Consider the following 288,358-nt stretch of genomic DNA (forward strand, 5'->3'; position numbering starts at 1 on the left):
AAATATTTGCAAAAACCGAAAAAGAAAAGCGAAACATGCTTTGTAATTTGTTCCATACGAGTGTTAGATATAAAGTAGGATGGAAATGCATATAGTGAACACAATACTTTCTATGAGGAATCGAATTTGCTACACTGCAGCATACAGTGTATACCCCCGTTATAACAAAGTCCTCCGGCCCGGCGGTATTCTGTCGTTGTATCGAAATTTCCTTATAGCCGAAATGTAAAGTATAAATAGATATAAGCTGGTATGTTTTTTTCTTACCTGAGGTTTCCTTCCGGCATTCGTACTCAATACTTGTCATGTATAAACCTGTCAATGCCAATGTCAGCCTATATTTTAGACGGAATTTTGATAGAATCTTAACGAAACTCTGCAATGTAAATACTAGTCAAGGTGATTTTTATGTTCATTCATAATACTCCGAGTACACTGAGTTTCTGAATACGTGCCACATTTGACATACTTTACTAATATAACACCTAAAACAGACATTGTTTTGTAAGCACCTCCCCCAAGACCAGAGCGTATCGCATTTTTCCCCACAATGTCTTTTGTTGTTTGCTCAGTCTGGGGGAAGGTACTTTTTACTTTCTTTTATTAATCTTATTGTTACTTTAGCAATGATTGACTGATAGATGAGGTCACCGGAAGAATCTAGATTTCGTGTGTTTTTTTTTCTTTTGTATGTGTGTGTATGCGTATCCAACCAATCTGAAGATTTTTTTTTTATATGTAGATATTCATTCAGTTACGTAATCAACGCGAGCCAACATACATTCCCAGTGCATAAAAGTTCCTTTTAGATTGTGTTCTCGGGAGTCTTGTCTGGTGTTCTTTACGTGTCCGTCTCGTACAATAAATCCCCATTTGGTTTTGCTCTTGCTTCCTCACATTATATAACAATCATCGCTTTCTCTTTCTATATATATATATATATATATATATATATATATATATATATATATATATATATCTTTCTATCGAAAATTTTACTAATTTACTTTAATCTTCCGGCACATTACACGGAACCATCGCACATTATCCGAGCACATGTGAGTCTGGGTCAAATATGGTTGATGGTAAATATCAATGCAATTTGTCCTATGTGAAGATATAGCGAAAGCAAGTCGCGTAATACATGTTTGAGTTTAGCAATAATTATGACGACGAGAACATTAAAGTTGGTTAGTTAAATAGTTATATCTGAGCAGAAAATACGACAGTCTCAGAAAAGTGGAGTTACCTGACATGTTGAACCAATATATGATAAAAACCTAAAACGGCATAGATCTATATAAAATGCTTTATCCTGGCGAGGAAAGCGCATGTTTTAGTAATCCGTCTGACCAGGAGCAGACGTATACCCTTGCGTGTATATGTCTACTTTAGAAACGGATTTTAATCTAACATCACATCGCATCTTGGTCGCTGATGAAGAATGCGATGACTAACCTGTTTGGTGACTTGTTTTAAAACATGCGCTTTCCTCGCCAGTATAAAGCGTTTTATATACATGGAGAGCTATGCCATTCTAGATTTTTATCATATATATATGTATATATATATATATATATATATATATATATATATATGTGTGTGTGTGTTTGTGTGTGTGTGTGTGTGTGTGTGTGACCGTGCACCTCAAAGCGAATATAAAGTCGCACACAATGATTTTGCGTGAGGACTGAAAAAAAGTGAAATGGGTCAACCTAGCCGAACTTGACTTTTTCATATTCTCTGAAAGAGCGGGTCTTCTTTTACATCATGCTAAAATTTGGTATCATAAAACGAGCAGGAAAGTGTGTTTTTTTAAGCAGTTTATATCGAACATTTTCGGTAGAATAGTGTGATTAGGTGTGTCTTTAGAATCCCTTTTCCGTTTCCGAAAAACCTTGTCCACACTCTTCACTTTCAATTCTAATAACTTTTGAAAGGATAGTGCTACTGCTTTGAAAGTTGGCATTAATTATGGACAGAATGTATTACTGAGGCATGCTTAATTTCAGTTTAATCTGATAATTACTTCATTGTTTTTACTTTTGTGGTTTACTTCCTGTTTTTTGTCCCATTCATCGCACAGCCAGCACGGTTTGGTAAAGATTAAGCGCTTGATTAGACACTGTACTTCAGAGCCTCTTTTCTCAGTTCACACTTTTCCTGAGTTTGTGCTTTCTTTCCACTATTTAGATAGGTAAGGAGAGTCCATTTGATTTGAGTTATACATCATTTCAAAGCTTAAAGTTTGTTCTTTTAGAATATGGTCTTAACTAAAAATTCATGTCTGGCGACTTTTGTTTGTTTTGAGGTGCAGGGTCACACACACACACATACATAAAAAGCATGAAAGAAAGAAGGAAAAGGAAAAGATAATGTGACCATGTTGTATTTTCTGGTATTCTAGTTGCCAGTACAATGGCAATTAGCTGAGTATAGGTTCATATGTCTGCTGCAACAGCTCCTCACGCACAGATCTGTAAAAAAAAAGAAAATTCTCACACTGTAAAATTTGTTGCGATGCACTGTCGATACGATGTCGCATAGCAGAAGATCGCTAGATGGCGCACAGTGTGAGGAGGTCTGCAATACATCTACCGGTGATTTAGAGAACATCCTGCAACGGGGAGCATAATTATGGAGAGCAATGGCGCGCATTATTTCAGTGTTGCACTGAAACGCATCGCAAACTATCGCTTTTAGGGTAGTCGTGGTAGTAGTGGTAGTACAAAAGTAGGGCTTTTGTTTGCACGACTTATGTGTCTTTCAGGGAATCACAGGAATAAAGATAGCTACAAGAGACATTAAGTACAATATTGTGTACACGTATTCCACAAATGCTACACATACATTTTGTTGTGTTTGTATAAAATGGTCCGTTGGTACCCTTTTGGGCTTTTAAGTAGAAGATTTTCTGCTTCTTGCTTATCCATGGAGATCCATGTAAATTTTTTGGACCCTTACTTCTACACTAAATATCAGGCAACTCTGTACTCGGGTACATACATTGACATCGGCACCTTTGTAACGCCGTGGACTTTGGAAAAAGTGTATTAAAGCAAACGTGAAAATTACGCTCAAGTCCCTGACTGAACATTTAGGCTGTAGCATATTCATATCGTTAACACGCACTGAAATGCGCCTGCCGATTCTTTAACCTTACCTGAACAATCAGCACATCCCAACAAAATGGCTGCCAGCAGCACTTGCCTCATCAAATGAATCATCATTTTGTCAGATTTGTAGGTTCTTAATCGATATTTAGATAGAGCTATGGAGCAACAGAACAATTTATTTGCTTTCAAATCTGCGATGAAGAGCGAATTATGCTTCTACCCAAATCGCCACTTCGAAATCTGTCAGCACAATTATGACGGGACCGTTAGGCGTATAGACACAAGTCATGAATTCTTGAGATCAGAGTCCAAAATGTATTTAACTCCATTATTACCAATCATATGCAAATTACTCCGTTATTATCAATCATATGCAAATATTCTTCTTGCTGCCTTTTGTTCCCTAGGCTAGTCATTTATCTCATTCCCCGCGCTTTTCACGTCATGCAGTATAATTTCCTCCTTCGGAAAGTCGCTTCTCTTACACCGCACCACTGTACTTCACCTTTCAGGACCGTTATGATGTCTAAATATCACTGGTGCGAGCGCTCCTGAAACACATTTAATCAAACTTGTTTTAAATGTTTTACTCATGTGCATGGTTGGTCATAAAATTCTTGATTTACTTAATTAGTAGTGAAATGCATAAGAATACAATTATGTATGAAATGAAATCTTACTATTTTTTACAATACAATGAAATACTACACTATTAATCTTACTATATAATGTATGATTACTATATAAGGTCCTCAATTGTTGTACAGCTTTTTCATTTCACAATGTTCTGTTTACCTTATTCTCTGTTATCAAAGGAAGTGAAACATGTGTTTTGTCGAAAAATGAAATAAACTTTGAATTGAAATTGAATTGAAATGAAATTGAAATGAATTTAAACATGGACTAGGCAAGTAGGCATACCATCAATTGGCGCCATCAGCCAGTAGACACCTGGTGTTCTACGCTGACAGTACCCATGCAACCTACTTAGACCTTGATACCAGCATTCTCGATCAATCAAATGTTTTGGGAGATGACATAGATTAAGGTTCAAACTACATTACTACATTCCTACTCGTGGCACCAGTGTTTTAAATCTTGTAAATACTGAATGAATGAATAAAACTGATTTAACGAGAAGACCCGCAGAGGTGATATCAAAGAATTACGCCAATGTCTAGATCTCTCTGGAATACATGATGTGATTTAGACGTGTTCACAATACAGTGCATTATTCGCAGGGTCTGACAACCGATATCGGCTGTGGTATCAGTTTGGCAGCAACTGAGATAGCACATCGTGCCGAAGTTCTCGCAGGTGTGGTAACTATTAGCTGGCCGATTTCATTCTTTCACATGTACAGACGACATCAAACCAACAACTAAAAACACATTGAAACACCTTATATATATATATATATATATATATATATATATATATATATATATATATATATATATAATGCACAAATTGTGTATTATGATATAAGCTCATTTTTACACCAGTTTTGTTACCTACTAGTAGTTGGCAGCAGGTGAATATGAAAAATATGCATAATCACGATTTTTCAAATGTCCTTGGCATTGATTTTTAATGTGAAAGAGTCATGGCAGCTATAGATGTGAACGCAGGTTTGAATTTGGACGTAAACACACGAACAGATAATTAGTAAAACAGTTAATCATATTCACCACACCGAACCAAAAGCTCTCTTTATTTTGTGACAATTTATGCAGCTTCTGCACAGAAACTACAAGCTGAAGGACATTCACAATATACGGTTTAGGCTTAGAATGAAAAATACTTTTCCGGTATTCTACATCTTTTCAAAAAATTCAAACACAAGCATTTCTTAGTTATCCATGCATTCATTCTCATTTGTAAAAATCGATAAAGATACTTACACGCATTTTAAGTTTTCGACGAATTAAGTCATTAAAAAAAATATACCATCTACATTTTCCTTTACTGACTTGGGTAAATGCCGACGGGATTTGTACTAATAAGAATAGACAGTAAAACATCACTTGAGATGTATAGTGTAAGAAAAAGTCTTTTCCTTGAATCTTGTCCTCGTTTGTATTATACGTGTATAAGGATACTCGTAACACTCATCATAGTCGACGTAAAAACATGAATCGTTTGTCGTGTGGTTCAAATATATAAGTAGTTTGGTTTATTTACAGCTCTAATATTTACATTCAAAATCAATCCTCCATTCTTAGAAATTCAGCCATTCTTACCGTCTTCAAAGACAACTATTAATCTGAACTGAATACTACAGCGTATGTCACATATATAGATATAAGATATAATTTATGCTTAATATGAAGGTAAGTTAGAATAATACTAAAAGTTGCGGAGAGGTAAACAAGACACGAGGAATTATGGTTCTTTTTCAAATAATACCTTGCAAGACAGACAAATACCTTTTTTCTTGCTTTAAAATAGACTTATACTTGAGTAATAGCATTTTTGCACAAGCCTTAAAGAGAATGCATTAGTATTTTAACCTGAGTTTTCACCTTGCAGGCGTAGCAAATTGCAAATATTAGCATATTATCATGCATATAAGCCACTCAAAAACTTAAAGAAAAATCACAATGTCAAACAACGCAACACGATATAAAGTATGCAATCACAGCTTTACCGCAAACAAAAACAGTAATATATATATATATATATATATATACATGTATACAGATATATACGTTCAAAATATATAAATGTATATTATACGTATAACGCTTAAAGTATTATTAGAGGAAAAAACAGCCAGGTTCTGAGGAAGGAATGATTATAAGAATACCTCGCATAAAGGTATTGCGCACACAATTAGGAAATCTTGAAAGGTATAGACTCACTTGGTTGTACACATAATATCACAGTACTTAAGAAATTGCAAAGATACGTCGAAATGTGAACATTTCATTTAGAGAATGCAAATGGCCGCTTTTAAATACTAGTTCTCATAACAGAAGCCAAGCAGCACAATTGAATACTAACTTAACTACAGATGTTACCATTTCTATATTAGTGGAAAAGTGAGCAAAGAAAAATGGGATTCCATCGGGATTCGAACCCGAGACCTCCGGATTGCTAGACCGGTGCTCTACCGACTGAGCTGTAGAAAGCCCTAGTACAGTGTTCGTCCCAGAAACCCTTGCTCGGGTGGTCAGAAGCTATAGCAGTGTGTTTGTGTGTAACATACACGCACACACTTGAACCTGGCATAAACCCGAAGGATAATTCAACTTGGGGATAAATGCGAGGGATCACCGAAGTGATGCAGCTTTTTGAGTTTGTAACAAATAAAGACAGAATAAACTGACCAGAAAGAATGTAGATTATTAGTGGAAAAGTGAGCAAAGAAAAATGGGATTCCATCGGGATTCGAACCCGAGACCTCCGGATTGCTATAGACCGGTGCTCTACCGACTGAGCTACAGAAAGCCCTAGTACAGTGTTCGTCCCAGAAACCCTTAATTCTTAATGCTCGGGTGGTCAGAAGCTATAGCAGTGTGTTTGTGTGTAACACACACGCACACACTTGAACCTGGCATAAACCCGAAGGATAATTCAACTTGGGGATAAATGCGAGGGATCGCCGAAGTGATGCAGCTTTTTGAGTTTGTAACAAGTAAAGACAGAATAAACTGACCAGAAAGAATATAAAGTATTAGTAGAAAAGTGAGCAAAGAAAAATGGGAATCCATCGGGATTCGAATTATATTCTTTCTGGTCAGTTTATTCTGTTTTCATTTCTATATTAATTACTTCAATTTCTATGTTACAAGAGCAAAAAGCAAAAAAAAAAAAAAAACAATCCTTCCGCCCACTATTAACATAAACACTCGCGCGCGCGCAGACACTCACACGCATATATTATATAATAATGTATACTGTATATAGTATAGTATATGCGACACGTGCAGTTTTGAAGAGATGTCCAATATGCCTTCATTCCAATCATCATCACTTCATGATATTGTCTTTCACCCCTTATTCGCATGCCTCTCTTGGCCTTCATTTTTTTAGGGTATGGTTAAATACAATTCCTTCTTCTTCTTTTCCTTTTTTTTACTGATATCATTAAGTCAACATTGATTTCTTAGAGGCCCTATACTTGTGATTATCTACATGCCAGTCAAAAGTAAACAAAGAAACAGAGAAACACAAAAACCTAAATCAGAGTTATTGTAAATCGATAGTCTCATAGGAAAACCTCACTTCACAACTCTCAGTAGAGGATACTCATCATACGTGACATGGATAAAGCCTACATTCTTGGCTGCCTCTCCCTCCCCCGAGAAATTGACCCCGGCAACAAAACCCACGACTTTCCTACTAACGGTCTCCTAAAGTTCTTGCCCTTCTCCCTTTCGAAAAGTATGGGGGCACTATAAACGCTCCATTGTCCCTGTAATTGGAGAATGGATGCTCCTAGATACAGGTCAAACAGGGAGTCACGCATTTCTAATTCTTAATTGTCTGGTCTGGTCTGCTATTTGTAAACTTGGGTAAATGTACATGCATTTTACTTTCTTAAAAATTTCTCCTGCATATCATGTAGAATTAAATAATATGACAATAGGAAACTAGAAATGTCGCTATGGCGACTGATGCCTCCGCCATAATGCATGATTCTCCCAATAGGTGTATGGTACAATGTCTTCACAATGTGTAAGTTATGACAGTTTCACAAAACTGACAAAATATTGAAATGACAGGTTTGTCAGAAATATTTTGAATGTTCACTTTCCTTGAACTAGGTTTGCTATAATTGTCTAAGAGTGCAGGTACCTGTATTTGGGGAATTGAGAATTTTTACATGACTTCTGACCGACCCTTTTATAAGTTTATGCATTGAGTAATTTTCAAGATATGAAAAAAGAGTGTAATTACAGTATAAAATGGATTTTTCTTTTGCATTTAAATCTGGCCTTTGGCCCTTAACCTTTGACCTTTTTAGAGAATCTACATTAGGTAATACATGTATATCAAGTGTTAAAAATGATAATGCAAGCATTGCATATATACTAGTTAATGAGGGAAATAGTGAAATTTTGAGGAGTTGACCTTGACCTTTGACCCCCTGACTAATGACCCATGACCCCTACATTCCTACAATCCCTGCCAGTCAGTACATGCGTATGTACCAAGTTCCATGGAGATACATTGAACCATTTGCAAGAAAGTGAAATTGTAACATTCTCACCTAACCTTTGGACCTTTGACCTTAGGACATGAAACTCTCTCTGAAGAATCTTTATGCAGTAGTACATGTCTACACTAAGTTTCTAAAAATACCTTCGGACATTGCATGGATATGGGGGAAATAGCAACAATTTTAGCATTCCACCTTGACCTTTTGACCTTGACCTTTTGACCTTTGACCTCTTGCTAATGTCACTAAAATTGACTCAGCTAATTGCCCCATCATACATCATCCTTGGACCAAATTTTGTGAAAGCTGCTTCATCCAGTTTTGAGTTATCACGTAAACAGTTAAATTTTAGGATTTGACCTTGATCTTTGACCTTTGATCTCTGTCCAATTTAGGTCAAAAACTAATCAAATAATTGTCCCATCATACATCATCCTCGGACAAAGTTTGGTGAAATTTCTTTGATCCAGTCTTGAGTTATCGCGTAATCGAATACAATTTCATGATTTGACCTTGACCTTTGACCTTGGCCGATTTCACCTAAAATCTAATCAACTAATTGCCCTATCATACTTTATACTTGGACCAAGTTTGGTAGAATTCCAGTCAATATTACTCAAGTTATCGCGGAAACGAATGCGGACGGACGTACGCACGGACGTACGAACGGACGGATTACCCGAAAACATAATGCCTCCGGCACCACTTCGTGGCGGAGGCATAAAAAGAAGGAAACGGCATCATGCAAGAGACATGCAGGAAATATACATGTAGGCCCTACGAAATACTCATAAATTATGCTTATTAACAACATTATCATCGTGTTTTACTCATACATTTACCAGCATTTCTAGAGAGACTACTCGAGTAAAGCACTCGGAACCATGCGGGGACACTGATACTGTTTTCCTGATATTCATATGGACGGCAGTGTCGTGATGGTGATGATGATGATCTCACAAAGAGTTTTTCCCTGCTGTCAATAAATTTTAGATATCATCACCCTGATATGGTAAATCGTTTCAAATTAGAGTTAAACTCGCCTAAGTCGACATCGCATATGTCGAATAATCGCGCAAGTCGATGATTTTAAAAAGTCCCGATTTTTCCCCATTGACTTACGTGTTATAATTCACTCACAAGTCGAATTTTGTAAGTCGAATACTCGCCTAAGTCGATGAAATTCCAAGAACACTTTCACGGAAAAACCATTAAATTCACTGTGCCTAAGTCGAATAAGATTTTATTGTCCAATAAATCACTGTCAAAATCACGAGACGCCAGTTTTTGTTTACGTAAGAACTAGCCCGACCAGACAGGTGACAAAAAAATGATCTAAAGACAGTATCAAAATTCAAAGCGATCGCATGCGATTGTTGAACTCTCTTCGTGTTTGGGGGTCCGCTGGTACAGCCCTGTCGCGCTAGCGCTACGTACGTACAGCGACTGGGCTGTGTATGTGCGTACAGCGACTGGGCTGTGTATAGTCTGTGTATGTTTGCAGTCTGCGCTGTGCAGTGGATGGATGAAGCTGCTGAGTTTTCAAAGCGCAAAGTTGGGGGAAAGTTACGAGCACGGGTAAATCAGAAGTACACTTCTACACGCATTTCAAGCCACGGTATGGTAAACTGGAATCAATCACTGCTCAAATATCGTTCATATTCACTTCCCCAAGGTTTAACAAGGGTGTAAAGTAATCGGACCTGTGCCAATGCTAATGCACTGTCCATGCAAAGTTAGCCGCGGCCCTGCCGGGCGGCGTTTTTTACGCTGCCGGGCGACCCGTGCTGCAGCACACCTCTCCAGCTCTCGGCTCCAGAGTAGACAACATACATGTACATTATACATAATGTACGTGTGGTGTGACTGTTGTTAAGTCGATTTTTTTCGACTTACGCACAAGTCGAAACTCGCCTAAGTCGATGTGTTTTGCTCAGTCCCGAGAAGATCGACTTATGCGAGTTTAACTGTAGCTCTTCCTTACTTCTTACAGAGGTTATATTTTCCCCGGTTTTGGTCACATCCTCAAGTCTATTGGTGTGCTTCTCAGGTACTGTAGAACGCTCGTTTTGAATGCCAGAATTGCTTAATCGGTAGACTTTCAGACCAATCTTTTATGAAGCATTAATGTCTCTCTTTTCAATTCGATTGATAAGGAAATTGTGTTCCTGATCTTGCATGCGTACACCTTTTGTTTTGGTCTTTTTTCTTAATTCAAGTGAAATTTCATTCCATGATCTTGAAAACATGGGCAAAGTTATATTCGTCTGACATAGAAAAAATATTATTATGTGTGCGATGTACTGAATCCAGTACAGTAACTATGGAAACCACACACTCACACACACACATACACGCACACACACACACACACACACACAGTTCAAGTCAAATTTCCATATCTCAAGTTGCTTAGAGATGGTATAGTGTTCATCATGTTTAGAATGCATTATACTTTCAACTTCACGCACAATAGTGCTGTGCGTTCTGCTTTATGAAAGGATGAAATTGATAACGTGCCATGCGTACATCTATAGCCGTAAATAAGAAATATTAAATATGGAATATCGTAATTGTATGGAGTTGGGACACCGAACAAGAAAAAAAAATGTGCGTCGACGTTATCTTTATCAGTGTGAATGATATGATGCTCGTGTTCAGTAACTGAAGATACCCAAAACAAGGTTCTGCGTTGCAGAAGTGTAAGTTTGTTTCTATTAGTAACGCATTTCAACAACAACAACAACAACAGATATTCATCTCATGCCCATTAATGACTGGCCCACTAAAAACATACTTCTGTTTTCAGCTTGAAATTGAAAACTCAAATGGACAACAAATATATCTTGAAATTGAGAAAATGCAGAAATTCATTCAATCGTAGGGCATAATGTTCCTACTTGATACCATTTGCTGACTTGTATTGTTACTCACCTTGGGCGAACCACGTGGGGTCGGCATCATTCGCCCGTTTTCTTGTGTGAATGGGAAGGGCGACCACTTCACCGGGTTAGCACCCTCTTCTTTGCAATGAATGAATGAAGTGGGATTTTTCACGTGCATGAGCCGAGGCTAACTCACGCACGGAACCTCCATTTAAGGTCCTATTCGAGGGAGTGTTTTGCCTCTTACTAGAGAGGAATCGAACCCGGTACCCTTGTATCTGGAGGCAGACGAGCTGCCCTGTCCTAATTAATGCAGATGTATTACTAGAAACATCAGTGAAATTGGAGAAAATCAAATAATCCAGTAGCATATTACCATGCGTCATCTGTGAATTTACTTTGTTGATATGTGACCATTGTAAGGTGTCAGCCTGGCTCGGCTGATCCAATGGGAATTAAGTGAGCAAACTGGTTATACCGGTGTGATTGCATTGCCGTATAATAATTAGGTTGTAAAACCAAACAACCCGTCAACCGGATAAATATGGTCCGACCTCTGTTATCCGGCCATGACGAGGACATGACGCCCGTCCGACTAAGCGGAATGACCGCGATATGGGAGAAACGATGTTTATGATAACGTATCCATGAAGCTGTCGACCTAATTGTAGCCAAATGCAGTGCAACAGTCATGACAATTGTGTAATCTATGCTTACTTACATGAAATTGTAGTCCACCTTTTTCCAAAAAATCGAAACATTCTAATGTAAAATTCATAACACGTTTCGGTTGAGAATATGATTGGTTAAAATCGAATGAGTATTATTTTGTTTTTGTTTATGTTTTTTTTTTCGATAAGTCCCAATACATGATAACCGGATATTCGAGATCAGGGGGCCCGTTTCATAAAACTTGTCATCAGTGACAAGTTGTCATAGATGTGACAAGCTAATGAAATCCTTGCATCTGGTTGGCTGAGAGCAAATTTGTCATAGAAATGTGGCAGTTGTCACTGATGACAAGCTTTATGACACGGGCCCCAGATTGTGCACAAGCTTTTGTCATTATCATTTTTTTTTTCTCACTGCTCAGTGTTAAGACGTTTGGGCCTCAAAGATTCCGTTAGCTTTCTCAACCATATTATCGTCAGCAACCCGCAGCAGCTTCCGAAGGACCTCAAGGAAGGCTTTCTTGCAGTCATCGTCATCCGTTTCTTCCAGGATGTTGTCCACAAAGATGATTCTGTCGGGCACACCTCCTAGGCCAGTTATCTGCTCTTTCATTCTGTTGTCTCCCGCATCTCCTTCATTTCTGCGCGTCACCACGAAGACAGGAGGGAAAGCTGCGGAATGCATCGATAATGATTATAATCATGATTTTCAAAGCATGAAAATGAGTACAATAATTATTTTTCACATCAAGAGTTATGAAAACGATAATTCTACATACAGAAGGGTGTCATTAATCTTTGTGATCCCTATACATACCTGAGGAAACTTATTTCATACAGGGCATCAAGGCTTTTCGGTAGTTCTCTTTTTCATTTTCATGTACTGTTTGATACAACAAATGTGAAAACTCTAAGTTTGTTTGTTTGAATTATGTCTTCGATTTCATTATGATTTATTTTTGTTTGTGTTTTTTGTAACCACTGATCTTTTATTGGAAGAATAAGCAAAACAAAATACATGATATAGGATCTTTTTTTATTTATGAGGGCTTACTAATTGTAAAGTAATGTATTTATTCACAAGGCAAGCACTAAACACCTTGGAAACACACCGAAAAAAACCCTACACTACTCCCCCTTAACGTCCTGTGACAATGTCTACACCTGCTTTCATCTGGTGATCATTGAAAGGAAAAAGCATTTCGTTTCAATTAAGACTGCTACATTATAAGAAACACTTATACGTTACAAACGTTTACCATGATTACTATACTCTGCACAAAACTTGATTTATCTGCTTATCCAAACAGATTTTGACTCGGATAGAAGTCCAACATAATTGAAAAAAAAAGTGCCGGCTTATTCCATACACACAGTTCTGAAATAGAAACAAAAAAAAAAACACCAAAATAAATGTGCACAAACAATATCCTGCGTATGTGCTTGTGAAGGAGATTGTGTGGACATGGTGTGGAGATTGGAGATCATTTTATATGTGTATTTGTGTTTAATAATGCAAAATATACGAAGAACTGAAATCAACGGTCTCTGAGTAAATTTTGTGATACTAGATGAGACAGCATTCAGTGCACCGCATGCACTTCATATCTTAAAGAGATACATCCATACCGCAGAGAAGCAGAACATTATCATAATTTTGGACTAAAAGAGCGCTCAGTTTGTGAGATACATTGTACTTACAAAGTCGTTGCTTGATGTCCTTGATAAATTGTCTAAATGTGGACTCATACTGTTGGATGTCTTGATTTCGGCTGAAACAGAACAATTTGAAATGATGTTTAGTATCGATTTGCCTGAATTTCTATTTGTCAAAGAACGGTACAACTTACATCATGTCATGAACAATCATATCAGGAAAAAAAAGATGGTTTGAACTTACCCATACAAAACATGTAATGGACAAGTTTTTCCTCACTGACATACTGAAAGCTAAATTTTAGACACGAAAACACTGTGCTTAAACTTTTAATGAATTTTGTAATCCTGTAGCCGTGACATAATTATAAACTTTTACCAGTTACATTTAAATCTTCTAGCTCCAATCACACACATGTCATTCATGCCAAAATAATAAAATTGATTCGTTCTGAACTGTCAGACATAATGATTGTGCGCATAATATGTAGTGATATATATGTATATATGTATATGTATATATATATATATATATATATATATATATATATATATATAAAGAGTCTCAAGTACGCCATGGATCCACCGATTACAATTTTTTTCTTTTTGATTTGGTAACCGTTGGATTCATGGCGTACTTGAGACTCTTTCTTCTAATAATTACAACATTCGAAGTCCAACACGTGGAAAGTTCCAAGATGAACATAATATATATATGTATATATGTATATATATATATATATATACATATTAAACATATACACATACATTATGCATGCATATGTGTATATATATATATATATATATATATATATATACATGTAAAGGATAGATTAAATCACAAGCTTACATGCCAATCATTCTTATTGTCTGGATCACAGGACATGATTGAATGGTTGGACTGGCAGCGAGAAATGAGCTGAAGACCCGTCTCGGGCACAGCGATTTAACGAAATTGTCCAATTTATACATATCATGTGTCATAGAAGTTTATCTTTGTTGAACGTCACCCCTCTGAAGTGGAGCATATAATCTAATAGACGCGTACATCTACACTGTTCTTATCCAACGAATGCATTCATCCAGGAAATGCATGTTGTTCTAGCACAAAACAAAACAGAAAGAAAACGGAAAGATGCTGACGAATTTTCTTTCGTGGCCCACATCAAGGATATTGCTTCTCTACAGCAACAGTTGTTTTTTTTATATCCCTCGGCATGTAATATTTCCAGTCGAAATATTTGTTCTGTGATCATGGAGCAAATGGTGAACTCAGAAACATATGATGGCTGGAATGACAGAGGTTCAAGAAATGAAGATACTCACCCCATAACAACAATTGGGCAGCAAATCTTATCGGCCACTGTGGGTAGGTGAGATACAATTGTCGGAAAACAATTCACCCAATTTGTTAACACCTTTGTCTAATACAACGCGGAAAATATCCATTTATCTTTCAATATCTACAACAAATCTGGGCATAAAAGGCTCTAAATCGACAGCACAAAATTCCTTATCCACTAAATTTAAGGTATAACTCGAGCCAAAAAGAGGACAGTTGCAATTTTTTAAACCTTGTATAAAACATTTTTAAAGAGCATATTAGAGAAACTCAAAGTGGATTCCATGAAAATCGGCTTTGAAATGGCTGAGATATGAAAAAATATAAGACAAAGTGATCCTAATGAAAGGTCCTAATGAAAGGTGGGTCCCACCTTTTATGAGGAGCCCTTTGTTTTTCATATCTCAGCCATTACAAAAACCAATTTTCATCAAATTAACATTGAATTCCTGTCAGAATTGTATATTTAATAAGAGCTTTCTCGTTATCTCACAAAAAAGTTGGAAACTTAAAGCTAATCTCAACCAAAAGTGTAGGTCCTACCATCCGTTCAACTATTTTATTTTGATTTGTCTTTCCGTTTTAAGATATTAATTATGATGTCGACATGGTTAACGCAATCGAACGAAAAAAAAGAGTCATTTTTAACAAAACACCGACGGATACACAGACAGATAGAGTGGTAAAATTATTTATACAAATATATTGTAGTACTCTTTGTGTTTTATAAACCTCCTAATCTATATAAACCATCATTTGAGAGTATTACTTGGCGTAAAATAATTTTGATAATGAAAGATAATATGACAATGAGCGATATTCATTTTTCGTTAACTATTTTTTTGGGGGGGGGGGAGCAGGGGAGTTGCTGATTTAATGAAATCCCATTATTTTGCTTTTACAACAGTTATGAAGGTTAACATAGACTTGATATTGATTCTTGTCTTTCATATCTGCTCAGTTCTCTAGCAGGTCTCTATTGTAGACGGATTGACTTACGCATTCTAGTGACCACTTCTGACACTTCATTGCGAGAATTCGGCAGATCAATGGTATCTTGAATGGAGATGTTGTCAGTGATTCGATAGAAGTTTGATCCCGTTGTGACTCCTTGGCCGTCAGGTTCTGGTGTCCCCGTTTCAATGGAAGGATACTCATCTGTTAAAAGTAACACATCGAAATAGACGCGATAAAAAGGGATTACCTAGTTAGCACGTGGACGTTTTCTGAACGGTCTTGAAACGTCCCAAGTTCATTATTTGAACGTTTTGTGAAAACGTTTTCAGAATGTCTTTTTTTCGAAGGTTTTCGACGTATTTAAAACGTTTCAAATAGACATTATGCAAACGCTTTTTAAAAAACCAATAAAAAACCTTTCGGAATTTCGAAGGACGTGCAGAAAACCTTTTGGAGTCAGAGACGTTAGTAAAACCTTTTACATGTTTTAATAATATTCAAAACATTCTGTGGACGTTCTGCGGACGTCAAGAAAACCTTTGAAAACCATCTAGAACGTAAAAAAAAAAAACACGCTTTAAGAACATCTCAAAAGTGTTATGATCCGTTCCAGAACGTTTAGAGAACCTTTCAAATCCTTTTAGAACGTCCATAATGTTTAGTTCTTTTATTGAGTATTGAAATATAATAGTTACCAGATTATACAGTCACAATCTGCAATTGATATACTCTAATCCTAATCCTATATAATCCTACACTAATCTGTTCCTAACTTCCTACCACCTATACTACATTATATTACCTAGTGATGATGATGAATCTGTATCACGTTCTTTTACATACCAGCAAAATGTTGTAATGTATTAAGACATGGTTACTAAAATTAGACCACATACCAAATCTAAAATTTTCTTATTTGAAAATTCATAAGTAGGCATGAATATTCACGATAAAGAAATCAATGACAAACACGTAGCGGACCAACAAAAAACGTTTTTTAAACGTTCATTAAAGACGAAGTCGACTTAGCAGAACTCATGAAAACGTTTTGTTAAAAAAAAACAAACTTTGCTTTGCGGTAAATGCTAAGTCCCAACTTTGACGTTGTATGTACGTTTTAAAACGTCCATTTTATACGAAGACCTACGGAACCTTTAAAAAAAAAAAAACGTTTAGGAAATTTTCTGAAAACGTTTATGTGTTTGCTGAGTAGCGAAATCGATTGGGTTGCCAGCTCTAACGACACATATTCATCTCATCAAGTGACCTATGATTAATTATTGTGAAGATCATGATAATCATGCCCATAGGGCATGGCGCATTCCTGTCAAATTAAAGTGTCCTCACAGAGTAACATACATATCTTACCCCTGTTTAGTATTCTGAACATGCTCAATGAACGTGAAACGAAATGAAGGCTTCTTTAAAACTCTATGAGGACGAGTCCCGAGTATACTCGGGCAGGTGTCTATGGAAAATGCGCGTCGTAGCAAAATCAGCCCGTCCTCAACGAGTCAACTGATAGGGTAGGTTTGATTATTTTAAAGTTTGTTACCCGAGCGTAGACATATACACACATACACACACTCACACACGTATACACACACAGTGATGATTTGGATAATCATAGCAAGAGACATAATGGGTCTATCCAATTGATAACTTTTGATCTCTCCTTATTCCTTTTGTTCAGCTCTGCGTTATGAACGCTGTAATTCTATAACACGTCTCTTTTAAAATACAGTAGCTGCAAAACTATAAAAGTATGAAACAGAGCGCTGAAATGAGATGTCGTAATCGATAGACTTAAATGCATACAAACACACACACACACACACACACACACACATACACAAACAGGCAAATAAACACAACAAATGACAGATCTGCTCACCAACAGTTATATCACACACAATTGTGACAATGGAAAGGGGTTAGCAAATTGGGTGACGTTTTTATCCCAAAAGTTCACTAATCCGCAAATAGTATACGATTCGTTAATCCGAAAGCAAAAAAGAAGGTGCGTACCCAGTGGCGTACCCCGGGTCAAGACCTTGAGGGGGCACCTCGGGGAAAAGTAATTTTGAGGGTGTGTATACTTGTGCGTGCGTGCGTGTGTGCGTGTGTGCGTGCGCTGTACGTCAGTCTGCAAACTAATAAGGTCTTTTAGACATTACGGAATGTGATACATTCCACAGCACAGTCATTGGGCAACATTTCCTTACATGGATTATGGAAAGACGGTGTGAAACGACAATTACTGGCAGCAGCATCAGGAGAATTGCACAACAATTAAATGCGAGTGAGCTTGAAAATTTTGACATTTTACAGTCCCAAAATTGTCGTTTGTTGCTATATTTTTCGCTTTCGAAACTAAGGTGCGCGCACCGGACGCAACTGCTGGCAATTGCTGACAGCAACATCAGGAGAATGGCAAAACGATTTAATGCGAGCGAACGACGCGAGCGAGCTTGAAAATTTTGACATTTTTACAGTCCAAAAACTATCGTTTTTAGCTATATTTTTCGCTTTGGAAATTAAGGGGGGCGCACCGGATGCAACTGCTGGCAATTACTGGAAGCAACATCAGGAGAACGCTATAACTATCAAATGCGAGCGAGCGAGCGAAGCAAGCAAGCTTGAAAATTTTGACATTTTACAGTCCCAAAACTGTCGTTTGTAGCTATCTTTTTTTCGCTTTGGATATTAAGGGGAATAGGGCGCAACTGCTGGCAATTACTGGCAGTAACATCAGGAGAATGGCATAACGATTAAATGCGAGCGAACGAAGCGAGTGAGCTTGAAAATTTTGACATTTTACAGTCCAAAAACTGCCGTTTGCAGCTATATTTTTTCGCTTTGGAAATTAAGGGGGGGGGGGTGCGCACCGGGCGCAACTACTTGCAATTTCTGGCAGTAACATCAGGAGAATGGCAAAACGATTGAATTCGAGCGAGCGAAGTGAGCAAGCTTGAAAATTTTGACATTTTACAGTCCAAAAATTGCCGTTTGTAGCTATATTTGTTCGCTTTCGAAAATAAGGGTGGTGGGGGCGCCCGGTGCACCCCCCTGAATCCGCCATTGGTATAACTAGGGTGTCGGTTTTACATGTTCATGATTGGGGGAGGTATGACTAGCGAGGGGGCGTCGAAGTGACTGAGCGGGAGAAGGATGTCCATCATCTGCACTTTAGAGCATCCCCTAATTGTTTGTGTTTGTGTGTGTGTGTGTTTGTGTGTGTTTTATATACATGGAAAAGTTAGGCAAATAATAGCCAAGGTCAAGTCTTATTATTGGCAATGCAAGGCATTTAGTATGTAAAGCAACACTGCAAAATCAATGATCTAGCTTTGATATAACGAAGCGTAAGGTACAAAGGTGTACATTCTACATCAGATTCCGCAACATTTCCGTTCGGATGTTCTGAGTAGATACACTGCGCACATCCTGCTTATATTCAGAATACCAACCAGGGGGTATTTCATCAACGTTTGTTAGCGCTGACAACTTGAATCACCATAGTAACAGTCAGTGACCAGAGCATCTCAGCCAATCAAAACCAAGGATTTTGCTGAAATTGTCAGCGCTGACAAACGTCGATGAAACACACCCCAGGAATCACACTGAATCACAATCTTTTGTTGGCTCCGGGCTTTTTGAACAAGGTTTCACTCTACATGTATATAATTCTTTAATTATCGTTAAAAGAAATCTTAGAAAAATTAAATTTTTCTTGATCAATCTTTCATGTCGATTTCAAAACCAGTTTACTAACCTTTGAACTACCATTTTGGTCAGTTTTTTTCTTTTTTCTTTCTTTTTTTTTTACCAGCGGATGGGGGGGGGGGGGGGGGCACGTGCCCTCCTTACGTACCGTACTCTATCCTAACGGCAATAATTTCATTTTCGAATTAACGGACCTTTCGAAATTGAACCCTTTTATTTACATTTTCGGAATAAGGAACCTACGGAATAACGAACAACATTTTGATATTTGGAGTAACGAATCTTGCCTGGAAATAACGAAACTCGTTTCATTTCCGGATTAACGGACTATCGGAAAAACGAGCCATCGAAATAACGATACTTATTTCTTTTATGGTTAACAAACCCTCTGCTACGTGACTGTAACCGGTAATTTCTAGGTGTGATAAGGTGACTGGGCAATTTTTTTTTTCACCTTTCACAACATGGACTCACCTGTCACGCTGTAAATGAGGCTCTTGGCGAATGAAGATCGCCCGGCACCTCCCACGCCGTACACAGCCAGAAGTGTCTTCTTCGGCAAACTTGTTAGTACCACCATTGCGTATGCGCCTGGTTTGTAGTCTTTTATGTTCTTCCGTGTCTCTGAGTATACATGATGCAAACCATGTAAGAAAGTAGCGTTACGACGACGGTCCAATGTGTTGCGCCATGAGCATCTATTCATGATGGATACCGGCGCATTACAAGTGTTCATATTATTATTATTATTATTATTATTATTATTATTATTATTATTAATCTGTTAACTAACACTATAGACCCTTCTTTGCCAATACATTATATATATATATATATATATATATATATATATATATATATATATACATATTTATATTTATATATACAAAATATAATATATATATATTTATATTTTATATACACAAAATATTATATATATATATATATATCATACTTGAGTGATGAAGGACAAGCAATTGCACTTTTCGGCCTTATGAATGTTTTCATAATTGCAGCTGCCATGACAGTTAGGATAAAGAGGTCAGTCTATACATGATCTCTTCAGTGTCGTTCCTTCAAGGTTTTTATTTCTATTTCAGAAATTGAACTTAGTCTTGTAACAGGGAATTCAAGTGTGTGGTGTATGTCTTAAGTGAGATCTATCACTAGGCGTCATTTTTATTTCACTCCCGTGGAATGTCACCAGATATGATCCCCCTTTATTGTGGTACAACAACGAATGGGATACTACGAAATATTCAACAGAGCAATGTGAAAACTATCATAAAAGTATAGTAAAGTCATTTCCAGCATTCTAAAACGTTCTACGTATATCATGACCATGAATTAAGAAATGAACGTTCTTTGATGGCAACGTAGATTCTTAGAGCTGTGTGTGTGAGTAATGCAATAGAAAGAAGTAAGCTGGAGAGTATAGACAAAGTACATGAATTAGAGCGCATGTCAAATAACGTGGATGATTTACAAACAAATACAATTGAAGAGAATCGAAATTCACAATGTGACTGAACATGAAGACTTAGGAACACACTTGGATTGACGAGGAGATGCTAACATTACGAGTTAGTTACAAACGTTCAGAAGTAGAACAAGACTATCTTATGGCACTAGTGTCTAAAAAATAAGATTGGAAATCAACCTTTGAAATGTTGTCACTCCTCCAGACTTTGTAAAGTGTAAAATGTAACACTCAAAATGTTAAATTTAGCACTCAAAATGTTAAACTACCATTTCAGAAATGGTAAATTCAATATATTGAGTGTAAAATTTTACATTTACAAAAGGGTTGGAGGAGTAAAAACATTTTAAATGTTGATTTACAATCTATGTGTACAGGTTGAATTGAAATTATTTTTTATAGCACTACTCTATCAAAGCAATTACAAAAATGTGAACACTGGACGGTAAACAATACAGGACTATGATGTGTCAAGAGAATCTTTTCATTAAATTTCCGGAGTTGGTTTAGTAACCTTGCAGACTGAAATGACATGAGTAGTTTATTCCATTTCTCACTGCAGCTGTTATATGAACGTTAAACAGTTTGACGATATGGAAAAGATTAGCGGAGTATTAAAACTCGAATTGGACTGCCAGTCTTATAAGCGATTCTATTTGCCAGCTCCGTACACTTGAATAGCAAACTCTTGACCTAGGCGATACCCTGTTGAACTTACTCCATAACTGTAATCTAACAAAGAAAACACTCGGCCGAGGGAGATTGCAATTTCCACTCTATTTTTTGAGATATGTCTTCCAAATGAAACAATCCAAGATCATCAAAATTATGATTACTCCTTTAATACGAAAATTGCGTTTATAGTAAACCTCTAAATAATAATTTTGCATTCTAGTTTGATTTGATTTGATTTGATCTATTCTCTGTATACCTTTTTTTTTCAAATCCATCTAGTTTCAAAATAACAGTAGTATGAAAATTTTGACCAATTTTGGACAATTATCATCATTTTCATCAGCTATAAATTACATCCTCAATATAAACACAAGAGTTACATCTTAATTTGCATACAGAACCATTGCTAAAAATAAGCACAAAGTTTGAATGTTTGACAACCAATAACGATTAATATGCATGACAATGAAGAAAAACAAGAGGTTCCAACATGATGCTCGTGGAATAAAGGTTAGGGAAAGAGGGAGAGAGACAGGGGGGGGGGACGTATGATAAAAGACATCCTGGTACTAGTCTTGCCAGATCAACTCGACATACTTACATACCCAGACACAGACATACATGGACATAATTATACATTATTGTAAGTTACAATGATGTATTCACCTAATATGTAGTGTTGCTGTTGTCATGTAATATTGCATTGAAGTCACATTGAAAAGAGAGAGAGAGAGAGAAGAAATAGAAAACAAAAAACAATCATCTGCGAAGAATATCATTCTATGAAGTCAATCGCCCTTTCAGAGCATAGAGGACCATGTTGTGCTCAACATAACATGAATAATGAACAAAAGAGGAAAAAATAATCCCAGTATTAAGATTAGAGGAGCATAGTACACTGCAGGTGCATCTGCACGTGCAAATATGCAGAAAGAAAAAACATCATAAGCAAACGGTTCACCTGGTATCTTGAGATCATGGCAAATGAATGACCAAAAAGAAATGCAAATTGTGCTAGTTTCTTCACACAAGTCACATAAACTGCAGTTTCAAAAACGCTAAGTAAAGTTTGCCTTCCAGTATTGAGAAATAAAACGTGACACTGGCCTGACGATTTTTGTCTTGTACAGAGTGGGATCTCTTATAATTTTACTAATTATCTAAAATGTATTATAATCAACATAGGTTTTGACAACTTAGTATTATTATGAAGTTCATGCGCATTCACACACAGCAAGATACATCATGCACGATTCCAGGCACAGTATTTTCCACTTTTCCCCCTCTTTTCACTACCACATTCTCAGGCCACAATCATTTCAAGCATAGGCTTACAGTATGCGGTCTGATGAATTTCCCCTTCACGAATACTGCTTCTATTTGACATCGTTGATAATAGATTTGCAAATTCTGTTTATATTGTAAATTGTGTTGTCAGCAATGGTGAAAAATAATTATCAATGATCTTATTTGGTATTGAAATGTTGAAAAATGCGGTAATAAAACCATTCAACAACCAAACAAGGTAAATATCAAATATCTCTATCCGCAGAAACATACATAATCCTACCTTGTAGTTGATTACCGGCCTGATTTTGGCTGACTTCGATGTAATGCTTGGAACTCGCTGATAATGAAGATATAGATATCGAATATGCCGGTTTTAGCTATGTTGTGTACGATTTCCAACAAGTTAAGAGAGGACAAGAGAGTGTAAACGACATATTTGCTTTTAACATATTTTTCACGATATAATCTTTGATATTATATAACACAAACAATAATAGATAGTCCTTTTCCTGTTAAGGTTATCATAACAGTATTCAAATACGTAAAATATTATAGTGAATATTACAGTTATTGCGAATGGGCAATATATTTATAAACAAAATGACAAATCGCCGTTATTAACAAATAATCATATTTCCACAAGCAAAAGGAAGCCAAACAATCCCCAATTCTCCTATTTACAATAATATGAATCATAATACAGATATTAACTATTTTTAGTGGCACGGATTTACTATAAGTATATTTTGTCAAGAGGTGATTCCTCAAAAGTGTGGACGAAGGTTGAATTATACTCCCTAGTTTTCGCTATACTGTTCTCGCTCCCACCCCACCTCCTATCCACACACACACTGCTCTAAGACGGATTATTGGCCTTAGGAATATTCCATAGATAGACGAAGGAGGAAGATGAAAATTGACTCCTCCCCCACCAAACAAACAAACAAACAAAACAAGAAAACCTTTGACTTTAAAGGCGGTTCCACGCGAGGTTCTACTCATCTGGACAGGAAATTTATTTGCCCTCACCCAATCAACCGAGCGCTCCCCCTCCCAATTGCATATTAAACAAAAACAAAAACAAACAAACAAACAAACAAACAAACCAGTAATTAGCATCTTTGCATTAACCATATTAGCAGAGATGCCAAGTTCAAAAAACTTTTCTGAGTGAGATTTTTATGACTCGGCGTCTCGGCGTTCGCGCGCATGCGCACACGAACGAGGAGGGTGTCCCCCTCCCATGGTAGGGAGCTTTTTTAAATTATTAGCTCTTAATGATGCGATCTGGTGCATACTTAAGTGACTATTTTTTACTAATTTTGAAAGGCAAAAGGGAAATATACCTTCAATTGCAACTATCACTTTAATCCTTTGAGCTATGCTCCTTATTTTTGGCCCAAATTGCAGACTTCACCAGATGCGTGAGAAAAATGGGTGCCATGCGTGAGATCGTGAGACAGACCCTAAATGCTTGAGTCTCACGCAGAATGCGTGAGACTTGGTAGCTCTGTATTAGTATACTTGGTTCAATAGAAAAACTGACATACAAAAGTCAACTGTAAGCTCAGGTGTTTACTAGCTGAGCTGAATGCAAAACCTCCTTTGTAGCATGTTGGATCGGTCGAGAAATCGGCCAAGCCAAATGCTCCTGACCCTAGTGTTTACGTGAAAAAAAAAAAACTCTCTTTTTACCTCTCCATTTGCGATAGAAGAAAAACGCAAGAGCAATAACGAGCACCACAGCAACGACAAGAACCACAATGCCAGCGATGTACCCCTCCACTGATGGGCCGGCAGACAGAGTAGCCATGGTACCAGCAGCAACAACAGGCTGTTGAGTTCCTGTCAAAATATTTGAGTAAAATTTTCTTGCCGATTGATATCAAGTAACAAATTAACACAGGTACAATAAATTATAGCATTCCTGCATCCCTAACGATAGACGTCTTCTTGATCCAAGTGAGCGAGCGCGCCGGAAAAGTGTGTGTGTGTGTTTTTTGTTTTTTGTTTTTTGTTTTTTGAGGGGGGGGGGGCAAAGTCTCGACGGAGGCACATTATTTGACGGTGTGAAATCCTCGGAAAGGGGACGAAGCGACCGAGCGGGGGGACCACGGTTGGGACTTTTTGTAAAAACAGAGAACAAATTCGCGTTTATATAGCATCTAAAAGCAAATTTCTGGGAAATTAAACATAGTAAAAAAATAAGTGCGAAGGAGTATGATCATAACATAGGGGGGATACATTTATGTGACGGTGTAAGATCCTCGGCGGGAGCGAAGCGACCGAGCACGGGGAGGGTGTGGGAGGGGGATACCCCCCTCCCACGGTAGGGACTTTTTGTATAAACAGAGTACAAAAGTTGTTTTTATAGAGCATTTAGAAACAAATTACTAGGAAATTACACATATTGAACATTTTTGGGAAGGACTACGATTATAACATACGGGGGTACATTAATGTGACGGTGTGAGATCCTCGGCGAGAGAGCGAAGCGACCGAGAGGGGGGAGGGTGTGAGAGGGGGGATACCCCAACCCCCTCCCACGGTAGGGACTCTTTGTAAAAACAAAGTGTAAAAGTCGCGTTTACAGAAAATTTTAATTCAAATTTCTAGGGAGTTAAACGTAGTAGAACAAACATCACTGCGAAGGAATATCATCATACTTATGAAAACTGTTCATTTTACTATATACTATAAGTACGGGCAGAGCGTGCGAGCGACTTCCACTCTGCCATTCGTCTGAAATGTATTCATTAAAAGCTTAAACGTGATTGCAGTGTTTGAGCAGTAAGATTATTCTTATATTGCTAACAAGCATAGAAAAAGGGAAAATGTAGGTTTATTAAAGGTATGTTTCAGGGGGCACACTCGAGGACGCGAGGCTATGCCGTCTATACAATAGATTTACTCAAAAGTAAATATCAGTGTATAGATATTATAATGTATATTGATAATGAATTATGATTTTACACCCCAAAAAATTGCATTTTCAGTTATGAAATTGACAACTTTTAGACAGTGTTAAACATGAAAAGTGCCTTTATTGGTTTTTTTTTTTTTATAATAATTAATTATTTGTTAAAAAATGACAGGGCCCTTCCCAATAACGGCACTGTTATTACCACTTCGACCATCCGATCCCAGTAAGTGTTCCGTGAACTACCGAAAAAAATCAAACTGTTCGTTGAAAGTAATTTACAGGATCCTAATAGTTGCAGATTAAAGAAGTCTCTAAATTATGATCGACTATCAAAAAACAATAAAACCTACCTAACATGAATCTAAAACACATTGACTGGAAAGGGATTCAAACATACATGTGTGTGGATACTTATTTTGCACACCCGTGAACCACCTGGTCCGTTTTTACACTAGTACTTCATTAGCAAGAAAGCATAGTTTGAAAATGATCAACATTATCTATACCTCCTGAAAACAGACAAGTGATTCTATTATCCGTAGAGTATAATGCTTACCAGCTTGCATACACACATTATACATACATTACATGTGAGGTTACGTAGAGTATGAATATGTTTACCTTGCTGTTGTCGCTCTACAAGTGCAATCATTTGAGTATTCCCCTTCACAGCAACACCTTCTGCCAGGCATCTAAACTCGCGTCCGACTTCGTACCTAGAAACCTGAAAATATGAAAATGTTTATATCAAACGTATGAACTTTGAAATGTATTATTTTTGTATAAGGGGGGGGGGGTAGTGTATCCTGCAAAACAATTGTTGTTTCTTTTGTCTCACTTAATATAACATTCCCTAGATATGTAGATTTTTAGTATTTCATTCTGGTTTGATTTAATATGATTCTCTTTCTACATTCCCTTTTCGTACAAACATGTAAACAAATTCGATTGAACAAAACCGATATGCAATATGTGAATCTAACAGTGAAATTGCTTGGATAGTTTGATCATCAGGTGGGGAAAATGTTTTGTGTTACATACACCATATGTGTTGAGAGGTCGTGCAGTGAGTTATGTGTATATGGTAGAGAAAGTATAATATTTCGTGGTCATATTTGCTCTTATGCAAAGTTCGCGGTCTTTTCTTAAATGATGAAAGTGTAAAAGGAATAAAAAAACAATGATCGATTCACTGTAATCGCCACCCATGAACTGATTTAATAGTATCTTTACATTGCCTCATACATATTGTATGTTTGTATGTGCACATGCTCGCGTGTGTGCTGTACATGCACAGAGCTTATTTCCTGCTAGTGTGTGATTCGTCGCAGATATCTTTACAGCTGAAAACCAACTCTATAGAAGAGCAAAAAACCACAAAACACACAAACACACACACACACACACACAAATCAATTTAGCAGGAGCAGTCTGTAATCAGAAGGAGATACGACCAGGAAATGACTACAAAAAAAAAAAAGAAGTTTCAGTGAGTAACAACTAATGACTTCATTCCACAGTAGGCATGATAGATCGAATGAAATTTGTAAAACTGAAACAATCCTTATAGAAACAGGCAGTGAACAAGTACGATTTCGTTTTTGCTTTTCACAGGGGCCGCGGAAGCGGGGGGCTTGTAGCCCCCCCCCCCCCTCCCACACTTTTTGATCGTGAAAAAAAATCAAAGAAAAAAAAAGAAAGAAAGGGGAAAAATCGGGGGTAATCACATTACCCGAATTTCTCACAAAAAGTGTACTTCAGATCGCTTTATCTTGATTTCAAAAACGCAAAAGCTCTGTCGACTGGGAGGGGGCATCCCCTTCCCACACCCTCCCCCTCTACCTCATTAGACTTTGTACATACACACAGATGATGCACGCGCGGAATAAGAGCTAAATGCCGTGATTTTGCTATTTAGTATTAACACTTTCCTGAAAAAAATCTAAATCATTTCCATAAATATGTATTTTTTTAGGGGGGCTGGGGGAGCTAGAAAAAAATCCAAGTATTGCACCAAAAGTTTGCACCAGATCGCTGAATTTCAGGTCTGAAAATGTAAAATCACCTTCGTGTATAGGAGGAGAAATATCCCTTTTGTATATACACCCTCGTGAGCCTGCCTTTTCTATTTGATTGCTTAACAGACAACATTCATGAAATCAATTGTAACAATAAATTTATACAAGAAGTTTATTCATATGCCACCACTTTATAGGCAAATTATTCAATAATAATCCACACCAAAATATCCTGTTATCCCTTAAACAAGTAGGGCCGTTTCAAGTCGATAAAAGACGGAAAACATGCATCAAATTGCACCATTTACAACATAAAAATGCAAAAAGTTCTCACCGTGGAAGGGGGACCACCCCCTCCCACCCCCCCCCCCCCCGTTCCCTAAGCTCGCACGGACTCGGTCGCTTCGCTCCCTGGCATAGTAACCACCGCCGTCCCAATATCACAAGGTCATTATCCAGGCTACGCCGGTACGTGTAAGCGGGGGTTCAAGACTTTATAGGCAAATTGTTCAATTATAATCCACATCAAAATATCCTGCTACCTTAAAAAAGTGGGGCCGTTTCAAGGCGATAAAAGACAGAAAACATGAATCAAATTGCACCATTTACAACATAATAATGCAAAAAGTTCTCACCGTGGGAGGGGGAACATCCCCCTTCCCTCCGCTCGCTCGGGCTCGGTCGCTTGGCTCCCTCGCATAGTAGGCCTAACCGCCGCCCTCCCAAGATCAGAAGATCATTATCCAGGCTACGCCGGTGCGTCTAAGCGGCATGGGGGGGGGGGGGGGGGGTTGACCTTGATACACCCCCCCCCCCGGGCTGCGCAGCCCCCCCCCCCCCCCCCGAAAAAAAAAAAAAAAAAAAACTGAAAAACGTTCCGCGGCCCCTGTTTCATACATCCTTATGGAGCAACATCAACAAGTCGTTCCTAACTTGTTTCATATCTTCTTTTCTTGCAGACAGAAAAACATATGCGATCACGTAGACACACACATAAACACACGCACACACACACACATATATATATAATAAAGCGCATGTCTTAGAAACAAGACACCTGTTTGGTGTCTTGTTTCTAAAACATGCGCTTTCCTCGCCAGGATAAAGCGTTTTAATGCCATTTAGGTTTTAAAGGGATAGTACAGTTTTGGTTGAGATAAGAATTTGGGCTTTTAAAAGTTTTGCAAGATACCAGAAAACACTTATGATATAGCACAGAGCATACCATTTTAAGAGCATTTCAAAGTTTATTTGATGAAAATCGGGTTTGGAATAACTGAAACATCCAAAAACAAACTAAAACAAAGCGATCGTTCCAAAGTGTGGGTCCCACACTTTATTAGAATCGCTCTTTTTGGATATCTCAGCCATTTCAAAACCAATTTTTATCAAATAAACGTTGAATTCCTCATAGAATTGCATGCTCTTTCATATTTCGTATGAGATTTCTTATTATCTCACCTAAAAATGTTAGAAACCTGAAATTAGGTCTCAGCCATTACTGTACAGTCCCTTTAATCTCATATATACACATAGACTAAACTTGACATTATACGCGGTGATAATAGTGGCTGGGATTTTCTGGCCATTATTAGTATAATGGTGAATCAAGATTTTATGCGTTTTGGACAGGAAATAAACCATATTATTTCTATTGCTCGTTCTTCGCAATAAAATAGAAAAACAAAGGCGATGAAGTGCAACTGATATTTCTGTAATCCATGAAATCAATCCAATACCACACTCACCAAACTAAATTGCAATTAGGACCTTTTTTCATCAATAGAAAGCGAATGGACAATCCCTTTAGGGCTGGCAGTTTAACGTACATTTCTGCCTGGTGGTAAATTAAATCAGAAATGGATGTGTTCCCTGGGCATGCATGTCAAGGTGCGGATCCAGGAATTCCGTAAAGGGGGGAGGGGGTGGCAAACAATATTTCTGGTGCTACTTTTCATTTCATTCTTTTTCTTTATGTTTCTTGTGTTTTAACAACAAATAAAGAGGGTTTTATATATATATATATATATATATATATATATATATATATATATATAACTATTTGTGTATGTGTGCATGTGTATTTGAGTAATAGTTAGTCCATGTGTTGGACATTAATAATTATGAAAAATAGAATAGACTTCAAGAAATGTAACATGCTGTCAATACCAACAGATTACTTGAAGAAAATGACATTTTCAGACTTCCTGCCCTTTGTCGGATGATTTTGGTTTTGTTTTTCAAAGTCACATTACAAAGGGCAGGGGGGGGGGCGAAAATTTTTGTGTTCTTCAAATAAACTGTTGGTATAGACAGCATAATACATTTCTTGAGTTCTGTTTTATTGTATAATATTACCTTTATGTACATATGTCTGGCATTTCTTGTTGGGTATAAATAAATACTGTTATCAAAAGCGAAAAAAACTTTTAATAAAAAGATGAAAGAAGTTCTTTATTTGTATATTTGAACTTGCAACTTGAAAAGCATTAATATCAGTCACTTTTAATATTTTCAACTCATGAAACAATGGATCTGTGTTAGCAAAATAGGATGATCCTGTCCAAATGTGGACTGCACTTTTTTTGTAATAATAAAGTAAGATTAACATTAGTCTTACCACAATTAGCCCACATGATATTACAATGGGATGTATATGGTAATGCATGGTATTGTATTTCAAAATATAGCGTTTAAAGGTTAAAAAAAATACTTCATGTCTTGTACATGTATATCGTGGATATCAAAATCTCTTCTTCGTTCAATCAATAGGAAAAATAGGCTATATTATAAATTCAAAATGGAAAAAACTGAGAAGTCAAAAGAAAAATATACTTCCTATAGAAATACTTTAACTAAGATTATACGGTTAGAAAAGAGGAAATATTATACGTTTCAATTAAAAAAATATAAACATGATATGAAGAATACATGGAAGGTTTTGAACCAGGCCATGAATATATCGAAAAAGAAATCAAATATTACAACAATAAGATATGGCAACAAAATATATGAAGATCCAAGTGACATAGCTAATATTTTTAACTCTTATTTTTCAATGATTGGGGAGAATTTGGCTAGAAGGGTACCACAGTCAAATACGCATTTTTCAACATTTTTAGGTCAACCAAACCCAAGTTCTATCTTTTTTGTTCCAACTACGAAATATGAAGTTATTGATATTGTTACTGCAATGAATGACAAGCGAAGTGCTGGTTACGATGACATAAGTAATTTTATTTTAAAGGGAATTATATTTTCAATCGCTGACCCACTTTCACATATTTTTAATAGATCTATATCATGTGGTGTTTTTCCTGATTTTATGAAAATAGCTAAGGTTTTCCCTTTATTCAAAAAAGGCGATGGTTCTGATATGAGTAATTACAGGCCCATTTCCTTGCTGTCATCTTTATCTAAAGTTTTGGAAAAATTGATATTTAAAAGAACAATTAATTTTTTAACTTTTCATAACGTTTTTACAAATTCTCAATTTGGGTTTCGTCAAAAACACATTCACGCCCTTTTGAAGTTTATCGACCACGCAGCGCATACTATTGATAATCATTCTCATCTTATTGGTATATTTCTGGACTTCTCCAAGGCCTTTGACACAATAGATCATGAAATCTTATTTTACAAGTTGTCTCATTATGGGATAAGGGGGAAGGCCTTGGAGTGGTTCAGGAGCTACCTGCAAAACCGCAAACAATACGTATCTCTGAACGAGAACGTTTCAAGTCTCGAATTCATTAAGTGTGGCGTCCCACAAGGTAGCTTATTAGGTCCTTTACTTTTTATCATTTATATCAATGATTTTTGCAGATCATCAGACGTGTTGTCATTTATACTTTTTGCTGATGATTCAAATGTTTTCTTTTCACATCAAAATCCAGATGAACTCGTGCACATTGTTAATTCCGAATTAAAAAAAGTGACCCAATGGATAAGAGCTAACAAATTATCTCTTAATCTTTTGAAAACTAAGTATATGTTATTTAGTAACTCTATAGAAATTTTACGTAAAGAGATTATTTTTGATGACATTCAAATAGAACGCGTATCTCATATAAAATTCCTGGGGATTACAGTAGACGATAAATTTTCATGGAGGCCACATATTATTAACATGAGTACAATAATATCACGTAATATTGGAATCATTAATAGACTTAAGTTTCATATTCCGTTGTCTTCTTTGCTGACGTTATATTTCTCTTTAATTTTACCTTATCTTAACTACGGTCTTTTAGCATGGGGTAACGCTCATCAAACTTTACTAGATAGATTACTGGTTTTACAAAAAAAAAGGCACTTCGTGTTATTTGTGGTGTCCCGCCACGTTCCCATACAGATCCATTATTCAGTAAATATAAGATTTTAAAAATCAAAGATTTGTATTTTTTTTCAACTTGGACAGTTTGTTTAATTTCAACACAAATGCACTTCCCTGTATATTCAATTCAATGTTTGCAAGGAATCAATTTTTCCATAATTATCCCACCAGACAATCTTCTGAGTTTCATCTACCTCTTCTGAAAACATTATTGGCTCAGAATACATTTATATACACAGGCCCTAGATTCTGGAATTCATTAAGTAGCGAAATAAACAAGAAAAAGTTGAAATTACGCGGTGCGTAATATATGTCCCCGCCGGAAGTAGCATTTAGTAGCAAAATGTACAATATAGGTAAAAAGATCAAGGTCAAAGGTCAAAGGTTAAAGAATTCAAAGGTCAAAATTCTGTGTAGAAGTTTTGAAGCCCTCACCTAGTGCCATCACATAAAGCAAACGGAATCGAAATCGGGTTAGACATGGCGAAGGAGTAGCATTTTGTAGCCAACGTACAATATAGGTCAAAAATCAAGGTCAAAGGTCAAAGAAGTCAAAGGTCAAAATTCTGTGTAGAAGTTTTGAAGCCCTCACCTAGTGCCATCACATAAAGCAAACGGAATCAAAATCGGGTTAGAAATGGCGAAGGAGTAGCATTTTGAAGCAAAGTGTACAATATAGGTCAAAGGTCAAAGTCAAAGGTCACAACTGAAATTCTGTGTAGAAGTTTCAAAGCTCCCATGTAGTGCTATCATATAAAGCAAACAGAATCAAAATCGGGTTAGAAATGGCGAAGGAGTATTCAACATTTTGATCACACACGGACGCACAGACGGACGGACGGACGGACAGACGGACGGACACACAGACACACACACGTACGGAGCCCGTTTCATAAAAACGGGAAAATGCTTGCTTATCGGGATCTCTCACCTTTAGACCAAGGGACACATTCCAGAAGCCTCCTTCTACTAATGTATCCCTCCTGGCGTACTCCTCGGAGTGCGTCTCTCCCTTCACGCTGGTCCAAGACAGGTGGACGGGTGGACGAACCATACTAACTCGGCACACGATGGGAAACAATTCGAACTCTTCCATCAACTTACCCACCGTGTAGGTACACTCTCCCTCACTTGTTGGCTTGCAGTGGTCCACTGTCGGGTGATGTGGCTCGGCAAGAACTGGTGGGAAAATGGTAATACACAGGGGGATATGTTTCACGAGGGCCGAATAATAGCATATAGGGCCAATCAAGGCAAAGAGCAATTTTCATAGTGTGTTTATGTTTTCTCCCACTTTTAGCATCACAAAGCATACCATATTGCCATTGCAAACACCTATAGTCCTTTAAAACCTGTCTTACAATGGTCCTCACGGTATTTCCACACTTAGATCAATAATTGGTATTATCAAGTATTCTCAGTTTATGAGCTCAACTGCTAACATTTCTTATTTTAATATGACTTACGATTATAGTTGTATAACAGTCCAGTGGCCATTGCCATCACCATTAGCTTAGATCCTGATAGGACTGTGATGGATATGTTTAATATTATTACCTCTCAGAGATATATTTGCATGATAATTATGTATGATATTTAAACGTACATACATACAGACATAAGGCATGTGCTATACGCCTGAAAATATAAACTTGGTATATCCCTTCCTTCAATTCGAATCTTTGAATTTGTGAGCATCATTTCAGCTTTTATTCACCAATAACTGTCAAGTTGATGTAGTAACGGGGAGTGTCTCCATTGACGAAGGCTATTTGACACGAGTACGTGGTTTCGTCCTCCACCGATAAGTTCCGTATCACAAGGGAGAATGATGGCGTCATATCAAGTCTCGGACCCGCGCTGTTGATCACCTCATTTTCAAAATTCTGTATCACGATCGAATCTCCTCCAGTTGAGTTGTGGCGATGCCAATAGACGGCTATCACTGGTTTGCCAACTTCACACGGCAGCTCAACGGTGGACCCCCTCAGACCACTCATGGCTGGGAGTATTAGCATTTCGTCTGTTCAGGAAAACGTATGCATTTACATTTCGAGTGGCAATTTTATAGTGCTGGAGAGGCATGCAAGACACCTATACAACAGTATAAAATATAGTTTTAAAAAACTAATGGATGATATAACAAGAAAGGCACTGAAGATTTAAACCCTTTCCACTTTGTCTGTGTGTGTCAACATTAAACAGGCTACTTTTTGATAGATTTTATATCATATAAAAATCCTGAACTGAGCCTCTGATAACATGTGGACAGCTTTAAACAAAACAACTTTATGCGGTAGCATAAAAGAATAAATAAATCTTATAAAACAAGTGTGACGCCAAAATGCGTTTCTGAAATGATTTGAAAATCAGCTTATTCGAAAAAAACGAAAATGCCTTTTTACTGCCTGATGAGGCTTGACTGAGGACAAGACATATTGTTGTATCATTCTCCTCAAGTGTATGATACGTTTCTTGTTCATCATCAATGGTAAGTCATTATTATTTAGGGCCTATAATTCAATTGTTACAAATTGATACAAAGAATCAATAAGAACATGACTAAAGAGGAAACTTCTATGGAGTCAACTGTGACTGAACAGTCTTCTTTCCAATAGTCTCACACTATTCAGTCTTTTTTTTGGGGGGGGATGGAGGGGGGATAATTTCCTGTAACAATCCTCTATGTGGCTGCCAATTTCCTTTTTTTTTTTTAAAATGATAGAATTTATTGAAGATTTCTCGAAGCAACATAATTATACAGAGGATGGATGAAATTCATAATTATTACTTCAACACAATATAAACCATTTCTTTGGTACAGACAATTTAAACAAATAACTGTTTTCTGTTTTTTTTTCAAATATTCAAGTACCTTCTTACTAGCAAAAAAAAAACAAAACAAAACACGATGAATGGATATATTATAATCATACTGTTTTCTGCCATCAATGAACAATGTATATACTCATTATGAATGCTATATTTTTATTCGATGGATATCATGATATTGACAATAATATTATCTTCCCCTTTCACGAGACATTCTTGAAAAAGATCTAAGTTTAAGATTCCGAAGTCTTCGCGATCTTTTGTCTTCCGTTCAGACTAGCAGTCAAACTTCTAGATCTTTGAATTGAGAAGTTTGGGTCACTAGTGAGCGTAGGCACGGAAAAGGTAAAGAGAAAGAGTACGCCTTCTGATGGCTAGTTATTGCGACGTAACAATGAACATTGCACCTATGCCTAATCACAATTGCCGCGCGCTTCGGACGGGCACCGCCCGCAAACAAGTGGTGGACTGGTCACGTGACAACGATCGCGAAGGTCAAGTTTCTAGCGATGACACTTTGTCTAGCAAAAGATCGAGAAATCAGGCGGGGGTGAGTGAAATATCCCTATCGTTGGAGTGGGTAGTACTGGCAAAATTTCGAGATCTTTAATATCGCAATCTTTTGCCAGTTTGACCGAGCCTATGCTAGATATTCACCTTTTCATTCTTTCCCTTTCTTCTTTGCATGAATGATACAAGTCAAATTCAAAGGGCTTCGGCTTTTTTTTTTCTCCTGAGCCTTTTGACTGAACGTGCTTGCTCTCTGATTGTGTAGCACTGCATAATGAAAGCAAAAGAACCCCCTCTCTTCTTCCAAGCACGCAAATGCTGGGACGCCTTTTATGTGGCAAATAACTTATTGAGCATTGTTGAAAGGTGGCAGAGGTGGAATCGTTGAAGCGTGGAGTCACCTGCATTATTGAGTGGAATCACGTGACTATCTTTTGTAATATCTAGTACAGAGGTGGCGTCTGTTGGTATGGAAACCGCATGGAAACTCTAACTGACGCGCAATAATTATAATCATGCTGTGCAACGAGGGCTGGGTTTCGTTTCATACATTCGGTAATTCCCATCAGCAGAGAAATTTCTGTTATACAGCAGCAGACAATATTTGGAAGCAGGATTCTGAAGTGGAGCTGTGGGGTTACTCTTACTCGTAGGGAGGGATGGGGGATGGGGGTAAGAGGCAGGATCATTCTGGTTTGATGGGGGACGGGAATCTGCTATAATATCAATTATAATCTCTTGCCATTCTGGATTAATTCATGAGTGGTCCTGAGGACGTATTGCATTTTTGTCTGCAGAATAGCTTCAGAATTTACTAACTTCTACTACTTCAGACTAACTTCGTACTGAAGCCAACATTATATAACATTCGTTCGTCGAAGCAATTATTATATTGTACAAACGTTTCCATTTTTCCTCTTACGAACAAATAACAAAGAGCTCTCTCTATCTTTTTCTTCCGACAGAAGCAATGACGAAAGGGTACGGATGTTTTTTTAACGATAATTGGCGATATATTCAAATGTTAATCATCATTATCATCATCATCATCATCATCATCATAACCATCATCACTTTCATCGCATCAAAACGTGTTATATAGAATATTTGATGAATTTATTAGGCTTGCCACGTGAACATGCTACCAGGGTGAGTGTGAAAATCCCCAGAATGATATAATTCCAGTATTGTGTCTTGAAATTTTTCATAATGACGTCGAATTGAAAATAGCACATGACTTAAAACATTCCTAGGCACAAATGTTTTGCGGTGCATCCATAGATGATGATTGATTAATAGCTTTGGTACGGAATTGTATTCTTATAGCATTGATGTAAACGTGTATCCTTCAACGTCTAAATATGATTATCAATTTCTATTTCTTTTTCTTTATTCTTTATCATCTTAATTATACTTCCCCTGCCTTGCTGAGCCCTGATTTTATCACTACCAATATCGCTACTATACTTCTTCCTTTCTTTCTCCTTTCATCCCTCTCTCCCAACCTCCCCCTTCTCTTTCTCCATCCATGTTATTCCTTCTCTCTCTTGTTGTTCATTAAAATATCACAGAAAGTCATAACCACTGAAATCTCCAGCCACACCACAAAACACACATCTTACACATAATCAGAGCACTTGCGAGTATTGGTCAAATAATTTATTAAATGCATGGAAAAATAGAGATAAAGCATGCCAGATGAGGTAATGTTCATGATTTACTGATAGCCACTTGTATCAGGGGAGAAATAATGAAAAAAATGACGCGATTATGGTGGTTTGGTTTGGTAATATTCGAGCAGGAAATGTGATAGTCTCTTTAAATTGTACTTTGGTGACAGGTTTAATCAAGGACGAAATATTTCTTTTACAACTGGGTTTCTTGTATTATAGTTGCCAATAGGAAAACACACACACAAGTCACAAGTCAATTTATTGAAGAGGTTTGTACCGTGCCTACCGTGACAGGTTCATAAGTTTACAAGTCTAAGTACAATTCAGTTTGTGTGAGGGGAGTTGAATTTGTGTAATTTGGGTACAGTTTGTATATCGCGACGGTTGATCTTGATCCTGTTTTGCAGATACCTTTCAAACGATTTTAGCTGATGCTATTTTCAGTGTAATCCGGCGATGTTTCCCCATCTGTGGCTTAGTCCCTTCTCCAGGGCTGCGATCCAAATTTCGTTATTTTTTTTTCCTTTGCTGGAAGGGGTCTGGGAGTAGGGTTCCTGTGGGACCTTAAAACCACGCATGCAAACTTAATAGGGTTCATGCGTCCCTCCATAGCAAGATTGTCAAGAATATCGAACCAAATAAAGATGTATATCGAACTCAAAACAAAGATCCATATAAACGTCACACACTATACAAACATGCAAATGTGACTATTTTGTGTGCCTGCACTGTTGTCCTTTGGATCCCTTGACCCTTATGCAGAATAACCAATTGAGTTGCTTGCCATTGGTTCTTCATGGGATTCTGAATTGGGGGAGCCTCACTCACAGTAAACACTCATTTAATACTCAGCAGACTGGTTCCATGACACTTGCTCCTGAGACAATTTCTCCCATGAAATATCAAAGCCAAACATAAATGCTACCCACACACACAATCCTATAACCTAATCCTCACATGAAACTAAACCTCAACAGTGGCGGATCACATGGCATGAGTTTTAAACCAAGTACGAAGCTGTTTTGATAGTGTAGTTCTGACATGACATTCATGGACACCAGCAGGCAGTAAGCCTATATTACCAAGAGTAGATGATATCGCATTGTTTGATCCTGCGACACACTAGACTTTTTTTTTTAAGTGGAAACAAAGTCAAGTTTTCGCTCAAGTGCCTGACTGAACATCAACGATCAAGGCTAGTGCACGAGTGTTCGCCATGTTATAAGTACAATATTGTACATGTAGAATGTTCATGCTGATTGTCCTGCTCTTACCTGAACAGTCCGCGCATCTCCACAAAATGGCTGCCAACAGCAGCAGTTGCAGGAGGCCCCATGTCACAATGGAAATTGACAAAAGTTGCCAAAAATTGACAAAATTGACAAAGATTGCGCAACATTATGCAAAGTTGACATGCAAGTTTAGGCAACTTTGCATTTGCTTGCGCAACTTTGCGCCATTTCCGGCAATTTTGCGCCCATTTCTGGCAATTTTCCGCAACTTCCGGCAATTTTGCGCAACCTTGCACCATTTCCGGCAATTTTGCGCAACCTTGCGCCATTTCCGGCAATTTTGCGCAACCTTGCGCCATTTCCGGCAATTTTGCGCAACCTTGCGCCATTTCCGGCAATTTTGCGCCCATTTCTGGCAATTTTCCGCAACTTCCGGCAATTTTGTGCCCATTTCTGACAATTTTCCGCAACTTCCGGCAATTTTGCGCAACTTTGCGCCATGTCCAGCAATTTTACGCAACTTCGCGCCATTTTCCGGCATTTCTGTGCAATTTTGCGCCATTTCGGGCAATTTTGCACAACTTTGCACCATTTCAGGCAATTTTGTACAACTTTGCGCCATTTTAGGCAATTTTGCCCAACTTTGCGCCATTTCCAGCAATTTTGTGCAACTTAGCACATTGTCAGGAAACTTTGGAAAAGTTTGCACAATTTAAGGGAACTTTGCACAATATCAAACATTTTTTAGCAATTTTTAGCACCTGCACACAATACAATGCCACTTTGAGCAGGTTTTCAAAATATATTGACTTTTGGTGCCTGCTCTCTTTCATTCGTCTCAAAATCTTATCTTGTATATGATTTCAAATATCAGGACTTTATAATAATACTATTGCATCTTTCCTGTGGTCATGCACTTCTGCCAAACAATCACATAGTTGAACATCATCTTTGAAACTCTGTATTCATACATGTACTTCAGTCACAGAGTATGAGGACACCAAGAATGGTGCAATGTCAGATGTGCATGTATATAAAAGATTTCTTTAAATATTTTTTATTAATTTTTTAATCCTCTAGCCCTCTGTAATATTTTGTTCATATCTGAAGGGATCATGGAGAAAATATTAACATTCATGTGGTTCCAAAATCTCCATGTATATGCAATACGGTAAAGTGGGGGATGATGCTGTGGAACGGATCACCCACCTTTTAAATTCTTTGGGAGATAATTACATGGAACTCTAGCATTAACTAATTAAATATACTATCGCAAATCTAACGATGACATGCAATGCCTGGAGTATTTTATGTGGTACTAGTGAACAAAATAAAAAGACCTGCTTGCAAAAATATTTTGTAATGGAAGAAACAATTTATTATACTTAAAAATGTGATACATGTGATATGACTGCTGGATTTTGTTTACTACCCTTCCTCTAACTGTATTGAACAGTTCGTCGGCATTGTCTCTTAATGACATAAACCAGTTTTGGCAAAATTGATCATGAAGTATAGTAGGGGGGGGGGGTCAGGAAAAAGCATTTATCATAGTGAGATATAACTTCCATAATTACACACATTAAGAAGATTTTTGTGGCACTGAAAATGGAGAATTAAATATTGCTGACTTAGAAGGAACTTTTGTCCTGTGGCCATTTTCACCATTAACACTTGTGTAATAAAACACTCGCCATGAGTCCCTTAAACTATGTGCTTCCTTTAACTTAATCATGGTTAAGAGATTCCCTTAACCCTATGTCCACTGGGGGGGGGGGGGTCAAATTGACCCCCCCCCCGTACAAAATTTTCTGCTGCCGCGCGACCGCCGCTGATCGCGTGATAATTTTTGGTCACTTTTTTTTTCTTTTGAAATAAATTTTGCGAAAATCCGACCACCGGTCGCGAGGTCACGTGACATTTCGTAAGTGCATGTCTGCCCAAAATTTGGCAAAAACCTGCTTTTCCCATACGTTTGTGTGCAAAGCAGCATATTTCATAAATTGCTCTAAAACACAGCTTTTTCAATCTTCTAGGCCATTTAAAAGATGTTATGTGACTTCACATCAACTAATTTTAGATTAGAAAACAAAAAAAATCTTAAAAACAAAGAAATACATAAGAAATAAAAACAATAGAATACATAAGAAATTCGGAAAACAATACAATACAAAGAAAATGTTTTGAAATTTGAAAATATTACCATATAATCTTGTTGACAACGCTTCTGGGATACTTTCTGCAAAGAATTAGAATCCAATTATAATTTTTGAAGGAAATATTGATATATTTGTGAATTTTATGAAATTTGATGCACCTCATTTGCATAAATTATAATAATTAAAAAATTAAGAACTTTTGCGAAAAAAAATAATGCAGCGACGTTCTTTACACGTGTCTTCACGTGCGTGCAAATTTTCGCGCCGATCGGACCTTCCGCGACCGAGATCTGAGTAAAAATCTGCTCTGAAATAGCCCAATGGAAATAGGGTTAAGGGTACAGGATGCTTTCTTGGTAGCGCAGCTACAAAAAGACAATTTTCATGGTTTAGAATAGGAGATTAATGACAAATAAACCCTGAATGCTTTTCTTGGTCATGGAATACAAGTCGTACATTTTGTACACTTTAAATAATTTCTTAATGTATTGTGGTTTTTCAGTTATGTGTCATTTTATGAAGATGGTCCATTTCAACTCTTTTTACATCAAAATTGAAGAACCACAAGACCCACAAAATTGTAACTGGATATTTGGATTCAGCATCACACCTGATTTAAAATCTTTACAAATTTCACTATAGCCGATTAGGACTCGCAAGTTACGACGAACGACCAAATCTCCTATGTCAAAAGGTCCTGTAGCCTTAAGTTTACCTCAAATTTAATTTTTTTCCATTGTCTTAAGTTATAATAAGCATATTTGGAGCTGGATTTTGCTGTAAACCCAACTAAAATTATTTGAGTTACTGTTGTAATGGTATGGCCAATTTAGTGCAGCTGAAAATAACAAAATACAAAGGGATTTGAACACTGTAACTGGCTATATCTCAAAACCAACACATCTGACAAATTACTGAATTCATTTGATCACATCACCTATTAATGCCTTTATAACCTGAATAAATAGTACAAATGAGTTATTACTGTAAACAGGTACAGGCATGTGACAAATATTGAAACACTTTTGCATTATATCCTAAATTTTCCAGTAGGGATTAACGCACAAAATCTAGTTTAGATCATTAAATCCCCACTCATGTACTTCAGGGTAGGGAAAACAAAACAAAACAAACAAAAAAACATTCCAAAGCTTGTATGTCCCACAGAATTCAAAACTGGCATTGAACTAGTTGTGAATGACCCTAAAGGTCGAATATTGATTCATATGTAGAGTACAAATGCCACTTTTAGGTGCTTTTGGACATTACTTTTTATTATTATATATATATATATATATATATATATATATATATATATATATATACAGTGCGTCCCAAAAAGAACTATACACTTTTGAAATGGCTACCAAATAAAGGTAATAAGATTCTTGGGTAAAATGTTTATATTTATATAAAGCTCATATCCTTAACTATCATTATGACACCAAAAATTCTGAAAATAACGCATGCTTCAGTGAGTAATGCCCACTTTTGTATAGGACACAAAAATTACCCTGCGCAGGAATTCACTATTCATTTTGCACGTGGTTATGAAACGCCATGAAGGAGTCAAAATTAATGATGGAATAAATCAGCAAACAGAGTCGAAAATAAACCAAGAGTTAAAAAAAACAATCAATATTATACAAAAATGTAATATTTTACTGTTTTGTTTTCATATCATTGATTTTTGCCTGTACTTCAATTTATTTTTGTCTTTGTTGGCCGATTGATTCCATCATTAATTTTGACTTATCATGGCGTTCCATAACCAGGTGCAAAATGAATAGTGAATTCCTGTGCAGGGTAATTTTTGTGTCCTATACAAAAGTGGGCATTACTCACTGAAGCATGCGTTATTTTTGGAATTTTTTGTATCATATTGATAGTTGAGGATATGAGCTTTATATACATGTATTTATAAATTTTTTCCCCAATAATCATATATATTCCTATTTGGTAGCTATTTAAAAAGTGTATAGTTCTTTTTTGGACGCACTGTATATATATATTATATACCTAATACATAAGATTATTGTTCACTGGTCATATTTACTATCAATCTCACAAACTTGTCACAGGGAAAAAGTTACTACGCTGAAATGATAGTGCCCTTTTTCTCTGCCCTAAGTTAAATGATAGAACAATTTTTCCCTGTGCATGTTACCATGGCACACGACACTTATGCTTGAAGGGACAGTTGACACTAGAGATGAGTTCATGACACATCAGTCTATCATCACCAACTTTGCATTGACACGTTGAATGGCGGACTAGAAATTCCATACAGCGAAAGATTTATAAACATTTAACAATTAAATTTGAAGTGGGTATGTGCAGGAATACATTTCAGTAAGTTAAGTTTCATTTACTCATTCCAGAAAAATACAGTGCTCAATAAATTTCCTACATAAAATAAATACTAAATCGTTGTGCGATGAAACACCTGTATATTGCAATCCTTTGATTAGCACTATAATCTGTCGCAACAAGGCTTGGCAGTGATGTCAGTGTGTGCTTTATTGCACACAGCTACAAATTACAAGCGTTCACACAATGCACTTGTGCATAATTATATGCGTGTGTTTAAGGATATCGCCTAGATTCACGCAAATATAACTGTCTTTTATTCCAGATTTGGTGGTTTGCTTCCGTTTGTACGTGATCAAATCCTTAGCAGGTTCAATCAATGTATTCAAATTGAGCACCCAAAGCACATAAGGTGAAACTTGTATGTATTGAAGGTTAAAGATTGTTTTGCTTGCCTGTGTGCTTAGAAAGAAACATTGGGTGCTTCTCCAAACAATGGTCCCACAAACTCTTAAGTTTGCTTCATCACGTGCATGTTAGCATTTGTAAACTATTCATGGAAGTTGTAGATAAAATGGCGAGACCCTTTCCTCTGTAACAGTTGTCCCACTTTTATGAATAGCCTGTTGGCAAATCTAAGATCCTTGGTCATACTCATCCACATTGTGAGTCACTTCATTGTGCTGCCACTCAATCATTAAATCTGATAAGTTATAAATGGAGTTTTTAAAGACCCATCTCTTGGCTTTCTTGCTAATTAACAGAATGATGTTTACTGTAAAATACACTAAATGTGTCCATTCTCAACATCATCAAAATTCACACTGATGTTGAATATGCTGATGCCAATTCTTCTTTCCTGAAATCAGTAAGAGTAGCACTTCAAGTTCAAAGGAAGGAAGGGAGGGATAGATTTCATGCTCTAATGCTTGCACAGTGATGTCAGTCCATTCAAATTATGTGAACATGACATCACTATGCTTGCTGCACTAAAGCATGAATAATGATAACATGGTGAGGGTAGACACTTTTTGTGTCTGAGTAGATCACATGGTGAGGGTAGACACTGATTTTGGGTGTTTAATAACTACATTTGTTTGATTTTATGTCTATGATTAATACCATTCTCTTGTTTGCTGTTTTCTTTTCAATGATCGAGGGATGAGTGTTTAATAGTTACATTTATAACATATAAAGTTCAATTTTATGAGTTACACAGCTCTCTGTTAAATGTCCAATTTCAATTGTGACTTTCATTCATTATCTTCTGCTTCACCTTCATTATGTTCTTCACTTGCTTCGCCTTCATTATGTTCTTCACTTGCTTCGCCTTTATTATGTTCTTCACTTGCTTCACCTTCATTATGTTCTTCACTTGGTTCGCCTTCATTATGTTCTTCACTTGGTTCGCTTTCATTATGTTCTTCACCTCCTTCGCCTTCATTATGTTCTCCTGGCGTGCCTTTTTCATTCTGCCCTGTTTGTACCTCTCTCTCTCCACCTTCCATATCTTCCACTCCGTCTTCATCAGTAAAATTGTAAATGTCATTCTGATCCTGCAGGTTGCCAGTTACTACTGCAGGCAACTCTGTATATACTGACCTGCATGCTGTATCTGGGCTGCGTATCTGCAATGTGGTAGAAAAATAGATGCGATATTAAAACAGAGTACATTAAAATAAAAGTTTGCCATTGTGACATTTACCTAGCTTCTCCCCATTCCAGAAAAATAACAACAAAAACATTTATACCATAAATAGGCCTACATGACACATGTCTCTCCCCCAATAATTCAATTAGCAGTTATTGGGAATAAAACTTGACATTTCAAATGTCATCAATTTCTAGGTGTTTTTGCACACTGGAACCAGCTGCAAGACTTGGAACGAGACATAATTTCATTTATGTTTGTTGTTGTTGTTGGTTTTATTTTCCAATGTTATAAAAATAATGATAAAAATATGCACAGTTTACAATGCAATCAACAAGTTTTCAAATGCCAAGGCTTGTGCCAAGTCTTTGAATTCTGTGACAAGAATGTGAAAAATATGTGTTTGGGGTGCTTTTTTCGCCCACAATTTGAGCAAAAAAAAAAAAAAATGTTTTATTCCTACTTTGTGCTAATTAAATTATGATGATATGGAAGTTGTTTGTCAACCACATTGATTAGTGTTTTATTTTTTATGGAGTGGGGGGTAGTGTTCTTTTTTTTATAGTTATACTCTGTATGGAAATAAGATTGTTTCAGTTGTGCTGGGGAGTGTTCACGCACTAAACATTATGTCAGTTCAGTCATATCAACAATTATTATAGGGAATAAAGGTATTGCTTTTAACAGCTGCCTTCAATCTACCATTATTCTTTAACACTGAACAACTCAGCTTCACCTGTTTGTTCTACTTAAAATATTTTACTCTCACAACACTGGTACATGATTAATTACATTCTTAATTTTGAAATGACCATCCCAACCAAAGGCAGATGTTAGTATTGCTCCCCCCCCCCATGATGATTTTTTAGGTGATGAAAAAGAAAAAAAAAGGAAAGGCAAGGAATGACATTCCTACATAACTACGCATGTGATTTCCATTACAAACTCAAAACTACAATTCTAAACATGATATTGTAATACACTTAACCGGCCCCGGTGGCCCAACCGGCCCTGACAAACAGCCAGCCCATTTCAAAATTTCCCGACCATCAATATGACCAGTCCGACTATGCATTTCAATCAAAAGTACATACAAATCAAACTGGTTTTATTCAGCTTTAAATCTAAGGAATACTTACATCACTTGCCAATGGCACACCCTCTTCATTCAATTCTTGATCTGTGATGAATCGGTCTTCAATCACTCGTTTCCATCGTCTTGCCAGCAATGAGGCTACCTTGTCTCTCTTTGTATGATTCTCCAAGTGGTTTACCAAGGCCGTTATCCCACTGATGTGCGAAAGTGTGACTTTGCCTTTTAAGGATAAAACAAAATAATGGAAAATGTTACAAGAATCAAAAATGGGGATGAATGTATTGCCACTCCTTTCAGGGACACTAGTATGGCCCAGATCCACTGCACATTCTAGAAAAATACTGCTTTGATCTTGCTGAATGATACATTAAGCCATTTAAGGGTGATGGAAATTCTTGAAAATACATTTCTTTTCTAACTATTTAATTTGCACTAACTAGCAATTTGAAAAGGAGATATTTCGCACTGACACTTTACACATCTTGTCACAAGACTGCCAATTGCCAGAGGTATATAACTCTTGACTCATCCTTATTACTCCAGACAATTCAACATTTTCTTTTTCAATATTAGGGTGACAAAAAAAAAGAGAAATGTTTGCTACAGCTCAAACATACTGAAATTATGTAGTATTGTTCCATCGCAAAGTCAGGTTAAAAAAATTGTAGGTCTCGTATATGAGATTTATTGGCAGTTCGTAAAATTAAAAGAATATTATGATGTAAACTTTATCACTTGCAGTGGATTAATAATTGTACACCAGTTGTTTTGAGAGTATTATGAAAAGTCTAAACATTTTTTTCTTTGGAACCAAGGTCAACATCAAAATGTTAAGATATTTCACAATGCCTCCAAAAGACTAATGCAAAGCTCTTCATGTCATTCATAACTGGCACAATTTCATTACAATTAGAGGTTAATAACTGCGCATCAGTTTTTTTTCGGGAGGCATACTGAACTGACCCCGTACAATGAGAACAGGTATCTAAGATGTGCAATGGGTAGGTTAGAGTAGGGGGTCAATCGTTTACTATGCAAATAACAAAAAAAAATGAATAATAAACAGCTTGGTTGCTATGCGGTCCTACACATGGATTACGCGTGCAACATCAGAGTCATGTTATACGCGCGATGACGGTGATGCTTGCGTCAGACGCGAATGCACGGTAACTGCGGCGACGCGTTCACTGTGCACAGTGGCCATGGCCACTGCGAAGCACGGGTACCCGCTAGTTATAATAAAATTGTACATCATGACTTGTTATGTGGAGCAACACTACGGATAATATTTCTTGTTAGGAACGCAAACTAGAGCAACTGTTCTCCAAGCAGAAGTGTCTGAGCATTGAACCAGATATCCACGAGTGTATATGTTTACCCCATTGCACACCCACACACACATAAACAAAAAGTGCATAGTGCATATGAACTACACTTGAACTTGAAATTTGGCCTTAGACTAGCACACACTAGCAAACTCCATCACTGTGGAAAGTGCATAGCACACTACCAAACAGACATTTCAAAGTCTCAACAGCGAATGGGTTAATACTCAATATGCTTATTTGTTTGCCACATGAACAAAAATTGTTTTTAGGTACAGTGCCTCTTAAATATCAGTACTATGCCAGATACTGAAGAGGCTGACCTGGTTAAAGAGAGATTACATAACTAAATTAAAGTAAATAAATAGGTAAACAATATTGTACACTTATTGTACTTCAAAATGCTCTTACCATTCTTCTGGATACTGCCTGCTTTGGGAAATAATCTGCTTTCAACCACAGTGGCCATCAACTCACCTAACAAGTAGGAAAAAAAGTAATTGAATTTGTTGGAACAATTGAGATTTCATTTTATTCCCATAATAATTACCACAGTAAAGTAACCACCACAATTTCCACATTCCAACCGAAAACAGGGTTGGGGTCCACATAATTCCACACATTTACCAGCTTAATTGTTCCAGTTCAGGGAACATGTTTGGTTTGGATCAGATCTGGGCTTCTTTATACAATTTTGCTGGGGAAATAATTTTGACAGGAAATTTGTTTTTAGAAAATGCATGCCCAGAACATTGCATTTTTTCATTCATTTGTAATAATGATTGCCATGCAATTCCAAAATATCTCTGGAAAATTCAGTTGAAAGTACATTACTAGAGCAGGGTGATTAAGGGAGAAAGGGTAATAATATTGCAAATTTTGAAATCAATATGGCATAACAATGGGGATGAGGATTGGGTAAATCACACTGAAATCAAAGAAGAAAACAAGAAAATTGGAAAGGGGAAAGGAAAAGCATACAACAGGTTTCAGTTCAAACAATATCACAATCTCAGGTCTTTTCTTTTTTTTTTCTTTTTTTTAAAAATAAATTCCAGGTCTCTTTTAATTTCTGAGGTGTACTACTTGTTGGAGTAAAGCAGATAAATCTCCCCAAAGAGATGGTCTTGTTGGTCTACAAACGTGAAATTTTCACAAATGATTTGTTTTTAACAAAGAATCACTTGATGACCATTTACTGCAAATTACAGTCCCCTTTGCATGCATTACATCCGATTTGCATGCATTACATCCAATTTAATAATATATTAAGCAATTTGAGTTGTCAAGATGGCCATTTTAAGGATTCAGATTCAAGGTTTCATTATAAGGGATACCTAAAGTGTAAGTTCCAGAAAATGTCACTCCCCAAATGTAAATGACACACATACTTGCTAAAAGAGTGAGAATGACTCCAAGAAATATTGAAAACAACTGCAAAAAGAGTGCATTTTGAGGAAAAATTTTTCTTTAAAGGGATTTAGTAGCTTTCAAAAACAAGAGCAATTATATCAAGATTAATAATATTATATTGTTCCAACAGTAAAAACAAACTACTGAAAGTTTCAGATCAAATGAAAATCATTTACTACCTTAAAACAGTTAACAAATGATGCCAAGCATATAGTCGAATACCAGTACCCTCTGCTGATAGCCCACCAGGCCGCTAGAGACGGGGGACTTTACAACAGGAAATGGGTGTGTGGAAAAGCATATGGTTTTATAAACCATCCGGTGTTGGTTAATAAATTTTGAGTGTGAAAATCATTGATATCTCGAAGGTATAAAAGCAAGCAATTAGCTTGCAATTTTGAAGAGATACCAGACCAGTGGCGGATCTACGGGGGGGGGGGGTTTAGGGGGTTTAAACCCCCCCCCCCCTTGGGCCCTTGGGCTGGCCAAAAAAAAAAAAAAAAAAAAAAAAAAAAAAGGTTGTTACGCTGATGGGCCCGGCATATGCATCATGCAACGGGGGGGGGGGGGGGGGGGGGAAGGCAAACCCCCCCCCCTTGCAAAAAAAAAGCTAGATCCGCCCCTGCAGACTGACCTAAGTGTTTGTAATTATGTTGGCAAAATAAGCTAAATCGAATAAATGTGATTTGGATATCACTCAATGTTACTGCATCCCTTTAAGTTTAAGCGTTATTCCTCATTTACCTCCTTCAGAATGTGAAATTTATTTACATTCTTTTGGAACAGTTTCACTCTTTTGGAGTAGTTTTCATGCTTGTTTTTCACTTTCACATTAAGAGAGTACTATGTACGGGAATGAAAGACAGCTTGAATCTCCAATATGTAGCTTCTGGATTTTGCACAGCTCCAACCCCTATCATGCCTACAGGTATGTTGAATATTTACACTGCACTGTGCATTGACACCTTAAGTTATAAATCTTTCTATTTATGCTCTATGAGGTAGGCACAGTGAGTGGCACTGGCACAGGACACATACATACCATCATGACTTCTGGACCTAGATGTAGACCTTGGACTGCTTCTATGGTGACTTCTATCCCTCCTTCTGGACCTAGAAGTAGACCTTGGACTGCTTCTATGGTGACTTCTAGAAAGTCTATCCCTCCTTCTGGACCTAGAAGTAGACCTTGGACTGCTTCTATGGTGACTTCTATCCCTCCTTCTGGACCTCGAAGTAGACCTTGGACGGCTTCTATGGTGACTTCTATCCCTCCTTCTGGACCTAGATGTAGACCTTGGACTGCTTCTATGGTGACTTGTATCCCTCCTTCTAGACCTAGATGTAGACCTTCGACTGCTTCTATGGCGACTTCTATCCCTACTTCTGGACCTAGATGTAGACCTTTGACTGTTTCTCTGGTGACTTCTATCCCTACTGCCTACAGAATCATACCGGTGATAACTTCTGGAGCGATTGCTACACCTACTGCCTCCAGCGTCATACCGGTGATGACTTCTAGTAGAGGGACTTATGTTATCCATCTAAGTATGGTTGAGGGGTCTAGATATCGCGCACGTAAATTTGAAATGCTCTTATAATAGAAGTTATTCTATAATCGTACCTGAATTTCTCAATGAATATCACGAAAAAGCAGAAAAATCACCTCCCAGAATCTCCTGATGATACGATGACGGAGTAGTGCGCTGTCGCCGTTTGTATGTCGGACTTTTTTTTATGCGTTCAATTTCTCGGGGTATGTAAAGATCGCGCAGCTGCCCTCTGTAGTTTCATGCGTGAAAGTGTCTGCCCCTCTGCGGCTGTAACGTGCTCCGGCTTTCGTAGAATATTTTTTCACTTGATATTAAATTTGTCCCTGTTATAAGCAACAGCAGTTTTACCTAACTTGTGTATATTATTGTTATTATTATTATTTTATGTGTTATTATTATTATCATTATTATTATTATTATTATTGTTATTATTATTATCATCATTATTACTATTATCACCACCACCATCATCGATCATCATAATCATCATAATCATTATCATTTTCATTATTATTATTATCACTTCCACCACCATCATCATTTTATCATTCTTATTATCATTATTTTTATCATTGATATTTTCATAATCGTTAATGATTTTCATTTATAAAGTTTTCTTACAATATTTCTAATCACTTTAACCAATAATATACACGTAATATAAAATGGAAAAAAGTAAAATATGAACATATACTTTGTGTGTGTGTGTGTGTGTGTTTGTGTGTGTGCTTACCCATTCGTCACCCTCTCATTTTCGTCACCCATACACTCTCATCTAATTTGTTTTCTTCAGTATCATTATGGCCCTCCCCTGTCACAAATATATCACAAGTTAGCGCAAGAAATCACAAGCAAATTCAAATTGAAATCACACTTCAACTTCTATAGACTGAAATATTTATTCCTTTGTAATATTATAATCGTTGTGTTAAAATTTGACTTAAAACACCATTTATTAACAGTATTTCAGCGTAGCTGGCAGCATACATTGTTCTTGTGTATGATGACGTCACGTGGTAAACGATCGATCGAACAAATTACGAATTCTATCGACTCCGAACGAGACAAGCGAGACGACACGTCTAGGCTACAACATCCTTAGAACAGATTTTAAGGGAAGGTAGGTTTGTACAAGGTAAAAAATTGGAAATTTAGTGGAAAATTTGTTGGAAATCAAAATTTCTTACCTGCTTCCTTCTCATGTTGAGCGGTAAGTCAGGTATGTTTATTCCATGGGCGTATCGGCAAATTTTGCGCTTAGTCCTACGCGTAATATCGCTTGCTATACGCAGTTACGCTATGCGCGATCATTAGGTCCCTGCGCGAGACCTAGTACCCTTACTATATATACACTAGTCGATCTGAAAAGAAAAAAAAAATACAGAGAAAAGACAATCAATAACCAGATCATGAATATACCTCACTGTTCATTTTTTCTGGGTTACCCAAATTTGAAAAATTGGTAGATCTACTGCAGTCTGAATCACAGTGCACCACACCCATTAATTTCAAAGGCTAACCCTAATGCCCATACGTTTCTGAAAAAAGAGTGGTTCCCCCGGGATTTGAACCCGGGACCTCTCGCACACCAAGCCCTTGCTCACCCATACCACGCCATTGACGGCAGATGATGGAATGTTTCATTTGTTTAGATTATTAATTAAGCAGATCCTTACCACTACTAGTCACTAGATCTAGTAGCCAGGCCTAGCTAGTAATCTCGCTAGTAGAATATACGATTTCATGTAGTAGACTTGACGAAAAACTCTGTTTAGAAGAGGTACATGGTACAGCAGCACATTCAAGAAAATAATGTATTTCAAGACCGAATGGATGTCTTCGCCATGATAACTGTGCGTGCCGCGCCGGTGCCCTAGTGTTAAAAATACAGGTTTCATTTACGGCTCGTACGTAGCTACCATAGAATAAGTAATCCAAGAAGGCTAAGCGCGCATTCACTCATGTGTTTAACGAGTGTCGTCTTTTTTCCCCAAAGGCTTGCGTGTTAGAGAGGTGAAGCGACCACATTTTACATGCACCCAGGGGAACACAAAACGTTATTTACAGTCTGAGTAGCATTTAATTCAAAATACCATTAGTCTTACAATAAATGTACAATTTTATATACAACAACATATTTATATATATTTTTAAAAATATATATATGTTAATATTATTTAATTGTTTAAACTTTAAGAAATGAAATAAATTAATCTTAATGAATATATTCGATTTTTAAAAATATATATATGTTAATATTATTTAATTGTTTAAACTTTAAGAAATGAAATAAATCAATCTTAATGAATATATTCGATTGTTCATATCGCGTGAGCTCAGCGCAGCTCAGCTCAGCTCAACCGGGGCGCCGGTGTGACAGCGGAGAGCGTCCCGGGCCCCCTGTCCCCCCTGCGCAGATAACAGTATTACTTGGATCTGAGTCAAGATGGCGGCCGTAATATGCGCATGAGATTCATTATGCTATAGTGCTGAGTGTTTTCCCCCGGAGCAGAGCGTCCCCCGTAGCTTTATAACAGGCACGCACGCGCGGAATCGATCGCGCACGTGCAGAATCGATCTCACACGAGGAAACGCAATCGATATACCTTTACGCTCAGCCCATTGAATTTAAAATCAGTAATTCACTCGCCACTGTACACACTGCTCGTGCCACGGCGCAGCGAACAGTCCCGGACACGCTCCTCTAGCAAAGAGCCACGAGGGGGGACGCGCTGCTCTAAGGGGGGACGCGCTGCTCTGGGGGGACCCGCTCCGCTGTTACACCGGCCTACTAGAGTACTGTTACATACAGTAATAATGCAGCGGCTATGACGCGTGAAATGCCCTTAGCAAGATAAGCTAGCAGCGAGCTAGCTCAGCTGAGCCGACCGACTCGGCGCCCAGTAGCTTGAAATACATGTGCGTTCGTGCGTGCCTCAGAGCAAATCCAATAAACACCATCTACGTCTACGTCGCTTAATAGGCGTTTCTCATCACGTTTACGCGCACATTAGCTGTCTATTATCTAGTTAGTCTATGGTAGCTACATGTAGCCATGAAACTGCTATGCACGCGCCGTTAGTTGTGGATTTTGCTTGTAGTATATTGACCCCGTAACAATTTGATCTAGGTCTAGACAAACTCGCCCTGCCCTTAATAGTAAAGTAGACGTGCATTTAACTATTTAATAGCCATGTAGATCTACTCATTGTGAATCTCTGTCACTGGCACAAAAACACAAGGTAGGCCTATATTCATTATTGAACAAGATAACATTTAAAAATCAAGGGGAATAAATGAAAACGTGAAGCTGCCCACCTACAGGGACCATCAATGATCCCATCAAAATAAGAGTTTTATTAAGGCATTATTTGTCGTATCTGCTGGGGGTCAAGGGGGGGGGGGGGGGGGCACTTTGACCCATGGCTCTGACCGGGAAGGAAAAATGGGAAATTCTGCTAAATCAGCCCTTTTCCCTTAACCCTCTGGCCGGGAAAATCTACCCGTTGACCGGGATTTGCCCCCTCATGACAAGTGACCACAGATACGCCACTGTTATTTGACATTATAGGATATGCTCATTTAGCGTGGCAGCCGCCTATTATGAGAGCTCATGAGATCCTATGGATTCACCAATAGATGTTGCTTTCAAAAGAAAGGGTAATATAAAAATGAAAGAAAAACTTTGAAATATAACAAATATAAGGCCACTTACCAGTGTGTGGTAAAATCAGACAACTTGTCTAAAATTTGTCACAAATTTTCTTTAGGTATGGAAGAAGAGAAAGGGGAAAGGAAAAGAGAAAAAAAAAAGAGGAAAGAAGAAGAAGGCCAAGGGGAAGGAAGAGCCTGGGGTGTTAAGTTGGATTGACATTTTCGGGGGAATTGGCGACTGCCAATGTTAGACAGTCATTGACCTCTAAAGTCTCTAACAACATGTTAGAGGTCATTTTTAGTGTTTGGGTTAACTGGGGGGGGGGGGGACATTTCTGATGGGGGAAATGCCTCATAACCCCCCCCCCCCCACCCTCTCTCTCTCTCTATCTCTCTCTCTCTCTTTAACTTATGTGAATTTTAACACTTCAATCTATCTTTTAGGCCCGTGAAGATTAAACTAGCAGAATTAGATTATTATCCATAATCATATAGATCTAGGCCTTACAAAGAAATACAGTGTCACTCACGTCGTTACAAGTCGCGACGACGTGGAATCGGGGAAATCTCCACCGACTCCCGTCCTCAGATTTAGAAGACGACCCGAGGGTAAGAATTTGAGACGTCACCTCGTACTAAGCTTGACGTTCGGTCTGGCGTTAGAAAGCTGCCTAATGCAATGAAAAAACCCCACCCCATTCCTAAATAATCCAAACTGCCTTTAGAGCCACGTTCTATTACAACCACAACACACACAAAAAAAATGTAAATAAAAACAAACACAAAACAATAAATAAATATATTTTTTTTAAATTGTTCCAAATTCGAATAGACTAATAGTTATATAAATCTTAGGGCTTACCTTTATATCAGATGCCATGTACATGGCTTCCTGTGTTATCTTGTTCCGGTAACATGTGGGTTATGAAATTATAATCATCATGATTTAAAAAAAAAAAAAAATAATTGATCAAATGGAATTATAAACACTTTAAAATTAAAGAAATCGCGTAAATCAGAAATAATTTGTTTTATGTGTTTATCATTAATAATGATCAAGTCACTTGGTCTAATATCTAAATGAGACTCCATGAGTTTCTTCAGCAGTGGGCTCGCTTTTGACGACATATTTTTGTATCTTGACTCGACTCGACTATACAGTATTCGACTTGAGAAAAAGAATGAAGATGGCGTATCGATATCTCTTGTGAATATCGATACAGACCTCATTTTAACTTTCAACCAATGAAACAGCCGCAAATTTGCAAAGAATCGTTTTTCAAGTAGTTCAAGTTTTGACACGTCCGGCGCACCATGAATCGAAATGACGTCATCTCTTAGTTTGTTTGGGTTTTATCCTTCGATCTCTAACCACTGGATATAGCATAGTACCAAAGACGCTTAATTGAAAAGACTGGAAACTGCGCGATTTTCATGTACAAAACAAATGGACAGCGCGCGGTCATCAAGCGTGCTAATTAATTCATACGCGGGTATACTCAGTCGCACTTGGTGGGTAGTTTCTCAGTTATAGTGGTACGCAATATCCAATTAATGTACAATACAAATGGACGCGTGCGCAATCACCCATATATTGCGCAGTGAAACTTGATCATGGCAAGGCGCGTGATCAATAAATTCGACGCAACTGATTGGTGATTGATGCGCGTATTTCTTTTGTCACTGATTGTGTTTTGGCGTATTGTGGCATTGCCTATTTTTCATGTACACGAATTAATCCTTATTTTTCTAAAATATTTTGTTACGATTCAAGCACTTTATATCACAAAAATCGTGTATAATTTTAAAATCTTTTTAAGATAATATTAACACCATTTATCTTATAAATAATCAATGCTTGCGGGCGGACTGAGTTGTATTCTTAGCTCTGTGATTATAGTTCTGCCCGATCAGTCAGGCGCAAGATCGATTTACCGATCTTATGGAAAAGAATGGTTTTTGGCTGTTTTCAATCACCCGCCGCGTGATGGCGTAGAATTTGAGATCGTGCTACATAGACTCTACGCAGTCGTTTATTCAAAACAACCAAAAACATCAAAATTATTAATCGATCTGCACGCAAGAATGATAGGAGTTGCGTATACGTGAACGGGTGACATGGTAACTTCATTCTCACACACACACACACACACACACACACAAACACACATGCACAGAATATTTCTCAGTATAGTTTCTTTTTGAAGGTATTGCAGTTTTGTTACGTTATTAGTAGTATACACACACGCACACACACACACACACATACATACATACATACACACAAACACACATATTTTTAGTGTCTCAATATGTAGCGCTTTTATTCTAAGACAATGCAGTTCCATTTCGCGATTACTATGGTCCAAAAACTACCTGGCCTGATGTGCATGCTTGGTGGGGGGGGGGGGGGGGTCAAGTAGGAGAAGCAAACCCCATAATTTGAAAACCAAACAGGGTGTTGACCCATAATTATACGCAGAGCGGGAGATGTTTTTAGTACCGTTTTAGAATGTTTTCCCCTGCTCGTTTGTCATAATTCAATTGCATATCTTGGTATATAAGAAATCAAAACAAGTACAATTACATAATCTTACCCCCCGGTTCAATAGAGGGGTTTCGTAATGTCAAATTTTATGCACACACCTTTGTTAAATTTCGATAAGCAAACATTTGTTCACCTGATAACAAACAATAACATTGTAATGGATGGAATGATCGTCACCCGCAGTGAATGTTGCTATTGTTTGACAAGCTACAATGTTTGTCCGACTTGGCAATACTAATGTATGCAGTTCGCCTTCTGACTATTGTGATGTGGTTGTATTTGACAGGTGAATACATAGTTTGTCTACATTACCAAATCATCTATTCTGCTCCACCCCCCCCCTTCTACTCTATGTCTCTGAGCTTCACGATAAGATGTTACATTGATAAACATTAGCGAGTTGCAACCCAACTGATAACAAACAATACCCTTACCAGATTGCGTTATTTGACAAAGCGCCTGTTCGAACACGTCTATAAGGAACGGTTCGTTCAAATCTTCAAAAATATCGAGCCTAATTACGTATTCCAGTGGAAATTCTCAAAAATGTCATGGCTCATTTTCTTTTATATTAACAGAGAAGTATCATTATGTATTCTTCATGATTCATGCGCTTTGTAAAAAATATTGAGCCATGACATTTTCCGTAAATATTTTTTGAAAAACGGTACTGCAAACCAAACATTTGTTGGCCATAGGTATAACACGCAACGCATCGCAAAGCATGACGGGACTAAGGTTTATGTATTATTCATCAGGCCCCAAAACAGCCATAAACCGTTCTTTTGGGGAAGAACGGTATTTCGATCTTGTGCCTGACTGCCGATTGCGGTCCAAATGTGCTTGCTCCATGCATACTGCACGCTTTCCTATCTTGTTAACTCTTTGATAGTACCAAAGATATTAGAGTTAACAAGATAGGAAAGCGCACAGAATGCACGGAGCAAGCACATTTGGACCTCATTTGGGGAAGGGAGAAGAATTAAAGTGGAATTTTGTGAGAAGTTAACCCGTTGAAGACGAGTCCCGGGTATAATCGGGCTGGGGTCATAAGAATTGCGTGTAATAGCAAAATCAGCTCGTCTTCAACGGGTTAATGGAACTTAGTACAATTTTATGTGACTTTGTGAACCTTTGCGCAATTTTGCATAACTTTGTGAAAAGTTAATGTAACTTTGTACAACTTTGCGCAATTTTTTGCAACTTTGTGAGAAGGTCATGCAACTTTGTACAACTTTGCACATTTTTGTGCAACTTCGTGAGAAGTTTATGCAATTTAGTGCAACTTTGTACAATTTTGCGCAATTTAGTGCAACTTTGTACAATTTTGCGCAATTTAGTGCAACTTTGTACAATTTTGCGCAATTTTTAGTGCAACTTTGTACAATTTTGCGCAATTTAGTGCAACTTTGTACAATTTTGCGCAATTTAGTGCAACTTTGTACAATTTTGCGCAATTTAGTGCAACTTTGAGAAAAGTTTGTGCAACTTTGTACAATTTTGCGCAATTTAGTGCAACTTTGAGAAAAGTTTGTGCAACTTAGTACAATTTTGCGCAATTTAGTGCAACTTTGAGAAAAGTTTGTGCAACTTTGTACAATTTTGCGCAATTTTGTGCAACTTTGTGAAAAGTTTATGCAACTTTGTACAACTTTGCGCAATTTTGAGCAACTTTGTGAAAAGTTTATGCAATTTTGTACAATTTTGTGCAACTTTGGTCAATTTTGTCAATTTTTGGCAACTTTTGTCAATTTCCACTGTGACATGGGGCCTTGCAGGGATAGCAGCACCTTCCTGATCATCTTCAAGACTTGTGATGCTTGTGAAGCGACCGTGGATCTACCGTTTTTCTGTGAAATCCAATCAGGGAGGTGCTTCTCCTCCACCTCCCTGATCCAATGACTCTCAATTCTGAACTGATTCCTGCGCGAGTCCGTCCATTCGAAATATTTAGACGCCTCGGTTGTTTGTACAAGGTCTCGATGCTCGGTATGAGTCATGGGGATTCCCCGTTCCCTTGTCAACTGCAACGTGCATATGGCAAGCCAAATTACTTATTAAAAAGATTTTCTGATATCACGAATTCCATTTCGTGATATCAAAAATTAGAATTTCTGATATCACAAATTCAATTTTTGATATCACAAATACCCAATGGTTTATCACGTAAAACCAATTTTTGATATCACGAAATCGAATTAGTGATATCACAAATTCAATTCGTGATATCACAAATTCAATTCGAGATATCACGAATTCACATTCTTGATAATTATTTATCAAGAAATACATTCTGTGATATCACTAATTCCAATTTGTGATATCATTAATTTACATGGAATTTCAGCACATATCTTTCGCAAAGAAATCATTTGATTTCGAGCATTAGTTTTGCGCTGAAATTCAACTGTGAATTCGAGCGTTAGTTGAGCGCAGAAATACACAGGGAATTCGAGCATTAGTTTTTGCGCTGAAATTCAGCTGTGAATTCGAGCGTTAGTTGAGCGCAGAAATACACAGGGAATTCGAGCATTAGTTTTGCGCTGAAATCTAACTGTGAATTCGAACGTTAGTTGAGCGCAGAAATACACAGGGAATTGGAGCATTAGTTTGGCGCTGAAATTTAACTGTGAATTCGAGCGTTAGTTGAGCGCAGAAATACACAGGGAATTCGAGCATTAGTTTGCGCTGAAATTCAACTGTGAATTCGAGCGTTAGTTGAGCGCAGAAATACACTGTGAATTCGAGCATTAGTTTAGCGCAGAAATTCCTATGGAATTTCAGGTGTTACCTTTACATAGTATATAACGATAGTTAAAAAAAAACAACAACCTAAATGAAGAGTTTTGGCAACTCGTCTTCATTTAAAGTGATTAGGAATTGGTTTTAAAAGAATCGATTAAAATAAATCGTTTAGCAACATATCTAAAATGCCATTATTGATATGTTGTCAATTACTTCAAAGTCACATATCATTATATATTTTTCTCCATTTCTCGCCACTGATTTGGCAGAGACTGGTTGACTTACAACTTTTGTTTGCGTTTCTCTTCACTCTGTCACGTGAAAGATACTCTCTTCCGACCTCCCCCTGTTACTCCTCCAAGTTAATATAGAGAAATTTCTCATTGCGCAGATTAACAAAATTGAAGTCCTTCGTACCACTGCTTTTTTCTTACTACGAATTCTAACTGTTTGTTTGCCATGCATACTGCTGCATAAACTCCTCAGAAGATCTGGATATCTTTATTCTTCTTGCTCTGGTCTGAAGACTTTTGGGCTCTATGCATTCCAGTTTTGTTCTCCCCGGTTTTGGTTCTTGAATAAACTTACCTATAATAGATTACACTTCAAATTATTTTACAAAATCATAAACATATTGGGGCAGGCAAACTGTACACCCAACACTATTGGTCCTAATGGATACACCCCTTTGTTCTGGAGGAGTGATTTTTGAGGAGTGAGAAAATGTCTTAAGGAGAAACACGTTGCTTTATGTGACCACCACCGACACCTGTGTCCAGTGGTGGACATTTGGCAGTTTTACGACTCCCTCTCCGCACCCTGCATGAGTCAAGTCTCCGTATCTTATTCTCCGCTGCTGACATACACAGACCAGAGGGGTGATTGCCCTCGGTCGGTCCTCCACAATACAAACACGTGGTATGCTTTTATAACACACATACACATACAACCACACATAATCATCATCGATTTGGTGGAAGAGTCTTACTGTGAGGGGGATTACCACATGAAAAATGTATAACGTAGTAATAGATGACAATTTGAGGACCAAAACGATGAATTAAATGTAGGCCCTAAGTGAACATAGTATCATTGAATTCATGATAATATATGTTGCAATACAATTGATTTGTATCAATAATTCATCGAATATATCTTGATGATCATTTAGGGAATGATGGATGTGTAAATCTCTCATATATAGTTATTTGTATTTTGAACATTGTTCAAAAAGAGTTAGCAGTAGTATACATTCCACCTGATCGAATATCCGCTCAAAACTAATGTTCCAATTCCCTGTGTATTTCTGCGCTAAAAAAAAAAACCAAAACCAAAAAAAAAAAAAAAAAAAACGCTCGAATTCACCAGTTGAATTCCAGCGCAAAACTAACGCTCGAATTCCCTTTGTATTTCTGCGCTAAACTAATGCTCGAATTCACAACGATTTTCTGCACTGAACTGACGCTCGAACTCCCTGTGTATTTCAGCGCTCAACTAACGCTCGAATTCACAGGTGAATTTCAGCGCAAAACGAACGCTCGAATTCACTTTGTATTTCTGCGCTAAACTAATGCTCGAATTCACAACGATTTTCTGCACTGAACTAACGCTCGAACTCCCTGTGTATTTCAGCGCTCAATTAACGCTCGAATTCACAGTTGAATTTCAGCGCAAAACTAACGCTCGAAATACTTTGTATTTCTGTGCTAAACTAATGCCCGAATTCACAGCAATTTTCTGCACTGAACTAACGCTCGAAATCTCTGTGTATTTCTGCGCTCAACTAACGCTCGAATTCACAGGGATTTACTGCACTGAACTAACTCTCGAATTCCCTGTGTATTTCTGCGCTCAATTAACGCTCGAATTCACAGTTCAATTTCAGCGCAAAACTAACGCTCGAATTCCCTGTGAATTACTGATATCACATATTCGAATTTGTGATATCAATAATTCAATTTGAGATATCACAAAATGGAATTTGTGATATCATAAATTCGCATTTTTGATATCACAAATAAGAATTCTTGATATCACAAATTCAAATTAGTGATATCACAAATTTATTTTGTGATATCACAAATTCGAATTTGTGATATCAAAAATTCATTTTGTGATATCACGAATTACCATTGGTTTTTTCACGTGAAACCTATTTTTTTATATCAAGAATTCGATTTTCTGATATCACAAATTCATTCAGTGATATCACAAATTGAATTTTTGATATCACAAATTCGAATTTCTGATATCACAAATTCGAATTTCTGATATCACAAATTGAATTTGTGATATCAAGAATGGATTTTGTGATATCACAAATTCGATTTCTTGATATCACAAATTCGATTTCTTGATATCACAAATTAAGTTCATGTGCTACACTTACGGGAATTTGTGATATCACAAATTTAATTCTTGATATAAAAAATTTGATTTTTTGATATCACAAAATGGAATTCGTGATATCAGAAATTAACTTTAAATGTAAAAAAGGCTTGCCATTACGTTTATAGCATGCAGGGACCTCCTGATATTCATGTTGCCCTTTGCTCCCCGCAATGAAAGGAAATGTTCCGCGGCGGCGGCCCCTGTATTCCTTTCCTGGCACAGTTTGTGCTGTTTGATATTTTGATTTTACCTGTGGAGGTTTCTAATAAACACTTTGATCATGCATACAGCCAAAATATCATGGTATTTCAGTGGCAGACGTAGATTTTTTTTTTCTGTGTGTGTGTGTGTGTGTGTGTGTGTGTGTTTCTATCCTATAAACATCAACTAAACTGAAGTTCTCACAGATGTTAAGTCAGTTTACAAAATATGAATACCTTCATTAGGATGACTTGGGGGCTGATGTTGTAATTAGAGCTCGATATTAAGGTTGGCATATAAATTGTCCGGGGCAATGAAAATTGGCACTTAGCCACAAAGTTTATCTCTTTGTGGTTCAACATGAAAACTAAGATTTCGAGTTATATAGGCCTACATGCCTTTTTCTTGCTAATAAAATTTCAGATTTAAATATTTTAGAGAAAAAATGCTGGTGGGTAGATTGGAATTATCATTATTCTTTACCGTTTATTTTGATCTTTTTTTTTAATTTTTTAATTTTTTTTTTTTACATTAAGAGGGAACCCGGGTCCTTTGGCATGGAAGGCTGCAACACCTTATAACCGCTCGGCCACAGCGACTTTACATCGGTTCGGGCAGAACAAGGCTTTTTACCCAGCGGACCAAGTCTTCAACCCTTTGTGTGCATATTTTGGCGTCTGAGAGTTATTAATGATAACCAGCGGCGTGCCTCAGCCGGATCTAAGAGATTGAAGTACAGGTGAATTGATTAGGGTAATGTTTAGTGAAAGAGGTCATCGATACATACAGCTTTTAGCTTCTCCTGAAAATAATTTTGATATGTGAGATATGATGTGATATAAGATAATATTATCATATATATATATATATATATATATATATATATACAGTATAAATAAATGTTATATATATTATATATGATATGTATATATACAGTATATATAAATATTATATATATATTACATATATAATCCCTATACAATATATGCATATACCTAATGAATATACACGTATACATATAATCACACACAGATTCATTTGACAGCATGTACATGTAATAGATACACATTTACAGCGATTTTGTTTGCCCAGTTGGCAGTTCATATTCATGCATAGAATATATCAATCATTTTCAAATGTCCATTGTATACAGACCTAATATGAAGTAGTCCTGGTAGCTGGAGTGGTGAACGCATGTGCGAAATTGAATGTCGATAGACAAACAAATACAAGTACATGTATTACGAGCTATATGGGTAACACTATCCCCAAAACTTTATTTAGCGATACTTAATGCGGCACCAAGAAATAAAAAGCTGAACGGTCTATACATCACGGGCTTGGATTTCGAGGTGATCGTTAATCTTGTAGCACTTTTTTTCTTTCAAAAATATACAAACACAAGCGATTGCAGCTATCCATTAATTCATACTGACTTTGTGTAACATTACTTATTTAGTTATCTATTTATTTTTTTTTTCGCAGGGTAGCCCTTTCAGTTAACAAACTGATTCAAAAAGGGACCCTGCATAAAAACAATGCAAAATACATACAAGGTTACATACAAAAGGACAAAAGTACAGTAGGTCCAAAAAAAAAAAAATAATGCTTACAACTCAGAATCATTAACCTCTGATTGTCACTTCAAAATATAAAACTTACTTTTTTTATAAGGTAATTAGTTCCTGTTCTTCTTTTTTTATTTCAAACTTCAAAAAGGCGACAAGAACTTCCAAATAAACCAGACGATGGTTAAAAAATATATATATATGAACACATTTACACCACAGTAACACAAGTTGGTGTGGTCTCCTACTCACGGTGAGTGGGCGGGTGTTATACTATTGAAACCACCAATGTCAAATCAGTAGTATGTAGTGTCATTGTGGAATTAACACTAGTGCAGTGTCAATATCACCAGCTACAGTGTCGAATGAACACCACGAAGTGCCAGGTGAACGCTTTCCATCAGGCGATCGGTAACGGCCCGTTAACGACCGCCCCGTCACTGTACAGGCATGCTAAACTGGAAACATTAAACTGCACATTACTTAAATATGAGACCATTCTGAAGCAAATAGTTTGCACACAACAATAGATATATAATGTACTCTTAAATGAATCCCACAAGGATTGGAACAATCATTCCCAGCACTCCCACTGATTCCCACTGATCACTTACTATAGCCATCCCCTTTAAATCAGATTGTAGCACGCGCAAAACATAAATAGTATTATACGTTAAAGATGTTATAGTAAAAAATCAATGACTCAACCTTTAAGGAAGGATAAATACGAATTCCATTAAAAAAAAAATATTGCACACACACTTGGACTTATATATATTGGACTTGCTTGGACTTATAGCGCCACATTTTTTTTTTTCTTTTAAGAAAGTGGAAAGATACGGCGGAATGTAGACATGTCAGGTATAAAAAAGCAATGGCTGCATAACAAACCTGATGATTGAAGCCGAGCAACACCATAGAATGCTATTACATAACTACAGATTACTCTATAATTACATTGTCTCCATTTTTTAGGACCACTAGCAACAAATAAGACCTATACGTTATTATAAATTACAGACAATATTTTCTTCTGTCATCTCTTAACACAAACCCGCACATGTTCTTGCTGTTTTAAGAGAATATCCTCTTGAAATTATTCAAATAAATGATAATTCACATATATTTATTCCATTTAGATAAGATAAATCGCAAAGATACATTGACATGGAATACGATAGCTGTACAGAGATCCAATGAGGACATGTCCCGAGAACCACAAATTACCTGTTAGTGTAACTTCTCGCCGAGAAGCTACACTAACAGGTAATTTGTGCTTGGATGCCTTTAGACAATATTACAGTTTGAATACAATTGATACAAAATTATGTACAAATACACACAAATACAATAAAAAAGACAAAAATATAACAAGGGGGTTCACAGACATCACAACGAAAGAAAAAAAAATACCTGTATTACAGGTATTTCTTGAATCTGCTTTTAGATACCTTCGTAGGTCAGACACTGGTAATGTGCAAGGGTAGTGAGTTCCAGTTTTGGTCCAGTAAAACATATAGTACTATGGTATTGTTCTGTGTCTTCCAAGGTGTAATCAAACCGATGATCATATGTTGTTAATATGAAAACTCTCATTGCCGGGAAAAAGGTCTCTAAAGCAAGATAGTATGGCTTTGTTAGTAGTTTTGTACACAAAAAACACCTTGAAAAAGTATATCATGGATTGTATATGAGCCTCATTTCATTATAACATTGTTCAGCAATATTTATCAGGGATGCACCAACTATTAATCGAACAATTTGGTTTGAGGACATTTTTTCCCCGAGGTGTGACAGGCGCTTGTTTGCCCAAAGCAAACTGCAGTGATATACGAGAGATAGGGGAGGATGAGTGTAGAATATAGTATTCGCCAGACATTTTTTTTTTCACAAAATCCATTACTGCTCCACAAAAAAAAAAGGTCCCGTTTCATGCTTGAAATTGGTCGCTGAAAGAGTTTACAGCAAGATTATTTTGTGGACAAGTTGATTAAAATTCTTCAGTGCCGGGATCCAGTTGTACTAAGGATGTGTTATGTGAAATTTAATATCACATCACATCAAGGACACTTCCTCCAAAATGTTTCTCTGCATAGAATAATAAGGTAATGGAGTCCCTGGCAGTTAATTAGGACGATAGACGCTAATGAAGTTCAATTTACTTTGGCTAGCTCAGATCCAGCGGGGAGTTGAATTGGCAGACTATTTTTGTGCAGGTGTGAATCTCATGGTTTCCATAATATGCTCTGTAACTTATTAGTTTCAGTTCGGTTTATTCAACATCAAAAGCCAAACATAATATCTGCGACTACATAACTTATAAATGCATACAAATTCACAAATTGCATATGAATTTTTAAAGAGTTCCTTTAACAGGGAGAAATGCTTGTGAGTGGGTTCCCATGCAATATACAATTAAAACATAACATAATTACGAAAAGATAAGATATTACATGAAAAATGAAAGTATAAACACACACACACACACACACACACACACACATCGGCATTCACACACGCATCCACACCACACCCCGTTTATGTAGGCTCGCCAATCTACATAAGATCAACGTTTAAGACTGGTTTTAATAGTTAATTTCAAATAGTCAAAAAGGTATTTTTACATTGAACCTACAGAATGCTGTACTGGTCTTAATATCACATGGCAATTGGTTCCATTCGTTAATACAAGCGATTCGGAAATAATTCAAAGAAACATTACTTCTTACAGAGGATCGACGGAGGAGCTAGTTTCTTTCACGCGTATTGTAACTATGAAACAAGTCCAATAATAGCAAGAATGTGGACAAATAGCCGACCAAACATACATACAAACTATTTCTGTTATCACCACGGCCCTCATTGCTCAGGTCGATGAGGCCTCTAAGCAATGCCTATAGATCTTGTTGGATTTACGGATAATATTGTCGTCAGCTACTTCCAGCAGTTTGACAAGAAGCGCAAGGAAGTCTTTCTTGCTGAGTTCGTCACTAGTTTCTTCGAGGATGTTGTCCACGAAGAAGATTCTGTCAGACGCACCTCCTAGGTTAGTTATCAGTTTATTCATTGGACTGCCATCCGGATTTCCTTTGTCGTCTCTGCACGTCACTACGAAGACAGGAGGGAAAGCTGTGGAGTGCATTGATAATGGTAATAATACTGAAAATGATAATGATGATGATAATAATGATTATAATGATAGTGATAATTATCATAGTAACAGTGATAACTTATTATTACAGTAAAAGAAAATGATCTTACTTTAAACACGATATGACAAAATGGTCTTGAATTTACAATAACACCATAGGGGAGGAAATACTTCAAACCAATGAAAAACTACACCAAAACAAAACATCCGCACTGTGATGTTACCTCTGTGTGAAAATAATCTTATCACTAAACCGATGAAATCTCTCGAAGTAAAAAAATAAATAAATACGAGTAATAACACTATTTGTAAGTCCCAAACTTACAAGTAAATGTGCAATATCATGTAAAACTAATTTTGATACTGAAGGGTTTGCATTCTGCACCAATTATGGAGTATTATTTGCAGACCCTTATAAGTTCAATCTGAAATTAATTGTGTTGATGTTATATACTGTTGATCTTAGAATAAAGAACACCTTGAAATACATCGAAACAAAAATTACAAACTTTTTAGACCTAATAATGCAAAATATAGAGGATATTTATTATACTTTTATTAAAAGAAAATCTATATCGGGCCTATGAATACACTGAGACTACCATTCCTTAATGCTTCTGCGATTTGCTTTGATTGACATCGGTTCTCAGCCATAGTACAGTGAGATTTTACGGCCGGATTGCCGGAGGTCCCTTAGTATAGAAGTAAATACTTCGCATGGCAGACAATTTCTGTTCCTACTTCGATCTGATGACTTGAACGAGAAACGCATTTCGTTTTCATCACCGCAGCTATGAAACGCATGATACTGCGAACATATGAAATATATCTGTCTCATATATCTATCTCAGTGTGAAAAAACAATGTGAAATGCAATGTGAACACATTGAGATCACAGTGTAAAATCATCTTCACACTGTTATATTCGAACGTTTTCACATAGCCGACCACGTGAATACACTGTGAACACGCTGTGGAACCCTGTTCTTTCCAGCAATTATACTGTATATGACCTGACAAATTACACATGCAGTGTAATATCAAATATTGCTTGACCGAGATAGAGTCCCAAAAAAGGGTCAGGAAAATAACTTAGCATGTTTGCTCATTTATTTATAAAACAGCAAGAAAAACCCCACAAAAATAACACAAGTCAGCGAAGACAATTTCCTTTGTACTGTATATCGTCGGTTGAGAATGATAAGGGCGTTAAGTTGTCACAAAACCCATAGTGTTCAAAATAACTTAACGCCCTTCTCATTCTCAACAGACGATATGTATGTATATATATGCCAGAGTCATTTTGGGCTAGTAGTGGAAATGGATACATTAAGTCATTACACTCGTGCAAATCATATCGTGCCTATACTTGTTTTAGGCTTACCACAGTTCTTTCAAAATCGAGTTAATATTGCCTGTTTAAAGAACACACACACACACACACACACATATATATATATATATATGTATATATATATATATATATATATATATATATATATATATATATAAACACTAAACAAAAGTAAGTTCCCCCTAAAACAAACCTCTGTAATTTATGAATCAGGGACCTTTAAGGAAATCTGAATACAGGACCATGTAGCTATACTTCCTGGCTACCTTTCAAGTGAAATTCAGTGGAAATAATCTGGTCACGCTTGAATGAGCATGTCTTAAAGTTAAAATGGTCACTTTTTGAAGTTCACAAGCCCAATTTTGAAACTTTGATCGGGTGATATCGAAACAGATTTCGATTTTCCAGGTTAAAAAAGGCATTCAAAGTATGATTTATGTGCTTCTCATCGTACCATGTGACTTTTGCACAAAATTTCACGGTTGAGTGACCACGAGATGAAAATTGCCAAAATGGCCGATTTGACATATTTCTCGTGGTAATTTCTATCAATTAAGATTGAATCCGTGTGTTGAACAGTTTTTACACACAATCCTCATAATTTCACGGTTGAATGAGCACATTAAAAACAAAGAAATATAACAATTCAAATTGTGCAGTAAGAATTGCGATAATTTTGCGCACTGAAATCAACTGTATGATGCTTTTTTATTATTGTGCTAATACCCACACGCATATCAGCGACCAACTGACATTTTAGTCACGCTTCAATAAGCGTGTGAGGCTGGAAAACCCTTTTCTTTTACCCTACATGATGAAATTTTGCAGTTTTGCTTTCATCCCCATGGTAAGTTCATGTAAAGAGGCAAAATTTATGTTTTTGAAAGCTAATATTGCCATATGAATGCAATGTGGTTTATTTTACGGTTGAATGACCACATTATAAAAAGAATGTTTTATCATTGTGACGTCATGAAGTCACGCATTAACTCAAGGGAAAATTAATATAATTAATCGTTGATTGAAATGGTACCAACTTTTACTTTTGTTAAACATCAATATCCTCCAGTGCTGAAAATATGCACTGTGAGTCTGGAGACAAAAGTTCGAACACCTGCCCTCTCATGAATGAGTGACCAAAGAATGCATGTCCAGAACCTGGACAATAAGATTACATACCACAGTCAACAAACATGAAATGAACATGATCAGATTTGTGAAGAATTTTTTTTTTTTTTTGTACACAACATATGAGAGTCAAGAACATAGGGAATCAAGCACCATCATGCCTAGGTTGTCTATACAGCACAGGGGAATCGCCATAGGGCTTCTTCAAGCAGGAACTCCTGTGAAGGAGGTGGCTCGGAGGGTAATGGTGTCACCCAATGCGATTAGGAAACTAAGAGCCAAGTTTGAGCAAACTGGAGAAGTTGGCGATGCGGCAAGAACAGGCAGGCCGAAAGTAACCACTCCAAGAGAAGACCGGGCCATTAGAACGAATGCATTGCAACGGAGGTCACTTACAGGTATAATCAAGATTTTTATTAATTTAAACGTTAAAGATGCTTTCCAATATTGTTGTCGACATAATTGTGACCATTTTGATGACTATTTTGTTTTGACTACTTGGAAGACTTGCTAGGCTAGCAGAAATTGAATTTAAATGCACTTCATAAGATATCGTCAAATAACAGGTTTAATCACTGTCATGTCTTTATCCCCATTTCAGCGCCACAGATCCAAAGGGAACTTCGTCCGCGTCATCAGCAGAGAGTAAGTGCCGGAGCGATACGGAATCGGCTACGTCATGCCGGCCTTCGATCCCGCCGCATAGTTAAGAGAACCGAACTCAAGGCACGTCACAGGCAGGCCAGTTTAAGATGGGCCAGGGAACATGCCCGCTGGACTCAGAGAGAATGGGGGAATGTCCTCTTCTCAGATGAAACTCGACTGTGTTTGAGACACATTGATGGCAGGGAACGTGTTTGGCGCCGGAGAGGTGAGAAGCACACAGAATGCTGCGTCCAGCCTGTTACAGCGTACGGTGGTGGCAGCATCATGGTGTGGGCTGGCATCAGTCTGGGAAACACAACACCTCTGGTTCAGGTTAATGGGAACCTGAATGGACATAGGTACGTGGAGGAGATCCTGCGTCCCCACGTCCTCCCTTATGCAGCGGCCCACGGCCATGGATTCGTCTTCATGGACGACAATGCCCGTCCACATCGTTGCCGAGAGGCGAACACTGTCTTGCGCCAAGAGGGGATCCAGAGGATGACATGGCCTGCCAATTCACCTGACCTGAACCCCATTGAACACTTATGGGACCAGCTGAAACGGGCCGTGTATAGGCGAGTGAACGAGGTTACCACAGTCGAGGACCTGACACAGATCTTGCAGGAGGAGTGGTTAGCCATCCCCCAGAAAAGAGCGGTGAAGCTCATCCGCACCATGAGGATGAGATGCAATGCTGTCATCGAGCAAAATGGTGGCTACACTCGCTATTGAAAGACCACTAGAACTCTAAATTAGTTACGCAGAACCAACATTAGACATGTCAGGATAAAATTTCACTTAGCTGTATGTGCTGCTAAACATTGCTTTCGTTTGATTATGAGGGAAGTGCTATGTTTCCCTGCACTTCAAATCTATATTTTTGATTGTACATAGGTATATGTCTGTACATGTTTTCTAGTGTCAAGACTTTTAGTGCTTTATCCATCTTTTTTATTCTCAATTAAGCTGCTTGTTTTTGTATTGTTTTCAATTATTTCCATGTGAAAAATGATTGACAGGCACAATCTGGAAGAACTATACTAAGAATAAAAGTCTGAATTTATAAGCGAACACAGTTGAGTGAAAGTTGTATTAATTTCTTTGCACATTTTATATATCTTCTTTATTTTCTCTGTTGTCTCCTGCTTCATTTATCTGACTCACTGCTCCATCTGCTCCTTGTCTTCCTTCTCTTTCTTCTTCCTTTTTGCTTTCTTTCTCTTCCTCTTCTTTTTCGTTGTCTCTACATTTTATCTTTCACAAGGTTTTGCATTCAAAGTGAATCGTGTAGTTTAACAAACAAAAGGAGAGTTATTGCCACTTGCTGTTGGTATTGATTGTGGTGAGATAGTGGCCTTTGCTGTTCATGTGGTGTTCAAAGTTGTGATGGTGATGATAGTTGCTTAAAATGTTGGTTGACTATTATGTGATTGTTATGGCAATATCACACAGCTTTTGTAGCATCTCCACTCACGTTTTAGGCTCTATCCGCCAACCCCGCTGAACACGTCTTCATAAACAAAACAAATGTAAATCTTATGAGAATTTCAGCCACGAAAGAAGGTTTTGACCTGCACACTATGCTCATCTTATGTGCTCACTGAAGCATGTCACAGTGTCATTTTTTATTGAAATGATTTTTTTTTTCACTGAAATCAGACTAACTTCCCGATATTTCAACTAAAACATAAAACACAATGAATACTTTGTTTATCAATAGGATAAAAAGGATTTTCAGCCACCCATGCTCATTGAAGCGTGACTGAAATGTCAGGGGATCACTGTATGCAATTGGGTATTAAACACAACACAAAAAGCATTAAACAATTGATTTCAGCACACAAAATTATCAAAATTCTCATTGCACAATTTAAATTGTTATTTTTCTTTGTTTTCAATGTGCCCATTCAACCATGAAATTACGTACATTTTGTGTAAAAGCTGTTCAACATGAATTCAATCTCAATTGATAGAAATTACCACGAGAAACATGTCAAATCGGCCGTTTTGGCAATTTTCATCGCGTGGTCACTCAACCGTGAAATTTCGTGCAAAAGTCACATGGTACGATAAGAAGCACATAAATTACATGTTGAATGCCTTTTTAACCTGGAAAATTGAAATTTGTTCCGATATCACCAAATCAAAGTTTCAAAATTAGGCTTGTGAACTTCAAAAAGTGACCATTTTGACTTTAAGTCATGCTCATTCAAGCGTGACCAAATGATTTCCACTGAATTTCACTTGAAAGGTAGCCAAGAAGTACAGCTACATGGTCCTGTATTCAGATTTCCTCAAAGGTCCCTGATTCATAAATTACAGAGGTTTGTTTTAGGGGGAACTTACTTTTTGTTTTGTGTTTATATATATATATATATATATATATATAATATATATATATATATATATATATGTAATTCTGGAGGAGTGCCAATTACATGTGACAAACTTACAAAGTCTCTCGGTGATGTCGGTGATAAATTTTCTATACATGGGTTTATACGGCTCGATGTCTTGATTTCGGCTGAAATGGGAAATAAAAAAGAGTTAGTGTAGCAGTAACCTTCCTACGTCGGTAATTCGCTGGTCACAAGTTTAGTGTGCAAATTTCATGAAACCCAATAGAAGAGTGATACTATCTCCGGGTTCTGGATATATCTTGACTCTCTGACACATGCAACGCATTTTGAAAGTGTGTATTTCTCAATACATTGTAATACTTACACAAGCTTAATCATAGACACGATAGCGCTGTACTTTATCTTTCTTTTCATGAATTCCTGATCACCAACTTCTTCTTTCTTTCTTTTTTTTTTTACAAGTCACAACACATTGATCACTTCGTTACATTTGAATCCTCTGACTTCAGAAAGTCATACCTTTGCCGAAACATCATGTCTGTTTTTGAACTGTCAGTCACACATAATATACCGACTATCTTGCTGGTATCTTATGTCTTTTTAAAATGTTCGTGGTTACGTCGGTTAGAGTTCGTTTTCGGAAGATTTGTTATTCCAAATGTTCTTTGGTAGCCCATGTCTTTTTAATTAAGGATCAACAAACCTTATTTCGTTGACGGATTGTCGCACTATATAGCTACAGGAAATTTCTGGGTGCACGTCACGAGACCGACACCCACGAGTCATACAAGCCCACGAGTCATACAGCTCACCAGTCATACAGCCCATGAGCTATACAGCTCACGAGTCATACAGCCCATTAGTCCGACACTAAGCTAACAAGGCCCACGTACGGGACCGACACATTAAGCTCCGTGTTTTATCTGTCGAGCTCGTGGGCTGTTTTTACCTAGTGTCGAACTCATGAGCTGTATGATTGGTGAGCTGTATGACTCATGGACCTGCTTTCAATGTCGAACTCGTGGGCTGTATGACTCATGGGTGTCGGTCTAGTGGGATGACCCCAAATTTGTGAGCTTCGTAGTAACGAACCTTAGGAATAACTGCCCTTCGGAACTATACATCACACGTGATTACAATATAGACATGGTTGGATAAAGACGTGTCTCTGTCACGACCATGTGGCGAAGACGTATACGCATACAATGACATATTTGCTGAACGTGAGATCAATAGTTAAAGTCGAATGCAGTGACGGGTCGTAATATTCAACGACATTGTTCTTACTGCTTGAATACACCGATTTACAATATGTTACCATCACTAGCAATTAAAACAGAATTGTACTAAAGAATTTTCTTGCATAATTATGTAAAATACGACACCTCTCTACTGCAACAACACAGTCGTTGTTTTTCTCTCAAACAAAGAAAGATATGACATATGGCATGATGGAGTCTTAAAGGGAAATTTTGCAAAAACATACAACGTGGATTTAGAATATGCAGAAATGTTAGTAGAATACATCAGATAAGTGTTCACTTCACATTTTCTACAATTTATCGGTGCATTTACTCTATTTGATTGCGTGCATTTATGAGAAACTTCCCCGTCAAGAAATGATTACACTCACCCTATAACAATGATTGGGCAGCAAATTTCATCGGTCACTGTGGAAAAGCAATACAATTGTTGCAAAATAATAGATTTAGTCAACCAAAATTACACGACGTGAAGGTGACAGATTTATCCTTCAACATTTAAAACAAGACAGTATATGGGCGTAAGAAATCATTGTACTCTTTAAAAGCTTTTTGTCCACAAAATTCAATTCTTAACTCGCTCCAAAAGCGCCTAATTCCAAGCGTCTACCCATTTTTTTTTTTTTGAATTTGTGTTTATTTTTAAGGGATGTTTACAGTGCTATTTTAACGCAATCAAACTAAAGCAAAATGATTCTGATAGTCGTAACAGCTAACGGACAATGACGTCCGCTTAGACAAAACGAATAGAGAAAGACTAACAGACCAGAGATATTTACAATAGAATCTGTAAAATTGTGAAATGTAATTCCACGCAAAGGTTGGCTCTAATCATGCTAATTACGAGTCAAAACAAACCATCATGCAGTTGAATTTTCATCAAATGATAAGAATTTTCACCACTCTGATATGTCAAGTGAAAAAAAAACAACAACACGTAACTCTGGTTACACAAACTTCTGAAAATAATTGAACACAGTATTAAGATAATTTACAACTCTAAAATTAAACCTTTGTTTGATTATGCAGATGTACTTCATGATTCTGCCCATAAGAAGTATGCTGATTGATTGCAGAAATTACAGAATAGAGCAGGGAGAGTGATCTTGAGATTCAGTCCGTATATGCATATTTCGAATCAGGTTATTCATCTAACACTAAATTGCGAATCCTTAAAAGCACGCCGATCAAAGCATATTTTGCTTATGGTATTTAAAGCTCTTAATAATTTCAGCGCTCCTTATCTATTGGACCGGATTAACTTTGTATCTCATCAATATTTTTTACGCTCTTATGGAAGGCTATCGCTGTCAAAACCTAGAACAGAATATTGTAGACGCATGTTCGCCTATCGCGGGTATAACAATACAGTTTCCTTGGATATAATAGCCTCACCATCACGTGATTCCTTTAAGTATGGTAAGCAATAAATAATTTGATAATTTGATAATGATTTACACTGGTTGTATGATAATTATGTGATCAGGTATCCCCTGTATTATGTTAATGTTTATGTTATTTGGGAAGGGCTGTGGTGGGGAAGGGTATATTGGCAGTCGGGATGGGAGGGGTATCATTTTTATGTTTTTTTTTATCAATGTTGTTTTAGTTGATATACTGATGTATCAATATTTTGTTTGTATGATATTATTGTCTGTAAGTAAGTGTGTGTATGATTAGTTTCACTGCATGAAGTTTTAATTAATGTGATTATTCATGTGAAGTTGGACCCCTCGATAGACCAGCACGACCATGAAGGTCGAGCAGAGAAGGGCAATCCATCCGTTTATCTTCAGTTATATATGCCAGTTGTATCATTGCTATTTTGTGATTTTACGGTGAATAAATAAACAAACAAACAAGTCAAGGCAAATATGCTGACATTGTCTTACAATTTCCAACTGACCCCCAATCAAATCTTTCCCATTTTTTTGAATTAATATCCTTTCGATAAATCTAGTGTGGGGTTGTTATAATTGGGCATAACGACTTTTGATGGGATATTGTTCTACGCTTAACAGAAACAATTATTTGGATATAATATTTGGGTATAAAGCGATGACGTAATTTTCTTGCAAAACCTTTTGACGCGAAATCAAATCTTTTTTAAATCTCACTTGTGGGAACTAACAAAAACAAACAAACAAACAAGCACACACACACATTTTATTATTTGTATTGTTATACCATAAAGTTGAAATGACTGCGCGCAATGATGATTTTTAAGTTTAATGAGGTGTCGTTCTAAACCGCAAAGAAATTTATAGATATTCTAGTATGTAATCGTCATCTAATTTATTCTAGACACGTCCGCTATTTTTTTTTTTTTTGGGGGGGGGGGGGTGGAGCAATTTTAGTGCAGTTAAATTATTGTGAAAGTCTGACAATACTCCTGCTATAAAATTTAATGAAGACATGAGATTTTTCTCTTTCACGTCACTTTCACAGAATGAACTGACTTACACATTTTGTCGACCACATTCGACACTTCGTTCGGCCCTTTCGGGAGACCAATGGTATCTTGAATCGCAATGTTGTCGTTAATACTATAGAAACTTGACTCCTTTGTAACTCCTCGGCCATCTTTTGACGGCCCCGTTTCAATGCGACGATATTCATCTGTTGATGACAAAAATAACACAATTGCGAACCATTAACAAAGTTTAACGAGATGCTGCTTTCGTTTTGGGGCGCAAGAGTGACCATCAACGGCCCATGGTTAGTCATTGTGAAATCAATGATAAATATATGTCCATAAGCTATGGTGCATGCTTTTTGCAAAATGAAAGCATCTTTAAACAATAAAAATATATTCATATCTACTACTAACTTTACAATATATGAAATACAAATATCAAATGCTAAAATACCCGTATGTTCAGCGAACTGTTTTATTTAAAAGTCTATAAGTCGAACAAATTTTGTCGAATGTCACGAATGACACGTTTATTTTTCTTCGTCGGCATTCTCTTGTCTCTATCATCAACATCATTGCAATGTAACGTTTGGTCACGTGATACTTTGTAGACCAATCACTGAACAGAATGACATTAACAATTGATTTAACACCCGATATTACGAATTGATATTTCCGTTATATCATATTGAATAATCATGTGTACCAATCAGCAATTGAATAAAATGATTGAATAGAATTGATGTCACAATATTGTATTTTAATTGGATATGTTGTATTCTTTATTTGGTATACATTTCTTTTCTGTTAGCCATTTTCTTCTTTGACATGTTTGAACATGTATATGCATGAATATATCTTTTCATTTTTGAAGCGCCATGAGCACTGAAAAGTGGACCTGTGCGCGATACAAGTAGCCATTATTATTATTATTATTATTATTATTATTATTATTATTATTATTATTATTATTATTATTATAACATGCTTGACATTAAGGTACAATAAATTGCAATAAAGACTGATCTGACTGATTGCTTTGATACCCAGATTATGGAGCACACAATAAAACCGGAAAAGTTATTTGGCTGAGAAAGAGAAATGTAATAGGCCTACGAGTTAATCTCTTTAATGTCTTTTCCTCATCTCTTAGTCTTGAACTCCAGATTTCTTAATCACGTTCCTTTTAAATTAGTTACAGCGGTGAGACGGCTAGCTGAAATGGGGTGCTAAACCCTATAGACTTCTACACACACAGACCCAGAAAGATAGACATACATACATAATATACATAATAACACACACACACATTCACTTGCCAACACATATACGCGTACAAAGATACAGTACTGGTTGAGGTGGGGATTCATGTTTTGAACATTCCTATAAAGTGAGATAATGAAAAGCCTCTCATGAAATATGAAAGAGCATGTAATTTTAAGAAGGATTCAACGTTTATTGGATGAAAATTGGTCTTCAAATAGCTGAGATATCCAAAAAAGTGCTAATAATAAAAGGCGACATGCCACAACTTTATTAGGATCTCTTTGTTTCATCTTGTTTTTGGATATCTCAGCCATTTCAAAACCGATTTTCATCGAATAAACTTTTGATACCCCTTAGGACTGCATGATCTTTGACATCTCATAGAGTGGTTTCGGAATATCTCGCAAAATGTTAAAAGCTAAATCTTCATCTCGACCAGAACTGTACACACCCTTTGAAGGAAATCAAAGTCCAAATATAAATGTGGATTGAGTGAAAGCAATAATATTATTGGCACACATGAGTAAAATTTTGAGGAAAATCGGACTACTGACTCAAAAGTTATGAATTTTTAAAGTCTAGGTGTAGTCATTGCTGAAAATGAAAATTACTGCAACTACATTATTTTAGATATCATTAATTTAAAAAAAAATAAATCAGGAGAATTCCACAATACCTAATTTTGCATGAAATGTACTTATCCCGTCAACCTGCCACTATGATTAAGGGAAGTATTATTTCCCCGTCTTTCTAAAACAGAGTTAAGTCAAATGCTCTTTCATTATGCTAGAAAATTAGTAATGTTGACTTTGCTTTATATTTCATTTTTATTACTATTGTCCGTAATGACGTCATGAAGTGCAGTGGTCTCCTTATCCAGCGATGACGACATAGAAGTGTTTAAAACTTCATCACTTTTGAAACGATAGTCCAATTTTCCTCAAACTTTCACTGACGTCTTCCTTCTGATAGTCCTGCATTCACTCAATTCATAATTATGTTCGCATTTTGGCGTTGGTTGGTTTCTTTTAAACACACGACCAACAGGGTCTGCTAAATTTACTGAAGACGTGGCAAACTTTATGCCGTCATATTATAACATAGGCTTACCGGTCACGCTGTAGATCAGGCTCTTAGAGAGTGACGATCGTCCGCCACCTTCCACGCCGTACACGGCCAGAAGTGTCTTCTTTGGCAGATTTTCTTGTACCACCCTTGCGTATGCGCCTGGTTTGTAGGTTGCTAATTTCCTCCGCATCTCTGAGAATACAGTATGTAAACTATGTAAAATATTTGGTAATAGGACTACACGAACAAGTTGGTGAGAAGTGTAATATGTTTCACAAACCTATATATCCACCCTTGCGTACGCGTCTGGTTTGTAGGTTGCTAATTTCCTCCGTATCCATCTCTGAGAATACAGTATGTAAAGTATGTAAAATATTTGGTAATAGGACTACACGAACAAGTTGGTCTGAAGTGTAATATGTTTCATAAACCTATATATCCCTCTTCGTCTTGATGAAGAACAAAATGACAATTACAGTAATCGACGCTATGTTATCTTTGCAACAAACTTGACAGTAACCGTTACGACGTTAGTCCTAGCGTTCCTTTCTGTCGCGTTGCTTTTTTTAAAGAATAATATTATAACGCAGGCCTTTTGCCAAGTGAATTTTTTTTATTTGTAGATAGTAATATCACGTTTTCATAAGATGACAAAGTAGATTCTAAGCGCTGTGAAGGAGTAGAGTGGCACAAAGAAGTGAAAGCGAAGAATAAACAGCGTATCCTACAAAAATTTTTACTGGTCTAAGTTAGAACTGAAAGCAAGTCTTTAACAATTCAATGAAGAGGTGACGAAAAAGGGCGGGAAAATTCTATATAGATGCTTACAGAAAATCAATGAAGTTGACAGCAGAAACTGATCGTGACCTATAGTTACGTAATTTTTACACTCCGACCAGTCGTAAACATCAGTTGTGAAACGTGTCTCGAGCTCCTACCCTTGAAGACAAACGAAATATCAAAATCCCAGGCTCTATGTCCAATACTTGCCGATTGATCTGGTGACAGAACCAAGACTTACAGGATTGTTTTAGAGCTGACATCGCATCACGTTCTTTTTTCATCGGAGAAAATCATTTCTTTACCTTGGAGAGGCCTGTTGAGGGTCCCTTAAATAATTCTTGTCAGCCATTGTTGTGTGAGCCTGCAACATGCAACATTCCCCACCACTCTACCAAAGAAACTGATAGCTGGAAGGGGCCTAAGAGTGAAAATAAAATCTCAGCTGATGTTGTGAGTTTCTTCTCACAAGTGCCATTACAACTATAATCATTTGATGGTAAGTTCTGATTCATCCATGTAACGTTTGATAAAGGCACATTATCAATCATTGCATTTGGACTAACGTTTTTAAATTCCGACGACGTTTTTACGTCCGATTCTGGACGCGCGGCGTCATTAGCACTGTCGACGTTAAAACGTGACAGTGAAACTGCCTCGGAATTGATAACAGTAAGTCCATCTATATATGCAATGATTTAATTTTCACCTTCATTACTACTAATCAAATATAGAGCAACTGAAAATTTTGGCACAATGATTTTTTGTCGTATCAGGCATGATAATCACGTTCATCATAAACATAAAAAGCTCAATCGAAGTATAATCACCTAACCATCTACATGTATATACCTTGCAGGTCAGTTGCCGGTGGTAGGCAGATTTCGCTGTACGAGTGGCTGGAACTCGTGGCTGAGAATAAGGGATATAAAGATTTTCTTTGTCGGTTTGGACACGATCAACAAACACATGTACGTGTACGATGCACTAATACTACAGAACTCCCATGTACATGTAGGTCCCACTAAATTATCCCTCGTGCAGTTCTATTTCAAAGAAATCGGCGCTCGAGATAGTTCTTTAATCCAGTGTAGTGCATGATAGAGTATGTTCTATTTGTATACTATACTAAACTACTAAAAATGATCTTGGCCACTACATTTCTTTTTCGGGCCCCTAGAATTTTAAATGAATAAATTTTATTTGCCCGAACGGCTCACCAGAGAAAAAAAAAATAGTATCCTTGATGATATACGCTACACTTATGAGAATTATCCTTTGCAAGTTACAAGGTCGTGTATTGAAATATTTGAAGTTTGTTAAGGTTACTTTGGATAAAAAAAAACACACACACACACACAACAAAATGCTTTATTGACGCCATAAGAAATATATAGCTAGTATCAAGTAATCAAATAGACAAGACAAACAACAAAAGCCATTACTTTTATAGTTCTATTAATATCATCTTAAGTAAAGAGTTCATAGACTCAGTGGCCATGATAAATGAACAAAAAGTGCCACCATGTTTGTATTTAACAAAAGTACAAGGTGGTTGAATGTTTTCATACGATTTAATTCAATATTAGCAATTATTGCAACATTTATAACATTTCGGAAATCGACATTCTTGTTTCTTTAAGGTAATTTCGATTTCAATACTAAGAAAAACAACAAAAAAAAAAAAAACCGCGTGAACACATTATTCAATCTTTATTAGTTTCTTGCACGTACTGCATGTAATATTCTGGTCAATTCGCAAAAACAGGAAAATTGAGTATCTCAATATAAGAACGACCCAAGTCCATGGAAGACCATTTCGAGTAAACTTAAAAAAAACCTTCATATCTTTTTTACTTGTCCAATAATATTCTATTTAACTGTGATGGGAAGGCAACATTGTATATACAATTAGAACATATTATGACAATTAACATTTACATTAATTGTGGAGACGCCATTTTGTGTGATGGACTTGGGTCGTTCTTTGAATCATATACATGATATTTTGCTATAGAGATGAGAGGACGAGAGAGGGCGCTATAATATGAATGTAAGAATGACCCAAGTCCTTCATTCTTACATTCATATAAGATTTTACTCATTTATTTCAGGCACTTCCGGGGGTAATTAGGCTTTATCACTTATACACAAGATGAGTCCATGCATAAGCTACAATTTCCCATGTCAAACTGAATTTGGCCAAAAATTGGACTTGGGTCGTTCATATATTCAGGTCTATTACATTGCAATAAATATAGCAGAAAGAATCATTGTATGCCAAGCGAGATCAGCGTTTCAATGAAAAGAAAAGCATAAATAGCAGTGTCAAGCGTATTTAGTGCTAGCCATAAGCTAAGTGCAACATATTCTTTCTTGCTTAAGAGCATGTTGGGGACTGACATTGTCAAACCTTTCTGACTTCTCACAGTAAATGAAAGCACTGAGATGTGTATTCGTCTGGAAATGTATCTTCACCTTTAGATTTGCGAAGCATCACAACAAAAAGAAATGTGAGAATCACGATGACAATCACGGCAAGAACCACAATGACGGCGATGAACCCTCCCACCACTTGGCTGTCGGACGGGGTAGCAGCAGTCACACCAGGTTCCTCTGTTCCTGTCAAAATAGGCGATTGCCCGTTTGTTTGTTATTCCTTTTTATAATTCTTAGCCGACTGAAAACAATGGTAAAACCAAACACAGGTAAAATATAACCAGAATATCCTCTGTTTTTGTTTTCTCTCTCTTTGCGTAATAATATGCGTTTAATCAAAATGGGTCTAGGGCAATTACCCCCTGGGCAATTACCCAGACCCTCCCCGTGGCCCTAATCCTAATCCTAATCCTGAACCTAATCGTAACCCTAACCCATACTCCTAACCCTAATCCTAACCCTAACCCTAATCTTTACTCTAATCTTACCATTAACCAGTACTTAGCCGGGGGTAATTGCCCTCGGGGGGTAATTGCCTGGATACGATCAAAATATTGTCTGCAAGAATGCATGTACAGTCTAACCTGTGGTTTTAATCTTGCAAGATGATCTGAAATGACACTTTGAGTTGCACGTAAGCTGTCTTGCCACATAACCCACTTGGACTGCGTTGTGGATTTTATTTGTTTGGGTTTGTATGGATAGCTCTGTGTCTACGTGTGTGTGTGTGTGTGTGTGTGTTTGTGTGTGTGTTTTGCAGGGTACAATAACTATGTGTTAAAAGAATATTATGGCAACTTATGTATCTTTATCAAAGATATAATGTGTATATAAAAATGCAAGATTAACATTTTCTACATTCATGCTGATATAAATTAACAAAAGCTTGCATACATCTTACAATTATGATATATAGGGCATAGATACGCCCCTCATAGTATATATGAAGGGTTTGTTTGCAAAAACCGATAAGTCCATATTTGTCAAATGGAGACATTTGCCATTAAAGGTCTAGAAAAATAAAGAGAATAATAAGAAAATTTGTGCTTCTTTTGACCATAACTTCAAAAATATACCTTTATGTGTAGTGACCAATATATCATTTGAAAGGTATTATTTTGTACTTTATGACAGAGACCGTACTTCAAAATCTTCAAAAATGGACTTATCGGTTTTTGCAAACAAAGTCTTCATATGTACCTGGCTCGTATCGCTGTACAAGTGCAATCATTTGAGTAGTCCCCTTCACAGCAACACCCTCTGCTAGACATCTGAACTTCCGTCCGACTTCATGCCTGGAGACCTGGAGATATAATGTCTTAAATGTATGTCTGTCCAATTAACCAATGAACGAAAGTCTTTTTCTGTGTGTTTATTCCGTATAACAAATTTCGATATTTTTTTTCATTTCACTCTTTATTTCCCCCCTAGATATTCAGATACATAAGATTTATAAAAACGATTACTAAAATCATTACACGTACATATCACATTACGAATACACTGACCGAACGACATGGCTGTTAACAGAAAGAAAATGTTCAGAAAAAACTTGTTACATTCATTGTTGTTAATGTGCACATTTGCAATTTTAAGCTGCCCAAAGCAAAGAAATTAAAGAATATTACTCACAATTTGACGAAAAATCCTTGTTATATATCAAGTGCATGTGGTATTGCTGGGAAGTATTTGTTTTTTTTTTTATGATAATCGACTTACTTAAAATGTTTAAGAATGGTACTAAACCCGTTTGCGATGAAACTTTTCACACACACACACACACATGCATATATATATATATATATATATATATATATATAATGGTATTATTATCCGCGTGTTGGAATAAGAGCATGAAGACGATGAAGACAAACAAGTTGACATAATGCATTAGAATCCAACTCCATTTATTTGTAAACCAATGTTCGACCCTTGCACGGATCTTCCTCAGGGTAACAGTCTATATATATATATATATATATATATATATATATATATATATATATATAATATATATGTATTCATTCATTCATTCGTTTATACAAAATATAACAATATGTTTCAATACTACCTGGTAGAAATTGACATTTTTGCCTATATCTGATTTTATCCTGGGTCATACGACTGATTATTCCTCGTACCTTAAGCACTGACAGCCCAATGCTTCTGTAAAGAGATATTTGTGTTTTATATTTAAACAGACTGTTACACATTTCTCGTGATGTTTCACGTAATTTGTATTCTGTAATTTTGGTATCGTTTAAATGTATTTTTTTTCTGTGACATTTTCATGAAAAATATGAGAATAAATTTGAAATGAAATTGAACGCGAAATCAATCAAATTTCGCTAGGAGTGACAGTGACGATCACATAATGAAACTCTGGTTAACTCGGGCATTACATATCAGTGAACATGATTTCTTGATCATTATTTACCTTACAAGGGTGAAGCACAACTTTTAAGTTTTCGACAGAAGAAAATGTATCACTTCGAATGTTCTAGATTAACGATGAAACAAAATATTAAACAAAATCAAATTTAAAAGGAGTTTTGTCAGTTGAGCAACCCATGCAATTAATGCCCTCTTCTACAGTTCCATCAAACTTTGAACAACGAGGGTTTTATTAGCTCTGCAATGGAGCGAACGGAGCAGAAAATTAAGAGGCATGGCAATCAAATATACCATAGCTCCCTGACAGATCTTTACTTTCTGATTTTGACAAAGACGAATGGTATTGGGTATTTCCCTTGAACATTCGTGTTGTTGTCTGAGTTTAGTCCTATATTTACAGTCTACATATTCACCAAGTATTTAAACGCGAGAATATGCTGGATTATCAAGATCTCTCACCTTTAATGCTAGCGACGCATTCCAGAAACCTCCTTCTACATAAATGTTCCTCCTGGCGTACTCCTCGGAGTGAGTGTCACCCTTCACGCTGGTCCAAGACAGGTGGACTGGTGGACGAACCATGCTTACTCGGCACACGATGGGGAACAATTCAAACTCTTCCATCAACTTACCCACCGTGTAGGTACACTCTCCATCACTTGTTGGCTTGCAGTGGTCCACTGTCGGGTGAAGTGGTTCGGCAAGAACTGATGGGAAAATGATTATATCGAGGTATAAGTTTCTACGTATATGGCGAATAAATAACAAATATAATCTACGTAAAGAAAAATCTTCACAATAACTTTTGCATTTTAATCACATTAATTTAGAATCACAAAGCATTTCTTTGTAAAACAAAACAACGGCAAACGACTGTATCAGAATTCCTTGAAACCTGTCCTACGACACACCCTACTCTGGTATTTCTTCTGCAAAATCATTCTGTGGGATCAGTTTATTATCTTACTGCAATATACATAAGGTACAGCTGACAATCTTAATCCAAAAGTATTATAACAACCATTGCAAAAATCATTCTCTGGCAAATGAATGTACTGTTTACATATGTAATTATATTTCTCTCTACTTCTGCACGGACACTTATACACAATATCAAATTTATATATATATGTATATATATATATATATATATATATATATATATGAAGAGTTTGTTTGCAAAAACCGATAAGTCCATATTTGCCAAATGGAGATATTTGCGATTAAAGGTCAAGAAAAATAAAGAAAATAATAAGAAAATTTCTGCTTCTTTTGACCATAACTTCAAAAATGTACCTTGATATGTAGTGACTAATATATCATTTAAAAGATATTATTTTGTACTTAATGACAGAGACCGTAATTCAAAATCTTCAAAAACGCTTCATATATAATATAGGTGAATGAGCGAAAATAGTGTAATCTTTTATTTACTTTGAATCTTTAATCTTATTAGGACCAAATATCTTTTATTCACCAATAACTGTCAAGTTGATGTACAAACGAGGTGAGTCTCCATTGCCCAAGGCTACGTGACAAGAGTACGTGGTCTCATCGTCCACCAATAGGTCCCGTATCACGAGAGAGTATGTTGACGTCATAATAAATCTCGGACCCGCGCTGTTGATGACCTTATTTTGAAACTTTTGTATCACCATCGTGGAGGCCGGATCTCCCGTTGAGTTGTGGCGATACCAAACCACGGCTATCACTGAGGATGGCCTTTCGACTTCACACGGTAGCTCCACAGTGGACCCCCTCAGACCACTTATGGCTGGGAGTATCAGTATTTCGTCTGTTGAGGAAAATGTATTTACGTATACAGACAAAAAAAAAAAATAGAGTGACAATGTGGTATAGGTAAACAGATCGAGGCATAGAAAGCACCTAGAAGAGTGGTAAAATGAGAAACGTACAAATGAGATTATCTCAAAGATAATTGCCACCCATCACGTCACGGATAAAACAAGCATTTTACCAAGATTTTGAACAAGCATTTAACAGGTTGTATAAACAAGATTTTAATAAGTGATTGGGTGTATGCCTGTGTGTCGATAGGATGCCTTGGTATGAAACAGAGATTTTATGTGTGTGTGTGTTTGTTTGTGTGTGTGTATGTGTGCATATGTGCGTATGTGTGTTTTCCTTCCAAGCAAGAACTACGAACTGATCATTAGAGTTGATGGATTGCATGAAATTAAAAGAGTGTAATTCTACTGAAAAGAAATTGAAGGAATACATTACCGAAGTGGTTTCAAAACTGGTGAAATTATAGTAATTTCTTTTTTCTAAAGAGGATTGATCAAGAATATGCTTTTTGAAATGTCCCGTCCTCAGTTATGATTAGAGTTGTCGCAGATAATCATAAAAGGACTATTCTTAATTCTTAATCTACTTAAATGAATACACAGAAACAATGAAACCATAACGAAAACGAATATATATGGGAGTGTGGTAAACTTAGAAAATGTAATGCGACTTGTGAAACCTTTGTCTGAACTGTCCTCTTAGTCCCACATCATTTAGTCTGTGTCGAGCAAATTAAACGTATGAGTAATATGAAATTGTCCTTGTTTAAAATTTAGGCAGTGTATCGGCACAGGAATGGCAAAACATTTTGTAGCCGATGTAATCTGCCAAAAAGTAGTATACAAGATTAGGGGTGGAGTCAGGAATTTGTTCAGCCCATCAAGGACAGAGTTTGCACGACAATTTGAATGTAAAGGTCTGTAAATCCTAAAAGTAAAAATTAAATGTGACCGTGCACCACAAAACAAACAAAAAGTCGCACCATTTGATTTTAAGTGAGGACTCAAAAAATTGAAATGGTTCAACCAAGTCAATCTTGAGTTTTGCATATTTTCTGAAAGAACTATCCTTCGTCTACATTATTCTTCACTTTGGTATCTTAACATGAATGGGAAAGTGTGTTTTTAGCAGTTTTTCTACAACCCTTCTTGGGGGAAGAGTAGAATGATCAGGTATGACTCAGAGGCCACTTTTCATGTCTTGAAATCCTTTGCAGACTCTTCATTTTCAAGTCTAATAACTTTTGAAAGGATAACACTATTGCTTTGCAAGTTAGCATTAATCATGGGCAGAATATGCTAATAGAACATGCTTAATTTCAGCTTAATTTGATAATCTCTTCATTGTTGTTGCTCCGGTTGGTTTACATCCTGTGTTTTGTCCCTTTCATGGCTCAGCTAGCACGGCTTGGTAAAAATTAAGCGCTTGAATAGACCATGTACTTCAGAGCCTCTTTTCTCAGTTCACACTTTTCCAGAGTGTAGGCTTTCTTTCCAGTATTTAAGTAGGTTAGGGGAGCCCATTTGAATTGAATTATACATCATTTTAAAGCTTAGAGTCTGCTTTTTCATAATCTGTCCTTAACTGAAAATCCATATCTGGTGACTCTGTGGTGTTTTTGTGGTGCAGGGTCACAAATGCCCCATCTAAATAAACCCAAAGCTGTGCCTACTGCTTTAGAATAGGAAATTGGGACCACAGTTTTGATTTTTGGGTGCATCTTCTCGTTATTCAACATCGAACCTGATATGTGATTGAATATTAACGATCTAAACTAAAAGTAATCTGACAGGTGCATGGAATGTGTGCATAATCAAATATTCCGTTTCTCTATTGAAGGCCGGTTTTATGTAAATCTCGCGTGCCCCAGTTGATTTGTAGTTGATGCCACTTATACACATACAAAAATAAAAAAGCAAGAACGATAGAAAGAAGAAGAGAAAAAACGACACAAAAGTAAAAGAAGCAAAAGCAAAACAAAACAATTGAAATCAGTGCAAGTCAACAAGTTTCAATAATTAAACCAGTCCGATAGACGTGTGTAAATGTAACGTTGGTTAATTGATCGAGCAAATCTTGTTTTAGCTAAAAATAGAATTGTTGTCAATATTTGAAATCTCAAGTTCAGTCGAGGTTGTATGAAATGGAAATGCAGTACTTTCAACATTTTACACTTTCCAATAATAATAATAATACATTACATTTATAATGCGCTTAATACAATGTTTCTAAGCGCAGGTATCAAAACAAATCAAAACCTATCAAAAGCAGGTTCCTTCATATTTCTTTAGCATTTTTTCACAGATTCCAAACCTCATAGATCGACCACTATATGTTTTATATATTTGCAATATTCTATGTATGTCTCCAGCTTGATATCATGTACTTCATTTAATTTTGTTATATTTGATGTATATTTTCATCGAGAAATATGAAAAATAAATTGAAATTGAAAACATACCAAAACATACCAACACATATCCCTCTCTTACGAAGGGACAGACCGTATATCATACATACGCGGTTTACTTGATCTTCTTGTAAGCGATTGAACAGCATAGATAATGCCATTGATACCTTTGACATTTAAACCATTGAACCCAAGTAGGAAATATATAGAATATTCTATATATATTGTGTTCCATATAGTGTGTGCTTGCAATATCTATAGATGCATTTACTTGTAATTACTTATTATACGTTGGTATTGTGGATTCTTTTTAACGGTATGCATTTCTATAAAATCGAAGAATCCATCACTTGCATAACCAAAATATCTTTTTTTTGAGAAAATGTACGTTTCAAATCAATGCAGACAGCACTTGTCATTCAAATAATACTTCATCTTCAAATGCATTTGTTCATAACGATGTGAGATTGTTGGGTTTATATTTTTTTTTTCGGATGAGGAGGGTGTTATATATCTATGTACACTGCTTTACATGTGCTTCAATCTACATCGTACGTAGGGTATTCTTAACTCTCATTTCCACGGACCACTCTCCCTCACACATTTTATTTCATTCAATTTAGAGAGAAAATCATTTATTTAACGACTCAAAGTTGGCATTCAATTGCGCGCCAGCTGGAGAGCTGGATTGATGTTCAAATTCCTGCCAAATACCAGTTTCAATTTCATTTATAGGAACACAACTTCGCACTTTTTACTTTTGTAAAATCATTTGTAATTCAGCCTCAGGCTGCGACCAATGATTTGTTGAATAAAGATACCATTAATAATAAGTTCGAATTCAACAACATAGCCACTTCTACGGGCCTTTTTTTTTCACTGTCATATTGGATGATACAATTTCATTTTCATTTCAAAGTCTCATTTAATCATCTTAACTGTATTGTATGGATTCTTTCCTATCGACCTTTCTTTCACTTTCAAATCATCTATAATATGGATGTAGCATTTAGGAAATAGCAATATCCCAGAATATCTTGGTCCTATACGTCCAAATCCATAAGTTGTCGCAATCGGATCAGCTGTAGATAGACCTATTTCACCAAAGGGTTATATTGCCAGTTGTGCTGGTTGTCAAGGTCATGCATCATCCACTAATTCTGTCCGTATTCGAGATGTTCACGCATACGCTGTAATGTAGCAGCGGCTAAAATCGTGTACGAATGAAGTGTAAATGTATGTGTTTGAAAGTGGGGTTACACAAGTTATTAGCTAGTATGAGTAAAAATCACATTTCAAGGTATATTAAGTTTGCATATTCAAACAGATGAGTAAGTGATACGTGGAATAAAAGCAGGCAACTAAAAACACTGCCCATACTTTGTAATTGTATACCTTATTGTGAATTTGAATACTAACGCTCTCCGCGGCCGAGTATGTTGATGCGAATTGGAATGCGTTGCACTTGCATTTTTAATTTGAATGCCCTTTTTACACCCCTGTTTGAGAAACTCATGAAATCGCATGCTGATGAAATTAAATTGAATGAACTAATTACATTTTTAAATGTTGATCTCGATGATCATTCAAAGTCACTCAAACTTGATTGACCGCATCGTAAAATCGAATGCAAATCTGATGGCATTGGGCGGGAAAAACTATATTATTATTTTTTATCAATATCTATCTATCTATCTATCTATCTATTTATTTACTGTCTTCTTAGAGTGATATATATATTCAATATTTAGCAGCTGAACTATTTCCATCAAAGAAGAAAAAGGAAACGTGATACAAATGATTAAAATTTCTCTAGAATACTGCCTTTATCATGAGACCTTCGGCTTTAAGTAGACAAGCTAATACATTGTGTAACTTTGTGCTTTCTATATACAATCCGCTTTATAATGATTCCTATAAGGATTGATTCCTTTATTGCCAGTGCCCGAGAAGCTCATTGTGACGAAGCAAAACTGTAGGGAATTTAATTGTTGAAACAGGAACAATGCGAGACTTTTTGAAGCACGGCACACCTGCAACTGCATGTTGAGTGGATCACGTGACTATCAAAGTGTTTCGTGGACTCGGGGTATGTTGTATTTGAGAGCAAGGGTGCGTTGAAAGGAGTGATTGAATATGTGACGAGTTCTCATGGTATGCGGCTAATCATGCGTAGTGGGGCGGGTAGGAGCAGGGAGGTGGAGCCTCTTCCACTCCGCTGGTAGGAGTATGTTGCTTTGTTAATGGACGAAGAGCCACATGGTACCAATGATCACCGACACACCATTGTTTGTGGAACAACTCTGGGATGGTCCTGTCTATGTACAGGAGCGTTAAAAGGGATATCTAGATTGAGCAGCATGATAACTTAGTGTATTACCGATTTTGACGTGCGTTATTATTTTGTGTGTTTACTTTGGCCCGATTAATCAACAGAAAGATGGATTGAAATTTGTGTGATTTGTATTATTGTATTGATTCTTCCAACACCTCATGAGGAGTACGCGAGTACAAAGAAAAATGGAATATATTACAGACTTGAGAATATAATTATATATATATATATATATATATATATATATATATATATATATATATAAATATATATATATATATATATATATATATATATATATATATACACACTCAGCAAAAAAAAAAAAGTAAGTTCCCCCCTAGCATTTTTGGATATATCTCAAAAAGTGTTTTACCGATTTTCATAATTCAAACGGAAATGGATAAGGAATTTTATTACTCATAATATGAGTGGCAAATCATTGCCACCAGATATCATTATTGGTGTGAAAAATGCATTTTATGTCAAAATGCATGGAAAAAAAGTTGCACTTTAGTGATTTGCAATGACTTTTACACAAATAATCAAACAATCACTCGTGATTGTGAACATTTAAGCATGGTTGATTGCATATTTCTCTATCTCTTTCTTTTCATGAGCATATAGTGAAGTATTTGATAATTGATATGTCCACCATCCGCTTCAATGACCAGCCGGCATCTCTTCCTCATACTGTTAACTAAAGTTTACTTGGCACTGTTCAATGTTGGCCCATGCTCTCTGCAAGATGCGCTTAAATTCTTGCAGTGAAATGTCATCTTTCACCTTCTTGCTCGCTTTCCGCTTAATGACATCCCAAAGATTCTCTTCTGGATTACAGCCAGGCTATCTTGCAGGCCACTCCGCGTTCGATGCCATTTCCCTGAACAAACTGATCTACAACTTGAGCGCATGATGCAAAATGGCCATAGGCACATTAATGTGATCAACCCAGATTGGAATTACAAATCACATGGCTTCTACCAACATTTTCATATTGAAAAAGACTATTGTTTAAAAAGTATACATAACATCTGTTTAATAGGGAAGCACATTGTACCCGAAGAAATTCCTCAGAATTGCACAATTTAAAAAGGTCATTTGCTAACTTACATAGGAAATGTATACAATAATTATGCTTCATATAGCCTGAAGTGCAAACTTTTTTCTCATGCTTTTTGGCATAAGATGCGTTTTTTCACACAAATACTAATATCTGGTGGCAATGATATGCCATTCATGTTATGAGTAATGAAATTCCCTATCCATTCCCGTTTGAATTATGAAAATCCGTAAAATACTTTCTGAGATACATCTAAAAATGTTAGGGGGGAACTTACTTGTTTTCTGCTGAGTGTATATATAAATATATATATATATATATATATATATATATATTTATATATATATATATATATTTTTTTTTTTTTTGTGAATTGTATATAATGACACAAGACATAGAAGACAACATCATAGTGTATGCGAGTATAAACATGATCAAAATGAACGAGAATTCAACAACCATAAGAAGAATAAATTACATAATGCAGGTAAGGATGGGATTAGGTTTAGACCATGATTAGTGTGATTTTGATCTGATGGACATGGCTCACCGGGTAGTCCGGATGCAGCAAACTGGGCTGAATCATACATGCACTTTGTACTTTGTCAGGAACTCCTTCATCCCCCTCCCCCCCCCCACCCCTGTAGCTGTACGTTTTTACAAGCACGAGTATTAAACTAAATAGTACGAACTTTAATTGCATCTCACAGTCATTTTGCATTTGTATTGTTGTCGGTGCACATTTCTTTCAAAACAGCCAATGTTATCATGACAATGGAGTCGATTCTGCGCGGGAAATTGAACATGGTATTTTGACCTGATCACCCTCCTTGACGACGTATAATACGCTAGTCTACCGACATAAACATTATATTAATTCAAGCGTGAGTGAGATTTTATATGAGCCAAACTTAGAGTCCAGAGTCCATAGTTCGGGTTCCTTCTTTAGGACGATTTATCAGGTTGACAATGAAATTAATTCTCTCTCTCTCTCTCTCTCTCTCTCTCTCTCTCACAGCTTTGGCCATCTGGAACCGTCATGAGAGGAATTATTAGGAATGCAATGAAAGACAAAAGGCAAATACAAACGTTTAAGTTTCTCACGTCCTGTGAGAAATGAGAGGAGGGTAATGTATTAGGCCTAAAAGATATGTGTCTGTGTGCGTGTGTGTGTTTTGGAGAAAAAAATGCCGCCAGTTTATTTTCAATGTATAAGGTAAAGTTATTTGTGAAGACAAAATATACCATGGGTCTGTTGCATAAAACATTTTATCTCAGCAAAAGTCATGTTTATTCTTAATAGAAATTTTCCTGCATCCTGCTGACCCGAGTTACAGCTCTTATAGCAGACCTGATAGAGTTTTCTTCCCCGCAGGTTAAACGTTGTATGGAACAGACCGCATGTTCGCTAAGTTTACTTCAAGACTGATGTGGAAAGACATTTAGATGGCATAAAATTTGTGAAGAGCATGGGGCGTTCAAGTACTCTGTTTAGAGTTAGATCAGGTCCCGTTTTATTAAAAGATATAATCGACTGTAAATTCCCTTATCTCACAGGCTGCCATAGACTAATGATAGAAATCAACTACATAATCAATAAAAACTCTTCATAAAACAGGACCCTGAAGAGTTATTTTAGACACACGTTTTATCGCAACGGGGGCCCGTTTCATAAAACTTGTCATCAGTGACAAGTTGTCATAGATGTGACAAGCTACTGAAATCCTTGCATCTGATTGGCTGAGAGCAAATTTGTCATAGAAATGTGGCAGTAGTCACTGATAACAAGTTTTATGAAACGGGCCCCCGGTTAATGCATCTGGCGCGCTAACGCTGGTGTCTCGAACAAAGAGAATCAGCTCATTGTATTATGACGTAGTGCAGTTTACGAGCTTTGTTCTCATGCATTATATTGCATGGCACAAATGTGTTTCCCAGTGTAGGCCTACAGTAAATTGAGAGATCGGTTGATCGATGAGTTAACTTTGGAATGGCACCTGACAATATTATTATTATTAGCATGTCAATTAACATTTCCATTTTAGCCGATACTAGCTAGGATACACGCTTGATGTTTTACAAAGCGGATCCAGTGATATACCACAAAGACGAAATAAAATTCACAATCCCATCACAAATACGGTAACACTGAGTCACACATTGATATCAATATCTAAAGGATTAAAATCCTATTTGGACAAATCTTACCAACGTTCGTCTTTAATTAAAGTGTTAGCAATATTTATATGGACTTTTTTGGGTTAATATACTTTCTTACATGACAATAGGTTAATCAGTTTACTGTGATTATAGAAACGTTGGTGTGATAAAGAAATGATCAATTGTGATGAAAGAGTGTAAGTAATATAATGCATGATGCAGTCGGGTTGTGGTTATTGATGGTACGTGGTTGTGGAAACGTGGCTTATCGCAGGAGAAATAATGATAACAATAATTGATACCATTTCGATAGCGACATTTTCCATTTTGATTGAATTATCTGGCGCTTAAAAAGAGAATACTTTGTTTTCTAGTTTTCTCTGGGTGCTGCATTTTACGTTAAATTGGTTTTGCACAACTGTTACATGATTATGATTAAGACGCACACAGGAACATTATGAGGAATAAAATGTTCTAGGCCTACATTAGCATGGGTATAATGATATAGGCCTTGATTTCTCAAGCCTTGATATTAACTTTTCCTTTTTTCTTCCTTTTTGGGCCCCCCATAAAAAAATAAAGGAAAGTATAAAAAGGGACTAATTTTTAACAAAAAAAAAAATAACATAATAGCGTATTTATTAAACATCAAACCAGAATAATGTGAAAATTCGAAGGTACAACAGAATGCGTCATTCATCATGCTACGTCGGTCCTACTGTTACTATTTAAAAAGTAACAAAAAATCGGATTATAAACCTTGATAAATATGTGGAAAGTATGCTGAAGCGCTTGTGCAACGTAGGCCTACAGTAACTAAGTATAACATAACAATTATCTAGTATTGAATGGACTCATAAATATGATTTTCCATGGCACCTTACATTCATGAAATGATCATTTTTTTGGGTTGGATAGATAAGATTTAGCGGAAAGTTAGAAATAAAAAAGTAAAAAGCCATGAAAGATATATTGCAACCCTATTCTCGGAAGCTAGCTGGAATGCAGGCAGTTATGAAGCACTGAGCCACGTACGAGTCATAAATTCCCTCCTTTTCTTGATGAGGAAAAACACAAAACCAATGAACACACTTACAAAACGTTCGATGACCTGCGAGTTCCCCTTTTCTGGATGAGAAAAACACATAAAAACAATGAATTCAATGTATATAATAAATAATTATATACAGTTGTATAATGTTGGTAGCCCCGGGCCACCAAACGTAAAAGTGGTGGCCCGATATCTAATTCAGGTGGTCCCGGCCAGGCCACCGCTAATGTCGATGTATGATTATAGTTATACAATAATCGGTGATCAGACACAACGAACGGAGTAGTTTAAGTGCGAGGGGATCCATTCCCATTTACGAATGTGGAGAGGTGAATGATATACGGATGGACTATAATTGTAAGAGCTTCATAAGAATCAAAGCGCTGTATTACTCACGTTTTCCATTTTCCAACGTTGTTAGATGATGATTTTTTTTTTTTTTGAGATGAGAATTTTTTTTAATGAAATATCATGAAAGAGCATATAATTCTAAGAGGAATTCAGAATTTAAGATAGGTTTGAAATATTTTTTTATTAAACTGAGATATCCCAAACAAAGCGATGCTGATAAAATGTGGGACCCTCCTTTTATTAGGATCGCTTTGTTTTACTTTGTTTTTGAATAACCTAACCAGTTCAAAACCTATTTTCATCAACTAAACCTTTAATTCCTGTTAGAATTTTATGCTCTCTACCATTCCATAGAGTGGTTTCTAAATATCTTACAAAAAGTTAGAACCTGAATACTCACCTCAACCAATACTTTACCATCCCCTTAACTGACCATGCAAACATTGGCTGAATTTCCTTCAGTCTCTCCTGTCTATTGTACAAATCGTGTCAATGCCGAAAATGGCACACTATTGGATTTTTTTTTTTTAATGAGAATCCTTATGACTTTTCAATTATTTATTCCCTCTACATCACTTATGTGGCTAAATGAATAACTAAAAACACGCCATTATATTTAACTATACGTCTTCTATTTTTCTACACATAAACTGGATATGTAAACCCTCCCCCCCCCAAAAAAAAAAAGAAAAAGAATTTCAAATCAAGATTCTGTCACTGATATCATTTGTCAACCAGTGTTAATTCAAGTAGGCCTACTGATTTGGTGACTAAAAAGACATCGAAATGCACCTTCCCCTGTGTATAGACTGAGCATAACTCGCATGCTTTCTTGTTACTATATAGTAAGATTATCAAAAGACATTTAATGCATGGAACTATGCAAGTTATGCTTAACTTAAAAGAAGGTCTGAATAGCGGATGCCACACTTGCAGAATATCGCGAAGTTTAAGATCGCGATCTTTTGCCAGGAGTGTGACCGCAAAAATCCAGTGAAACTTCTCTCGAAACTTCACGTTTAAACAACGCATCTCTCCCGCCCCCATCCCGCCAAACTTTGCGATCGTTTGCCAGTGTGACCGTCACTTCTTTGTGCACTGTGGTCCTTTGATACCCTATAAACTGTGTTTATCGTTGAACAGAACAACGCCTTTGTTTTGCCGTGGCTTCTCCCTGTTTCATGGAGATTGTGAACTGGGGAACGCATAAAGAGTACCATTCAGCTACGCCTACACTATAAAATGTCAAAAAACCCTGGGTTTAAAATACCCGCTGACACCAGTATTTCACCATGAGCATATCGCAATGTTTACGCCTGCGACACAGTATACAAGTATACTTTTCTTTTCTTTTTTCTTTTTTTGACAAGCAAGTAAGCGAAGGCTATTAAACGCTGCTTTTAAAGTCCCTGACTTTGAACATCATGAGTATTCGCTGTATTATTATCATTATTATAAAATGCAAAGATGCATGTGCATGCTGATTGTCACGACCTTACCTGAACCATCAGCGCATCCCCACAAAATGGCTGCCAACACCAGAAGCTGCAGAGATAGCATCACCATCCTCATCATCTTCAAGACTTGTGATGTGACCAGTGGTGACCATGGGGCTACCGTTGTTCTGCGAAATCTGTTGCCTGTTAAATCCTGTGGTGATTGGTGCGTGAAGAATCTATAAAGTCCGTCTTCTACCCAAAACCGCCCCTTCGTAATGTGTTCAGCGCCTCGGTTTGTACTGGTCTCTACGTGCAACATGAGTCATGGGGTTTCCCGTTCCCTTGTCAACTGCTATGTATACGTGCGTGTAATTATAATAATTGTCATGTGAATATTCTCCTTGTTGCCTTATGCCCCACACCGATAGAAACTGTTCCGCGGCTGTTGTAGTCCTTTCTTGGCACAATCTGAGCTGCTTGGTGTTTTGAATTTATCAGCGGATGGTCCTGACGAGCATTTTGATTGCGCATGGTACAAAAATGGTATTTCATTGATGGTTTTATTTTATTTTATTGATATCATCAACTGAAGTTCTCACAGGTGTAAAGTGAGTTTCGAGAATATTATGAATGCCTACATTTGGGTGATTGTAAAACTAGTTTTGTAAATGATTAATGAATATATATATATATATATATATATATATATATATATATATATATGTAGCAACGGCGTAAATCCGTACTGAGGAGTGGGGGGGATGATTGGCGATAGTCACCATCACCACGATTACAAGCCCATAACCGGACCGGCGCAGCCCTGGGGGGGGGGGGGGGGGGGGGAAAGCTTGCCCCCCCCCCCACACACACACACACACTTTACAGGGATCAAATGTCCCACTCCTTTCCATGCAAAGTGGGAGGGAAGTGGCAGCAACAATATGACGACTTTTTGGTCTTGTTTTTGTTTGTTTGTTTGTTTTTTCTTGTCAGCCGACTTTCGGCGGAGAATCAGACCTTAAAAGTACGAAGAATTTTTGTTGTTGTTTCTCTTGTCTTTTGATGTTCTTTCTTCTAGACTGACAGGCGATTTTGACCCCCCCCCCCTTTCAAAAACGTAGCGCAGCCCTGAATAATGCCCAACTAAATTCAATAAAATTATAATAAGGATATCCATTTCTTGAATAACGCAGTAGATATTTTCCTGTAGCTATTAATTGTATTCTTCAATTTTCTTGATTTAAGTCATCACAGGGGCATCGTTCCGTTTTTAATGATGGGTGATAGGGGAGGGACTTTGAGTTTGAATATCTGTGCGAGGGAGTGGAGCGGCCTGGGGAGGGTGTGGGGAGGGGGTTTCCCCCTCCCATGCAGACGAGGAAAATTTGGCATTTTCAGACCTCAAATTCAGCGATCTGGTGCACACTTTTGGTAAAATTTGGGATCTTTTTCCTATAAAGAAAAACAAGTAAGAAAAAGAAATATTCATAGATAATTGAATGACTACATCGTGGTATTTCAGCTCTTGCTCCGCCTGTGCGACATCACTGTGAAGTACAATGTAGTGGGGCCTATCACCGGCGTAGCCAGGATTTGATCTTAGGGAGAGCGGTTAGATGCGAGGGAGAGATGCGAGCGAGGGGGGAGGGTGTGTGAGAACTTTTTGCATATTGATGTTGTAAATGGTGCAATTTGATTCATTTTTTTTTTGCGTGTTCTATCGACTTGAAACAGTCCAACATGTTTAAGGCAGCAGTACATTTTATGTAGATTATTATTGAACAATTTTGCCTAAATGGTATCATTTAGAGAAACTTCTTGTCTTAATTCTTACACTGAAGATCATGAACGCGATCATGAATTTTGACATTGTACAGTCCAAAAGCGGCCGTTTGTAGCTATATATTTTTTTCGCTTTGGAAATTAAGGGGGGGGGGGCACACCAGGCACATTTGCTGGCAATTTAATATCATCAGGAGAATGACATAACGATTAAATGCGAGCGAGCGAAGCGAGCGAGCTTGAAAATTTTGACATTTTACAGTCCCCAAACTGCTTTTTGTAGCTACATTTTTTCGCTTGCAATTACTCGGCAGCAACATCAGGAGAATAGCATAGCGATTAACGCGAGCGAGCGAAGCAAGCGAGCTTGAAAATTTTGACATTGTACAGTCCCAAAACGGCAGTTTGTAGCTATATTTTTTCGCTTAAGAAATTAAGGGGAGTGGGGCGCACCGGGCGCAACTGCTGGCAATTACTGGCAGCAACATCAGGAGAATGACATAAACATTATATGCGAGCGAGCTTGAAAATTTTGACATTTCACAGTCCAAAAACTGCCGTTTGTAGCTATACCTTTTTCGCTTTGAAAAATAAGGGGGGGGGGGCGCACCGGCCGCAACTGCTGGTAATTGCTCGGCAGCAACATCAGGAGAATGGCATGACGATTAAATGCGAGCAAGCGAAGCGGGCGAGCTTGAAAATTTTGACATTTTACAGTCCCAAAACTGCTTTTTGTAGCTACATTTTTTCGCTTTGAAAATTAAGGGGGGGGGGGGGGGCACCGGGAGCAACTGTTGGCAATTACTCGGCAGCAACATCAGGAGAATAGCATAGCAATTAAATGCGAGCGAGCGAAGCAAGCGAGCTTGAAATTTTGACATTGTACAGTCCCAAAAAGGCAGTTTGTAGCTATATTTTTTCGCTTAGGAAATTAAGGGGGGTGGGGGTGCACCGGGCGCAACTGCTGACAATTACTGGCAGCAACATCAGAAGAGTGACATAAGGATTAAATGCGAGCGAGCTTGAAAATTTTGACATTTCACAGTCCCCAAACTGCCGTTTGTAGCTATATCTTTTTCGCTTTGAAAAATAAGGGGGGGGGGGGGACGCACCGGGCGCAACTGCTGGTAATTACTCGGCAGCAACATCGGGAGAATGGCATGACGATTAAATGCGAGCGAGCGAGCTTGAAAATTTTGACATTGTACAGTCCAAAAACGGCAGTTTGTAGCTATATTTTTTCGCTTAGGAAATTAAGGGGGGTGGGGGTGCACCGGGCGCAACTGCTGACAATTACTGGCAGCAACATCAGAAGAGTGACATAAGGATTAAATGCGAGCGAGCTTGAAAATTTTGACATTTCACAGTCCCAAAACTGCCGTTTGTAGCTATATCTTTTTCGCTTTGAAAAATAACGGGGGGGGGGGGGGCGCACCGGGCGCAACTGCTGGTAATTACTCGGCAGCAATATCGGGAGAAAGGCATGCCGATTAAATGCGAGCGAGCGAAGCGAGCGAGCTTGAAAATTTTTGACATTTTACAGTCCAAAAACTGCCGTTTGTAGCTGTACTTTTTCGCTTAGGAAATGAAGGGGTTGGGGGCGCACCGGGCGCAACTGCTGGCAATTACTGGCAGCAACATCAGAATAGCATAGCATGGCATGACGATTGAATGCGAGCGAACGAAGCGAGCGAGCTTGAAAATTTTGACATTTTACAGTCCCAAAACTGCTTTTTGTAGCTACATTCTTTCGCTTTGAAAATTAAGGGGGGGGGGGCACCGGGAGCAACTGCTGGCAATTACTCGGCAGCAACATCAGGAGAATAGCATAGCGATTGAATGCGAGCAAGCGAAGCAAGCGAGCTTGAAAATTTTGACACTGTACAGTCCAAAAACGGCAGTTTGTAGCTTTATTTTTTCGCTTAGGAAATTAAGGGGGGTGGGGTGCACCGGGCGCAACTGCTGACAATTACTGGCAGCAACATCAGAAGAATGACATAAGGATTACATGCGAGCGAGCTTGAAAATTTTGACATTTCACAGTCCCAAATCTGCCGTTTCGCTTTGAAAAATAAGGGGGGGGGGACGCACCGGGCGCAACTGCTGGTAATTACTCGGCAGCAACATCGGGAGAATGGCATGACGATTAAATGCGAGCGAGCGAAGCGAGCGAGCTTGAAAATTTTGACATTGTACAGTCCCAAAACGGCAGTTTGTAGCTATATTTTTTCGCTTAGGAAATGAAGGGAGTGGGGCGCACCGAACGCGACTGCTGGCAATTACTGGCAGCAACATCAGGGGAATGACATATCGATTAAATGCGAGCAGGGAGGTGTTTCTCTTCCCACCTCCCTGATTCGAGCGAGCTTGAAAATTTTGACATCTTACAGTCCCCAAACTGCCGTTTGTAGCTATATTTTTTTCGCTTTGAAAAATAAGGGGGGCACACCGGGCGCAACTGCTGGCAATTACCCGGCAGCAACATCAGGAGAATGGCATGACGATTCAATGCGAGCGAGCGAAGCGAGCGAGCGTGAAATTTTGACATTTTGCAGTCCAAAACCTGCCGTTTGTAGCTGTACTTTTTTCGCTTTGGGAATTAAGGGATGGGGGCGCACCGGGCGCAACTGCTGGTAATTACTGGCAGCAACAAATATCTCGTAAACACATTTATGATGTAATCTGGGGAAATTTCAATCCCAGAAGTGTATAACACTTTTCGTACTATTCTGGCAAACTGTTGATGATATGTCTTGCCTTTTCTGTGGGATTGTTTAATTAGGGATTAAAGAATCCATTTTTCTGTTCGTGAGATGAATGTTGTATATCAGTAAAATTGGCTGCGAATAAACTTGTCTTATTAATCTATTGATTTATGTTTGTTAACAGGTGAACTTTCTAGTGCTTTTTGCACATCTCCCATGAAAACAACAAGAAATCTGGTTAATAGGTCTGAACCATTAATCTAAAGCAATGTTCATTAGACTAAAGGAGGTACTTGCATATGGCAAAATATGGGAATCGACACGCGTTCCTTTTGTTTTTTCTGGAGGCAAACGAATTATACTAACTGAGCAAAATCACTGCCAATATGGAGAGGGTAAATGTGTTGCAATTCCTACGACTGAAACTCGTACAAGGCTGTTCACGAACTCGTTTGTTATCTAAAATTTTAGATCTTTGCATTACAGTATATAGCCTATAAGCTAGCTAGGTGGGGATGCAGCTGGTCTGATGCGACGAGACTACGAACAGTGGATGCGCGCGAATACGCCGCCTATGATCCAGTTGTTTGTCGTTGTTTTCTTTTTTTTTTAAATCGGTGGCAGTCTTCTTACACGGAAAAAAAAAAACTGCGATCGTGGCGCCTAGCGGACGCGGTAGATGCGTCCACTGTTTGTAGTCTCGCCCCATCAGGTGTATCGCTTGGCAAAGACAATTATCTCGCTGCATCATACGTTTCAGCAAATTACAAAGACAATAACTGCATTCTCCGCCTAGATTATAGGCTATGCAATAATCCATCATGCTGAAATCAACATCACCACATTTCTTTTTGTTTGTTTGTTTTTTTGTTCCTACATCTTTTTCTTGGGAGAATTTCAGGGGGGGATATTTGTACAGGCCATCCCCCCCTCCTTCAAAAGTGGGGGGGATATATCCCCCCCATCCCCCCCGGGATTTACGCCCATGATATGTAGTGTGACATGTTCACATTAGCCCTCCGCACCCATGGCTATAGAACACGAAGTTCGGAGAATTTTGGTGTTATTATTCCAAGAGTAAAAATAGAAGATGGTAAACGTGCCCTTTCAGACGACGGTGCTTTACTGTGGAATAGCCTGCCATCACTAGTGATATTTTGTCCTCAATATTTGAAATGGCGTTCTTGGGAATAACCTCTACAACTTTTTGCGGGATGGACATTTATTTTGTAGTGATGGTCAGTAGACTACACAGAGTTGCATATTGTATAATGTTTAATAATGTTTATTATTGGTTTCCATTGCTATCAATGAATATGTTAATTTTTGAAGTATTGAACAGGATGACATTTGAGTGAATTAAGTTTTTAGTTTAGATACTATAGTTTTTGATTTGGTAGAAAATTTGCAATAGCTTGTATTACTTTTTTGTTTCTGGCAAGTATTTTTTGAAATATCATAAATATTATATCCACACTTATCATTATAGGGAGTGTCTATTTCTACAAAAACTCATTCAGTTTTTTTCTTCTCCTTTTTCAATCCTGATTGCAAACTGTTACTTTAAATCTCATTCCTCATTTTCTTATTTTCATCGCGGCTGTTCTATTCTGCTTGATGTATCGAGTTACATTCATATCATTTGTCATGATCGTTATTTTATTTGTTTACAGGACCCTCTGGAAAACAGTACTCGATTACTGACGGGGCCACCCTGCAAATAAAACGAAATAAAATGAAATATTCATTATATATATATATGTACACACACACACACACACACATACACAAACATATATATATATATATGTCTGCTTAGCAGGTAATTATTTTATTTAGTTTATTTATGATATATGTTTGATCATTTTTATTGTATGATATGTTTGTATGCCACATATACTCACTATATACTTATTTACAGTTACACATTGTTGAATGTGTTGCAAAGTGCCAAAAAATATTGCCAAGTATGCCATGTAACTATCAACTCATGCTCAACTTATATTTGATATATTGTGTTTATGACTCCAGATTTGTTATTCTCAAAAACATATGATTCGTTTCACAAACAGATATTAAAGCTGGGGAAGACCACGGTCGAAAGCTTCACAACTCTGCCGGTTTCATGCGACATCTTCTGTTATCTACATTGTCTCAACTATAATTTCATTTAAGATGACAGAGGCGTACGGTAGGAATATCAGCATCATCACACTATATATATATATAATATATATATATATATATATATATATATATATGAAGAGTTTGTTTGCAAAAACCGATAAGTCCATTTTTGAAGATTTTGAATTATGGTCTCTGTCATAAAGTACAAAATAATACCTTTTAAATGATATATTGGTCACTACATATAAAGGTACATTTTTGAAGTTATGGTCAAAAGAAGCAGAAATTTTCTTATTATTTTCTTTATTTTTCTTGACCTTTAATCGAAAAAATCTCCATTTGGCAAATATGGACTTATCGGTTTTTGCAAACAAACTCTTCATATATATATATATATATATATATATATATATATATATTTATATATACTCTTTCTCTCCCTATATATATATATATATATATATATATATATATATATATATCAAATATTATATATATATATATATAATTAGATTGTGACCAGAAGGCCATCCCGATAATATTTCGTTTTTTAGAGTTATTATTCTACATGCTCAAAAACCTTTTTTTATTTTCTTTGTGTTTCGTTCTCTGTTCCTTTCCATGTACAAGATCTGCGCATTACCTTTAATGACACATTACACAAATCTTATATTAGGTTTGATCATTCTTTGGCATTTGTGCAACCCCTAAGGTAAATGCATATTCCATTTCAATCTTTTTTTTTTTCATTTAGAGAACCCCAAAAGAAAACAAACTGAAACTGAAATATGAGTGTATGTCAATTGCCCCCCCCCAAAAAAAAAAAAAAAAAAAAAAAACACACAAAAAAAAACACAACCCAAATAAAACATGAAATACGTATGAATATAAAGAAAATAAAAATAATAATGGAAAGGACACATCGGATTACTTTCTTATTAGCAACTGTACAGCAGCTGGTATTCCCATGTCTAAAAGAAACGACAGTTAAGACTCCATTTTCCATTTCGTATAAAACAAATTTAATGTTCAATGTGTGCAACCTTGTGTAGTTGCGTATTAACAAAAATACTGGATACAGAGAATGATGGAAGACTGGATTTTTATTTTTTTAGAAGCACAACAGATACGATAGAAAAACGATTTTTGACTTCTTCAAAAGTGGCCTCAGTGACACAACAGTCAGAGCTAGATATTGTAATGAAAAGGACGCCACCCCTCGGGTAAGGCACATGGTGTATCAATAAATTTGGACAGCCTCTGGTGTGTCTGAACCACATCATCATAATCATCTCACACAAATTACGAGATCAGAATATGTTATGCTAACGTACACGTTACGTTGATATGTGTGAGTCCCATTTCTCGGGAAACGTCGCTCCGAAAGTGAAGAAGGGTTAAATTATTCATACTAATCCGCAGCACATGCAGAGCTTTACACATTCACTATGTAGCATTATTACATTATCCACGGTGTCAACGCCTGTATGCCTCTATAAAGTAGCTACTTCTTTATATAGCTTTGAGTTATGCAGTAAATTCATTCCTAATCTGTTTGTTGGATAGTTTCCCTGCTATGGGAACATCGGCACGCCCCCTTCTCAGGTTCCAATCCAGAAAACTTCCATCAATCAATCAATCAATTAATTATTATTATTATTATTATTATTATTATTATTATTATTATTATTATTATTATTATTATTATTATTATTATTATCATTATTATTATTACTATTATTATTATTATTATTATTACTATTATTATTATTATTATTATTATTATTATTGTTATTATTATTATTATTATTATTAAAAGCAAGCTAGCAAGCCGGTTTCGTACGCCAGTCAAAAGACATAAAAATTCGCAGCCGTAATACTAGCTCTTTGCAAAAACCTGTTCTTCTTTTTGATATATCTATAAATACCTGAAACTGTACACAAAACACAGAATACATAACTTTTACTCGTTTAGACAAATGAATGGCAATGCAGCACACTTCTGAATTCGGTATCGGAACACTAGTCGTTAACAACTCGATGACATTTTCACTTGCCCGCACATGTTTGTGTCAAAACGCTTATTGTATGCGTAGTATACAGTATGCGTAAAATCGGCTCTCTGTTATACAATTTTGCTTGGCAGGGACTGGAACATTTTCTGTTCCTGTGCAAGTCCTACAATAATGAAATAAAATAATATAAAATCACAAAACATCCGTAATTAAAGACAAATTGCTCAAAAAGAGATTGCTGCAATTCTGACAAAATTATAATGCATACTGAATAACTTCTCCAAATTGACATTGATTCCACAATACTGCATGACTGGGATCCCTTTTTAATGTGAAATGCCACTTTGTCGAATTCTAACTTGAATTCAGTAAGCTGCCATTTGGACACATCATAAACGAAATCATCGTTTGTTTTGTTAGATTAAATCATGTATCTATTCCTCATCATTACGTTCATTAACATTGGTATCATACGAACACATCTGATTTAGGTTGATAAATACTATCAACTCAACGTTGCCGATTTGAACATAATACATTATAAAACGACAGTTTGGATGAAGATCCCTCACGCCACAATGATAAAGTGAGCGCGCAAGGAAGATACTTCCTCTAACAAGTTCCTATAACTTGCCAATCGGCATGAGAACAATAATATCTGATGCCAGAAAAATATGACGAATTAGACATTTGGCGTCTCAGTCCAGGAACCACGATGCATTTTTACGTTTTAATGCAGTCGATTGTCATTCATTCGTGTTTGATAGCCATACAAAATGCTAGTAGAATAAGAAAGTATATATGCCTGAAAGTAATTATGTGACTCAGATAAAGACCGTCTAACAATGCAAGAGAAAAAAAGTCAGCAGACAATTACCAACGAAATAAGAGATGTGGTGAGCATTATGTAATGAGAAATTGGCAGCCACTGTATTGACTCAAGAAAAATCAGCGTTTTGCCAAAATGTGTAAATGGCCTTTACTTTTGGTAAATGATCACAGTGTTACAAATGTCACAAGGATGTACCACCTGATACATTACTTGAAATTTCTTCTTCAAAGTTATAACATTACGGGAAATTATAAGGGAGTTGTTATCTTCTCAATTCAAGAGACTTGCTGGAGTTTACAAACCACCACATGATAGTTGTTTTTTTTTTAATTAGTACTGCTTATCAGACACGATGAATGAAGATAAATAAAACAGGCGAATAGTTTAGAATAGCAGTGTATAAATGCTCCCACCAATAGATAAAAACCTTACAAAAATATATCAATATAGAAAATTATCACAGAATCAAAATCTTGAAGATGGAATTCCCTGAAGAGTCATGAAGGCGGGAATGTCAGCTGATGATATTCATGTCAAAGCCTGTTGAGAAAGTGTACGAAAAGAAGAAAGTACAGAAATGGTATGGCGACTGGAAATACAGATGCATTTCTTGTCAACATTTATATCATGGATGAGCATTCATTTCCTTCATCTACTTCGTTTCATCTCCTTTTTATTTTTACCCTAATTGTTATTAATATTATTGATGTCATCATGGAAAATATTGACCACTTCTATTTGTATGACTATAGTAATCGTAATCACATTATCATCTTTTGCCTGGAACAATAATAGAAGAGATTGTAAAGAAAGAATTGTTTATCAACATCATCTTTAAGAGCCTCACTCCAGAAAGTAAGTGTCAGGACTGGAGCCAGTAAAGAACTTCATCAAACAATAAGTGTGTAATACTTTAATAACCCTCGACCACATATTTCATATTACATATTAATATCAAAACCCACACGCCTCATTAAAAAAGATGCTCTCTTAGAAATGGATGAAATCGCTTAAGTTATATGGTGGCAGCATAAGCATAAAGCGCCTTTTAATATTCAGAAAGAGAGTTAAAGTCGATGATTCGCGAAACATGCAAAATTCCTGGTAAAAAACAAACAAACAAAAGTCTGGTATGTTATGATATCGCATGCAATTCCTTTTACATATAGAGTTATCTTCTGGATACAAAGCAAAATTTAATTGAGGTTTTATGTGACTGTTCTTTTTTCCCATTCATATCAAAGCCATTTCATGTCGACAGAAAATATGTTATTTCTTTATTTTCGCGATTTTCCTTTTAATCAGTGTTTTAGCTTTGTTTTCGTCAAGGTGCGGACAAAACCAGCAGTTTTCAAGTTCTTTACCAGAGGAGCCTACATTCTACAAGCTTTGCCTTTTTAGTGGGTCCCTCCATTTGTTATACTTTATTTCGTCCACTTTAGTTTGCATTACTATAATTTCTGTACGGTTCCTCAAATATTATTGTATAGTCTCTTCATTCTACAATGTTACGTTTACCTTATTTTCTGTTACCATAATGAAGTGAAATGTATGTCTTTTCTGTTGAAAAATGAATAAATTTTGAACTGAAAAAAAGAAGAAGAAAAAAAAAACAATTGTCCAGAGTGGCTCACTTACAAAGGCATTCAACTTTAGTATCCCTCGACTTCAATCACCAAAGGAAAAAATAAAATCCAAGCAATCCAGAATATCAGTTCAAACTTACGTTCTCTCCTTATTTGCCAGCTCAGAAATAACCAGTGTTCAGATTGTCAACTCGGGTTCGTCCTAACCTCTGAAAAGATTGAACAAGAATGAAATCAATATCAATTTATAAAAATCCGAGTACGGTAATATCAAATTATACACAAGGTACATTTTAATTATATCGCGCTTTTTAATCGCCTCGTTCAATTGTCAAACGATATTACATTATAATATCACATTAATTTAATGTGAATGGACAGGGTTGTTAGAAAATCTTTTTGGTTTTTTACAAAATGTTGCAAACTGCTATTCCTATTATCGTTGGATTTGCTTCCTACGATGATTGTTCAGCAATCAGGAGGTCGTGGGTTTGAATCGAATGATGATGATTATTATTATGATTTTTTAAATCATGCCTGCTACTCAAATAATGAATAATCGGTGTTTATTTACTTCGATGAAGCGCGATTTTTGGATCAGTTGCAATAAGAACAAGTCAGTGCGAGAATAATCAATTTCAGAAAGCAAAATGATTTTTGTAAAAGAATTGAATTAATTCTTGATTTATCATAACAAAATTATAATACATTTTTGTTTGGGTCTGAAGTCCATGTTCTGGCAACGTCTGATTGTGAAATTTAATTTATCTGAGTAGTTACTTATTTATGTCTGGTTCTCCTGAACTACAACAGCGAACTTCATGAGACATGTGGGCACAATATTTTAAGAGACAACAAGGAGCGTATATCTTACATAATATTACCGCCACTGATTTTTTTTTTTTGTTAACTCTAATTTTATGGAAACGGATACAACAAAGGAAAAAATTGTGTTAAAATATCTTTATGTTTTTCTTTTTTGATTGATTTTGTTTGTTTGTTTGTGTGTATGTGTGTGCGTGTGTTTGTGTTTTTTTTTTTTATAATACGATGAAGTGATGGAAGCTGATAATCATGTATGAGTTTTTGTTAAGATCCGAATGGAGAACGGGGATTGTAGGACTTGGACGCGAGAGAGTAGGCCTACCTTGGCACTGGGCACCATGTCGGGCCGGCCTCTGTACAGCCCCTCATCATCGGCACCAAGTCCGCTCTGCAAAAAAAAAAAAAAAAAAAAAAAAAATACATTGCAAGGATTTAAAGGTACGATAAACAAAACTACAGCAAACAGACAAACAACCAACTGATCAACCTCCAGCGTACAACTCTGGTAGCTGCAGTTTCCATTTTATAGGATCTTGAACATGGGCGCTTGATACGTTTATAACGACATGCAGAACAATAATTATTATCTACATCTTCAAAATACGGGACTAAAGTAAAGTCGCTTCCAGTGATCCAGATTTCTTCTAGGCAATATTACAAGCATGATATCCAGCAAAGAAATGATAAACGACGTAATTCGATGCTAATTGTTCTTTATAGTAGACAGCTAAAGAGAGAGAGAGAGAGAGAGAGAGTAGAGAGGGAGGGAGAGAAGACATTGATAGATAGATTCAGGGACAGACAGACAAAAGGTAGAGAAGTAAGGACAGATAGATAAATAGATAGAGGGAGAGACAGACAGTCAGACAGAATAATCGGGTATTAAGGCATAGCTCTAGGATAGCAAAATTATGCCTCTCAGAATTATCATGCAAACAATCTGATGTTACGACGTATGTACATAATGTGCCACAGAGTTCACGTGAATTCAAGATACCCACGCGCAAAGACACACACGCGCGCACACACACACACACACACACAAACACGCACACACACAAACACGCAATGTGACTCTATCCAGTGGTAAAACTGACTACTCCAAAGACGCCTACCAATATTATGCAATGATCGATCTAAGTATGTTGTCACTCACCGCGCGTTCATGATATGAAGGCAGCGACGCTTCACGGGACGACTGGCCCCTCCGACCGTTCCCCTCCCGCTGATCCTGCTGCTGGGGTCTGTTCCACCTCATCTCGTACTCCATGGGACCACGCCCACTAATGGCTGCTGCACTTGGGGACCCCGACGACCTGTCCTGCAGCGGGCGTGCCCCGAGTGTCTCCGTTCTCATCTGAATGTCGTGGCCCCTGTTTGGCACGCCGAAAGAAAAGTTCGGTGACCTCCCAGCCTCCCCTTCGTCCTTTTCCATGCTGTAGATAAAGTTGACGCCCTTATCCTTATCGCGCATGCGCATTATGAAGAAGCAGAGGCCGAGAATGAGGAGGCTGATGATGACGAAGAGCGTGACGGCGACGGACAGGACAATGATGTAGATGGGCGTGCTGTTCTGGTTCACCTCACAGCGATCTCCTTCAAAGCCGGCGGCACAGCTTTGAAGGGCAAATAAAAGAAAAAGATATACACGTCGATTTGATAATCTAAAATAATCTCTGGATTATTTACACATCCGTTTTAAACAATTGAACGTAACAGATCGGATTTTGAAAGCTGAGTGTTAAAATCACTCGCATTTTTCAAACGGAGATCGATCTATAGGGCACGGGACCATCGCATTCTCTGTAATCATTCGTGTTTTCTTTTCTTACACCGTGAATTTTGTATTTTTTTGGATCAAATTTCACTGCCTTGTATGTAATCAAGACCAAGCTGCTTTTCCAATGAGGTCTCCGTCTAAAAGCCTTCAAAAGTTTACGGCTTCTTATAGATTGCATCTTTTCATGGACTGCGGCAGGGTTTGGAAGAAATCTCTCACTTGGAGATTTCTTGTCACAGAGGGAAAGTTCACGGAAGATAGCAACAACTTTTTTTTTTTTTTTTCGAGGGAGTTTGTGTTTCTTTTATTCGAGTTGAGATATGAGATGAATACTCACACGCACGTCACTTCCAGGCCGGTTGTTACAGCGCATGCGCCGTCATTCTCGCACGTATCCGAGGAGCAAATTTCTGCAATTTATGATAAGACTGTGGTGGTTAGACTTGACAGCCAGGCTGTTTCTATGTCAAAATTTAGTACAAAGTACATCAATGCCCCCACAAAAAAAAAGAAGAAGAAAGAAATGCTAAGATTCGCGGGCTCGAAAACGCACGCACACACACACACACACACACACACACACACACAAGGGAATTACAGACCAGTTCATTAAATTAAAATGAACTATAGCTGAGGGTCAAAATGCCCTGACGAGGAGTAACGGAAAGGCGATAAGTTTGCAAGTTATAAAGTTAGGAGCTAAGGAAATCGGAGAGACGGGGAATTGAGGAAGGAAGATGGCATTATATGCTTGTAGACTGAAAATTTGTGAAGGGCGGCACATTAGAACGGTTTGGGGCTTGGATTTAAATGACAGTTACTAGTATTCCATTTCTTGACCATGTGCAACTATTGTAGAGGGTACCATGCATCTATATAGTGAGGAAGACGTGTAATCGCGTATAAATTCAATACATTTCAAAAGGTAACACTGAGAAAAATACTTGTTAAAACTTAAAACAAAGCAACATGTCCTTGGTTGATAGTTATAACTTTTGACTTCACTTAATATCAGCTTCTGATAATTTCCTCAGTGAAGAATTGCAAGGGCTCCAAACACAAAACCATGGAAATACAGTAAGTCTGATCTTTCGACGCTATCAACGTGATTTTGAAACCAAAACTTCACTTTGACAGGTGAGAAAAAACAAATAAACAAATGATCCAAGACTACCCAGCGTCAGATTGACACGCTACTAAAATGAATGTTTGTCATTTGTACCTTGGATACTTGAGATAGTCGACGGAATGGTCTGGAACCTCGTCACCTGAGACACTGCCTCGTTCACCATCGACGACACGATTTCGACGTCGGGTGGAGCTCTGAAGAGGAGGATGTACTCCACCTTGATGCTGCCTGCAGAGAAGTCAACGACCCTCGATCCCGCGTAACCCTCGGTGTTGTTATTTATTGCGTCAAGCTTAAACAAAGAGAGAGAGAGAGAGAGACGACGTAACACTTTGGAATTCTTCTTTTCTCTTTATTTCTTTTAGCACCCATACTCTTACGCTAGTTGTTTCTTTTTTTTCATGTCACTGAGTAATTCGAAGTATTTTGCACAACTTGTTTGTTAGTGTTGTAGCGAGACTCGCGGACCGTCGCCTGTTTTTTTTTTTTTTTTTTTTTTTTTTTTTTTTTTTTTACTCATAGTTGTAAACAGCGAAACAGTGACGAAGGGCAAAACAAAGCATGTCTTAAACAAATACATTAAAAAAACACACACTGGCAAAAACACTGGCTTGGCAAAGAATCTGGTGAAAGAAAACTATAAAATGGGTTCAAGAATGTAGCCAATTGGAAGCGCTAAAGTGAGTCACGTGTGCGTGCGTTAATTTCTCGCTGACATACACGGCCTGACGTCACAATGTTTACACTAGCAGTGCGCACTCAATCAGTTGTTACAAGTGCGTCGCGCGCTACTATACGCGCTGTCACTGTAAACAACTTCTAGTTCGGGCTGCCGGCCGGCCTTTCTTGTGCATAACATGTGGCGGGCGTACGTATACTCTTATACGTACAGTACTTATATGTGCGGGATTTCCGAGTGCGACGTGCGTAAATGTTTGGAACGAACATCTTCGGACATCTTGACTCTTGAGCGAGAGCTACATGTAGCTGACTGGTATTGACCCACAAAGGTACGTGAAAAATGCTGTTAGTTTTCGACCCATTTTATGAAACAAATGATGCACAGGATTATTTCGTGACGTTAGTGGAGATGCAGCTCACTCTCGGGTATTTACAATGTAGTGCAACATGCACTCGGCTGCGCCTCGTGCATGTTTCACTATTGTAAATACCCTCGAGTGCGCTACGCCTCCACTAACGCACTCTCACCTGTGCATCATTTGTATACTAACGCATGCCGAGATTAGACTGGTCTGGCATGTGACGTGTGATTTTAGCTGTGCACTGTATTTCATTTTGTTGGTGGTAATGATGATGAAGGTGATCCACGGTATTTGTGTAGCTCCATATATCTGTTGTAGAAACATTCAAAGGTGCAGTCTATAGATGGATATGCTGGCCGGTGTGGTATGTCGACTACATCAACAGAGACTCTACTGCATTATGTCTCTATAATCTTACACAGGTATTTATGATGACTATCAATCCATACGCATTTCCAGCAAATGGAGGAGCCATACTACAGAGATATATTTCTGTGAGCCATACGATAAAGGCATTAAACAAACATATTCAATGACACGCATAATTAAAGGGGCATTCCTAACGATTTTCATAGTTTCACATCATGGATTAGCCTACATAAATCAATAACTCCATGCATAGATTTGTGGAATTCATTGTGGCCTTTGAGCAGAGAAATCAATACTTTGAAAAAAAAAACCCACCAAATTACCAAATTACAATACCGCGTGTTTAACAAGTTTAACCTGTGTAGAATTCCTGTATGCTTTCTTCTTTTGTTCTGCTTCCTTAAGTTGAGTTCCTACTCATGCATTCTTATAGTGAGGCTGCCATGCCATCATCCATGTTCATTATGACTTGTCAAATGTTTTATCTTGAAAACATTCTTATTCATCATTCCAATCACTGTAAAGTCTGAAACTCTGTACCCAGTATATAACCAATTATTAGTTTGTAATTATGTAAAAGTATGAAACTCATACAGAAGTCTCCTTTAACAGCTGTGAAAACCGCCAAGTACTGTATTCATCATCAGCAGTGATGTGAGAGTGAAATGGAATGCTCACCTCATCCGTGACTATTGTCGAGACTCGTCTGTACTCCGCCGATGTCTCATCGTCGAGATCGTCGGTGAAGACCGCTGGGGCCCCATCGATGGCGGATATGTCGAATGACCCACCCAGCTGGCTTGCCACTACAATCCACCACGAAACACAATGAGAAGAGAAACAAGTTATGTATCAGAGGCACTTGTCAAGTTTGGCTTTTGTTTTGTTCATCATATAATTCAAGACACTCGAGATTATAAGACTCACTACGATGGAATGGCGCATTACAGGAAAGCGTTGATCTCGTCGCATTTTTATTGCAGTATTTTTCATGATTACTATGTTTGTCGTCACAAGAATAATTGTTTTTTTTAACAATTGTAGCAGTGTCGCATAATATGTCAATGCAGATACTCTCTTACAACTTTGTCGACTGGAATCTCATCGGAAGGTTACAGATTTGTAATGAAAAACAGAGCAGTGTGGCATTCAGTATTGAACCATGGCATATATAATAACATGTACTACCATGAGTGAGCAATGAGGTGCTTTCTTTTTTAAAGGATTCAAGCTGTAGAAGAAGAAGGAGGAGAAGAAGATGAATCTGTGATATACGTCAGAGGTAGCAGAAGAAGAATTGAACCAAACAGAAGCAGAAGAAGAATTGAACCAAACAGAAGCAGAAGAAAAGAAAAGACGAGGCAAAGAAAAAAAAGGTTAGCTAGAGACTGGCCTAAAGAAGAAATGGTAAAGAGAAAAGTGTCAAAACTTTTAACCTTTATTTGATTACAATAAGTCATAATTATTTCGTACCTTGGACGCAGATGTCGTTTTGGTTGGTAAATCCTGCTGAACAATCGCACTGGAAGCCGCCTACTGTGTTCATACACACCTGGTTTGTGCTACACGGGTTGTTGTCGCATTCGTTCACATCTTGTAACAAATGAACGAAGAGAGGAGAAAAAAAAAGATGAGAATGCTTAAACTAGGAACATATTTCGCGATAGCATGAATATTAATAACATGTGTGCTTACGCACACACGAGTGCGGTTTAGCATTAGATATGGTTGCGTTTGCCTCTGTAATATACCATCAGTAACCTGTCTGTATGTAATCTTCAGGAAATTTTAGGGCTCTTCAACCGAATACACATTATGGGCTTATTTTCATATGTGACCCTGCATCACAAAACCAACAAAAAGTCGCCAGACAAGGATTTTTAGGTAAGGGCAGATTCTGAAAGGGCAGATTCTAAAAGAGCAGACTCTAAGCTTTAAAACGACATATAATTCAATTCAAAAGGACTCTCCTAACCTATCTAGAGTGTAAATATTTGAAAGATAGCACACACTCTGGAAAAGAGTGAACTGAGAAAAGAGGCTCTGAAGTACAGGATCTATTCAAGCGCTTAATCTTCACCAAGCTGTGCTGGCCGTCCGATGAATGAGAAGAAAAACAAACAAACAAACAAAACAAAACCAGGATGTCAACCACTGTAGCAACATCATTGAAGGGATTACCAGATTAAACTGAATTCAAATATGCTCTATATCAACATATCCTGTTCAGGATTACATGAAATTTTCAATGGGGTAGCTGTACCCTTTCATGAGTCATTAGAGTTGAAAGTGAAGGGTGTGCAAAGGATTTTCAAGAAATGAAAAGTGATCTCTAAAGACGTACCTTGATCACACTACTATACGAAAAAAGGGTTGTAGAAAAAAAAAAACTGCTTTCCAAAAAGCACTTTCCAAGTCGTTTTGCGACCCCAAACTTAAGAATGATGTAGACTAAGAATGACTCTTTTAGAAAATATGAAAAACTCAAGATTGACTTGGATGACGTCATTAAAATGAAGATGATGTCACCATAGGGTTCAGACATGATCTTCAGTAAAACATGAGGCATGGAATGAATTGTCATTACAGTGCCAAAACGTTCTTGATTTTAGACAAAGCAAGTCGTTAGTTGTTGTTTTTTTTTTCTCTCTTTTTTCCACACAAATGAAAAATGTCGTAGCTGAGCCGTTTTGATGACGTTTAAATCATACAGCCCGGAATTAATGTGCTTTGGCAAAACACAGTGTGGTCCGATTGGTCAATTGGTCACTTGGTCTTCTGAGGAGACTTAAAGCCACCTGTCCCTACATGCTGAGAAGAATCATACCACATTTCATTATCATATAAAAGAACCGACCTCTCTTCTCTGGTAAGGAGTATGGAGAAATCCCCATGAAAAGTAGTCATAACACACAAAAGCAGGTGATATACCTATGTATAGGATCCATGACATTTGCTCCTGCAACAATTGCGCTAATGAGTCATCTACACCCTAAGCCAAACATAAATTCTACCCACAAGCATAATCCTAACGTCCAAACTAAACCTAAAACCGTATCACAACCCTCACCCCAACTCATTCAATCATTGGAGAAAAAAATACCAAAGCAATAATATTGTCACTGGAGCAGATGTCGTGTGACCATCTGTGTAGTAGGCCTACCGGTCACAGTCACTGCGCTGACTTTTCGTTTGCCTGGTGAACTAATAGATTGCAAAAGAATCAATACCAAATATCAATGTCAAATCGAACATATACATTGTAATTAAGAGTTCTCACCGTTTTCACAAAGTGTTCCCATATATGTGGAGGGGCAGGCACATTCGAAGGAGACCCTATCAATGGCAGAACACACCCCGGAGTTCAGGCAGGGGGAGGTTGAACAGGGTCCCGTGCCTGAGGAAGAAAGCAAATGACAATGTTCAAGAGCTCTCGTTCAAAAACATAGACAAGCAAAACAAAGACAAACAAAACAAGAAATAAGGCATGAAGAACTCTCAAAAAGTAATCATATTACATCAGATACTTAAGTTAACTACATTGGAATTGCAAATTGCCATATCAGAATACATAAAGGTCTGAATGTTATACGCCTGACATCTTTAAAATAATAATGTCGGGAAACAGTGTTGTGATTACGGAAAGCTTCATTGCGATTCGGTGAGCACACTTAACTACTCCATTTTCAATTTCATCACAGCATCAGTTTCTAGATTATTTGTTATGACCTTGCGCAAGAAGATTACCCAAATTGTCTTTGCAAAATTAATAATCAAAGTGATGAATACTACATGCATTAGGATTCTTCATTATGTATGCACTGTCTTGTTAAAGGGACTGTACAGTACTGGCTGAGGTGGGTATTCATGTTTTGAACATTCTTAAGTGAGATAATGAGAAACTTCATATGAAATATGAAAGAGCATACAATTCTAAAAAGGATTCAACGTGTATTTGATGAAAATTGGTTTTCAAATGGTGGAGATATCCAAAAAAGTGATAATAATAAAAGGCGACAGGCCACGCTTTTATTAGGATCTCTTTGTTTCACCATGTTTTTGGATATCTCAGCCATTTAAAAATCAATTTTCATCAAATAAACTTTTGATACCCCTTAGAATTGCATGCTCTTTGACATCTCATAGAGTGGTTTCTGAATATCTCGCAAAATGTTAAAAGCTAAATCTTCGCCTCGACCAGAACTGTACACACCCTTTAACCTCGCAGCTTTGCCTAATCTACGCGTTTTTGACCAAGTTGGCCATCAGTCTATTTTTTTTAAATTTATTTCATTTATTTCACTCTTAAGAATTTACCCGCGTAAAAGTCATTGACTGAGGGTAACTCATTGTTGATATCGAACACGTTGTCAGTCGTGGAGGCATCGAAAGCGCCCTCCACGTCCGATTCTGTGATAGATGCTGAGGAGGTGAAGTACAGCACCATGGTAAACTCCGCATTGAGGTTGTCGGTGGGATCCGCATTGGAGGCTGTGATTTGGAGACCGGCGAAATCACCGCTGAGGGCGCTCTGCCGGAAAAGTGTTTCCAACTGGAAGAAAAAAAAATCCCAAAACTATGTACATCTTTTTTTAATCATTATTATGCTTCATTGTATCGTATTGAAACATGTAGATTCGCCTAAAACTTACCCCATACTCTTGCCTTCATCAATCTTGGAAAACATTCCCCCGTTATATCTCCGCTACAGACCCAATACCTGTTGTGCATTCAACACTGGCCTCACTATTCAATCAAAGAAAGCAACTAGGGGACTAAAAGAAGTACATGACGATTATAATACAATCACGCTCTTTTGTTCAAAAGTTGTAAGTAACAAATCATCGAAATTTGGGTCCTACGTGATAACGTAATAGAAAACAACGACGTCATAATAAACGCACTACTCACATCGATAGCCAGGTTCGTTTCACTGTTTGTGACGTCAGTCTCGCTGAAAGCGCCCACTTGATCACGGATGCGATTTAGTCGTAAGTGAGCGTCGATCTCTGTCGGATCTATGAACAAGAGACAAAATGAAGCAAATTATCACATTTGTTTACATACAGAATTATATACAAATTCCATATTACTTTTTTTTTTTCCGGTGAGAGATATTAATTTAAACAAGCAACCAGACAAACAAATCCAAATTAAATCGTAAGAGACGCAAAGGACATGACTACAGGGTTTTGCTAATTTTTCTGCGTACTTCCAGACGACATATGCAAAAAAAAACAAACTATAATAGAGTGTATTTTGTATTTTATATTAGTTAGATGGCAACTAACTTTATCTCAGTTGCTATATATCGCAAGTATAGTTTCAGTGCCAGATTCTTTTATACATGACGTGAATAAAGTTATTTATGAATTTATTTGGAGAGGGCCAGAATGAATAAGGCGCGATGTTTTAGTAAAAGATTATGAGGGAGGTTTGAAAATGTGCTCTTTAAAGTCAATGATGCAAGCTCAAAGAATAAAATGGGTGCAGAGGTTGTTTGGGTCATGTTCAAAAGGGTGGAATTCCATTTGTTTGAATTTGTTAGCATATGTAGGAGAAGAATTTTTGTTCTTCTGCAACTTTGATGTTTCAAAGTTAAAGATTAATATTTTATGGTGGTTTTTAGAGGTATTAGAAACGTGGTTCCTCCTTCAGAACAGAGAATTAAGCATACCCAATCAAATAATCTTCAGCCCAGGGCTGGGTGTATAAGTTATCGTAGAAAGGAATTTACGGAGAGTGCATAAATGAGGCAAAAAAAAAAAATGTTTGTTTGCCCTTAATTGTCAAAACCCAAGAGGGTCGGTAGGTCGTTTTTTTTTTTTTTTTAATACAGGGTACCCTTTTTTTCCATGTCAATGCACTCAAAACTCCAAGAGATTCATTCAAATTTACGTCTTGCCAGGGCCCGATACGCGAGGCAGAAACACTCACTGACAAACACTTATAACGTTCATCTTTGTTAAATTTTGCAAACAGCTCCAAAAAAGTACCTTCCAGTGAGATGCTGGCAACTGAACTCCAAACAGTTTTGGTGCCATGACAGCTGGTAACGGATGCTGCAAAAGCAGCCATCTTGTGAAGGGCTGCACAGTAACCCATTTTTTCTGCCAGTCCGACCTGTCTCTGTCGGATCGGTAAATACCCCGTTTTACAATTTTTTACAGGTCTGAACAGAAAATTTACCGGTCCACAACGACAACATAAAAAACATTAAATGACTTGCAAACTTATTTTCTTGTTTTTTATGGATGTACCCCCCATGTACATTTTACAGATTAATATTTTTTTTCAAAACTTGCATTATTTATTGCACAAGAAATTTAAAAATAAAGACAGGGAAAATTAGAATGTTTGTTTGTGAATTAGTGTAAAATGATAATGAACAAAATCAGATTGTATCAAATGCGTTTGTGACTTTTTCTAAACATCAGCGCACGAACTTGCTGCGTAACCTGCTCTTGGTGGTCAGTTGGATTGCGATGATTTAATGAATTATTTTAGCTGTGATATTTTCTGATGCACGCGATACAAGGGGTTCTTTATTTTTCTCCCGATAATCTCTTCGCATTTGTGCATACGTTCTTGAAAGGTACACGACATGCAGGGCCGAATTCGCAATCCTTTTTGCGCCCATTTCCACCTCAAATATTAGCGGGATTGTGACGATTTCATAAATCACTTCGGCTGTAATATTTTACGATGCACTCGCCAAAAGGGGTTGAAAATGCGTCCTTTATTTTTTCCCGATAAACTCTTCAAATTTCGTAAGTGCATTCTTAAAAGATGTACCACACGGCCGAATTCATGATACTTGTTTGCGCCTATTTCTACCTCAAATGTCAGCGGGATTGTGACGATTTCATAAATTACTTCGGATGTAATCTTTTGTGATGCACGCACCAGCTAGAATGGTTGAAAGTGCGTTCTTTATTTTTCTCCCCATAATCTCTTCGCATTCCGTAAATGCGTTCTTAAAAGATATACGATACAGCCAAAAATCATTATTCTTTTTGCGCCTATTGTTTCCTCAAACTTCAACGGGATTGCGATGATTTTATGAATTATTGTTCGGCTGTAATCTTTATGATGCACGGGCCAAAAGGGGTTGAAAATGAACTATTGTGTCCTGTATTTTTCTTCCTATAATCTCTTCGCATTTCGTACATGCGTATACGACACGGCCAAATTTACGATCCTTTTAGCGCCTATTTCTACATCAAATATCAGCGGGATTGCGATATTTCGTTAATTATTTCGGCTGTAATCTTTTGTGATACATGCACCAGAAGGGTTGAAAATGCGTTCTTTATTTTTCTCCCGATAGAGCTAGGTGAATAGTACCTTTGTTTTGGTTTTTTTTCTTGTTGTTTTTTTTTTTCTAAAGATTGTAGTGTGTGTTCTTGCGCCTTTGGTTTGTTTTGTCTGGTCTTTGGTAATATTTAGTGCTTCCATTGAAGGGTATTTTTTCTTTTTTTTTTCTTTTCCCTCGTTTTCTGTGTATACGATTCTAGAAAAACGTGTGTTAGAGAGTATAGTCCAAAAAAGGATCAGACGCCTGGTAGTTTTACTATCATTGAATGCTATCAAATGTTTGTTTTGTGATGTCAAAAATGTATATGTCATATGACCTGTGAAAAAGCACGATGTTTTCAATCTGATCAATAAAATCCAGAAATACAAAAATTAGTTAGATTAAATCTGAACGATAGCAGTCGTGTGGCATAGACGCTTTTTATTGCTAAAGCTAAATAACCATCAATTACTGCGCAGAGACTAGCAATTTGAGGAACTCAGCAGCACTTCGTGGCACTTCGTGACACTTCGTGACACTTCGTAACATTTCGCAGCACTTCGTGATATTTTGAAACGTATCGCAGCACTTCGAAACGTATCGTAGCATCTCATGGCGGCACTTGCTGCATCTTCGCAGGTGGACTTTGTAGTGCCTTTCGGCGCTACAAAGAACTACGGTGCACTTGTCTAGACTTGACCGGCAATTCGAGGGACTGAAGGCTTACTAGTCACGACTTGGACGATGATGACGAAGCTACACGTTGCCACGTTGCCCGACGAGTCCACGGCCGAGTAGAGAACGACGCTGCTGCCCTGGCCGAAGCTCTCCCCAGACTGCCGATTCGAGGAGGGCGTGATGCTCTCTCCCGAGTTGTCCATCACAGTGGGGACGGTCCAGGTGAGGATGGCCGTGTCGGAGGAGCTGTAAACGTAGGCCGTGACGTCAACCGGACAGTCCACCAGTACCGGATCCTCTTGGTCTATGGGATGTGGATTGAATACACATTTCAACTTCCAAGCAGAGACGGGAATGAAAAGCGGGGACGAGTACAGGAGCGGACACCCTGCTTGCCAATGATCTCTGGAGCCTAGAAGGTTTAACTTCAGCTTTATTGATATGCGAATGCTGCAAGTTGTTCATACTTTAATATGTATGCCACAGTTTTTCTTTTTTTTTCATGCAAGTTAAGGAATACTCATGAGTAAAATCATGATTGCGAGAAATATCTTTCATTGGGGTTCGGCATTCATTGGTCAAGTGAGGGTGGATTAAAGATCGTAATAGTAACCATGCAGCAATCACTCACAGCAACAGTTTGGGAAGCTATCTGTTTTCAAGATAATTTTGAAGCATTTCATCAAGAGAAATGAAGGGTGTTCAAAGTACTTGTGAAAAATGGGAAGTTGGAGACAACTCATGTACATTGTGCTGAGAAATTCATGCCGTTCCAATGACCAACATGACCAATACGAGAAATTGTTGAGACATGAAATCAACATTCTCAGGTATACTGTGCGTATAAAGATATTTTTTATTTTGCTCTCAGTTCTATTGATTGGTTGACTGATTAATTGTTTGACAGAGTGGTTGAGTTATTGACTAATAAATAATTATTGATTGAGTGGTTGAGCGATTAATTGACTGAGTGGTTGGTTGGTTGATTGGTTGATTGGTTGATTGGTTGATTGGTTGATTGGTTGATTGATTGATTGATTGACTGGTCCCTTTCTTGATTGCTTGCTTGATTGATTAACCGATTTGTTGATTGATTGATTTATTGATTGGTTAATACATCGATCGATTGATTCATAGAGTTATTCTTTTATTTATCTATTTTTTGTTTTTTGTTAGGGAGAAAGATAAAAAAAGGGAGAAAGATAAAAAAAAGACTGACGATAACTATGATTTGTTCAACGCATCCATACAATACCTTCGACTGTGACTGTGAAAGAGCACGTGGTCTGCGATCCCGCTGAGTCGGTGGCCGTGATGGTCACCACAGTTGCCCCGATGGTGAAGTTGGCACCCGACTCGTAATCGGAGGACAACGTGACATTGCCGTAGTCATCAGTGGCAGCCGCCGGTGCCCAGCTCACTGCTGTGCGGTTGACTCCGGGGTCGCTAGATGCCGTCACGTCCGAAGGGCAGCTGGTGAAAGTGGGCGGGGCGTCCACTGTGGCAGTAAATAGAGCAAAGCATTGTTGTTCGCACAGACATCTGCTTTTACTGTCGCCAATGACACGTCATTGTGAATTATGAAGATAAATCTTCATCCTAAAAGTGAGGTTAAACGCTGTCCAAAAAAAAAAAAAAAAAAAAATCAAGGTACACTATGATATACTAAAATTCTGATAACGCTTTGACATTGCTCAGGATATGGGTGTATTCTTTATATTTCATATGACTTCAAAAAAATATTCTAAGATTCAATCACATCTGGCTATTGATTTTTTTTTTTCTCTTTCTTTTTATGTGGCAGTAGACAAAGGCAAATATACATGTATATCAAAAATGAAAGAATGAAGACAACTATATCATAAAGTATTCATGATAATGGTCGTGATAAGACTATTCATTCTTCTATTACTCTTAAATGTAAATTGCATGCGTCACAATGCGAGGTAATTCCCCCCCCCCCCCGTAAAAAAATGGAAAAGAATTGAATTTATGAAACTAGAAATGTCGCTACGACGACTGATGCCTCCGCCATAATGCATGATTCTCCCAATAGGTGTATAGTACAATGTCTTCACAATGTGTGATGACAGTTTCACATAACTGGCAAAATATCGAAATAACAGGTTTATCAGAAATATCTTGAATGTTCACTTTCCACGAACTGGGTTTGCTATAATTGTCTATTAAAGAGTACAGGTACACATATTTGGGGAATTGAAAATTTTTACTTGACTTCTGACCGACCTTATTATAAGTATATGCATTGAGTTTAATTTTCAAGGTATGAAAGAAGAGTGTAATTAAAGTACAAAATATATCTTTTTTTTTTTCATTTAAACCTAACCTTTGACCCTTAACCTTTGACCTTTGACCTTCTGGCTGGAAACTTCCAAGAGAATCTCCATTCAGTAATACATGTACATATATCAAATTTTAAAACTAATAATGCAATTATTGCATATACTAGTATATGAGGGAAATAGTAACATTTTGAGGAGTTGACCTTGACCTTTGACCCCTGACTATTGACCCATGACCCCTAAATTCCCTAGATAATCCCTGCCAGTCAGTACATGCATATGTACCAAGTTCCATGAAGATACATTGAACCATTTGTGAGAAATGTGATATTGCAACATTTTCACCTAACCTTTGACCTTTTGACCTTTGACCTTATGACATGAAACTCTCTCTGGAGAATCTTTATGCAGTAGTACATGTCTACACTAAGTTTCAAGAAAATAACTGCGGGCATTGCATAGATATGGGGGAAATAGCAACATTTTTAGCATTTGACCTTGACCTTTTGACCTTTGACCTCATGTCAATGTCACTAAAATCTACTCAACTAATTTTCCCATCATACATCATCCTTGGACCAAGTTTGGTGAAAGCTGCTTCATCCAGTTTTGAGTTATCACGTAAACAGATAAATTTTAGGATTTGACCTTGATCTTTGACCTTTGACCTCTGTCCGATTTCACTGAAAAACTAATCAAGTAATTGTCCCATCATACATCATCCTCCAACAAAGTTTGGTGAAATTTGCTCCATACAGTCTTGAGTTATCGCGTAAACGGATAAATTTCATGATTTGACCTTGACCTTTGACCTTTGACCTTTTGCCGATTTCACCCAAAATCTAATCAAATCATTGCCCCATCATACTTCACACTTGGACCAAGTTTGGTAAAATTCCAGCAAATATTACTCAAGTTATCGCGTAAACGAAAGCGTACGGACGTACGTACGGACGTACAGACGTACGGACGTACGGACGTACGGACGGACGGACGGACAACCCGAAAACATAATGCCTCCGGCACCACTACGTGGCGGAGGCATAAAAAGGGGAATGAAATATCACCTGTTACAATGACATCAAATGTACAGACAGCATTATTGCCATATTGGTCACTTGCAGTGTAGCTGATCTCGTGTGTGCCCTCTGGGAATGCCGTGCCCGACTCAATATTACCATCCAGCGTCACATTATCGGTGTTGTCGGTTGCAGTCGGCGCTGTCCAGGACACGGACACTGGCAGCTGAGATGAAGGTAGGGTCAGACTGGTGTCATTTGGACAGCCAGAAATGACGGGGTCCTCCGTGTCTGTGTGTGGGGAAAGGAGAGAGAAAACCAAGTGCATTACTGATAAGTAATACTCTAACGGTCCATATTTTCGCGAGATTAATTCGCGCTGGGCGGCTTTAGAAACATTTTCGCGGTTTCTTGAATTCGCTGTGCACGATTGTCAGTCCATCTAAATTGTGCAGAGAAAATTGTGAAGATATTTTTGCGGGTTTTAGAACTCGTGCAAGCTAAAATTTGTGCGAAATGCGCCAAAATTAATGCACCACGAAAATTTGTGCGGTTACAGTAGTTTAACAAAATACAACCTCGTGGTGTAGCTACTATCCGTGTTTTGAAGAAGCCTACTACTGCATGCCATGAACAGTCATACTCTCTATTCGGAGACTGTGATCATAATCTAGTTCACAACTCTGTGGCAGAAAGGGCCTTTCATTTGAATGGTTTGATATGTCACATCATATTGTAATTATACAACAATTTCGTTTGTATTACGCTCTTACAAACTATTTAGTTGTTTCACATTGTTTTGCATCACATCGTCTCTAGTGCCACTGTTATTACATTCTGCAGCCATGCCCAAGAAATTTCTCTTCAATTATATGTACCCAAACAAATAATATTTCAAATCTAAAACCAAAAGCAACTTGTCATAATTGATATGAGTTGATATCACATTATTACATAATTGTAGTATATATACTGTTATTAAATAGTGATATCATTGCTGCTGAGATACGCACTAAAGAGTTGAAACAACTGATTCAATATCAGGAAGAAAATAACGTATGTTACTTGTTCATCTTATCAATCCACTTGCTAAAGGCACAGGATGACAATCATCTTTAAGAGGAATGAACTAACCTTGCACAGTAACCAAGAAGGAACACGTGCTGGTGAGGTTGACGCTGTCAGTGAAGGTGTAGGTGACCGCTGTCGTGCCAAGTGGATACTGAGTGATGTCTGGCATGACAGAGACGGTCACATTGCCCGTGTCATCCGTGGCTGTGGGCTCGGTCCAGCTACTGGAGGCGTAGTCCTGGCCTGGGTCCGTACTGACCGTCTGGTCACCAGGACAGTCACTGACCACTGGTGGCTGGTCCTCTGTGATTTGGATTCAGAATGACAATCATTACACTTGTATACAAATCAATGTAACTACACAGGGAGAATATGCCATACGTGCATAATACGCATTATACATAACGATATCCATGCATGTGCGCATGTACACACATTAATACAATACAAATCATTATAATCATACAATGTTTGTGCATGATATACATACATTGAACACATTCACAAACATTTTGACAGTAAATGTGGCATACTTTATTAAGGCGGCATGAAAAGAAAACCTATGTTATTCTTCACACTATAATTTTTTTGAGGGCATTGCAAAGCGCCTTGTGATCTTGCAAATCATCAAGTTGTAGGAAACCAAAAATCTTTACGTAGAAAAACAACATTCTCAAAAGTATGTTTGTATTCGGTAAGAACTGACATAAAGCTACCATCTTAGCTAGATTTCGCTGATGATGCATTGAGGAACATATAAAAATAAAAGCAGTAATAACAGTAGTAGCAGTGGTAGTAGAGGTTGTAGCAGTAGTAGTAATAGCAGTAGTAGCCTAGTAGTAGTAATAATATTCTTTCTATGATTATCATTATCATTATCCTACAGTAATTATTATTGCTAACATATTTATTATGATTACTGTTATTATTATTATTATTATTATTATTATTATTATTATTATTATTATTATTATTATTATTATTATTATTATTGTTACTATTATCATATTATTGCATTATTATTGCTAGCAATAATATAAGTAAGTAGTAGTAGTTGTAGCAGCAGTAGCAGCAGTAGCAGCAGATGTATACGACTTTTGACCTCACCAGTGATGGTAATGAGGAAAGAACAGACAACGCTATTGCCGGCTGCATCCACGGCCACGTAAATGTTGACGTGGAATCCCTGGGCCAACTGCACACCGGGGCTGTACGTGGACGTGACCGTCACCGTGCCCGAGTTGTCGCTGGCCGACGGGGCTGGCCAGGTGACGGGCATGGTGGCGACATTCGGACTAATTGTAGCCTCGATCCCCATAGGGCAGTCTGTTAGGACTGGGTCCTCGTTATCTGTGTTTTATTTGATCAAAAATAGAAGTAGAGTAGAGACAATAACGAGAAAAATGAATGACGGGAATAATGATACAGCAATAGACTCTAAGAAATAAAAGTTTTAAAAACTCAACGAAGTGAAAAAAAAAAAAACATTTTACCTTTCAAAAGCTATAATTCATTTGTTTTAATAACCTGTGTATTTGAAAGTTTCTGTATGGCATGGCGGTCTCATTTCACTGTTATGTTTTTTTTTTTTTTTCATGTTAAGGGTAAGCTAAAGCTCTTAAATGCAAAAAAAAAAGAACAAAGAAAAAAGGGAGACTTCTCCACTTGCTTTAACATACTAAAGTACATACCATTTATGGTCACATCGAACAAGCAGGTGACAGTTTGCCCCGCCGAGTCCGTGGCCGTGTACGTAACTGTGCTGGTGCCTATGCCAAAGCTCACTCCGGGATCCGAGTCTGACGTCAGCGTGATGTTCTCTCGGTCATCCGATGCGGAGGGCTCTGTCCAGGTCACGACGGCAGTAGCATTTCCAGGGTCAGTGTTCTGGTTGATATCAGCGGGGCAGCCAGAGATAGTAGGCGGGTTGTCCGCTGTAAAGTGAAAAAAGCGAATATATTATTATGGCCGTTGTGTTCTGCATTTGCTCATTCATGATTTAATTCATAGTCACTTCAAAATATCCGTCTCTGAGTTGGTGAAGATATGATATATGTATATATATATATATATATATATATATATATATATATATATATATATATTTTTTTTTTTTTTTTGTGAAGACCGTACAGGTTCAGATAAAATGATGGGGAGTTGGGGGGGGGGAGTCTAAACAACCATATTAAACCTTAAATATAATATTTAGATGTCAATGTCCCTGAGGACATGCTCGGGAGTATAGTTACCATTGACAAGTAATTAACCATACAACGGTCACACTTCTTATTGCCGTCACTTTTCTTGTTCACATTAGTTTGCAGCTGCGATCAGGGAGATCGGACTAATCAGTGAGGCGGCCTATAATGATCTTTACAAATCACATGACGTGAAAATGATGAGAACCTAGTGAATTACTTTGGAAATGATATATGAACAAAATTAAATATTGTGATGCCTTCAAATGGAACTTAAGGATTTTATATCTGTCTTTGCTACTTTGCTGAATTATATATAGCCGAAAAAGATAGCTATCCACGTGTACTGAGTACTTATTTCCAGCAGCAACCATTGGAAGGCTTTCTGTTTTTTCCTTGAATGAAATAGTATACTCTTCTTACCGATGACAGTGATTGTGAAGGTGCATCTTTTTGTGTTTGATGACGCGTCCACAGCCGTGTAGATGATGTCGTGCGAGCCGATAGCAAACTGTGCGCCTGGCTGTATGTTGGACGTGAGGCTGACCAGAACATCGTTATCCGTCGCTGAGGGCGGCGTCCAGGTCACTATTGCTCTTGTTGAGATCGTATATCTCGTTATGGATGACGGGCAGTCTGAGATTACCGGGCTTTCGTCATCTTTGTTTACCAAAATGAAAAAAAAAAACCACAACAACAACAACATAGAAATGTTTAGAAAAAACATAAAGGTAACAACAACAGGAGTCATCGTATTGCTTGATGCGTTTTATGATAATCGCGAACTACGTCATACCGGTCATCCAGAATATAATGGAGATTGTTCTCTAGGGTTAATGGTCTTGGAATACACAGCTGGCGGGAAATTATCAATTAGTTATCAATCAAGTGGTACGTCTATTCCAATAATTAACGGCATGGCTTCTTTAACATGCAGTTTTACAATGAATTTCCCTCCAAATACAGTCTAATTCATCACCCCGGTCCTGTTCAAGTATAAAATGCAATTCACTAAAGTGCACAAATTTAATGTTGTGGGTTTTTTTTTTCTCGATATCTCAAAGGAACACAGACTCTGTATGCAAGAGAGCACTGTTTGGTTGATGTGATGATGATCGCGGTCACCTTCACTATGAAGATAAAAGACACTAAGCTAGTTAAACGTTAATCACAACTAGATTACAATATACATTTTCAGCGGTTGGCTAGCAAACAAGCTTTGTCTTTGAAGAATACGTATGAAGTAGGCGGAACCCGCTAGTAACACCGACTGAATCAAGAGACGAATTGAAATTGATATGATTTCGATCATTTTCGACATGCTTCAGTTCCAAATCGGTATCATTCGGACGTTAGCAATGTGACCAATGCAAAAGATTTGGTTTATGCAACAGCGCCCTCATGAATCCCGCTTAAAGATACCTTTATACCATCTTTCTCGTCCTAGCTTTCATGCGATGTCTGTGATTTTAACTACGGTACATCCTAGCTTCAACAACATTTTGTTAACAGGAATTATGCATAATTACTACCCTAAATCGCCTGCATTTACAGAAAGAGTGGTGTACATCAGCAAATTTACAGCCAAATCAAACTTAAAGGACAAGTTCACCTTCATTAACATAAGGATTGAGAGAATGCAGCAATATTAGTGAAAGTATGACAGAGGAAAATTGGACAATCGATGCAAAAGTTATGAATTTTAAACATTTTTGTGTTGGAACCACTGGATGAGGAGACTACTAAGGCTCGTGATGTCATATGAGTACAACCGTATAAAGAAAATGTAAAGAAAATTCAACATATTTTCACTTTTTTTCGCATAATAAAATAGCGCTTGACTTGCCTCTTTCTAAAGGCAATGGGAATAATATTACCCATAACATATGTCAGTAACAAGTCAAGGGAATGTGTACTTTTTTCAAAAGATGAAATTTTGTGAAATTCTCTTTATATTTTCCTGATATTGTTGTACGCATGTGACATCATATACTGCAGTAGTCTTCTCATCCAGCGGTGACTGCACAAAAACTTCAAAAATTCATAACTTTTGAACGGATTGTCTGATTGTCCTCAAACTTTCAATGATGTGTTCTACTAATATTGCTACATTCTCTCAATCCTTATGTTAATGAAGGTGAACTTGCCCTTTAATCCTTCGAGGTTTTTTTCTACCAGTCTATCTATATTCATAACCGTGAGAGAAAGCTAGACAGGGGGAGCAAGAGAGACGAAAAGAAAGATGTAGAGCGAGAAAGGGAGACTAAAGTGATCGAATGAAGGATAATTGTTATACTGGTGTACAGTAGGTGTAAAATATGTCACATGCGTGCAAGGATTGCACAGAACGGTGTAGTTAAAGTGATACCTTCTACAGCCACTGTGAAGGAGCAGACTGCTACGTTTCCGCTGGAGTCGGTGGCTGTGTAATTGACCTCCGTTGTGCCGAGCGGGAAGGCCGTGCCGGGAGTATCGCTAGCCACTGCTACCGTGACGTTGTCGCGGTCATCTGTCGCGGTGGGTTCCGTCCAGCTCACGATGGCCGTGTCCAGACCGACATCATTGGACACGGTGATGTCCATTGGACAGTCGACAAACGTTGGCTCGACATCCTCTGCAACACAATTCAAATGTAGAACATCTTAAAGGTAGGGAATCCCATTTGCATGCCTTAAATGAAGAGTTGTATAAATACAGTGGTATGTTGAAGAGAGTATCATTTTAGAAACTCCCATAAAGTACTGAAAGTGGAAGGTAACATTTAGTACATTTTTATTGACCGTTAGATTTTGAATTGAATTTTTTTCGGGGCTCACCGTAAATTCCAGTACATTACTAGGCTACCTTTGCAGACCCGTGCACTGCATGTGTGTCCATCATGTATATTTTGTGAAGAAAGTTCATCAAAACTTACAAACATTTCTATATACATTCTTGCCACACACTCTATAAAGTTATTACATCAGCTCTTATACTTTTAGATTTGTGTTTATAGATAAAAAATACAGAAGACTGCAACAAAAAGGCTTAAGTGTGACTGACACACAGAACTACTGAGTAGTTGAGTTTTGTGCATTATTCAAATTGTAGATAACTGTTGACTTCCAAATTTCTCAGCAGTGGCCTAAACAAGTCCCCTGAGGTTCATATTTAAAGGACAAGTTCACCTTCATAAACATAAGGATTGAGAAAATGCAGCTGCAATATTAGTAGAACACATCAGTGAAAGTTTGAGGAAAATTGGACAATCGATGCAAAAGTTATGAATTTTTAACATTTTTGTGTTGGAACTGCTGGACGAGGAGACTACTACAGCTTGTGATGTCATTATGAGTACAACAGTATAAAGAAAATGTAAATAAAATTCAACATATTTTCATTTTTTTCTCATAATAAAAGAGCATTTGACTCGCCTCTTTCTAAAGGTAGGGGGAATAATATTACCCATGACATATGTCGGTAACGAGTCAAGGGAATGTGTACTTTTCTCAAAAGATGAAATTTTGTGAAATTCTCTTCTTTATCTCCTTATGTAGTTGTACGCATGTGACATCGTACACTGCAGTAGTCTTCTCATCCAGCCGTTACTGCACAAAAACTTCAAAAATTCATAACTTTTGAACGGATTGTCCGATTTTCCTCAAACTTTCAATGATGTGTTCTACTAATATTGCTATATCTCAATCCTTATGTTGATGAAGGTGAACTTGTCCTTTAATGTTTTGCTGCATTTTGGGAGGTCTGTAAAAGGTATCCCCTACCTTTAAAAGGCTACTGCGGCATGAAGAACAGTGTTTCAATACAAAATAGTTAATGTTCGACCGAAGCCAGCTAAAAGAGTGAAAACAGTAATTATAATATTCAGTTCTAGGTTTGATTCTTCAGGAACATTGATATGTAAATAAAATCTTCCGGTGGAAACTGGTAACTTTCTTTGCACATTTAGTTACTTGTTACGCATTTGCTCCACAGACATCTTCTATCAAATTGGGTGCCGAAATGGATCTTATTTTTTTTTCTTCTCTCTTTTACAAATAAATGTGTTCTCTGAACCCATTGTCCACATGAACCTGGCGATTTTTTATATAAAATTGTATGAGAGACTGCGAATCTCGATAGGCTGGAGTAAGTAAATGGAAGCAAATGGCTCTGCTGGATGATATTGATTTATTTCCAAAATAGCTGACAGGAGCTCCTCACCTAGAACATTAATATTGAACGTGCAGAGCGCCGCGTTGGAAGCATCGTCGAGGGCGCTGTAGACCACGAGGTACGATCCAAGACCGAACGACGATCCCGATGTCGAGGTTCCATCAATGCTGAACACGCCCACATTGTCCGTTGCCGTGGGTTCCGACCACGACACGGTGGTCGTCTCTCCGGCAGGTATGAAGATCGTCACGGACGACGGGCAGAAGATGAATACCGGAGACTCTCGATCTGAAACAGTGAAAATGTGGTGAAAGAAAGTCAAACTCGGTGCATTCAGTACTCTAGAATATTGGAAGCTTTTCCTTTATGAAAGCAAAGTGGCATGGATATTACACATCGATCAATGATATTAGAAATCGTGGACTTTCAATGGCGTATACTGCACGATACACTAGTGGCTGGTACAGGGCATTTACAGTCTTAGGTTCAACTAATAATCTATTAGGCATGACTAAGAAATCGAGTGCTCCCTGCTGCAGCAATGTACGACGCTGCAAAACATCACAAAACGCAAAATATTGTTTATGTACAATATTGTACGACATGGCAAAACAAAACAACAAAGAAATTGTTGTTGCAGGAGAGTAGTCAAAACACCATCGATCTAATGAAGATATGAACATTATTAACATGGATTGTGATAGTATAACTACGTCATTAGATATGATTTGCCGCAAGTCGCCGAAGATAGACAAGGTACAGATGTTACGTTTGCAACCACTACCCACATTAAGTTTTTAAATGCCACTCATGGTATGGCGCGTAATAACTTTTGACACGCGTTTATTAACAGATAAATTTAGGTTGAATATACCAAACATAATAGACATTGCCAATCTCACATTGTCCTATCTGTTCACTTGGCCTTAATCACAGTGATTTAAGCATGTTTGTTTTCAACCTTTTTTGTTGTTGTTGTTGTTTAATTTTCCATCTGGGAAGATGGCTGTATAGTCTATGTTCAGCTGCATGACATAGACATAGTTACGCTTACGCGTGACGCAATTTAAGTCAGTGGTTTACCGATTTGGACTCATGTGCAATCTCGTGATCAGGCTGAGAACACGTTGCCGTGTCGGTCACAATTTGAATGGGAGTAGAGTATGGTGACGTCAGAGTGACATTTAAGCCCGCCGCACACTACAGGACTCACTGCTATACGAATGACAGACTTTGTGTCCGAAATGAATCACGATAGCCTCAGAATGAACACGCTTGTTTATATCAGATCCAAAGTCTGTCAGTCGTGTTGTCTTGAGTCGTTAAGTGTGCGGCGGGCTCCAGCGGATCCATGAACAAACCTTCAACAGTGACATCGAAGGCACACGCAACAGTATTTCCCGTTCCGTCGGTGGCTTCGTAGACGACGGCGGTGTCGCCGAGTGGGAAGACGGATCCAGGGGAGTGGTTGTTGGTGGTGGTCACGGGCCCGTTGGCATCGCTGGCCACAGGCTCCATCCAGCTCACTGTGGCGTTCGGTAAGCCGGGGTCGGTACCGACTACGATGTCAGATGAACAATTCACAAACTCTGGAGCAAAGTCCTCTGCGATACAGAAAGACAAGCACGAGAAGGTGAAATAGAAATTATTGGAGCATAATTATGATTGGTCATATAAGGAAATTCGTGTTCAATGGACTTTCACAATTGATTCGGACGTTGCCACATCTGTCCGAAAGAAAAACTGAATTTCTGCACTCTACTTTAAGAAATTATTTCATCATGACTCATGCAAAAAGGTGAGAAAAGGGCATGAAAGTTTTTTCCAAAGATCAACGTTGAGATAGCAGGGTGTACAAGGATAATATGTATCACTTTCTTTTCGGGGTCTTTCTCTTTGAACACACAAAAAATGTCACATTGGAAAAAGGCGGGTGTGATGACAGAAACAAGAAAACATCACTACAGGAAAACGATAATCATATCCCCTCTTAATTATCGAAAGTGGAATATACAGTATAACAATAATCCAAGCAGTTGGTTTGACAGTTATTTTCTCGTGTAGACACCATTGATTTATATAAGTATAAACTGTCGAAACATTCGCTACTCTTTTGCCAGTGCAACCTCATGTCTAGAAATTCGATAGAGTATGAATGATTCCGCGCGTACAGAACAAACAAAAAGCAATGCCGGGTAACAGCAGACAGCAGCAGCAAGTACATGCAAAGGAGAACAAGATCCCTTACCCAAAACTTGCACAGCAAATTCACACGTTGCATTGTTGTTGAGAGTGTCCGTTGCTACGTACAATACGGTAGTAAAGCCCAGCGGTAAAATTGCTCCGTTCTGGTAATTTGACGTATAGGTGACCGGTAGACCCGTGTTGTCCGAGGCCGTAGGTTCGGGCCAGGTCACGACCGCGGACGTGTTACCGACTTCGGTGTAAGTGGTGAAGTTTGCCGGACACGTGTCGAAGACAGGCGGGGTCTCGTCTTGCACCACTGCCCAAGAAAAATAAATTCTTTTAATCAACATCCATGTCGTATATCTTGTCATTTCAAAGATCCTCGGTACCTTATACTAATGGTAACTTAGTTCAGGCTGTTAGAGGGATATTCAAGAAGATTTTCATAATTTCACATCATGTAGTACATATAGTGCCACTCCTAGATTTGTGGGATTTATTGGGATCCTTGAGAAAATAAACCAATACTCTGAAAAAGCCAAAACAAATTACACTGATCAATTAAGGATGATGACAGAGGAGACTGAGACATTCAAGTTATGCAGCAGTGAAGTTCCACTACATTACCACTTGTTTAACCAACTTCACCTGTGTAGATTACATGCATGCTTTCTTCTATTGTTCTGCTTTCCACGAACACTCATCCCTGCATTGCTATGGCGAAACTACTACATGATTGTTCACCGCGATTTGTTATAAATGTCGATATTATTCTCATTACTCATGTTACTTATTCCAATCATTACATATTCTACAACTCTGTACCCAGTATAAGCAATCTACAGGTGTTGAAATGCAAAAGTCTGAAAAGCATCTGGAGTTCTTTTTTTTTTAAGTGACTGAGTTGGCTTACACAGCACAATGACATTGAAGGCACAGGTTGTAGATCTGCCCGTGGTGTCGACGTAGACGTAAGTCACTTCTGTTGTGCCTATGGGGAAGGTGTCTCCAGGCGAATGAGACTGGTTCAAATTGACCATGTCAGTGTCCATAACGGTCGGCTCTGTCCACTCCACCATTGCATCAAAGCTCACCAGAGAGGAGTTCACCGTGATGTCCGACGGACAGTTGCTGACCATTGGGCTATCAGTATCTTTATAGGTAAGAAGGGAATCAAAAACATTTATCAGGTATGCAGTGATGAAATGTTTTTTACTCCTGGTTGTCGATTCAGTGCGATCAACGCTCACACAGAAAGCCTTTCTATTACCATTATCTCATCAACGCCAGATCGCCACTCATATGCGTATCATCAACAGGGACATACATGTACACTATAGTGGGTAAGACATCTTGACCTGTAATATACGCAGCGGCTGGGGATTGATTCCGGGACTTATTTGTCAAGAGTCCATGTCCTGAACCGCCACACCACAGTAGCCCAAAGCAATGTACTCGGAGACCACGGCATCTCTGTCTTATCATTATTATTATATTTTTTTTTTTGCAAATCTTCTTTGCCATCACTACTTCTATCAATAGCATAGATTAGCTTACATGTACATGTAGTTTGCATCTCAATCACATTCCTTGTTTGATTAGTTCCTAGCTCATATTATAAAAAAAAAAAGAAAATGTGTCGAATATATCCGGGGAGGATGAATATTCATTTCATATACTGTATTGACATTGTCTCTCATGATATTCATGACTCATTACTCTGTCACGCGCATTATGTATGTAATGTGGCTGAAACAACACTTCACAATGTCCATCTTACTATTGACGGTGACGCTGAAGACGCAAGACCCCACGTTTCCGTACTGGTCAGTGGCGTTGTAGCTGACCACTGTGGTTCCAGGAGGGAACACGCCGGGCTCGTGCGAGGCGGACGAAGCGGCGATGACCATGGTGTTGTCAACTGGCGTCGGGACCGTCCAGGCGGCCACGTTGGTGGTGTAGAGGTAGAGGTCAGACGGACAGCCAGGGTAAGCTGGAGCCTCGTCATCTTCACAAGATTGGTAGCGACGGGGAAGGAAAAAGAAACGTGTGCTGCGAATGAGTCTTCCAAACACTTCAGATACTAATAGATGAGCTCGTTCATAGATGATAACGTGATGATAGGAGGGATACAATCCAACTTTCACAAATCGGGGGAAATTTTTAGAATATCAGTCTTGAGGAAGACGGGCTCTTTTAACCAGTGAATGCATCATTATGTAGTCCGTTAAGCAAAATCAACAGGTTGTTGCTCTTTCCTGGAGTGTTGACTGGTATCATTTAATGCGGCATGGTGGGGAAAGATAAGGACCAGGATAGATATATAAATAAATAAACAAACAAACAAACAAACAAATATGTAAACAAACAAACAAAAAAATATATAAACAAATGAACAAACAAACAAACAAACGAATAATACAATAAATGAATGAACAAATAAAAACAATAAAGTAACAGACATAACAGAAAGCCGAGGGAAAATGAGGATGAGAGCTGTCTAATTGTACCTGTGACAGTGATGTTAAAATTGCACGACACCATGTTGCCAGATCCGTCTTGGGCAGTCACCGTAACTTGGCTGACTCCGACCCCGGCTTCATCGGCTGGTAGGTTGGATGACACAAGGGGCGTGCCCGAGTTGTCTGTCGCAGTGACCACGGCGCTGATATTGGACGCTATAGCTTGACCGGGATCGGTGGTCAAGAACTCATTAGGCGAACACTGGAGAACAGGGGGTATGTTATCTGCACATGAAGTGTGATACAAAGCAACAGAAAAAAAAAATAGTCAGGGCATACAAAACGATGGCCAATATTATATCGATGTACGTGTATTGTGCAAAGTAGAAAGCGATCTTTGACTTAATGTCACAAAGTGTGATTTATGTCATTCCCTCTGATTCACTGCACTTATTTCCATCACAATATGACCAATGTGAGCGATGAGGTGAATTATATTATGATTTCTTTTATTTCTCTTTATTTGTTGTCTGTCCCTAGTCATTGCAATTGAACTTTCGTTATATGTTGTTTCCCTGTACATAATTATTTTATTGAAGAAGTCGTAAAAATCTCATTAAATTTCAGAAATTTTTGGTATATTCAAATAGTGATTAGCGTATGAACAGCATAACACTGACCGAGGACAATCACAGAAAAGGTGCACGAATCGGTGTTCCCTGAGCCATCGGTAGCCGTGTACGTCACATTGGTAGTTCCGATGGAGAAGATACTGTATGGGGCGTGTGATGTCTGGAGTCCCACATTGCCGGTATTGTCATTGGCGCTCGGCGCCGTCCACGACACGTTCACCGTCGCGCTCGAGGCGTCCACTTCAGCCGTGATGTCGGCGGGACAGTTCGACAGGACGGGGTCCTCGTTATCTGCGTCATCGCGTCGATGAATGAGTTAAGAGTGAATTCAAGCACAAGATTATTACAATAATTATTCATGAGGACTTCATACACAAAAATTCAAGTAATATATGAATACATACACACGCGGTCATTTCATATCCTGTAAACATTATACAAATTTCTAAAACTTATGTGGAAGATTAAAGAAAAATCATAATAGAAATGTAAACTGAATGCATCGTCCTACCGATGACCACGATGACGAATAAACAGGATGAAGTCAGACCGGACGAATCCGTGGCCGTGTATCTGATCACCCTCGTCCCCACGGGCAAGACCACCGGGGAGGCCTGGGATTCGACGACAGAAGTTAGGACGCCGTTGTCGGTGGCGGTCGGCGCGGTCCAGCTCACGGTGGCCACAGCCTGTCCCTGTGCGAGTACCCGGCTAATGACAGGCGGGCAGCCGCTGAAGGTTGGCGGGATGGTGTCTACACGGTGAAGAGAAACAAGTATTTTATCAATCTCTACTGAAATATGGAACTTAATCTGCATTGCCCGTTTCGTTCTCCCGTCTCTAAGCAGGACAAAATCTCGTTTATCATTATGAAAGATAAGACGAGACAAGTTGAGGGATGTACCTCAAAACCCCTGTTTTGAAAAATTCACTGGATGCTCACGATATTTTGATTACTTTTGCGCTAATGCTTGAAAAGTTTTCTATGAATCATTCTAAAAGGTGAAATAATGTCATCAATTGTGGGACTTAGAAACAAAACTATCGAAGGCACATACTCCATATAATGACATTGCTAACAACCTAGTCATTTGAAGGCAGCAGAATATGGAATGATCAGATTAACTCACTTGAACCTTTGACTCGAGTGAGCTAAATCATACAAATAAACACGAGTTTATTTAAACGTCGATGTAGGGAAAATATTGTCAATCAGTTGCAAAGACGAGTTTAGTTTTTCACTTTGTGATATCATTATACTTATCGCTATATTTAGTCATCTCACTGCGCTGGTGTTTAAATCAAATGCAACTGAAAGACTAGTGAAAGCAACAATACAGAACATTCCCCTATGGTCTATGGTGTTACCAATGTTCTTAAAATGTGGTACATGTACGACATAGTTTTACAACATACAGAACGGAACATGCACTTATTAAAAAAAAAATTACTCCTCAACGTATGAACTGCGTGCAAAGCAAGAGTTTTAATACTGAACTACACATGTGCATTGCTCAGCTTTCTGCTCACTACCGATTACAGATTTAATGTAAAACAACAGCAAAAATATATTAAGTGAAAACAACAACGAACTGAAAGCACGCTCACCCTGAACAGCCAACGTGAATTCACAGAGGGCGCTATTCCCAGAGGGATCTACTGCCTGGTATCTTATAGTGTGGGAGCCGAGAGCAAAATTTCCCGGGTTACTGCTGGTGGCCGTGACGGAAACATTGCCGGAGTTGTCGGTGAAGACAGGCTCCGTCCAGTTGACCACGATAACTGGTTGACCATTGCTGTTAAACTCTCGGGTCTGATTCCCTGGGCACAAGTCCACTGTTGGTCTTTCGTCATCTTAAACAATGTTAAAGGAAGTTTTCAGAATGACAACGTTGATATTTAAGAATATCATTAATAACGATGATTGAATACAACTGAAATCAAATTCTTAGCAACACTAAATGCAGTCAGTATCATTGTAAATTCTATGGTTTCGTATGATGATGGAGTATCTTCAATCGAAAGTTTATGCCATTCGTCTTTAATAAAACTCTGGCTTTCTGACAAGTGTCATATAACAACTTCGTAGTCAATACTTCACAGTTCAATTTTACCAAAATCTTCATAAATTTCCGCATGTATGTGTGTGTTAGTAGCCCCTGATCGGTGATATTGTGAACTTTCATCAAAAAAATGTGACGATTAAGAATACAAAGAAAGAGATTAATTATGCGACATGTTTATTCAAGCGACCTGAATGTTTTATTACAAAACAGTTCCACTCTAACGCCAGGAATACGTAATTATGAAAACATTAAAGTCTGCATATTGCCTCCCCAAGTTCAAAGACATACTAACTGGAAGTTTGAAACGTAAAGAGTGCAACATCATACCATTGACAATTACGTCAAATGTGCAAGATGACGTCAGACCGGCAAAGTCTTTGACGGTGTACGTCACTGTAGTGGTACCGATGGGGAAGCTATCGGAGGGGCCGTGGGTAGACGTGATGGGCCGTGTACCCACGTTATCGGTGGCGTTGGGCGGGGTGAACACGGCATCCACTCCCGGGGTGTAGGTAGAGGTGAGTAGCATGATGGGAGCCGTAGGGCAACCCGCGAAGACCGGCGGAGTCACGTCTGAATGTCACGGGAGGCGTAGAAAAATGAGGGTATATAAAAAGACATTTGCACCCGCGGGGGAGCTCTTGAATATTTCCATCCAGTGCCATATATAAAGCACTGTTTCCATATCTTTTATTTATTTATTTATTCATTTATTTATTTATTTATTTTACTGATCATCGCTTGCCTAAAGTTAACCTTGATTTCAAGATCATTTCTATTTCTCAGTAGATGCTATCTTTCTTATCCAAAACCTGTTGAAACTACTTACAATGGTACTGTCTATGATGAGATATCGACCACGTACAACAAAATTGATTTGCATACTGTGATTAATGCATTTCCTTTCTCACACGAAATCCATTTGCTTAATTTATGGTAATGTTATAATGATGATGTTCTAATTTGACACCTGAAATCAACAACATGAACATGCTTAAGATTCTTGATTTAGGTGACAAGAAAAAACTTCGTAAGTTGACCTCACAACAAATTCATTACACCACCTCCGCGACGATAGTTTCATATCTAAGTACGATTTCACGAATCTCTTGCGTGTACAATGCCACTGGGTCTGACTATTAAAAAACACATACGGTATGCATACGCACAACCACATGCATACGCACAACCACACGCACACACACACACGCACACACACAAACAAACACACACACACACACACACGCACATAGGCACATACGCATACACATAATTGATACACACGCAGACATCCACACAGAAACAATCTTCATGACAGTGCCTACCCTGCACTTCGACCGTAAATTCATGAGTAGCCCAGTTCCCGTAAATGTCCTCGGCAAGGTAACGCACTGTAGTGTTGCCATAGCAGAAGCTGGCGCCGGATTCATAGGTCGATGACGTAAAATTGAGTGCGACGTTGTCCGTGATGGTGGGCTCGGTCCAGCTGACCGATATGCAGTCGTCGGTTGAGGGCAGCACAACAGTCTGTGACGTCGGCAAGTTGGAGAAGGATGGCGGTTCTTGGTCTGAGTGATTATGAACAGGAAAAACAACATTTATTATGATTCATGCCCCTTTCACACTAGTCACTTTGGAGATCGCCCGATTCATGAGGGAATCAAACGGGAAACATCCGCGAGAAATTTCTTTTATGCCAGCGAATGAGCTTGTGCTTAAATTTCTCTCTCCCGCTCTTCTGCAGTGCAAGTAAACGTTATGGCGCATGCGAGACGTCCTACATTAAGACGTTGTTGGTATGCTGATCTTCGCTTTTCATATTTCATGATTGTTGTAACATATTTATATACTAGAAATCAAATAAAACAAATAAAACAAATAAACTAAAAGAAAGAAAAAAAAGTGACGTAATACTGAAGTCAATCAAGTCAAATCAAAATAATTTCCAAATATCAAAACACACCTGTGATACGGATGACGAAGGAACAATTGGCTTCATTCCCGGCCGAATCCCTGGCGGTGTAGACCACAGTTGTTTCCCCCGGTGGGAAGGTGTCTAGAGGATTGTACTCCGAGGTAACGGTGGGGGCGCCCACGTTGTCAGTAGCCTGCGGGACGGTCCACGTCACCGTGGCAACGGCTGCCCCCGGCGAAGTGGTCTGGTTGATGCTTCCGATGTCGCAGTTGGTGAATACTGGGGCCTGGTCGTCTGTTTAAGTAGATGTCAAATGATAATTATAATTATTCTTCTTCCCACGTACTCATTTGACATGAATGTCAAGGAAAATGTTGTGACCAAAACATCTTGTCCTAAAGACATTTACATTTGGCCGGCTTTCAAACTTGGACATTCCAACAAACTTAGCCTGTCTTATGTGTGGAATGTCGCGCGAAATGATGTATTGAACACACACTTGTTTAGAATTGCAAGAAATGAAATTACGAGTGAAGTGCAGAAATATTTAGTTTGAATTCAATGCATAATTCTTTTTCCTCAAAGGGCTCTTACATTCATTTTTTCGTCCATTTATAAATGATTATAATGTCACGAAAGACTACTTTTGTTCAATTGTTCATTGCTTATTGTGGGGTCTATTGCATCTATTTCCAGTCAAGCAATGGGCAACAAATTATTTTTTTATTATTATTTGTAATACTTCATTATTTTATATGCAACTCATTATTGTATCACACGGAAAAAGTGGCAAACCGTCTTTAGATGGTGTACAGTATATGTCCATATCTTTCCACATAAGAACGTGCCATTTCTGCATTTCAGAAAACCGATGGCGAGGGGTTCAATCACTTCATGTGCTTAACATGTTTGTAAAAAGATCAAGGTCATGGCTGGTCCAAATCGAGGACAAACCGCCACTCACCGGTGACAGCGACGAAGAAAGTGCAGACTGCCGAGTTTCCGCTCCCGTCTGTCGCCGTGTAGGTGACCTCCGCGAGGCCGATGGGGAAAGAGCTGCCGCTGGGGACGTCCACCATCTGACTGACCATGCCGGAGTTGTCGGCGGCCACCGCCTCTGTCCAATTGACTACGGCTAGCGGGGAATTTAGGTCCGTACTCGTCGTGATGTTCATTGGGCAGTCACTGAAAGTTGGGTTTTCAACATCTGGAAAACGTAGATAAGGAACATTTTTTTTTAAGGTGAATTTATGGCGATATTGCACTTATCATTACAGAGCGAAGACTCTTTTTTTTACGTATTCGCAAAGTTTGACAAAATGGAGGAGAGAAGTGTTACGTAATAGCAGAAGCCAGCTGAGGTACCTGCCTGCATTATTACTGTACCGTATCAAGAGGCGGAAAGAATATATTTCTTTTAAGTCAGGGAATCAATTACATGTATTCTGAGTTGGTTGTTTATCGAAAGGTGCCATGGGAAGGGAGAGGGGCAAAGGAACTTGGCGGTTTGGTATAATATACCGATGACGGTGATGTTGATGGAACAAGTCGCCGTGTTGCCCTGGGTGTCTGTGGCATCGAAAGTGACCACTGTGGTACCAATGCCAAAGTCGGAGCCGGACTCAAACGAGGACTGGACGGTGGGCGTCCCGAAGTTATCCGTGGCAACCACGTTCCAGGTCACGACGGCGAATGCCAGCCCGGTATCGGTGTCCCTGACGATGGTCGTGTTGCAGTTGGAGAACGTCGGCGCAATCGTGTCTGCGGAATAAAATTGATCAATGTTTTTTTTTTTTTTTTTTTTTTCGCATTACATATCATCATGTTTAACACTGCTCTGACGTACTAGTTACGATCTTACGGAAGTATATACCATTTTACTCTGCTTTACTCTGTACTGATGTACTGATTTATTATAAACCTGTATGGTGTTACTTGTGTGTATTACTTTACCTTGCATGTGATTGCTTATCCTAAGTTTTTCAAAGGGCACTGTCTTACCTCAAGAAGTAATAACACAATTAAAGGCATTCAGATAGTGACCTTTAGAATATCCTGAGTGTGTTTAGTTGTGTCTATGTTTGTTATACACATAGATACTTCGTTTGCTAACATTCACATATCATGGGGCAAGGCAGACATGTGAATACCCCTGACGTTTACCACTTATGATATTTAATCTTCTAAACAGAAAACAAGAGCGAAGAGAATTCTAAATATTCTGTCAAGGTGGAAGAGTGACAAGGTGGAAACTGACCGTTTACGAAGAGAGTAAAATTGCAGGTGACCATATTGCCAGACGGATCCGTCGCTGTGTACACCACGACGTATTCACCGATGGAGAGCACGGTACCGGGGCTGATGTTGGAACTCAGTCCCACCATTCCGCTATTGTCCGTTGCCATGGGAACGGTCCAGGAAACGTTCGCCTCCGACATGGAAATGCCCACCAACTGGTAGGTGTCAGGGCACGGCAGAATTGGTGCTTCATTGTCTGAAGGGAGAGTGAGGGAGAGTAAATATTCATTACGTGGTTTTCTTACGGGGCATGGAGGTTGATAAAAAAAAAAACAACTAAAGATGTACTGCAAAAGGCAGTCATGGTTATGACGGACACGGGTTGTCATACCCTCTACAAAAAAAGAACAACAACACAAACAACTATTTGACTTCAACAACAAGTACTTGGTGCAATGTGCCTCGTCACAGAATACATTTTACTCTTACATAGATTGGCATTCATAATTTACGTTTGTTTAATATAGTTGTATAATTGATATAACGTATAATATCTCATGATTACATAATAAGTTTGTGTGTGTGTGTGTGTGTGTGTGGTGCGTGTGTGTGTGGGTGAGTCTACTCACCTATCACTGTGACCGTGAATGAACACGAGTCACTCAGCTGAACGGTATCAGTGGCCGTGTAGGTAACCACCGTCTCACCGATGCCAAAGTATGCCCCGGACGGCTCGGTGGAGGTGACCGTCGGTTCGATGGTGTTGTCCGTGGCTTGCGGCTCCGTCCACGTCACGACGGCGGTTCCATTACCAGGGTCGGTGGGCGTGGTGATATTACCAGGGCAACCACTCAGAACCGGAGGCACAGAATCTAGTCATAACCAGAAAAGGAATAAATTGAAGCATTATCAATGATATCATTCGCAACGCTATTACGGTTATACTGTTGGATAATCATCAGGTTCCTAGTGTTTGACTTGATTTTGATGCTACTATGTTTTGTAGTGTGTCATCCTGAATGACAGTTATGTTTATGGGAGTATCACTAGAATTAGCGGGTGTAGCGAAAGGTTGCAGCAAATTCATTCATGAGAGACTATCATGATCATCAAGGTCTATCTTCGAGTTCACGATCATACAAAGCTCTTTTGATACTAATCATTAAGTGAATGATGATCAGTTTAGATCCTTTGCTGAGTAACCACAATTTTGGCATTTAACCTCTTGACAGACCTTTTTACTCTTTATGAGCCTTTTGTTTTTATATAAACCTCTTTTTGTACAAAATGGTTTTCCTGCTGCAAGATAATTTTTTCAATGCTGCCATCAGAAGGTCCCTGTCATCACTATCACTCCTGCGTTGTCAGGTACCCATTTACGCATCTTGGCCGAGAGAGACGTTGTGTGTGAAAACATCCTTTACAGGCATGTGGGCACTTGATGGGATTCGAACTCGGGACCTTCGATTAAAAGTAAAGAGTCTCGTCCACTATGACATAATGCCCACTCCCATACAAACACAAAACCCATGTAGAAAGGCAACAAAATAAATACAGTGCGGAGACAGCATGGTATTGTGGATATAGAATCTGAACTCTGAACCAAGAAGTCCCGAGTTCGAGTGCTGTCATGTGCATAGATCTTTGGAAATTTAAGGTGATTCACCTGCAATATCCCTTAACCAGGTGTAAAAATCGGTCCCCTAAAATAATAGGTGTACACAAATGAGGGAATAGGGTAGTGCCAACACTGAAGAGGCCACCCTGGGTAGATAAAAACATAGCAGTATCAAAAGCCCTTTCTGTGTTGCGTTAGGAACTTTGGACTCTGTGTACAACGCTACAGGGTTTTCTGTGCCAATCGATACTCAAAGCACACCAAGGACTTATCATTATGTTTGTCGTGAAAGTACATGTAAATGTCTCTTTTCCCTCTCATCCTATAACCACAGCCAAGTCACCTGTGACCGTCACGGTGAACGAACACATGGCCATGTTTCCCGTCGCGTCCCTGGCCATGTACACCACGGTGACCGTGCCCAGGCCGAAAAGAGTGTTCGGGTACTCGTTCTGATCGACGAAGACCTCGTTGGAGTTGTCCGTAATCGTCGGCTCCGTCCATGAGATGTTGGCGGTGATGCTTCCAGGATCGGGTACCGTGTCGATGTTCTCTGGACAATCGGTAATGACCGGATCCTGGTTGTCTGCACGAATTAGAAATATCGATGTTACGAATGTCCTTCAGTTATCAATCAAGAAAACAATCATTAATTTAGTCATTTATTCTTTCTATTGTACATTTCGTTCAAATAGCTCGGATTTCTTTTCCGCACACATACGCATACAACACAAACACGACACGTCTAGGAAAAAGACATAGCGCCCTCGGGTGGCTCAGATAACAATTGAAAAAAAAAATATGTCTTTGGTTTAACCTCTTGTTAAATATCCGTCAATGATCGGATAAACACGATCAAAAACAAAACCAAAGAAAAAAATCTGAACATTATGCTTTTCGATGAGTGTTCATTCTTTTTGGATGACCTGTAACTGGATTTTTCCCCAGTGGGTGAACACGCCAGACGGGTGTAAACATATGGAAAATAAAGACAGAAACCGTGTACAATCAAATTAGGGCAAGCTTAGAGTACACACTGTGCGCGTGAGACGCAAAGACATGGCTCGCTTTTGCTGTGTGCTTGTTGGCATTCCGGATGCATGTTGGAAAATGGTTCCCATGAAAGAGCCAAGTAGAAGGCATGTCCTACACTCAAATTCTTCAACTTACCCATACATCTATGACGAAAATATACTGAACGTTTGGAAAGATTGTTTTGAAGGGGTTGTTTCAATGATAAGTCCCTCGAATATGTCTCAGAACTGAAAACCTCATCCGTTAGTCCTACTATTCCAAACCCTGTCGATGGATGATTTTGGAGGTCTGCAAGCGAAAATCACTGTATTGACTGCGTTTTGCTTGGTGTTGAGGTGGTTGGCATACCATCACCAAACAATGCATTCCATAGACCTTACTCACCGATAACATTAGCTTGGAAGGAGCAGTTGGCCGTATTGCCGAACGTGTCGGTGAACGTGTAGACGACTGTTGTGGATCCAATGAAGAAGGTGTCCAGAGGGTTCGCGGTGTTGGTACCTGTCACAGGTCCACTGGGGTCAGAGGCTGTCGGCGCGGTCCAGAACACGGTAGAGAAGTTTCTGCCGATTAACGCTGTGGCGGTTACGACCCCGGGGCAGTTTCTAATGATCGGTGCTGTTGTGTCTGAAGAGCATGGGTTGGGGAGGGACAGAAAGAACTTAGTTAGGCTCGTACAATGAGATCCAAAGAACTACCAAGTGATCAGGCTCAGAATGGTGGAGCGGGGATACCTCCCTTATCAGGTTGAAACACAAAGACGAGATCGACTGCTCCACGTATTACCCCTCCGTCCTGACAATGCTAAAGGATCAGGCGCTTATTCGAGCAGCACTACCATTGCTCTTGAAGGACTCAAACCGGGGTATTAACGATTGAATACACGTGGTGTTAACATCTGAGTAACAACGACGCCTCGTCATATTCATCATACTTTAGTAACCGTGAACTTGTTTAATTCTGAAAGTGTGCCATTGTAGATGGAATGCAAAGTTGGGTTGGGGGCGCTTTGTTCCCTGTCGATGTGTCATGAAAGGAATCTAGTCGACCCTGGTATCAGATGGCAAAACTGATCTGACATTTCTTGATATGGATAGGAGAGAAGGTGAACGAGTTCATGGTTGTACTTGATTGAACATACTTTGGTTCCTTTCGAGTAGGTCTCTGTATAATAGTAATATCCTACCTTGCACCACTACGTCGAAGCGGCACTCTTGCTCGTTGCCCGCCGCATCCCTTGCAGAGTACACGACGGGCGTGGAGCCCAGGTCGAACTGGCTACCATTCGCAGGCAGAGATGTGTCCGAGATCACTTCGACGTTGTCCACGACATCGAAGGCCCATGTCACGGTGGCATAGATCTTTCCGGCGTCCTGCGAGCTGAGGATCAACATGGGACAGTCCAGGATTCTGGGCGCCTCTTCATCTGCGTGGAACAAAACAAATGATAGTGATGAAACCGTAATGTCTAGATATACACTATATCCATCTTTCTGTCAATCTATCTATCTATCTATTCACCTATCTATTTATCTATCTAACTAGCCATCTATCTACAGTATCTATCTTCTATCCAGGTATCTATCAATCTGTCTCTCTATGTATCTTTCTATCCACCTATCTATGTGTCTATCTATCTATCAATCTATCTTTCTATCTATCGATCTATCTATCTCTCTCTCTATCTACGTATCTTACTATCTGTTTATCTACCTATATCTGTCTGTATCATAGTAAAAACGTATCACTTATTTGTTTTCATCCATGGAACGAACTAGAATATAACTTTCTGGTCTCGGGAAACTGATAAACATGTTTCTACACTTCATCATTGTTTTGTGAATCACACAGAAAAAAAAAACAAAAAAACGGCAGGGCAATACAAAGGATAATGTAATATCAACAACAATCTATTTTGTCGAGTGCTTTACTATAATAGTAATTGAGACAAGTAGTTTGGTGTCAGTCCCAGATATGCCATCAATTCCAAATCAACCTTCTCGTCGATGTTAATTTAACTTCTGTTAGATACAAAATCGCATCCCCATCATGGCCATAGATACCAAATCAAAATCACTGTCGATAGATGAAAGTAATAAGAAATGAATGATTGTGCTTCCCGACATGTTCGCCAATATCAAATAAGACAACTCCATTAGTAACGCATCTGTAACGATGAAATTTGTACATCTCTTCATGACGTCTTATGCACACAGACACATTAAAGTGTGCTATGCAGGTTCCTATCAAGGGTACACTAGTTCGTCCCTACAGAGGAACAATTAGTGTACATGCATTTGCTTCCCGGCAAGGTCAATACGTCACACCGAAAACCAAATTCCCCTATCCACAACTTCTTTCTTTACCTGTGATAGTCACTAGGAAGGAACAGGTGTTGATGTTGCCAGACTGGTCGGTGGCAATGTACTCCACCGTGGTATTACCCAGGGAGAAGTTGGCACCGGGGGAGTAGTTGGACGTGACCACAGCAGTGCCGGTGTTGTCCGAGGCGGTCGGCTCCGACCAAATCACCGTCGCCACGGCCGAGTTGGCGTTGGTCGCCTGCACGATGGTCTCCGTGCTGCAGTTGGAGAACTCTGGGCTCTCCGAGTCTGATGCAAACGTGTGAAATACATGCGTTGTGGGTACACAATTTGACATGTTGCCTAAAACGTTTTGATTTGTTTCATAAGACTTCAGATTTTTAGTTTTCAAGGGAGTCATTCGACCTTATCACCAGTCCGCCGTCTTGACTGTCCTCAGAATCATTTCCTTCCAAGGAAGATTATAATTACTATGCATAAAATATAGCATAGTAATCAACCACTAATAGCTTTGAGGGCACCAATGACACACGACTATCTCTTAATGTGCGATTTCTCTGTTTTTGTGTTCCTCGTGGGTGAGCTCTTTGGTACTCTTCGTCTCAAATTCGTCTAAACTTTTGATTTTCTTTTTAAAAATCTATTACAAAGTACCATTATAGAACAAATTCGCTAAGAATATACGCAGTGTGTACCGCTAATGTTGCGCGTATTAATAGTTGTTTATAGATGGCAGTAATATACTGATGGTGATTAATGCAATCAAGATGGCATCATTCTGTCATTAGGGAATTGAAACAATTACTCACCGATAATTGTGACGGTAAAGTAACACATAGCTTCATTGTTGGACTGATCAGTCGCCGTATAAGCCACCACGGTATCACCAGCAGCAAAAAGACTTCCAGACGACACGTTGCTTGTCATCATGATCGATATCGTGTTATCGATCACGATTGGTGTAGACCACGTGACTCTCCTTCGCGACGCCCCGACCGCTAGAGTGCGAGTGATGTCACTGGGACAATCAATGAACCTGGGAGGCTCAGTATCTGCACATCAGATTTAGAGAAAGATGTTTCAATTTTTGCAACTGTCATGTATTACTAAAGACGGAAAACAATACTGTTATAGGAGAGAAACAAAGCAAATAATATCGCCTTTGTTGGGACTTTGAGAAGGAATCATATCACAATTTTGATACTGCCGGAAACTTATTTTCTTCTGCGATATCGACACGTACTAACTCGGCTCATCTTTCATTCTTTCTATCATTATATTCATCGTGCTTTTGACTGGATGAATCAGAAGCGTAATTTTAAGGGTCATTCTTAAAATAGTATCGCCCTGCGGGCTTTCCAAAATCACAAAAGCACGGGTTTTAAAGTGCATCTAAGCACACCAGTCACCAGTGTAATCTTAAGGACATTGCACAAACTCACGTTTTGACAGAAAATGTTGCTGGGATTGAATGATTTCTATGAAAGAACAGATTATTTTTTTTTCTGGACGCTCACTAAAATATAAAATGTCTATGCCATTTAGACAATAATCATAATCTGCCACTGTAGAACCTTCATGATGCGCGGGCCTCGTTGATTAAGAAACTGCAGCGTGCATACCTATGACCGTGATGTTGAATTCGCAGGTCGCTTCGTTGCCTGACGTGTCGGTGGCGACGACGGTCACCCTGGTTTCGCCCACCATAAAGTTGGTCCCACTCTCCGCGCTTGACTCAATACTAACGATCCCTACATTGTCCGTGACGTTGACGGCATCCCAGCTGATCGTCGCGAACATTACTCCAGAGTTGGTCGGTGTGGACACGTCCGACGGACAGTTGTCTATAACAGGTGGAGTTTCATCTGTATAGAAAGCGAACGAGAAAAGGCAAATGAAGCACACGAAAAAAATACAATGAAAAAAAAGACGTGTTTATTATGTACATTCCCAAGCCCAAAACGATGGAATTTACAAAGCAATTAACAATCCAAAATCACCAAGAAATATGTTTTACATGTACTTGTGAAATGTAGCATGTGACCAGTTTTGAAAGCCTTAATAGCCTCATTATGTCCATGAATCCTCAGGGTTTTGATTAAAACATCCAGTTAAGATTGCGTTCTAACACTAAAGGCGGGCATTTTCGTGAACAAAATATATTTTTGTTTGCTCAATCTTCGCGGATGTTTGACTATAAAGGAAGCAGAATTTCCTTTGGGAATTACTGAATTGCATAGTCTATTGTTGGACTCTGCACACGTCATGAAAATGACAACATGCGATTGTGATGTTATTTTGACCGATTCAGTATGATCATTTTGCTTTGGGCAATTCGACTGGAAATTGCTGTTGTTATTGCTGTTATTGTCCTTCTTAATGTGGCCGCAGCTTACCGATAACGCGAAGAGTTACAGTGCACTGCGCCTCGTTCCCAGACGGGTCCACAGCGGTGTAAGTCACCGTCATGATACTGGGCGAAACGAGGCTGACCAGCGTGGACGTCAGGGTGGCCGACCCGCTGTTGTCCGTCGCCGTGAGGGCCCGCGAGGCGTTCACCACGCTGGCGTCCGCTGGGAGGGACACGTTCAGGACGGACGGGCAACTCGAGAAAACTGGCATCTCCTCATCTGTGACGTAAGAAGCGGTTGATGATTGTGACGTCATTAAATTTGATATGCAATGAGGTATGGAGATTCTGTCACTTGTTGAAGTCATGGACAACTATTCACCAAGTCCTCATATACTGCATGATAAAATGATCTTAACATCTACATGTATGAAATATGTAAGAAACTCATTTATAATTTCTTAAACTTTAAATCATAATCACAAGTCATCTAACGAGCAGACTGATTTGATCATAAACATTATGATTCTTTTCAATTATGAAAGCAGAAAGCATGTGGTCCTGGATACACTCCTAAGGGCTTTGATCTTTTGATTGCAGGTTAACAAAGGTAGACCGGAAGAATGGTACATGAAGACGGACCCCTAACTCTGAAATTCTACTGGCTCGGTATTTTCACTGCCAGTAAGCTTTCAGATTGAAGGAATTATGAATGGTTGTTGTATATCATTATATATATATATATATATATATATATATATATATATATATTATTTTTTTGTTGTTGTTGTTTCAGTTCGGTTGCTTCAAGATTCACAAGTGATTAAGTCGTTTACTTGCCACAAGTTTGTCATCATTGTTCTAATGATGGAATTGCATGAAAACGAATCATAAAGCATTTAAGCTCTTTTTTATACAGTTCAGTTTTTCTTGATAAATCAGGTACGGAAATGTTAAATCTAACAACATTTCCTAGTAACAAGCTAGTGCTAAAGATTGATCTTTTTTCCGAGGCGAGGTATTTTCTGGACATTAGGAGAGCAGAAAATAAAAGTATGTTAAATTCGTACCTGTGACAGTGACATTAAAGGAACACCTGTCGGTAAGACTAGCCGAATCCGTGACGGTGTATATGACCTCCGTGACCCCGACGCCGAATTCACTTCCGGAGGCCTTGCTGATGCTGATAGTGGGTGTTCCGCCGTTGTCCATTATGATGGGTTCGGTCCAGGTGACCACGGCAGTAGGCTGGCCCGCATCCGTGATCGTGGTGATGTCATTCGGACAGTTGGTGATCGTTGGCGCGATAAGATCTGGTAATGATGGAGATATTAATGGCTTAACTTCCAGCCATGGTTTTTGCTGATCGGCATCTAAAACTTTATCTTTCGGTATTCGGAAGAGTCCCCATAGGTCAAGTACAATGTGCCTTACGCTATAACACGTTAGATATTGATCCAAATTACAATGACAGCAGAAAGTCGTGGGGCAGAAAGTTTTTAGGAGCACTTACTTGCTTAGAATTTGGTCTAACATTCTCAAAAATTTTAGAGTTGTATTTGGATGAATATAATTATGGAAAATGCTAGTAATGCATATCACAGTATTATCAAGTTCTTATTTGCAATCATTTGCACCTCGTTTGTAAAGCGCTTCGAAACTTCTGTATCAAGCGCTATGTAATATTAATCCATTTCCCTATTCAATATTATTTTCACATTCACACAATTGGGTGTGGTACTAAAAACATAATTCCTTCGATTTACTCCCGGCTTTTACGTTGTTTCATTAATACTCAATAAGTATCATATCCTACTTGAGATAAAATGCTTTATTTAGTCATTCATACTATAAAAACTTTTGAAGACGACATAGCAGTCAGAAGATTTATATCTTAAACGATTTCTTAACATCTTAATCAGGTTGACATACGCCAAGGACGAATCCAGTTTATACATTTAAATTTTGAATGACTTGTATGCATTCTGGTGATATGCACAAATTTACAACATTGTTTGTCGAGAAGCAAGAGCTGGTCAATTTACCTGCTACCGTGATGGTGAAGGAACAGGAACCGAGGTTACCGGAGCCATCCCGGGCCAGATAGAAGATGAAATTTGGGCCCTGAGCGAGCTGGGCCGGTGAAGTAGTCGTGGCCAGAATCTCAAACGACCCCGAGTTGTCGTAAAAGATCGGTTCCGTCCAATTCACGAGGGCGCCACCAGAGGGCTGATTCGTCTCGAACGTGAAACTCTCCGGACAATACGTTGCCACAGGTGGAATTTTATCTGAAAAGGCCAACACAACCCAGCAGTAGCAAATTAGTACGTTAAATCTGGTGTGTGTGTGTGTGTGTTTTTTTTCAAGATTGCTAACCCTGTTCACAGACGTGGTATGCCCATTTTGCACCTAAATCAAGTGAGAGGAGCTCACGAAATAAGATACATGTCATGCAAAATAGAAATTGCCTGAGAGGAGTTTTGAAGATAATTGCAACAATCATGTGAATAGAGTTCTAATCAGGTAAAATCAATCCAGAAAGAAACGTCAAGGGTTCGATATAAACACTACTACGAAGGTGCACTACGCATGGTTGTCAGCCTTAACTTGCTAGAACTTACCTAAAAACAACATCGAATATCCTTCCCCCTCTCCCTACTACTACTACTACTGCCACCACCACCACCACCACCACTAATACTACTACTACTACTACTACCACCACCACTGCTACTATACTACTACCACCACTACTACTGCTACTACTACCACCACCACTACTACTACTATACTACTACTACTACTACTACTACTACTACTACTACTACTACTACTACTACTATTACTACTACTACTATTACTACTACTACTTCTACACTTACCTCTAATTGTGACCTCAAACGAACAGGTTGACGGATTCCCGCTGCTGTCGGTGAAAACGTACATCACCGACGTCACACCGAGCCCGAAGTACGAGCCGCTGGCATGCGACGTCGACACCGTCACATTCCCGCTGACGTCCGTGGCAGTCGGTTCTGTCCAGGATAGCTGTGTCGTGTTCGAGTCCGCAGGTAGGTTTGCTGTCATGCTGGGCGGGCAGCCCGTCACAGTCGGCGGAGTAATATCTGTGAATCAAAGGAGAACGATAGAGAAAATCTGCGTAGATAGCCAGTAAGAGACACTCATTTTTGTAATCCTCTATTGCCTCTTCATAGGATTATGTGCAAAATTTGTGCACATTATGACTTATTGGCACAGAAAGGGTTGATGTTGTGCGCACAAACATGGTTGATATTCCTAGGATTACCATATGATTACGGTGCCCAATTCAAAAAAAAAAAAAAAAAAAAAAAAGCTTGGTCTGAAAATATTACCGTTAGCAGACAAAATGGCTTAAATGTCGGTCTCTGCTGTGTTGTTTATGTTTGATTGAAATACTAAATAGTAAGCTTAGTGAAATAATACATCAATGCCAGTTCGCATGTATTTAGTAATTCAAATAAGAAACAGAAACGACTCCCCCTAAAACAACCAAAAAAAAAGACGACTGGACATAAACGAGCCAATTCTAGGAAATGATTGCTGCATCACAAATGTATCCTTGAAGAGTGATGCATGATATTACAAATACGCATAATTCACAGACAGAGGTATCATAGTATTAATGAATGAAATAATCAAATGATATAAACAACAAAAATAAGCAACAATGCCTGCCACAGACAGGCTTTCTTTTTATGCTGAGAGCAAAGATGCCACCCAGTCATTTCATCGCCTGAAATGAAACCAAACTATGACATATGATATAGAATGTAAAGAATACATAAGTTTTGATATAGATGAAAAGATGACAATACACTAAGAACCTGTACTACGGGCCCCGCGAAATTTCTTTAAACTCACCGACAATAGACACGTTGAATTGGCATCGCGCGGTGTTTCCCGCACCGTCAGTGGCCGTGTACGTCACTGGGGTCACGCCAACGTCGAAGAGGTCATAGGGATACGCGTCTTGGGGGCTGGCCGTGACACCGACATTGTCCGACGATGTGGGCTCAGTCCAAGTGACGTTGACGGGGTGAGTGTCCGATAAAATTATCACGATGTTAGGAGGGCACTGAGAAAAGATGGGATCCTCCGTGTCTGCAATGGACATTAGAAATAAAAGACTCATTAAAAAAGAAGAAGCTATTTCATCCTTTCCGAAAATTATTCCATCTTATTCCCTTCAGCATTCAGATGATATGATGTTGAAAGTTTGTTTGATTTCCATTTCATTGTCGTGTCGTTATGTGTATTATGTGTATTTAATGTTATTATTATATTTGTGGGATATGAAATAAACGGCAAACTTAGACAAAACGATTGCTATTGCTTTTAGATGGCAGTTAAATTCACTTTGGATACAGCCGAAAATGACTTACATTGCGTGAATTATACTTATCTATTCGTCTTGAATGCACGCGTCATGCCTTTATTTATTTTTAATGAAGGTTAATATGAACAAAGCTTAAAAGAATTCATTGATGAAATGCAGTCATTAAATCATGATAAATATTGACAAAGATGAATAATCTGATTACATCAAAGACTGAAGATTAATATTGGGCAGTCTGTACAGCGTTATGGATGTTCTGTGGCAGTCGGATCTTAAAACACACAAAGTGTTATCATAGATCACTTTGGAGTCTGAAATTGTGTTGGTACATCATGAAGAATTTACACTGAGATGAGAATCAACGCAGAATCCAAAAGTGTGCCTAACGGCATCGATGGTTAGAGTAATATTTCTGTGTTCAGATTTCACTACGAAAACACAAAGGTCATAACACGATAATCAGTACAGAAACGTCCACATCACATATCATAGATTAGGATCATCAGGAAGATTTACCAAACTTCAAAGAAAGCTTTTTGATCTTGATCAACACGAGCCAGGTGTAAGAACAATAATTATTATTGTTTACACCTGGTTTGTGTTGATCAAAGCTTTCTGTGAAGTTTGGTAAATATTCCTGATGATCCTATGATCTGCGATGTGGACGTGTCTTTACTGACTATCAGCTTTTGACTTGAGGAAGTGCACTGTGCTGAAAAGGCTTACCGACAACTTCTACAACAAACGAGCAATTTGATGACAACCCGGCAGCATCCGTTGCTTCGTACGTGACGGTAGCGTTTCCAACCGGAAAGTTGTTTCCGGGGTCACGGTTCGACGTGACTGTTGGGGCGCCCCCATTGTCCTGACCGAGAGGAGTGGACCATGTGACCGTGGCGTAGTTTCTACCCATGTTGGTGCTTTGGGTGATCGTGCCATTCGGGCAACCCAGTAGTGTGGGTGGCTGATCGTCTGTGTCGTGCGGAACCAACAGAGTTACATTGCAATGACAAAAGTATGCAATGTCTCATTCAAGGAAAAACGTACAAGAGATTGCGACTTGACGATTGTGGCTTTATAAAGTTCACAACACTCGAGTAGCCTACTAAAGACAACACACAGTATTGATACACCACACAGGTGTACGTATTATTGCACATTTTATTTTTAAAGTAGTAAAACCCTCTGTGCCAGGCACTCACAGAAGAAAACAAAATAACGAAACTGCTTCATTTACAATTAGTCTCCACTAATCTTAGAGTTTTAGTTCATTTCAATTCAACATTTCATATCCCGCGACTGAATGGTAACAGATGACAATATCGGAAGGCGTATCGTGCGGTGTGGAAAGTTTTGGTTGGCTTTAAAAGCACAGGAAGGAGAATACTGGTTTCAGCTTACACAGAGTCAGTAACTCACCGAAGACAAGGACGTTTATCAGGCATTCCGCAGTGTTGCCATACGCATCTCGCGCGGTGTAGGTCACAACCTCTGGGCCAAGGTTAAAGGTGCTGCCTGGGGGCTTGTCCGGGGTGAACGTCACGGCAACGGTGTTATCTGTTACCATAGGAACAGTCCAGTTCACCACTGCACTGGCCAGGCCGGGTTCGGCGGGCACGGTGATGTTGAATGGGCACAGGGTCCCTATAACCGGAGGCTCGACGTCTGTTTCGTGGCAAGAAGATCGAGAAGAGTTGCTCTATGCATTTTTTTTGCCGTTACACTCTTATGTAATGGACGAATTGAATTACAATTTGATTTGAATAGGTCATCTTCCGTAGATATGAATATAGAATACGCAACTGATAAAGAAAATGATATCAATAACAAATGTTCTTGGGCTAAGAGAGCGTGTTGGGAGAAGCAATCTAGTTATTCAGGTCCTGTCGCTTAAATGATGAGGTCCTATGAATGTAATACTCTGAAAACATTCACAATCTATTTGCAATATGTCTAGGCACCTGGAAACATTATACGAAAGCTGCAGTTCACTTCTTCTTTATACAATTTCTACTGTCTGCCTGTAACCGCGTGCATTTATCAACAGTATCACTATTTCTCTGTATAGTATTGACCACATCTTTATATTTACTTGAGAAATCAACTAAAGTGGTACTCCGAATGCAGAGTTACGGAGCCTACTCCTCACAGACGTTCGTGGTTGGCTTTCAATCAATGCAGTGCATACCTGTCCACACTGCACCAAAAATCAAGTCCCGACAGCTGATTGGTTGTTACCTTGCTGATGACATGGTACCGCAAGTTATCGCACACTTGCAATCAATGTTGACTGATTACAAAACGTAAGACCCGTTCTAATTGGTGTCTCACCTCGAACAGTTACTGTGAAGGAGCACACGGCCACGTTGCCATAGACGTCTGTAGCGGTGTACGTTACAGGTGTGTCTCCCACCGCAAAGCGCGTACCCGATCGCTTGCTAAGGCTGACGGACGGTCGGCCCATGTTGTCGGTGATGTTGGGGGTGTCGAAAAACACGACCGCTGTGGGCCTATCCAGATCCGTTGTCGTGTTTACATCGCCTGGACAACCGCGGATAACCGGAGGGGTTTGATCTGGAGAAGACAGACATGATGGAATCGAAGACGAGCTCCATGAAAAATCAAGAAAAAAAAACTTTTACTGAAAATTTGTGCCCCGCTCCCGCATTCATGCATAGCTTTCATCCAAAAATTGGTAAGTGTGCTATGGGCTCTACCCCACTCTACTGAGTTTAACTGTATTTGAATGTAAACTATTCAGTGGCTGTCAAATATTCTATAAAAGAGCCATTTATAATGAGCAGACTCTTCTGAAATTTTACGATACATTAATAATAGAAGTTGTGTGTGAAGGGAACGACTAGAAAATGGCACCCACCAACGATAGCTACGACGAACCAGCAGGTCACCGCGTTCCCTTCGAAATCCTGGGCCCGGTAGACTACGGTCGTGTTTCCAAAGTTGAAGATGGTGCCGGGGTGAGTCGAGACGACCACGATGAGGTTATCCGTGTTGTCCGTGATCGTCGGCGGCGTCCACGACACGTTGGCCGACCTGCTCATGTCGCTGATGTTGACGATGATGTCTCCGGGGCAGTTTTCGATGACCGGCGCTTCCTTGTCTGTCGGAACGAAAAGAAAAATGTGTGAAATTATTAGTTGGCCAAAGCACGTAAGCACACCTTTTTTCAGCAAATAAACTCTATTAAATTATCAGCTTGTTCTTTTTTATCACGTTCATCATGAAAACCTAATTCCGATTTTATACATTTCTTACATTTCTATGATTAGTTTCCCCTCACTTCTCACAACAAGGGGAAACAAAAGGCAAAATGCACATCCTCATGCATTTTGAAAATCAAAACAGTACAATTCAACCCCACGCATGATCACATAGAGCAGAGCAAACACTCGTACTGACAATGATTATCTAGAGATTTGGTTAGAGGAAGAGAAAGAGTGGGTAAGGGGAAGAGAGAGAATTAGAATATGCCTCTGCGCTGCACGTCTGTGCAAACACATTAAAACACACACACACACTCTATGAAAGGTAAACCAGGTTGAATTTGCCACGATAACAGAATCATACCAACACTTGACGAATGGAACTTACCAGAGATGGTAACAGTGAATGAGCAAGTGGCGGAGTTCCCTGATGGATCTACTGTTGAATAGGTGACTGTAGTCACACCCACACTGAAGTTAGATCCACTGACAATGTCTGAGGTAACGTTGAGTGGGCCAGTGTTGTCCGTGGCAACCGCATCAGACCAGGAGATTGCAGCCACTGGTAGAGCAGGGTCCGTCGTGTTGATGATGTTTGATGGACACGTGATGGTTGGTAATTCGTCATCTGGAATCAGAATCAAGACAAAACAAGGAAATCATCAGCTTACGACAATCATGAAGGAGATACCTCGACGCCATATAGAGAAACATGAATATCATGAAATAATGATAATGATGATGTCAACATCTCTTAGTCAAAATTCCTTCGGTAAACATTAATTAAAAAGCAGTCTTAACATCTAGGTGTTAATAGTACCCAAGTTTTGAAGCGGAGGAAAGTCTTAAGAGGGACATGATAATATTATGCAGTTGTGTTAGTTTTTTTTTTCTGGGCCTGAAGAGAGATGTATAAAGAATGAATGATGTGCGTTAAAAATCATCCTGATTGAATTGAACATTATCTCCATGTTTAACTACATAGCACATTGCGAATAAGTCCGAGATGCGGCGTTCGTAGACGAAAATCTTTCGACGTGGATGTCGACTCTCTGGGGTAGAGGAGCTGTTTTCTACTCGACTATTTTAATCCATTATATATTATTGACAACATAAGTCTGGTCCTTTGCATATTTGAAACAGAAATTCTTACCACACATTCTATATGTTATTACATCAGCTCTATACTTTTAGATTTGTGTTTATAGATAAAAATACAGAAGACTGCAACAAAAAGGCTTAAGTGTGGCTGACACACAGAACTACTGAGTAGTTGAGTTTTGTGCATTATTCAAATTGTAGATAACTGTTGACTTCCAAACTTCTAAGCAGTGGCCTAAACAAGTCCACTGAGTTTCATATTTAATGTTTTGCTGCATTTTAGGAGTTCTGTAAAAGGTATCCCCTACCTTTAACATAATTATAATAAACCGAAACAGAAAGGGTGTGTTGGAGAGAGGGAGAGGGGGTGGGGATGGTAGAAACTGATGTGGAATTCTTCATTCACCTGTGACTGTGATGGTAAATATGCACCGCGACAACAGTCCCGCCCCGTCGATGGCGGTGTACCTGACCACGTAGAAACCGATGTCTAGCACCACCGGGGGACTGTAATTACTGATCCAGGATACGGCCGAAGAGTTTGCATTGTCCGTGATGTTCGGCACCGTCCACGACACCGTCGTGTTTATGCTCCCAACGTCGGCTGCCTGAACGATATCAGCGGGGCAGTCCATGTACATTGGACGTTCCCGGTCTATGATCAGCGGTGAAATTACAAAATCAGAAAGATACAATAGACAAATTGACAATTTGTCATAGCCAATGTTTCATAATATTTCTTGATATGCCAATTTGATTTCCTTGTTCAAAAAGTGGCCCTCAAAAACAAATAATAAAAAAAAAACGAGCTAAGAGCAAATTCGACCAAAAAAGATGGCCCTCAAAAACATTAAGTCCGTCTAAACTCGCAAAACCTTAATACCAAAAACAACAACAACAACAACAACAACAACAACAACAACAACACAAGTGATTCATCATGTTTCACGTTACGAAACCTGTTACATTTCATGGACACGGATGTCAACAGAATCTATTCCAATTTCACGAGTTTGGAGTTATATTGTTATAAAAAACATAAACAAAATAGTATCTCATATAAGTACAATGATGGCATGTGCATAAGGGCAATAACACACATTCAAGCACACCTGCACATTTTGCTCACACACACATCATGATAATTGATACGCACATACCCATGCACACATGCCACCATAGATTCCAATACATACACATTGTACACATTCAGGGGCGGCGCAGCCGTGGGGGCCGTGGGGGTCAGGTGAAGAAACCCGGAAGTGGACGGGTAGAGATGTTAGCTGAAGAAACCCGGAAGTGGACGGGGAGAGATGAGCTGAGGACCTTTTTTTTTTTTTTTTTGCTTGTTAGCTCATGAGACCCGGAAGTGGGCCCCCACACTTTTGAAAACAGTGCGCCGGCCCTGACATTAACCCCCACACATAAACAGTAACGTACCAATAACAGTGACAGTGAATGTGCAGTTCGCCACGTTGCCCGAGTCATCGATAGCGTCGTAAACTACGAGCGTGGGCCCGAGCGAGAACGTCTGGCCAGGGTTGAAATTTGACGAGACCATCGGATGCCCGGCATTGTCTGTCGCCACCACCGGTGGCCAGGAGACAACGCTTTCGGCCACGCCCATATCAGTCATCATGACGATGTCGGAGGGACAGTTCAAGAATACAGGTGGCTCCTCGTCTGTTAAGATGAATAGATAGATCGATAGATAGATAGATGGATAGACGGATAAATTGATAGACAGATTGGTAGATAGATAGATAGATAGATAGATATAATACATACAATAAGACAAACAGATCGAAGATTAGATGGACAGACAGATATGAATATATACGTAGATGGAAAAAAAAAATGCTGGCCTACTTTGACAAAAAGGAGTAAATTTGTCCCACCATTCCAATAGACCAATGAGTTATTAAGATTTCAATATTGATGTTCTAACGCCGTTGCAAAGTTTTGAACAGAAACACTCGCCAACATATTATAATAATATACAGTCAAACGTCAAAAATGATAGCATAATACACTCTGTTGATTTAGAAGAATAAAAGAAAATATCACTGGGGAAAACAGTATATAGAGGAAAAACAGTAAGTAAAACAGATGTTGAAAACACTTTGTGACAGAGGCAGAAAACGGTTTGTTACTTGTCTAGTTCTGTTGTATTTGAAGAAAATAATGTATGCCGACTGATACTGTAAAATTGGCAAACTGCTTAAAAAAAAAAAAAAAAAGCCGGGATACATTCATCATACGGAAGCTCCTGCCAGACCACAAGGTAAAAATGATGCTATTGAAAACGACGAAAGTGGGTCACACAAAAAAGATGTTCATCAGGAAGAACAGACAAAGAACACATTCAAGTGGCATAGATACTTACCAGTGATTGTTACTGGGAATTTGCAAGAGTTCTCATTTCCAACCTCGTCCACTGCCGTGTACACAACTTCGACCGTTCCAAGGTAGAACGTATCGTTAGGATAATGGGTCTGGGTGACAAAAACTATCCCAGAATTGTCGGTGAAGACGAGCGCTGGCCATTCAACTATGGCATGAATCTCACCACTGAGGGCGGGCTCCGTAATGTTATCAGGACAATTTGAGATGGCAGGCAGTTCCTCGTCTGAAAAGGCAAGTAAGTTGAAGAAAAAAAGGGAAGAAAATGTCGCCTATCAGCTTTTGTGTGTTTGTGTGTGTGTGTGTGTGTGTGCGCGTGCGCATCAAAACAATTGACACGTCAGGGCCCCGTTTTATGAAGAGTTACGATTAATCTTTATCTCCATTTTTAAGTCAGTGAATGGAGCTTACGATCGTAAGGTAGATCGTGAGGTTGATTCATGACAATCCCTGATTTAAAGCACATTTGTTTTTCAGGAGATTGAGCTTATTTTTTTTTTTTAAATTGCATCAATCTATGACCTGTGGTCAATATCAAAATCACTTGTTATGTCAGTCAGACTGTTAAAATGTTTAGACTTAACGCCTTTAAAGAATAATTATACGCTTTAAAATCCTAATCTTTATTCATTTCTTAATATCTCTTCAAATTTGAATTCTATTTCAATTTTAATTTTTCTTCAAATTGAATCTCTCTTCAAATCTTTGAAAAAAGTGAGAGCAACCATAGCGTAATGTGCATAATTATCTTATTTCACTTCTGTTTAAAAGGGAAAGCACCTGATAATGCATACTGTACTACCAATCTCTATTACAGTAAGGTATTCGAAAAAATAGATAATGTCATATTATTTTTTTTTTTTACTTGTCATGACTTAATTAACTACATTATTGACCAATATTACATCCTTTTATGGTCATGACTTTGGAACATACATACCACTTCTTCAAGTAAGGTGATATTAATCAGGATTATCATTATTATCATGTCCCTAAATTTATTCTTAATGATTATAAAAGGTAAAGGAACTTACCAGAGATGGTGACAGTGAAAGAGCAGGATGCAGTGTTCCCTGATGGATCTACTGTTGAGTAGGTGACTGTAGTCACACCCACGCTGAAGTTTGATCCGCTGACAATATCTGAGGTGATATTGAGTGGGCCAGTGTTGTCCATGGCAACCGCATCAGACCAAGAGATTGTAGCCACTGGTAAGCCAGGGTCAGTCGTATCGATAATGTTTGATGGACAGGCGATGGTTGGTAATTCGTCATCTAAGAAAGTGTGTAAACAAATAATTGTTCCTTATTTTGCTTCATCTCGTTTTATTCAAATTGTAATGTGTGCGTTTTGCAAATTTGTTTACAGCAATTTGAAGTTCGTATCGTGCCTACAAGAGCAACTCCTTGAAGTAACATTATTTACTTTTGTGATTATGAAACCAAGTAGAGCGAAGGACACAAGATGGGGTCTAGATTTGTTAGCGGTTATGCTTGTGGGCTTTTTAAAGACCGATAACAGTTTACCCATGCAACTGGCTTAGCAGTACAGCAGTTCATTACTTGCATATAACAACAATGTGCACAATTCAACATGTGGATCATGTTGTTAGTTTTCATCTTTGGGACGGCAATAGATATTATTGAGATTGATACTTGACGAACACTTTGAAATTATGATTATTTGAGTGGCCCCCACATCTCCGAAAGCTTGGCTTATTTTCTTGCCCTCTCTTTTACCATGTGTTTTTGAGAAGACATCAATTATTTGATTATAATTTTTATATTGTTCAATGAAGAAGTTAAATACAGGCTACGAAACTGCTTATTCTCCTTTTGGGCTCTCAAATATGTTCATTTATTTTGTGTTATGTTCATTTATTTTGTGTTACATTGACTTTTTTATTATTGTATTGAAGAAGGTAGGTGATAGTGGAAATACAATTTGAAATGAACTCGAATCTAAAGTGAATGTGCGCGTAATGAATAATATCCTAGAGTATAATACTATGTCTAGTATTATACTCTAGGGAATAGATAAAAGTGACAAGTCCCGTACCTGTGACCTTCACTGTAAAGTTACACTCGGCCACATTGCCGTATTGATCCGTCGCGGTGTAACTAATTGCGTGCGACCCGACGTCCAGCACTACGGGTGAGCTGTGGCTGAAAGACACGGAGACGTTCCCGGTGTTGTCAGTGAACACCGGCACTGTCCATGACACCGTGGTGTAAATGACACCGTTGTCCGCTGATACACTGAAATCCGGCGGACAGTTGGATATTGACGGTGTCTCCTCATCTTGGAAGAAAAAAAAAAGACAAATAATTCATCAAAACCAGTGATGCCTCGACATTTCGAAATCAATTGAAAGTTTATCGAAACCAGTGATGCCTCGACATTTGGAAATCAATTGAAATTTCATAAAAACAGTGATGTCTCGACATTTGGAAATCAATTGAAAGTTCATCAAAACCAGTGATGCCTCGATATTTCGAAATCAATTGAAAGTTCATCAAAACAGTGATGCCTCGACATTTGGTAATGAATTGAAATTTGATCAAAAACAGGGGTGCCCCGATATTTGGAAATGAATTGAACGTTCATCAAACGACTGATGTCTTGACATCAAAGCATTTTTTTTTTTGGTCTCGTCAACTCACCTGTCACGTTGACCCGGAAGTCACATGTCTCAACGTTTCCGCTCGAATCCGTGGCGTTGTACTCCACTGCGTTGCTACCGACCGGGAAGGCGTGACCGGACATCAAAGCCGATTGGACGGTCACGGCAAACGTGTTGTCCTGGGCCGTAGGGCGCGTCCATTCTACCGCCGCTGTCTCTACGCCGGGATCGGTTTGAACGGCAACAGAAGGAGGGCAGTACAGGAACGTTGGCTTTTCTTGATCTGTAGTTGGATATGGAATTTGGCCAAAAAAAAACAACAAACAAACACGTTGATTACTTGGATTTAGTAAGTACGTCACTGCTTTAATCTCCTTCAATCTTTCATGCTGTCACGAACAACCTTTGTTATTTACGTGTTTTTTTTTTTAATGTACGGTAGAAAGCTAATATACTGTTAGCATATTCACTCTCAAATAGATTAGATAAAAAAAGAATAAGACTGCATTCCTTTTGGTGAGGAAATGTTCAATCTTCGAATTCATCCCTAGGAAAAGAGGTGTTCGTCATTAAAATAAAACTAAGTCATTGTTGTCATATTGTTCTAAGACCAAAAGAATATCAATACACAGCACTGAAATAACTACACACCGTTGCGCGCGCTCGTACTCAACTGAGACATGAACACGATGAATATCAAAATCAATCTCACCGATGACTGCCACAACGAACACGCATTCCGCTTCGTTGCCGTACGCATCGATAGCGACATAGTACACCGTGTTGTAGCCGAACTTGAATGTGGCTCCCGGAGCGCGCGTTCCCGCGATGGCCACGGCTCCCGTATTGTCCAGCGCTGTGGGCTCGGTCCACATGACGTTGGTTACTCGGTTCGAACCCGGCTCGGTTGGCAACGTGATGTTGTTGGGGCATTGAGAAATCACGGGAGGTACGTCGTCTGTTTAATGAGAAAGGGCAAGAAATGATGCACATAATTCGCGCACTAAACCCTTGGTGTGTTTTTAGTGTCGATTGACACAGAAAACCCCATAGCGTTGAACGCACTGTTCAAAGTCCATGACACAGAATAGGTTAAACTGCAACTTGATTGAAGACTGTCCCTTCACCAGTACAGCAAATTAGATTATTTCGTAAAACATGTTGCAACCATTTCAATTGAGTTTGCTTTGGAGACACTGGAAAAAATTTGCAAGGCATTTTATGTAGGTATATCCTTTATTTTATAGGTCCCACCAGCCACTCTTACATTTTCCTATGTTACTGAATGTTGCACCTCTTGAGGTTGTGCGGTGTGTATGTGTGTGTGTGTGTGTGTTTGTTTGTTTGTTTGTTTCATCAGTGTGAATCATTACAACCGTAATATAGCTGAAGAAATGAAATGACTATTGCTCAATAAAAAGAAAGACTTCCTTTGATACTTAATATTCCAATCTGCAGATCTCTTGTGGCGATATAAAACAAAAAAATGGCAAGAACAAAAAACCACAATATCTGAATATCTTACCAACAACTTCGACGAAAAACACACACGATGCAGTATTGCCATCTGGATCGGTCGCAACGTAATTGATTCGTGTCGTGCCGACGGCGAACACGCTGTTGGGATTGGTGGACCTGGTAGTCGTTACATTCCTGGAATTGTCGGTAGCCGACACTGTCCAGTTAACCCTGAGGGTGGCACTATCTGCTGGCGTGCTAACGGTGATGTTTTCCGGACACTGCTCGAAGACAGGACTCGTGTCATCTGGTGTAAAGGATAACACAGTAATAGAAATATATGTCGTTGATAAGCAATGAGGCTACTGAGCAGAGACCTGTTAAACCTCTGCCGACCTCTACGATGTGATCCTAAAAATGTTGGTAACGTCATGAACGTTGAGGACTTTGGGTTAATCAAAGAGTTGTATCACGGTTTAAGCATTAAAAAAAAAAAAACACGTCATTTTCGAAGCAAGGACATTCCCTTCTGGTATGCTTCGAAGAGCATATCAAGCAAAAAACTTTCGAAGAAATTAAGGAATGTTGATGATTCAGAAAGCTATTATCGTAAGGATATGTATTCATCATGCTACACGTACTTAACATTTTCTTTTACGGCGATATTCTTCCGTCTTATAATGTTAATTACTGAAATCAAAAGAACTAATCGATTGAATGTGGTTGTTACGATACTTCGTTGATAGATTATTCATGTCGACTGGTGCAGAACTGACGTACTAGCAGCATAATGCAAACTTTAGAAGTAATACTCTAAGGGTAAATTTCACGCAGAACGTTTACGTTTATTGTTCTCATTCGATTTGACACCGACAGGTAGATTTGAAGATTGAAGGTGTGGAAAAACAACCCACTTTTTACTGTTTATTCTTACCGGTGAATCTTTGTGAGACCTGTGGCATGTATGTTGCAATTAAAATAGATTCACTTTCTCTTATCATTCTATAATAATATCCAGACTCAATGTCAGATTATTTCTGTAGTTTCACTTATAGGCCTATTCACTGCAGAAAAGAATAGCATTTGAATTGTATTATGAAACATTTATTTGGCGTGAGTAGATTGAGCAGCTCCTTATATATAGAATTTATTGATATTATTTATGTGCGCATGTGCTGCATGGATCAAAGCAGCCTATACAACGATAATGAGACCAAGATGTGTCCGCGATTGAACCCACCTACGACAGTGACGACAGTCGTGCAGTTCACCTCGTTGCCGAAGTCGTCCATGGCAACGAAGACGGCCCTGTTGACCCCGATGCCGAAGTATTTGCTGGGGACTACGGTGATGGAGAGGTTGGCGATGTTCGGCTGACTCGTAATGACAGCGGGAGGCAGGTTAACATACGTGATGGGCGAGGTCGCGTTGGCGCTTACCTGGATGTCGTTCGGGCAGAGCAGCATGGGCGGACCTTTCAGAAAGAGAGAAGAGAATTGTCGGACAAAAGTTAGCCGGGTGCTTACTATGAGAACTTGATGCGTAATGCGAATGGTACAACCCTGCCAGAATCACTCAGATATGAAAAAAGAGAAATGTTTTCATGTCGTCCCAAAGAGATGCAATCGAGTAAAAATGAAAAAAAAAAAACCCTAGCCTTTTAAACAGTGCCGTGACACAAGACCTAAATGCTGAATTGTGGTAGATGTAAGTCAAGTCATTAAATTGTATGCATTTAGATGTATGTAATATGACCTTATACGTGTAATTAACCATGATGATGTTTTTTTGCGCGTGTTTGCATTGGAGTGGTAATTCTCGCGATCATCCGAATAGTTCCATCATTTCTTTTTATTGTATTCACTCCTGGTCTCCTGATGTCGATCCCTAAATCATCTCCTGAATTTGTGAATGCAAGAATGCACAGAACAACGACACATTTCATTAAGACTGGTCTTTAGATTGGGGCAATTCAAAACAGTTACTCTGGATCTGGTAAAATGATGTGCTTCAAATCGAGTGTATCTTTATGAAACGGAGTTGCGATCGCTATTGATATTACGCTCGATTCGTTGAGTTACGCTCGATAGATCGACTGTAAGAATAATCATAACTTTCTAGGAAACGAGCCCCAACTGATCTCTTTGGGAATGGACAGATGGAACAATACTCGATACTAGAATCTGTATCAGACTTACTGTCCATCGTCAGCATAAATCCATTTCAAAGGTTATTATGTAGAGTCCGATTACATAACTGACACATTTTCTACTGGCAAAAGTTACCTAGGCAGACCCCGGAGAAGTCAGGGCAACAGTTGCCCAGGGCGACGCAGTTGTCGTTACACAGACAGCTTCCGGTGTCGCAGCTTGCCCCGTTGAAGACGCAACAGCTGAATTCACACGTCTGGCGCCCTGTGGGAAGTGGAAAGGTTGCACTTGCAATATTTGCTATATAAGAAGAACATTTAAGCAATTGTTCTATGCGTGCATATTACAATGTATATTATGTGTGTTCATTATACTATTCCCTTCGACATGAGATGAGATGAATGTATGAGTTATGCATCATAAATTAGTACTACATGTATATAGGTATTACATTGAATGAATGATATGATAAAGCACAATTTTGTGACTCTTGTTCGGTAAAACATGCTGGTGCAGAATAGGGTTACTTTATTAAGGAGCACTGCACAATATAGCTTGAATCGACAATTGACTATTCATCTTATAATGTTTATATCAACGGTTTTTCTTTAAGTTCATTTTAACAGAAATACACTCTGAAACGCCCCTAACTAAGAGAGGAAAATGGTATAGGTCAAATTAAAACCAACGACGAAAAATAACTCTGCAGATTATAATTTTACTTCCTCTGATGCTACAGTGTAACCATCACCTTAAAAGTGCAAACTGAATTAAATCTAAATGTGACCCTGCACCTCAAAACAAACAAAAAGTCGCCAGACATGAATTTTTAGTTAAGATCATATTCTGAAAGAGCAGACTTTAAGCTTTAAAATGATGTATAACTCAAATCAAATGGACTCTCCTAACCTAACTAAATATTGGAAAGAAAGCACAAACTCAGGAAAAGTGTGAACTGAGAAAAGAGGCTCTGAAGTATAAGTGTCTATTCAAGCGCTTAGGCACCACAGAAAAACCTGATAGAGAGATATCTTCGTCGCGACGATGTCGCATTGTGCATGTTTGATGATTTGCATATGAACAGGCGTCACGTGCATATGAATAAGCTACCATGCATATTAATAATCTTTACCAAACCGTGCTGGCTGTGCGATGAATGGGACAAAAAACAGGAAGTAAACCACCAGAGTAACAACAATGAAGGGATTATCAGATTAAACTGAAATTGAGCATGCCCCATTAACACATTCTGTCCATAATTAACGCCAACTTTCAAAGCAGTAGCACTATTCTTTCAAAAGTTATTAGAGTTGAAAGTGAAGAGTGTGGACAAGGTTTTTCAGAAATGAAAAAGGGATTCTAAAGACACATCTAATCACACTATTCTACCAAAATGTTCGAGATAAACTGCTAAAAAACACACTTTCCTTTTTATGATACCAAATTTTAGCATAATGTAAAAGAAGACCCGCTCTTTCAGAAAATATGAAAAAGTCAAGTTCGGCTAGGTTGACCCATTTCTCCTACTTTTAGTCCTCACGCAAAGTCAGTGTGTGCGACTTTATGTTCGTTTTGAGGTACACGGTAACAAATGTAGGCAATTTAGGTGGTGGGAGGGCTGGGGTGGAGGGAATAAGGGATTGAAATGGAAAATGAAATGGTACTACATGTATATTATCCACGTGAAGCAGGCTACTGCTGTAAAGGTTTGGCTTTCATCTCACCTTCCACGGTGATGTTGAACGCGCAGGTGGTGGAGAGGCCGACCGCATCCTCGGCGTAGTACGTGACGGTGTGGAGTCCCGGGCCAAAGGTATAGGGTGGCGTCAAAGAGATGTTTACCATGAGCCCTTCTTCGCCGGCGTTGTCCGTGATGCTCGGCACCGGCCACGACACGTTGGCTACGGGCGACCCTTTGTCCGTCAACACGGAGAAATCGCCCGGGCACGGTGCGATGACGGGGGCCCCAATGTCTGTATCGCCAATAACAAACAGATTACATGCAGTGACGGCTAACCCTTTTAACTTGAGCGGTTATCAAAATGAAACCAAGGGGACATCGATGAAAAAAAAAATCACTTCCCTAACAGTCTATCATGAATGAGAAGAAAAACACTGACTATATCACAATCCTTTAATGGTAACAAGTTATTGCACAATATCAATATATCTGTAATCTTCTCTCCTTCTTGCTCGTTCGTTTTGTTCGTGTTATTTTTCATTTTGCAAGCAAAAACAAATCGATAGATTGCATGACACTTGAATTACATTGCATACTTTTGGTGTACAAACAAGTTATACAGAATACAATATGTAACGCAACATAATTTATTATGAAAATAAATGTAACTATACGCGTTATACATGTAATCATGTGGTTAATTTCTTCGAAGTGATAATTTAAAACAAAAATATTATGTGAATTATTTTCTTAGACCAAATAACGCAAGGATAAAAATAACAAAGATACTACAATTATAATTTAGTTTACGGCCTTGTATTGAACATAAAGTATATTATTTCAGACCCGTTTCGTGCAGTAACATATCCAAGTGTTTGAAATGTGTTGCAGCATGACTTATTTGTAATACATGTATGCTGGAAGAAAGAGTACATGACCTTGGGCGACATCTCGGGAAACACTGGCTGGTGAATACTCAATCACCTACTTCCGTATATTTAAACCTATCATCATCTAAGTCAAGGCCATTATGGGCAATACCTTTACAAGTTACCAAACTGGTTTTAGCTCTCTATGTGAAACATTCGCACGCTGCACTCAGTCGACGGCGTGCCAACTTCACATAATTATATTCTGCTTAAACTCACAAGCCCGCCCAAACCAATCCCACTGAAAGCGTTTCTCGCTACTCTGTTCCTCTCACATGTAGCTTACATTATACGTGTTGATTGACTAGAAAGTGGTGTTCCCTACCAGATTTGCATGTAAATTCTAAGTTTCTGTCACTGTTTTGTGTACAAAAGTCATGCCTTTACAGAAATGTATAGATACTGGACATTTGAAAGAAAAATGATCATAGATTTGTCATACAATTTACTTCAAAGCAAAGCTTAGCATTTTATCTACGACTTTGCTCACTGCATGCATGTCCATTTAAACCGAAATCTATTAAAGTTACACCGATTTGAAAAACAAAATGTTTTCTCAAAGCATGACTACTTTGGTGTCTCAGAATAATGTGACAGACAGGGGGTTTACACCATGTCACATAAGGAGTTAAGAGAGTTAACGGGTATGGGGATATAGAATGTAAACTTTGTCCAACTTACCAGTCACCACCACTTGGAACGAGCAAGTTTCCTCATTGCCCGACGAGTCAGTGGCCGTGTAAGTGACATTGGTAGTTCCGATGGGGAAGGACTGCCCCGGCTCGTGGGTCGAGTTCAAGGTCACATTGCTAATATCGTCCGTAGCCGTTGGCGCGGGCCAGGACACCGCCACTGTGGAGTACTCAGCAGAGGCCTCCTGCGTCCCGGGACAATTCTGGAATTCCGGCTTGGTAAAATCTGTGTGAGTGTGTGTGTGTGTGTTTTAACCAAATAAATAAAAGAGGAATAATCCAACCAACAATATAAGGCGCCAAAAAAAGCAGAAAAATAATCCGTTTGGAGTGAAAATGCCACTCCATTTAAACGAACATGACTTGCTTTGATATCTGGACCTCTTTCACAAAAGGGGTTTCCATAGAAATTGGATATTATTTTGTAAATCGTGGAAGGAAAGGAGAGTTACATGAATAATAATCATTATGCAGAGACATTGTTATCGATCACCATTAACAAAGTCAACAGGTGAGGTCATAACTGTTTTGTGAAGACAGGCGAGACTTTCATGGAACTCCATGCCTTGCTTAACTTATTTTTTTTTCAATGAAAACACGTCTTTCTTTATATGAAGCATAGAAACATTAGTACCGTGATGAAATATTTTGTTTTCACTATATTTCTGGCTTCATTGTTTTACAGCTCGAGTGGAATATTTGATTTTTTTTTTTTCAACCAAAAAAGTGAAAGATATATAAACGTATGAACAAACTAAAAACAATTGGACGATATATACGTTGGTTAGGAATTCACGCTGCAAAAACACCAAACAACAGACTAACTCATTGAACTGTTGAGAAATGTTTGTTCTTTTAGTATCAATCTATACCTAAAAGTCTTATACACAGGTCTGAAGAAAAAAAATGGGATATATATATATATATATATATATTTTTTTTTTTTTTTTTTTTGGGGGGGGGGGGGGAGGGGTGGATAAAGGCAATCTGGAAAGGGAACGTCAACCTGTAACAGACAGCTAAAGTGGCTGGGAGTGTCATCTTGATAGACTATAAAGCGCAGAGAGAGGGGAAAACATTTATGGAAAAGAGATAAATTACTTACAAAAAAACAAACAAACAAACTACGGACTCAAGTACACACACAAACACACACACACACACACACACACAACAGAACACATTTCATTCTCTCTCTCCCTACTTTATGATTCAACCCATGCATTGATATATAATTATGTGTAGAGTATGTTAATATAAACGCAACAATCTCGTCCATAATGAAACAACAACAACAACATCAACAAAAACGACGACAACAACGAAAACAACAACAAAACAGTTACCGTTTATGGTGTAGGATCCTTGGAAACCCGGATAGTTACTGAAGATGAAATCTGCGCGAAACTCCACCCGGAGGCTGTTCGCGGTGCTGGTATACGCGACAGAGCCCGGGGAGGACGGATCACCGCACAGCCTCACGATTCTCGAATCACTCGCTTCCGGTCCATCGAGGAGCTGCATTAGACAGCAAGAAAATAATGAAATATTCGAATAAAATCACTATGAAAATAAATTCATGTAAGATGTGTCAAGGTCGTTTTTTTATTTTCATTTTAGCACACACACAGGAAGTATATGTATGGTAACTTTTCAGTTCTTTATTCGCAAAAGTTCGTTATTTAGAAGGTTCGTTAATCCGAAAATGAAATAGGGTTCGTCATTCCAAAAATTCGTTATTCCCAAGGTAGCATGAATATGAGTACTTAAGTATATGTTCTATGATTTTTTTTTCTCGGAAAAAAAGGGGTCCCATATATCTTTTCCATACTGCTTTCACATGCATTACGACGAGAAACAATTAATTTACATTCACATTGACACTTATGGTGAAGGACCCCAGAATATAAAACTGTACCCTCAAAAATACCCCCAGACAAAGAAAGCAAAATAACATACATACAAATAAATAATCGCTATCGCCATTCGTCGCTGGGGCGACAAGACCTTGTATCTACAAAATGTCAAATGTTCAGGAGAGCCAAAAAAAAAAAAAATATAGCGAATGGGATAGCCTTTCCTTTGACATGCCGTGGTGGCTTCACTTTTGGAGTTAAGACATTTGGGATTTGGACAGGACATCACTTAACCCATCATTTGACCATTAATCCAAAAAAGTCATTTTCACCAAAATTGCAGATACAAGGTTTTGTCACCCCAGCGACGCTATATTTCTTACAAAATAACTCAGAAGTAATATCATCTATCTTCTTCGCCAAGCTGTGTTTAGGAACAGCTTATCTACAATCACGACAATGACAGTTATTAATACGATGATATACTCACTTGCACCCAGTCCCACGAACAGTAGTAGTTGTACTCAATATCCACGTCCTGGAAAGTGAAACTGATCGTGTTCCCGGGCGTTGTCCGAATGATCCACCAGCACCGGCGATAGTTCTGGTAGGAGATGGGGTAGTTTGGCGACGAGATGGTTCCACTTAACCCTCCGAGTGTAATGTTGGTACAATCTGTCGGGATTAATACAAATAATTATTTAAAGAAGAATGTGATCTGTTCGTGCTTGGTATATGTCACAGGCCACCGCAATGCATAGCCTTATAAAGTCGATATCTTGATTTTGATATCGTTGAGGTTGTCAGCTTTTAATTGCTTTTTTCTTCCCAGTGGAATGCAATTTCTGTTTCTCCAGTTAAAATGAATTCTGTCAAGGTATAAGAAACGACAGGAAAATCAGCTTCCAAATACGATGAAATTTGAGAAGAATATATGACTTAAACATCTAAAGCAGGTGGGCGTAATGTTGATAAGGAATTGAGACCAATCAGATCTATTCAAAATACAATATCATCATACTTCTAGTGACCTTTTTCCCCCTCTTTCCGTGATTTGAACATTTCTTTTTTTAATGTGGACATGAGGTAAATGAAATATCGAAATGTGGAGAAACTAAATATTCACATGTAAATGCGTATTTCTAATGCGTATGTGTATATTCAGAGCAAAAATCACGTGAAAATTATGTTTTCACTTTAATAAGTGACGAAAAATGCCTTAATGGAGATACCTTCAACAACCACGTCAAAGGTGCAAGTCGCCACATTCCCGCTTTCATCCGTCGCCGTGTACGTCACAGTGTTGATTCCGATTGGGAAAGTGTCGCCCGGGTTGTTGGTAGTGTTCACGCTAACACTCCTCCGCGAATTATCGAAGACATAAGGGGTGTACCAGTACACTCTTACCGTGTCCTTCCCTTCCTCGGTGTTCAGGTACCCAGTAATGGGACAATAGTAGATAATGGGGTCCTCATTATCTACAGAATAATAAAAAAGGAAGATGTTTTTATGTTCAATCCATCCATCCATATTAGCAAGTCCGCCACTCACATACACACACACAGATATCAAAAAGACACATAAGATATTATGCTACTTTTGATTCTTCAGTAAAATACATTTGACGGAGCTTTTATGGTATTGTATGGATTTCTCCGTATGAAGAGTTTGTTTGCAAAAACCGATAAGTCCATATTTGCCAAATGGAGATATTTGCGATTAAAGGTCAAGAAAAATAAAGAAAATAATAAGAAAATTTTTGCTTCTGTTGACCATAACTTCAAAAATATATCTTTATATGTAGTGACCAATATATCGTTCAAAAGGTATTATATTGTACTTTATGACAGAGATCGTACTTCAAAATCTTCAAAAATGGACTTATCGGTTTTTGCAAACAAAGCCTTCGTATATTAAGGCGAACAAGACGCAACCTCCACCCGCAAGATAATCAATAAAAGCCAAACACATCATACAGTCTCACTGATAATGTATAGATGATTTTATTCGAGAACCCCCCCCCCTCAAAAAAAAAAAAAAAACACCCAACAACAACAACCAAAAAAAAAAAACAAACATAGATAATAATATCTTCACCTTCGACGATGACGCTAAAAGTGCACACAGCTATGTTTCCGGCCGAGTCTACGGCTGTGTAATTGACCTCCGTCTCTCCGATATAGAAAAAGTCGCCGGGGTCGCGAGTAGAAGACAGTGTGGCCGCGCCCACGTTGTCCGTCGCAGTCGGCGGTGTCCACTCCACAGTTGCTCCGAGGCTGCGATATGCCGTATCGACCACCTGATCGCCCGGACAATCGCTGATCGTTGGCGGAACAGTTTCTAGGAGGGAAGCATGGGTATGATACACCTTACGTTTCAGATGCACACATCGGTTTTGAAATGACGAAAGTTAATGATCATTCGATAGCATACACTCAACGACGATACATAGAATAGGTGAAAGCAGCAGGCTAAGGAGTATCTACGATGTATCTATCTATCTGTCTGTCTATCTATCTATCTACAAATGTATCTATGTATCTATTTAACTATCTATATATCTATTTATCTATCTACAAATATATAGATCTATCTATCTATCTATCTATCTATTTAACTATCTATATATCAATCTGTCCAGGAAGCTATCTATCTTTCTGTTTGTTAAACTATATCTATTTATCTATTTATATATCTTCCTGTATAATATTCATGTGTTTTTTTTATCTATCAACATATTCATCTATCTATATTCATCTATCAATTTAATTATCCAGCTGTCGACATATGCATGAAATGCATTCATATTCACTGTTAAACATGGTTGCCACGTTAAAAATTTTAAATAGAGGGAGAGAGAGAGAGAGGGAGGGGGATCAAGAGAAAAGCTGGCAAACCTGCAATGTCGTAGAATAGGACGAACCCAGGGTCTCTAACTAAAAAATCCGACACAAACTCGATGCGCAGGGATTCCTGCGTGCTCCTGTAGATCGTTTCCGGAGAAACCGAGCTGCCGCAGAGCTTTGCAACCTGCACGTCAGCCGGGGTTTCCCCATCTACAATCTGTGAGAGATATATGAATTATATGATATACACGTATAATATATGCATATATATATATATATATATATATATATATATATATATATATATATATATATATATATATATATTTCATATGATATGCACATTTAGAGAGAGATAGGATACTGGTACAGAGATGCATCGTACCAACTGTTTTGTATTGAAATTTGCATGAAACTGACGTAAATACATGTACATGTACATCGCAGATGTAAAGCGTTGTGAAGACTGCGGAAATTTTACCCAAAAAAAATAACAATCATAATTATGTGACATAGTACATGATTGTAAGGCTTGGTGAAATAGCTGGAAATTGATGGAATTGACAGAAGAGAACAAATTAATGGAATTAAATTAAGTCAAATCAGCGATACCAGCTTATAGATAGAAATAAACAAACATAAAATCAGCACACTGCAAAATCTACATCGATCGAAAAAAAAAAATCTGATTAACAGAAGAATGTTTGAAATGGAAAGAAAAGTTGATAAAAATATGTCCCGCTATGGTATAAACAACAAGAACAACGATTGCTTTCATTATTCATAGTATTAGCAACGGTAGTTATATATCTATTTTCCTTACCCTGATTGAATCCCAGCTGCATGATGAATGGTACTCCAGATCGAAGAAAGGAAAGGTCACCTCAATGGTGTTGCCGGGAGGCACCTTGATGACCCATGAACACGTAATACTCAAGGGATACTCATCCGGATGGAGGGGGGACTCAATGTAACCCATCAGGGACTCCAGGACCACGCTGGATCCGCACTCTGGAAGAAGAAAGACGTAAGTACACAGACATGATACCCATAGAAAAAGAAAGTGAGTGAGATGAATAAATGATAATTCGAACTCTTTTAAATTTCGTTTTGCACTTATTCAACAAATTATAAGCTCAACGAGTATTTGTTTCCACGCACTATTTTCAAGATTTGGGATATGAAGGGGGTTTCTATAATCGGAGGGGTGTTATTTCTAACTTGACTATACTGGCTGAATGCCATAAAGTGGCATTTTACATAGAAAAGCGATGACAGTTTAACGCCTAGCATCTCGCTTAACGTAGGCAAGCAAAAGGTCGAGATTATCACTATTTACACTATAAGCTTAATAATGCACAGAGTGCTTATTACTATCACTATTTACACTGTAAGCTTAATAATGCACAGAGTGCTTATTACTCATGACAGCGAATACGCAACAGTTTACTGTATTTTGTGTCTGAAGGATTAATTGAATTTGTTTAAACACTTGATTTTCTTTAAGAACGTTATTTTACCAAAATTGATGTTATTGTATGAATTGTTGTTATTTCCATTTGCACACTTGAAACAAAACGTTGCAGAAATAGATTGAAATTGAAAAAAAAATGGTTTCCATCATTTGCCCGTTTTCCAAGTAATACGCGTCTTGAAGACCATTGTTGCAGACTAATTGGATTATGTAATGAGAAGAGATAGAGCATAGTATATTATGCAAGCATGTGAAATAGAGTAGCCTGCTCATACCGAGAACATTGACGTTGAATGAACACATTGCCGTGTTCCCACCGACGTCCGTGGCGGTGTACGTGACTGTAGTGCTTCCTATCGGGAAAGATGCTCCGGGCTCGTGAGTCGATGTCAGTGTAACCATGCCAGAGTTGTCCGAGGCTGTCGGCTCAGTCCACGTTACGGAGTCCGACGAGGAGCCGGGTAAGGCAGTGTCGTACTTATTTGATGGACAATTGTTGATTACCGGCTTTTCCATGTCTTTGCGTTGGGAAATTATAAAAGAAGATTGATTACGTCGTGAGTGCTAAACTTGATTAAACATAACTCAGCCGCAGAGAGGATGCTATAAAAGAGAAAGGTCATAATCATAGTTCTCAACAATCCATTAAACCTACCGTGTGTTACACTGACTGATAACAATGCCATAATGACACATATCAAAACAAAAACACACATGCCAACATCAGATACTTCAACATAATGATTGAACTGTTTAAATAAAGACTTAAGCGACTAACCCAATAATGTCAACGGCAAGTTGTTTATGGAAATATTATACCATAAATATGCATATTGCAGGGTTTGACACTAACTGTTCTACGTGTCGTAAAATCTGAAAGATTTGTGGCCTGCAGACGAAATGTAGCAACTCGAAATAAAAAGAAACGTAACGATCCATTTTGAATCTTTCTTACCCGAAAGGACCACCAAAAGACAGCCTCTTTCAAAGTTTGGTGGCCCGACACTAATTTTTAGTGGCCAAAGGCCATCGGGCCACTGCTAATATAAAATGTCAAACCCTGTATTGAATACATTGATGAAGGGTAGAGAAGGAAATGGAGAACGAGAGAGAGAGAAAGAGAGAGAGAAGGAAAGAACAAAGAAAAACTTGAAAGCAAGAAAATGAAGAGTTTGTTTGCAAAAACCGATAAGTCCATATTTGCAAAATGGAGATATTTGCGATTAAAGGTCAAGGAAAATAAAGAGAATAAAAAGAAGTTTTTTGCTTCTTTTGACCATAACTTCAAAAATGTACCTTTATATGTAGTGACCAATATATCATTTAAAAGGTATTATTTTGTACTTTATGACAGAGATCTTTCTTCAAAATCTTCAAAAATGGACTTATCGGTTTTTGCAAACAAACTCTTCAAATATTGATCAGAGGGGAGAAGATTGAGGTGTGAATTTTCTTAAATTTGTCTCCCTCTAGAAATGAAATTTGTAAGATCGCAAATGCTGATCTGTAATTTAACAAACATGTCGGAAAAAAAAGGAACCACGGGACTCGAACCAGTCACCTACTGCTTGCCAGGCAGCAACACTTGTCACTGATTACCAGATCAGCAGTTGCGATCTTATACATTTTTTTTATTTTTTATTTTTTTTTTGGTAGAGGGAGACAAATTGAAGAAAATTTCACACCTCAAAGAGAAACTTACCGTCCACGGAAATGACGAACGAGCACGAGGAGACCGAATTCGAGGACGGGTCGATGGCCGTGTAGGTGACGGTGGTATCACCCGCTGGGAACGCTTCGCCCGGATCGTGTGTCGACGACAGATTGGCTGAGCCCGAGTTATCGCTTGCCGTGGGAGGGGCCCAGTCGACAGTGGCGGTGGCAGCGCCCGGGCCGAGAACCGCCTCTTGATTGCCCGGACATTCAGTGATGGTAGGATCCTGAACATCTGTGTGGAAAAGATGCATGGCAAAACAGGAATAACTTAAGTATAAGACGTGTAGTTTTAATTTTTTTTCCCGCTGGTAATATGTGCGAAAGGATGCAATAGCTAAATTCAGGTGTACCTTCAAAGCAGAATCCCAAATCATGCTACCAGGATGGTTCACTGGTGCTGAGACAACTAAATTCCAGAAAAGCATAGATAAAAGCAAACAAACAAACAAACAGCCAGACAAACTAACACACAAGTGCTACCTCTTGATATGTATAAAATATGTGTCTAGGAGAAGTAAGGGGAGCAAATTTGTTATTATGTACGGAAGCCTATGGTAAGAACTATGCCCTACTAGATTGAAAATACTGTATGCGTGTATGTATGCATGTATGCATCTTTATCATTATAAACATACACAGATAAGAATATGATATACATTGTACTATGTGTATAATGCTTCTGTTATTCAGCTGATTATGATAGTTTTCTTCTTTCCTTTTTTTAGGAACAACTTAAATACAACCATTGATTATGTAACTGTGTTACTGCTAAACTGATCTGAAATGCAACTACCAGTTCACATTCAATCACAGAACGGTATTGAAAACAGCTTTTAAAATCATGACGACGAACCTGTAATGATAACGTCGAAGGAACACTCTCTAGAATTTCCAGAGGGGTCAACCGCCGTGTACGTCACCGGCGTCGTACCGATGGGGAGGGCTTCGCCGGATTCCACCGTAGAGGTCAGTGTAACAAACCCAGAGTTGTCAGTTGCCGTGGGAACCGTCCAGTTTGCTATGCCAGTATCGCGATCGATATCGGTGTCGAAATTTTGAGTGGATGGGCAATCGATGATGTTTGGATCCTCGTTGTCTATACAGCCGAAAGATTAAATTCCGATTAGAAGGAACGAAGAAAATAAATATAGACCTTTAGAAGGAAATTGCATATGCCGTAATAGATGAGGCCATCAGCCCAGACAAGCCATGCTTATGCTGACGGTCTCTTGCTTCCTGATTGAATCATTGACATGTATGTATTGCCTTTTCTGTATTATTATGCAACTGTAAATGTTTTCCATAGATTTTGTTATGCATGTAGTATGCAGTGCACTTTTGTATTGCTTCGTTGTCATTATTGGTTATTATGTTTTGTTTAAAATGTTCACATCCATGTATTTTCATTTTGAATTTGATTTGATTTGAGAAGCAAAATAAATACAAATGAACAAATGAACGAACTAACATCTCAATAATGACGTCGTCTCTTAGAACGTGCAATTTGAAAAACACAAAATCCGTGATAGATTTATTGCTTGTTCGATAAATCATGTTTTAGGAGATAGTAATGATCTTTCACGGTGTTAATAACCTTTATCGACTTTTTGTTGCAGGTACGGTCGAAATTAGAATTTTCTTAGAATAAACATAGCATGAACTAACTTAAGCTTTCTTCACACTTTTCCACCGAATGATACTGGAAATGAAAATCGTTTATAACCCTCATCTGATAATGATGATGATTATACAGCGTAAGTAACTATGACACTTGGCAATTTATAATCGGCATTTCTATAAAGCAGAATTACCCAAATCTTTTCTCAAGTACTTGTATGACCATGCAACCCAGTATCTATAATTTGTACACTGCATGTGCATTTCATTTTTTGCCATCATTTTCGTTAATATATAAATTCATTTTTCACTTTGTTTCCTCCCATTTTACTTGTTTATCAATCACCGCTTTTTTATGCTGATCATTTTATGCAAAATGTGATTTTCAAGAGTAAAAGTGCCTCAAGTTAAAATTACTAGTCTTAAAAATCTTGAAAGTTACCAAAAACCCCCTAAGTGATGCTGTTGCTAATGATGATGATGATGGTGATGACAATGATGATGATGATGATGATGATAATGATAATCATAATGATGGTGATATCGACAATCTGGAAGAGGGATATTTCCTTGATCCTTTTTTCGTTTGTTTGTTTGATAGTTTTGATTGTTTTATTTGACATGTATGTCGACACGAACCTTAACCTTTTGCAAAGGCAGCTCGCAATAGACTCGCACACAGCAAGCAGTGGACTCGCACGCACACAGCGATCGGATCAAAGCGAGCTCGCAACACTCGCAGCTCGCCGCTCGCGCGTTGTGCGTGCGAGTCCATTGCTGTCTCTCTGTGTGCGTCCTCAATTATAGCGAGCTTCCTTTGCAAAAGGCTACACGAACCTATGACGAGGACGGTGAACGAGCACGTTTCAACGTTTGCCGCCTCGTCCCTGGCAGTGTACGTCACCGTGTTCGATCCGATCGGAATGGCCTGGCCTGGGTTGAACGTGGACACGGAGGTCACCATGCCAGAGTTATCAGTGATGTCAGGCTCGGTCCAGGTCACCACTGCGGAAGCACTTCCGGGGTCATTGAAGACGGTCTGGTTGCTCGGACAATTGACGATGACCGGCGCTTCAGCATCTGTGGATAAACAGAAATGGTAGAAAACGTAGTGAAAGCGATTGCACAAAAAACAAAAACAAAACAAAATAAAATAAGACAAAAACAAAACAAACGTCATCTAGAATGGCCAGGGGATCACAGGTCAGGGATCAAATGTCCCTGTTCATTCAAATTAACGTTAAAAATATTCATTTATTTATGTTCTCTCTTTTTTTTTTGCAAGTAGAAATATATGTTGTTGTTGTTGTTGTTGTTGTTGTTGTTGTTGTTGTTGTTGTTGTTGTTTTTGTTTATAGTGCCGTTTGCTTATATTGTCGTTGCTTATTTGCCGTTTAGGAAGATTCTAAAAGAGGTGCACAGTAATGTAAGGAGTTTCCTAAGATACAGTAAAAAGGGGACAGTACAGTCCGTTAACTACATTTCACGACTTTCACATTTATTAATTCTATTTATCGTCCTAGTTTAACGAAATTTGTGCAACTTTCGTGTTTTCTTATTTCCCGCCATTCATTAAAGCTATAATACCATACTATATTGATGAACATTCGACTTTCTGGAGATATCGTTTAGCACTGACAGGGCACTGTACACTAGGCGTACCCTCCACGGTAACTAAGAACATGCAGAAGTCTTCGTTGTCCGCCGCGTCCGTGGCCGTGTACGTTACGATCACGCCCTCGTCCCCCAGATAGAAGGTATCTCCGGGGTCGTAGTCTGACGTCAGCGTGACCGGAAGTTCGGAGTTGTCCGTGGCCATTGGGGGCGTCCACGAGACCATCGTGGAATTGACACCGGAGTCGGTGTTGACCGATATGTTGGCTGGACATCCCGTAATGACCGGGGCCGTGAGGTCTGTAAGAGATAATATAAACAGCAATTTTGTCACAACTAAAGAAAGAAAGAAGGAAGAAATGGAAGGAGATAGATCGAGGGAGAGATCTGATATGTTTATAAGCATAACACAGATACATCTATAGATTCCATGTTCGCACAATCAAGTTATTCTATGGATGCGCTAATGAATGCACATTATTTTCTAACCATCAATAGAGAATAATCTAGCAGGTGATTTTTTTTTTTGTGTGTGTGTGTGTTTCGAAATTTCGGGGGGGGGGGTTTCTATTATTTTAAACATTACTTTTTGTTTCCGTGTTTGTTTGCTTTTGATTTCTTTTCATTTTCCATTTGAGAAGATGTTGTTTTAAAGAAAGAAGAGATTGAGAGAAAAAAAATGATGGCTGGATTGCCCATATTATTAGCTGCACAATCTGGACATTCTATGAAGTGCAGTTGGATGTGACGGATGTGAGGCGCGGACCACTTTACCGGGTATTGCACCCTTCTCGGGATCTTTTGCGTTGACGCTCTCATACGCCATGTACACGGGGCCTCCATATAGATGTACGTTGTATCCGAGGGACAGAGTTATAATAATGCCTCTTACGAAAGAACGGTTTGATTAAACATAAGAACAGTGCTAATAAGTAGACTCGAGAATCGAACCCGGGTCATTATTAGGGAGCTTTAGATTTTGGACGCGCGGACGTTCAAAGAGAAAAAAAAAAATGATCTGAGCGTGCGCAGTAGCTTGACGTGCGCTACTGCGCACGCTCAGATCATGTTTTGTTTTGTTTTTTTCTCTTTGAACGTCCGCGCGTCTAAAATCTAAAGCTCCCTATCATGGATTGGGAGGCGGAGGCGCTATACCCCCTGAGCCAAATGTTCAGCTGCTACAAATAATAATCATGGAAAATCTGTTCGTCTTTCCACCTCCCTAGTCTTAGCAAGAAGGTGATCTGTTAGTACTTTCTTGGTCTTAGTGTATAAGGAGAGAGCATACCGTAAACGATCACGGAGAAGCTACACGTGGCGATATTGCCCGAAGTATCCGTGGCAGTGTAAGTGACATTGGTCGTTCCGGCACCAAACGGGTCCCCAGGGTTGTTGGAAGACGTCAGGGATACCGGACCCTGGATGTCCGACGCTGTAGGGGGTGTCCACGTCACGTTTACGTCGGCAGACGTGTTTGGAAGTATGCCAAACTGGAAACCAGGGCAACCGCTAAAAGTGGGTGGATCCAAATCTATATGAAAACGAATAAGCGACAACGATTAAAACAGTGTTGAGTACAAGCAGACAAAGCGAAAAAAAAAACCGCCAAAATTGATCCAGTGAGCACTGGTTGATCGCAGAACACACATCACCCTCATATATGATCATTTCTATCGTCGGCTTCTCGAAGAATCGTTCTTTTTGCCTATGTTGACAAGCAATCGAATATTCCACACGATGACGCATTGACGTTGTAGTGATGTTTTTGAAAGATTGGTTTAAAGTATAATGTCCACCATCCTCGCTTTTCTCTCGTCCTCTGTCTACTATTATCATATTTATCCTCAATTCAATGGTATTGAAATGTCACAATTGGGTGGTTTTTTTTTTTATAATGGTTCAATCCTTTGGAATGATTTGTTTCAAATTCAGTTAAGTATATAAATCATTTAAATCAATACAAGAGACTGCATAGAAAGCAATATTGTTTGATAAACTGAAGCTCAGTGTAATTTATGAAACGCTTCTTTCTTTCTTTTTTTTCTATACCCTCATTTTTTGTATGTTTTTTGAAACTTGAATTTCATGTTTGTAATAAAATGTAAATGGTTACTTTTACTAGGGGATTACTATGAACCAGCCTCTTTTGTGTGCTTTTTGTCATTCCGCCACTATAATTTGCATGTTCGGTAATTTTTCTGTATGTGTATTACCAATGTTGTTTGTTGTTTTAATGCCTGATGTGAAATGTAGAAATGAAATGAATTCAATTCAATTCATTTCAATTCAATTCAATTCAAGTATGCCTACAATTATGCATCCATATATTATGTATGTATATTCATATACATATCAACACATTGAGACATAATAGCCGCAGGATAGAAATAAAACCTAGTCAGGACTGACCGGCTGTCGAGTAATTCCCGCGGAATCCGATGTCTGTCAGCGACGAGTCCGCATGAAACTCCACTCTCATATACTGTTGTGAACTGAAATAGCTGTCTGTAGGCGTCGTGCTGCCACACAACTTGATAATTTCTTCATCATCGGAGTTTGGCCCATCTATAAGCTGCGCCAAAGACATCAGAATAACAATTAACGAAGAAATTATAGGCATTCGTGCTTAAAGAATAGATTTTCGCTCCTTTTCTATTCTTTACTGATTTTTTTTTTTTTTTTTTTGTTGCAAGCGATCAATATAAATCACATCACAAGTGGGTGTGCAATTACAACACTCATTAAACATTTCGAGATGCACACTTCTGTTTAAATCCAAGTATAGTAACTATGTATTCACACGCTTGGCTGATCGTACGACGCGTTTGTTTGTTGTTTTTTTTTTTCTTTTGAACTGTTTACTTGAGCAGTATCATGGTTATTGTAGCTGTTTTGGTCATTCCTTTGTCTGTATGATGCTGTTTACATCTATGTATTTTTTTTTTTTTTTATTGGCATGGACCTGCAAAAGAATTGTCTCCGTTTGCAGCATGTACCGTGCATTAAGCAAAGGAATGAAATGAACACTTAAATTGTTCTTTGATAAAAGTAGTCACACACACACACACACACACACACACACACACACACACACACACACAAAATACGTGTTCATTTTACTCTCTCAGCCCGTATATACTCGGGACACGTCCTTTACGGGTTACCATATTTCGTCCGTTGTATATAGCAATCTAGACTTAATAGTCAATACTACAGAATCTGGCTTAACCGGATCTGGTATAGAAAGCAACAGGGAAATCATTCTGTTTCAAAGGAACTGCACCAATATTTGGGAAAAGTAAGGCATCTCAGTTTTAACATTGGTCCCGATTTGTAATGAGATTATCCTTATTTTTTATTTTTATTCTTATTATTATTATTATTATTTTTTTTTTATTTTTTTTTTTTTTTTGGGGGGGGGGGGGGATTGCTTATTTTGAGCAACCCGTGACAAATGACTCTTGCTTGTGCGGTTTGTTTGATTTGTTGTTGTTGTTGTCCTCATAACGTTAAAGGGGACCTCCGGGTGATTTTCAGACTTTTACATTTGAACAAGTATAAATCAGCTAAACTGAGTGCAGAGTTTCAGAAATTATAGTGATTGGGATGAGGAATGAGAATGTTTTCAAAATTTATGACAAAGTGCAATGAACAAGGATGATGACATGACAGCCTCACCATAAGAATGCGTGAGTCGGGGCTCACGGAAGCAGAACAAAAGAAGAAGACATGCATAGATTCTTCACAGGTGAACTTCTTTAGCAAGTGGTCTTGTATTGGAATTGCACTGCTACATTTCTGAAATATATGAGGCTCTGATGTCATCAACACTGTTCAGTGTAATTTGTTTAAGATTTTCAATTTATTGGCTTCTCTTCTAAAGGACCACAACAAATTCCACGAATCTATACATGGAGTTGTTGATTTATGTACTACATGATGTGAAATTATGAAAATCGTCCGGAATGTCCCTTTAAAAAGGTCTCTATCACTCTCTGCCGTACTTACTCTCAGATAATCAAACGCACAAGAAGCTTGATATTCTAGGTGCAGGTCCACGACGGTGAACTTCACCGTACTATTCGGCATGGCTGCGATTATCCAGGAGCAATCCGAGTAGCTCGGATAGCTGTTCGGGTAGAGCGGGCTCTCGATGTAACCATTGCCAGTTAGTGAGACCTCAACGCAATCTGTGTCAAAGGAGAATCATGTAGAAGAAATGAGGTCGGGGCGTAACTGCGTCTTGTACTTTGTTTTCTTTTCTTTCTTTTTTTGTTGTTGACAATTTGGTGTGGTTTTTTTTTTTCCGTCGAACCCGGGTAATCACTTCAAAGAAGACTGTTCAGTCACTTTGAAACGCTGAACGCTTAAACATGCACGTTTCTACAATATCACATCATTCTGTCTATAGAGTGTTGGTTTCACAAAGGTCGAATTCAGACGACAAATAAATTACATGGGAAGTGAATGGATAATTTTATTATAATGATACATCATTCATCGAGCAAAAAATGTAATGAAAAGCAACAAAAAAATGAAATGTTTGTATGACTAGGTAATGTCTGTTTGAACATGAAGGTCACATTAGATGACGCGGAAACCCGTTCCTGCTGGAAAGAACAGAGTGCCCCATAGTGTGAGAAACACAGTGTGAACATAATGTGAACACATTGTGAATACAGTGTGAAATCTCTTCACACTGTTAGATTCGAGCGTTTTAACAGTGTGAACACATCGTGAATCATCAGTTCACAATGTAACACAAAACATTACTATGTGCACACCCTGTGAAAACCAAACCACAGTGTGAAATCATCTCCACATTGTTAAATTCGAACTTTTCACACAGTCGACGATGTGACCACACTGTTGAACACTGTGTTCTTTCCAGTTGGGAAACGCCATGTCAACTCTTCAAATAGGGAGAAATAAATCGTAGTACCATCATCCTGCAAGGGAGACCCATTCTGTTTGGTCTTTTTTTTTTTTCTTTTAACATTCCCCCGGCAGGATGGAGCGTTTTGATGTCATTTTAGGTTTTATTCACACGTGAACATCAGTGAATATATAATGGTATGTGTGTGCGTGTGTGTGCGTGTGTGTGTGTGTGTGTGTGTGTGTTCGAATTCCCATGTGTACAAAGTTAGAGAAGAGTTATCAATAATAAAAGAGTTACCAGTTACGACGAACTGGAAGGAGCACGTTGCAATATTGTCGGAGGTGTCGTTGGCCGTGTAGATGACGTCCCTACTCCCAACAAGGAACATGTCGCCCGGATCGTAGTTCGAGTACAACGAGACTGTCCCGGAGTTGTCCGTGGCTGTCGGGGGCGTCCACACGCCGGCTGCTCTCTTCGCGCCCGGCGGCTGGACATTTGCGGCCCGGTCCAGTGGACATCCGTCAATTCTTGGATCTTCCATATCTTACAATCAAGTGCACACAATATTGACGATAATTATCATATAATGAAATCATTAAAGTCTAACAAAAGTCAAACAATAACAGAAACTGTTTAAAAGGGTAACTTCGCTTGTTTGTGTTTGTTTTTAATAATGTCAAATGAATTTTGACTCGAGTCAAAGTGATATAACTAATCAACGTCATTTGTGAGATTATTGAACCAGTTTTGATTTCATTTCTTCGAAATTTGTATGATTTGTAATGATATTATCAATATCATCCATCCAATTTTTTGCCTGTATGAAACAAACCACAATGAAAATAAAACGTTTCATTTACATGAATTATCCGGATTTACTTTGGCTTTTTGAATTTCTAAGAGGCAAAGGATATTGGAAATCTGAAGATCAGATGTATAAACTACAATGAACATTTAAGTATATCGCATACCCACATAAATTTTAGACAAAAATAATACAATATAATTATGAACGATCGCCACTGATCGCGGGGTGAATATCATCGTACATCGTAGCACTGGTTATAACATTGCACCCGATTAAGGACACCAGTTTACAGATTATTAGTTAAATTACTGTGCAAGACTCATAGACTATTTAAAGTGCCTCGGAATTGTTCTGCTTCCCATGCAAACCCCAAACTTACCAGTTACCGTGACATTGAACGAACATTCCGCCGTGTTACTGGCGGCGTCTGTCGCGGTGTATGTGACGGTGGTGGTCCCGAGCGGAATTTCGGCGGGAGGAGAATGCGTTGATGTGACCGTCACCCTGCCGGAGTTGTCCGATGCCGACGGCTCTGTCCAGCTGGCCACGGCGATCCCGCAGGGGTCAACCGAGATCGACATGCTACTTGGGCATCCTGTGAAGGTCGGGGCTTCCTTTTCTGTGGTTGCATAATGATGTTAATAATGATACGCACATTTATAATGGGCAACACATCCACTCAAGGTGCTCATTAATGCGCTCACAAATTATTAATGTTCATAACAAGTACAGAAAAAGCTGCGTCCCGCCTTTTCAAATCACTTTGTTTCTAGATATCTCATTCATTTCGAAACCGATTTTCATCAAATAAACTATTAATTCCTCTTAGAATGGTATGCTCTTTAATATTTCACCTACATGGTTTCTAAATATCTCGCAAGAAGTTAAAACCTGAATCTCCATCTCAACCAAATCTATACTATCCCTTTAACATGATCAAGACAAATATTAGATGAATCTCTTCATCTCCCTTTTCACTCTATTTTTTTTTTTTTAATCCTATGTTTTTATCGCGGATTCCAAATAGATTTAGACGTCATGACAAGACTGTCGGATCGGTTTTATGTGTATAGCTTCTGGCAGGGAGGTATCAGTTTATATTAATCGATAACATGGTTGCTCCGATTTTTCTGTTTTTGTTTGTTTGTTTGTTCTGAGGTGGGATATATAGGATTCCATTATCTATTCTTCTTCACATGTGTATATCTCAGGAAAGGATATTAACGCAAAGGTGTAACAATCACTGCAACATGCAGGATAATGTCTTGTACAAAAATCGCATGTACCAATAGTCCTTGCTCTAATTGAAAATGTCGATTTAATCGATTACGGTAGTCGCGACGGTGTATGTGATGTTGACTAATATGTCTCGGTCTCGTTTTCTGTTTGTGTACCGTATTGGCTTTGGGTGCGCTTGCAATGTAGTATAATGTACATTGGTCAGTGTTCAATGTTATAGCAAATGAACGAAGAATTTCCATATCTATGGATAATAAAGAAAGTTCATCAATCAATCAATCAATCAATCAATCAATCAATCAATCAATCAATCAATCAATCAATCAATCAATCAATCAATCAATCAATCGATTGATCGATCAATCAATCAACAATCAATCTTAAGTCAGACTGTACCGTTATAGTAGTAAAAGGCAAGAAATCCAGGTTCCGTGATAGAGCCATCTGTGAACATATCAATTCTAAGATTTTCCTGCGAGCTGGTATAAGTGAGGCCATCATTCGGCCCGCATATGGATCTTCCAAGAGCGATATCGCTTGTTGAATCGCCATTATAAACCTGAGAGAGGAATATAATATCAAATTAAGCTTAAAGAAAGGCAAAGAAAACAAAAGAAAGCAAAATATCAGGCCATTTTTTTTTGGGGGGGGGGCATACATTCGTAGCACTGAAGTAGGTCACTGTTACATTCGTAATGAAGAAAGCAGGAAATCATATTCAGACGATGGAACAAAATACGTTACTTACTGTCAGTAGCATGTTGTACAGTCTGAATTTAGCAGCACATTGTTCAGTATTTCAGTGCGGACCATATAAGATGGCTATCACAGCAAATAATGATTATTTTTTAATCTCTTTCAGTGCAGATCTTTACGGGAAGGATGTGTTGAACACATCTAGGTTGTTCGGCTACAAAAAAAACAGCAAAAAAACACACACACACACACACACAAAATGGATTTTTATTTCAAATGTTGGTCACTTTTTCTTTTAACAGATGGGGGAAATGAGCAAATCAATGCATGAATCTTTGCATGTGGTATGCATCTCTGCATCTTCCAAATGTTTATTTAGCATTGCGGTCACCGACCTGCAATGATACAGGAGCCGAAACGATAGTGTATTACGTTATAATGTCCAAACTGGTAGAAAGAAAAAAAAACAAACAATCAGACCACGTTACAACCAGGTGAACTTTGAAAGCTCAACATTTACCGGATCACCGATAATGAACAAACAAATATAAAATGTTTTTCTTGAATTTATATTTTAAGGAGAAATGCCACTGTACGGGGTAACGGGCTTCAGTGAAATGAGCGAATTAAAGGAAACCAAAGCCAAAATATGAACATGGATTGACTGAATGTTGAGGAACATTGGAATTTTGAAGGAACTCTTACAATCAATTCAAATCAATGCTAAAATTATGATTTTTTTTTAAAGTTTCGGTGTTGTCATCGCTGAATAAAGTAGGCTACTAACGTCATGAACAACAGTGTAAAGAAAAATGGAAGGAGACTAAGATTCCACAAAATTTCATTTTTTCATGAAAACTACACATTCCATTGACTTGCTATACTGACATAATACATTACGGGAAATATTATCCACCCCCCCCCCCCATTGTTTGAAAGGGGCAAAGTTAAGTGCTCTTTCATTATGCTATAAACATGTTATAAGGGTAATTATATGTTGAATTTTCTTATTATCCATCCAAATATGATTGTATTGTCCAAAACGACGTCATGAACTGTGTTAGTCTTGATATCCAACAATGATGGCATCGAAAGTTTAAAATGTATAAGTTTTGAATTGTTCCATTCTCCTAAAACTTCACTGATGTGCTTTACTCAAACCACATTTATATTCATATTTTGGTTTTCTTTAAAACTGATATTTCTTTACACGAATTTAATTCAATGTAAGATTTTTTTTTTTATCATAAATAAATTGGTAATGACATGGTGTTCTTTCCTCACAACTGTCTTGTTAGTTTATGAGATAACTCATTATGACTAAAATAATTTGAAGAGTTTGTTTACAAAAACTGATAAGTCCATTTTTGAAGATTTTGAAGTACGGTCTCTGTCATAAAGTAGAAAATAATACCTTTCAAATGATATATTGGTCACTACATATAAAGGTATATCTTTGAAGTTATGGTCAAATGAAGCAAAAATTTTCTTATTATTCTCTATATTTTTCTTGACCTTTAATCGCAAATATCGCCATTTGACAAATATGGACTTATCGGTTTATGCAAACAAACTCTTCATTTTCTTTTCAAGATATGTGATAGAATTGATTTACCACTTCAGCCATTACCACCGCAACATGGTTAGATAGATGATTTGAATGAAAGAGAGAGAGAAGAAGAAGAGAGGGATATAAATAGAGAAAGAAACAGAAAGAGAGGAAGAAATAAAGATGATAGTAGAAGGAGGACTTATAGACAGATTAGATAGATAGATAGATAGATAGATAGATAGATAGATAGTGTTATGGATACATGTACATTGTACTATCATTTCTGGGCACTTTATTGTTCCGCGGAGAAATATGTAAATAAAGAGTTCGACAAGATGACCGAGATCGACCAAACACCTTGTTTGAGACTCTGGGAATTTTTGGTGATTATGATGGTTCGTTAGGCCAAGTTAACCAGGGCCCTGTTTCATGAAGAGTTAAAATTGATTATATAGTTGATTTCAACTGTAAGTCTATGGCAGCCTGTGTGGTAAGGAAATTTAAAATCGATTTTATCTTTTGATAAAACGGGGCCCAGATAGATAGACAGGGTGAGAGGGAGGGAGCAATAAGTACTTACATTGATGTAATCGTAACCACAACCATAGAGATCTTCCAGGTAGAACGAAATAAACGTCACCGTGACAATCCTCCCTGCGGGTGCTCTTATTATCCATGAGCAATCGTAACTATTTGGATAGTTGTTCGGATAATTGATGGTCTCAAAGTAGCCACTAAAACCAGTCAGCTCATTCAGCCCGCATTCTGTAAGACAAATGTAACAGTAAACATTTTTTTTTTTTTAACTGGCTTATGTGTGCTTTGTTATTCTTATTTAAACAGAAATATGACATCATTATTATGTTTGCCTGCTTCTCGTCACTAGAAACATGGAGGTGAGTCACCTCCCTGCTAGAAATAAGAGATCCTACACCTAAAGAGGAAATCCAGTGACCCCCCAAATAAATGAACTTGAAAAAAAAAAAAGAGTAAAAGAAATACCCTGCAGAATGAAAAAGAAATGACAAAAATCAGAAAATAAATAAGGAATGACATTCTGAAATTTTACGGGTTCTTTTTTGAAAACATTTCTCGACCAGTCCTTATGAATATTCAAATGAGTGAGTTGATGATGTCATACCCTCACAATTTTTTATGTAATGTAGGCCTATGTTAAATAAGAAATTCGGAAAATTGTTATTTTTAGATAATATAAGTAAAAACACGTTGTCGTACCAAGCTATATCAGAAATTGGCAGGTTTTATTTTCATGCAGCTAAAATATATTTTTTTTTTTTGTGATTTCTGTGTAATAAATGAATAAGAAATTGTGAGAGCAGTAATGGCGGCTTGTGCAGCTAAGCAGGATCAGTCTGAATACAAGCCTGCATATGGAACAAAATGCTATTAATTCAAATGGATGAAATTCAAGCTGGTTTTATTGCAACTGATGGACAAATTGCTCTGAATCGACATAAATAAGCTCTGAATTGATATAAATATGCTTTAGTAGTAGCCATGACAAAAGAAATCATGGGCATACATACTCGGGCAAGATTCGAACCTACGCCGACCTCCTGATCACCGGACAGGCGTCATCTCCACTAGACCACCGAGCTTTCGCCCGACAGCAATTGTTGGTTCTTATACTTTATAACATGCAGTTGGCACTATGGAATTATTCAAATTGATGAAATCCATGCGTCGAGTTATTTACATTGATGTAGAGCAGCCCTGGCTGTCGGGTGGAAGCTTTGGTGGTTGAGTGGATAAGACGCCTTCCAGTGTTCATGAGGTCGTAGGTTTGAATCTTGCTCTATGCCCATTTTTTTTTTAAATCCTTGTAAGTTTGTTAAAGCTACATACTATCAAAATTATAATTCCAGTGATTCTTTATGTCGACGTAGGGTAATTTTTCAATTGGTTGTAATAAAAGCTAATAGTTGCTATAGGGTCTAAAGTTATTGTTGTAGTTATTGCTATGAGTTGCTACTAGTTGCTATATTTGCTATTTATTTTGTAACGTATTATGAGAATGGCTGAAATCTCACCGCGGACTATGACATCGAAAGTACAGATTGCCGTGTTCCCGGCCGCGTCCTCGGCTGTGTAGTTGACGCTGGTCCTACCCAGGTTGAACGTGTCGCCGGAATTATGGGTAGAGGTCAATGTGTAGTTGCCCGAGTTGTCGGAAACTGGCAGCGCCCACGAAACAGCTCCGGACGATGCTCCGGGCACTAGCGTGGCTGTTTCCTCTACCGGGCATATTATTACGGGACTGGTGTTGTCTTTAAAGTTTGAATCGGAGAAGAAGAGCACGACGAATCATGGGTATGAGGAAGAAAAAGAGAAGGAAAAAGCGAAAATTCAGTTGAGAAGGTAACTAAGCGTGACTTGGAAGCTTGCAGAGGTGCATAAACGTCTTTGTTTCTTAAAGAGGGAGCCTCGGAGGGCTCGGGAAGCTTGATGAGAGTAACCTTCTCCTTGACGGCCATAAGAAGCTCTAAAAAGCGGCAATTGTTGCGTTTTGGTATTTCTTTTTTACAGCTCCCCCCGAAATAAAAAAAAAAATAACAAACTGGATAATGAAAGGAAAACAAATGGAGAAAGAAGAAGAAACAAAGAAGAAGAAGAAGAAGAAGAAGGAGAAGAAGATAGGATAGGATAGCATGGGATTGAAGGAAACTAAAAGGTGACCTTTGGCACTAGTGAAATAAAGTTTAATATGATGCTTACCAATGACAGTGATGTCGAAAGAGCAGGACGAATTCGTGTTCCCGCTGCCGTCTTCAGCCGTGTAGGTTACCGTTGTGGTCCCGATCGGGAACAACGTGCCGCTACTCTGCGACAGCGTTAGCGCTACCATGGCGGGTGCGTTGTCAGTGGCGGCAGGTGGAACCCAGCAAACGACTGCCCCGGGGCTGTCCCGACTGGCACTGACCGTTTGGTCAATCGGACAGTTGCTGATTTCTGGAGCCTCGAGGTCTGAAGACGTCAAAAAAAAATAAAAGATATCACAACTGTCTGATCAATCATTTTTGTTGTGAACGAAATTTTACTATCATACCCTACCATTAACTGTTCAACCAAGCTCCCTCATCTTTGGTAATTTTACACTTTGTACAGTATTCAAAAGTGCGGTACTGTCGTGTCGGTTACTGGCGGGAGTGGATGCAATGAAAAAACAAAATCACACTCACGGTCACACTACAGAAAACAAAGCGTTTGAAAATGAGAGGTTTGATTCCAAAGTGCCAGCAGGAAGTTTCACTGGTAGAAAACTTCGCATCGCAAGTAAGCTTGCAGTCACTCTGCCCATACTACGTGGTGTGTTAGGAAGTCTCGAGAAGAAGCGGTTGGGCCATTTATGACCTTAATCCCAATAATATTATTTCAAATGCTGATGTGGGATTATTCTTATTCCAGACAACAGGGGTAGTCATCACGTCTACATTACGTGGCTCAATCACATGGGTTACTAGTAAGTAACAACACCTCACGTGCAATTTCATTACAATTAGACAATGCTTCCGTCGATAGTATTTGGCTTCACGTCGTAAAATATCCGTAGTCTGTTTTTCAGCGTTGCATGGTACACGAACACTCGTGTTACCAACAGCTCTATCAGTATCACCGTTCCATCGTGCGTTATCGTTTGTCACTACTCTTAACTGAATTAGGCTTTTGAATTTTAAAGTTGTTGTACAACTGTGACGTCACAAAGAGCAGATGAATTCTCTTCCAAGACGCACACAGTGGCACATGAGATAATTCACAACTTTGAAAATACATAACTTTTGAACGTTTTGTATAATTTTCTTCAAATTTTCATAGTCTGCTTCCGTAATCTTTTCAATTGTTCATTCATTTATTCATTCATTCATTCATTGCATTTTCATTTTCAAACAATCCACATTTATTACAAACGTCAATATAATAGTAGGCCTATATATTATGCACCATCATACATCATGTGAAAACTTATCTGTTTTATTTATATATCCTGTTGGAAAGAACACAGTGTCTCACATTGCTCCCAAGGTATGTTCACACAGCTTTGTCATAATCAAACGCTCGAATTTAACAGTGAGAAGATGATTTCACAATGTGTGGTGTGTTTTTTCACAGTGTGTTCACGTAATGATATTTTCTTTCACACTATGAGATGATGATTCACAATGTGCTCACAATGTTAAAACGCTCGAATCAAACAATTTAAAGAAATTTCACACTGTGTTCACAATGTGTTCCCACTGTGGAACTGTGTGTTCTTCCCAGCAGGACACAATTATGTGTGTGCGTGTCTGTCTGTCTTGGTGTTTGTGTGTATGTGTGTATACATATCTTTTAATCGTACTGAATATTATTGTATAATTGCCATCATAGGGGAAGCGCCCCCATTCGGTCCTAAGCTTAACAACATGCGCTTGTGAGTAATGTTAGGTAGAAAATCTTACCTTCAACTAGAACACCGAATATGCAATTGACAACATTTCCTGAGTCGTCCGTAGCGGTGTACGTCACATTGGTCTGGCCAATCGGAAAGCCCTGGCCGGGCTGGTGGGTGGAGCTAAGGACCACGTAGCCACTGTTGTCCGTAGCTGTTGGTTCCATCCAGAGGACCGAGGCGGAATCCTTGCCTGGTGGAGTGCTGCTAGATTGGTCGCCGGGACAACCGAATATCGCTGGGATTTCCAGGTCTGAAACGGCAAGATCGGCACAATAACACTTGCTTGAATATTAATGTCTGTATACTAGCACCCAACCACACAGACACAGACACAGGCACAGACACAGACACAGACAGAAACAGACGCAGACACAGACTGACACAGACACAGACAGACACAGACACAGACAGAAACAGACAGAAACAGACCAGACACAGACTGACACAGACAAAAACAGACACATTACAGACAGAAACAGACACAGACATAGACACAGACAGAAACAGAAACAGACAGAAACAGACACAGACTCAGACAGAAACAGACACAGACATAGACAGAAACAGACACAGACACAGTCACAGACACAGTCACAGACACACACACACGTACACATAACAACTAACAATAGGTACACTGTGGGAGTTTTCTCCCATGGACAAATACACCCACGATGTCAACTTTTATCCCACATTGCTGACTATTAAAACAAAATGAAACATAAAGATAAATGCCTCCTGCTCGTCCACGCAAACACACAAAGTACATTGCATGCATACATAAACACACAGTGTGTATACATGTACCTGCTACGTCCACGGTGAACGAGCACGTTTCCGTGTTGCCGTATGGGTCAGTCGCGGTGTATGTAACCACAGTGCTGCCAACAGTAAAATTGTCTCCGGGGCTATAGTCCGAGGTGACGTTCACTTGTCCGGAGTTGTCGACGGCCATGGGTTCCGTCCAAAACACAGCCGTAGTGTTGGAGGCTTGGAGGCCCGGACAGAAGTCGAAGGACGGGTTTTCAGTATCTGACATATTTCGAGGGAATAAACAATAGGAGTAGACAATTAAAGAGAAATTCAGTAATTATCACAGTCGATGAAAAAAGACCCAAACAAACGAGGTAAACAAAAAGACGAAAATGCAATGAGGCAAAGAAATTAATCTGCTTGATAAATGGATTTCAGAATGCAGATTCACATGCAATCACTTTAATGGCCTTTCTATGCAATACACTGAGTATTTCACTCAAAACTGCGCAGAAACATAGCTAGGGTGATCAACGTTAGTTGCGAACGGCAATCAGCACAATAAGTAGAGTCAGTAATCAATTACCCTTGCACGGGTAAAATATTGATAGTTATGATAACGGTCTTCTTTATCCATAGTAGTCTCTTCAGTGTTACCACTGCTCTAGCTCTTTATGTCCAATGGTGGAAACCTCCTGTGTGCCACATTACTTTGAGACACCAACATAGTCATGCTTTGAGAAAACATTCTGTTTTTCAAATCTATTTAAGTTCTACAGATTTCGGTTAAGCTGGACATGATTAGAGAGCAAAGTTGTAGAAAATATGCCAAGCTCCGCTTTAATGAAAATAGTAAGACATATCGATTATTGTTTTTCTTTGAAATGACTAGTAGGTACATCACTATAAAGGCATGACTTTTGCACACAAAACAGTGACATAAATTTAGAATTTACTCGCAAATCTGTTAGGGAACACCGCTTGATAGTCAATCACCACATTAGATGCAAGCTACAGTATATGTGGGACAAACGGAAGCGCGAGAAAAGCTTTCATTGTACTGCAGCATTTGGCGAGTTATCGATCGGTTTAGGCGGGTTTGTGGGTTTGAGCAGAATATGCGAAGCTGGCATGCCGTCGACTGAGTCGGACGTGCGAACGTGGCAAATAAGAGCCAGGACAACGCCATTATCATTACCCTTAACCGTTGCTACATAAGCCACTGTTGGTAAAAACATCTTGTCCAAGGATGTAGACATTTACAAGAATCGAACTCGAAACCTTCGAATTCGAATGCAAAGGGACTTATCCACTATGGCGCAATGCCCCCCGCTGTGGCAATACCGTTTGCCTAAGAGTAATAAGAAGCGATGATCGCAGTATTCGGCTACTGTTTGCTCAGGTTTATTTTCTTCGTTCTCTTTTTTCAGTTCAGTGTGTGGTGTTTATGCGTCAGAATTGTGGTCCTTTTATCTAATCATCAGTATTCTTCCTTTATTTTGATCTCTCTCATCTAATCAACAATGTATTACGATAATACACCCTTCAATATCCTCCACCCTCTCTAAAACAAACAAACAAACAAACAGATAACACTCAAATAAACAAACAAACCATACATCGAACTACTACTTAGCATATCAGGCAGCGTCATATCATCTAATAACCTTTGACCTGTCGACTTTCGGGACAGGTGTAGTTGTAATATCCGGATAGGTGTAGTTGTACCGTTTGGAAAGGTGCAGTTGTACTATCGGGATAGTTCTTGATAGGTGCAGTTGTACTGTACGGGATAGGTGTATTTGTACTGCACGTATTTGAATAGGACGTAGCTGACTATCGGGATTAGTTGTACTATCAGGATAGATTTATTCATTTTGTAAGCCTACTATTTGGATAGGTGTAGTTAAACTATCGGGATTGGTGTAGTATTTATTATTGTACTATTTGGATAGGTGTAGTTGCAGTATTATCAGCATAGCTTCTGTTGAAAGCATGGTGACTGTCTGTGGGTTCGTGGCTGAAACGCCAGACTTCGAATTTGACTGCAATGTTTAGGAGATCACGTGTTCGTCTTTCAGGTACACATTACGATGCAATCATAGATGGTCCATAGAGAATTAGGAGTTTTGTTTAGGTCATTACACATGTATTCTATACCTGGCTAACGGGTGCATTTAAGAACTCTGCTGATGAACTTTTGAAGAAACGCTTCGCACGCACAATTAACTCAGTCATTGAGGGGGGGGGGGGGGGAAGGACTCAAGGAATGTACTTGATACAACCTCATCTTTATCGTGTCAGTATCTTACTATTGAGAGATTCAAGGGCAATTGTGGGAGACCTATTGTTCCCGTCATGAATATGCATAGGCTTGTGAGGAACGGAATTGATATACATTACCAAATACGGAAATGGTGAATATGCATGTGAAGGTGTTCCCGCTTCCGTCGACAGCCGTGTAATTCACGTCCGTGCTGCCGATAGGGAACGCATCGCCCGGGTCGTACGTCGACAGCAGGCTGGCCGAGCCCGAGTTGTCGGAGGCTGTCGGTGGCATCCAGGTGACCGTCGCCGTGTCATTGCCCATGTCTGTCGACACGCTGAGGTTTCCTGAACAACCGCTCAAATCAGGCGGTTGTACGTCTGTTCCAGATTGGAAAGTAGTAGCAATGCATCAATGACGACGTTCGGGGAGGGTTAGTAACCAAAATGAATAAACAAAAAAGCACACGAATGAACGATTAGATAAAAGGATAGACACGTAAAAAGATAAATACGTAAATAGTGAAGGAATAAAAAAGATATATTTACAATAACAAATGCACAAATAAAAATGTACTCATGAATTTTCAAAAGGTTACAGGTAAAGAAAGATCATTCCCAGCTGAGGTACATTAAGAGACAAATATACGTGATTGACAGGTCAGAGGTGGGTCTACGAATCACGGGCTCATTTCACTAGAGGAGATAAATCTACGACTCGCTCTAAAATTTGAATATGAAGGAAAGACTATGTGTCAGATGTGTCAGATGTTTATCGTCCCTTAGATATCTATATTTTCCAAGATGAGTCGTTTTGACATTAATTTATGCTCCCTGAACGTTCGCGGTTTAGCAGATAGGAAAAAAAGAGCCGAATTATTTATGTGGTTGAAAGATCAAGATGCCAATATATATTTTTTACAAGAAACACATTCCACCCCAGAAACTGAACAAGATTGGAAAGATCAGTGGGGATCGTCTGGGATACTTTTTTCACATGGAAATTTGAATAGCAGGGGTACGTGTATTTTGTTTCGCAATTTAGAGCAAGTAGTGGTGAAACAAGAACTGTATGATAAGGACGGTAGATTTGTTTTATTGGATATATCTATATCAGATACCATCATCACTTTAATTAATATTTATGCGCCCAATTCAGACGATCCGGGATTTTTTGATAATATTGTTATGTATTTGGAACGTTTCGAATGTCAGTCAATAATATGGGGAGGGGATTTTAACTGTGTATTGGATGTTAATATTGATAAGAAAGGTGGGCGTTCAGTTACCCATTTTCATGCGGTTAATGTCATACAAAGTGTTATGCAAGAATTATCTTTGATTGACGTATGGAGATTCAAGAATCCTCTGAAATTTAGATATACATGGCGGTCAAAATATGTGCAATGCCGATTAGATTATTTTTTGATTTCACACCATTTAGTTTCTCAAGTGAAACGTTGTGATATATTACCAGGCTATAAAAGTGATCATTCTGCTGTTATTTGTAATATCAGAGTGAATAATGTAACAAGGGGTCGGGGATTTTGGAAGTTTAATGTGTCTTTATTGCAAGATGAAACATACACTTCTCTGATTCGAGAAAATATACAGATGATAAAAAATAACCATTTGCAAGAGATGAATCCAAATATGTTTTGGGAGTATCTTAAATGTCATTTAAGATCAATTACTATTGAGTATTCTGTTAAAAAATCTAGGCAAAGATGTAATCATGAAAAATATTTATTAAATAGACTCAAGAATTTAGAAGAACAGATTTCAATCGATCTAGATTCTGATATTCAAAGACAAATTGATGAATGTAAACAAGAGTTGGAACATTTTTATGAATTTAAAACAGAAGGTTATATTATACGTTCAAGGGCTAATTGGGTCGAATATGGAGAACGAAATTCAAAATATTTTATTAACTTAGAAAAAAGAAATCAACGTTTAAAAACTATAACAACTTTATCCACTGAGGATGGTGTGATTTTGAATTCTATAAAAGATATACTCAACGCTGAAAAAGTATTTTTTGAAAATTTATATGCCACTGAAAGCCCTCCCATTGTTGATTTAAAGGGATTTGCAATATTAAATCAAGATAATCTAACCCCCAAATTATCAGATGATTTGCAATTAAAATGTGAAGGCCCAATTTCTTTGCAAGAATGCATTGAAGCACTTAAAACTATGCCCAATAATAAGACCCCTGGAACTGATGGTTTTCCTTCTGAATTTTATAAGTTTTTTATTCAAGACCTTGGTCATTGTTTAATTCAAAGTTTTCATTATTCCTTTGCTCATAAGAAATTAACAGTTGATCAAAGGAGAGGTGTTATAAATCTCATTCCTAAAAAAGATAAAGATTTATTACATTTGAAGAATTGGCGACCAATATCAATTTTGAATACAGATTATAAAATCATTGCGAAATGTTTGGCTCTTCGTCTTAAAAAAGTTTTGCCAGAAATTATAAATCATGACCAAACCGGATTTCTTCCAGGGAGATATATTGGAGAAAATATTAGATTAACACTTGAAATGATTGATTATACGAATAAGACGAATATTCCTGGGTTTATGTTTTTGGCTGATTTTGAAAAGGCATTTGATAAATTAGAATGGAATTTTATTATTCAAACATTGCACTTTTTTAATTTTGGACAAGAGTTTATAACATGGATTGAAATATTATACACTGATATAATGTCTTGCGTTGTAAACAACGGTCACGCTTCTGAATTTTTTTATTTACAACGTGGCGTTCGTCAAGGGTGCCCTTTAAGTCCGTTACTGTATATTTTATGTAGTGAAATACTTGCAATATGGGTTAGAAATGATCTCAACATAAAAGGTATTAATGTTTGTGGCCGTGAAATTCTTATCAGCGCTTATGCCGACGACACTACGTTCTTTTTGAAAAATCCAAATTCTTTTTTTAGGTTGTTACAAATATTGGACCAATTTAGAATTTTTTCAGGTTTAGCAATCAACCGTAATAAGAGTGAGATTGTGGCTCTTGGCTATTATAAAGCATATCCACCAGATATAAACAACTCCGGTTTTAGTTTTTCTAGTGGACCATTTAAGTTACTCGGAATCACATTCACTACAACTTTAAATGACATGTTTGAGTTGAATTATATACCCAAGAAAAGAAAATTATTGGAAATTTTGAAAATTTGGTCGAGAAGATATTTAACACCCATCGGGAAAATTGTTATATTAAAATCTTTGGCTCTTTCTCAATTAATTTTTTTGTTTTCGGTATTACCTTCTCCACCAGCACAATTTATAAAAGAAATAGAACAAATAGTATTTTCTTTTATCTGGGATGATAAACCCGATAAAATCAGTCGGACCACAATAATTGGAGATTACTGTCAGGGAGGTTTAAAGATGTTTCATTTTTCATCTGTAATTTCAGGACTTAAAATCACTTGGGTGAAAAGATTATTAAATGATCAAAATAGAGGAAAGTGGAAATGTTTCTTTGAATATTATTTAGAAAACTTAGGGCACAATATGATTTGGTATTGTAATATGGCCCGAACAGAAAACAAAATCAATTTGATACAAAGTAGTTTTATACGTGAAATTCTTAGGGCTTGGTGTGATTATACCTTTTCCCCCAAGTTATCTGTAGAACAAGTGAAAAACCAAGTAATATGGTTTAATTCATTAATTCGTATAAATAATGAGATTGTATTTAAGAAAATGATGTTTCAAAGGGGTGTAATAAAGATTAAACAATTATTGAGTGATGATGGTTTATCTTTTTTAAATTTTGAACAGTTTCGCAATAAATACGGTGTTTGTTGTAATTTTTTAGAATATTTTTCAGTTATTCATGCAATCCCCTTAGAATGGAAAAAATATATTGAAGAGAAATCAGTATATGATAATGAAATAAAGACGCAACAAGAAGAAGCAATATATAATTTGTTTAAAAGAATTAAGATATGTCGATATATACATCGAATATTATGTGAGAGGATATTTCAACCACCTAAATCAGAAAGGAAATGGGAAGAAATTTTTAATCAAAACTTAGACTGGACTAAAATATATAATGTTCCTTTTACATCTACTTTAAATCAAAGACTTCGTTATTTTCAGTACAAAATTTTACATAGAAATATTGGTGTTAACAAATTACTTTTTGCAATGGGGCTATCTGACACACACCTCTGTACGTTTTGTTCGAGCTCCACAGAAACAATCGCACATCTATTTTGGGAATGTGACGTTACCCAAAGATTTATCGCTCAAATACAAGAAATTATGTTACAGAATAAAATTCAAATTACTAAAAGTTCCTTTATACTTGGTTCGACAGAAAATCCAAAATGTTACAACGTGGTTTATTTGTACGCAAAATACTTCATATTTTCTGTCAAAAATAAAAAGAAATCGTTACATTTTAGCCAATTTTGTAAATTCTTAAAACAAGCACAGAAAATAGACAAATATATGTCTGAGAAAACCAAAGGTTTTGTATCTAATATCAATTGGAATCGTATTTATATTGTTTAACTGTTTCGCATTTACCTGTCAAATTTCGATCATCTCTCTTTATGTACTGCATGTGACATTATTTTATTTTGTACCTGAATGTTTATATGAATAAATTTTCTTTGTGAAAAAAAAAAAAATGAAGGAAAGACTAGAAAAAAAGGTATAGTGCATCGGTAAATCTCTGTTCGAACATGTGGTGCGCAATCAAAAGCATAACATTTTGTCTTATTCACGTTCAAATAGGCGTCCTATTGATTCTACAGCGATTGCATCATTGCAAAGATCATAGATGAAAATAGATAATTTAGAATTTCGCGTCGAGTCAACGCCGTTTTGTTTGTAATTGTGTACATGGGTCTGAAGGAATGTAGACTATACCTGAAACGATGATGTAGAAGGTGCAGGTGGCCGTGTTATCGGATGGATCGGTTGCCGTGTATGTCACGGTCGTGTTGCCGATCGGAAACGCATCGCCCGAGTCCGCTGTCGACGTGATGTTCACCGTTCCCGAGTTGTCCGAGGCAGTGACCGGAAGCCACGTGACAATCGCGTTGGGGCTGTCCAAGTCAGTGTTGACGTACCGATCGTTCGGGCAGCGATAAAAGCTGGGGCTCTCGGTATCTAGAGAAATAAGGAGCGTTAGATATCTCCATTAGATAGCAAGTTAGTCTCAATGCGTATCAACAATAATGACGTGGTCTTGCCATATTCTAACGCTGAGCAGTTATCAACTTTGTAACCTCAGCGTTCCAGTGGTATTACCCAAGTGGGGTATTGTGGTAATCTTTTTGCAAGAGGCATGTATGTATGTGTCTGTGCGTGTTATGGATCCCTTACGTCCATCACAATTTCATACGTTCTACTTGACAACTTTGTATTTGTATTCTTTTTCTGTTGCATAGAAACACAAGCTAAATTGAATTGATTTGAATTGAATCGAATCGAATCGATTTGAATTGAATTGAATTGAATTAGATCAAATTAAATTAGATTGAACTAAATTAAGTTATATCAAATTAAATTAATGAATTAAATTAAATTGAATGGAATGGAATGGATTTGAATTGAATTGAATTGAATTGAATTGAATTGAATTGAATTGAATTGAATTGAATTGAATCAAATCGAATGGAATGGAATTGATTTGAATTGAATTGAATTGAATTGAATTGAATAGTTTACTATAAAATTGCGGGGTCGACCATTTGCGTATCTTCTACAGAGGTATATCATAGTGTATCAGTCAGGAAGAAAATGTGTGAAAGTATTTGTCTTAATAACCGTTGTCAACTGAATATCTAAAAAAAAAAAAAAACGCAAAAAAGAAAAAAAAAAGAATAATACCGACTTGAGCGGTGAATATTGTCATAACCAAGACTATTTTCATAGGTTTTCATTTCCTTATTTTGCTTTCTGTTGATAATAAAAAGGAATGTATCAACTGTTTAATGATTCCAATTTACCCACCTAACATAACTAATCGCCTGATATCACAACACCTACATACTATTAAAGGTGACAACTGTGATGTTGCCACAAAATTGTCATCATAAGTTTAATAGTTTGCATGAGAGTTTCACAATCATCTAATCTTACCTATTATATCAGTAGCACTATTGAATAAATACGAATAAAATAATCATGTTTCATTAAAATGCAAAGAAATAAACACATGCGAGGTACATCTTATATGATTTTTTGTTACAATAACAAAAGAACAAAAAGGACATAGCGGTGTAAGACATTACCTCTTATCTGGAAGTTTGCCCGGAACCCTAGGTACCTATAGGACTGGTCAGAACGGAATTCTATCCGAAGAAATTCCTGAGTGGTGGTATACGTCATTCCCGCTACCACGGAGTCATCGCCACAGAGCTTAGCGATCGCTGGACTGTCTGCATTTTGGCCATCCAGTAGCTGTATGAATGTGATGACATATAGCATAGAATAAGAATCACTAAAGTTTTCATCTACAAAATGGCGGAAAGATAAACTTTCTACTTTTGGTGTATGGTGGGCTATAAATGCTAACATGGACACGCCTCCAGTGAACAGGAAGAAAATACTGTTCAGCTGACTTGTTTTATTGTGTTTATTTTCAAGTAGTAACAAATTCTGCAAGACGAAATATACTTCTTTGATGTTATGATAAGTGTTCATCTTCTGTTTAATGGTATCTAGCACCAATTATTAAGGTAGATTAAAGAAAAACACAGCAGCTCTAGTTGCACGTCTTTTCTCAGCCGTTTAGAGGGTTTAAATAAAAAAAGTGCTTTTTTCATGCACTAGATGATATACATGTAACTATTTTTATCTTGTTCTGAAAATCAGGTAATATTATCATCTTTACATCGTTCTAATTTTGTGACATCAACGCATAATATGGTTTCTGCTAAGGTTGTGAAAAAAGGTCATAACGTTTAACGATCTACACCTATGTTTTTTTCTTCTGAAATCCCTTTGATATTATCTTTATATTGTTCTACTTTTTCCTTCATCACCGCAAATGGTAGCAGACTGCCAATCTATCGAAGGTTTCAATACGCAAAACATTTAAAGCAATCATAACGGTTAAACTGATGGTCCGGTTTCCCCCATAGGGTAAACTTCTTCCTCCAATGACCGATTGATGAGGAATCTAAGAGAGTTTATGGTGTACTTACACGAACGGAGTCAAAGGCGCATATTGACTGACTCTCCAAAGTGAAATTTAGGAACGAAAAGTCGACGATTTCCCCGGGTAATCCCCGAATTACCCAGCTACAGTCCACATTGTTCAGATATTCCCTCGGATAGTTCGGCGTTTGGATGTAGCCACTGCGATCTAGTATCAGGATACCACTGCAATCTGTAAATAGACGAAAAACATTTGTACTGAGTAAGTCGCCAATTAATAATGATAAAGCAAAAAAAAAAGCGAAACAGAAATAAAGATGGGTAGTAAAAGGCTTAACGTTGCACCACGTATTCTTTCTAGGGTATATGTTTTAGTGTTATGGGTATGTGATAGAAAGAATACGTGGTGCACCGTTAAGCCTTCTAACCCCACCAACGTTCTACCGCCACGGAAGCCTTTCAAGATTTCAGAAATAAAGATGCGGGTCATTACTGTTTACCTAAAAGATAATTATGTTAATTATGCTTGTTAGTGAAAGCAGAGGTCTTTAATTTTCGTTCTAATAGATGAATCTCCAAATAATTTCAGATATGAATTAGTGTTATACCCATATCCTCCTCCAACAGAGAGAATTTTATAATCGCAGGACCTACATGTATAATTGACAAACAGATGTTCACATCTGTCTTTCACAAGCATGGCGGCTTAAGTGAATCCCTCTATCTTTTTTTTTTCCAGAAATGAAATAACGAATTCTTCGAAATATCTCTCAACGTGTTCAAATGTTTATTAAGTTATGCATCAGTTTTGTTTTGTTCTGTTTGTATCGCATAATTTAGAAAGTGAAATAAGATTTTAGTTCAATTACATTGAAATTCGGGAAAAATCATTTGGTGTAGTTTGTCGAAACAACAGGTTCTGACATGCTGTTTGCTTGTTTGTGTTTTTAATTTTAATTCGCTACAAGATATTGGCAAGACAAGACGGCTGGTTAAAGGGATAGTATAGTATTGTTTGAGGTGAGGAGTAAGCTTTTAACATTTTGCGAGATACGTAGAAACGACTATGAAAGATTTCGGAGAATACAATTCTAAGAGAAATTCAGAGTTTATGTGATGAAAATTTGTTCTGAAATGACTGAGATATCCAAAAACAAAGGCATACAAAATGACATTGATACAAGGTGTGTCCCACCTTTTCTTAGGACTACTCATTTTGTATATCTGAGACATTTAAAAACAATTTTCATCATAATAATAAACTTTAAAGTCCTCTAGAATTATACGCTCTGTCAAATTTCATAAGTTGTTTTTCATTATCTCAAAAAGTCATCATCAAAAACATTGGAAACCTGAATCCCAATCTCAATCGAAATTGCATCATCCCTTTAACCCATATTAAGCTGCACTGTCATGGTTCTGCTGGTCCACCTATGCCCCATATAATATTCACTTGCGGCTCACAACTTAAAGTTATGCACCCTGCTCTACTCGGAGAATGAACGAAGCCAGATCGTTTTCATGCCTTAGTTGTGCCTCTCTCAAACATGGGACCTCAGTTTTGTTCATTATGTCTTGTCGGAAATACAGAATGTTTTCCTCTTACATCTTGTCTACTCGAGGGAACAGTCTAATAACGCAGTTGTTTTGATGTTGAAACCTTTTCAATTAGCTTGTCACCCTATATCATCAGCATCAGCGATTGCTTATACGTATTAACATAACAAACATGGGGCACACTAACCGTTTTAAACTTATTTATCCTGCGTGTGTGATTGGGCAAGTAAAGGAGGCTGTGGGGAATGAAAGAGAATTACCGTATACGACGACAGAAAAGGCGCATTCGTTCACATTTCCAGCCATATCGACGGCCGTGTACGTGACGTCGGTGGTCCCAAGCGGGAAAGTCTGTCCCGGGTCGTGAGTGGTTGTTACGGTGACCGATCCCGAGTTGTCAGACGCTACTGGAGGGGTCCAGGATACCGTTGCAGTGTCGACGCCAGAAACGATTTCACCGATGTCCCCGGGGCACCCAATGAAAGACGGTGGCTCGGGATCTGCGAAATCGTCATTATTCGAACGTTTAATAACTGAAGTGAGGATCGAAACGCACTTGTTGTTTTAAAGTTTGGATTAGATCTGGGACTCAGAAGATAAGACTATAATTGAACGTAATTCTGTGGAAAGCAACTCTACCAGTAAGAAATCCTATTTTCAACAAACCAGGAGAGGGAAACAATTCTTCTACAATTATTAGACACTGCGAAAAGAACCCGTACAGGAGGTTAAAATGCCAAAACTTTGAACAAACATCGAACGACGAAAAAAAAAAGTGTACCAAAAATGTAAACATACCGAGAAAAAAAAAGATAACAATCATCCAAAGTAAAATAAGCTACATTGGTAACTTCACTTGAATAACCACTCTAACCTGCAATTTCATTACATCATTTGGAATTTTTTGGAGCCAGTTTTTTTTTCTAGTATTTCAATAGAAAGCATTTTTCTTTGAATGTCCTGTATCTTGTATGAAAATACGAACGAAGGTTTGACCCCTTCCTAATAAGAGATGTCAATGAAACAATTTCTTATGTATAAAAACTAAGACACGTGTTACTTGAGTAGTGACTGAAGTACTGTTAACATTTAAATGAATCTTCGAAGTGTGCAAAGCATGAAAATCAAACTAGAATAATATCATAGCAAAGTAGAATTAAATTACCGCTAACAACAACATCAAAGGTGCAGGTTTCCGTATTGCCCGCTGGATCTTCCGCCGTGTAGGTGACTGTAGTGGTGCCCAGCGGGAAGCTGTAGCCAATGTCGTAGTTTGATGTGACGGTAACAGTGCCAGAGTTATCCGAGGCTATCGGCGCTCTCCACCTTACCCTAGCCGTCCCCTTCCCGACCTCGGTGCTGACCGACCGCTGCCCCGGACAACTGTCGAAGGTTGGGTTCTCGGATTCTGTATAATGTAAAGGACATGTCGTTATCTCTACATGGAAAATCGAATAGGATGCCTGACCTCAAAGGAGCACTATAGCAAAATTTGGAATCGTTTTACGTTGTAATTTACCAGTGTCCAAAACGCTAATATTTGATTTACCTTATTTTCTTCTTCTTTTTTTTTTCATTTAAACGAGACCTCCAAATGAAGTTCAGACTTTTGCGTCTGAACATCTATCAATGGTTATTGCTGGGTACAGAGATGATGAATAGAATATTTTCAAAAATTCATAACAAATCACAATGAACGAGGATGATGACATAGTAGTTTCACATAAGAACGCGTGATTAAAAAAAAAAAATCATAAATCCTACACAGGAGAACTTATGAAAGCATCTAAGCATGGGGTATTGAAATGAATGAAATGACATTAAGAGCTCGACCTCCTCTGCAGTATGGTGTCAAGTTTGAATGATTTTTCATTTTCAGGAAAATGTTTCAAATCAAAACCACAAGGACGCTATTTCACAAGATATTTGGAAAGATGCTCATAAATTTACCCACTTTTGGTTGAATATATTTTTTTTTTAATTCATGATAAAAAATTGGTGGTTTCAGTTTTATTCACGCTAAAAATATTAATCTTTAAACAGAATGTGGTATCATCCTTCTGGTTCTCAAGAAATGTTTCCCATTGTCCGAAGTATACGAGAAGCATTCAATGAAAAAGAGCATTTACGCCAGAAAAATGTCAACCTTACCGCTGATGACGTAGTAAGCCTGGAAGCCCCGCCTAGTGACGCTGAAATCGGAAGTAAACTTTATTCGCATGACTTCCTGGGAACTAGTGAACGTTGATGTGGGATATACTGCGCCACACAGACGCTGCAGCTCGGGGTCGCTCTCCGTGGGACCGTCATATATCTGGATGACATAAAATAGAAATTAAATCAAGAAGTGCACAAGAGGGAATTCAATATACGTGTATATGAGGTGGAGTCTGACATGATGAGTTGGAAACAAAGAGGTTCTATATATGTAATAGAGCGCGCGCTCGCATACAGAAGCGGGGCCAATTGAACGACCCACCGCCATTTTCAAAGAGGTCGACTACCAGAAGCCCGAACCCGAAAGTGCCTATAGTAATACACGTAAAGTACAGTTTCGAAGATGGGGTTGGGTTGGAAAAATCATTCTAATTTAAAGGAAAATCAATATTTGTCCATATGCCTCCGGATTTTATAAGAGAGATATATTCTCAATACAGTATACGTGTTTTGATGAAAAAAGGACTTGCTCTAATGTGTCAAATATGTGCCTTAAACATGAAGCCAAAATTGCCAAACAGGCATTCATGCATTCATACTATTATAAAGATTGCAGAAAGGTACAGTGTATGCTCTTTGGTATGGGAGTACTGATTTCACATAAGTCACTTAGAAACATCAGACACACATACAACACACACTCCCACACACATACAACACACATTCCAACACACCCACACACATACGCACACACATGTACACACCAAACCACATTTTTTTCAAATTCCTACACACACACACAAAACACACTGTGTGTTGTGTGTGTGTGTGTGTGTGTGTGTGTGTGTATGTGTGTTGGAATTTGAAAAAAAAAATGTGGTTCGGTGTGTACGTGTGTGTGCGTATGTGTGTTTTATTGTGAGTGTGTGTGTGTGTTTGTTGTGGGTGTGTGTGTGTGTGTGTGGGAGTGTGTGTTGTATGTGTGTGGGAGTGTGTGTTGTATGTGTGTCTGATGTTTCTTAGTGACGTATATTATGTGAAATCAGTACTCCCAAAGAGTATACACTGTACCTTTCTGCAGTCTTTATAATGTAGCATGAATGCATGAATGCCTGTTTGGCAATTTTGGCTTCATGTTTAAGGCACATATTTGACACATTAGAGCAAGTCCTTTTTTCATCAAAACACGTATACTGTGTTGGGAATGTATCTCTCTTATAAAATCCGGAGGCATATGGACAAATATTGATTTTCCTTAAAATTAGAATGATTTTTCCAACCCAACCCCATCTTCGAAGCTGTACTTTACGTGTATTACTATAGGCACTTCCGGGTTCGGGCTTCTGGTAGTCGACCTCTTTCGTGCGCGCGAGCGAGCGGAGGGAGGGGGGGGGGGGGACGGAGAAGGGTGTGGAAGGGGGATGTTGCCCCTCCCACGGGGAGAACTCTTTGCATTTTAATGTTGTAAATGGTGCAATATGATGCATTTTTTTGCGTCTTTTATCGACTTGAACCCCCCCCCCCTCCCCCGCTTAGACGCACCGGCGTAGCCTGGATAATGATCTTGTGATCTTGGGAGGGCGGCGGTTACTATGCGAGGGAGCCAAGCGACCGAGCCCGAGCGAGCGGAGGGAAGGGGGGGGGGGAGGGTGTGGAAGGGGGGTGTTTCCCTCTCCCACGGGGAGAACTTTTTGCATTTTGATGTTGTAAATGGTGCAATTTGATGCATCTTTTTGCGTCTTATATCGACTCGAAACGGCCCCACTTGTTTCAAGTTCAAGTTCAAATTTATTCGTTTTTTTTTCCACAATGATATAAACATAAATCTCACTTTTTTGAGTCACAAAAAACAATGCATACAATTTGTACAGAGAAAACAACAATAATAAAAAACTAACAGTAGTGATACATTGCAATAGTTGTACTGTGTGAAAAAAAATCCGGAGGGACCAACTAAAAAGACAATGCTTGTAGAGTGTGGGCCCCTCTTGTATTAAAAGATCGATGCAAAAATTGAATTGAATTGAAAACAGCAGCAAATCAGCTCAAAAAGTTTGTCACAAAAAAACAAAAAAAAAGTTTGGCAGCCCACTAAGAGACAGACGGACAAACAGTTACACGCAAAACAACAAACAGAGTAATGAGCATAAGACAAGACTGGGACAGCAACAAGACTACTTGTAGGGAAAGAAACTGACTTGTCGACACGAAAGGAAACAAGACTATAGCGTGATAAAGAGGTAACAGAATAGACAAAAATATGCAACAAAGACAACGATCCTCGGAGGTTTGAGGAAGAAAGAGAAGAAGAAAAAAAGAAGGCAGAACAAACCCTTCAACTGTGAAGTATAGATTAAAGAAGATCTTATAGACAAAGCTTTAAGCTTGATAGGCAATAATAACAATGATAAAAAAGAAGGGCAATGCAGATATTGCGAACGGGTAGCTAACTAAGCCTATAAACTAATCTGATTCTGGGAGTCGTTATTATAAGATTGTATAAAAGAAAAAAACTTATAAATCTCCTTTTGAATGAGTATATGGAAGGAGCAGATTTTATATCATGATTCAGGGAATTCCAATAATTTGGTCCAGTGTAAATAAGTGTATTCTTTGCTAGAATCGTTCGAAGAAGTGGTAAATGAAACTCGTTAGAGAGTCGGGTGGGGGTAATTATGGAATGATTGATTTTGTTGAAACATAGAACCAAAGATAGGTGGGAGTAAACTGTTATCATACATATACATATTAAGTTGACCTAAATCAAATGAAAATAATTCGTTGATTTTTAATAGCTTATTACAGTCAAACAATGCATTTGTATGTGAACGTGTGGGTCTGTGGGACAATTGGAAATGATACGGAGGGCTTTCTTTTGCAGTAATAACACTCTATTCAGCAGCGTCTGATGAGTATTTCCCCAAGCTAAAATTCCATAATTAAGGTAAGGGAGTATTAAAGAGGAGTATAACACTAATAATGTCTTTTCAGGAATATAAAATTTCAGTATGTTCATAACACCTATGTTACGAGAAATAGTTTTGCAGATATGATCAATATGTATTTTCCAAGAAAGTTTACTATCTACAAAAATACCAAGAAATTTAAAATATGACATACTTTCTAAATTACAATCATCCAGAATTATTTCTGAATTCAAAGAATCAACAGTATTACTTAAGAGCATATATTTTGTTTTTTGAACATTCAATGATAATTTGTTAGCTCTGACCCAGTTGGTCACTTTTTTCAATTCTGTATTAACTTGTTGAACATGAACATCGATATCGTTATGGGCAAGAAAAACACTGGTATCATCAGCAAAGTGTATAAAAGAAAGCAACTCTGAAACAGAGGAAAAATCATTGATATATACATGTATTACATGTATGAATAACAGCGGCCCTAAAAGACTTCCTTGTGGAACGCCATATTTAACATCTCTTATAATTGGGTTATTCTCTTTACTTGAAACAAACTGTTTTCTGTTAGCTAAATAGCTCTTGAACCACTCCAAGGAAAAATCATTGATATGATTATATTACATGTATGAATAACAGCGGCCCTAAAAGACTTCCCTGTGGAACGCCACATTTAACATCTCTTATAATTGAGTTATTCTCTTTACTTGAAACAAACTGTTTTCTGTTAGCTAAATAGCTCTTGAACCACTCCAAGGCCTACTCGCGTATTCCATAGTGCGATAACTTGTGGAGTAAAATATTGTGATTAATTGTATCGAAGGCCTTGGAGAAGTCCAAGAATATACTAATCAAATGAGAATGGTTGTCAGTTGCATTAACAACTTTATCAATAAAATGAAGAACTGCGTGGATGGTACTATGTCTTTCTCGAAAACCAAACTGACAATTTGAGAATATTTTGTGCACATTAAAAAAAAATAATAATTCTGGTGTATATTATTTTTTCTAAAACTTTCTACAATGAAGATAATAAAGAGATTGGACGATAATTGCTGACATCCAGATTATTACCTTTCTTAGATATTGGAATTACTTTAGCCAATTTCATTTTATCAGGAAACATACAATTACAAATTGACAAATTAAAAATGTGAGCCAAGGGATCTGCAACTGATGATACAACTCCTTTAAGGATACAATTATCTATATCATCATAACCGGAACTACGTTTGCTTTTGAAAGAGGATACAATGTCAGTAATCTCATATCTATTTGTTGGAGTTAAAAAAAAAATAGAATTGGGGTTACACTGGTCTAAGAATTCAGTAAAACTCTGTTCTGTAGCCGGAATACCATGAGCAAGCGTTTCACCTATTTTTGAAAAATAAGAATTAAACACATTTGCAATATCAAAAGGGTCATTAATTATTTCATCATTCCACTTTATTTCACCAATTTCTGCCTTTTAATTCGGAATATTCATAGCCTGTTTTAAAACTTTCCAGGTATTTTTAATATCAGACTTGAATCTCAACAGATGCTGAGAATAATACCTTTTCTTTTCCAAACGTAAAATCCTGGCTAATGTGTTTTTATATGATGTATATCTCTTCTTTGTTCGTTCAGTTTTTTTTTTATTTTGTATTTATAATACAATCGATTTTTTTCTATTGATTGAACGAAGAATTGATTTTGAAATCCATGGTAACCTAGGAGTCTTTTTATAATCTATTTTAATTTTTTTTTGCTTTGGAATAATATCCAAAAGAAAATTAGATATTTCCATAGAATTATCAAAAGACAGATTAACATCATCACTTTCATATACTCGTGACCAATCAGCATTATCAAGAGCGGCATCAAAACTGGCTAACTTTTCACATGAGACTCTACGTTTGAAAAGGAGATGAAGGATTTGCGTCATTGACTAAAGTTTTCAAAGATAAGTGAGTCATGACTGGGAAATGATCGGTCACATCTGAAAGAACTACAAAAGATTCGGGAAGAGGTAAGATATTGCAAAATAAGTTGGCAATTAGAGTAGCAGAGTGATCGGTGACGCGAGTCGGTTTGGAAATGAGTGGCAGAAAGGATGAAGACAAAAGTGTTTCGAGAAACTCGCTTGGGATATGATCATTTCCAGATTTCAGCAAATCAATATTGTAGTCACCAAGTAGAAAGCAATCCTTATTTCGCAAAACTGTTTTTTTTTTTACCAGGTCTGAAAGATAAGTCAAAAAATCTAAAATGTTTGAATTAGGAGGTCTGTATATTATGCCATATAACACATTCCTACATCCTGGGATATAAATTTCTACGAAAAGAGATTCAACGGTGTTATCCATTCTAGGAATGTCGTTGTGAACAATACATTTGTAAATACATTTGTAAATGTTTGAGGTATATAGCAGGATATTTTGATGTGGATTATTATTGAACAATTTGTCTATAAAGTGGTAGCATTTAAATAAACTTCTTGTTTTAATTTATTGTTACAATTAATTTTATGAACGTTGTTTGTTAAGCAATAAAACAGAAAAGGCATGCACACGAGCGTGTACAAAAGGGATATTTCTCCTCCCACACGAAGGTGATTTTACATTTTCAGACCTAAAAATATTAATGGAAATAATTTGGACTTTTTTCAGGAAAGTATTAATAGCAAAACCACGGAATTTAGCTCTTATTCCGCGTGTGCATCATCTGTGTGTATGTACAAAGTCTAATGAGTAAGAGGGGGAGGGTGTGGGAGGGGGATGCCCCCTCCCACTCGACGGAGCTTTTGCGTTTTTAAAATCAAGATAAAGCGATCTGAAGTACACTTTTTTTTGAGAAAATCGGGTAGTGTGATTTTCCCCCGATTTTCCCCTTTCTTTCTTTTTTTTTCTTTTCTTTTTGTTTTACGATCCAAAAGTGTGTGTGTATGTGTGTGTGTGTGTGGGGGGGGGAGGGGGGTGGCTACAGCCCCCAGCCCCCCCCCCCCCCCCCCCCCGTTCCGCGGCCCCTGTATAGCACGCAATGAAAACACAGTCATAGCTTCTCATGGCCGTCGACGACCTTGCGTGAGGACACATGAAAGATGGCGAAAACCCAAGAACGAATATCTCTAAAGGAGGAGAAGACGAAGAAGAACGAGAACGAGAGAGAAAAGGCAATAAAAGAGAAATGAGTTTAATTGAAGGCAACATCCATGAATCTGCTATGAAACAACAAGAACGATAAAAAAATTCAACTAAGCATGAATAATGCTTAAGTGAAACTTAAGTTTCACATTCCATTGTCGTCTTTGTTAACGTTGTATTTTTCTTTAATATTACCTTATCTTAATTACGGAATTTTAGCATGGGCTACCGTCCATCAAACTTTATTAGATAACTATTGTTATTACAAAAGAAAGTACTTCGTATTATTTATGGGGTTTCGCCACGTTCTCATTCAGATTCATTGTTCATTAAAAATAAGATTTTAAAAATTAAAGATTTGTTTCTTTTTCAACTGGGCCAGTTCATGTTCAATTATAACACAAATGCTCTCCCCTATACTTTTAATTCAATGTTTCCACGAAATCAATCTTTTCATGATTATCCTACTAGGAGGTCTGAGCTCCGCTTACCCCTTTTGAGAACCTTATTAGCTCAGAATACATTTATTTACATCGGCCCTTAATTTTGGAATTCATTAAGTCTTGAAATAAAACATTCTTAATCGTTATGCATTTTTAAGCGTAATTTGAAAAAAAAAAAGAAATTGTTAAATTCTAGCTGAGATATATTTTCATTACCTATACAGGTTACAGCAAACATAAGGGTCATCATCGGTTATTGAATTCATCATTACGCAGTGAAAAACGGCATTACCAGGCAATGAAATACGGCATGTTATTTGCATAATTTTTACACAGCTGCGTGGAGTCACCAGCTGTTCTAAGCACCTAATCAATTCTCTCTTCCGTTTCTCTTGTTCAGCGTGTAGGCATTCTCTCTCTATTCTCTCTCGCTCTCTTTCTTCCTTTCCTTTTCTTCCTTTAATTTTGTTTTTGTCCCATTCCGTTCAATTGTATCTCATCAGTTTAGTCATGTAATGTTGTTGAGCCTCTGTTGTTTGTTCCATTTTGTCTAAATCGTTTTTGTGTAATGTATTTGTAATTGTATGTGAAGTAAGTGTTTTTGGAAGAAATTCCTGAGTGGTCCACAATCTACAAGCACTGCTTTTTAGTGGACCTCTCGGTTCTCTTTTTTTTTCTCTCTCCTCAAAATATAACGTTATATTTTCCAGTATGTATACATGATTCAACTCTATTAATTTTTTGTATATCGTTTATCCTTCGCACTCTGTACTGTATATATGCTTATGATGGATTTTCTGATTTACCTTGTGTTATGTTTTGTTGGAAAGAAAATGAGAATGAAATAACTGAATTGAATTGAATTGAATTGAGTTGAATTGAATTGAATTGAATTGAATTGAATTGAATTGAATTGAATTGAATGGGATGCATCATCAAAATGCTTTTGATAAAAAGCGTAATCACAATGGGGTTAAAAAGATCTTGCCATGAAATGAACGTACTGGTTCAGGTTGCTAACCCAGGGCCTTTCACTTACCACATTTATGGCACGATATTTCCTTTTTTTTTCTTCTTTTTTAAAATGAGTTTTGAGTTTTGCGATCATTTTTGAACGCTAAAAAGAAAATCTCTTCTAAAAACATGATACACAGGACACGTTTACAGGCTATAATGCGCCCGTCTTAAGATATGGGGTTGGAATGTTAACCCATTCCACACAGATTTCCAAAATCTCCACAGACATAACACACAGGACACCAGGTTCCAGTAGGGTACGGGTTAACTCAATCGCCTGGGATTATTCGGTACATTGAGCATAGCTCCGGGTGTAGAGAGGGTCTGTGAAAACCTAGTCTGGCTTCCAGACCCTCTGCCCATACTCTTTCGCTATCCATGATATTGACGCCCTCAACGTCGAAAACTAGTATAGTTTAAGTTGATTTTGCCTTCGGCAAAGGCGGCGACTTCGTCGCGGGGCGGCGACTTCGTCGCCGCGGAGTCCAGTTGGCAAAGGGTCTGGAAACCAGACTAGTGAAAACCAGGCGAAATGGAGTTCAGCAATTTTGGCAGCCCTGAAATGGGGGGGGGGGGGGGGGGGGGGGCGGTATATTGGAGGGACCGATATGCAGGGACAGATCCAGGAATTCCGTAAAGGGGGGGGGGGGGGGGCTGTACAAATTCAAGGGCGCGGACGCCCCCACCCCCCATTATTTTTCTTTTTCTTTTTTTTTGTAGAAAAAAAAAAAAGGAAGGGGGGCATGAAAAAAAATGAAGCGGGGGGGGGGGGGCGTGATCTCCCCTGGATGCGCCACTTGATGAGTACCTGTATTTTTGATGGAGGGGAGGGGTAGGGAGGAGTCACTTACCGTCACCCTGTCGTAGCTGCAGGTACTTGAACCTTCTAATAGAAAGTCAGGGAACTGCAACGTTACGGTCTCGCCCGCGGGGGCCGTGATGATCCAAGAGCACACAGCGTAGGTCGGGTAATCGCTTGGGTAGTTGATGGTCTCGAAGTAGCCACTGGACGCATTGAGGGTCACTTCACCACATTCTAAGGAAGAAGAGGGAATGAGGTAGGGTGAGTTTGAGCAAATGGAAAAGATCGGAAGACGTCAAACATTGCAAGGCGTGAGTAATCTATATGAAATAATTGAGTAAAAGGAAACATTACAAAAGACCGAGTATAATAGATAATCCCATTCCGGTACGTACGTACATGCATGAGAGCACTAGACCAGTACGATTTGCGAAAGAAAACGGCTGTATTTGTAATCTCAACAAAATAACAAAGATAATTATATGATACTAAATCTAAAAAAAAAAAAAAAAAAAAAATACAGGCAGATTACAGTCAAAATGTCATATCGTATAATGTATATAGGCGGTAACACATTGATTTGGTGAAATCAAGACATAGAAAAGGGTAGATATTCCATCAATCTAACGCAAAATGAGAATTATTAAAACTCTTGGCAAGAACAAGACTCACTTGTCTTTACCAAATCTTGGTTATTACTCTAAGCCCTACACGCCATCAATCCGGAAGAGATGTTGAAGGTACTAGTTAACGACTTTCTCATTTATCTGCACCATGTACTCGTTTGTAACATGCAATTTAATTAGACTCCTTATGCACACTATCATGTACTCTTGCTAGAACGTATACATAGGAAACACTGATGGGAAGGGGGAGGGGTTCAGTTGTTCAGATGGAAGAACTTTAGAGTGACGTTTACGACATGTTCAGATATATCATTCCCTCAGAATCATTTTTGACATCAATGCTATTTCATTATCATATTTCTGTTCACGGTTTTCCGGAAATAATGCAGAAAAAAAAAGAAATAAAGCAAGCAAGCCAACATAAAACACATGATATGTCATTATAGGTATTGAAAAGGACTTAGAGAGAGGGGGAGGGAGAGAGGGAGAGAGAGGGTTGCGTAGTCCATTATGGGGGCGATAGGGCATAGTGGATTAGACTACCGACTCCCTTTTGGAGGACCCGAGTTCGAAACCAGCCCAGTGCTTACGTCCTTGGACAAGACGTTTTTACCCATTATGTCCATCTCGACCCAGGTGTATAAATGGGTACCTGGTAATGCTAGGGTAATTAGCGGGACCCTCTGGTAGAGCAGTGGCAACGCTGAAGAGGCTATCCTGAGTAAGTAAGGCCTTGTTGTTGTTATTATCATTATTATTATTATCATTATTATTATTATTATTATTATTGATATTATTATTATTATCACTATTATTATTATTATTATTATCATTATTATTATTATTATCACTATTATTATTATTATTATGCGAGTAACATTGAGTGAGGAGTGCTTTTCCATGGATATTGTAAAGGCACACCTCTCTGCGAAGGGATTAAAATCATGGCGAGTCGAATCTTACCATAGAGTATGACATCGAACTCGCAAGTCACGGTGTAGCCCGCCTCATCTGTGGCTGTATACGTAACTGTTTCGGGATTCCCGATCTCGAAGGTAGCGCCGGGAATGTGAGTGGACGTCACATTGACGATTCCCGAATTGTCGGACGCGACCGGCGGCGACCAGCTCACCGTGGCGCTGGTGACGGGAGGGTTAGGCGTGAACGTCTGCTGTGTTGGACAGCTTGAGAACGTTGGTGGTTCCGTGTCTGCAGAGAAAAAGGAAAACAAGATCAAACACAAAATTAAAGGAAATGAGGTAAATTGAGTATGTGAATTTTTTTTCATAACGTTTGCACCAAAAAAGGAAGGTTAAATCATATAAATAAATATAATATAATAAATATATATAAATAACCGAAAATATAAAAATAGCCATTCCCATTTATAGTAGTAACGAGGACGATTGTTATGTTCATCCAAGTAAAGAGGGAACAGCATGACCACCTGTTGGATGATGTGTGTCCAGTTGTCTAGATCGAACAGACGGGTTCACGTGGGTGCTTAATCCAACACTCATTCGAACGCTTCAACAATAGAAAGTGTATATACAATTTTGAGTGACTGCCAACAACAAATGATAATTTCACGATTATGGAATTTAGATAAGCAGTCTTGTCAAAGTATAGCGAGAACTGCAAATTTATCGGCAAAGAATCTACCAAAAGTTATGTCTCTTTGCTAAATATGTAAAATCTCAACTAGCTTCCTCCCCCCCCCCAAAAAAAAAGTAAGCATTCACGAACCAAAACCCCGAAGAACCACACAAAATACACAAATGTCTCCACAATACACGGATAACTCAAACACACACACACTCACACGTGTATAAATATCACACATTGTGCGAATAATCATCTTTAGGATAGTACAATTAAGTGCGTACCTGTTACAGTAATGTTAAAACTGCATACGATGGGAGCAGTATTTCCCGAGGGGTCAGTGGCTGTGTAGGTCACCAATGTCCGTCCAATCGGGAAAAAGGCACCCGACTCCGCTGTCGATGTCAACGACACCGAACCGGAGTTATCTGAAGTCGTGGGGACGGCCCAGCATGCCACGGCCCCAGCGCTCCCAAGGTCCGTTTCCAGGTTTTGGTCAGCGGGACAGCCGTTCAGAACCGGATTCTCATTGTCTGTTCGATTAGGTCAGACAGACTGATAATTAAAACACAAGCTAACGAACAGCTCTCCTCTTAAACGTTCTTTGATGTTCAATGGATGTCTGTAAAGGGGTAGTATAGTTTCAGCTGAGATGGGAAATTTAGATTCTAAATTTTCACCAGATGATTAAAATCCACTTCCGAAACATTAAGGAGTATACAATTTTAAGAGGAATTCAAAGTTTATTAATTTTGATGTAAATCGATTTAGAAATAGCTGGGCTATCCAACACAAAGGAAAATAAAGTGGTCCTAAGAAAGGATGGGTCTCATATTTTATTAGGACCTACAATGTATTTGTTTCCGCATATCTCAGCAATTTCAAGACAAATTTTTCATCAACCCCTCTTTGAATTTCTGTACGAATTGTATGCTTTGTCATATCATCTTACAAGAGTTTTATCTGTAATATTATCTCCTGAATAAAAAAGTGCAAAACGTGATGCCCCCTCTCAACCAAGACAATAACAGCCCCTTAATGAACACAGGGATATTGGGCTGTCAAGAAATCAAGGGGCATCCATGTTCCTTTTCGCATTTTATCACGATAGGGTGTATGTGTGTGCAATACATAACTGTGCCATTTTTGCAAAAGCCCAATTCTCGAACGGTTAATATGAATACGCTTTGTGAGTAAGTTGTTGATGCCATAACCTCACATTTCTTTTCACTGACCGTACACAAACAACCTGAAATATTTTTCTGCTTTTATTCTTTTTTTTTTTTTTTTAGCTGTCAAAGTTCACGATAATGATCAGTCAGATACACTGAGATTTGAGACTGGGGCATAAATAAATTTGAACAAAAATCAACACAAAGCAAACAAACTACACAATTCAGGATTCTGCATAATAAACTATAACAATTATAGAGTGATATAGAGTACATTTTTTTCCGGATATCCCTATATTGTGCAGAGGGTATCCTAATATTTGAAATTATGGAATGAATGAATTTGTGAATTACCATCACCAGAACTTATATACCTATATATAGAAAAAGTACTAAGTACATAATAAAACAGAATGTTCTTGATCTGTTACATTGAGTATTCTGAATTATTGTTGTATTTTGTTCTTCTGTTGCAGAGCACTCAAGAATAACAGTGTATAAAGCACTGATGGAGCTAACCAGGGTAAAAATACTGAATAAATTAATACATAAGATAATATATGCTGGTAAGTATTAAGGGGATGACATCATCAACTCACTCATTTGCATATTCACATTGACCGTTCGATTACGCTAGAACTGTTTTGTGAATATTAGGGAAACGTGTCGAATAAGTTCCTTCATTTTATCTGACTCAGATCAAATTTTCACTGTACTTACAAAATTATACTCTATCTGTACGAGTGTTCAAACTAACTTCAAAACTCCGGAATGTCCCTTTTAAGAGCAAAAATCACTGGTTGCTATTCTCACCGATGACAGTGACGTTAAACGAACAAGAGTCCGTATTCCCGCCCTGGTCGCTCGCCGTGTATACCACCGTCGTCGTGCCGATGGGGAACGCGTCGCCGGAATCGGCCGTGGACGTCAATTCGACAACGATGCTGTTGTCCGAGGCCGTGGGCTCAGTCCAGACGACGGACTGCACAGCCTTAGCGGGGAAAGTGTTCGCAGTTTGATCGGGTGGACAGGAGTTAATGATGGGAGGTGTCGTATCTGTCAAGAAAGACGACAATTGAATTGTATTCTAAATCAGATATTGGACTCGTAATCAATAAGGATTAATATGGTAGGGATGATAAAAATGTTAAAGGGATCGTATAGTTTGGTTGAGACCTAATTTCAAGTTTCTAGCATTATTTGGCAAGATAATGAGAAACCTCTTATAAAATGTGTAAGAGCATGCGATTTCAAGAGGGATTCAAGGTTTATTTCATGAAAATTGGCTTTGAAATGACTGAAGTTTTACTTTGTTTGTTGTTGTTTTTTTTTTAATGTCTCAGCCATTCAAAAACCGATTTTTATCAAATAAATCTTGAATTCCTCTTATAATAGTATGCTCTGTATTATTTCATGAGTGGTTTCCTGGAATCTCACAAAAAGTTGAAAGCCCAATCCCCATCCCAACCAATACTGTACAATCCCTCTAATAGTATCACAAGAATGACAATTAGAACAATATCTGTAACGGTTAAAATAATTCAAGTGAAATTGTAAGCTACTGTATCAATCATAATGATAACAATTATCAAAACTATTTTCATCATTATTAAATTAATTTCCCTTACTATTGTCATTTCTCATTCCACAACGACATCGTCATTTCACGCATTATAATGAAAGTGACAATAATATTCCGATCAGCATTACTATTCGGTCAATTTTTTTTTTCTGAAACTTTGTAAGACTCTGTAGCTTTGAGATACCATGCAATGGGAAGGCTGACCATAAGTATGTGGATATATTCAGGACTCCCCGTAACGAATTTATTGTGTACAGCTTTCTCACCGATCTCCACGTTAATACATCTTGTACGCACACCATGCATAACCTAATAGTCTCGATCATGTCGATTGGGGTCGAATATTACCGATTAGCCTGAACTCGGATGTACATAATACTAGCTGGCTGGTAATTCTATTCCAGCAGGTCTGCACTATTCGTTGCCGGAGGGCAGCGAATGTACCCGGAGGGCAACCCTAACCCTACCCCACCCTAATGTGCCACTACCATCATACCTCGGAATATGATGTGATTTCTAGTCAACTTATGGCGCGTCCCTGCTGGATAGAATAACAGTGTGTGAAACACAGTGTGAACACAGTGTTAAATCTCTTCACACTGTCAAATTTGAGCTTTTAACAGTGTGAACACAATGTGAGTCATCAAATCACAGTGTGAAACAAAGCAATACTATGTAAACACTCTGGCCCGAATTCTCAAAGCTGGAATAACTATTCCGCGGAATAGTTATTCCGGGGAATAAGTTATTCCACCTTTGAGAATAGATTCCGGGGAATAAATCGCGTCATTTTACGTCACGAGGGCCTGATTTGCATAAGAGGCGTAATAAATCGGCGGAATTCGGGCCATTGGGAAAAGCACATCACAGTGTGAAATCATCTCCACACTGTTGAATTCGAGCGTTTTCACATAGTCGACTTTGTGAAGACACTGTGAAAACACAGTGAACACACTATGGGGCACTGCGTTCTTTCCAGTAAGAGATAGACGGACTGAATGTGAATACAGCATGTGATTTACCTATAATGGAATAAAATCCACTGAACCCAGTGCCCTGTATGTCTGAATCAGAGTGAAATTCGATCCTCATGTAATCCTGCGTGGTGGTGTAGACGGACCCCTCTGAGAGGTAGTTGGTATTGCATAGAGTGACCAAAATGCTGTTCGTTGTATTGGGACCATCAATAATCTGTTGAAGTTGAAAACGTTGAAAGAATATATTATTTCTGACCAAAGAAGGATAGATTAAAAAATCATACAGACACATGCACATAAGTTTAAACACAGAAACACACAGCATAAGGTGTAGGCCCCGTATTATACTTATGTTTGTGTGTAGGGTGGAGTTCAGCTTTATTTATCCAGGCACCGACAAAAGTTAGTTATCTATGTTATTTATTTATAAATTCAATACAGCAGGGATCACTATGTTTGAGGTCAATGATTTTACGTTGTCGGTTTCGACGTAGACGCAATGATCATGCCGCATTAAAAACAAACAAACAAACAAACGATCTGTTAACCAATAAACACGAGAACTGTTTTGTAAAAACCAACAGGGAGTTGTAGGGGATCATTTTCTGAGAACTTGTAGCATCCTTCTATTCTGCTTGAATGGAGGTCTATACGCATCTCATTTTAACAGCGAGCTTTAGATGTGGGACGCAAATGCTTAGACGATGCTAATTAGGCCAAAAAAAAAAAATGTTCTGCACTTGCGCAAGACAGCTGTTTTTATTGTTCAACCTGGGACGCTGCGTCGTATTTATTATTAGGGAGCTTTAGATTTTCGCGACGGAGACTTAATCAGAGGGGAAAAAAAACACACACACACACACAAAAAAAAAAAACATGTTCTGAGCGTGTGCAGAATCGCGCGTCAAGTCAATTTATTTTTAGCTTGCGTCGCCTGAGTTTTTCACTGCTTACGGCCGCACAATTTGCGACGTGGAAAACTACTGCATGCACCGATCATATGGGGGCGCCATTTTATTTTTTATACGTGGCACCATAAATTTGCCTGCGTCGCAGCGTAATCTAAAACTTCTTTCCAGCACGACACAGGGGAGAGGAGAACGTCCAGCGCAAGCGTCGTCTCAAACGTCCGCGCGTCAAAATCGAAAGCTCCCTGATATTGAAAAGAATAACCTTACGTTCTTCTCCCAACGAGTCATAGGCTATGATATCAGATCATCAAATACGTAGTTTTATTCATTGTGAAATATGTAATGTAAAATGTTTACATATTTATTGGATAACAAGGAGAGGGTAAAGAAATAGAGTGAAAGAGAAAGAAAAGGGGGTTAGGGGAAGAGAGAGAAGGGGAAGGGATAGTGGTGATCTCTTTGCTGTGCTTACATACCCGGACATAGTCATACTCGCAGTTTGTCTGTCCCTCAATGTCCATAAACGTGAATGTGAATTCCACGGTGTTTTCGGGCCCTGCTACAATTACCCAGAAGAAGTCCAGGCTTGGCGGGTAGGAGCCCGGATAGTTTGGTGTATCAACTGATCCAGTGGCAGCCGACAGCATGGTTACCTCTTCAGCTACAAAGATGCACACACATGATATTAAATATATTAAAGATATTATATATATGGAAAACACTAGAAATGAAATACAATCAAAACTGTCTATAGCGGCAATCCATGGAAGACAAAAAAGTGGCTGTTGTAGACAGGGGGCTACTATAGTCAGGGTCTTTAACGTTGCTTTTCGGGGGGGGGGATGGAGGGGTCATTAGTGGCGGCATACGGCAGGTAGGCGCTATAAACAAGTGGTAGCCTAAATAGGTTTGACTGTAGTAAATATATAAAACTTCGAAAAATAAATCTTTGGAATGGGTAAACTCTATCAACGTAGTTGTATTGTTTTCGGCAGTGTTGGTATTTGTTTTTCAAGCTACTCCAAACTTGAGCGTGATAAAGAGAAGTGTATGTACACCTCATCATGGTACAGATGTTTTTCTACGCCCAAAATGCCACGTAAAGCTAACAGCGCTACTTTCCACATATTGCTATGAGAAGAAAATGTGGAATAGATTAAAAATATTGACAGTGATACACGTGCAAATATAATAGCGCAAAACAAGAAATAATAATATGTATGAGAGAGCATACTGAAGATCACACTTAAAGGAGCTCACCGGCCAAAACTGTGACGTCGAAGGTACATAATTCTTCATTTCCTGATTGGTCCACTGCCGTGTACGTCACAGATGTGGTACCCCCAACGGGGAATGCATCGCCGGACATTGACGTGGAGGTAAGGTTGACGTATCCAGAATTATCGTATGCAGCGGGTTCTGACCACGTGACCGTTTTCGTCACGTTACCATTGCCGTCATCGTTGACGTAAAGGTCCGCGGGGCAGCCACGGATTACGGGGTGTTCGTTATCTGTTGTATCAAAATACATGCATTTTGGTATTTATGATTAATTTTGACTTTTGAAAATATGCGTGCCTTACAAAGTGACATTGTGGGTACGCCTAGATATTCCCCTTAAAGAGAGATGAATAGATACATACATAGATACATAGAGTATAAACCAAATCACCAGAAACATACCAATGCATACCATAAACTTTCTGAGCATATACAAACCGAAGGGCAATACGTGACTTTACAAAACACATCAAGGACTTTCTCTTTTCGTGTTTGCACGTCGGTGAGAACAGTAGGTCATTAGATCTGTGTCTACTTGGGCAATCACGAATCATCAGGGTTGACAACACCGTTCAGGATCCACACGCGAGCAATGAAAAATGTGGAACAACACACAGCAGTCATTTATCTTTGTTATCTAAATGTGCAATATATTGTAAAAAAAAAAAACACACACACACACACTTCGATCACTTGTTTACGCTTAATTTTCAATTTGTTGTTGTTGTTGTTGTTTTCTTTTTGTTGCTTTGAGTATCACGGTTCCCTTTTCTCGCCAAGGACGGTGATGACGTATAATGCAACAAAGACTCTTTTTCTTTTGAATGTTACATACTCGTAAAAATAATATCAAGAGTAGCGAAATAAAGGAATACGGTATATTCTAGAATATTTGTTTGTTTGTTTGTTTGTTTGTTTTTTCAAATTGCTACCATTGTGGATCAGTAAGACCATGGACTGTGCTAAATCGTGAGGCCTTTGTGAGTCTCCAAGCATCAGTGGTCGAGTGTACCAAGGCAAGGCCTATATCTCATTGCCTTGCCCTTCGGAGCGGACTTTGGTGGCTCTCCTGCCAACATTTTAATTCCTTTCTTTTTTTTTGGGGGGGGGGGGGAGGCACGTAACTTACAAACCGAAGAATAGTCCACTGCCTGGACTATCTTCGTCCTGTCATACTGTGCAATAATGAGAGAGCAAACCAATGTTTTGTCGTTGATGGCGTTGTAGGAATGCGATCGGGAGGCAGCGGTTTGTCGACTCGAGATGCGCGTGGACTTGTCGCTATTAAAAGGCTTCACCTTACTGCCAATGAGGGCGCAAATTGGGGAAAACGAAAAAAAAAAAGAAAAAAGAAAAGAAAAAGAGTCCCGAATCGGGACTAACCGAAGACCTACCAATCACTGCAGCCGTGAAGGTGCACGTGGCCGTATTTCCAGCTGTGTCTGCGGAGGTGTAGGTGACGTTTGTTGATCCGATGTCGAAGAGGTTCCCGGGATCGTGACTCGACGTCATAGTCACGGCCCCCGTTTCATCCGACGAGGAAGGCGGAGTCCATGTCACCGCCGCCCGTCGCTCGCCAGGCGCGAGTACAACTTCGCGGTCGGTCGGACACCCCGTTATCGACGGAGGGACATCGTCTAGGCAGTCATTAAGAGAAGTAATAGAACTGAATACCGTTAGTTCTATCATTGTCTATTGCAGAAAGATTGATTTTTGGAGAAAAAAAAAAGAAAATGTCAGTTTGTTCATGCTATTTGTTTTCCGGTTTTTATGCAGGAATCACTAGATTGTATTCCTTTGTTATTTGATATCTTGCAATAAAGTGACGACGTGTTGAGCAATGCATCGCATGTTTCGAGCGCCTGTGGTCCACGCTCCTCCCTTTCGTGCTTTTAAGTACATCTCATTTGGCATATTGTGATGTCCTCGATGGCAACGTCTTTGATATCAACCCTCTAGTTATCAATTCAACTCAATCAATTGCACAAGGAAAATTCATTTAATCATTGAATGATACTTCTTGCAAAATATCCAAATGTTAAAAAGAATAATTCTGATAAGACAGTTGGTTAGTAGTCAATATCGAAAAAGTCTATCAATCAGTAAAATATCCTTAAAAGTTCTTATAATGACACTAAAACTACCTCCTACGTGTAGTTTGAAGCAAGTAATCAAGAACTGGATTCTCTCTGTGATAAAACGAATCCAAAAGTAAAACGATATTTCAATGAATATACCTGTTTTTTATCATTTGTGTGTGTGTGTGTTTATTCAAGGAACAAGAAAAAAAAAACAACAACATTATTTTACCATTAATGACGTAGTAGGCGCGGAATCCCCGATATGTAAAGGAAAAGTCCGTTTCAAACTCCAGCCTTAAATACTCTTGCGTAGATGCGAGTCGCAGACGTGAAGTGTCTGTGAAAAACCCGCAAAGATAACGGTAGCCACCAACTGCGTCTTGCCTGTCGAAGAGCTGTCAGTATAAGTTATTGTTGATAGATAAAGTAGAGAAAGACAAAACTAGCGTGAGAAATATCATACGCACTTTGTCATGGTGAAATCATTTCAAAATATCATTTATTCACTTCTGTTTCTTTTTTATTCTTTTTTTCTATAGTCTGAATGCGCGTTATGATGAGCCAGTACAATGTAGAGTAATTGTGTTTAAAACATTAAAAGTTAAAATCTACACCACATTCTGATTCATAAACCAGACGACGTGAAGTAAAACGTTCAAAACTGTGACAGACTGATGAAAGATGAACAAGTAGGAATCAAAATGTCATGCTATTTTAAAAATTTACCCGACTATCAACGAATGGTGTAATTCTGATTGGAATCTGAGTCTCCCAGTCTCCCATACACTACCTCATTTCATCAAACAATTTATTGATAGAACAATCTAGAATAATAAAGCACAATGAACCATTGATACTGGCCGCAACCACGTAACTCAATCCGTTGGATAAGTTGCTGACGTCAGCACCTCCCGACACTTCCATTGGTTTCTTTGAATATATTTTTGTAAAACCATTATAATGATCACACATGTATTAACTACAACCTCATGCTCTACTTGCCTACACAAAGTCATCATTTGTTGAATTGGTGCAAATCTATGAGATGGAAGTACTGTCCCCTGTTCGGAAACATGTAAAATACGAAATTTAGTGAAGACCCAAATAGGAATGTACATGGCAGATTATGAAAGTTCGGCATTATCCCCTCATCTGACTTGCATACTAAAAGGGCTGTATAGTTTTGGTTGCGGTGAGGATTTCATTGAGCTTTTAACTTCTTTACGAGATACCAAGGAACCACTTATGAAATGTTAGAGAGCATACAATTCTAAGAGGAATCCAAAATTATATTTGATTGATGAAAATCGGTTTTGAAATGACTGAGATCAAAAAAAATAAAGTAAAACAAAGCGATCCGATCCCTTTGTTTTGAATACCATAGAATAACATCCTCTTTCAAATTTAACAAGAGGTTTCTCCTTATCTCACAAAAAGTAGAACCCTTAAGCCCCATCTCAACCAAAACTTTACAATCCCTTTAAAATGTGACTCATATGGTTGCTCTGTGAAAAGAAAACATGTGAATTTCGAAATGTCATAGCTTCCTCTTGTCAGGGTCCGCACTGACTAACACTACAACTTTTCTTATTAATTGACACTTTTCGATTTGTTAAAAATAAAGGATGCCCCCCCCCAAAAAAAAAAATAAAAAAATAAATAAATAAACGAAATCAGAGATAACAGAAGAAGATTCATATTTTCTTTAAACGCCTCTCTGTGTACGCACCCGTATAATGTCGTAGCTACATCTGTACTGATATTCTATCCAGGCATCTGTAAAGGCCACGGTGAGGGTATAGCCAGGGAGTGTCTTTATCACCCAGGAACAGTCCAGGTTGTTGGCGTACCCATCGGGGTAACCCGGCGACTCGATGTACCCGTCAAGCGATTCCAGCAAGATCGAGTCACCACATTCTGAAATCAGGAACCAAGCGTTACATGTTGATCGTTATACAGTGGGAAATCTCTGCTTATTATTAAATCCGAGCTTTTTAACACTGCCGTGTAAACACATTGTGAACACATAGTTGGACACTGTGTTCTTTCCACCAGGGTAGTGATGACAGGTCCATTAACTTTCTCTTGGATGCTATTGATTTCTTTTCTTTCTTTCTTTTTCACCTTCAATTACATTTTATTTCTGCTACTTTTTGTTTTTCTTCTTTCAAGAATAAAATGTATCAGACAGTTCTATACGCACAGTCTAGCTTACATTCAATTCCGCCAGGTATGAACCCTATCAATTTACTACGATTCTGCGATGACTATGATCTTTAAAATGAATATTATTATGTTTTGCCTCAGAGAAATAATGAGAAGCAGGATAGTTCATTGTTGCAAAATGACATCATCACAATGGAGGATGCAAACCGACAAAACGAATTCATATCAATATTGTAATTTCTTAATGAGCACAACTTATTTAGTAACCACCTCGAGAAACGAAGATTTCGACGCAAAATGGGTTAAATGTTGTTTTTAAACACATTAAAGGAAGACCATTTCCTTCTTGTTGTTTTTCAATTTCAATTTCAATTGAATTAAGTTCAAAATGAAAACACTTCCTATAGCACATCGTTTCTTACATACAGAAGAACACTCTCAGAGTTACGAAGAAAGATATCGCTCATTTTCTTATCACTTCCGTCGTTTTTTTAGCCGTTTTGATACCACAATATATGAAATTCACGAAAATGGACATAAGTCGTTTTGAAATCAAACTCTTCAAATGTTAAACTGGAAAAGGATAACCTACCTGTCACGAAGACATCGAAGGAGCATGTTGCAGTCTGGCCCTCGGGATCCACGGCAGTATACGTCACAGTAGTGCTACCCAATGGGAACGTCTCTCCGGGTTCGTGCGATGACGTCAGCGTGACGTTTCCAGAGTTGTCGGAAGCAGTGGGCGGGGTCCACGTCACCATGTCACTAGTTGAACCGACGAGTGCCGTCTCGTACTCATCCTCTGGGCAGCCTATGATGATTGGATTTTCGTTGTCTTTTGGGGGAAATAAAGATAAAACGGACAAAATACAGGAACAAAATTCAAAGTGCAACTAAGTCCAGATAACCTTCACAAATGTAGCATGTAGAATAGAAGAGAGTAACCTACCAGTGCAGAGGAAGAAATCTATGAACTATAATTAACAATTTTTTATATTGATTCTTTATAGATGCTGGGCATGAAACAGCCGACATGCAAACACTGAGTATAGTAAAAAGTAAGGTGACAGCTACATCATTAATAAAAGACCGTTTTAGCAATTCACATGTTATCTTCATACTGCAATCCCCAGCCCGCCCCCTCCCCCCAAAAAAGAAGAAGAAGAAGAAGAAGAAGAAGAAGAAGAAGGATCCCTTTTGATGGGGAATGGAATAACTCTCACCTGCGACAACGACGTCGAAGCTACATGACGAAATCATATTCCCCGAGCGGTCCATGGCTTCGTACGAGACTGTGGTGGTGCCGATAGGAAAAGCATTCCCGGGCTCGTGGGAGGCCACTAGGGTCACCAACCCGGAGTTGTCGATCGCGGTGGCTGGGATCCAGAAGACATCTGCCGTAGCCACTCCACTGTCAGTAAAAACATTCCTATCGATGGGGCAGTCACCGATAATCGGTAACTCCGTGTCTGCGTTAAGAAAAAAAAAAAGAATGTGTATAATAAATCCTGTTTGATTGTTTGTTTGTTTGTTTTCTAATCTTTGTCAGTTAGATCTGTGACCATGACTACGACAGTGACTACTTCAAACGAACATTTACTGTAAATGAAAAGTTGGCACCGCATACATACAATCTGCAGAATATCAACGGTGCAAAATCCACATGTCCATACATCAATATCCATGTGTTCATCTATTCACGTATTATGTTTTCATTGATCTATATGCATCTATTCACCGATCCCCTGCCTTTCGTCCATTCTCCTATAAGTCATATCAATTTTATCACATCAGCATCTCTGCATGTGGTACACATAATGTTCCCCTGCCTGTTTGATTGTGAACGTGATGTTTTCTTTTTAGCATGTGAAATAAATTTGAATTTGAATTTGAATTTGAATCTGTTCTTCCGCATCATTATTCTATGGACTGTATATAAAGTTGGCCTACACATGAACACTACGATATACCTATTTTGAATTTATACAGACTGAAGGAAAGGATACTCAAAGCAAAAGATAGCATGAACAGTAAGAATTGATACGAACCAAGGACAACTATGTAAAAGATGCACTCTCCGACGTTTCCCGCAGCATCCGAGGCTTCGTACACCACCTGAGCGGTTCCTATTGCGAAGGCTTCGCCGGAGACCCGATTCGTAGTCACGTCGACCACGCCAACGTTGTCGGACGCGACGGGGTCGTTCCAGGTGAGCGAGACCGACGTTTTCCCTGGATCCGTCCTGGTGGTGATGTTTTGCGGACATCCGGAGAATGTTGGCTTTTCGTCATCTGCAAAATATAATCATCAGTATCGTCAGTTTTACGCGTACAAATACATAGACAAATGAAAATTACTTATTGACTTGCATCTTCCCTTCTTACGGCATAAAACCAGAAGGAAAACAAAAACAAAAAACAGTTGCATCCCTGAAATAAAACTATTGTATTTCTAGACTGACCCTTGCCCAATTTGTGCATATTTCGTAAAATCTTACCGCAAACTCACGTAACATTTTTTTCCTCTTCATGCACTTTATTTCATTGAGAATGTTACACCTTGATCATTAAACTGGTGGATTCTATTACATATACCTCAGATAAGTAACGGCATTGAAAATGGTGAGGACTTTGTCCTCACAGAAGCAGGAAACATCTGAATGAACGAACCTGTCACAGTAATGTTGAAAGTGCAACCCGAGTAAGAATTGTTGTAGCTGTCTGTTGCCGTGTATACGACGGGCGTGGTTCCCAGTGCGAAGACTTGACCCGAGGAATGGGTGGAAGCCAGAGTGGCGGGGCCCGCATTGTCCGTGGCCGTCGGTTCAGTCCAGGTCACAACCGCCGTAGCTTGACCGGGATCGGTGCCAACAGACTGGTCGATGGGGCAGCCGCTAATATCCGGAGCTTCGTTATCTATGGATGCATAACATTGACACCGTGGTTACTTTTGACACCGCAAACTTGTAACGATTTACTATTCATAAATACACACTGATGCAACCACCCCCATTCCAATTAGGGGAGAAAGAGAGTTCTGTTAAGAACTTCTTTAGGTAATATTCAAAATGCCGATAGAAAATTTACTGTGAAGTAATGCTATATTTACCGTAGAGTAAAATTTATAAAATCTAGAGCTACATGTATATATGAACTTTGTCAAGAATAATATTAGAGTTAACGTTGTTGGAGCTGTCCTGCGCCGTGTAGGTGACATTGGTCATTCCGATAGGAAAATTGGTGTCGGAACTCTCAGTGGACGTGAGAGTAGCGGACCCCGAATTATCGGTAGCCGTCGGTTCAGTCCAAGTCACATTTGCCGTAGCTTGCTCGGGGTCTGTGTTGACAAACTGGTCACTGGGACAGCCACTTACCTCAGGATCTTCGTTGCCTATCAATGTACAAAATGTTAAGATTGACATTGCACACTTGTAATATGGTATTCCAGCATAATTTCTCACGTATGTGGCTACAACTATTCCTGTATAGCATCGTCACTATGGTAACTTTTGAAACCGCTGACTTATGATTTACTATTCCGCATAACTATACACACGGATGCAACCACGACCATGATATTTGGGGAGAAAGTGGATGCTGTTAAAGAGTTCAGGAGGTAGTAATGCCCAAAGAAAATCCACTGCGAAGTAGTTATATTACTGCGGAGCAAAATCTAGCGCTATAATAGAAATATGAATGTTATCAAGAAGGACGGTCGGTGTACAATAAAACTGCGAGAGGAATGAAATGCTTACCTGTAACGGTTATTGTGAAGGAACAATTAGAATTGACATTGTTGGAGCCGTCCTCCGCCGTGTATGTGACAGTGGTGGTTCCTATAGGAAAACTGACTCCGGAACTGTTTGTGGAGGTGAGAGTAAAGGACCACAAATTATCGGTGACCATCGGTTCAGTCCAATTCACAACCGCCGTAGCTTGGCCGGGATCGGTGTCAACAGACTGGTCGCTGGGACAGCCGCTAACCTCAGGATCTTCGTTATCTATTAATGACAAAATATTCATAGATTGACATCGCACACTTGTAATAATGATGTTCCTGCACAATTTCTTCCTGATGAGGCTACAACTACAGTGCATTCCCGTTACAACGAACACGCGGTTACGACGAATTTCTTGTTACAACGAAGTAGCGGTCCAGGTCCAAATTCATCATACTGTAGGTCTACTGACCGGTTACAAAGAAATTTCAATATAACAAAAGAAAACTGCCTGCCCCGAGGACATCGTTCTAACAGGGATGGCCTCCCTCCAGGGGAGTAAGTGTTGGCGAATTCTGTTTCGCATTATTAGTGGTAAATTTTGTGACCAACACCAAACGATAGTGTACAATTATCATGAATCATTACTCAGGGGAAGTACACAATTTGCAACAGTATAGCCTAGAGCAGAATGTAGCTCTATAGACATTTTATTATCAAGTTTTGACTTAAACGCTGAATCCTGAACGTACATAAAAATTTCTTTAATCACTTAGATTTACCTGTAATGGTAATGGTAAAGATGCAACTAGAATTAACGTTGTTGGAGCTGTCCTGCGCCGTGTAGGTGACATTGGTAATTCCGATAGGGAAATTGGTGCCGGAACTCTCAGTGGACGTGAGAGTAGCGGACCCCGAATTATCGGTAGCCGTCGGTTCAGTCCAAGTCACATTTGCAGTAGCTTGCCCGGGGTCTGTGTTGACAAACTGGTCACTGGGACAGCCGCTTACCTCAGGATCTTCGTTGTCTATCAATGTACAAAATGTTTAGATTGACCTCGCACACTTGTAATATGATATTCCAGCATAATTTCTCACTGATGAGGCTACAACTATTCCTGTATAGCATCGTCACTATGGTAACTTTTGAAACCGCTGACTTATGATTTACTATTCCGCATAACTATACACACGGATGCAACCACGACCATGATATTTGGGGAGAAAGTGGATGCTGTTAAAGAGTTCAGGAGGTAGTAATGCCCAAAGAAAATCCACTGCGAAGTAATTATATATATTACTGCGGAGCAAAATCTAGCGTTATAATAAAAATATGAATGTTGTCAAGAAGGACGGTCGATGTACAATAAAACTGCGAGAGGAATGAAATGCTTACCTGTAACGGTTATTGTGAAGGAACAATTAGAATTGACATTGTTGGAGCCGTCCTCCGCCGTGTATGTGACAGTGGTGGTTCCTATAGGAAAACTGGCTCCGGAACTGTTTGTGGAGGTGAGAGTAAAGGACCACAAATTATCGGTGACCATCGGTTCAGTCCAAATCACAACCGCCGTAGCCTGGCCGGGATCGGTGTCGACAGACTGGTCGCTTGGACAGCCGCTAACCTCGGGGCTTTCATTATCTGTCAATATAGCAGATCGGTTAATGGTCTTAATAGAGAAGACTGCAGATACAAATTTCAAGGTTCTTTTGAAGATTATTCAATTATTGTTCTTCAGACCTCGAGGTGATTTATTGTTGTTTTTAAACTAATAAACCTTCAAAAGGTTCTGTCCCTCATACAACATGAACTGCTGCAATAGATTAAAAAAAAAATTGTTTGTGCTGTGATAACGAGAACGTTAAAAATGCTGGATTCCTTTTCGTTTAACATAGTACGATTTCATTACATTTCATTTGTTTCTGCATAGTAAAATTAATCATCGAATCACTTTCGAAAACATGACTCATCATTAATCATAGTTGATTTTGCGCATGAAAGGTAAGGAAATCATTGCGAGAGAAAGCAGAGGTAAAAATTTAAAAAGAGAATAAACCAGTCTCATACAAAAGGATCCCCAGTAAGCCGAGCGTAATATTTGGGGCCTCATTGATACACAACGAAATAAATGAACGGTGTAAACTAACTATCGACTTACTTCACTCCGGCACACAACAAACTAGATCACACACCAAAACATTAATAATCGTGTTTGTACACAGGTGATTCTTAGAAAAAAAGAAGAAGAAAGGGATAGCGATAATGGAAGATGTTGAGAAAGAACAGGAAGGAAAGAAATAGAAAGACTCCTGTTCACTGTGCAAGTTATGATACACTGTACAAATTTAACACTATTGCAGGTGCATACACTCTGTTGCCAGGTAACGGCTGGGTGAAGCAAACGCAGGGACCAGTTATTTACATGAAAAAATTAATAGAGAAAACATTCCATGGCAAGTCTATAATACAGAAGGGAGAGTATTACATAGAATGAAACCGCTTCAAGTAACAAAAGAATGTTTCTGCATAATAATTATGTATTAAGGTTAGTTGTTCTTCAGACCTCTAGGTGATTTATCGTTGTTTTTAAATTATTTATGTTGGCTTTGAATTAATGATTAAAGGAGGAGCTCTCTTTGCACCAGGGTCTACAGGGACATTGTGGGCGGGATTCGAACACATGATACTGCGCGTTTTTGTTTCTGTTTGTTTTAAATCCAGAATCCTACTGGTATTCACGAAACCAAGGTTTTCATATCAAAGTTGGACAGACCTGTCACGGTGACGACAAACACACACGTCGCTGAATTCCCGGAGCTATCCGTGCCGGTGTAATTGACGGTTGTCGGTCCGATGCCGAATTCGCTGTTTGGCGTGCTCGTCGATGAGGCATTCACCACCATATCCGCGTTGTCTGTGAACACCGGCTCCGTCCAATTAACGACTGCAAATGGCTGCCCGGGGTCGGTGGTTGTACTGATGTTCATTGGGCAGCCGGTGACCGAAGGTGGAATGGTGTCTGATGGTACTTATGTAACAACAGCAGAAAGTAGCTATGAGGGTGATACTACTATTACTACTACCACTACTACTACTACTACTACTACTACTACTACTACTACTACTACTCGTACTACTACTACTACTACTACTAGCTTCCCACTACTACTACTAGTAGTACTATTACTGCCACTACTACTACTATTACTACCCTACTACTACTACTTATAATAATAGTAATAATAACAATGGCAATAAAAATGACAACAGTACTAACAGAACTAATATCCGTATCGTACTTTGTGTGTAGACCCCACAGTCGTGATAAAAGGCAGCGACACAACAACATGATCATCTACGCTACTGTCGATATGCTCAAAGAAAACGTAATTATTAATCATGATAATGGTCACGAAAAGAGATGTTTATGGCTCGGTAGCATGACAACTTACATCATTACGAGTATAACATACACTTCGGTTGGCAAGGTGCCCATTAGTGGCAATTACAGTGAAATGTCAGTCGCTCATATTTATTTCGTTGAGATGATTAGACGAAAAAAAAAAATACTTATTAAGTGCTAAGAAAATTAGCAAAATCGACTATCTTGTTGAAGTGAAAGAAAAAAAAAGGTACTCTTGATATCCATGCTATTATTGTTGCTGCTGCTATTAGAATCAAGCACCAGGCACAAATTGCACTCATTTTGGAAGGACTTTTGAGCAGACCAAGCAAGATACAAGGCAAAAACAACTACAACAAACACCATAAAGTCCATTTTCCGGAATTGTACGGAATTTCTGTTTACTGTCTCTACAGAGGAACAAAATGGAGCATGACCAAAGAATTGTACAAGAAATAACTTTCAGTAACGGACAGGATGATCTGAGGTAGACACAGATGACGCATTTTACAATGTAATTCCAATTATCATACGCATCAAATTTTGCGATAAACCAAAAAAAGAAGAAGAAAATGATGACCTTATTTCGTTCATTTTGTTGTTTATTCAACTTTGTTTTCTTCATTTCACGGACACTCAATCTCAGGAATGTTGGGACCAATAACGTAACAAGGCTGTAGCTAGCAGAGCGATTCCCATTCACATTTTTCTGCCACAGAACTATCAGACAATAACTTTCAGCAATCAACAGAATATCCAAAGAGTGACCACAGGTGATAAGTTCCAATGCAATGTGTCATTTTTTAAATCAAACTTTGCAATACGCCAGCACGAAGAAATTGCCTAATTCTTTTCATTGTGTGCTGTAAGTTTTTGTTCTCTTCATTTCACGGACGTGATCCCAATAATGTCGCGACTAATAAACAGGACTGTGCAACAAAGCAATTTTCATCCTCTGAATTTTAAGTTAGGTCTATACCGACAACACAAACACGTTTGTTCCGATAGCGTTTAAGTATTCCTGGAGAAATGCGATCTCGTTACATCCAAATTGCATTACAAAAGTTTAAGGGGAGAAAATTCGTACCGTTTACCCAGTGTAGACAAAGTGATCTCTACCCTCACTCATTTCTTCTCCTTTTACCTGTTTAAACTGCGTTTTATGTTTAGCCTATGGTATTGATTGAGGTTGTTGGCATCTGTGTGTTAATTATCAATAGGTATCATATGATTATTATAATCAAACCTTCACTCATATTCCCCTTAATCATGAAATCACTTTAGGTACCCCTGTGTTAATCTTTCGTAGGTAACACCTGACAATAAGCATTTTGATAAGACAGGATTCCAGGATGACCTGACTGGTCAAAAGAGTGGACCGGTCTGATGTGTATTATAATACTGAAAATTATCAATTCAGCCATTAATTATGATAACGATAATTCTTGCAATACCACAATTAAGCATAATGATGCCGTAATTCATGACACAACATCAATGGCGAATATTTTCAATAGTATGTAGTCTTGGCAAAATGATAGGAAACCATCTTGGCCAAAATATTCCCCAGACCCACAAGATGTTTTGTGATTTTCTACAGCAAACCCAGTTCCCAGTTCTGTGTTTGTTTTTCCCTTTTGACAAATGTTTGATAAACAAAATGGAAAAAAATAGATATATATAGTTCAGAAAAAAGGCAAAATAAGAAAAAGAAAAAAAAAGGTGATGGACATAAAGACATATATAATGTTCTTACAAAAGTTAAATGGATTTTATTGTTAATCCGCTGGTTAATATGACCTGTGCTCAATGTGTCCTCAAGCTAAGTGACTGCGTTGTCCCTAAGACTATGACAGGTTTCAGGGTTATCCCGGTCCATTAAGAAAGGGGAAAGGGATAAATATCAATGCTGACCTCTCTTTCGATGTTATTGGTAAAAATTTGTTTACTCAAGATGATTGGAAGTTTCCGAATATTTTCATAGATTCATTTCCAATTGTCAGTTCGGTCTTCGGCCAAACCGCAAATACCTCTCATGCAATCCTTACCTTCCTTGACAAAGTCTAAAAAAAAAGATAAATTTCGTCATACCATTGGAATCTTCCTTGACTTCTTCAAGGCTTTTGATACCATCGACCATGATATACTTCTCCATAAACTAATTTCATTATGATATCAGAGGAATGGCCTCGGAGGGGTTCATGAGTTACTTTACTAATCGCAAACAATTAAATATAATTATTTGTTTTCATCATAGGTCATACATCCGCATGCAAAATGTCAAATGTGGTGTTACTTAGGGGAGCTTGCTTAGACCCCTTTTACTTGTGTCATGATACGCCAACATTCATCAAGTAATCTTTTTTTTTTTATCATTCGCTGATGGTTCAAATAATATAATTACGTGTCTATCCAACTCCGATTCCTGATGTAATGGCTGATACAAACACTGAATTGATAGAATTGGGTCAGTAGATAAGAGCCAATAAACTGTATTCACTTCCAAAACCCCATGTATGTCTTTAGTAACTCCCTGAAAGCTACCGAGGAATATTTTCTTTGATGATACAGTTATAGAAGAAGTCCCTTTACTCTAAAGTCATATTCCTAGGTTCTATTCTTGACAATAAAGTCCACATGAACCCCGTATTTTCTCACACTAACTCTCTAACAATATTATATTCCACTTTGTTATTACCTTACATAAACTATGGCATACCCACCAAGGGAAACACATATTCTTCATAATCGATGTAGACAGACATTTTATATATATATATATATATATATATATATATATATATATATATATATATATATATATATAAGCTTTTCGTATTACATGCATTCGCAATTAATCTGGAGATGTTACACTGACGTTTTACTTCATAAAATATTTCCCCTTTTGTGTTCAATTCGGGGGGGGGGGGAGGTGAACCTTAACCCCCCCCCCCCCCCCCACCTTCCCGGCTGACCAGCAATCCCCACCCTGAAACATTCCGCGGCACCTGTATTGTAATTATCTTCTTCTTCTTTTTTTTTTTCATGTGTTTGCTCTTACAACGACAACACGTGAGGAGAATAATCTGTCTGATCTGTATAATAATATAAAAGTTTACAGGTGAGTCCGAGCCATTCCTAAATCATACATGCAACTTTCCGACAGTTATCATCCACGAGTTTAGGTCGAATCACATCAGATTGAGGACATAAATCACAATAATTTCTTCAATACTGCAGTAACTCGCAAAAGAGATGCACATGAATAGACCCTATACTGGGAGGGCAAGATTAAAAAGGGAGCTGCCTCAGTTAAAAAACAAACAAACAAGCAAAACCCACACACATATTTTAGCGTTTCTTTTGTATATGAGAGTGTTCGTTTACCTTGGCTCCCTCCTTCCACGGCGTCGCGCTGAAAGGAATGCCAAGAAACCATAAAGGTGCGGTTGAAGAATCTTCCTCTAACCCCACCCCCCACCCCCGCCCCCCCCCCCCCCGCCACTCACTATCACCGATCTCATCGACCTCTAGTTCCCAAATGTGGAGTGTCTCTGATTCTAATACAAGGATAACATTTGACATTTCTGTTGTTGTTGTTGTTGTTGTTTTTTGTTGTTTTTTTTTTTTTGGCCTTCATGTGGATTACTACCGTAACACATATCATTCTGCCACTTACAAAGAATTCTTTCTTGGAACAAAGGAAGAGCGGTTGAATAGTTCGCCGTGTTACTAGTTTGAATGATAGCTCTGTTTAACCCTTTCCTATTCAGAACAAAATCATCTAGAAATTGATAGCTGGTTAGACAGAAAGGAAGATAGAAAATTGCTTTAATGGTTTACTATACAGTAACCGATTTTTCACAGACTCGAGTTTTTGAGCAAATGTTTTTGTATCGTAGCATTGGAAGAGCAATTCCATTTTTTTTGATGGACAGAAAATTACACACAATCACAATGAGTTTTATCTGCAATTATTTTGCTCTTTCATTTTCATTTTTTTTTTTCAATCATTGAATCGCACTAATCAAACCATCATAATAGAAATAATACAATGATAATTCACCTGTGTACTGGGAGAGTCGGTAAAAATACGTACGAAATATTTCCCATGTTCTTTTTTATGACTTGCACTCTTTGTACTTTTATGATCTTTGTCAATGTCTATTTTAGCTTACACTATTGTATAAGCTCGTAGATAAGGGTCAGCAGAACATATCGTAGAATCTCACTTCATTTTCTCTTAGTAGGAAAGTTCGCTTTTCAAATGAATACATTTTATATTTCTCCAATTACCAACAAAACACAAATAATCATACCACAAACCATGTTCATATACAACATCCAATATTCATCACAAATACAATTGACAAAAAAAAAATGAAAATATTCTTCCCGTACTTATTTAGCCATACACATGGATGTCATATGAAATCATCTGATTAAGCTAAAACTAAATTGGTTGAATCCAATTAATATGCAATTGTTTAGTTGTCCTGTCTTCAATATCGACTACTATTAAACGCACACACACACACACACACACACACACACACACCTATAAAAAGGGTCCTCAAAATCCCTACCTCTGTCTACACTTGGTATATCTCCCTGCCACCCATCCCTCCCCCCCCCCCCCCAAGAAGATGAAGGCTTGTCACTACTGACTTAAGTTTGTATTGATCACGTATGCATAGGAGTGAGGTTTGCTATTCCGAAGGTTTGCTAAACAGAAAACTATTAGGTTTAGTAGAATTCGAAATAAAAAAAATCAAACAAAACTAAACAAAAGAGAAAATGCGCCGTACTAATGGATTTCGGAATTACGAACCTTCTTTTTCGGTCTCGGATCAATAAACCTTCTGAATACTAATCTTATTTCAATTTCATATTGAGGAACCCTTGGAATAAGTAACCCGTTCTTATTGAGTACAAGATTTCCTTTTTATGTTTTGTAGCGAAATAAAACAATGTACTACATTTTCTAATTTCGCCATGTATTTGAATGATTAGGAAAACTTACTTGTGTATACTGCAAATTTGAGTTTTTCTATCTAATTCATCTTCCCTTAATGACATTATCTGATCCACGCTATAAGTGGAAGTATTTGTTTTTCTATTGCCTATATGAATATAAACATTCCTTTAAAGGGACGGTGAAGTATTGGTTGAGATGTCCTAGGATTTAGCTTTTTACTCTTTGCGATATACTTAGAAACCACTTTATGAAATAGTTATAGAACATACCATTCTTAGAAAAAAAAAGTTTACCTGATGAAAGTCGAGTTTGAACTAGGCAAGATATAAACAGATTAGAGTAAAACAAAGCGACGTAAATACAAGGTACATGTAGGTCCCACATTTTATTAGGATCGCTTCGTTTCGATATCTCAGCCCTTTGAAACCAATTATCCTCCAATATAACCTTCGAATTCCTCTTAGAATATTATGAATGATCTTATTTCACATTTCCCAAGAGGTTTCTCATTATCTAACAAGAAAAAAAAAATCGTCAAAAACGTTGGCAACCTGAAGCACCATATCTCAACCAAAAATATACCAACCCATGAAGACATGAGAACGAATAGTTAATTCACCAGATCCTCTACTGGGCTTCTCCGTACTAAAAAAAAAAAAAAAAAAAAAAAATTTTCCAAGTACAGTTACATAAATAAATGACTGGTGAGCCCTCTGCTTATTTTCTTAATGCACTGAACGTCTTCGCCGAATATGTATGAAGTAAAAGCTCACTATTATGTTTCATCATTCTGCTTCTTTGTATCATGTCGTGTAATCTGGATAAAAATAGATCTTTTTTTTTTTTTTACAGCTAATCTTTCCTAATTGAGATAAATGTCTTTGTGTTGCAATCTTACTTAGAATTTGTACATTCTCAGTTTTTTTTTAATGTGTATTTAGGAAAAATTCTAACGTTTGATAGCTCCAGTAAGAATAAGAATATAATTCTACTTTTATATTCATCTCTCCTAACTGAAGAAGATTGTTTACTAATTTATATCATAAATCTCTATGTTAGACCGACATCACAAGAAGAGTAATGGATGAGTGGGTTCTCAGCATATACGTCACTATTATTTAAATCCTATAATTGCGGGATGAGACGTCGTAATTGTGTTCATCACATTTTGATTTTCTATATTATAGAAACTTTAATCCTAATTTAGCAGATGTTGTAACGTCAATTATGTCTACCTGTATTTTTTGTTTCTGATTCATCGCGAACTAAAAAAAAAAAAGAAGTAAAAAGTAAATAGAAAATTCAAATCAAAGAACATACAAGCAATTGGGCTCTATAAAGCAAATAAAAACAACATGACATTAACCAGTTTCTGCCCGCATAAAGCATTGAAGACTGACGTTTTTCAAGACGAAGATTTACTTTAAGCAGTGTGTTGATTATTTTAAAAGCTCGGCGTTGGAGTATCCATAATCCCTTGTCAAAGTAAATTTTTAATTTAAACTAATGCCAGATGTCGAGAAATTAGTATAAGCATACACAGAACAAGGATATAAGATTAAGCGTCATAATTTTACGTTATCAGGGTTTAATATTATTCGTATTTTTTTTTTTTTTACGACGGACACTCGTTCTAAGCTTCGATTTTAATACTTAAGTTTTGATACTGCGTCCCATTTGTTGTATATTTCCTGATTGTCTGTTGACGTTTGCTGAATCAATATCGTGATACGGAAAAGCTCAAGAAAATCAAAACACTAATGCAGTTACAGAAAAAAAAAACAAGTTGCTCTCAAAGTTATAATTTTCACTTATCAAAATTGATTTTAAACAATACCTGCAAGACTCGTCGCGAGGATGCACAAGACTGTAAAAGTGAATACGCAACTCTTCCAGCCGAAAGGGCGAGGTCTATGGCCCCAATCGAAGGGACGTGGTAGCCGCATCTTACCCGCAATCCGACACCAACCTCAGGCGTTTACAATATGCTCCTATTTTTCCCCATAAACACCGGAGAAACGCCACCACAAATCTTGTTCGATGCGTGTCTTCGTTCCTGGCCGTGACACACCCAAGGAACTCTATATATTTTTCTTGTTTTTATTTTCTCACAGCGCACATCTGGACGAGACACGCCCTTCATAAATCCGCAGGCAAGACCGGGCGGCTCGGATGGCGAGTCGTTATGGCGGGTGCAACGCTTCACGACTTCACGTATACCTCAGAAATAGCGCTCAGGGGATAAGTGCAACATTGTGAGGTGAAAGCGCATAGTCCCATCTCATCGTATGGCGTGTATGGCGCCCTTGAGGCTTGGACAAAAGGTTCTCCACACAAAAGCGTGAGTCCAATGGGTGGACAGTGGCGTACCGTGGGTCAAGACATGGGGGGGGGGGAGGGGGGTGGCACCTCGTGGAAAAAGTAATTTTGAGGGTATGTATGCTTGCTTGTGCGTGCGTGTGTATGTGTCTGTGCGCGTGTGTGCGTGCGCTGTCAGTCTGCGAACTTAATGGAGACTACAATACATAACGGACTGTAATACATTCCTCAGCGCAGTCATTGAGCAACATTGTAAGTTTTTCTTTACATGGATTATGGAATGATGGTGTGAAACGACAAATTACTGGTAGCAACATCAGGAGAATTGCATTACGTAAATGAGAGCGAGCGGAGCGAGCGAGCTTCAACATTTTGACATTTTACAGTCCCAAAAACTGCCGTTTGTAGCTATATTTTTTCGCTTTGGAAATTAAGGGGGAGGGGTGCACCGGGTGCAACTGCTGGCAATTACTGGCAGCAACGTCAGGAGAATGGCATAACGATTAAATGCGAACGAGCGGAGCGAGCGCGCTTGAAAATGTTGACATTTTTCAGTCCCAATACTGTCGTTTGTAGCTGTATTTTTCGCTTTCGCTGGTAGTCAAGGGTGTCGGTTTATGTTCATGATTGGGGGAGGTATGAGCAGCGAGGGGGCGTCGAAGTGACCAAGAGGGGGAAGGATGTCCAAAATCTGCATTTTAGAGCATCCCCTAATTGTTTGTGTTTGTGTGTGTGTGTGTGTGTGTGTGTGTTTTATATACATTTAAAAGTTAGGAAATAGCCCAGGTCACGTCTTATAATTGGCAATGCAAGGCATTTCAATATAGACTAGTATGTAAAGCAACACTGTAAAATCAATGACCTAGCTTTGATATAGCGAAGCGTAAGGTACAAAGGTGTACATTCTACATCACATTGCGCAACATTGCAGCGACTCTTTTTGCCGTTCGGATGTTCTGAGTACACTGCGCACATCCTGCTTATATTCAGAATGCCAACCAGGAATCACACTGAATCACACTCTTTTTGGTCGTCTCGGGGCTTTTTTAATGTTTAACACTATATACCTCTTTAATTAGAAAAATGTCTTATTTCTTGATCACCCTTTCATGTCGAATTCAAAAGCAGTTTACTAACCCTTGAGTTACCATTTTTTTTTTTTTTTTTTTAACCAGCGGACCGGGGGGGGGGGGGGGCCCGGTAGTTACGCCACTGTGAGGGTGGAGTCAGTTCACGAGGATCAAATATTAAGGGGTGCATGAATTCTTGAATTCGGACGACACGAAGTGGTGAAACATGAACATTAATTTTGCTCGCTTGCTATTTTTTTTTTTTTTTGGTTTAACAATTACGATAATGTTTTTTTCTTTGGATTATAACAATTAACAATTCCCAAATATTTTCATTATGGCAGAAGCATCAGTGGTGCGCTTTTACATTTTATTTGTGAAAGGCCAACTGGCTACAAATTTCACAAATTAAACAGATTGAACGCTGCGCGAATTGTTTTTCAATTGCAATCACCCCTTTATATAGCCGCAGCTAACGTAACAAGACATGAAGTTCTGCCGATGAAAGAAAACGTGAATTGAAAAGGGAAGGCAGAGTTACGAGTCGAAGAGGTATTCGTATTGCATCTCCAGACGGGAGGCCGCTAACTGCAGTACTTCCTCGCGTTACGAAATTGGCAAGCTGTAAATAAATGCACAGGCTTTAACAAAGCACGACTATACCCCTCGGCAATATAAACAATAAACACTTTGTTTTTTCTGCACTACTCAGCAGAGAGTATGCCTCCCTGTGTTACAGAAGCCTGGTATGTCGCAAATAAGCCATTGGTGTTTCCGCTATTGAAGTCATTGAAAAGATATTGATTCGGACGAAGAGAATGCATGGCCGTGCAATGGTCTAGCGCTCATAGTTCCATTAACATTTAAAGGCTTTTCGGACACTCATGCGGTGTTGTCTACAAGTCGCACATTGTATTGGTGCTGCGAAGCGGGACTGCATCCTACAATTCTTTACGGAGCGTAAATCCCTAGCACACTCTCTTTGTCATGTAGGCCTACTGACATTATGGAGATTGCAAAACAGGTTTCTCGGGGGTAACGGGCTCGTTGAACGCTATCGGTGACATGGAGAATGAGCCTTTAAGAACAGTAAAAGAAATCATGGTGCGTGTGAGATCTGCATGCATGTAATGATTGTTTGAATTGAATCGATCTCGTTAAGAATCAAGTGACAAACTCTTTTCGCCTATAATGTGTTTGTTTGTTTGTTTGTTTTCGTATTTCAGTCCAGTATCCATGTTTTGTTTTTTCTACTTGTTTCTAATGTGTTAATAAAACCAATCAATTGGTAGTTGTTTTGTTTCTTCTACACCAGTAGCTGACTGGCACGAAATTGTATAACAGCAATTGCACGCACATTCACCACCATCATACATCAGAGTTTATTTTCCCCTGTTATCTTCGCAGCAGAATTTGTACTTTCACGAATCTAGTACGTCCCTACCTTTTCCTCGGGCCGGTCATCCTTTCAAGCTATGCTTACAATGGCGGCCCTCTGCATAACCGCTTCTTAACTACAATTATTGTTGTAATCCCCGCTGCATAGACATGCATACAGTATATTATATCATTAATTTCCTTTTATATCTTTGTTTATGCAGGTCAAACGACCCTGTTCTGAATTTACTTTGTATATTTCAGACATATTCATGATTATGTACCTTTGTATGTACATTGATTTGCGGATTGATTTTATGATTTGCAGAAAATAAAGTATCTATCAAACAAACAAACAACAATTGAACATCGACATCATGAATTTGAAGAAGTTGAAATAGTTGGCATTCAAAAAAAATAATAAAAATAAGCAGTAAATGTATCTTATCATAAGAAAGGTGTCTAAGAGATTCCATTCATGATATTGATATGATTACATTCAAACGAGTGTTTAATATACATACATATTATATTTACATGGTATTTTTATGCATATTGTTCAGACATAATGAATGTATACGACAATAATTGTGTGTATGTATTTCGTGACCTCATCTGCCTATCTTCACAAATTTCTTTCTGCCAAAACCACACATAAACTTAGTCTCTTTCTTTGTCTCTTTTAGTCTTTCTCTCTATCGTTATTTCTCTCTCTATCTTCATTTCTCTCTCTCTCTCTCTCTCTCCCTTGCTAAATCCGTCTCTTTATCTTTTGTGCTGATGGGAGGGGAGAGGTCAAAATAATGAATGGGTTTCTTGAAAGTGAAACCAATAAATTGATTACATTCTCTTTTTTTTTTCTATTGTTGGCTTTATGTTACAAAGTCATGTAATTGTGTGAGGGCCTACAGCGTTCCGAAGAAGGGGAAATATTGATGACGGTTTGAAAATTGGAGTTCTATCTATATGCGCATGGGTTCGGTTCTCCGTCGTCGGTTTCAATGTCTCTCGTTGAGTCTGAGGAATCTCTACAAGTCGCATGCTTTCTAACCTGTTCAAGTGGTTGTAAGACCTTTAACCCTTTGAGTGTTTCAAGTGCACAATTGTGGCACAGAAAATCCTATACCATTAAACGCACTGATGGCCGTATAGTCTCCGGCACAGAAAGGCTTTAAAAAGGTAGCATAGTTTTGTACACACATATTCAAACAATGGCGAGACCACCAAAGAGATTAAACTTTTCAAAGGGCGTGAATCTCCTCAACGACTTCAACCTTTGACACTTGTTTGGGCAGCACACAAATGTGTAAACAAAAACAACAACAACAACTAAAGTTTGCGACGATCGAACTGTTCCGCTGTCAACATCTTTATATTCCAGATTTATTCGTCTCAATTATTGCAGATATACTTTAGACTGCAAAGAAGAATAAAATAAAAATGCATTTGAAAAAATATGTGCCAGAATTGTTTTTTTTTTCTTAAGTTACTTTCATGTTACTTCGTCTGTTAATTGCTCTTCGTATGTGCTAAGACTGAATTGACAGCTCTGACTACTTTATATAGACATATGACGGTATTCATGTACATTGCGCGTAGTGACAATGTAACATAATCATTATCAACAATTATGTGGGATGATAACTTATGTGGACTCTTCACGATTTCAAACCACATGCGTTCGATAATCAAAGGGTATAGATCCTACCAAATCTCGGGTAATTCTTGTCTACTCTCTGGACGTTTTGGCGAGCCCGAGTTTAGTAATATGCAGACTGCTCTTTGGGGATTTTATCTATTTTGTTGTTGTTGTTAATTTCTGTTCTTTAATAATTCGAGAAGGTGAAACTGCAGGTCAAACGGGACCACACCCTGATAAATTGAGATCGCATAATCGCCTACGCCATTATAACACATCACGCAATCCTGCGCCATAAATTTAAGTGGCTTGTTCACAATAGAAAAAAAAAGGGGGGGGGGGGAGAGAGAGCGTGCTGGCCTCGCTACGTGGTAGCAACAACAACAACAACAACAACAATCGCACACACATCAATAAGAAAACAAGCACTGAATAGGAGTCAAGTAGTCATAATTGCAGAAACTACGAGTAAGTCCTGGGCTGAAAGTTGCTCACTTATATTTTTAATCTGTCGATGCACCAAAACAAGGTTCCGTTGGCATGGAAACGGTCTCGCGTCAAGCCCATATACAAAGGCGCAGGCCTGGCAAAGATCGCCGGTTAACAATTACAGACCAGTATCTATTTTACCAGTGATAACAAAAGTTGTGGAAAAACTCATATTTGACCAATCTTATTGTACAAATATCTTCAAGAGAAAGGACTACTGACAGTGCATCAATCAGGATTTAGACCCAAACACTCAACAATGACGGCCTTAATTAGTGTAGCAACTGAATACTGGCTCAACAAACTTGAACAAGGAATGTTTGTAGGTGTAGTAGCATTAGGTTTAAAGAAGGCATTCGACACAGTAGACCATGCTACTTTATTACGTAAGATGCGTTAGTATGGCCTGTCTGATTCAGTGGTTGAATGTTTCTGCAGCTACCTGACAGATCGCACCCAGCGCACAGTTTTGTCAATGGGGTCAAATCCTGACCACAGACAACAAGTGTGGAATCCCCCTGGGTTCGAATTTAAGTCCCTTACTGTTCATTACATTTGTGCGTAAAGAATAGTGTGGTATCTCTCTACGCAGAAGACACATGCTTGTATTACTCTTGTAACAACATTGATAGATTGGTGACAGTTCTAAATGAAGACTTAGATGGAATAAATGCATGGCTGTGTAGAAAGAAGTTGGCACTAAATGCCCCAAAATGTGAGTTTCTGTTGATTGGGTCGAGAAGGAGACTAAAGCGCATTTCGGTTCCTTGTGTAAAGATGTAAAGATTAAGAACACGTTCATCAATCGGATCACGCATATCAGATACATTGGAGTACACATTGACCAGTACTTAGACTGGACAAAACATGTAGAATGCTTGCAGAAAAAAAAAAATGCACACGAGTTTGTGTTTACTGAAAAGAATAAGACCCTTTATCACACAGCAAATGGCAATGATATTCTATAAAACTACTATTCTGAATCACAGATGGATTATTGTAGTGTTATATGGGGGAACATGGCAGAAACATAATTATTGTGAAAAACTGCAGAAAATGCAATTTAGAGCACTCAGAGTGGTTATGTGGGTTGATTGGAAATTTCCAAGTGAAGCCCCATGTCAGTTGATTCAAACAAAGTGTAATGATAGCATTGATCGTCTTTTGGATAGACGCGATAAACAGCTGTTATGTCTTATGTATAGGGTTGTAAACGAAAACATCCCTTCACATATAAATCAATTACTTATGTATAGACAATGTTTATAATGGTTTGAGGAAGACACTCCTCCAGATAGATGTACCCAAACCAACCACAAATTTAAACAAGGCAAGTGCCATAATGTGTCTCGCCCATTCGCGTACAAGAAATTGTAGGCGAATGGGATATAACAGATAAAAAAAGAGATATAACAGATAAAAAGAGATATAAAAGGGTAAAAAAAATTATGGCAAAAAAAGAAACGTGCCATAAAAACTTAAAGGTAGGGAATACCATTTGCATGCCTTAAATGAAGAGTTGTATAAATACAGTGGTATGTTGAAGAGAGTATCATTTTAGAAACTCCCATAAAGTATTGAAAGTGGAAATTAACATTTAGTACATTTTTATTGACCGTTAGATTTTGAATTGAATTTTTTTCGCGGCTCACCGTAAATTCCAGTACATTACTAGGCTACCTTTGCAGACCCATGCACTGCATGTATATTTTGTGAAAAAAGTTCATCAAAACTTACAAACATTTCTATATACATTCCTGCCACACACTCTATAATGATTATGTTATTACATCAGCTCTTATACTTTTAGATTTGTGTTTATAGATAAAAAAATACAGAAGACTGCAACAAAAAGGCTTAAGTGTGGCTAACACACAGAACTACTGAGCAGTTGAGTTTTGTGCATTATTCAAATTGTAGATAACTGTTGACTTCCAAATTTCTCAGCAGTGGCCTAAACAAGACAGTCCCCTGAGGTTCATATTTAATGTTTTGCTGCATTTTGGGAGGTCTGTAAAAGGTATTCCCTACCTTTAACATTGGGCCCTTAAAGTTCGTTGACCCCTGCCTGTGACCTTTGACCTTGTGGTGACCATCCCACCCCCAAAGGACATCTACCATCCAAGATTAGTCACAAATGGAGTTATGGATCAAAAGTTATGAACCATAATAGAAATGCGCCATAAAAACTTAACATTGGGCTCTAAAAGTTCGTTGACCCATGCTTGTGACCATTGACCTTGTGGTGACCATCCACTCCCCAAGGGACAACTACCATCCAAGTTTGGTCACAAATGGAGTTATGGATCAAAAGTTATGACCCATAATAGAAACGCGCCATAAAAACTTAACATTGGGCCCTAAAGTTCATTGACCCCTGCCTGTGAGCTTTGACCTTGAGGTGACCTTCATATATGGTAAAATGTGAAACTTTGTATGACCCCTCTTCCCTCGAAGTTTGATTGCAATTTATTGAAGCCCAGAGTAAAGAGTTATTGAAGTTTTTGTAGCGTTACGGACGGACGACGGACGACGGACGGACGGACGGACGGACCGGCGGACGGACGGACGGACGACGGACGGACGGACAACGGACGGACAGACGCCGCAGGCGATCCCTTAGTCTCCCCTCACCTCCGGTGGGCTCGACAAAAACGCAATTTTTCATATCGTGGTGCCCAAATGTGGAATAGTTTGCCAAGCGATGTTAAGCAAAGTGCTTCTTTAGTTGCATTCAAAAGTGCAATAGATAAGTTTTATACAAAGGTAGGATGTTAAGATAATTAATTGCAGTTTTACGATGTGTGTGTATGTATGTGCTTATGTTTAAATGGTCTCACTTTTATTTTTTTTTTCCATTTATCACATGTGTATATATATATAGACATATTTTTCTTTTTTTTTAAAGCATAAGTAATCTTAAGGAATTATTCCAATATAAATGGTAATATTTTTTGTAAGTATTTTTTTCTGGTGTCTACTAAAATGAAACCGATAATTTGTATCATAGTTTATTGATTTTTAATAATGGCGTTGATTTTACAGTGTATAATAATTATGTTTGTTTCTATTTCTTATGTTATGTATACTAAGTATAAAATGTTGTATTATGTTACTTTGATTTGTTTTTACCTCTTCACGGACTCACTGAAGAACAGCCATTGGCTGAAGTGAGTGACCGGGTCGAAATAAAATAAACTGAAACTGGAACTGAACTGATTAATGATTAGATTAATTAGATTAATCAGATTAATGATTTAGATTACATGTACGCCTTTATTAGTCGTCGTTTATTCAGCTGCAGGTCAGCTACCGCGGCCGCGGCGGTCGTTGTGCATTGACAACATTATGATGGCGACCTGACGTTTACACTACATTGCATATCGTATACATGGTAGTACATTTTTTATTAATTATAATACATAGAAGATAGAGATAATAAAGATAATGGGGCGCTGTGGCATAGTGGATAAGACTCTCGGCTCCCGATCGGAGGACCCGAGTTCGATTCCCGCAGATTGCTTACGTCCTTGGACAAGATGTTTTTACCCACAATGTCCCTCTCGACCTGGCAAAACTGGGGTAATAATAATGGCAGGCTCCTCTGGTAGAGCAGTGGCAACACTGAAGAGGCTACCCTGGATAAAATATTTAGACCTTATTGTTATTTTTATTATTAGCGAGTGATTGACTGTTCAAATGGCCACGATCTTTATTCGTTCCATTCCTCTGAGATGCAAGATGTATTGGGAATATCTCCTATAGACCTAAAGAGGATAATAAGAGTGGTTGAGTGGTATATTTGCCACACAGAGACCATTATTACAGTGTCCATTATTTAACATGGTAAGAAGAAGACGAAGAAGAAAAACACATATAGTTACAAAGAGAAAGGTGGACAATGGCCCATAGTGCATGGTCATCAGTCTTCATCAGCTTTCGCTGACTATAATATAGGATTAAACCGCGGAGTATGTATCACGAGATGAGCAGGAAGAAAGTAGAGAAAGAAAGCAGCAAACAGAAGAGAAGAGACATAAGCGAAGATTAAAAAAAAAGGCAAGGCTGTCCGAGACAATATCATAATCTGACGCAACACAGCAAAAGGTTGACGTCCTTTTTTACGAGTCCTCGCGGGTTAACTGTAGCGTGAACGGGCCATTGGTTTCGTGTGTTAGAGGCTATTCCACCTATAGCGTTATCATTCCATTGCATGAAACATCCTTCCACTGGGAAAGCGCTATTACCTGTTGGACAAAATTGTACATTAAAAAAAAATCGAAAGGTAATCCTATGATCAAATTGGTTAAAATGGTGAAAAAAAAATGAAAGCACTGGTTCCTTTTCCTACATGACTGTCTTAAAATGCAGACCAGCAGTTCCGTTCTACTAATTATACACATTAATCACAGAGGGAGACTGTAACAAATATCATAGCACATCTTCATCCTTCTGCTTTGATAAAATCATCATTTTATTTGATGTACTAGTAACTTTTCCGCCATGGACTACTTAAATTAACAACGTTTAAGACTGAATATTTTGTTCCAAGTTCATCGGTTATTTCATTTTTATGCTGACATTGTTCCATTAACAATGTGAGTGACCTGGGCCCCGTTTTATCAAAAGATAAAATCGATTTTAAATTTCCTTACCACACAGGCTGCCATAGACTTACAGTTGAAATCAACTATATAATCAATTTTAACTCTTCATAAAACAGGGCCCAGGTCATCAATATTCACCAATAATGTCGATTTGTTGAAGATATCAACAAGGGGAGGGACGTACATGTATGTGGCATATTTAATGGCGTTGTTTGATAATTTTAAACTTGCCGCCAAGTAGGGCAGAGGGGCCCGTTTCATAAAACTTGTCATCAGTGACAACTGCCACATTTCTATGACAAAGTTGCTCTCAGCCAACCAGATGCAAGGATTTCAGTAGCTTGTCACATCTATGACAACTTGTCACTGATGACAAGTTTTATGAAACGGGCCCGGTGAGAAAATCAGCAAATGCAGGGTTCTCGAGAGTCTTCTTTCAAACCAGGGTGCAGGTCCTGGACCCCGCGGCCCGAAAATAGTCAGTTCCACAACTCGACATCTTCGAGTGGCTTATCGAGCAGTGTCGAGTGAAGTCAAGTTCAGCTCCATCCTGTACACATCCTACTTTACGTGCGACTATTTTAAACACTGCGGCAGACACCACGGTTTCACGTATGAAATCTTGTATGAAATGGGACTTTGATTTTTTTTTTTTTTTTTTTTTTTTTTTTTTTACTACAGCTCGCATCCGTCAGTATGTTGTATGATGCAGGGAAAGGTGCGCCAACATCCATGAATGCTGAAACCTTGTTACATTGACACAGAGAAAGAAGATATTGAAAGGAAGGAGAGAAAGACAACGTAAAAGAGAAGGATATAAATGAACAGACATAATTTATACATACATACATACATGCATGCATTTATACATGAAGAAATTGAGATAGATAGGCCTACTTAGTAGATGAAAAGGAATTTCAAGAAGAGGGAAAAGATAGTGGAGAGGTCAAATGGGACAAAGCTATAAAGAAAAAAATATTTTGGAAAAACTATCCAGACAGATGACAGACCACGAGCAGTACACTGCGTAACAGACTGACCATGACAGTCGGATAGGCAAGGCTGCTCTTTCTACGGACTCACAAAATAAATGTATGGGTTCCCAATTTGAAAACAGGATCAGCGAGAAATAATCACAAATAAGTAATGTCTGCTACACCTCGTCCAGCCGTCGTGTGAAAATGACATTCATTCGTTGATTTACGAATTAGTCTGTGTCATAAGCGGAGTTACTTTTCTTGTCATTTCTCAGAAAGACATATAAAGAAGAGTTTCTGCTAATCTGAACTGATCGGCCACGTCGACCATTAATTGCCTAAATGATGCAATCACAGACAATTTTCACATGTTCAAGTGATGTCGTATGATTTTGTGAGACATATTTTGTTTTCAGTGCCTAAACGCTCCAAAATGACCGTAGAACGATAATACATTCTTTAGCATTCATCAAACTGTATTGCAAGTTTATGCATTGTACAGTAAACTATTGTCTCTTATCGTGTATTGTTTTAAAAGGGGTAATTCTACACTGGGTTCCTGGTAAAAAGACTAGTACAATCTATTTTGTCCTTTTCCATCACCCATTTTGTCATAGGTCTGTCTTCTCCGTTCCCCCTTTTTCTATCATTATCTATCAATCCATCTTTCTCTCTATCATCTGTCATCTATAAAGGTATCTGATGTCTAAATCTATCTATTCATTTTTTATTCATTATTTTGTTTCTCTATTTTATCCATCCATTTATGAAGAGTTTCATCGGAAAATGGGCTATACGTAGGAATCGTTTTTAACATCAATTTAAAGTCTGTCCATCTTCAGATAGAGGAAAACAAGACATTTTCTGTGATGCCTCAAGTGTAACATAACAAAGAATATTGTTGAAGTTATGACAAGAAAAAAAAAATCTCATTTTTTAGCAGTTTGTTTTAAAGCAGATTTAAACTCAAACATTTCAACTTACCAACAGTGGATCTAGCTCGCTTTGCGTAGAAATCTTCATATCTATTGATTTAATTTCCTATCTACTCATCTTTTTCTATCTATCTATCTATCTAGACATCTTCTTATCTGTACCTTTTTATCCTCTTAATTTTTTTTTTTTTCCTGGGTCTATTAAGTCTCTTTCTATAAAGCATCCGCCACGGTGACTCTAGTCCAGATACTGGACGATTTTAATCGTCCGCATTCCCCACACTAACACACGCATACACAATCATGCATGCACCCACACAATGCGCCCAACCACTGATAGCGACACTCCACCAATTGGTACTCCCGAAAAAAATCAGGAGGGGTGATTTTGTGTACATACCAAAGAGGTTCATATGTAATAGAGTAAGCGCTCACCATTCAGTGCGTACAAATGAAAACGGGGCCAACTGAACAGTGGCGCGCGCGCACGAAAGAGGTCGACTACCAGAAGCCCGAACCCGGAAGTGCCTATAGTAATACACGTAAAGTACAGCTTCGAAGATGGGGTTGGGTTGGAAAAATCATTCTAATTTTAAGGAAAATCAATATTTGTCCATATGCCTCCGGATTTTATAAGTGAGATACATTCTCAACACAGTATACGTGTTTTGATGAAAAAAGGACTTGCTCTAATGTGTCAAATATGTGCCTTAACATGAAGCTAAAATTGCCAAACAGGCATTCATGCATTCATACTACATTATACAGACTGCAGAAAGGTACAGTGTTTTCTCTTTGGTATGGGAGTACTGATTTCACATAATATACGTCAATTAGAAACATCAGACACACATACAACACACACTCCCACACACACACACACCCACAACAAACACACACACACTCACAACAAACACACACATACGCACACACACGTACACACCAAACCACTTTTTTTTTCAAATTCCAACACACATACACACACACACACACACACACACACACTCACACAACACAGTGTGTTTTGCGTGTGTGTGTGTGTAGGAATTTGAAAAAAAAATGTGGTTTGGTGTGTACATGTGTGTGCGTATGTGTGTGTGTGGGTGTGGGAATGTGTGTTGTATGTGTGCGGGAGTGTGTGTTGTATGTGTGTCTGATGTTTCTAAGTGACGTATATTATGTGAAATCAGTACTTCCATACCACAGAGCATACACTGTACCTTTCTGCAATCTTTACCCGGTAGCATGAATGCATAAATGCCTGTTTGGCAATTTTGGCTTCATGTTAAGGCACATATTTCACACATTAGAGCAAGTCCTTTTTTCTTCAAAACAAGTATACTGTGTTGAGAATATATCTCTCTTATAAAATCCGGAGGCATATGGACAAATATTGATTTTCCTTAAAATTAGAATGATTTTTCCAACCCAACCTCATCTTCGAAACTGTACTTTACGTGTATTACTATAGGCACTTCCGGGTTCAGTCTTCTGGTATAGTCGACCTCTTTGCTAATGGCGGCGGGTCGTTCAATTGGCCCCGCTTCTGTATGCGAGCGCGCGCTCTATTACATATATAGAACCTCTTTGGTACATACAGACACCATCAACGTACGTCCGTACGTACGCGGGTACACTGCATACGAATAATAGTCCAGGAAGTGGACTACGGTGACTCATACGATACACTGTTTTTTTTTTTCTTTCTTTGTTTTTTTTTTTCTTTCTCATTGTTCGGTAAATACAATTAAAGAGGAAATCCAGTTCATAATTATATAAGTTAGTCTGATAAAAAAGAGTACAATCTTACGAGTTCAATGGTAAAAATTTGACAGAAATCGGATGAAAAATAAGGAAGCTATGACATTTTGAAGTTTTGCTAATTTCTGCAAAACAGTTCTTGTAGTGGATATGAATATGCCATGTCATACCCTCACAATTTTCCATTGTTCGTGTACAAAAAAAGAAGAAAATTCAATGTTTCAGTCATTGAAGTATGAAACATGATGTTATACCTGGTTGAATAACTTCAGAATAGTGATCAGTTAGATATATATACAAAGATTTAAGCCTTTGGCATAATTGCGTTAGAACATGAAAAACCGGAAATTTCAAAATTTCATGTACAAATGAAGGGGTCGGTGCAATATAGTGCTAACCCACACAATGTTCATTTTGAGATAATCGCTGTTGAATGTTTGGAAAGTCCATACATTGTACATTGATAAAACATGAATGCATGCATTTTTTACCATCTTATTGGTTGAATTCAAATATGATATTTTCAGGGAGGTTAGAGTGAAGGATAAGGATTGTGAAAATGCATGTAACTCAATTTTGACAGAAGTGTGGGTTAGCACTATATTGCACCGACCCCTTCAAATATTATATGGTAAGTTGTAAGGGAATGACATGCTCACTTAGCCATTTGCATAAAATAATCATATTATTGACTGTTCAAGAACTGTTTCCTCCCAAAATAGCATAACTTCAAAATGTCATAACTATCCTTATTTTTTATCCGATTTCGATCAAAATCATGTCGTTGAACTCGTCATATTTTATTCTTTCTTATCAGACTAAGCTATATTTGGACTGTGTTTATACTCTTTAATGTGGAGGCTGCGTCCAAATTACTCCCTCTATTGACAGACTTCCAAAAGGAAGTAGGCTAATAACTTACAGTACGTCTTCATTTTCTTCGTGTTATTCATGACTCGAATTGAAAGAAGGTCTGTGCGGTTTCTTTTCATTTTTATATCTTTCACTTCTTTTTCTAAAAACGATAATTCCATAAGTCACTCCTAGTCATCACCGGACAAATAGGATGTGAGATGACGAAAGATGTTCTACCCATGAATATTGCGACATCAAATCACGAATATCACTAGTCAATACTTCGAGATAAGCACGAATAATCAGTTACAGTAATCATACTGTTTCATTATCCTGCCATTGAATTTGTGCAAAATGCTAGATATCCAAGAGACTTCTAGAATATCAAAGTCTTTTCAAAGTCGTTCAGACAGGTGGTACTTTCAGTTTCAAATAGGCCTCCACGACGACATACTTGCAGCTAAAGATGAGAACCCATTTGACTAAAAAAAAAAAAAAAAAAAAAAAAAAAAAATCTTACTGTTACGACAAAAATCACTCTGAGAATGATCGCACAAAAGAAACAATCAACTGATGTTCAGGCGGTTTATTAACAGCGATATTGTGGGTACAGACTCGTAATCGGTTTTCACATCAGTGCAATAATGATCAATAGAAACAATTACAAATCGGTAATAGAATCACTTACATATTATGTTATCAAGTAGTCCTTTGAAAATGTTCAGATACGATGTTCGATGCACCGATGAATGATCCTTGACGCACCGATGAATGATTCCTCCGACGTAACTCCAAAGGCACAGGTTGCATTAATCCACAGTATAAATCCGGGGTAAAATCCACGATAGATGTCCACAGCAAAACGTGTAGAATCCAAACGTTATGATGACCACGTCCAGTTGCGGCGTTGAATGATGATTCACTTTATAATGTCCAGCAAGGACTCCAGCCCGTCACAGCTTTGCCGTAACAATGTCCATTGACACTAAAATATGGAGTCTATCTCCAATGTACGCAAATTAATTCTCTGCAGGCAAAATGTCTCCCAGGCCTTATCTCCACAAACACAATTTGTATAGCAGGTCAGCAGGTAACACAGGATTGACTTTAACAAGTCGCTTCAGAGCCAGAAGTGACGTAACTCTCAGAGCAGAGGTGTTGGGTACTCTGCCTACCTCAGAATTTCTCCTGCTTATATACTATCCATTCACCCCTTTCTAGTACATTCTGTAATTTTCTCCAACCTGGGGCTACATACCTGAACATACTAGCAAGTCCAAATTCCAGGAATCCTGGATGACTCACTGTCTAACTATGTGCATAACATCATTGCCAAAATTAACTACCAATCACATTGGGCTACAAGGGCAGTGCCTCACTCAGCCAGCACTTCCTAGAATATTCTGGAATGGGCAAAATCATTCTAGATTGAGTGAGCTATAATGTATTTCCTGTCAGATGCATACATATACTGTAGCTACATTGTATGCCACATAGAAAATTCTCCACTGATCTGGTCAGCCTGTATGTACTATATCTATATCATACAGAATGTTCTCCATTATTCTGGTCCACCTGTGTACATACACATTAAAACAACCATGCATACAGCCTTGATACATGTACATAACTACTTGTGTGTACATTTGTGACACTTACACATAGTTATGGCGGTTTTTTCTTTCTTCCAGTTTCCAAAGATTCATGATCCTAGTGATTTTCCCCCCTAAGATCCCTACACTACTCTTCAAGTTAGCAGATAGATATAGAAACAATGGGGTAAACATAATGATGGTTTCTTTTTTTTTTTTTTTTCTGGGTGCTTGTCTCCAGACCGACACCCACGAGTCGTAACAGGTGCATTTCATTAAGCCCTTAATCAGATTTTTTTTTTTTCTGACAAACTATTCTGAACTTCTGAAATCCTGGCATCTGATTGGCTGAGAGCAAATTGATTATGACAAAATGCCTTGTAAGATTCCCTGGCCAAAATATTATGGTTGCGGTCAAAAAAAAAAAGAAAAATGAAAGAAGGAAAAGAAATGGAAGTTTAATTTTCTTTTTGCATAAACATGCACGCAAATGTTGTAGAAAAATGAAGTGATATAAAAACACAATAAAAATATGACAGAAGGAATATTTTTCAGCTAATCTGATTGTCTGACCTTATGTTTTCAAACTTTATTGCATTTTCAATTTATTTTAATAATTTCTTTAATCTATTGTCACGTATTCCTTCATGTCTAGGCGAAGAGAGATAATCTAAATGTGACCGTGCATCACAAAACCAACAAAAAGTCACACCCCTTGATTTTACATGAGGACTCAAAAAAGGTGAAATGAGTCAACCAAGTCAATTTTTAGTTTGTCATATTTCTTGAAAGAGCTATTCTTGTTCCACATTATTCCTAAGTTTGGAATCATAAAATGAATGGGAAAGTGCGTTTACAGCAGTTTATCTACAACTTTTTTCTTTAAAATAAAGTAATGAGATAAGGTAAATCTCACATGCCTCTTTTCATTTCTTCAAAATCCTTTGCACACTCTTCACTTTCAACTCTAATAACTTTTGAAAGTGTAGCAAAGGAAGCTGCTGAAAACTGCTTATCCAATAAAGGATGAATAGGGAGGCAACATCAAAGAAGATAAGGAACACCAGAGGGATAAAGAAAGGGAAAGAGTGAAAAATCAACAACGAGAGGGAAGGGGGGGGGGGGGCTGAGCAAACAGTGAGCCCTGAAAAGTGTACCAGGAGGAGGCAACAAAATGAAAGTAATAAAACATATCAAAGTACACACACGGTACTGATAATAATGATAATCATAATAACAATAATGATAAAGATATTGATAAAAGAAATAAAATAAAGCACATTATGAAAAACGGGGGGGGAGGGACAACATCCTTTTGAAAGGATAATTCTACTACTTTGGAAGTTGGCATCAATCATTGAAAGAATATGTTAATAGAGCATGCTCAATAATATTTCAGCTTAACCTGATAATTCCTTCATTGTTGTTGCTCCTGCCAGTGCCTGTACAGTGGTTTACATCCTTTTTTTGTCCCATTCATCGCACAGCTATAGCACGGAACGCTTGAATAGACCCTGTACTTTAAAGCCTCTTTTCTCAGTTCACACATTTCCAGAGTGTGTGCTTTGTTTCCAATATTTTGATAGGTTAGAATAGAGTCCATCTGAATTGAGTTATACAATGATTTTAAAGCTTAGAGTCTGCTCTTTCAGAATCTGCCCTTAACTAAAAATCCATGTCTAGCGACTAATTGTCAATTGTTTTGTGATGCAGGGTCACAAACAAAATTGTTTGACAAATAGACAACATCCAATTTTCCTAATGCCAATGAAAAGGGTAGGTCAACTCCTTGTGATCATCAATAAAGTACATGTACTGTGAAATATTTTAAAGGGCCATAGAATGATGGATTACTAGCATACAATATCTACGAGAGCGGACGTGCCCCCCCCCCCCCAAAAAAAAAAAAAAAAAAAAAAATGAATGTGCTAAAATTCAACGCAAGAGGGCTCACATTGTATTCATATCGTGGTAGTGATGTATGATCAAAATGGCAGCCCCCTTGGCAGAACTTATGACACTTCGATTCGTGAAGCAAGTGACCGTTGAATTCTGTCCATGGGAACGCAATGTACAATCAGCCAGGTAAGAAGTAACACTGCAACCATGGATGATTCTATCGCGTTGAAATATGTAGGGTATACATGATAATTAACGTTAACATCATCGTCGTACAAATATTCAGTGAGAGTTCTAAAAATGGTAGTCCCACGCCTTACAATTGGTGTTACCACTAACGCTCCGGTATTCAGGTATTGTGCTAACCTACTGTATCCGCGTTCTAACTTCTATATATCCTCGCCTCGTCGTAGAATTTTGAAGAAACGAAATCTCCCTTCATGTAATTGGTATTGCCCGCCCCAAAGTAGGCTTGCTGGAACAGAATATTAAATCATTTCCTATCAGTGAATATGTGCATTGAGGCATTATGTGCACATACGCTCGTCCGTCGTCGAGGCCGTCCGAGTCCTCGACATTGGTGACATTTTGTTATTCAGTTCAGTCTTGGTTGAGATTCATATATGTAGGCCTAGAGGATCTACCGGTAACTGTGTTTGAGTGTACAAATTATAAATTTACTTTCAGAACCATATAGATACATTGTAAGTGATAATGTAGTCGCAATTCGTGATGGAGATTTCTTAATATCTTACGAGATGGGCCAGCCTTCCCATTGCATAGTTCTCCATGCTACATGGTCTTTATTTTATTCAGAGTGTTTTTGTATAGTACAGCTACACCCACAGGGGAAACTTGATAAAACGAACACTGCTATAACAAGATTTTTTTTTTTTTTTCCAAAGGAAGAAAAACATTCACAGAAAACATTGTTAATCAAACTTATTATAGGCATATAGCGAGGTAAAGCAAAATCTTGTTAGGGAAGGCATGCCTTTAAGTAAAGTTTTGTACTTTGACTGTGCGATCATGTTCGAAGATTCTATAGCTCGATGTGACACAAATAGTGTCTTGCACATCACTTTTTACCACAGTGAAGTCCACTGAGTGCTGCATATCATAATTGAGTGTGTGTGTGCACAGTACATGTACTGTATGTATACATGCACAGAATGTGCTAGAGAATGCAACATACATGTATCATCATGACGTAGCACGTGTGAGGCAATCTGATGCTGCGATTGGCTGTCTACTAGGGAATCATGCAGAAACATGTTCGAATCTTCCAAATACAACACACACTTTAAAGGTAGGGAATCCCATTTGCATGCCTCAAATGAAGAGTTGTATAAATACAGTGGTATGTTGAAGAGAATATCATTTTAGAAACTCCCATAAAGTATTGAAAGTGGAAGGTAACATTCAGTACATTTTCATTGACCGTTAGATTTTGAATTGAATTTTTTTCGGGGCTCACCGTAAATTCCAGTACATTACTACATGTAGGCTGCCTTTGCAGACCCATGCACTGCATGTGTGTCCATCATGTATATTTTGTGAAGAAAGTTCATCGGAACTTACAAACATTTCTATATATACATTCTTGCCACAAACTCTATATGTTATTACATCAGCTCTTATACTTTTAGATTTGTGTTTATAGATAAAAAATACAGAAGACTGCAACAAAAAGGCTTAAGTGTGGCTGACACACAGAACTACTGAGTAGTTGAATTTTGTGCATTATTCAAATTGTAGATAACTGTTGACTTCCAAATTTCTCAGCAGTGGCCTAAACAAGTCCCCTGAGGTTCATATTTAATATTTTGCTGCATTTTGGGAGGTCTGTAAAAGGTATCCCCTACCTTTAACATACCAGAACCACATACATGCACCAGTTTACAAACAATCATGACACAATCGCATGCAACCTATATATTTGCATAAAATGCAAATATTCCTAAAAAAAAAACCACACACACATTCTTAATAATATTGTACATAGTGTATTTCATTGGTGAAAAACATCTTTTCACCTGTAGGTTAGTAATTCTCTCACACTCATTGCCAGGTTATTAGTATGAATTGAAGCATTATCTGTTTTCCCACAACTTTGTAAAACATAGTGTCTTTATGATATGCTTTTTTATGCTAACTGATATAATGAAATATCTGCTATAATGAGGAAAACTGCTCAGTCCCAAGCTTCTCGTTATAATATCGAGAGTTTCCCTTGTAGAAATCTATGACCTTTCATTTGCATTTGACATCTTACAATTGCAATCCAATGTCTGCCATTATGTTGAAAGCCAGAATCGAAATACTTATCTTTCAACAGGATGAGTGTTTCTACTTGAAATTTGGCTTTGATGAAATATGTGGTGGCCAAATCAAAAGTACTATGATTGGATGATATAAATGTGTCACCACTTTTTAATGGAAGGTGCAAGTCTCTATTTGAAATGGAATTGTGTATATAACGAAACAGTTGGATTAGGACAGCATAAAAAAATCTAGTTTATTTGCTGTAAAGGGCAAAATTTGTTACAGTTGCAGTAACTGAGTAGTATGGCTATGCCGTCCATCATGTCCACTGTATTGGATACAGAGAATAGATGAAAAATATATGTCAAAAAAGCCTAATTCATGCATGTTTCCTGGTACATTGTAATACACTCATGCAGCAATGTGCTACATAATGGTATGCATTTTTTTTTTTTTTGATAATACAATGTACACCATTGTACATGTGCTGTATGACACCTAGATGGATATAAAATGTGATTTTTGTAACAATTTTGCTACATGGAAACTATATTTTGCTTTTAAAAAATGCATATATATATATATATATATATATATATATATATATATATATATTTAAGTACCGGTATATACATGTATATATCCATCTAGACTAAAACCACTGTTTATGTTGAGAAGGGAAATGACTCCCTGATATAGGATGTACAACATTTGTACATGTCGTATAAAGTAGTAACCTCGGTGTTGGGAAAAGGGCTGACTGTTACATGTGTATTTTGTTTTGTTTTTTATTTTGTTTGGTATAGGCAATTCCTATCTTACCTCGGTAACAGTACAATGAGGAGGACCAATCCAAAGTGCATCATAAAAACAAATGTCAAACATGATGGCACTCCACCGACTGTCCATGTCAATTTTGGTAAGTGTGCAATCTTGACCTTGTACAGTAGCTTTGAGTACATGTACAGTATGTTATGAATTAGTTAAAGTGTAGAGGTTCATTTGGCTATTTTCTTGTTGATAATGCTCTCTTCCTGGCTTTCATTCTCTAATTATTATTGCTTTTTGTAATGAAGTGATGTGATTGGTCAGACTTTCTCATTACAGATTTCAAATGATGGAAAATTTCTTGCGGTGCAGGTAATAATTTTATGTATGAATTGATAAGTATATGTCAAACAGGTTATGCGTACATGTATAAAGTATTTATTGAGTATGGCATATAAACAGAATTGGTAAGTACATATCATGGTATATCGCATTACATGAACTTGATGATGCAGCTCTTTCATTCTTGAAAGTTTCAAGATTATTTAAGATGGCCGACGAACTGGCCACCAAATTTGCGCTAGATTCTGCTTTCAACTTTTCGGATTTTGGATGCAACAATCTTGATTATTTGTTTCTTTCATTATTTTTAAAATTGTAAAAAGAGATGTTTCTAATTTTGGCGAGCATTGTCTGCAGCCGTCTTGAATATTTCAATTTTGGGATAAATTGAAACATTTTTACAATTGATCGTCATTATTACAAAAAACATAATTATGACTCCTGAGTTTCATTTTTCGAAACACTTGAAACATTATACCCCAAGTTTGACCATGCTCTAATTATGCTGATTTTGAAGCGCATCACACTCCTGCAGTTTCGCTATCGTCCTGTTGGTTTTGTTTGGGTTCTTGGTGATGCATTTTTGCTGGGTGTGAGTGGATGGTGGGGTGTGTGTGTGCTGTTGTTCCTGTGATGGGTGTGTCCATGGGCGCTTGAGAGGACAGTGTCCAACAGCGCGAGTAGTCTGGTCTTTTCTTGCCAGCTGCTTTCTCTAAAATCTAGATAAGACAGCGTCCAAAGGCACAATCACAATAATTATGTATGGTCATGTGAAAAGACTTGCGAAGACACCCTTCATTGTCCAGATCACGTGCACACGATGTAGCTACAAAGAAGAAGAATCAAAATTAGAACTGGGCAATTCCTTAAATATGTCAACCAGAGGATCAATTTTTCAAAATGAAGTAATCAGACCAAATTATATCATTTTGATGGGAATTGTTCAAACTGTTCAAAAATGTATATTAGAAATGCACTTAACTTGTATCCAAGGTCAGGGTCACACGAGTGATGTCAGTGAAGCCATTTAAAGGTTCCCTGAAATACAAATGCATGTTGATTTGTGTTGATTTGTGTTGATTTATGATACCCTCAACATCACTTTTGCGGTGAAACGAATATCTAGAAACATTCCATATAATTTATTATTTTAAACTAATTTTTCTGCTGTTTTTCTTCAGATTGCTTGGATACGCCCACAAAAAATCCTTCCAAACCAATATTCCTGCTGTGACCTCATTTGTCAATCATTGCTAAAGTACTGATATGTTTAACAAAGGACATTGGAATGCACCTTCCCCTCGCCTCAACATAACTTGTATGTTTCTGTGATATTGATTTGACTAACAAAAGACATGGCAAGTGACAAATCATCATGTTATTTATAAACCTGTCTTTCCTTCAAAACCCAGATCAATTTAGGTAAAGACCAATGCAAAAAGAGAAGCAAACGAACAAACAAATCAAAAAAGAAACCAAACAAAAACCAAGAAGGTAATATAGGAGGAAGATAGAGAAATTCCCAAAGAGGAACAGAATGCTGAGCAAATTGATTAAGACACTTCAAGGCAGGAAAGAAATTAGATGTGACATTGACAGAGAAAGTGAGACGGGAGGAATATGAATGCAACAGAAAGAGAGAACAACAAACAAAAAGAGGACAACTTCAGGAGAAAAAAAATTTTGAAGAAGATACATTTGTATATACAAAACAGGGTCGGTTTTTTTTTTTTTTTTTTTTTTGTTCAGAACAAAGTAAAGGTGAAGCAATTTATAGCGTGAATGTTATGAAGATTTTGCCGTAAAATGAATCATGCAACAAAAAATACGTTGCATAGAGTCCATTGTTTTGCAGATGGGCAATTCCATGAGATTGGTGTCATGGGGTGAAAAAATAAATTGTTTCGTTGAAACTTGCCACCTATTTTATTTTGTTCAGTATACGTCTGGGCATGTGGAACAGCCATTTCTTACACTAATATACCTCCAGAATGGCAGATATTACACTTTAAAGTCAAATTACATTTTCATTGAGAATTACATTGAAAATGTACTTGAATGTTTGAGTTGAGTCCATAGAATATAAAAGAATGGTATGTAATTGATTTGTTGATTTTTATGATGTATTGGGTATCAGTTACTAGTTGTCAGTGAGGAAAAAATGATCCGTATTCCCATGAATTGGTAGAATGCATACTGCCAAACTGCTAAAACTAATGTAACGTGAGTAACGAAAATACTCAAATAGTTTCATATCTTAATATTCCCTTGGATTTAAAAAGTGCCAATGGAAATTCTCTTCATACTGCCTTTACCTAATATGAAAAATGGTGAAAGAGTTGTGTCCATGCAGTTGTATTATAATGAGAGAGGTTCAAAAATTGTAACGTGAGTAACAATGTAACGTGAGTAACAAGGGTGTAACGTGAGTAACGACCAAAAAATCACGAAATACAAATATATTTCTACACCAATGACAGCAAAAAATTTCTGTGTGAATTGAGTAAGCTGAGGGAGCATAAAGAGAGTATGGTCTTGTGAATAACCTTACATGACCTTGCTTGAATTGGTTGTTATCTAATAGGCTAAACACTTGCTATTCAAAGAAAATCTTGATTGGCAAACTAGACAAACCAGATGTGGCTAATAATCGTGGAAATTGTATTTTTTTGGTTAAGTTCTAAGCCTTACGTGTACATTATATCTTTTCAGATATCAGCTATGGATAACTTTAAATCCCTTTTAGAGCCAGCTTGATCTTTTTTTAATGCTTAAGGTTGTAATTTGTACAATTTTGGGAATTGTTTAGTGGAGCAGTCATAAGACAAATGGGAATTAATGTTGCATCTCGATGCAATTTACAAATGAATTGTAAGCATAATAGATTAACAAAAATCTGTATATATCTGATGTAACTTTGAGCAAGAGTTGGCATTGTCTCTTTTTACAATGCCATTTTTATTTATTTTTTTTTTGAGGGGGGGGGGGTTTAACAATAATCATTTTCTGGCAGCTGGTAAATACACATACATGTGTGTTTAAGACATTTACAAGAATATTCGATGTTACAGCTTTTTATACATTATTCTCTGGGATTATCAACCCCAAATAATGACAATTGCTTAACTACAATAACTTACTCAAAGTTAGAATTCACCACTACCAGAAGATACAAGAATATTTTTGGGTTAAGAGGTAGATCAGTTAAGACTGTACATAGCAGGGCTGCCAAACTAGAGTGAAAATTTGGGGTGAAGTGTAAGCAAGCGACTAATCGAAGTGACAGTGGTGGGGAGGGGGTTGGGGATGGTGTGGAAGGGGGTTGTCTCCCCTCCCCCTTTTCACTGGAGTGAACTTCATCAATTTTGCATTTTAACTGGTGGATTTGGTGCATACTCTAGTAAAGATTTCAACACATGCCATAGAGAAAATTTGCCTGTGGGAAAATCTGAAAAGTTTGGGCTTGGGCATAATTGCATGTTCAGATAATCAGGGATTTTAGGGACATCACTTTTTTTTTCTTTTTACATGCTGTTTTGGGGGTTAAGTGTGAGAATTCTTTTATCAGAGATAGTTGATACATGTAGTTGATGAATTGCATGAGTTTAATGCTAATTGTGCAAGAGTTGGCAGCCCTGACATAGAGTGGAAAGTCCACACTTGGAACAGTAGTTGGATGTAATTTGTAGACATATGTACTGTACACATTTCTAAAGTAGTTTACAATTTATGAAATCAAATGTTTCACTCATGATTAAAACGACTTACATTTAAGTTCCTGTGAAAGGGAATAGAAGGATAATATTTTAATTCACTGCATAAACTAGTATCTACTACTTTATATTTTCTTGCATTCGGTTTATAGTGGTTACTCGGATTCTGAAAAGTAAAGTATGTGGAATATAGGACCGTATGATAGTGGGAAAAGTATAAAAGAGTGCCAATATTGCTTTATTTTAGGGATAAAATATCTGTAGAGGTTAGATACATCAAAAGCATTTAGTTTCCAGCTAATTCTCGTGGTCAGTTATGTGGTAGTGATTATGAGCTAATATGTAACGTGTAACGTGAGTAACGACAATCGCTGTCAAATATTTCCAATGCTCTCAAAATTTTGACCCCCTATATTTGAGTACCCCAACATGAGTTATATAAATCATACAACAGTTGTTTGAAATACTGCCCAGTATGAGGACACTTTTTGAATAAAGGCATGTTGGCTTTTTATGTCGTCCCAAAAAATGTAACGTGAGTAACGAAAGTTTTTTGTCTTTATTTCCGGTATGGATGTGGTTAGTACAATTCTATTAATATTGCATGGTAGACTAAGGACTTGTGCATCTATTGTACAACAGAGAGTATGTCAAACCTTCCAGTATAAAAAATATGACAATTACAATATGCAGAGACGCCTAAAAAGTGTAACGTGAGTAACGTGGAATTGCCCAGATACTCGATAACAATTTCACTAAATCTAATATTCTGAAAAAAAAAAACAAACAACAACCCAGCTACAACGAAAGGTCTTTTGTAGCTTGCCGAGTAAAAGATGTTGATTCCCAGAATATTCCATGCATAATACAAAACTGTCCCATATGTTACTTTTGTCATACATTACAGGTGTACCATGCATGTTTTTGTGATCTTTACCAAACACAAAGAAACCAAAAATGTTCGAAATGCACTGAAAGTTGTATTTAATAATGTAAATTACTGATAAATTGAATGTGGCCGTGCAATTTTTGCTTTGCTCACTTCATTGCAAGTTTTGAGAACAGAGTAAAAATATATGTAAAATTTTCTGGTCCCATACTTGCTGTTAAATTAACACATCAACTCATGGTTTCTTTTAATTATTTCTTCATAGAATTTGCAAAGGTCATTGTTAACTACTACTGCAGTATGCTTTTGGACAAGGGTTTAAGTCTATTATTTGCAAAACAGGCCTGTTTTTTCACTCTGGTTTCCCGTAAGATGGCAACATCAAATAGCTTTGACTTGCCCATGAACAATATCCAATGTGTCAGTGTTGCTCCAATGTTACCACGTGGTATACACATAGCAAAAATGTCAATATTTTACACAAAATTATTTGCTATTAACTCTTACAATTTCCCATAAATATTTTTTTTTTTTTCTGTTTGTGAATAAACGCACATACACGTATGTGGTACAGGACTCCCTTCACCGTACTTTATTTTGTACCTTGATCATACTGTGAAAAACCCCCAAATATACAGGAATATGTTTATATTATTAACATAGTAACTGGTTACCCACAGTTTGAAACACACATTATATGCATTTCTGTTGTTCAGGCCAGTTAGTTTAACTCTAACCAGGCCGGGCTTTTGGGGCTGTTCTGTAGCCGGGGGAGGGTTGATTCAACCCCCCCCCCCCCCCCCCCCACCCCCGATCTCGGCCGTCGATCGCGCAATCGCCATGGAAATTGGCACATGTACATTACCTGTCGCGTAATCTACCAAACTGTAATTTTTTTTTTCATTTTTTTTATATTTTGTATTAATTAATATGCGTGAAATCATAAGTTTTGCTCTAAATCAGAAAATAAAGCTAATAGCATGCTAATTTTTGGTGATATTCTTTGTAGCATTCCGAACAATGTACGTAAAAAAAAAAACTGGTATAAAAATTGATTTATGTATTCTATTTTATGAATTTCTTGATGTACGTATACATGTATTTCCATGTTTTCCGACCTTTTTTTCTTTTTTTTTTTCCTATTTTGAGTATGATTACGCTGAAATTACTTGATTTCAGCCATTGAAAGTGAAAATAATCATATCTTTTTGCATAAAGTGAGAAAACTCTATTCGTGACTCTGCATCACAAAACCAACAAAAAGTCGCCAGACATGAAATTTTAGTTAAGGGCAGAATCTTAAAGAGCAGACTTTAAGCTTTAAAATGATGTATTAACTCGATTCAATTGAACTCTCCTAACCTATCTAAATATTGGAAAGAAAGCACACACTCCGGAAAAGTATGAACTGAGAAAAGAAGCTGTGAAGTACAGAGTCTATTCAAGCGCTTAATCTTTACCAAGCCGTGCTAGGAAAATTAAGAGTGCATACAGGGTTTTTAAGAAATGAAAAGTGGACTGTAAGACACACCTAATCACACTATTCCACGAAAAAAAAAATGTTCGAGAAAAACTGCTAAAAATACAATTTCCTGTTCGTTTTATGATCCCAAACTTTACTTTACATACTCTAGAAGAAGACTTGCTCTTTTAAAAAATATGAAAAAAACTCAAGATTGGCTAGGTTGACCTATTTCTCCTATTTTTAGTCCTCACACAAAATCAATTCGTGCGACTTTTGTTGGTTTTGTGATGCACAGTCACATTTGCATAGACTCTGTACACAAAATCATGTTTTTGAGCCATTTTCGGTCTGACAAGCATGTTTAAAAGGTCATGCAGCATCTAACACTGTAGTATGCCCGATTTTCGCGAAAGTGGTGTCATAAGATGTGCGAGACTTGAAAGTAAAAAGTCAGGGAGCGGCGAGGTCAAACGAATTCGCGCGGCGGAATGGTCGTGGAAAATGTCGGGGGGGGGGGGTGATTCAACCCCTCCCCCTACCGTTTTAGGGTTATTAGGCTGTATGTGTTGTAATCACAAAAGTTTGATATTAGAATTCTGGGTCTGTAATTTACAAGTACATAACATATCATGCCTGAGTATTATCACATGTGTTAAGGCAGCTGTTAATGCACAGTCCCTATGTATAGTGGTTTCATGTTCTGAAGCTGTTTTATCAATTTACACTGGTAATGCTGACATGATAGCCACGTGCTATCATCTGAGAAGGGCCTAGGATGAATAATAGCTATGCAACAAATTTCTTTCTTTTTTTTTGCATAATAATGATTTATTATAAATGTCTTTATGACGTACGCAGTGTGCGTCCGAAACGGCAGTCATGTACGTCCGAAACTGTACGTCCGAAACAAAAAACAAACAAACAAACAACAACAACAACAACAACAACAACAGTTTCCAAGTTAATAGTATAAATTGTTATTTGGTTTTACGTTTCAACTGATATTTAATGTGATTTTTTAAAGAAAAATATTGCATACTTTACAGAACTTTGTGACTGAATTTATGAAGTCAGAAAATACACACACTATTTTTTAATCATTCCAAGCTCATACAGATGTTGGCACATTTTTTTTTTCCATAGTTACTTGTTTTCTTCTAAACATTTGTTATGTCATGGCCAGGTAAAGTTTCATATCCTCAATCTTGGTGTCTATGGTATCTTAATAATGTGTCCAAAATGTAGGCCCGAATTTATGGAATTGCCCAACTAAAGAATTAACCCACTCGAAACCACAATCCCAGATGAAATCTTTGAAGGCTTCCGTGGCGGTAGAACGTTGGGTGCTAGAAGGCTTAACGGTGCACCACGTATATTCTGTCTATAGGGCACAACGTATGTGTTTGGCCCTGGAAAGGGCCTACCCAGTCCCGATGTTTCTCACCATTCTCCGAGAACGGCGAGAACCTGCTTGCCGAAAAGTCGGGACTGGGTAGGCCCTTTTCAGGGCCAAACACATACCCTAGAAAGAATACGTGGTGCACCGTTAAGTTTTCTACCACCCCACAATCCGAGAGTTCCAGCGCTTTTGGACACAATAGGTTGTGAGTCGTAATGACAGTTTCAGTATACCTGCTGGGAGTCCATACCCGTCGATGAAAAGGAGCTTTGGACACTAAGTATCTTTAAGTTTGGTCGATGATTGAAGTTCAATGGACAATGGATATTGCGAGCCGGGTTTTTAATACCGATTACGTAAGACTACCACGGTTTCGTGTCGATTCTTTCTGCCCGCATCTACTCGCGCATAATGTATAAAGAATACAGGAGTCACGCCCCATCCATACCAATAAAGGCTGAAATTACGGCTCCCTTAAAGTTGGAGATCTAATGCACATGCACCTCACACAAACACTTGGCAAGAAACCTGTTTGGGAAAGCACAAATTTGCGGCTTTTGAAAAGGCTTTCAAAACAGCTTTGCGTTTATCATCTCGTAAAAATTCCCTGAAAAAAACCTGTTTCTGCCGAGAAAAAGAGTTGATAAACGCACCCTTAGTCTCCTGGCCACCTCCTTAACCGGAACCCCAGCTTCAAGGAAAGCTGTAGCTCCCCCTCTCTCAATAATTTGCGGACGCGGCATGATGCAAAATGGCCATAAGCACATAATGTGATCAACCCTGAGAATTACATAACAATTTAAAAAGGTCATTTGCTAACTTGCGTGAGAAATGTACACAATATGTTTCATATAGCCTGAAGTGCAACTTTTTTCCCCATGCATTTTGACATAAAATGCATTTTTTTTTCTTCACACCAGTAATGATATCTGGTGGCAATGATATGCCATTCGTGTTATGAGTAATAAAATTCCCTATCCAGTCCCGTTTGAATTGTGAAAATCGGTAAAATATTTTTTGAGATATATCCAAAAATGCTAGGGGGTACTTACTTTTTTGGTTGAGTGTATATATACCTCGAATGTATATATATATATATATATATATATATATATATATATATATTCATGTATCACGAATGGGAACACAGTGTTCCGAAAGAAAGGATAAATATTCATAGTATTCAAAGACTCATCAAAATAACGATGTCATATTCCAACTAAATGTCAGAGTAGAGACTTCAATGTGCACGAGTGTTCTAAAATTATTGAAATAGACACAAATCACTAAAAATCTTATAAGATTTTAAAAACAAGTTTACTATTAAAGTGTTCTCTGATAGCTACTATGCATTCATCAACCACGTTGTACGATCTCATAAGGATAAGTTAAATACTTGTAATACTACTGAATTGGTTATCAACAGAAACCAGTCGACCGCATAACGGAGATCTGGCCAGTAGAACACGTCGGTCCGGAGAAGGGTGGGGTTAATCAGCAGCTGCTATCGACGAGTGGTGGCGCTCTTCGTCCGTAAAATTCGTGAAAGTAGGGGTGGGGCGGCAAAGCAGTGGGCAGCGGCCGGTAACCATGATAACCCTGGGCCAGAACATAGAGTACTGCAGTCAAGGGTTGATCCTAATTATGATGTGAGGGCTGATATCACACAATTGGAGTGATCGTCTACGGAAACATAGCGGCCGAGGATCAGAGGGCAGGCCAGTAAGAACACAATCCAGAGCAGGGTGGGGTAATGTTGTCTACGAGTGATGGCGCTATTCTTCGATGGAGCTCGTACGTACAAGTGGAGGTGGGGCGACAGTACAGTAAACAGCGTCCGGTATGCGAATATTTTTTCCCATGATAACCGTGGACTAGAACGCAATGTACTGTATTCAGGATGTGTTCTATTCAGACGTTGTGAGAGCTTAAAAGATACACCTGGAGAGTGTCAGTTGAACCAGTTAGACCGCAGCCAGTATAACAAGGCCAGTAAAACAAGTAAAACAAGATCCCCAAAGGAGGGTGGGGTATTTTGCTGCCGACGGGTGGTGGCGCTATTTTTCGGTGGAGTTCATGAAAGAAGGGGCGGGAGACGTTGCAGTGAACAGCATCCGGTATTCATGGTAACCACAGGCCTGAACGTTGAGTACTGCAGTCAGGGTGTATCTTTAATATTCATATGATGTGAGGGCTTCACGCTGTTGTATAGAGTTAATCACAAAAGACTGTTCCAAGAGGAGATTCCATCAAATAGACTCAACTAACAGCAAAATACCACTCGATTCGTCTTGACGTGGAAGAAGCGCCTAGAGAGGTGGATCAGTCAAACGGCAAGCCACGGCTGTTGAACTTGACCAAAAAAGATCCAGTTATTCAGTGGAAGTTGAGTCGACTCCACCTTTTTGCCGGAAGGATTATGCGGAGGCAGTTTGTGCAGATCGCTTTCTTTCGTGAACACAACTCGTTTCTTCGTGTCCTTTAGAATGGCAAGAATTCGACCATCTTGGGTCCACAAGGCTTTGATATGATTGCTGTACTAGGATTTGATCTGCCAAAAAAGTTCTATCCTAGTCTTTGTGAGACTTTCCTGAACCTAGATGCCTACCCCTGTGTATATTTCGCAGCTTTTTGCGATTTCTGTAGATTTCGTTTCGGATACGGTAGTTTGTGAATTTTGCAATCACTCCCCTGGTTTTCATTTCCTTACAGGTCCCAATCTCCTTTCAATGTCTGTTGAGTCGATGACAACGTTGCGCTTGTCAGCACCCAACCTAATCCCAGTTCCGTTCGTTTTCATTCTCATCGATCCCGTGAAATATTAAGCAGTTTCTTCGAGAATACTGGTCCGACTCGTCCTGCTGGTCGAGTAGAGTCTCGACGTGTTTCTCGAGGGAAGCTAAACGAGTATCTCTCATCTGCATCTCAAGCGTATATTCTCGCAAACTTTCAGCCACTTTTTTTTCCCGTAATTATTATTGGCGTCACTTCATCAATACGAGTTTGTTTTATGGCACTCGCCAGTTTGCAAGCAACAGCGTTACTTTACAAAGCTTTGTCGATTTCAGTGCGAATGGCATTGTGCAGGTCCTCGGCTGGGAGCTTTGAGTTCCGAGTGTTTGCCATGGTGAGAACGAAATCCAAAATCTAAAAATGCCCTCGAAATATCTCAAACACGTTAGTTTACGGGTATAAATTGGTATGTCATCCTGTCAACATGACTAAGAATGTAGACACCACATATCCATGGAAGAATACAGATTTCCAAAGCACACTGGTGACAAGAAATGAATGACGAGGTACGTTTGAGCAGAGCTCTTCAAAAAAACGCGTCCGATCGTGACGCTCGTTCGCTCCGTATAGTCTCCTGTAACACTGGTCATTCTCCTTTGAACCCTTTGACAGGTTATTTTATAACAAATCAGCACATTTCTATTATAAACATACAGACAATTAATAATAGTAGTTGAATGTAATTTATTTCGATAAATTAATTTATTAAAACTTTTTGTTATGCCTCCGCCACGAAGTGGTGCCGGAGGCATTATGTTTTCGGGTTGTCCGTCCGTCCGTACGTACGTCCCTCCGTACGTCCGTCCGCTTTCGTTTACGCGATAACTTGAGTAATATTGACAGGAATTTTACCAAACTTGGTCCAAGTATAAAGTATGATGGGGCAATTAATTGATAAGATTTTGGGTGAAATCAGCCAAAGGTCAAAGGTCAAGGTCAAATCAAGAATTTTCTTGAAACTTAGAGTAGACATCAAAGACGCTTAACTAATAAGACACGAAAGTGCGCGCTAATCCTGTACAAAACAAATGGACAGCGTATACGCACATCACCTGAGACGCGCTGCCTTGACGCTTAATAAACAACAGCAGCGGCTTCGGGGACAGCGCGTCTGAGGTGATGTGTGTCTTTTGCCTGAGACGCGCTGTCTTTGCAGATGTTGTTGTTGTTTATCAAGCGTTTTTGATTGTGAGATCCTGTTGTTGCCAAATTTTTACCTCGGCGAAATAATCCTTATTACTCTAAAATCTCGTTCTTCAAAATATTCCCCTTAATCGAAAAAAAGCTACGACTATAATTTTTAAATCTTTTTAAGATAATAAAGATACCACTACCTTTGGAAATGAATGATGTTCCTAGGTGTACTGAGTTTGTACTTAGCTCTCTTTTGTATCGTCATGTAGGGTAGCCATTTTGTGTCCATTGTTATCGCGCGCCTTCGTATCTTATCTCTACTATCTTTGGTAGACATGTACTACTGCGTAAAGATTCTCCAAAGAGTTTCATGTCATAAGGTCAAAGGTCAAAAGGTCAAAGGTTAGGTGAAAATGTTGCAATATCACTTTTCTCGCAAATGGTTCAATGTATCTTCATGGAACTTGGTGCATACGCATGTACTGACTGGCAGGGATTATCTAGGGAATTGAGGGGTGGTGGGTCAATAGTCAGGGGGGTCAAAGGTCAAGGTCAACTCAAAATTTTACTATTTTCCTCATATACTAAATCTTTTTAAGATAATAAAGATACCACTACCTTTGGAAATGAATGATGTTCCTAGGTGTACTGAGTTTGTACTTAGCTCTCTTTTGTATCGTCATGTAGGGTAGCCATTTTGTGTCCATTGTTATCGCGCGCCTTCGTATCTTATCTCTACTATCTTTGGTAGACATGTACTACTGCGTAAAGATTCTCCAAAGAGTTTCATGTCATAAGGTCAAAGGTCAAAAGGTCAAAGGTTAGGTGAAAATGTTGCAATATCACTTTTCTCGCAAATGGTTCAATGTATCTTCATGGAACTTGGTGCATACGCATGTACTGACTGGCAGGGATTATCTAGGGAATTGAGGGGTGGTGGGTCAATAGTCAGGGGGGTCAAAGGTCAAGGTCAACTCAAAATTTTACTATTTTCCTCATATACTATTATATGCAATGCTTGCATTATTAGTTTTAAAACTTAATATATACATGCATTACCTAATGGAGATTCTCCGGGAAATTTCCAGCCAGAAGGTCAAAGGTCAAAGGTTAAGGGTCAGAGGATAGGTTTCAATGCCCCCCTCCCCCCCCAAAAAAAAAAAAAAAAAAAACAAAAAAAAAACTATTTTGTACTTTAATTACACTCTTTCTTCATACCTTGGAAATTACTCAATGCATAAACTTATAAAAGGGTCCGTCAGAAGTCAAATAAAAATTCTCAATTCCCTAAATATGTGTACCTGCACTCTTAGACAATTATAGCATACCCAGTTCAAGGAAAGTGAACATTCAAGATATTTCTGACAAACCTGTCATTTCAATATTTTGCCAGTTGTGTGAAACTGTCATCACACATTGTGAAGACATTGTACTATACACCTATTGGAAGAATCATGCATTATGGCGGAGGCATCAGTCGCCATAGCGGCATTTCTAGTTGTTTGTTTGTTTGTTTTTTTTTTAATCTAAAGCTTAGACTTTGGCATTGCAGCAGCACATAATGCAAAAGATTAATATTTGTGAGTGTGTGTGTGTCCACACATAAGAATTAATGCCTTTTGAATCGTGTTGCAAAGAATTTATTTTCAAAAACTGTTCCTTTTGAGTGTGTGTGAGCAGGAATATGTTGCAGGAGGCAGCTTCTATGTACAGGTAATACCCTGTTGATGTCACAGACAGTGCTAGCTTCCAAAATTCAAGTTGCCTTGACGTGTACAATGTAGATAGTTGGATACACTACACAACGTAGATGGTGCATGTGGGTAGTACATGAGTGTACTCAATGTGATCTTGCCACCTCCGACTCTGAAAATATCTTCATGGGATGATGCAAAGATCTGCTTTGTTGATTGTTCTGAGGCTCTCCTTACATCAGTTTTTTGTTTACTTTTATAAAGCTTTTATTCAGGTATTTAAAAAAAATGTAGGTTAATAAACATGTAGCAAAGTGAAATTAATTGTTCAGGCATTTAGTTTGAAATCCTGATGTTTTCACTTACCTTTGTTGGTTCAAGAAAAAAAAAAATTACACACTTTATGTAGAAAGGAGTTCATCTCAGGTGTCAGTGTGTAACTAAATCTAGTTTAAACTAAACTCTGTGTAGGCTATGGAAATGCCAACGTATATGTAGATACAATGTACCAGCACAGTCGTGATAAGACTTTTTTTCTTTTCCATGTGATTTTGGTATTTGTTACTGTACTTTGTATAGGCACGATTTACCTTCACTGTTGGACAAAGTTATTTCGAAGAGGGGGATCATCGTTTCTGTCGAGTAATTATGAGGTGGGAAAGGGATGTCTATCTTAGCCATAGCAGGGGAGCACACAGAATCTTGTCAAAAGGGATAATCAGTATAAACACATAGTGTGTATGGGGGTATAGGAATCACTCGGTCGGTCGGTCGGGCTGTTGGGCTGTCGGGCGGTCGGTCCGTTGCAAAATCTTGTGGATTGAACTGCATGTACTTTCTCATTTTTTGAGCAATTTTGGCATGTGTGACTGCTATCAAAGATAGATGTGCAAGACACCTTCTTCGTTAGTGTTGCATAATGCGTTGTCATGGCAACGACGTATTTCCATTGAAAAATCGAGATCGAATTACTCTCTCATTTTGTGAGCAATTAACCCCGAATTTGGCATGTGTGACCGCTATCAAAGGAAGATGTGCAAGATACCTTTTTCGCTAATATTGCATAATGCGTTGCGTTTCAATAGAAAGCATAAAAAAAAATGCTGGTTGAGCTAACTCCCTCAGTATTAGGTGGAGAGTATTAATCACATCGAGTGATAGTTCTAGCTGCTTTTGAAAAAGCCTCTTCTGATTATGTTTACGTCATGCATGACTCATCCTGATGACGATAATAGAAGAGGGGTAAAGATGGCATACAGAGGAGGAGAAGATACTTCTTTTATGTATCAATATCACATTTACACATTACCATTGTATCAATTCCAGTTCATCAGTAAGTACCTGTATGTGTATCGTGTATATTTGGATATGATCTGTGTTTATAGATTTATCTCTGTTTGTGTGTGTGTACTGTGTGTGTGTGTGTGTGTGTTGGAGCGTGTTTGTATTCAACTTCTGCCGTAATATCTTATTTCTGGCGTAACGTCTTACCATTATCATGATTACAACGCTGTATTTTGTCACTTAATGAGGTTAAATCATTTTCGGAATTACGAACCCTATTTCATTTGTGAATTTGAATAACAAACCTTATTTCACTTTGGGGATTACTGAACCTTTGGAAAAGTGAACCGTTTTTTTCCATTTTCGGAATAACAAACCTTCGGAACAAGAACCATTGGAATAACACACCTTATTTCGTTTTTGAATTAACGAAACATTAGTTTATGCACATCATTGAAATTTCATACAATTAACATGAAAAGTTAAAGATATATATATATATATATATATATATATATATATATATATATATATATGTTGGACATCAAGCAGAAGAATCAACACACACATACACGCACAGATGATATCGATGACTTAAAAAAAATCATGTTTGTAATTGTGCTTAGTGCAGCAATTCTGAGCGCTGACACATTTTTACCCCTTGTGTATCGAAAAAAAAAATGAAATAAATACGAGATTAAAGGTACAGTTTTATCATTGGTAGCAGTGATCGAAAAATGTTCCACTTATCACATTTGATGCATATGTATAGGTCAGTTGAATCACAAAACATCTTTCCATATACATGTATAATAAAGAGAAAATCGCAATACAGCCTGAAATGTAAATAGATATCTCTATTTTTCTCACTAAACCATAACTGTAGACGGTTTAGTCTAGAAACAATTTCATTATAACTATTGTTCACATTTTGTATGTTTAACAATACTTAACATTGATTAGAATAATGATTTTTTTTTTTTTTTTGCATTGGTTGTTTCTATCTCTAACTCAATTTTTCGAACTATTTTGAAGCACTATAGCTGGGTTTTTGTTTCATCTGTAAATGGTGAATAATGCCTTTAACCCTTTTAATGCCAATGATGCAATTGTACACAAATTTCACACACATACCTATTGACAGGAAATATAAAGCTGTGAATGATTACACTACACTTCCTATGACCGTTGATTTTTGCACATTCTCTACATTCTTCCCTTCTATGCAATTGCAGCGGACGGTCAGAACCTACTCTTCAAGACGTCCCATCTCACCCTATCGGAGCTGGTCCAGAAATTTGCCCAGGTCAATGAGGTCAAGCTGAAAGAGGAGGCGGCCGCCAGCTAACACGTTCTGAGTCTCCCTCCACCTCCGTCCGTGATCGAACTTTTTTTTTGGATTCATTCATTTATATTATCATTTTCATTTTTTTTTTTTGGGGGGGGGGGGGTGAGGAGGTGGGAGGAAGAAGGATTTGAGTTATCCAGGATAACATTAAATCGATCGCGCTGATGCGTGGCGTCATATTCAGTGAAGTACATGTATGTTTTGAACGAAGACGGAGATACGACTGTTTGATCACTGCTCGTAAACTGTTATAATGTCATATCCTTCTGCCTCATCCTGCAGTTGATGGGGATGATTAAGACTCCATGGTGCACTACTTCCGTCTTATATCATGTTTACTCATGTTTACTCATGATAACGGAAAGTTTTGATACCTACCTATTTATTGTGTGCATCGGGCAGAGTTTACGCTTTGTAAAGGTCACTGCTCCATCAAAGAAGTGATCAACACACGTGCATGTGAAAGCCCAGACAGTATTTATGATAATGTACGTATACTTTGTGCAAAGACATGCCGATGTTGTGATTGATGTGACAGGCGTTGCAGATAGAACACTACCAATGGCTTGCTACAGAGTAGGACCCTCGTGCACAAATTTTTATCTCTTTGTTTCTTTGTTTGTTTATTTGTTTATTTGTTTGTTGTTGTCTTTTACAGTTGTATGTGTTGCAATTGTGAACAATGGCCAAATAGACTGTGCTATGAGGGGATTTCCCAGTCAAATTGACTTCTAGTATCAAAGAGAAACAACACATACAGTGCACTCCCGTTACAGTGAACACGGTTATGACAAAATTCCGGTTACAACGGAAAAAAAAAATATCCACTCTATGTATTCTTATTGTTTATTTGTTCGGTTATAAAGAAATCTCGATATAACGAAAGGAAACTGGTGGTCCCGATGACTTCGTTATAACGGGAGTCCACTGTACGGATGGCTGGAGAGAGAACTAATGATAAGCGAAAGAGCCCAGGGCAATAACCATCGACCCTTGAGGATTTATGTTAGTTGTAATAACCTATACTACGTCTTCATTTTTTCATGCAACTTGCCTAATGACTCTTCGAACTAATTACAGAGAGATGGATATGTGATGCAGTCTATTGTGAACGTTATTGTCGACGCACAGGTTACTAAAAATCATGGGTTTTACGTGATTCTTGTTTTTACGTCTTACGACTTTGTACTTTCATTGAATGACTTTTGAACCTAGGTCAAAGAGGTATCTTTCACTTTTTTTTTTTTTTTTTAGTCGACACCACCTACCCTTCTTTTTCCGACACTTGAATGGAAAAACCAAAACAAACTGTGTGCCCAAAAGAGAGCATTAATTTGATTAATGGAAGCCTATGATGAGCTTCGTGAAATTGAGGTCTAGATTCAGAAAAAACAGACTGTAAATTGAGCACGAAATTAAGGAACCTACATTTCAAGTACATTCAATAAATTGTACATAATTGTATTTGTCATGTAATGTGTTTGGCCTGTGTAGGCCTACTTCATGTTGAGTCATAATAATGTACTTTTTGTTGTGCTACATTATTACCATGTCTGTGACTTAAGCCTGTTTTACAACAGGGAAGAAAAGAATAAAATGTGACATAGAATTGAGAGAAAATGATTTTTTTTTGTTTATTTCATTTGTTTCAGTCGTGACAATTAAAGGCAAATAGATGGTGGAGGATGTAACTACGTGTAGCTGCAATGAATTAGGGGCTAACTGCAAATTGTATCTTCCAAAATTCGCAAGGACTAATCTTGCACTACTTGAGGAAATTCCTTTTCATGGAAAGTGAGCCATGATTCCTTTATTCTTAAAGTTTATAAGCTATGAAAGTTTGACGTGTGAGTGTGTGTGTACTTTGCGTGTGGGTGTCTCTTTGTGTGTGTATCTCGTAAAAAAAAAAACAACAACAACAACAGCCATGTGAGAGAAAATGACAGTCTTACCGATCGAATCTTCGTGCACTAAAGAAATTTTGTGAGCATTTCGATTTTCTTCCGCTGCAGCGGCAATCAAAAGAAAGAAACAAGCAAGCAAACAGACAAACAATCAATCAAAGAAGATGAAGATAATAGTGAAACAGAAGAAGAAGAAGAAGAGGAGGAGGAGGAGGAGGAGGAAGAAGAAGAAGAAGAAGAAGAAGGAGATGATGATGATGACGATTAAGGAGGAGAATGACAAGGTTAATACATGTAATCTGAATGATATTCCCCCTTTTCTGTACCATCAGATTTGGACAATGTGTACAATGCTTTGGTGTTTCTGTACCAATTGCCACTCTACCAAGCACGCAAATGATTGAGATGGGGCTTCGGGTTTCGAACATTTTTGATGATTTTTCTTTTTTGTTGAGATATCGAGAAACCTGTTATGATTATGAAAGAGCATTATAATTCTAAAAGGAATTCAGAGTTTATTTGATGAACATTGGTTTTGAAATGGCTGAGACGTCCCAAACAATGCGATCGTAATAAAGGCGAGACCCACCTTTAATTAAGATCGTGTGGGTTTTTTTTTTTACTTTGTTTTTGGATGTATCAGCCATTTCAAAATGGATTTTGAATTCCTCTAAGAATTGTATGTTCTTATTAACATTTCATAAAGTGGTTTCTAATTTGTATCTTGCAAAAAGTTAAAAGCTGAATCCTCACTTCAACACTATACCATCCCTCTAAGAAGAAGAATACATCACTGCAACGCCACCACAAGCTGTTATTCACCTCACGTTGTTCACAGAATGCGCTCCTTGGTGGCATTTATTTAACTGTTCAAGAAATAATTACAGAATGTAGGTCAACTCTGGTGGAACGTAATACAAAGCGTGTAGATATCTGTTCTGTGTCCTCGTTTCGAGATTCTGTTCTTTTTCGCTATTCAACAGGAAATATGATTTCTTAAAGAAGAGTGAGCAAATTGTAATTTTCCTTCCCTCCCCCTCTCTCCCTCTATGTGCCTCTTTTCTGTATGTCTGTCTGTCTGTCTGTCCATTTCTCTCCCTCTTTCTCCATTTCCCCCCCCCCCCCATCCCTCTCTGAAGAAATCGGATCTAAACAATCACCCGAAGGCCATGTGGTAAGTGCGCTTTTTGCTCTGAGGTTCCACTACTGGTGATCCGTCCACGATGCTACATTCGCTGCTCAGCTCTTTCATCACTGTTGGTCTTTTCCTATAAATGACTATCTCTTCTCCCCCCCCCCCCCCTCTCTTTCAAAATACAGCATCTTTCTCATTCTTTGCCTCTTTCTCTTACTACTGCCTCATGACTTTGCTTCATGTGGATGATAACGGCGCCTGCATTTAATACACCGGCTTTAGTGCCAAATCCTTCTTGGCAGTCTCTTCGACGGCTGAATGTTATCAATTACGCCTACTCTTCTTGACATGAAATAAATTCAGCTTAACCGTGGGCGAGATGCCAGAAATTTGCTAATTCCCCAACCTTTTTTTTTTAAAATATCTAATCACGAAAGAATATGACTTTTCCCCCTCAAAACGATAGCAACAACACACAAACCAATTATTGGAAAAGGAGATTAATGGGATTTTGATAATGAATTGATGCCACATTGAAAGTACAGTACGTGTAATCTGTAAACAATGTTAAGGAAAAGAGAGAAAGAGACAGAATGAGTGAGAGAAAGAAGGAGCGAGAGGGAGAGAGGACTAGGAGGGATTGGAATCAAAGTTCAACCTTTCTTCAACACAGTTTTTAGAATTGCCCTTGAGGAAGTGAAAAATACAAAGGAAACACCCAATTAAACAATAGGGACCAAGAATATCACAGAACTACATTTTGAAAATAAGGGGGGATGTTTGAAATAAAGTTTGGAATCAGAGTTGAACCTTTCTTCATACACTGTGTTTAGAACAACTCTTCAGGAAGATGAAGAAAAAAAACCGACATAAAAACGAAACACCTAATAAAACGGTAGTCCCTATAGAATATCCCAGAACTATACAGTGTATTTTGAAAAAAAAAAAAAAGAAGTCGTTGTTGGTTTTCGTCTCGATGGCAGAAATGCACACCGCTTCTCTCGCTATCTGAACTTTAGCGAAAGCTTTAACTTTACAAGGACCTGATCTGTCGTCTGTTAGTAAAACTAAAACTCGCGAAGACGGCTTCGGTTTCAATATCCTCTTCCGGGCAGCTCTAGATTTTGAAGAATCAAATTAGTTCCGATACCTGACACGGAGGTAAGGGATACCGGAAGCTTGACAAATAAACCCTATCTTTTTTTCTCTCTCTCTTCTGTTTTCTCTGCCGTGGACACACCGGTCAAGATATGGCCACAAAGTAATCGGTATGGTCTCGCATGAAGCTAATTTGTGGGGCGAGCTGTAGCCACGAGATTGACGTGTTCGATATCTAGTTTGATTGTATACAGTATGTCCCAAAAAAAGAAATTACAACGGGGCCTTCCGCAATGATATCTTTAAAAATAGTGAATCAATCTAAATACAAATTCAGGGTATGAAACTATAACTCATTGCCCGCATCTTACAGAAAACCCCATTCGATTTGCTTCAGTGGTCAAAGAGAAATACGGAATTTTGTAGAGGATGTCGGGAATCTCTTCTGTCCAAGTTCTGTCTATTGTTCACACACAAGATCATCGAAATGCTAAACTCGGAAGAATCCAATTCATGACATGCTTTACAACAATCCACATTTCTCTGTGACCGCTTAACCAAATCGAACGGGGATTTCTGCAAAATAGAACTAAAATGTTATATTTCAAGACCCTGAAGTAGCATTTGAAAAATTTAATCATATTGGGTATTATCAATGCGAAAATCTTATTGTAATTTTTTGGGGGACATACTGCAGTAAGTCGCCCCAAAAATTACAATCAGATTTTCGAATTGATTACACCTATTATGATCAACCTGTGTACGTGCTAGTTGAGAGTCTTAAGGTATAACATCTTTAGCTCTGTTTTGCAGAAAACCCCATTCAATTTGTGGGATTTTCTGCAAAATAGAGCTAAAGCTTAAAGCGGAAGGCCGCGTTGTAATTTTTTTGGGGACATACTGTATAAGTCATGCGCAATGCTGGCCCAGAACGTATCGAGTTGTCATAAGCAGTATAGTCGACCACCTGCTTTGTGGAGGAGTCAGTGCGTGTTGTGGACACATGGTACTTGTAATTATAATAAGTATTTTTGAAGATATTTTAGAATGATCCACAATCTACAAGCAATGCTTCTTAGTGGACCTCTCAGTTCTCATTTTTACCCTTTAATCATAACTTTATAATTCCAGTAGGCCTATGTGTGCATATCTTTATTACTTTGTTGGTTACCATTAATTGTCATAGTTTGTAATGTATATGCTTATGATTGAATTTTTGATTTACTTTGTGTTATGTTTTATCGATAGAAAACAATGAGAATGAAATGAATGAAACGAAATGAATGAATGAATGAATGAATGAATGAATGAATGAATGAATGAATGAATGAATGAATGAATGGTTTCTTCTTTGCTTTGACCGCTGGTTCTCTGAATTTCATTCTCTCTAAGTTCAGGCCCTCTGTACATCAGACCATACATAGTGCAGTAATACTTTTATTTATTTATTTATTTATTTATTTATTTATTTATTTGTTTATTTATTTATTTATCTATTTATTCATTCTTTTGGGGGGATGTATGTTATCTATATCTACATCTATATCTATACAATTGTATCTATATCCATATCTATATCTTATCTGTATCTGATATAAGATCTTTGTTTATAACGTAACTGTCAATGTTATCTCTACGTACCTACCTGTCTATCTATCTATCTATCTATCTATCTATCTATCTATCTATCTATCTATCTATCTGGAATATACTGTTTCTGCCATTCAAAGATATGTTCTATACCTCCCAGAAGGTCTCTATCCCTGCCCACAGTAGCTAAAAGTCAAGAACTTGGATTAGACGTCTTTCCCCGGGACCTGTGCCCCTATGGTATACCGACATCCGTGGTAAGAAACGCCGAGCTATAAAAGACGAAACCGCGATCATCGATTCCATTGAACATGCACAAAGGGGGAAACACATGGGAAAAAAAAGAAAGAAAAGGGTTAGGCGGAAACACACGTCCACCACAGGTACGTGACTAGATTATCCGAGATGTTTTAATTCCCCCTCACCTTGGACAGTCCTCTCCAATATCCAACCACAAGCATCTACGTCATGCAGGTTGACCATCTTAAGAAAAGACAGAACAAAACAACCTAACAGAAACGTCTTTTAACGACTGCCACTAGCCATGCTTACATCAGCTAACCAAAATCCATTTGTCTACTTATGGTTGTTATAAGACTATGACCAGTTATCTTTGGGTTTTCTGTTTTTGCTCTTTTTTGTCTCCACGTCATCAATGTTTTCAAGAAATGCAAGGTGTTCTGCGTGTAAGGTATTCCATACCATTGATCTCACTCTCGGGGCACTGTGGTATAAGTGTTCGAGCCTCTGGACAATGGCTCCCGAGTTCGAATCTTGCTTGGTGCAAACTCCTTTTACAATTTACGTAATTTTACTCGTCACGCCAGTGTCTAGGTGGATACGCGTTTATATCAGGGTGATGCCTTTGGCGGACGATTCTGAGAGAAAAAACAAACAAACAAACAAACAAACAAACAAACACGTCATCCTTCAAATCATTATCATTGTTATCAGGTTTACCATTGTTGCCATGAATTGGAATATCATCACAGCTATCCTACCACGACAACAGTGGTACAACACCTTACATCTCACCATTGTCATTGTCATTGCTATTATTATCAGCAGCGGACTACTGCCGGGATAAAAATATACACATTCAGCAGACATATACATCCTGAACTGGCAAGGAAACTAAAGCTTGTCCTTTTTTTCATGCTCGAATTAAATTTTTATTCTGGTTTCAGAGACAATTCTTTATTTTTCTTCGATCATATAACTCCATCGTAAATACATTTTATGTCTTCCTCTGATTGTGGTGTAAGCCTACTGTAAACCGTTCGATTGTATGTGTGTGTGTGAGTGTGTGTGTGCGCGCGCGCGTCTGATAAGATGAAATGAATTGTTCCGTTATTGCTCATTTTAATATCCGAAAACGCTTTGAAGTGTGATTTCGGCCAGCGTTAATATCCATCTTTGATGTCATGCAAAAAGTATTTATGTTTGTGAAAGTAATATGAATGAAATGAAACGACAGAAAAAAAAGTCAAACGCCAACAGCTGCGAGAAAATTTACCATTAAGCTGTACAGTCACAATGTTAAAAAACGATTCGCTACATTTTGTATGAGGCACACAGTGACTGGTAATTGTACTCGCGTAATTTCCATTTTAATACATCTAACGGAACCGCGCATGTTATCGCTTTAGAGTCAATGGTTTGGCGCTGTAGTAAAGTATTACCCAACTCATGATCATCACGTAATTATAAGCATCGTGAGTCATGATGCTACTCTAGAAATGAAAATAGTATGCTGGACCTCCATCATTCGGAATTTATCTGTTTATAAACTTACCCCATAAGGGACAGTGGACTAAAATCTGTAAGGTCAATGATAACTGAAAGTATGCTAATAACCCCAAATACTATCCCCTGTATAATCTTCAGACATGAAATCTCGGCGTTTTCAATGTTCTGTGTTCGAGACGTGACCCAAAACGCCTGTATAAAACTATCGCAAAGCTTCTTCTTTTTTTAATACTAATTTCTTCTAGTGGGCACTTCACGCTTATACCGTTTGGTGAATGAACTTCGTAAACTGTACTGAAGTGTGGAAAACCAGGTAGCAGACCCTATAGAGACTGGATGACAAATTGCGTTCAGAGACGAGGCATTCAACTCTGGCACTTCCCTCTTGATAAATTCGGATCGGTTCAGCATCTTAAAATTGCCATTTGAGGGAAGATCTGTTTGATATTGCAAAAAGCCAATATATCAATTGTCAA

The 288,358-nt window shown here is 38.2% G+C and overlaps 7 protein-coding genes across 7 annotated transcripts; 1 reads left to right on the plus strand and 6 right to left on the minus strand.

The window, feature by feature from the left end:
* Positions 1–12,263: 12,263 nt before the first annotated feature.
* LOC140239477 (uncharacterized) lies at positions 12,264–34,242 on the minus strand. The gene is made up of 10 exons (XM_072319312.1): positions 33,960–34,242; positions 33,174–33,421; positions 26,510–26,612; positions 24,661–24,810; positions 23,246–23,302; positions 19,995–20,144; positions 15,837–15,995; positions 14,822–14,858; positions 13,541–13,611; positions 12,264–12,511 (listed from the first exon to the last, which is right to left on the minus strand). The coding sequence occupies exons 1-10, from the start codon at positions 34,240–34,242 to the stop codon at positions 12,264–12,266; spliced, it is 1,506 nt and encodes a 501-aa protein (XP_072175413.1).
* A 9,735-nt stretch (positions 34,243–43,977) lies between these two features.
* Positions 43,978–49,529, minus strand: LOC140240114 (uncharacterized). Its single transcript, XM_072319923.1, has 4 exons — positions 49,486–49,529; positions 47,442–47,507; positions 45,749–45,924; positions 43,978–44,586 (listed from the first exon to the last, which is right to left on the minus strand). Exons 2-4 carry the CDS (start codon positions 47,497–47,499, stop codon positions 44,212–44,214), a joined length of 609 nt encoding a protein of 202 aa, XP_072176024.1. The 5' UTR covers positions 47,500–47,507; positions 49,486–49,529; the 3' UTR covers positions 43,978–44,211.
* Positions 49,530–65,969: 16,440 nt separating this feature from the next.
* LOC140239698 (uncharacterized) lies at positions 65,970–77,946 on the minus strand. The gene is made up of 5 exons (XM_072319521.1): positions 77,799–77,946; positions 75,470–75,625; positions 73,378–73,414; positions 71,838–71,908; positions 65,970–66,232 (listed from the first exon to the last, which is right to left on the minus strand). Exons 1-5 carry the CDS (start codon positions 77,944–77,946, stop codon positions 65,970–65,972), a joined length of 675 nt encoding a protein of 224 aa, XP_072175622.1.
* A 3,262-nt stretch (positions 77,947–81,208) lies between these two features.
* LOC140239699 (uncharacterized) lies at positions 81,209–96,123 on the minus strand. Its single transcript, XM_072319523.1, has 5 exons — positions 96,048–96,123; positions 84,847–85,164; positions 83,829–84,076; positions 82,176–82,278; positions 81,209–81,216 (listed from the first exon to the last, which is right to left on the minus strand). Exons 1-5 carry the CDS (start codon positions 96,121–96,123, stop codon positions 81,209–81,211), a joined length of 753 nt encoding a protein of 250 aa, XP_072175624.1.
* An 11,049-nt stretch (positions 96,124–107,172) lies between these two features.
* Positions 107,173–111,056, minus strand: LOC140240299 (uncharacterized). The gene is made up of 5 exons (XM_072320083.1): positions 110,862–111,056; positions 109,977–110,049; positions 109,016–109,475; positions 108,182–108,247; positions 107,173–107,243 (listed from the first exon to the last, which is right to left on the minus strand). The coding sequence occupies exons 1-5, from the start codon at positions 110,929–110,931 to the stop codon at positions 107,196–107,198; spliced, it is 717 nt and encodes a 238-aa protein (XP_072176184.1). The 5' UTR covers positions 110,932–111,056; the 3' UTR covers positions 107,173–107,195.
* Positions 111,057–112,249: 1,193 nt separating this feature from the next.
* LOC140239700 (uncharacterized) lies at positions 112,250–236,398 on the minus strand. The gene is made up of 103 exons (XM_072319524.1): positions 236,185–236,398; positions 234,807–235,052; positions 234,193–234,438; positions 233,447–233,692; positions 232,874–233,082; positions 232,362–232,611; positions 231,741–231,983; positions 230,916–231,161; positions 230,285–230,527; positions 229,276–229,443; positions 226,840–227,082; positions 225,425–225,676; positions 224,641–224,825; positions 223,299–223,467; positions 221,508–221,750; positions 219,807–220,055; positions 218,884–219,129; positions 217,344–217,528; positions 208,981–209,143; positions 207,995–208,237; positions 207,090–207,329; positions 205,320–205,504; positions 204,405–204,573; positions 203,035–203,277; positions 198,268–198,510; positions 195,919–196,143; positions 195,119–195,361; positions 193,398–193,646; positions 192,713–192,949; positions 191,242–191,426; positions 188,810–188,972; positions 187,554–187,793; positions 186,664–186,909; positions 185,496–185,677; positions 183,897–184,059; positions 182,776–183,018; positions 181,536–181,787; positions 180,711–180,953; positions 179,110–179,352; positions 178,243–178,488; positions 176,816–177,058; positions 175,890–176,077; positions 175,118–175,283; positions 174,318–174,560; positions 173,453–173,698; positions 172,711–172,895; positions 171,711–171,882; positions 170,354–170,590; positions 168,787–169,035; positions 167,198–167,326; positions 166,153–166,386; positions 164,980–165,219; positions 164,167–164,412; positions 163,495–163,737; positions 162,890–163,132; positions 161,866–162,105; positions 160,815–161,057; positions 159,869–160,111; positions 158,835–159,083; positions 157,716–157,955; positions 156,982–157,224; positions 156,435–156,677; positions 155,523–155,768; positions 154,830–155,075; positions 153,629–153,868; positions 152,608–152,850; positions 151,771–152,013; positions 150,796–151,038; positions 149,772–150,005; positions 148,998–149,240; positions 148,185–148,427; positions 147,418–147,663; positions 146,238–146,477; positions 145,436–145,678; positions 144,360–144,602; positions 143,028–143,270; positions 142,418–142,654; positions 141,682–141,921; positions 141,125–141,367; positions 140,209–140,454; positions 139,571–139,813; positions 138,573–138,818; positions 136,228–136,470; positions 135,596–135,832; positions 134,866–135,093; positions 133,999–134,238; positions 133,147–133,401; positions 132,260–132,502; positions 130,947–131,186; positions 129,115–129,360; positions 127,170–127,406; positions 126,240–126,482; positions 125,656–125,898; positions 124,612–124,851; positions 123,526–123,768; positions 121,411–121,653; positions 120,205–120,459; positions 117,092–117,198; positions 116,498–116,732; positions 115,461–115,577; positions 113,654–113,773; positions 112,859–112,986; positions 112,250–112,303 (listed from the first exon to the last, which is right to left on the minus strand). The coding sequence occupies exons 1-103, from the start codon at positions 236,396–236,398 to the stop codon at positions 112,250–112,252; spliced, it is 23,142 nt and encodes a 7,713-aa protein (XP_072175625.1).
* Positions 236,399–261,391: 24,993 nt separating this feature from the next.
* LOC140240100 (large ribosomal subunit protein mL53-like) lies at positions 261,392–280,473 on the plus strand. The gene is made up of 3 exons (XM_072319911.1): positions 261,392–261,498; positions 264,384–264,496; positions 280,294–280,473. The coding sequence occupies exons 1-3, from the start codon at positions 261,395–261,397 to the stop codon at positions 280,404–280,406; spliced, it is 330 nt and encodes a 109-aa protein (XP_072176012.1). The 5' UTR covers positions 261,392–261,394; the 3' UTR covers positions 280,407–280,473.
* The last annotated feature ends 7,885 nt before the right edge of the window (positions 280,474–288,358 follow it).

This window comes from Diadema setosum, chromosome 16 (genome assembly GCF_964275005.1).
Source record: "Diadema setosum chromosome 16, eeDiaSeto1, whole genome shotgun sequence".
In the NCBI taxonomy this organism is placed as follows: Eukaryota; Metazoa; Echinodermata; class Echinoidea; order Diadematoida; family Diadematidae; genus Diadema; species Diadema setosum.

Excerpts from the sequence above, each read along its gene's own strand:
- LOC140239698 (XM_072319521.1), bottom strand. The coding sequence starts at position 77,946 with ATGCGGAGGAAATTAGCAACCTACAAACCAGGCGCATACGCAAGGGTG. Across the intron at positions 75,626-77,798 it reads CCTGATCTACAGCGTGACCG|ATGAATATCGTCGCATTGAA; the intron begins GTAAGCCTATGT and ends TGTCATCAACAG. Across the intron at positions 66,233-71,837 it reads CGACATCACCGAGAGACTTT|CTTTCCCTCCTGTCTTCGTA; the intron begins GTAAGTTTGTCA and ends TGCACTCCACAG.
- LOC140240114 (XM_072319923.1), bottom strand. The coding sequence starts at position 47,499 with ATGGCCACTGTGGTTGAAAGCAGATTATTTCCCAAAGCAGGCAGTATC. Across the intron at positions 45,925-47,441 it reads AGGCAGTATCCAGAAGAATG|GCAAAGTCACACTTTCGCAC; the intron begins GTAAGAGCATTT and ends TATCCTTAAAAG. Across the intron at positions 44,587-45,748 it reads GTGTGCCATTGGCAAGTGAT|ATACGCAGCCCAGATACAGC; the intron begins GTAAGTATTCCT and ends ACCACATTGCAG.
- LOC140239700 (XM_072319524.1), bottom strand. The coding sequence starts at position 236,398 with ATGAACATCAGTACAACCACCGACCCCGGGCAGCCATTTGCAGTCGTT. Across the intron at positions 179,353-180,710 it reads GTTCACCGTCCTCGTCATAG|ACAACGAGGATCCAAACATC; the intron begins GTTCGTGTAGCC and ends TCGGCTGTATAG. Across the intron at positions 178,489-179,109 it reads CTTCGACGTTATCATTACAG|ATGTTCAGGATCCTACCATC; the intron begins GTTCGTCGTCAT and ends TTTTCCACACAG.
- LOC140240299 (XM_072320083.1), bottom strand. The coding sequence starts at position 110,931 with ATGGTGAACGAGGCAGTGTCTCAGGTGACGAGGTTCCAGACCATTCCG. Across the intron at positions 110,050-110,861 it reads GACTATCTCAAGTATCCAAG|AAATTTGCTCCTCGGATACG; the intron begins GTACAAATGACA and ends CATAAATTGCAG. Across the intron at positions 108,248-109,015 it reads CTTCATATCATGAACGCGCG|AGCGGACTTGGTGCCGATGA; the intron begins GTGAGTGACAAC and ends TTTTTTTTGCAG.
- LOC140239699 (XM_072319523.1), bottom strand. The coding sequence starts at position 96,123 with ATGATGAGGATGGTGATGCTATCTCTGCAGCTTCTGGTGTTGGCAGCC. Across the intron at positions 85,165-96,047 it reads GGGATGCGCTGATGGTTCAG|ACGAAATACTGATACTCCCA; the intron begins GTAAGGTCGTGA and ends TTTCCTCAACAG. Across the intron at positions 84,077-84,846 it reads CATCAACTTGACAGTTATTG|TTCTTGCCGAACCACTTCAC; the intron begins GTGAATAAAAGA and ends TTTTCCCATCAG.
- LOC140240100 (XM_072319911.1), top strand. The coding sequence starts at position 261,395 with ATGATCAAAATGGCAGCCCCCTTGGCAGAACTTATGACACTTCGATTC. Across the intron at positions 261,499-264,383 it reads CGCAATGTACAATCAGCCAG|GCAATTCCTATCTTACCTCG; the intron begins GTAAGAAGTAAC and ends TGTTTGGTATAG. Across the intron at positions 264,497-280,293 it reads GACTGTCCATGTCAATTTTG|CGGACGGTCAGAACCTACTC; the intron begins GTAAGTGTGCAA and ends ATGCAATTGCAG.
- LOC140239477 (XM_072319312.1), bottom strand. The coding sequence starts at position 34,242 with ATGAGTGGTCTGAGGGGGTCCACCGTTGAGCTGCCGTGTGAAGTTGGC. Across the intron at positions 26,613-33,173 it reads ATGTGTCCCTTGGTCTAAAG|GTTTCTAGGTACGAAGTCGG; the intron begins GTGAGAGATCCC and ends TCATATTTTCAG. Across the intron at positions 13,612-14,821 it reads TGCCCAATTGTTGTTATGGG|CCGAAATCAAGACATCCAAC; the intron begins GTGAGTATCTTC and ends GTTCTGTTTCAG.